The 288,358-nt window shown below is 45.0% G+C and overlaps 1 protein-coding gene and 1 long non-coding RNA gene across 2 annotated transcripts; both read left to right on the top strand.

Moving 5' to 3' along the window:
* The first annotated feature begins 60,752 nt into the window (after positions 1 to 60,752).
* On the top strand, positions 60,753 to 92,497 carry LOC144799583 (uncharacterized). Its single transcript, XR_013603842.1, has 3 exons — positions 60,753 to 60,882; positions 77,150 to 77,272; positions 92,389 to 92,497. It is a non-coding gene; the product is annotated as an uncharacterized LOC144799583 (long non-coding RNA).
* A 13,103-nt stretch (positions 92,498 to 105,600) lies between these two features.
* LOC144798070 (maestro heat-like repeat-containing protein family member 2A) lies at positions 105,601 to 209,272 on the top strand. The gene is made up of 13 exons (XM_078668844.1): positions 105,601 to 105,631; positions 105,854 to 105,915; positions 107,711 to 107,830; positions 110,169 to 110,276; positions 112,113 to 112,233; positions 114,338 to 114,378; positions 114,693 to 114,834; positions 117,720 to 117,772; positions 118,924 to 119,031; positions 129,339 to 129,458; positions 130,404 to 130,502; positions 151,762 to 151,845; positions 209,225 to 209,272. The coding sequence occupies exons 1-13, from the start codon at positions 105,601 to 105,603 to the stop codon at positions 209,270 to 209,272; spliced, it is 1,137 nt and encodes a 378-aa protein (XP_078524970.1).
* Positions 209,273 to 288,358: the final 79,086 nt, after the last annotated feature.

Below are 288,358 nucleotides of genomic sequence, written 5' to 3'. Positions count from 1 at the left end.
TCGTATTCGGCCGCCCCCCAAACATGTGGGGTACTCCTAGACCCCGAAGTATTACCGATGTTTCAAGTAATATGCTGACAGATTACCTAGCTTCCTTGATGTCTGCCCTCAACTCATGTCGTTCACAGGTTGCCGCCGCATTTCCAGACAATACAGAGGTGGCACCGCATGAAATCGTTCCAGGATCCATGGTGATGGTCCGAAACTTTGACAGATCAAGTCCGCTGGAGCCTCGCTGGAAAGAGCCCCGTCAGGTCCTCCTCACTACCCGTACAGCCGTGAAGTTGGAGGGACGCAAAGGCTGGGTTCACCTTTCTCATGTCAAACTTTTTAATGGACTGAAACCCGTCTCAAAGAACATTTCCCAGGATTTAAAGGACTGCCAAAATATTGTTCTCAAGGACTGTCCCGCAAAAGACATTTCTACAACCCCTCCCTTGTTAGAGAAAACTCCGCAGCAGGAGTATAAACAGAAACTACGGTCTAGTAAAATAAGTCAGTCAGTTTGATTGTATAAGTCCTCCCCTAGGTGAAACGGTTAGACTGTTTCTGACATGTATAAAATAGACCCCCATAGTGAGAGAGTCAGTCAAAACTCAATCCGATGTATCGTCTTTCTAAGTTTCATATTATTTCTCAGCATTATGATTTCCTGCACCAGTTATGCGTTCTATCTGTATCTTCCAGTTCCTCATGTGAATAAGCCTTCTAATGTTACAGTAGAACACACGTTTAGTGATCTGCCCCCTCATGAATACTCATACCGCCTCGCTATGCGAAATAATACTTTTATCCGCATGTTACATTATTCACACCAGACCAGCAATGCCACTAATTGTTGGGTGTGTGGTCGACTCCCCCCTTTCCAGACACCGAAAGGAGTTCTGCCACTCTTTCCTTATCCTTTTTCACATAATGGTTCGTGTGGAGCATGGTCCACGTTGACGTCATCCTCAACAGATATGCCTTTTCTTAACAATACATGTTTCCCAGACAAGCAAGGTCTCCCCGACAGAACAGGTTTAGATCTAGAAAATGAAGTGTACAATTTAGGTAATTATTCGTCGAATTTTATGGTCCTGAATGTTCAGTCTGATACCACTCCAGACTTACCTGCTATTTCAGTATTACCAGTCAAAGGTGAATTATGTGTCCGTAATTATGGTTCTGTACATGTAGGACATAGTGATTGTAATACTATTATCAAGTATAGTGACAGTGGGAAATCTATTTTCAAAGCTTCACGTCATTCTTATTTTATTTGTGGTCAAACTGCATATGTCCGTCTGCCCCTCGATTGGGAGGGAACCTGTTACATTGCCTTCCTACTGCCACCTGTTTTTCTAGCCCCATCTGATTATCACAGAAACACACATCTAGTACACATTAGACATAAAAGGGAGTCCCCAATTGTCGATTATACTGAAACCACTCTAGAACAGTATACAGACTTCAATAAAGGTTTCTTCTTCTTTATAGGACCTATCCAGAATAGTAAACTGATCCGTAGGTTAACAAGAACCCTTGAAGCTGTAGTAAATGAGACTGCCTCTGCTCTAGGTAACTTAACCGAAGAGCAATCTGCTATGAGATTTGTCGTTTTGCAAAATCGTCTCGTCCTTGACGTCATACTGGCCGATAGGGGCGGGGCCTGTAGAGTCATCGGATCTAGTTGCTGCATTTTCATTCCAAATAACGCGCCGTCTGTTTATTCAGCTATAACCAGACTCCATAAAATTGCCCATCTGTTACACCAAGATCCAGGCACCTGGACATGGTCCGGTTGGTTCTGGAATATAATTTCCGCATGGGGATGGAAAATATTGTCCTTTCTAGGTATAGCAGTAGCGATCATATTCAGCTGCTGCCTCTGTATACAATGTGGCCCTGCGATTTGCGGCATGTGTGCTACATCCTGTATTTCTAGTATAACTCCTAGTCTCAAGTCCCGTTCTAAATCCCGTTCCAAGAGAATTCGAGATGAGCAAATGATATTGTATGAAATGATAGATGGTATCATGAATATTGATGTTTCCTGATGGAAACGTAGTGACAAGGAGGGAATGTGGAAAAGTAAATTTTGTCATGTTCTGTGTCCCTACGTGTCATCCATCATATGTTACGTGTGCATGATTAATATGCATATGTTATTCCCCATGTTCGATTAAGGACGCAATTACAGTTGTGTCCACCTCTAGTATGTCAGTTTCCAGTCCTCGTGAATACTACGAATATTAGGCCTATGTAAAGCTACGTTGCCACGTTTCTCAGTGTGCACGTTATTTTATTGAAAAGTCCCCGTTTCTAGGCCTCAAAAGGGCCCGGACATCAGATTCAGCTCCTGTCTCCTGAACCCTCGCTGAGGAGCGATCCAGCCCCCACCTGTATCCTCGACCCTTCACTTACTTCCTGCCTCGCAGTGCCCGGTGCAGCCTGGCTCTGCCTCTGAGTCTGCCAAGACTATGTTATGAGTCCAGTTATCAGTTCAGTCCTCCTTCTCTGCATTCCTAAGCTACTGAACTGCATCAATAGTTTCCGTCATTGTCTAGCCTTCACGTCTCCACGTTAGAGAAATACTGTATTTAATGGTCATTTAATATTCTTCATCACGCACTACATGTAGAATAAGGCATGCTTCAGTCTTAGAGTCCGTTAGCTTTTCCCCTCTTGACTTCTAGTTTATATCAACATGTTCCCTAAACATCAGATACTAGATACTGCTTGGGTACATGTCGCCCTGACTCTCCAGACTTTAGTCTCTGCTCCTAGCACAGAGTTCATAGCCCCCAGCTTCTCCTAGTAACACGTCATTGCCAGTTTGCGCGCACCACCAGGTTAGAGGTCCCGGCTCCTTAGGTAGCCCCCTCCAATGTTTCCGCCCATTCATGACATATTCTGTTACGTTTGCATCACATGTCTATGTGCACACCCAGTTACACCCACTTTCGCCCTTATCTTTCGCGACTGCTACGCGTCACACCTTCTGCTCCACCCACTGCTACGCCTATTGCAATGTAATGCTATGTGTTTGCGTTATGTATATATGCTCATGTATTGTTATTAAAAAGTATCTCTAGTCCAGTCCTGAGCTAGCCCTTCCAGATCCTGACCACGGCAGCGCTGCCAGGGCTGCCATCCTATTCCTGTGCAGGTTGTCCTGTTCCTGTCCTTATGCTGTAATAAACCTGCGAAACTCCTACTACCTCGAATCTTGACTCTTATTTATTGAGCTATCTGTTATGATATATGTCTAGTCAAAAAGAGAGGTATTATTTATTTATTTACCACAGACGGCTGGAGGGCCATTGAAACTTCCCGCCTCTCGGATCTGTCAAGTGGCCACTCGACCACCTGGGAGGATCTTGGTGCCCCGATGTCGGGGCATCGCTGGGGCCGGGGCCAGGGTGGCGGCGGCCACGTGCTCGGGACGTGATGGGCCCAAGATGGAGTCGGGCCAGAGATGGGGCCAGGCATGGTTGCTGGGCCGGCGGCGTTGGCGAGCAGGGCCCGCCGGGGGCCAGGAAGAGGGAGAGCCATAGGTTGCCAGGGGGCGGCCCTCCTTGCGGGTTCGGGAATGTTCGTGTCAGGGGGTTCGACAGCAGATCGACGGCGGCCCGATGTCGTCCGGGGCCCGCCAGGTGGGAGGGGTAGGCCCACGCCACGAGGCCGTGTCCAACAACGGGGTGAGAGGGTGTGTGAGGGTGAGAGGGTGTGTGAGGGTGAGAGGGTGAGTGAGGGTGAGGGTGTGAGGGTGTGAGGGTGAGTGAGGATGAGAGGGTTGTGAGGGTGAGGGGACATGGTATGAGGGTGTGAGGGTGTGAGGGTGTGTGAGGGTGAGGGGGTGTGAGGGTGTGAGGGTGAGGGAGTGAGGGGGTATGAGGGTGAGGGGGTGTGAGGTTGAGAGGGTGTGTGATGGTGAGAGGGTGTGTGAGGGTGAGAGGGTGAGTGAAGGTGAGGGAGTGTGAGGGTGAAGTTGAAGGGGTTTGAGGGTGAGGGTGTGAGGGAGGGTGAGGGGATGTGAGGGTGAAGGGATGTGAGGGTGAGGGGATGTGAGGGTGAGGGGGTATAAGGGTGAAAGGATGAGTGGGGGTGAGAGAGTGTGTAAGGGTGAGGGTGTGTGAGAGTGAGGGTGTGTGAGGGTGAGGGAGTGTGAGGGGGTGTGAGGGTGAGGGGGTTCGAGGGTGAGGGGGTGTAAGGGGGTGTGACAGTGTGAGGGTGAGGGGGTGTGAGGGGGTGTAGGTGAGGGGGTGTGAGGGGGTGTGGGGGTATGAGGGTGAGGGTGTGTGAGAGTGAGGGTGAGGGTGTGTGAGAGTGAGGGTGTGTGTGAGGGTGAGGGGTGTGAGGGTGTGGGAGTGTGGGGGTGTGAGGGGGAGTGAGGGTGAGGGAGTGTGAGGTGGAGGGTGTGGGGTTGTGAGGGGGGTGTGAGGGTGAGTGGCTGTGAGGGTGAGGGGGTGAGGGGGTGTGAGGGTGTATGAAGGTGAGGGAGGGTGAGGGTGACAGGGTGAGGGTGTTTGAGGGTGAATCAGTGTGAGGGGGAGGGTGTGTGAGGGGGTGTGGGTTTGTGACAGGGTGTGTGAGGGTGAGGGTGTGAAGGTGTGTGAGGGTGTGTGAGGGTGTGTGAGGGTGTGAGGGTGAGGGGGTGTGAGGGTGAGGGTGTGTGAGGGTGAGAGGGTGTGTGAGGGCTAGAGGGTGTGTGAGGGTGAGAGGGGGAGTGAGGGTGAGAGGGGGAGTGAGGGTGTGTGAGGGTGAGGGTGTGGGGGTATGATGGTGAGGGGGAGTGAGGGTGAGGGGAGAGGGTGTGTGAGGGTGAGAGGGTGTGTGAGGGTGAGAAGGTATGTGAGGGTGAAAGGGTGAGTAAGGGTGAGGGTGTGAGGGTGTGTGAGGGTGAGGGTGTGTGAGGGTGTTTGAGGGTGAGGGTGAGAGGGAGGGTGAGGGGATGTGAGGGTGAGGGGATGTGAGGGTGAGGGGGTGTGAGGGTGAGAGGGTGTGTGATGGTGAGATGGTGTGTGAGGGTGAGAGGGCATGTGAGGGTGAGAGGGTGAGTGAGGGTGTGGGTGTGTGAGGGTGAGCGTGTGTGAGGGTATGTGAGGGTGAGGGTGTGTGATGGTGAGGATGAGGGGGTGTGGGGGTGAGGGGGTGTGAGAGTGAGGGGGTGTGATGATGAGGAGGTATGTGAGGGGGTGAGGGTGAGCTGTTGTGAGGGTGAGGGGGTGTGAGGGTGAGGGTGTGTTGGGGGTCTGAGCGGGTAAGAGTGAGTGAGGGTGAGAGGGTTGTGAGGGTGAGGGAGGTGAGGGTGTGAGCGTGAGTGAGGGTGAGTGAGGGTGTGCGAGGATGGGTGAGGTGTGACAGTGTGTGAGTGTTTGTGAGGGTGAGAGGGTGTGTGAGGGTGTGGGGGAGTGAGGGTGAGGGGGTGTGAGGGTGAGAGGGGGTGTGAGAGTGAGAGGGTGTTGGGGGTCTGAGCGAGGCTGTGGGGTGTGAGGGTGAGGGTGTGTTGGGGGTCTGAGCGGGTAAGAGTGAGTGAGGGTGAGAGGGTTGTGAGGGTGAGGGAGGTGAGGGTGTGAGGGTGAGTGAGGGTGTGCGAGGATGGGTGAGGTGTGACAGTGTGTGAGTGTTTGTGAGGGTGAGAGGGTGTGTGAGGGTGTGGGGGAGTGAGGGTGAGGGGGTGTGAGGGTGAGAGGGGGTGTGAGGGTGAGAGGGTGTGTGAGGGTGAGTGAGGCTGTGGGGTGTGAGGGTGAGGGTGAGGGGTGTGAGGGTGAGGGGGTGTGAGGGTGAGAGGATGTGTGAGGGTGAGGGGTGCATGAGGGTGAGAGGGTGAGTGAAGGTGAGGGTGTGTGAGGTCGTGGGGGCGTGAGGGTGTGTGAAGGGGTGTGAGCGTGAGGGAGTGTGAGGGTGAGGGAAGGTGAGGAGATATTAGAGGATGTGAGGGGTGCGGGTGAAGGGGTAGGATGAGGGGTGTGAGGATGAGGGGGGGTGAGAGTGATGGGGTGTGAGGCTGAGGTGGTGTGTGAGAGTGAGGGTGTGAGGGTGAGGGGTGTGAGGGAGAGGGTGAGGGTGAGGGTGAGGGGGTGTGAGGGTGAGGGTGTGTTGAGGTGTGAGGGGGTGAGGGTGAGAGGGTTATGAGGGTGAGGGTGTGAGGGTGTGACAGTAAGTGAGGGTCAGTGAGGGTGTGTGAGGGTGGGTGAGGGTGATTGACTGTGTGTGAGGGTGAGAGGGTGTGAGGGTGTGTGAAGGTGTGGGGGTGTGAGGGGGTGAGGGTGAGGAGGTGTATGAGGGTGAGGGGGTGAGCGTGAGGGTGTGTGAGGGTAAGGGAGTGTGAGTGTGAGGGTGTATGGGGGTGTGAGGGGTGAGGGTGAGTGAGGGTGAGAGGGTTGTGAGGGTGAGGGTGTGAGTGGGTGAGGGTGTAAGGGTGAGTTAGGGTGTGTGAGGGTGGGTGAGGGTGAGTGACGGTGTGTGAGTGTGTGTGAGGGTGAGAGGGTGTGAGGGTGTGTGAGGGTGAGGAGGTGTGAGGGTGAGGGTCCGTAGTAAATGGTGGCAGGGCAGACGTCATAAGACAGAGAGAAGAGACTGCGTGGTGACTGTGTTGGTCAGTTTCAGAATCAGGAGGGGCAGAGTCAGCACAGTCTGCGAGGGATCAACGTGTCTAGAAGCAAAGCATAGTGGATGTAGCATTGCAGCTAGCAAGTCGAGTGTTTTCAAGCTGAGTGTCCCTAGAGAGATGGCAATACAGCAACAGCATTTGAAGAGCAAGGCTACTGTAAACAAGCATGGTAGGCTTTCACTTTCGTCCAGGTAAAAAACCGAGAAAGGTGCAGAGAACGCCAAACAAAACACTGCTTCCCCGCGAAATGGATGCAAAGACAAAACAAGAAAAGCGGACATCAAAGGAAGGGTCGGAAGGAACGAGCATATGGGGTGTGAGCGATAACCAAAGTTAATTGTTGTGAGAGGGGAAGCAGGAAGTGAAGCAGAGCGCACACTGGCGAAAGTAGTCTGCTGCTTTCAAGTCCGATGCCAGATGCCAGCTTTGCGCTTGAATGCCACACATGCCCTGGCCATAAACCACATTCCAAAGGTCTTTGGGACTATTTTCTGGTGCCCCTTATTAAATATCTTGCCAACAAGCATTGCTAAATCAATGCCTGAGGCTCAACCTAAAAAGGTGAGATACCCATGAGGTATATTTGCATATAATCAATGTCAGTGGTGATGGTTTCAATATATCTTGGTCTGACTTACAACCTGCAGAAATATTACTATTTAGTTGGCTGGCAATATGAGTTCTAAATGTTAAAAGCAGCAACAGAATGAGTTGGTGTTCGACCTGGCCCTCTATGCCAGGTCACCCCAGATGTTTGCCTTCCTTCGCTGTACACAGCTATGTTGGCTTTTAGGACTTTGTGCACATTCCTCCTGCTAATCACTGGTAAACTGAGTGTTTTTTCCCTTTAAAACCGGGTAAAATTGGCCTACACCTGACTGGTACATTTAATTTACTTGTAAAACCCTAGTACATGGCACTAAATGTACCCACTGCCTGTAAATTAAATGCTACTAGTGAGCTGTAGCACTCATTGTGCCCCCCTCTCCCCCACTAAGGTAGCACTGCAAAACATATCTTACGTCTGCCACTAAATCTGTAGTATAATTTTTAACTAAACTGCCATTCCAACCAGGCACAATAAGCCTTTTGCTAGGCCTAAGCATTCCTGTTTAATACTCATAAGTCACCCCTAAGGCAAGCCCTAATGGCGCATAGGGCAGAGTGCTGTTGGACAGGCCTCGTAGCCGGGCCATCCCCCCTCCGCACAACAGGGCCCGGACCCCGGCTCTCCCTGAATCCCCAGCAAGAGCCACCCCGGCAACCCCCCGAGGTAACCTACAACCCGTCCACAACGGGACCCCAGCTCCTGAACCCTCCCGTACCGGCTGGCCCTGGTCCCCGTCAGCACCATGGCCCCGGCCCGGCAGCCATCTTTGGACACTACAGCACGAGGCCACGTGGCCTAGAATCGACCCCAACCCTGGGCCTGGCCAGGCCCCGACATCGAGTCACCAACCTCCGCACAGGAGGTAAAAAGACCACTTGGCAGGTCAATGAAAGAAGGAGGCGCCAACGGCTCTCCTCCGCCAGGTGTCGATCACCCCCGGCCTCCCTGGGCGCTGGCTCCACCCCCCTGCTGGGTGTCGGGACTCCCTCATTCCGGACCTCCCGACCTCCAGGCGCGAGGGTCCGGACATCAAAGGGAACAAGACCTATAACTGGGGCAGCTCCAGACGAGGAAGGCAGTTGTATCCTGGAGTCGAGAGACACCGAGAAGAACTCATCCTTGACGGACTGCTGGCACTGCCGCAGCCCTGCCCTGTGAAACCATCATCTTGGCCTGCTGGCGCTGCCGCGGCCCTCTGCCTCGTGAAACCATCATCTTGGCCTGCTGGCGCTGCCGCGGCCCTCTGCCTCGTGAAACCATCATCTTGGCCTGCTGGCGCTGCCGCGGCCCTCTGCCTCGTGGAACCATCATCTTGGCCTGCTGGCGCTGCCGCGGCCCGACCTTGCAGACTCCTAAGCTCGAGGATTGTGAGCTTCCCTCCTGCCACCCCCTGTACCGATCCGGTACCAAGACTGTCCCGCTACCCCCTTCCCCTACAGAGACTAGAATTGAGAGGACCCTCGAGTCCTGAATCTCCTGTACCGCTGATAACCTTGCCACAAGAACCCTATATAAAGCGTGTTGATCTCATCCTTGTGTGGTGTCTATCTGTGGGGAGGGAAGTGACTTGTCTGTACGATCGCCGGAGACGGCCCTCATCGGAGGCCTCTCCCCCAGTATTCGGCCGACCCTCCGGGTCCCCGTCTAACATTGGTGGCCAGCGGCGCGATCCAAACCTACGCATAATCGTACAGAGGGTCACTCGCCCCACGACACACAACCACCATGACAACAAAAGAGAGCGGAACAACGGAAAAATTCCAGATGGAAAAGCTAGAAGAATACAACCACAGAGAACTGAAACAATTTTGCATAGAATTAGGCATTTCAACCACAGGACTGAGCACGAAAGAGGACTTCAAACGAGCCCTGGAATGTTGGGCGGAGACGGGTACGACCGTACCCCAAACACGAAGCCACGAGACACCCGAAACAAGCCCCACGCCGACGGAAGAAAGAAGATCGGGTCTCTCCCCAGAAGAAGTCCGGGAACGGGAAAAAAGCAGGCTCCATGAATTAGAACTGGCACGACTTCGCTTAGAGGGAGAGCTCAAATTGGCGGAACAAAAAATAACGTTGGAACACTTACGGCTCCGAGAGGAGCGAGAAGAGAAACAAAGGCAGAGAGAGCTAGAAGAGAAGAAGCTAGCCTACGAACATGAGCGCAACCTCAAAGAACTAGAGATTCGGAAGCAGAACAAGGAGCTCGGGGTCCCCGAGCGCACGAACACTCCTGCCCCTACAGACCCCAAGGTCCACATACCCAAAGATGTCGTCAGAGAGTACTACAATACCGATGATATCCAGCAATGGTTCAAAGCGTACGAGGTAGCCATGACCTCCCACCGGATTCCCCGGAGCGACTGGGGAGCCGGGTTATGGGGGAGGTTTGTCAACGAAGGGCGAGACGCCCTGCTGCAACTCCCGGACCATCTGATGACATCCTACGACCACATGAAAGCCGCCCTCCTCACTCGATACGGACTCACACCCGAAATGTACCGCCAGCGGTTTCGCGACTGCAAAGGGATCCCGGGTACAACTTGGGTGGAGTACGTGAACTTCTTTAGCCGGGCCTTCGAGGGGTGGATCAAGGGCAGCAACGTGACCACCTACGAGCAGCTCTTTGACCTTATTGTGTGGGAGCACCTTTCTAACAACTGCTTCGTCGAACTCAGGCAGCACCTCCTGGACAGTAAACTAACGGAACCTCGGCAACTCGCCGCCGAAGCACCCGAGTTGGCCGAAACGGAACCAGCGAACCGAACAGGACTGCCCAAGGGCCCCATCGCCCCCGTGGAGGAGGAGGCCAGGGTCGGGGTAGGGACACCGGCCCGGTGACTCCCACAAGCAACCCCCGGCCGGCAGGGGAAACCCCCCGATGCGACCAGGCTTCCGAGCCAACATTACTTGCCACCGATGCCAGCGACCCGGCCACTACGCCAATGATCCCAACTGCCCAAAGAACCCGAACACTATACCCCGCCAGGTCGCTGCTGCAGCCCTGGGGGAAGAGCAAACCCCAGAAGACCAAGAAGAGTACGAAACCGACCAGCCTGAGTGGGAACCGGCCGCCATGTCCCTGGTTTGCTTAGGGGAACGAGACCTGATCCCTCGGGCCCCCCTTCCCGCCAACACGCAGAAGTACAGCCAGTGGGTCAACATTAATGGCCGCCGGGCTGAAGCCCTCCGCGACACCGGGGCCAGTGTTACCGCGGTCCGCTGTCATCTGGTGGCCCCGGACCAGATCTTGCCGAACATTCTTTGCCCTGTCCGGTCGGCCGACAACTCAGAAAGTCTATGTCAAATGGCCTACGTCCCCTTCGAATGGGGAGGAGTATCAGGCATGCTGAAAGTGACGGTCCGCGATGATGCCCCCGTGGATTGCCTCCTGGGGAACGATCTCGAAAGTTCTCCCTGGGCAGCAGTCGAACGGAGAGAGCACCTGGGGATGCTGGGCCTCCCCGAATGGGTCTGTGCCACGACCCGGTCCATGACCGCCCGGGCCGTCCCCAGTCCAGAGGAACCCGAGTGGCCGGAGCCTCCTCCCGCGATTGTCCCGGAGGAGGCCACCCCAGAAGCAAGTCCCCCGGCCCAAACCGAAGAAGGACCCGGTCGGCTCCAGGACCTCCCCGACCTGGCCCAGTGGCGTCAAGAGGGGGGTCCCACCCAGGAACAATTCCGACAAGAACAAAGAACCTGTCCCTCCCTCGAGGGACTCCGGCAGCAAGCCCTTGCCCAGAGCGCAGGGGACACCTCGGGGGCCCACTGGATCTACTGGGACAATGACCTGCTCTACAGTGAGCAAAGGATTGCAGAACTGGGGGCCAGTCGGGTGCTGGTGGTGCCCCTCCGCTTCAGAGATTTCCTCTTGAACTTAGCCCACGATGTACCCCTTGCCGGACACCTGGGACAGGACAAAACGTACGACCGCCTGGTGACCCACTTTTACTGGCCCCGAATGCGAAAGGATGTCACCAACCACTGCAAGGCCTGCCCCACCTGCCAGGCCAGCGGAAAAAGTGGCCGAAAAACCAAAGCACCCTTGCAGCCTTTTCCCGTCGTCACCACCCCGTTCGAACGGGTGGGAATAGACATTGTGGGGCCCCTGGACCCCCGAACAGCCCAAGGACACCGGTTCATCCTGGTCCTGGTGGACCACGCCACCCGCTATCCCGAGGCCATCCCTCTTCGAACCGTGACGGCACCTGTGGTAGGCCGAGCCCTGATGGGGATCTTCTCCCGGGTGGGCTTTCCCCGGGAGGTCGTCAGCGACAGGGGCACGAACTTCATCTCGAAATACATGAAGTCTCTCTGGCAACAGTGCGGGGTCACCTACAAATTCATGACCCCCTATCACCCGCAAGGAAATGGATTGGTCGAGCGGTTCAACCGCACTCTCAAAGGAATGATCATGGGCCTAGAAGAGCCCCTCCGTCGCCAGTGGGACGTGCTACTCCTGTGCCTCCTGTTCGCCTACCGAGAGGTCCCTCAAAAATCCCTAGGCTTCAGCCCATTTGAACTCCTGTACGGGCACCCCGTCCGGGGTCCCCTCAGCCTAGTCAAAGAAGGTTGGGAGAGAGCCCCCCAGAAAACTCCCCCGGATGTATACAAATATCTCCTGGCCCTTCGCAACCAGACCCGGCGATTCAGGGAGATCGCCAAAGTCAACCTTGAAGCCAGTCAGGAAGACATGAAGAAATGGTATGATCAGCACGCCTCCTCCCTCGAGTTCGAGCCGGGACAGCAGGTCTGGGTGATGTCCCCGGTTGAACCCTGTGCACTACAGGACAAATGGTCCGGACCCTTCAAGGTGATCGAACGCAAGGGGCCCGTCACCTACTTAATCGACATGGAAACTTCCCGGAACCCCCTACGGGTCCTCCACGCCAACAGACTCAAGCCCCATTTTGTGCGCTCAGAACTCAGCCTCCTGATGGCTACCGATAATGGGACGGAAGAAGACTCCGAGCCCCTTCTGGACCTGCTCAGGACCCTCGAGCAGGATGGCTCCGTGGAAGGGGTAAGACTCTCCGAGGCCTTGTCCCCGGAGCAACGCCAAGTCTGTCAAGCTCTCCTGACACGGTTCGCATCCTTGTTCTTTCTCACCCCTGGGGTCACCCCCTGGTGCCTTCACGATGTGGACACCGGGGACAGCCCCCCTATTCGCCACAGGGCGTACCGCGTACCAGATCGGGTGCGCACCTGCATCCAGACCGAGGTGTCCAAGATGCGGGCACTGGGAGTGATCGAGCCCTCTGACAGCCCCTGGGCCAGCCCAGTCGTCCTGGTCCCCAAGGCCACCGCCCCGGGCGTCACCCCTGAGCTCCGGTTCTGTGTGGACTACCGGGGACTGAATGCCGTTACCAGGACCGACGCTCACCCTATCCCCCGGGCAGATGAGCTAATTGACCGTATGGGGGCCGCCCGCTACCTGAGCATCTTCGATTTAACAGCGGGCTACTGGCAAATCGGCCTCACCCCCAGGGCCCAAGAACGATCCGCCTTCTCTACCCCGGACGGTCACTACCACTTCAGGGTGATGCCATTCGGCATGAAAAACGCTCCGGCAACATTACAACGACTCGTGAACCAGGTACTGACGGGCCTCGAAGAATTCAGCGCCGCCTACCTGGACGACATCGCTGTGTACAGTCACCACTGGACTGACCACCTCCGCCACCTGCGGGAAGTTCTACACACCCTCCAGCAGGCCGGGCTCACCCTCAAGGCCAGCAAATGTCAGGTTGGCCAAGGGTCCGTGACCTACCTAGGACACCAAGTGGGAAGCGGTCTGGTGGCCCCCCTCCAGCTCATGATCGCTGCCATCCAGGCCTGGCAACCCCCTACGACCCAAACCGAGGTCCGGGCCTTCCTGGGACTCACCGGGTACTACCGGCGGTTTGTGAAGGACTATGGCAGCATCGTGGGGCCCCTCACGGAGCTCACATCCAAAAAGAACCCCAAAACAGTCAACTGGACTCCGGACTGCCAATCGGCCTTTGAGAAGCTGAAGGCCGCCATGTGCACTGCCCCCGTGCTCCAGGCTCCCGACTACGGCCGGGAATTCATCGTACAGACGGACGCCTCCGATCATGGCGTGGGAGCCGTCCTCTCCCAGCTCAACACCGAGGGAGTCGATCAGCCAGTGGCATTCATCAGCCGACGCCTGCTGGCCCGGGAACAGCGCTGGAGCACCATCGAGAGGGAGGCCTTTGCCGTAGTGTGGGCCCTCAAGAAGCTCCGGTCCTACCTCTTCGGCACCCACTTTCGGGTGCAGACAGACCACCGACCCCTGCAATGGCTGATGCAGATGCGGGGGGAAAACCCAAAACTGTTGCGCTGGTCCATCTCCCTACAGGGGATGGACTTCACTGTGGAGCATCGTCCAGGCCAGGAGCACGCCAACGCAGACGGCCTGTCACGCTTTTTCCGCCTCGGCGAGGAGAGTCCCCAAGAGGATGGCTGGCTCTCCCTGCCTTCAGCTGGGGGGGACGCATGTTGGACAGGCCTCGTAGCCGGGCCGTCCCCCCTTCCCACAACAGGGCCCGGACCCCGGCTCTCCCTGAATCCCCAGCAAGAGCCACCCCGGCAACCCCCCGAGGTAACCCACAACCCGTCCACAACGGGACCCCAGCTCCTGAACCCTCCCGTACCGGCTGGCCCTGGTCCCCGTCAGCACCATGGCCCCGGCCCGGCAGCCATCTTTGGACACTACAGCATGAGGCCACGTGGCCTCGAATCGACCCCAACCCTGGGCCTGGCCAGGCCCCGACATCGAGGCACCAACCTCCACACAGGAGGTAAAAAGACCACTTGGCAGGTCAATGAAAGAAGGAGGCGTCAACGGCTCTCCTCCGCCAGGTGTCGATCACCCCCGGCCTCCCTGGGCGCTGGCTCCACCCCCCTGCTGGGGGTCGGGACTCCCTCATTCCGGACCTCCCGACCTCCAGGCGCGAGGGTCCGGACATCAAAGGGAACAAGACCTATAACTGGGGCAGCTCCAGACCAGGAAGGCAGTTGTATCCTGGAGTCAAGAGACACCGAGAAGAACTCATCCTTGACGGACTGCTGGCGCTGCCGCAGCCCTGCCCTGTGAAACTATCATCTTGGCCTGCTGGCGCTGCCGCGGCCCTCTGCCTCGTGAAACCATCATCTTGGCCTGCTGGTGCTGCCGCGGCCCTCTGCCTCGTGAAACCATCATCTTGGCCTGCTGGCGCTGCCGCGGCCCTCTGCCTCGTGAAACCATCATCTTGGCCTGCTGGTGCTGCCGCGGCCCTCTGCCTCGTGAAACCATCATCTTGGCCTGCTGGCGCTGCCGCGGCCCTCTGCCTCGTGGAACCATCATCTTGGCCTGCTGGCGCTGCAGCGGCCCGACCTTGCAGACTCCTAAGCTCGAGGATTGTGAGCTTCCCTCCTGCCACCCCCTGTACCGATCCGGTACCAAGACTGTCCCGCTACCCAGTTCCCCTAAAGAGACTAGAATTGAGAGGACCCTCGAGTCCTGAATCTCCTGTACCGCTGATAACCTTGCCACAAGAACCCTATATAAAGCGTGTTGATCTCATCCTTGTGTGGTGTCTATCTGTGGGGAGGGAAGTGACTTGTCTGTACGATCGCCGGAGACGGCCCTCATCGGAGGCCTCTCCCCCAGTATTCGGCCGACCCTCCGGGTCCCCGTCTAACAAGTGCAATTTATTTAAAAAGTAGCAATGGTTTACTTCAGTTTTACATGCCCTGACAATGTGAATATCTTAAATGCATGACTCACTGCCTCCCCTTTGTTACCCTAAACAGTTTTGAGCCAAATATAGGAAAGAGTGAAGTTTAGACAAAGGGGACATCCCTCACCTGCAGACTGGCACTGAAAATGTAAGTGGTACCTTCAAAACCTCTCATCAGAACCCTCCTTGACCTGTGGAAGATTAAGAAGAAGAACTGCCCTGCTATTTGAAGATGGAAGATTGGACCTGCTTGACTTGAGCTCAGGCTCCATGGAAATGACTCCAAGAGTTAGTTGACTGACCTCCTGTTTGAGCTACAGGGACAAGGCAACCTTCCAGGGGCCTCCCTGCAACTGCAAAGCGGATCAGCACCAACTGGGCCTGCCTGAGCCCTACTGCCGGCCTCTGCTGGAGTGAACTCTGATCCCTAATATGTTCCCATCTAAGTCATGGACCCTTGGCTAGCATCAGAGTGTTCCCTCCTTATCTGAAACCACAAGTCCTAAGTCCCAGGTGAAGATTCTGAAGTTTTTGCCCACTTTGCGACTTTGAATGGACTCCTTATGTCACACGACAACCATCTGCAATGCCTGCCAGCGTGAATCTCCTGCGACGACTTTCTCTTCATGTCCACTCCTAGATCCAGCACCACGCAAAGAAACGATGGATGGAATGCTGAATGAATCAAACATTGACCCCCCACTCAAGAGATCTGGGTTAAATTCATCGTTATTTTGCTCCCCATGCCATCCCAGTTTAGACACAGCGATATGCCAAACAGTCTTGACCCTGCTTTTCATGGGAACAGTCCTGTCGAATGGCCAAGCCAGGCTATCCTTGTAGCAGAAACAAGCATCCTAGTATCTGCTTAGGGAGATATCACCCCTCGTCAGCCAGGCTAGCTTCAATCCAATGGCACAGTGTGCAAGGGACCCATCCCTGGGCATACCCTTCCTACTTATGGAGAAAAGTGCTATGCAAACAAATGATGGCTGGAAGGCTGAATTAATCTAAATCCATTGCTCCTTTGCTCACCATGCCACCTCAGCTTAGACCCAGCCATATACAAATCAGTCTTGATCCTGCTCCTCGTGGAAACAGTCCAGCCTGAACTTCCTAAATTTAGTGCAATTCCGTTCAGGAGTTCAGGCTGTAGCCTTGTCTAAAGTTTCCTATGGAAATGAACATGGAGAAAATGGATTTTGGGACCCTCCTTTTTTCTCGGCCCCCACTTGACGATTCACCCCAAACCTTTCAAGACAGTAGCTGAATGGAGCACCTCATTAGTTTTGAAAAATTTGCGAAGATTCATCAAAGGGCCCCAAAGATATTGTAAAAAAAAATATATTTTTTTAGCCCCAGCATGTGTCTGCCTGGTTGGTTTGAGGGCAGGACACAATGGACATCGTTAGGCTGAGGAGGGGCGAGAGACCACCTGATGGGGAGTGGCCACGATATTTAAATCTGTACGTTTGGCCCCCCTGGAAGAAGGAGCCCTTAAAACCTGCACTGATGATGCCATTTGAAGGCTGAAACGCATCTGCCTAAGCGTTTCATGGACCTCAGATACTTGTGCAAAACAAGAGCTATTAAAGCCTTTTTAATCCCCGGAGCTGAGTCGTCCCTTTTTCCCTACCTGGGAGAAAGTTTTGGTGTCTATGTTTTGCCAAGAAGCAGGCGCTGGTTGACGACCGCCCTCTCGGTCTGGAGCAACGCTGAGAGCCTGTGATTTCTGGTAGCTGCATGAAACTGCAACGCGTCGCCCCCCATACTTTGGGGGAGAGGAGGCAACACTGTTTGCCTGAGAAGGAGACATAGGAAGGCAAAATCATTCCAAATATATCTGGCGGCGTTGAGATCCATAGCCAACCAGTTGGGACTTCACATGTTGTTAGGAGATGCTCAGTCACTGAATGGGCTTCCTCTGAGGACTCCCAGCCCCAGCATGCATCTGCCTGGTTGGTTTGAGTGCAGGACACCTGAACATCGTTGGGCTGAGGATGTGGGAGAGACTAACTGATGGGGAGTGGCCATGATATTTAAATCAGTGTGTTTGGCCCCCCTGGAAGAAGGAGCCATTGAAACCGGCACTGATGTAGCCATTTGAAGGGCTGAAACGCGTCTCCCTAAGCGTTTCATGGACCTCGCTTGCGCAAAACAAGAGCTATTAAAGCCTTTTTAATGCGGGAGCTGTGTCTTCCCTTTTTCCCTACCTGAGAGAAAGTTTTGGTGTCAATGTTTCGCCAGCAAGCAGGCGCTGGCTGACAACCGCCCTCGGTCTGGAGCAACGCTGAGAGCCTGTGAACTCTGGTAGCTGCATGAAGCTGCAACGTGTCGCCCCCATACTTTGGGAGAGAGGAGGCAACATTGTTTGCCTGAGAATGGGACATAGGAAGGCAAAATCATTCCAAGTACATCTGGCGGCATTGAGATCCTTAGCCAACTAGTTGGGACTTCACATGTTAGGAGACGCCCCCGTCACTGAATGGGCGTCCTTTGAGGACTCCCAGCCCCTGCATGCATCCGCTTGGTTGGTTTGAGAGCAGGACATCTGAACATCGATGGGCTGGTCAGGGGCATGAGACCATGTGATGGGGAGTGGTCACGATATTTAAATCCATGCGTTTGTTCCCCCTAGAAGAAGGAGCAATTGAAACCGGCACCGATGAAGCCATTTAAAGGCTGAAACGTGTCTGCCTAGGCGTTTCATGCACCTCACTTGCTCACGCAAAACAAATGCTCTAAAAGCCTTTATAATCCCCAGAGCTGTGTCGTCCCTTCTTCCTTCCCTGGGAGAAAGTTTTGGTGTCTATGTTTCGCCAGCAATCAGGCGCTGGCTGACAACCGCCCTCTAGGTCTGGAGCAACGCTGAGAGCCTGTGAACTCTGGTAGCTGAGTGAAACTACAACTCATCGCACAACATATTTTGGGAGAGAGGAGGCAACACTGTTTGCCTGAGAAGGGGACATAGGAAGGCAAAATCATTCCAGGTACCTGTGGCGTCGTTAGGATCCCTAGCCAACCAGTTGGGACCTTACATGTTGTTAGGAGATGCTCTGTCACTATATGGGCTTCCTCTGAGGACTCTCAGCCCCAGCATGCATCTGCCTGGTTGGTTTGAGAACAGGGCTCATGAACATCGTTGGGGTGAGGGACCACCTGATGGGGAGTGGCCACGGTATTTAAATATGTGAATTTGGCCCCCCCGGAAGAAGGAGCAATTGAAACCAGCACTAATGAAGCCATTTGAAGGCTTAAACACGTCTGCGTAAGCGTTTCATGGACCTCACTTACTTGCGCAAAACAAGAGCTATTAAAGCCTATTTAATCCCCGGAGCGGTGTCGTCCATTTTTCCCTACCTGGGAGAAAGTTTTGGTGTCTATGTTTCTGCAGCAAGCAGGCACTGGCTGACCACCGCCTTCTCGGTCTGGACCAACGGTGAGAGCCTGTGAACTCTGGTAGCTGCATGAAACTGCAACACGTTGCCCTCCATACTTTGGGAGCGAGGAGGCAACACTGTTTGTCTGAGAAGGGGACATAGGAAGGCAAAACCATTCCAGGTACCTGTGGCGGCGTTGGGATCCTTAGCCAACCAGTTGGGACTTCACATGTTGTTAGGAGATGCCCCATCACTGAATGGGTTTTCTCTGAGTACTCCCAGCCCCAGCATACATCTGCCTGGTTGGTTTGAGCACAGGACACCTGAACATCATTGGGCTGAGGAGGGGCGAGGGACCACCTGATTGGGAGTGGCCACAATATTTAAATCTGTGAATTTGGCCCCCCTGGAAGAAGGAGGCATTGAAACTGGCACTGATGAAGCCATTTGAAGCCTGAAACGTGTTTGCCTAAGCGTTTCATGGACCTCTCTTACTTGCGCCAAACAAGAGCTATTAAAGCCTTTTTAATCCCCGGAGCTGTGTCCTCCCTTTTTCCCTACCTGGGAGAAAGTTTTGGTGTCTATGTTTCGCCAGCAAGCAGGCGATGGCTGACGACCTCCCTCTCAGTCTGGAGCAATGCTGAGAGCCTGTGAACTCTGGTAGCTGCATGAAATGCAACGCGTGGCCCCCCATTGCCTGAGAAGGGGGCATAGGAAGGCATAATCATTCCAGGTACCTCTGGCGGCTTTAGGATCCCTAGCCAACCAGTTGGGACTTCACATGTTGTTAGGAGATGCCCCGTCACTGAAAGGGCTTCCTCTGAGTACTCCCAGCCCCAGCATGCATCTGCCTGGTTGGTTTGAGCGCAGGATACCTGAACATCGTTGGGCTGGGGAGGGGCGAGAGACCATCTGGTGGGGAGTGGCCACAATATTTAAATCTGTGCGTTTGGCCCCCCTGGAAGAAGGAGCCATTGAAACCAGCACTGATAAAGCCATGTGAAGGCTGAAACACCTCTTCCTATACGTTTCTTGAACCTCACTTTTCCTGCACTCCGCCTTAAGCGGAGATCACTGAGTTCCAAAAAACTCCACTTCGCGTTGTGTAGCAGATTTTTTTACCTCGTTAGTGATCGTCAACATCAAGTTGGCGAGCGCGAGCTTGGAAAATCAACATCCCGGCAAGATTTCTCAATGCAGGGGGCAACAGGTTTCTCTTGCAAGTGGTCGCGAATGCTTGTGACAGCACGCGTTGAGAAACTGCCCGTTCCCATTAAGAAAGCTGGCACTCGAGTAAAAATCTACTTTAGCGGCACAAAAGGAAAGCAGGGTCCACTTGCACTGTGCATGGTGCCATTCGCAATGATTGCACAGTGCGGACAAGCATCCGGCACTGTCCAATCACTGCAAACAGCATTTTCCTATTATACTCGGCCACTCGCATAGCTCTGCATAGTGCGGCGGAGATTTGTTTGCAGTTCGCATAGTGCCGCCTAGTGCAACTCCGCAAACTCCGTCCAGGTTTAGTGCAGAGGCATTAGGCAGGAAATAAAGCAAAGATATATCAAATAATGTTGCTATCATAATACTTCATAATAAAAGCAACAGAAAATAGTGGCCAAAAATTATTACACCATGCAAAAAGTGTGCAAATTGCACACTGCACGCTTGGTTATTACAACCATTTTCAAATGGTTTAAAACATTGAAAAAAATAGCAATACTCCACAAGAATTGACAACAAATATAACTGTAAATTAGGAAACCCTTCCCATGATGTACATGCTTAATAAACATTGTATGCTTTTTCATTAAAGTGTACAGAAAAGTGATGCATGGATTGTTTGAATTAATCTCATTCATTGGTAATTACTTGGGCCGCATCCCAATCCATCATTATTTTCCATACCATGCCACTTAAGTTTGGATCCAACTATATGCAAATCACTCTTGACTCTGCTCCGCTCCAATGAGAACAAGCTAAGTTCTCCCTGAACCGGAACCAAGCAACCCAGGAGTGGTTTTACCCTGGTTAGGGCTCCTCAAAAAGTATAGCTTTGTTCCTGTGACACAGGGTATGTCCAGACGTGGTTTCAGTGACACTGTGCCACTGAAACAAAGCTTACCTGAATTCGAAATCTTGTGGGCTTTCCCATATTGAGGAATGATGACCTTTCTGCATTTTAAATAAGGATAATCCTGCTTCTTTTGTTTGTTGGAATTTCCCACACACCAGGATTCTCAATTCATCTTCCAACCTCTCCAGATTCTATGTGTGTGACATCATCAGACATTGCCAAGGAGCACAAATAGAAACATAACAAGCAGATGGTTGCTGATAGTGTCATACGGGCTAAGAGTTCTAGATCTCTGGTGCAGTGGTCACTTTCCTTGGAGACTTGGAAGGAGGCAGTTGGAGCTGTATTAGCTTGTGAGAGCTGCAATTTCTTTAAACACTGACATTTATTTGTGAGCTTGAATACTACTACAACTGGTAAGGTCATTTATGTGTTAGAGTGCTTGACTGAGGGTCTTATTTAGAGGTTTGTGGATGGGATACTCAGTCAAAATGTGACAGATACTTCTTCCCTTATGTTACAAGTGCTTTAGGCTTTAGGTTATAATACACTTGGAATTTGATGGATGGGATATCTGTGATGTTTTGAATCTAAAACATTATGTTAATATTAAACTTAAATAGAATATAGACATTGTTCTACCTCCAAAGGCCTGTGTATTTAAAGAATCCATGTGCACTTACATAAACACACACACATACTTGGGACAAATGATGAAACTTTATGTTAAAGTTCAGGGACCAGTGTTTATGCATTAGGGGAATAGATGTGAGGTAATGTGGTTTTAGGTTAGAGGTTTAGGGTATAATAGTTAAGATTTTGAGTTACAGATTTAAGTGTTAAGGGTTTTGGGTATAATGTTAAGGAGTGAAAAGGTTAGGAGTGAGGGTTATGACGGTTATAGGTGCTAGGGTTTAATATTGTGGGATATACGGTATTAGGATTAGCACTTTTGGGTATAGGGTTCATGGATTAAGGGAACAGAGATTAACACATTGAGTATAAGGTATAGGGCCTAAGGGTATGGCTTAAGTATTTCAGGAATCTTCTTAAGGTTATGGTGAAGAGGGTTAAAAGTGTAGGTTTAGGATTAAAGAAACCCTGATATTACATCTCTTTAATAATATAGAGGAACATGTTTTACATATGAGTTATGCTAATGAGTATTTTTTTAAATTTTATTAATCTGTATGAAAAATATGCAGGTTTACTTTTCATACTAACATTGCACTCAATTCATTTCAATGGAACACACATGACTTACCAGCCATCTATTTCTCAGTAAACAATATGAATTATCTAGGTACACAAACACATACACTCAAACACGCACCTCTTGAGTATGTATTTTTATTGTTATCTATAATAGTTCCTACGACAATCATAGATGTCTCTCTGATCCTCTTCTTTCTTAGCTTTAAACTAAGTACCCATAGAATTTTGTTCACTAAGTACCAGTTTAGATGATTTCTCATTTCAAAAAAAGATTATTATTTATGTTTACATGTTTAAATTGTTTATGATTGGTTGTGTTTGCTTGTATATTTTCAAAACCTCTATAAATGTGGTAATTAAGCGTGAAGTGTTTTAATTGATAGGGGCTGAAGTCTGTATATATTACGACATACCTGATTTAAACATTTCTTTCATTGTCAAACATTCCCTTAGTGGTTCAGAGTTGATGTTCTGAAGTGAAAAATACTTTTGTTGATTTATTGGCCTCAAAATTTTACAGGCATCTCTAGTTTTTGCTTAGCTATTTAGTTTTCTGGTAAGTTGTGTTTGTTGCTGCACTGTTGGGCTGGTATTGTTGTTATTAAACTCTGCTCTTCCTTCTGTCTGTTCATGTGAGTCTTGTGTTTGAGGGCTGTCAGGCTGTACACCCGTGTTATGAACCTGTACATTGGTAAGGTATAGGAGAAAAACGTATAGGCTGTGGGGAAAAGAAGAAAGATTACTTGTGTTCTGTTCAAACACTATTTACCATCTAGAGATATCTAATATATGTTGACGTTAGGGTTGGGCTTGTCGACCTATCAAATAGGAAAAGGTTAGATACCTATGAGGTATAGTTGCATCTAATCAATGTCAGTGGTGATGGTTTCAATATCTCTTGGTCAGCCTTACAACCTGCAGAAATATTACTATTTAGTGGGCTGGTAATATGAGTTCTAAATGTTAAAAGCAGCAACAGAATGAGTTGGTGTTCGAACTTTCCCTCTAAGCCAGGTCACCCCAGATTTTTGCCTTCCTTCGCTGAACACAGTTATGTTTGCTTTTAGGACTCTGTGCACATTGCTCCTGATAATCACTGGTAAACTGATTGTGCTTTCCCTTTAAAACAGAGTAAAATTGGCCTACACCTGACTGGTACATTTAATTTACTTGTAAAACCCTAGTACATGGCACTAAATGTACACACTGCCTGCGAATTAAATGCTACGAGTGGGCTGCAGCACTCATTGTGCCCCCCTCTCCCTAACTAAGGTAGCACTGCAAAACATATCTTACTTCTGCCACTAAATCTGTAGTACAGTTTTTAACTAAACTGCCATTTCAACCAGGCACAACATGCCTTTTGCTAGGCCTAAGCATTCTTGTTTAATACTTATAAATCACCCCTAAGTCAAGCCCTAATAGCTCATATGGCAGGGTGCAGTGTATTTAAAAAGTAGCAAAGGTTTACTTCAGTTTTACATGCCCTGATAATGAGAATATCTTAAAGGCATGATTCACTGTCTCCCCTTTGTTACCCTGGACAGTTTTGAGCCAAATATAGGAAAGAGTGAAATTTAGACAAATGGGACGTCCCTCACCTGCAGACTGGCACTGAAAATAAAAGCGGTACCTTCAAAACCTCTCATCAGAACATTCCTTGACTTGTGTAAGATTAGGAAGAAGAACTGTCCTGCCATTTGAAGATGGAAAATAGGACCTGCTTGACTTGGGCTCAGGCTCCATGGAAGTGACTCCAAGAGTCAGTTGACTGACCTCCTGTTTGAGCTAAAGGGACAAAGCATGCTTCCAGGTGCCTCCCTGCAACTGCAAAGCTGACCAGCAACTGGGCCTGCCTGAGCCTTGCTGCCGGCCTCTGCTGGAGTGAACTCTGATCCCCAATAGGTGCCCATCCAAGTCATGGACCCTTGGCTAGCATTAGAGTGTTTCCTTCTTGTCTGAAACCGCAAGTCCTGAGTCCCAGGTGAAGATTCTGAAGTTTTTGGCCACTGTGCGACTGCGAATGGACTCCTCACGTCACCCGACAACCATCTGAAATGCCTGCCAGCGTGAATCTCCTGCGTCAACCTGCTCTTCATGTCCGCTCCTAGATCCAGCACCACGCAAATAAATGATGGATGGACTGCTGAATGAATCAAACATTGACACCCACTCAAGAGACCTGGGTTAAATTTATCGATATTTTGCTCCCAATGCCATCCCAGTTTAGACACAGCCATATGCAAAACAGTCTTGACCCTGCTTATCATGGTAACAGTCTAGACCAAACTGAAAAGCCAGGCCATCTTTGAACCAGACACAAGCATCCTAGGACCTATTTTGGAGTATCACCCCTCATCAGCCATGCTAGCTTCAATCCAGTGCAACAGTGAGCAAGGGACCCATGTCTGGGCACACCCGTCCCACTTAGGGTGAAAAGTGCTATGCAAACAAATGATGGCTGGAATGCTGAATTAATCAAACATTCATCCCCAGTCAAGAGATCCGGGTTAAATCCATTGTTCCTTTGCTAACCATGCCACCCCAGCTTAGACCCAACCATATACAAATCAGTGTTGATCCTGCTTCTCATTTGAACGGTCCAGCCAAAGAGAAGCTCTAGCAACATCAATAGATTTGGTATTTGTCTTGCGTTGTGTTATCACTTTATTACTTTGTTTGCGTGCTGCATAAGTACTATGCGCATTAACCCTATCTTAAGCATAAGTGATCTTGTGCCAAGGCACCAGAGGGTAAGCACAGGTTTACTTAGTGACTTTTGTGGTTAACCAGACAAGGATTATGTTTATTACTTGAGTGGTGCTTCCACCCCTCTCACCCAGTTTCTAACGCTTGGTCAGTTTAAATTAATTGTTTATTAATGAAGCCAAAGCAGAGTTATCAGTACATGCCTGGAAGGTCTCTCAGGTGCAAGGAATTCTTTTAAATGAGCCCACATGGATGACCTCAGAATGAATCTATCCTTTGTGGCAGAGGGGCAAGTGACACAGGGTTTTTGATTATCTCTATCCAGACCTTTTCAAATGATTGTCGCTAATGGTGCTTAAATCAGACATTTTAACATAACACTCTTAGGCTAAACAAGACCATAGGAATTTCATGTGCACCTTGCAAAAAAAAGTTATTGCAACAAAGTGCCATCATCAATTGTATATTTTCCCCAAAATAATTTAGCCATAAAGGACACTTTACAGTTCTTCAAATTTAAGTTGAACCACAAAGGCCATCACCCTTTACGTGTTGTTTTTTTCCTATTAGCGAAATAATATTTATAGTGAAATTATCCGCTTAACCCACTAATGCATTTTGAAGCTGATTATTGAATTAGATCTCTTGCAATTTCTCATGCATCAACTAAACATTTCGGACTAGCGATCATTTAACACAACTGCCATGTTTTGCACACAGGGGTCCTAGGTAGCATCAAATAGATGATGAGATGGAAGCTTGAGTTGTCTATGATCAGGGCTGGACTGAGAACCAAAACTAGACCCGGCAAAGTGCTCGGCGGACCGCCTGGGGGTTAGGGGTGCGACCCAGCTGTTTGCCAGTGCCGGTTTCGGACGATTTTGTTACAGGGTCCGATATTATAGCTGTGCTGCAAAAACGGCCCTGTAACAAAAACAACACCCCACAGGCCAAAAACCATCCCTCACACTGGCGGCCCACCGGGGAAAAACCTAATGCCGGCTACGCCCAGTCTGGCCCTGTCTATGATGCATCTCAGAACTCTGAGGGAAAAGCCATTGCCTTACTCACTGATAAGCCTGGTATTTTGCCTCCCACCACACCTCACCTCTCTTTAAATCTTTCTCCTGCCAAAATATAAAAACATTATTCCTGGCCTCTGGCTACCCTACCACATTTCTCTCTAGAGCTTTACTTTCCTTCCTTGCTCTAAGGTGTGCTCTCTGCTCTTCATCCAATGCTGACAGGCTCTCTGAGAGCCATGGCAGGATAACCTGGAACTGATTTATCAGTTTGCAACATTATGAAACAACTTTTTTCTCCCAGTTTTTTCTGTCATAGCAATAACAGGATTTGAAATTCGGTATTCATGCTAATGGCTCTCCCTTATAGTCATACATAGCAAAATATTAATGGCTGGTGAACAAGTCACATAACAGACTAGATATTTCACAGAGTCAGGACAGCGGTAAAATGTTAGAGTCTGGTGGTCACATATGGGTACAGTAATGGGTGAGGAACATTCGAACATATGTATGTACAGTGCATGTTAACGATGTTGTTCACGATGTGTGGGAGTAGCTTCTGAATGTAAGTCTGAATATCTTCTCCCACTCACGCAAAACCTTGAATCCTAATGTTGCAGCAAGATGGGCTTTCCAGATCCCCTTGCTCTAAAGCTTTTTACCCTTTGATAACACTCTAGATTGTGCCGACTTCATCATTTATTGGTTAAAGAAACTTTTGGAGGAACTCGTGTGATATTTGACTTATATGATTGATTATCCAGCCAACAGTTGTTAGCACAGCTGTTTAGTTTGTTGCCCACTACTAAGTTTGATTTTATCCACGTTAAGCACTGGATAGGAAACAGACTCAAAAGAAGCCAAAAGGCCTAAAAGAATCAGGAATGCAACAGATGGAGGGCATCCAACAGGGACGTCAAGGCTTAATCAGACGAGTGCATTGGTCTAAAACCTAATTGTTGCGGGCTGAGCAATTATTTTCCAAATAACTTGATAACTGATTATTAGCCAGGCTTTGCATCAGTTTGGTGGCAAACGATAAAATGATACAGGTCGGTAATTGACGTAAACTTTAATTATGCTCCAAAGACAGCAGTATTTTCCCACCCATTAGGTACCTGGCCTGATACATTAATTCTGTAAGTTTAATTCAAATAATTTCACAAACTGTGTGAATGATCTTCATCTTACAGATATCCCAAAGAGATCTTGATAATATCTCTTTCAGCTGCTCAAGTAGCTCTTCCAATTTCATAGGCTTAAAACGCATAAAAGTGTTTCCTTGAGAAGTAGGGTCCAGCTAATATGTTATTGAGGGGTCTGCAGAGGGTGAGCTAATTTCTAAAATGCTTCCTGCAAAAAAAGTGATAGAATTTGTTGTATAAAGTGTAGGAGGGCAGAGACTTACATCTTTCACAGTGAGTGGGCCAAACTCTCTAACAATCTCCAATATCTGTCTAGTCCGAGAGGTGAACTGATTACTCTGAGCACAAAGTGAGTCGAATGTTTTGTTTTAATGGCTATTTTATAGGTTTTCAAATCTGGAAATGGCATTCTTATTAGGGTTTGAGTTAAAAACCTTTCCTCCACTGTCTTTAGACTTTCTTACATGCTTTCTAGCAACATCAATTTGCTATTGATACACACTTCATACAACTTTCAAGAGGACAACAGAATCAAGACCAGTCGGCACTACAATGTCTTCATCTGCCTTAAACAGATGCATCAGGTGGATGATTGAACAAGGGAGGGTTGAAATTTGCAGGTTTGAGCCACAATCGACAGGAGTTTCCAAGGCACTAAAAGCCCTGGTAGTGGGAGCGAGATTGGACAACATTTTCAAGGATGTCAAGTGGTGTGGGTATCCTACGTTTAAGTGGTTTTATTTTAAAGCTATGCAGTACAGTCGGTGGTGAGTACGCTTTAAACTATGCATAATCCTTCCCTACGGTCTTTACAAAAACTGAGATTTTTATAGACAGTGCAGAAAGAAGCTAGGATAATTACCATTCTTTTCTTAAGATGATGAGACAAATAGTTCCTTAATGGATTTCCACCTTTTACTGAATGGTTGGAAAGTATGACTTGGGGGTTCAATGAAAGCAACAGGTTACTGTGACAGTCATGGCTACATGGATGATGCTAGAGCAAATAAAATTGGCATGACATGCTGCTGTTTTAAGGCTTCTGGTAGGCATCAGACTGGATCCAGATATTTAAAAGCAGCAGTACTCTTGTATACCAGTAGATGGCGATGTGCACCTCCGTGCTGACGTTGTTCCACTCCAGAAGACTTGGGTGTAAATAACCACCATCCAGGCGTGCTGATACCAGTTCCTTTGTATACATGCTTTTTGAGGCGGAAACAGAGCTTACTCCTCCTCTCTTTGACAACTATTTTTCTCCCAAAACGTTCTTTTTCAGAGTCCCAGGGACAATATGTCACCTACCAAAACAACAGGGCTTAAACATTTCAGGGAATGTTGAAAAACAATGTCTGTGACAGATCCCCATGAACTATGTCTGTGGTGCCTAGGGTCTGAGGACGTCCTTGACCTGAACCTACCTACAACAGAGGTGATAACTAACATCTTGACGAACAAGTTACTTACATTCCATAACGCTTTAGTTGGTAGAGACTCTATCTAGACGCTGATTCTTTATATGAGAATATTCCCTAGTGTCAGACTGCATCCTGAATAATTTTTTGCAATTTCCCCTTGCATGCTGGTAGTTGGCATCATTTGGCACTGCATCGTATTGTTGGCGTAGTCAGCAGCAGATGTGACATTTGCGGTGCCAACATAGGCCTCGCCCCAGGGAGCAAACCTCCGTTCATAACAGTCTTTTTTATTTTTAATCCTTGCAATTTATTATGATATGAGCTTTGCAAAAGGAAGAAACGAAAAGAAGATGTGTACAAAGAATGTGTTTGTATTGTGGTAAATCTGGATATTATCTAAAAGATTGTCACAGTAAACATAGAATTTTCAAGAGTCAAATACAGATGCCTTCAGTTAGAAAGGTTACAACCAGTGGAAAACGGAGCGCCTCGACAATAAATGATGCTGCCTTGTTGATTGAAGATAAGCAGTTTGTCACAAAATAGGCAGCTAATACTATGTAGTGATTGATTACTCATGTAGCAGTTCCTAACAAAATTATTTTATCAAATGAACAAGGTGAATTTGTTTCAGGACTTCAGGTCAGGTTTAGGTGTCTCAGGGAATTATATGGTTATCAAGTTTGGACAATCATTAGAGATACCTTGGATCACTAAGAATGTTCCTGCAGAGGTTAGGGCAGTAGATGGTTCAGCATTGCCTTCAATGTTAATATATGGACACAATCTTTGTGGTGGGTTTTGCAAGTCACTATGAATAAAATAGTTTTGATCTGATTGATGCCCCTCATTAGGCCGAGCCTAGCTATTGCGTAAGCAATCGCTATGCGAGATTATAGTAAGGGGAAAAGAAAAGTCTACCAAAGACCTCTGGAATGCGGTTTATGGCCAGTGCATGTGAGGCATTAAAGTGCGAAGCAGGCATCTGGCATTGACTTGAAAGCAGCAGACTGCTTCGCCAGCACGCGCTTGGCCTCACTTCCTGCTCCCCCTCTTACAGCAATTAACTTTCGTTCACTCACACCCCATATGCTCGTTCCCTCCCACCCTTCCTTTGATGTCCGCTTTTCTTGTTTTCTCCTCTCTACCCCTCTCTCTCCACCCTCCAACTCTACCCTCCACCCTCCAACTCCACCCTCCAACTCCAACTCAACCCTCAAACTGCAACCTCCAACTCCAACTCCACCCTCCAACTCCACCCTCCAACTCCTACTCCACCCTCCAACTCCAACTCAACCCTCCAACTCCACCTCCACCCTCCAACTCCACCCTCCAACTCCAACTCCACCCTCCAACGCCACCCTCCACCCTTTAACTCCACCCTCCAACTCCACCCTCCAATTCCAACTCCACCCTCCAACTCCACCCTCCAACTCCACCCTCCAACTCCACCCTCCAACTCTACCCTCCAACTCTACTCACCAACTCACAACCTCCAACTCCACCCTCCAATTCCAATTCCAACTCCACCCTCCAACTCCACCCGCCAACTCCAACTCCACCCTCCAAATCCACTGCACCCTTCAACTCCACACTCCAACTCCACCCTCCACCTCCACCCTCCAACTCCACCCTCCAACTCCACCCTCCAACTACACCCTCCAACTCCAACTCCACCCTCCACCTGCAACCTCCACCCTCCAACCCACCCACCACACTCCAACTCCACCCTCCAACTGCACCCTTCAACTCCACCCTCCAACTCCACCCTCCAACTCCAACTACACCCTCCACCCTCCCACTCCACCCTCCAACTCCAACTCCACCCTCCAACTCCACCCTCCAACTCCAACTCTACCCTCCAACTCCACTCTCCAACTCCAACTCCAACTCCACCCTCCAACTCCACCCTCCAACTCAACCCTCCAACTCCAACCTCCAACTCCAACTCCACCATCCACCCTTCAACTCCACCCTCCAACTCTACCCTCCAACTCCACCCTCCAACTCCAACTCCACCCTCTAACTTCACCCTCCAACTCCAATCCCAACTCCACCCTCCAACTCCACCCTCCAACTCCACCCTCCAACCTCAACTCCACCCTCCAACTCCACCCTCCAACTCCACCCTAAACTCGACCCTTCAATTCCACCCTCCAACTCCACCCTCCAACTCTATCCTCCAACTCCAACTCTACCCTCTAACTCCATCTCCACCCTCCAACTCCACACTCCAACTGCAACTCCACCCTCCAATTCCACCCTCCAACTCCACCCTCCAACTCCACCCTCCAACTCCAACTCCACCCTCCAACTCCACCTCCACCCTCTAACTCCAACTCCACCCTCCATCTCTGCCCTACAACTCCAACTCCACCCTCCAACTCCAACTCCACCCTCCAACTCCACCTCCACCCTCTAATTCCAACTCAGCGCTCCAACTCTGCCCTACAACTCCAACTCCACCCTCCAACTCCAACTCCACCCTCCAACTCCACCCTCCAACTCCAACTCCACCCTCCAACTCCAACTCCATCCTCCAACTCCACCCTCCAACTCCACCCTCCAACTCTACCCTCCAACTCCACCCTCCAACTCCACCCTCCAACTCCAACTCCAACTCCACCCTCCAACTCCACCCGCCAACTCCAACTCCACCCTCCAACTCCAATTGCACCCTTCAACTCCACCTTCCAACTCCACCCTCCAACTCCACCCTCCAACTACACCCTCCAACTCCAACTCTACCCTCCAACTCCAACCTCCACCCTCCAACCCACGCTCTAACCCTCCAACTCCACCCTCCAACTCCACCCTTCAACTCCACCCTCCAACTCCAACTCTACCCTTCAACTCCACGCTCCAACTCCAACTCCACCTTCCAACTCCACTCTCCAACTCCAATTCCACCCTCCAACTCCAACTATACCCTCCAACTCCACCCTCCAACTACAACTCCACCCTCCAACTCCGCCCTACAACTCCAACTCCACTCTCCAACTCTAACTCCACCCTCCAACTCTACCCTCCACCCTCCAATTCCACCCTCCAACTCCACCTTCCAACTCCAACTCCACCCTCCAACTCCAACTCCACCCTCCAACTCCAACTCCACCCTCCAACTACACCCTCCAACTCCAACTCGAACTCCACCAACTCCACCCTCCAACTCCACCCTCCAACTTCAACTCCACCCTCCAACTCCACCCTCCAACTCTACCCTCCAACTCCAACTCCACCCTCCAACTCCAACTCTACCCGCCAACTCCAACTCCACCCTCCAACTCCAACTGCACCCTTCAACTCCACCCTCCAAATCCACCCTCCAACTCCAACACCACCCTCCAACTCCAACCTCCACCCTCCAGCCCACCCTCCACCCTCCAACTCCACCCTCCAATTCCACCCTTTAACTCCACCCTCCAACTCCACCCTCCAACTCCAACTCCACCCTCCAACTCCAACTACACCCTCCAACTTCAACTCCACCCTCCAACTTCAACTCCACCCTCCAACTCCAACTCCACCTACCAACTCTAACTTCACCCTCCAACTCCACTCTCCAACTCCAACTCCACCCTCCAACTCCACCCTCCAACTCCACCCTCCAACCCCACCCTCCAACTCCATCTGCACCCTTCAACTCTACCCTCCAACTCCACCCTCCAACTCTACCCTCCAACTCCAACTCCACCCTCCAACTCCAACCTCCACCCTCCAACTCACCCTCCACCCTCCAACTCCACCCTCCAACTACACCCTCCAACTACAACTCCACCCTCCAACTCTACCCTCCAACTCCACCCTCCAAATCCACCCTCCAACTCCAACTCCACCCTCCAACTCCACCTGCCAACTCCAACTCCACCCTCCAACTCCACCCCCCAACTACACCCTCCAACTACACCCTCCAACTACACCCTCCAACTACACCCTCCAACTCCAACTCCACCCTCCAACTCCACCTCCACCCTCTAACTCCAACTCCACCCTCCATCTCTGCCCTACAACTCCAACTCCACCCTCCAACTCCAACTCCACCCTCCAACTCCACCTCCACCCTCTAATTCCAACTCAGCGCTCCAACTCTGCCCTACAACTCCAACTCCACCCTCCAACTCCAACTCCACCCTCCAACTCCACCCTCCAACTCCAACTCCACCCTCCAACTCCAACTCCATCCTCCAACTCCACCCTCCAACTCCACCCTCCAACTCTACCCTCCAACTCCACCCTCCAACTCCACCCTCCAACTCCAACTCCAACTCCACCCTCCAACTCCACCCGCCAACTCCAACTCCACCCTCCAACTCCAATTGCACCCTTCAACTCCACCTTCCAACTCCACCCTCCAACTCCACCCTCCAACTACACCCTCCAACTCCAACTCTACCCTCCAACTCCAACCTCCACCCTCCAACCCACGCTCTAACCCTCCAACTCCACCCTCCAACTCCACCCTTCAACTCCACCCTCCAACTCCAACTCTACCCTTCAACTCCACGCTCCAACTCCAACTCCACCTTCCAACTCCACTCTCCAACTCCAATTCCACCCTCCAACTCCAACTATACCCTCCAACTCCACCCTCCAACTACAACTCCACCCTCCAACTCCGCCCTACAACTCCAACTCCACTCTCCAACTCTAACTCCACCCTCCAACTCCACCCTCCAACTCTACCCTCCACCCTCCAATTCCACCCTCCAACTCCACCTTCCAACTCCAACTCCACCCTCCAACTCCAACTCCACCCTCCAACTCCAACTCCACCCTCCAACTACACCCTCCAACTCCAACTCGAACTCCACCAACTCCACCCTCCAACTCCACCCTCCAACTTCAACTCCACCCTCCAACTCCACCCTCCAACTCTACCCTCCAACTCCAACTCCACCCTCCAACTCCAACTCTACCCGCCAACTCCAACTCCACCCTCCAACTCCAACTGCACCCTTCAACTCCACCCTCCAAATCCACCCTCCAACTCCAACTCCACCCTCCAACTCCAACCTCCACCCTCCAGCCCACCCTCCACCCTCCAACTCCACCCTCCAATTCCACCCTTTAACTCCACCCTCCAACTCCACCCTCCAACTCCAACTCCACCCTCCAACTCCAACTACACCCTCCAACTTCAACTCCACCCTCCAACTTCAACTCCACCCTCCAACTCCAACTCCACCTACCAACTCTAACTTCACCCTCCAACTCCACTCTCCAACTCCAACTCCACCCTCCAACTCCACCCTCCAACTCCACCCTCCAACCCCACCCTCCAACTCCATCTGCACCCTTCAACTCTACCCTCCAACTCCACCCTCCAACTCTACCCTCCAACTCCAACTCCACCCTCCAACTCCAACCTCCACCCTCCAACTCACCCTCCACCCTCCAACTCCACCCTCCAACTACACCCTCCAACTACAACTCCACCCTCCAACTCTACCCTCCAACTCCACCCTCCAAATCCACCCTCCAACTCCAACTCCACCCTCCAACTCCACCTGCCAACTCCAACTCCACCCTCCAACTCCACCCCCCAACTACACCCTCCAACTACACCCTCCAACTACACCCTCCAACTACACCCTCCAACTCCAACTCTACCCTCCAACTCCAACTCCACCCTCCAACTGCAACCTCCACCCTCCAACCCACCCACCACACTCCAACTCCACCCTCCAACTGCACCCTTCAACTCCACCCTCCAACTCCACCCTCCAACTCCTACTCCACCCTCCAACTCAAACTACACCCTCCACCCTCCCACTCCACCTCCAACTCCAACTCCACCCTCCAACTCCACCCTCCAACTCCACCCTCGAACTCCACCCTCCAACTCCACCCTCCAACTCCAACTCCACCCTCCAACTCCAACTCCACCCTCCAACTCCAACTTCACCCTCCAACTCAACCCTCCAACTCCACCCTCCAACTCCAACTCCACCATCCACCCTTCAACTCCACCCTCCAACTCCACCCTCCAACTCCACCCTCCAACTCCAACTCCACCCTCTAACTCCACCCTCCAACTCCAACTACAACTACACCCTCCAACTCCACCCTCCAACTCCACCCTCCAACCTCAACTCTACCCTCCACCTCCACCCTCCAACTACACCCTAAACTCGACCCTTCAATTCCACCCTCCAACTCCACCCTCCAACTCTATCCTCCAACTCCAACTCTACCCTCTAACTCCATCTCCACCCTCCAACTCCACACTCCAACTGCAACTCCACCCTCCAACTCCACCCTCCAACTCCACCCTCCAACTCCAATTCCACCCTCCAACTCCACCCCCACCCTCTAACTCCAACTCCACCCTCCAACTCTGCCCTACAACTCCAACTCCACCCTCCAACTCCAACTCCACCCTCCAACTCCACCTCCACCCTCTAACTCCAACTCCACCCTCCAACTCTGCCCTACAACTCCAACTCCACCCTCCAACTCCAACTCCACCCTCCAACTCCAACTCCACCCTCCAACTCCACCCTCCAACTCCAACTCCACCCTCCAACTCTACCCTCCAACTCCACCCTCCAACTCCACCCTCCAACTCCAACTCCAACTCCACCCTCCAACTCCAACTGCTCCCTTCAACTCCACCTTCCAAATCCACCCTCCAACTCCACCCTCCAACTCCACCCTCCAACTCCAACTCTACCCTCGAACTCCAACCTCCACCCTCCAACCCACCCTCTAACCCTCCAACTCCACCCTCCAACTCCACCCTTCAACTCCACCCTCCAACTCCAACTCTACCCTTCAACTCCACGCTCAAACTCCAACTCCACTCTCCAACTCCAACTCCACCCTCCAACCTTAACTCTACCCTCCAACTCCACCCTCCAACTCCAACTCCACCCTCCAACTCTAACTCCACCCTCCAACTCCGCCCTACAACTCCAACTCCACCCTCCAACTCTAACTCCACCCTCCAACTCCACCCTCCAACTCTACCCTCCACCCTCCAACTCCACCCTCCAACTCCACCTTCCAACTCCAACTCCACCCTCCAACTCCAACTCCACCCTCCAAATCACCCTCCAACTCCAACTCCACCCTCCAACTACACCCTCCAACTCCAACTCCAACTCCACCAACTCCACCCTCCAACTCCACCCTTCAACTCCAACTCCACCCTCCAACTCCACCCTCCAACTCTACCCGCCAACTCCAACTCCACCCTCCAACTCCAACTGCACCCTTCAACGCCACCCTCCACCTCCACCCTCCAACTCCAACTCCTCCCTCCACCTCCAACCTCCACCCTCCAACCCACCCTCCACCCTCCAACTCCACCCTCCAATTTCACCCTTTAACTCCACCCTCCAACTCCACCCTCCAACTCCAACCCCACCCTCCAACTCCAACTACACCATCCAACTCCAACTCCACCCTCCAACTTCAACTCCACCCTCCAACTCCAACTCCACCTACCAACTCTAACTTCACCCTCCAACTCCACTCTCCAACTCCAACTCCACCCTCCAACTCCACCCTCCAACTCCACCCTCCAATCCCACCCTCCAACTCCATCTGCACCCTTCAACTCCACCCTCCAACTGCACCCTCCAACTCCACCCTCCAACTCCAACTCCACCCTCCAACTTCCACCCCCAACTCACCCTCCACCCTCCAACTCCACCCTCCAATTCCACCCTTCAACTCCACCCTCCAACTCCACCCTCCAACTCCACCCTCCAACTACAACTCCACACTCCAACTCCAACTCTGCCCTCCAACTCCACCCTCCAACTCCAACTCCACCCTCCAACTCCACACTCCAACTCCAACTCCACCCTCCAACTCCACCCTCCAACTCTACCCTCCAACTCCACCCTCCAACTCCACCCTCCAACTCCACCCGCCAACTCCAACTCCACCCTCCAACTCCACCCCCCAACTACACCCTCCAACTCCACCCTCCAAATCCACCCTCCAACTACACCCTACAACTCCAACTCTACCATCCAACTCCAACCTCCACCCTCCAACCCACCCTACACCCTCCAACTCCACCCTCCAACTCCACCCTCCAACTACAACTCCACCCTCCAACTGCACAATCCAACTCCACCCTCCAACTCAATCTCTAACTCCAACTCCACCCTCCAACTCCAACTCCACCCTCCAACTCCAACTCCACCCTCCAACTCCAACTCTACCCTCCAACTCTTACTCCACCCTCCAACTCCACTCTACAACTCCAACTCCACCCTCCAACTCTTACTCCACCCTACAACTCCACCCTCCAACTCCACCCTACAACTCCAACTCCACCCTCCAACTCTTACTCCACCCTCCAACTCCGCTCTACAACTTCAACTCCACCCTCCAACTCTTACTCCACCCTCCAACTCCACCCTCGAACTCCACCCTACAACTCCACCCTCCAACTCCACCCTCCAACTCCAACTCCACCCTCCAACTCCATTCTCCAACTTCAACTCCACCCTCCAACTCCACCCTCCAACTCCAACTCCTCCCTCCAACTCCAACTCCACCCTCCAACTCCACCCTCGAATTCCACCCTCCAACTCCACCCTCCAACTCCACCCCCCAACTCCAACTCCACCCTCTAACTCCACCCTCCAACTCTACCCTCCAACTCCACCCTCCAACTCCACCCTCCAACTCCAACTCCACCCTCCAACTCTACCCACCAAATCCAACTCCACCCTCCAACTCCAACTCTACCCCCCAACTCCACCCTCCAACTCCACCCTCCAACTACACCCTCCAACTACACCCTCCAACTCCAACTCTACCCTCCAACTCCAACCTCCACCCTCCAACCAACCCTCCACCCTCCAACTCCACCCTCCAACTCCACCCTTCAACTCCACCCTTCAACTCCACCCTCCAACTCCAACTCCACCCTCCAACTGCACAATCCAACTCCACCCTCCAACTCCACTCTCCAACTCCAACTCCACCCTCCAACTCCAACTCTACCCTCCAACTCCACCCTCCAACTCCACCCTCCAACTCCAACTCCACCCTCCAACTCCAACTCCACCCTCCAACTCCTACTCCACCCTCCAACTCCGCTCTACAACTCCAACTCAACCCTCCAACTCTTACTCCACCCTACAACTCCACCCTACAACTCCACCCTCAAACTCCAACTCCACCCTCCAACTCTTACTCCACCCTCCAACTCCACTCTACAACTCCAACTCCACCCTCCAACTTTTACTCCACCCTACAACTCCACCCTCGAACACCACCCTACAACTCCACCCTCCAACTCCAACTCCTCCCTCCAACTCCAACTCCAACTCCACCCTCCAACTCCACCCTCCAACTCCAACTCCACCCTCCACCCTCCAACTCCAACTCCTCCCTCCAACTCCACCCTCCAATTCCACCCTCCAACTACACCATCCAATATCATCCCCACCCTCCAACTCCACCCTCCAACTCCAACTCCACCCACAAGCTCCTTCCTCCAACTCTACCCCCATCTCCACCCTCCAACTCCACCCTCCAACTCCAACTTTAACTCCACCCTCCAACTCCAACTCCACCCGCCAACTCCAACTCCACCCTCCAACTCCAACTGCACCCTTCAACTCCACCCTCCAACTCCACCCTCAAACTCCACCCTCTGACTCCACCCTCCAACTCCAACTCCACCCTCCAACTCCAACCTCCACCCTCCAAACCACCCTCCATCCTTCAACTCCACCCTCCAATTCCAGCCCTCAACTCCACCCTCCAACTCCACCGTCCAACTCCAACTCCACCCTCCAACTCCACCTCCACCCTCCAACTCCGCCCTCCAACTCCAACTCCACCCTCCAACTCCAACTCCACCCTCCAACTCCAACAACACCCTCCAATTCCAACTCCACCCTCCAACTCCAATTCCACCCTCCAACTCCACCCTCCAACTCCACCCTCCAACTCTACCCTCCAACTCCACCCTCCAACTCCACCCTCCAACTCCACCCTCCAACTCCAACTCCACCCTCCAACTCCAACCTCCACCCTCCAACCCACCCTCCACCCTCCAACTCCACCCTCCAATTCCACCCTTCAACTCCACCCTCCAACTCCAACTCCACCCTCCAACTTCAACTCCACCCTCCAACTCCACCCTCCAACTCCACCCTCCAACTCCACCCTCCAACTTCAACTCCACCCTCCAACTCCACCCTCCAACTCCACCCTCCAAATTCACCCGCCAACTCCACCCTCCATCACTCAGGAACACCACCATATCCCTCAGGGACACCACCACATCACTTGGGGACACCCACATCACTCGGGGACACCACCACATCACTCAGGAACACCACCACATCACTCGGGGACACCACCACATCACTCAGTGACACCACCACATCACTCGGGCGCACCACCTCAGGGGCACCACCACATCACTCAGGGAAACCACCACATCACTCAGGAATACCACCACATCATTCAGGGACACCACCACATCACTCGGGGACACCACCACATCACTCAGGGACACCACCACATCACTCTGGGAATACCACCACATCACTCAGAAACACCACCACATCACTCAGGGACACCACCACATCACTCGAGGACTCCCACATCACTCGGGGACACCACCACTTCACTCAGGGACACCACCACATCACTCTGGGACACCACCAATTCCCTCTGGGACACCACCACATCACTCTAATACACTGCCACTTCACTCAGCCCATCCACATCATCACTCAGCACCACAACAGCACTGTCCTTACGTGCTACCAACAAGCACTGCCATAGCCAATAGGACCCTCCAACTCCAACTGCACCAACCAACTCCAACTCCACCCTCCAACTCCACCCTCCAACTCCAACTCCAACTCCACCCTCCAAATCCACCCTCCAACTCCACCCTCCAACTCCTCCCTCCAACTCCAACTCCACCCTCCAACTCCACCCTCCAACTCCAACTCATTGAACTCTCACAATACATTTGTCCTCCTATCCAGTTTGAAGATATACACACACACACATAATATATTACAGGGGCACTGGGTGGCCTGCATTCATAAAATATCACTGACACCCACACATCCATTCTGCGAACAGGAGTGTAATGCTCCCCTACAAGTCTCTTATGCCAACTACAATCCCTCCAAGAGACCTGCCCATTCCTTATTTTGATTCATCTACATACTTACTCCAGTAACTTATAAATTAGCTGTTTAGTTAATTTTAAAGGCTTTTTGAACAGCCTTAGTGCCATCTTGAGCTGTTCTTACCATCTATTTCCTTCATACTTATACATTTAACTTGCAACTTGAAAAGCAACCAAAAATATGTTTAAACAATGACACTGTAGTAGACAGAGAATAGTTGTGTCACAAGCAGGTGATGTTTTAGGGCATTATTCTCATATAGCAAAATGAAGCTGATTCCATGTAACAAAAGCACTTTGGATAGTTAAAAATCATTTACAAGGTTCCATAGGGCCAACATGTTTCATCCCAAGTCTAGACAACTTTTTTAGTAGTCACTTATAGAAAGGGAGTGTTACTTGATGAAAATGTGAATCCCCACAGTTTCTGATATAGGCCAATCCTTTTATGAAAACAGTAACTTAAGGTCTGGGTTTTAGGGATGAGAAGCGAGGAATTCTTTTGTACAGCACATTGCAGTGAAGGTGTTTTCTCATTCTATTTGGCGAAATGATATTGAAATATTTTGGTATTTGGGGATTTAGTATAACAACAGCATAGGTGAGAATCAAGTTTTCTTTTCTCCTCTCGCCTCCCCTGAACTGAACCCTGGATATAGAGATAATGTTCTTTCTCTTATAATCCATTTTAGACATCAGAAATTATTCATGTTAAAAAATAAGGTCGTAGTTCACAGACCCGTCTTGAATCTCCAGTGTTTATAAAGCATATATTGTATACTGTTTCCTACTATGGGAGGCTATGCCACTGATCTCCGACTTTCACAGCTCATGGAATCCTTTGCTCTAAAATTATTGTGACAACTGAAGTTCTTGACTCAACTCATTACTTTTCTTTCTTGATTCCTAGTTAATTGTCTACAGTCTAGTTGAGTGAGCACCATCAACTACAGTTGACATTTGAATTTCACTCAAGTCAGGATGTCCAACAATGTGAGTTTTGATTTCATGCCTGTAAGTGTAAATGAGGTATTATGCTTAATTGTCATTATCAGGGTTTGAGTTTCTGAAATAGAGATGAGTACTGCTATTTGAGTGAAAATTCACATGTTAAGTCCCGATTCTAAAAGAAGCTGCAGGTCAAAGGTAAAACATAAGACATGCAATGTTTTAAAACAGGAGAGGAAACAATATAGTGTCACCTACTAAAAACAAAGGGAGCGAGAAGAGTTTTTGTAGTGACCTTTGAACTATGTTTTTGTTTGATGACTGAGAAATGATCGGACCTAAATATATGGGAGCAGATTTAAAATCCCCATGTGCTGCGGTGCATCTAGTTGCATGAGGCAGTTGTGGCGTAGCCTGCTGAGTGATATTTACAAGCACAGGTAAAGTCATTCTGCGTGACTTAACCTGTGCTCGTAAGTATCGCCCCAGTTCATGCAACACTTTGCGTGTTAGGGGCAGGACATGGGTGTTGATATGGGTGTTCCCACGCAACACCCATGTCCACTGATGCATTTCAGATTTACAAGAAATCGTAAATCTGGAAATGTGTCAGAATGTCAGAAGGTGCCCCTTCCTGCACAAGAACAATCTCCCTATGACGCAGGCATCCTTGCACCACCTGTTTGTGTGCCAGCGCAAGGGGAAGTAGAGAGGTGCAACATACTGTTGTAAATATGTTGCATCCCTGTGCTTTGAAACTAACGCAGTGCAGCACAGCAAAATGACTTGCTTCATCGCGCTGCGTTAGTTTCTTTTAGATATGCCCCGCGGTTTCTTCCCAACTTACAATGTTAGTTTAAAAGTTCAGGAGGATAAGTAGTGAGAAAATTATTGTGCCTACTTTAAAGTTTTCACTTTCATGAAAAGAGTTGTCATTTGAGATGTTCTCAATTTTGTTGACAATCAATGTAGTTTCTTCAAAAAAAAAGTAGGGGTGTGATCTCTTTCCCATAGTTGTACAAACATCATGTTTAGAGCTCGCTCCACTACAGGCCTTCAATGTGAAGTGAAAGAGTTACACTTGGTGAAACAATTTACTTCCCCTTCAAGGCAGGAGTGAGATATAGGGCAGCTCACGAGGAGGCTCATAGAACGTGAAACAACACCCAATCAACCCCAGCCCACAAAACTACTCCTGACCCAACCACCAGCCAACAAACCAACCCAACCCACCCCCTCCAGCCGGCAAATCAAAATCTGACTCACCCTCAGCCTATAAAACTACCCCAACCCCACCAGCCTACTAAACTACAACAAAACAACCCCCAGCCCAAACTACACCCAGCACAAATAAACTCAACGCTTCCAGCAAGGTCTTCTTGCTTCTGTCCGTAGCAGGCAGCAGTTAGTATGCATATTGCCTTTACCACACATATGCGTGCTTAGGGCATATGTGTGGTTAATGCATGTTCTGTAGATCTAGCGGAGTTGGAACACTTATGGTTTAGACCACAGTGTTCCGACTGTTCCCTGACCATGGCATTTGAATATAGCGGGTTCCCTTCAGTAGTTAACTACTACATTTCAACGAGAAAATGGCTGAGCGGCACAGGGTGTAACATTGTATATCAATATGATGAAATGGTGAAATCTGGTTTTAGAGAAAAAGACTAAATGATTCTTTCTGTTTCTCTTGTAGTTCTGCATGCGAGCCCGCCTGAGGGCAGTAATCTGCTGCTGCAGACCAGTCCCTGAGGGAGGTAAGTGGTAGAAAGCAAAACCCCTCATTACCTCATGCCACTAGGCATAAATGTACTCTGAGGGGCAGATTAACAAGCCCCTTGACACACCGGTTCATCATTTTTTGTGTTGTGCCGGTGGCGCATGGTAACACTCCATATTTACAAGGGCAGGAAAAGCCACTTTGCTTGTCCTTGTAAATATGACCCCTTTACACGCAGCACTTTGCATGAAAGGGACTTTCCATGGGTGTTGCTATGGGTGTTCACACGCAGCACCCATGGAACCAGACACATTTTCAGATTCACAAGGAATCATAAATCTGGAAATGAGTGTGAATTCTACGCCTCCCCAGCGGAGGCGTAGGGAAGCGCAACAAGGAGAAATGTATTAATTTCTCCTCGTTTTCTTTTCCTCTTTCTATGGGTGCTGGAATTTGCAGCACACATAGAAAAAGGAAATCACCTCCAATGATTGTTTATGTGCAGGAAGGGTTCCCTTCCGGCACATCAACAATCATTGAAACAATGCAGTTTTTCAACTTCTATGGGTGCTAATGCAGCACACATAGAAGTTGAAAAACGTCATTTCAGATTGTTTTTGTGCAGGAAGGGAACCCTTCCTGAACAAAAACAATCTCCCCACGACGCACTGCTCACGGCAGCAGTTTGTACGTCAGCGCAGAGGGAAGCACTGAGATGTGACATATTGTTGTAAATATGTTGCATCCCTGTGCTTTGATAGTGACTCAATGTGGCTTGCATTCGGCACTGAGGGGCATATTATCGCCATTTTATCGGCAGGAAACTGCCGATAAAACGGCGATAATGGGCTTTATAATACGCCCTTGTTAATTCCCATACAAGCCCATGTTAATACCAGAACAAGGGCTTCTATGGGAATTAACAAGGGCGTAATATCAAGCCCATTGTCGCCGTTTTATCGGCAGTTTCCTGCCGATAAAACGGCGATAATTTTAACACCGGTCCTTGATAATATGCCCCTGGGTCACTTTCTTGTAAATCTGCCCCTGAGTTTTCCCCTTTGTGTGAGTTACTTGATTGTTTATAGTTTTAATGAAAGGAAGGGATGCATTTCTGTAAAAAGTACATTTTCAGCACAGAACACACTGTCCTTGAAGCTATTATGTAATAATATAGTACGTGAAATGCAGGTGAATCAACCCCTCAATATTCAAGTACATGCGGATATGGAGGCAGCAGTCACTCAATGTTACAATGTATGGCGCCGGCATTGATCATTTAATATTTCATTTCTGAGCATGTTGGGCCACAGTCATTGTGGTGGGAGGTACTGGCTGTGTTTCAAATCCTGGTACCACCTCGGCAGAATGGTCATTCAACAACCAAACACAGCACTGACAAATTATTGGAGCCTTATGGCATGTGTGTGGTAGGCTTGGAGCCCACTGGATCACCAGGCAAGATGGTCAAAGACGTTTTAAGGCATTGGCAAATTAGGCAATTGCCCAGGGCCCCCACCTTCCAAGAGGCCCCATGGGAAAGTGGACTTTCTCACTATTTGATCTTTGACTATTCTGTTTCTCTCTTAAAACTCTCTACCTCATGCCACTACTGACTCTTTTGAGTCATTTTTAGGAATTTTGGGATCCCTGTCAGGACATATTTAATCTGTTATTGTGTGCTCCTGTTATAGTGTGACATATGGTTTAGTATTGTTTGGCATCAAGCAGGATTGAAATAGTAGGAAATGGATAATACATTTCAAATTTGTACTGTACAGATGCCCTCAAATTATGTCTTACCCAGGGCCCCCCAAATCCTTATGAGGACAATAAAGATGGTCAAGTGTAGTGTGGGCTGTGAAAATTTGCAGCCAAATGCTGGTGGTGGCCGCAGAGCTACGTTAGACGGCAGGTGTCTTTGGAAGTACCTGGCTCACAGAGACCGAGGGACAGTGTATGCTGATGGCAAAAGGAGAAGCCTGGGCTCGCTCACAAATGGAATCTTTGTTCAGTACGGACACATTTTTACAGAACTCCTAGGCTGTGGATAGGGGTAAACAATCTTTACCACGAAGTTTTTACCACGCGGTACCTTTACCACGCGGCCGTTACAACGCAAGTCGTTACCACGACTTGCGCTGGAGGGCGCTGTGGGATAAGGAATTTTATAAATTTATATTCCAACACTTTCCCTACTGTCATATAGCTACTGTATATCTTTATAATGCGTTAAGTTAGCATAGGCTCATTACATGTTTAAACGCCATTTTTTTCCTTTTGCTGCTTCTGCACACGACACTTAATTGTTGATTTAGCTTTCAACCTAGTAGTTCGTTGTGGTTTACATGAGAATAATATGTTATTACTCTGATATCAGCTTTGCTTAATAGAATATGTCTGTACAGAGAGTGCTGAAGCCTCAGGAATAACAAGATACAGAATTGTTATGTGGTCTGATCTTCGCGCCTCCATAGACATAACATAAGTGCAGCTTCTGCCAACTTTGGGCTTTAGGCGGGTTTTATATGGCTTTGCTTGAAGCACACAAACACACTTGATGCTGTTCGCATGCAGAGAAAGCTGGTGTATGCTGATGTGATTCCTTCATTCTAGGATCCTGAGGTATGGGCCCGCCCTAATTCAACCCAAAGAGACCTTCTTAGCTATTAATATAATATGCGAGTTAGGGAGGGTGAGAAATAAGTGTTGTTAACCCTTATTCATTACAGCATGTTAGTATGCTGTCACCATTCACTTTCTATGGACTAGTAACTATGCTGATAACTTTGCTTTTGATAATATGTCTCCTTGTATTATCTAAGATACTGCGCCTGAGAAGACGGCATTAGTAAATAAATATTTCAATTATGCACGTGTCCTCATTTACTCCAAGTTCTGATTTGAAATGATTGTATAATGAAAGAGTGTTCATGTGTTCCACGTAACCTGAGGTTTTTGTGAGTTCATGTTCTGGTTTGTCTAAACATTGGGAGTTGGTTATGACCAATGAGACACTGTAGCTAGCTCGGTAAGGGGTTTGTTGGGTACTAAGGTGAGTTTTGGGTCACCCTAATTCGCTGAGGTTCCAATCCTCTGTGCACAGTTCTGTGGGAGAACAGAAACCCTGCTACATGGCGCCCATACGTTGGTGGTCTTATATCATGACACTCGAGTAGTATATCATTCAAATCTTTACCCCTTCACTGTCATTTCCGGAAAACGGTGGTGTCGGTGAAACCTACCTATTTTTGAAATAGGTCTTTTCAAGCTTGAATCTTTCTAAAACGGTTTCTTTGAATTACTACCCAGTTGTGCTACAAAGTTTCCTTTGTTTTTCCGTGGTTCCGGTGATATCATGGCTGTGGCCATTGCGCAGCATAGTCGCATTGCGGTGCGCAACCATTTACAAACTTACCAAGTCCCTTTGGATGGCATGGCTGTGATTTTGGTGGTGTGTGCAGATCCGGCATACCCATTCGAGCTGTTTTACTCGTGGGTCACATTTCCGGAGGTGGACGCAAATTCTGGAGTGTTCTTACACTACACACCATCCCCTGTACCGACTGAGTATACACCGTACAGGGCACTGGAAATACCTATTGATCATTGGCAGCATCGCGTTTGGTTTGATGGCGCCCTTCCCCACTCTTTGTCCGCTGCGAGGTTAGGTCCACTATCCATTCCAGGCACAAATTGGCCTGCATTGGGTGGATTCACCCCGCACCCGAATCACGGCGCTTGTCCCCTTGCGGATATTCGCAGACTACACGTTGTCTCGATTGCCGTGATTCGTGCATTAGTGCAATACATAGGTCGTCATCTCCCGGGAGGTCCCCCGGGGTGTGCGGCCGTTCAAACGGAACATGGCGATTTGAAGCTTAATCCAGTCATGGTCAATTCAGTTTTTGGTAAACGCCCCGATGATAGGGATGATTTTCCTTTTTGGCTTGCCGAGAAATTTGACCAACTGGAAGCTGCGTTTCCGAATTCTACTCCTGCTGATGAACATAGAATGTTGACGATTACTTTACCAAAGGATATAACTCCCGAACTCGTTGACTGTGAAAGTTGGGGTAAGACTTTTGCAGCTGTTTATGCAAGGTGTTTCGGCACCCCAACTATGGCTGTACTGCCTACGATCATAAAACGTGTTCAGGATGATCACGGTCCGGAGGCAGCGGTTGAATTGGGTATGCGCCTGTGTGGTTCTTTTGAGATTGTTAGCGATCTCATTCTCTCCAATATCAAAGGAGATGCAGTGAACTTCCAGGTTTTTAATGCTTTGGCAGCATTACCCGATGCCGAAAAGCCCCGTCAGTTGGCGAAGATTGTAGTGGCCGCTTATAAAACAATTGGTCGCACAAGTAAGGGTCTAAAGTATTTCGCAGTTAAGGATAAGAAACAACCACAAGTGCAGTCTGCTGCGGCAGATGTGCAACCCAAGTCCAAAAAACAAAATTGGCCTCAAAAACAGAAACAGGGGAAGCGTCAACAGCAGACTCAGGATTCTTATCCTGCGCCACAAGTTCCTGCGCCGACTGAGAAAGTTTATGATTTGCGCGACCGCGCGATGATTAAATCACCTGATCGATTTCAGGTTTCTGATCAACGCTCTCCTCGTTCCTTTCAGGACTCATCGGCCCCGAAGACCGGTGGAGGCGGACGGGGGCGTGGTGGCCAACAAGGACGTGGTCAGCCCCGCCAAACAGAAGGCGCAGGGAAGCAGGAGGATTCTACGCCAAAGAGACCGCAGTTTGCGAAAAAGAAAGTCGCAGCCTTAACAGCACATCGATATGCCACAGATAGTGAGAACGCGGCTTCGGAATCTGACGTGGGCTCTGACCTTGCTGGACAGCGCGGCGGAGATTACCATAGTGAGAGAGGCGCTGCGTCCACTACTGAGGGTGACAGCGACTGATGTCTATGTTGCAATAGAAAGAGCCGATACGAGACTTGCTCCCCCTGAAAGACTTTATGAAATTGTCCTGTTAATTGAAGGTGAGATACAGCGTACCATAAAAGGGGTATTTTGGGAAAATCTGTCTTCTACGTATGACATTTTGCTTTCGGAGGCTGACTGGCCCCCACCTTTTGTGCTCGCGGCGCCGCGAGGGGAGGAGGTAATCCTCCCCAGTTTCGCGAACACTGTCTCGAGAGAGCATGCGCAGCATTTTGCAGAAGAGTGGGCTCGGGCACTCGCACCGGCTCTGTACCGTAATCAATGTGGTTGGGATAAATTGTCCCCGAGCAACGAAATCCCGTTACGGTCTCAGCCACAGCCTCAACCTCAATATCCGATTCGGCGTGAAGCAAAGGCTTCCGTCGCGGAAATCCTTGAACAATTGGAATATCTAGGAGTCATTGAAACGTGTGTGTCACCGATGAATAATCCTCTTTTTACTGTAACCAAACCTGACGGGTCATATCGTTTGGTATTGGATTACCGGCATTTAAACTCGCATTGCCGTAACTGTGCAGTACAGAATACTCACGGCTCTGCCCTAGTGGATAGTCTAGTGCGTAAGCGTTTTAAAACAACGTTGGACATTTCCAACGGTTTTTATGCCCACAGATTGGATGGCTTAAGCTCCCAATGGACCAGTTTTACATGCGCTGGGGTCCAAAAACAATTCCGGCGTCTCCCAATGGGCTATAAGAATAGTCCTGGTATTTTTACCGCACGCATAGTCTCTCTTTTGGAGAGGATCGACCCAGATGCTTGTTCGTATGTGGATGACATATATCTCACAGACGATGAAATTTGGGAGCATCTGTGTCGTGTGAATTCAATAATTTGTAACTTTGCAGACATGGGTTACAAATTTAACTTTGCAAAATCGCACATTGCTGAGTACACAGTGTTGTTCCTGGGCTATGAGCTCAACAATGAAGGTAGAGGTTTGGCTCCTCACTTCTTGGAGAAATGCGCCCAGTTGCGCGCTCCAACAACACTGAAGAAATTACAGTCATTACTGGGCTTTTTAAATTTCGGGAGGACATACATTCCGGAATATGCCCAGCGTATCAAGCCTTTGTATGTTTTGATACAACCAACTTTTTCAAAATCATGCTGGCTGCCTGAGCACTCAGCCATCTTGCAGTCCTTGCAGGCTGATCTGCTCGCTTCTAAATTCTTACTGACTCGTGATAACCATACCAACCTGGTGATAAGAATAATACCGGGGACTGTGGATTTCACGTACCTCACTTTTAATGAAGGAGACACAGTACCTATTGCTTACAAGTCACACTTGTACACTTCGGCGGAGATGCGATTTCCCACTGTGGAAAAGGTTTTAACAGCTGTGCAGATGGCTATTCTTAAAGAACGGGCTCTGTCACAGGGGAAACGCATGTTGGTTGTTACACCCTGCCCTCATTTGGAGGCAGTCACGAAAGCCAGTGTACCAAATTCAAAAGCTTTGCACCCTCGGTGGATTCAGTGGGCTGCGTCCTTAACGTCCACAGACGTCATGTTTATTTTTGACGCCTCGTTGCGGTCGCAAGAGTTCTTGCAGTATGAGTTTGTTCATCCTGCTCCTCTAGCTATGCGACATTTGGGGGACTTCCATTGTATCATTTGCACTGATGGTTCAGCGCAGGTTGCGCATGGCTCTAAACACGCCTACGTTTCCACATGCGCCATTGTGGTCGGGGCTATGTTGAACGATGAGTTAGTCTCCAGGGAAGTGCACACGTTGCCACTGGGGGATTGTACCGCACAATTAGCAGAGCTTCGTGCTCTCTTACTAGCGTTGGAGTACGCAGATCCTAGTGTTCCTACTTTGATTGTGAGTGATTCTTTCTACTGTGTCCAGTCTTACAATGAAAACTTGTTCTTTTGGATTCAGAACGATTTTCGTGATTCCAAGGGTAGCACAATAAAACACAAGATGATCTGGGTTCGAGTGGCAGAGCTTAAGGCTAAGTTGCCGCTCATTTTTGTAATTCATACTCTCGGCCATCAGCGTCTAGGAGTTCACGCTGTTGGTAACTCGCTTGCTGAGGAGGCAGCGAAATTAGCGGTGTCTACTTACTTAGTTGAGGCAGTTACACCGTCCAAAAGTAAGATTGATAGTGATATCTTGGCGGCTATTGCTGCAACTGAGAAGGGGAGTAAACATCCTTCGGGGTTCCCTTCGAAGTACACATACCACTTAAGTCCCGAAATGTTTCCGTTTGTGAAAATTCCTGAAGTTGGTGATCGTTTGATTCCCAACTCGGATCGCAGGGCAGACTTGATTACAGCAGCTCATGAAGGTGTAGCGTCTGCGCATGCGGGCGTCTCAGCCACTGTAACTCAATTACAACATCGTTTCTGGTGGCGGGGACTGTTCAAACAGACGCGTGATTATGTCCTTCATTGTGACATTTGTCAGCAGATTAAACCTTTGACTGCTGCGCGTCCGCCACAGACACAGTTGTACATTTCTAATAAACCACTAGGTTGTGTTTATTTAGATCACTGCGGTCCTTTTTCCTCTGATACTGCGTATAAGTACATCTTAGTAGCAGTTGATTCATGCACACGCTTTGTGTGGGTATGGCCACATCGCAGCGCTGATTCACGGACTGTCATAAGAGATTTGCGTGTCTTTGTAGGGATTTTTGCCTGTGGAACCTTCCATTCGGATCAGGGTCCGGCTTTAGCCTCTAAGGCGTATAAGGAAGCCATGACTTCGATGGGGGTCCAAGTCAAGTTTTCGTCTCCCTACAGACCTGAGGGTAACAGTGTAGTGGAGCGAATGAACCGTGATTTAAAGCAATCTTTGACAGCTCGCGTTATAGGCACTGGCAGAAACTGGCTAGCCCACCTCTATGGCGTGCAGCGTGCACTTAATAGTCTCCCTAGAAGGTCTCTGGGTGGGCGGACCCCATACAAAATGCTCTTTGGCATCAAGATGTTCGTCCCTGACCTCGACGGTCTAGACTGCGTGGCTCGCGCCACAACCTTTGACGTAGATGAACATTGTAATGTTTTACAGGATCTACAAAAGACCAGAGACAGTCTTGCAAAGGAACATTTGCCCTCCACATTGGATGTTGCATTGCAGATCCCGGTAGTCGGCTGGCTACCCCAAGTTGGTGACCTGGTTCGCGAGAAGATCGATAACAAGAAAGAATTTGGTCCTTCCTATCGAGCTCCGGTTCCAGTGCTTGGAGTGAAAGGCACAAGAACAGTCATTTTACCACCACTTCCTGGTCATAAGGAAAACAGGTTTATTTCAATTGACAATGTCAAGATACACAGAGTGGCCGATTCTTCTTAGCATGACACCGGCTGTTTCCTGTCCTTCCATTGTGAGACATACAGTTTTGCCCACGGCTTCTAATAATGAAACTGAAGTGGCCATCGATTTACCTGCAATTTCCAGTCCTTTACTAAGTACTTTGCCCGGTACAAACCATGATGAATTAGACTATACTTACCCCACTGACTTGTCCATACCTGACCTGCAAGCACGTTTGGCCACAGAATCCAGATTTTCATTTGACACTGTTTCCAATGGCTCATAGAAACCCTCACGTTTTGCAGTTTATGCCAGCTTGTTTAAAAAACATTTTTTAATTCCCCCTTGGACATACATTTGGCTGGTGCTTTTTTCGATTTACCTTTTTATGACAATTGGGTTTGTGTTTTATTTTTCCGCTTGGTAAATGGACACTATGTCGAGGAACAAACATGCATTCGACATCTCAATGGAACTTTGGCCCCCCTGTCCTCATCGCATTCTGCACACCGACTGAGAAGAGACTTGACTTTTGTTAACATCACTGCTTGGCCTGTCCTTGATGGGATAGTATGGGATGCCGTTAGATTTCAAATTCATGGGCCTACTGAGGTTGTTAATGTCCCTAATGTACTTAGAGTTAATATGGGGGATGTGGTGAAACAAAACATACGTTCTGATGATTGGGATGTTCAGGCCGTAGAGTCTTTGTTTTCTGATTTGAAATACTATGCTGCCTTTGATGCTGAGGATTTATACTTAGAATCTGCTAATTATGGTGATTTGTTTTGCTTTCAACATTTTGGCAATCACTTCTTGCATAAAACAACATCCAGAAGGAATACTGTAAATTACACACAATGGGAGCACTGCCCAGCTCCTAAACAAGGCAGTTCAAGTACTTTTTTGAAAAAGTACACTTATTTTACTGACTTTAATCAGTCTAATCCCGAGTCCTTTTATTTCAAAATGACACAGAAGCCTATGTCCAAGGTTAGACTTACCGATACTAAATTATTGTACTCGAAGTCCTTTCTTGATCAATTGGCTGTTGGCGGCTATGAATTATGGAAGGAAACTATTGATCTAAAATCTGTTTGGGGTTCGAAAATCTGGCAGGTACAAGGCACTGAGGCTTTGCACCGTGCATGTCTCATCCCGAATCAAATGTTGTTTTTGAATTCCACTATTTCACAGACAACGTGCTTTGGATTGGCTACTTCTAAAAATCTAAATTTTCCTATTATCCCGGAGTTAGAAGAATATTCTGGCTGGAGTAATTATACTCAGTTTTCGATTAGGGACTTACAGACCCTGTTGCTGAATTCATCCTTTAACATTTCCAGTATAGACCCTAGAGGTTGGCTGGTGTGGCACAGAAGTGCTGATTCATGCCAGCACCGTTTTCTGGGTTTGTCTGATGGCTTTACACAGGTCAGACCTGATCCACGTTTTGAAAGTGAACATTCTGTCACAACTTACTCAGTGGGTAAATTGTGTCAGAGTTGGTTGAAACATACGACATTGTCTGCAGTTAAATTACATCTTGCTAAGCTGAATGATGATGTAGATTTAAATGATTTTATAAAAGGCCCGGCTAGTGGTAGATCAAAAAGATGGATATATGCTATGTACAATGAAATCTGGAAGACCTCACAGATTGAGGCAGCGACACGACTTAGAGCTATAGATCAAGCAAATCTAGAGAAAGTGCTTGCTGTAGTTGACAATAGTATTAACACGCTTTCTTCCCGCATTTACACTTTAGATAACATTGTGTCTTCTGTAGTGGATATTGTGCACGATGAAGTTTCTGTGTTGTACCATGGTCAGAATCAATTACGTTCTATCTTGCAATTTGCATGGACCCTTCAAACGCTTAAATCTGGCAAGGTGCCATGGACCTACATGAATGTTTCTGCTCTCTTTGCACCCTTTAATTTAACTGACAAGCAGCGATTACTTTCTATGCGAGATGCTTCTTTTTCTATGTTACATATTGAAAGATTGGAGTCCTTACCTTTTTCTGTGGCAGAAGCCTCCGCTGCAACGTGGCTTATCCACGGTTTGATAACTTTACCTTTTGCTTTGTATAAATTTACAAATTGTATGAAATATGTTGACATAGGTCGGTATGAACCTTTAGGTAGTGCATTTCTCCATGAAGTATGGTCCCTTCCTTTCACTTATAGATGTTTGAAAGACGGCCAGGAAGTTTATCTGAATGGGGAGGAATGTACAGAAACTCCAGATCACTCGTTAATGTGTAGGCACATACAATTACACGGCTCTTGCAACCAGGACCGACCTAACTTAGCCTGTGTTTTGAAAGGGACTCCTGTGCCGGCAATCACCCCGACTTTTACCTTACTGAGGAACGGTAGTTATTTACTTTTAAATAATGAAGATTGTTGCGGGTTAATTAAAGGTGTAGCTTATGTGGTAACTGTAACTGAGCGTGTCGTTTGCTGCAGAAATGTCCTGTACCTACCCACACATGAAAATAGGGAGGTTTCCATTTGGCCACGCATCCCAACCTTGAAAGCAGATTTCAGAGGTATGAACAGAATAAGGGCTTTATTGTCCCAGAAAGAAGTGGCCTTGAGTTCGGCTAGGGAGACATTCGTTCTTCACATAGCTAATACCCGGACTGAGGTCCAGGCCCTTTTAAATACTGATTTACCGTTGCATTTCAGTGAGATGATACATTCTATCTTTAACGCGTCCTCCACAACTGGGCTGGCGCATTTTTTTAAATGTGTTAGCAGTGGTCTTGTAACTTCATTTGAAAAAATCTTTGGAGTCATCCCTGCTTTCTTCCATTCCATTTTTTCGAGTTTGTTTGGTGGATTCCCGGTTATACTGGCACTAGCGGCAGCCGTTTTAGTGGTTGTTTGCTTCCTTAAATATGGATGCCCCACATGTGGAAGGAGCCGCCCAGCACCTCCTGGCGTTGTTTCGCAACCAGATGCTTGAATATTATGGAACGCTGCCGCTTGCGATTTTAAGCACGGCTTATGGATTATCGTTTTGATTTTCCTACTTCACCTGTGCCCAGCCTGTGTTTCATTGCCTAAGCTGTAATTTTCACTGGGCCAATGATTTGTGTCTCTGCGGACCGGTTTCTCCTGAAGTCGACTTTAACCAGCTGATGAGTCCCATCGTTACTCACGAGTTGGTTTGTACTGGCGACAGGATTATGGCCTTAGCAGCAATGCATGGACTAATGGGTCCTTGGAACATTATTACAGCAGCGCAAGATTTCTTGGCACTGAGCTTTCTTGAAAACCCACCGAGTTGTCCTCTGATGGTAATAGAGGATCCTGTACTGGGAGAACACGTTTGTTCTTTTCCCCTCTTGACTTGGATGGCTGAACTGTTTTCGGATGAAGACGGTGATTTCCTGTTGGAGGCTGTTGCTGCATATTTTGCATATTCGGTCTTACCTTGATGAACCTTGACGGTTTATGATGATGCCTCATTTTTTTTTTGCATTTTTTCACCTCCCAGTCCTATTTGCTTGAGTGCTGTTGAATTATGAAATTGACATTTTTATATTTTTGATTTGATTACTGTAGTTTTTATGTTATAAGGTTGTTCATAGTTCTTGAACTCTGCTTTCATGAAGTTGCCCTTATCTTATCTTATCTTATCCGTCCTCGGATCATGGGGGGGGTGTCATATAGCTACTGTATATCTTTATAATGCGTTAAGTTAGCATAGGCTCATTACATGTTTAAACGCCATTTTTTCCTTTTGCTGCTTCTGCACACGACACTTAATTGTTGATTTAGCTTTCAACCTAGTAGTTCGTTGTGGTTTACATGAGAATAATATGTTATTTCTCTGATATCAGCTTTGCTTAATAAAATATGTCTGTACAGAGAGTGCTGAAGCCTCAGGAATAACAAGATACAGAATTGTTATGTGGTCTGATCTTCGCGCCTCCATAGACATAACATAAGTGCAGCTTCTGCCAACTTTGGGCTTTAGGCGGGTTTTATATGGCTTTGCTTGAAGCACACAAACACACTTGATGCTGTTCGCATGCAGAGAGAGCTGGTTTATGCTGATGTGATTCCTTTGTTCTAGGATCCTGAGGTATGGGCCCGCCCTAATTCAACCCAAAGAGACCTTCTTAGCTATTAATATAATATGCAAGTTAGGGAGGGTGAGAAATAAGTGTTGTTAACCCTTATTCATTACAGCATGTTAGTATGCTGTCACCATTCACTTTCTATGGACTAGTAACTATGCTGATAACTTTGCTTTTGATAATATGTCTCCTTGTATTATCTAAGATACTGCGCCTGAGAAGACGGCATTAGTAAATAAATATTTCAATTATGCACGTGTCCTCATTTACTCCAAGTTCTGATTTGAAATGATTGTATAACGAAAGAGTGTTCATGTGTTCCACGTAACCTGAGGTTTGTGAGTTCATGTTCTGGTTTGTCTAAACATTGGGAGTTGGTTATGACCAATGAGACACTGTAGCTAGCTCGGTAAGGGGTTTGTTGGGTACTAAGGTGAGTTTTGGGTCACCCTAATTCGCTGAGGTTCCAATCCTCTGTGCACAGTTCTGTGGGAGAACAGAAACCCTGCTACACTACTGTTACGCGGACTGGTGTTGGAATATAAAATTATAAAAATCCTAAATCGGCGCCCTCCAACGCAAGTCGTGGTAACGACTTGCGTTGTAGCGGCCGCGTGGTAAAGGTATGCGTTGTTACAACCTGCGTTGTAACAACGTACATCCGTGGATAGGAGGTACCTAACCCCAGAAATATAAAGCAAAATGAACAGTTGTAGGCTGGGCCACCAAAAAGGCTGATATTTTAGAACTTTCATAGATGTGGCAAATAGCTTCAGAAGTTATTGTCCAAAACAGTGACCTGGAGAAAATACATTCCAATGGGGAGCATAGGAGCAGGAACACAACTTGTAAGCCTCACTAACAAAATGCTGTGATTTGCTACATGGGCAAATTAGAAGAGCCTGCCATAGCAGTGCCTTCTAAATCTATATATATTAATCTCTTATATTTGATACAAAAGTCACAAACAGCTGCACCATTCCTGCTTTAAAAAAAAAACCTTATCATAAATTCACACGTATAGTCACATAACATGAACAATTGTTCAGCTGTATCTGAAGTCTGACATAGATGAGTTGAATTGACCATGCATGGTCCTCCATCACCCATCCCGACTCAAATATTCACATTTTGCAAACAGAGAAAGGCAGGCAACAACTATACAATTGGGGGAATAGGGAGAACCAAGTTGGAGGGCCTTTTTCACCAGGAGCATTACAGGACTGGCAGTGAAACGTGTAGCTACCGAGTTTCAGGACATTTTTGTATCCATCTTTAAACTGATTAGTTTTCAAGCAAACATGGCTTTTAAACTCTAGTAGATTAATAGGTTATGTTATGTTATGTTATGTTCGTTTATACTATGTTATTATATTGTTTTTAATGTTATAATTTCAATCAGCAGCAACTTGGGGCATGAAGGGAGGACCATCTGAGGAGCCACTTTCTTCAGTTTGTGCAGACATATGGGACTCTGTAATCGAAATTGACATTCAATCTAGAGATACTTGTGCCCTCAAACTAACCCAAATTTCTGACCAAAGGCTCTTTGTGATTAGCAAATGCCATTGGTGTCCTTTTGGATAGGTTAGAGAGCTCCTGGATATGTTGTCTTGTATGCCAGGGGCTTTAACACAGCATAACATTTGAGGAGTCTCATTATAAAAATGGAGAGTAACAGCTCTAGAATTTATCATGAGAGGCACTTTTATTACGTCTGCATAGTTATGGAAACTTTGTTGGGAGTGCTAATTCTCTGTACATTTCCCTCCGTAGGCTTCCTCAGGTGCAAGGTGTAGTTCAAGCAGTTAGATTTACATAGAAGTAGGATACAGGAAATAACCAAACCTGAGCAAGACAGTCTGCCTTTCTCCCACAGAATGCTCCGAAATAAAATCAAGCACTCTATCACATAAATTCAACACATTCAAGATGAATCTATGATCAGTTATCATGGGGGTCTCAACTGCACTTAGGAAACGCCACACAACTCCAACAGAACACATAAGACGGAACATGTTTCACAAACTCAACACAGACAAGATATGTAATTTAGCTGGCCAGCACGTGAGTTACAGTAGCCCTACTGATTACGAAACTCACAGAGTTCCACAACATATTAAATAGAACACCACCCACATATTCAGCATGCCACACACTGCAGGCATGCAGTATGATGGCTACCACAGTAGCTCCTCCAACAGAAAACATTAGCATACATTGAACACAGATTCAGATACACTATACAACCAAAAGCACCAACATTACAAACACTACACACACAGCACATACACAGAAGCACATGCACACCTATACTTAGCTATTTGGAGAATGTATGCGCTGTTGGTGAACACATACAGCCTTAACCCTTAACTATCCAGTTCACCCAAAAGTTGACCAGCCCACAATACCAATACCACATCTTTACCCCATAAAGCAAAGCAGAGGCTGATCAGCTTTGTTAACACTTGCATCACATGGAAAGCCACCAGATTGCGGACAGCACCATAGGACAAAGCCAAAGGCAAAATGTGCACTATGCAAATGCTCGAAATATAGCTTAACATGCAGATAAACTAAGCTGTCGCTGATACATTTGAATAAATATGAAATATGAGACAACCTATAGAGCAATGATGCAAAATACCAAACATTTAGCTTTGTATCTCAATTTAGGTTTTGAGTTTAGAAAATGTTGATACATGAAATGTATGATGGGAAGCTTTTAAGTAGATCCTTGGAGTTGATTATCAATATTTATTAGAAGTGAGCAAATAATTCCACCATTATTTTGCTATATCATTTGGTCCCCTTTCCACATACATGTTTTCACCTTTTAGGCCTCGCCCCATTTTTTTGGTACCTACTGGTGGTGGGTCAGGTTAAGCGGATATATTTTGTCAAGTGACCTGGTGTTTACTTCTTAGACAGGACCTACTGTCCCCCCAACTGACCTAATCATTGCTTTCTTCTTAATGAAATACTTGTCATTTGTCAACCTGGATATACAGGGCCCTCGGGGAGCCACACCTACCTGCACATTGTCTAATGCTGCTTTATCTCACTGCATCTGTTACCCCTTACACTACTTAACTTCTGTTCTGACAATTTTGACTTGACGCTGCAGTTTAAGCAAGTGCTGTTCCTGAAGGCCCAGATAAAGGGCGTTTCCATAGTCCAGTCTGGCCAATGCCAAAGTTGTTACCACTGTTTTTACTGCAGGTGGGGAATACAAGGTTTCACCTTCTGAATTAGTTTTAGATTTAAATGTACCTGAGCGGCGACCTTGGTTTGATGTTGGAAGGTGAGACGGTCATCGAAGATGAAGCCTAGATTTTTAGCTTTACTCACTGGGGTCGGAAGTATTCCATAGCTGGGGGCCACCATTTCTGAGACCAAATGGTGGAGTCTGAGCCCAGCAGAAGCACCTCTGTTTTACTTCCATTAAGCTTGAGGCACTTTGCCCGCATCCAGTGATCCATGCAGGTCATACACTGATTACAGCTGGCCGCCGTTTCTTCCAGATTGCCTGAGATGGATACTACAATCTGGGTATAAACGGCATAGGACACTAGCGAGAAGCCAAACTGCCTGATGACGTCAGCTAGGGGGTTGACATACTGATTGAACAGCTTAGGGCTTAAAGATGAGCCCTGAGGTACCCCACAAGGAAGTGAAAAAATGTTTTGAACAAGAATCATCAATCTGAACCTACTGTCACCTATTGTTAAGGTAGGATTTGATTAAGCTTAGTGCTAAGCTTGACACTCCCAACTTCTGAAGCCTTAGAATGAGGATGTCATGGTTCACGGTGTCAAAGGCCGCTGAAAGATCCAAAAGGATCAAGGTGGCCTTTGCACCGGAAACCAGCATAGAGCGAAGCTCCTCTGCTGCCATGACCAAGGCCGTCTCCGTTCCATGCCCTTGCCGGAAGCTGTATCGTGAAGAGTCCAGCAGATTTTCTGAGGAAACAAAGGCCGTAAGTTGAAGATTTATAATTTTTTCCAAAACTTTAGCTGGGAACAGAATCCTTGCTATGGGTCGATAATGACTGTGATCGCTGGTGTCTAGGTTTTTTCAGCAGGGGGAGGATGGAGACCTTCTTCCAAGCCTCTGGGAAAATGCTGGACATAAGGATCTCGTTGAAAATCAGACATAGTTGCTCGCTGATCTCATCAGCTGCCTGTTGGAATATTTTAGGGGGGCAGGGGTCGGATGGAGCCACTGCTTTCACCAATCTGACTATCTGCGAAACCTGTTCTACATTTGGGGGGATAAAAGCATTCAAGCCATGGCCAGGATGTCGCGTAGGTGAAGAGGGTTGATTCACTTGATGCTCATTGCCTTTTCCACTGAAGAAATCATAGATAGAAAGCACCTTGTCCCTAAAGGAATCTGCGAGTTGATTGCAGACAGTAACATTGCTATTCAGTGCTAGTGGGGTGGGAAGTGTCACTAATTCCTTTAAAGTTGAGAAAAGTAATTTACTTGAGTTGCCCGCCTGCTCAATTTATCAGAGAAATAGCTGCTTTTTTTCTCCAGAATCATCTTTTTATATTCGGTCAGTGACTGTGTATAAACCATTTTTTGGGCTTTCGTATAAGTTTTTCTCCAGCGCCTTTCAGCTTGTCTGCATAGTTGCTACTGGATGCGCAGTGAGTCACAGACCAAGGTTCTGATTTCTTCAACCATTTGCTAGTAAATGTTTTTTTGGGAGCTAAAATATTTACTGCGGTTGCTATCCAATTAGTAAAAATATTGGTGGATGTATTTACTTCGGGCATTAGTGTCGGTTTAGAGGCAGCTAATGTTAATTGCAGCTGCTGTGGGCTGATTTCCTTCCAATTTCTCCCTTTAAAAGTCCTAAGTGCAGAATGAGGACGAGTAAGATGATGGGACGAGGTAAGTACCAACCGAATGGCCTTATGATCAGAACATGGGATTGGCAACCTCTCCTGCACTTTCAATTGAGGATTAGATATGAATATTCCATCTAGGGTGTGTCCATCCTCATGGGTAGGATGCTTGATCAGTTGTTCCATCAAGACACTGGCCATCAGCTCTAGAAACAAGATTGTATATTGGTCATTTATATTTTCTAAATGGTAGTTGAAGTCGCCTAAGATAGAAAATTCCTGAAAGTCAAAACTAGACTCGATGATATGACCTTTTGTCTCTACAAACTTGTTCTTAGCCCCTGGTGGTCTATACAGCAGTATGCCGTTAAATATATAGTTTTCACTGATGGTGATTCCAAATGAAAGCAGTTCACAATCAGGACCGCTTCCTGAAGTAGAGCTTTTCATCGACAAGGTGTCCTTGATAATAATACGCTATTTCCCCTCCCCGCTTTTCCTGTCTGTCATTCCTGATTAATAAGTATCCTTCAGGAATGGCTAATGATAGCTCCGGATCAGATGCTCCATCTGCCCACGTCTCCGTGAAAAATGCCATATCTATATTGTGAGCTTCCAGCAGCTCGGCGAATTCAATGTTGTGTTTAATTAAAGAGCGTGTATTCAGGAGTAGGCCCTGGAGGGACTTTTGCAAAACTGTTTGCGGGTAAAGGACTTGATGCGAGTTAAAGCTGCATTTTGTTTTGGTGAAGAGGAACTTCATGTCACACAGAGGGCACACCTTAGGCTCTTTCAATGGATCGAGTTGCGGACAGGAATCCTTCATCTGGGGGTTAAGACTTACAAGAGTATCTCTTGTATATTTTAAACTTGGGCCCAAGATCAGTAGGGAACGGACAGGGGGGGTGGCCCTGGGCCCGATCTAGATGCGGATGGGCGCAGGCGGGCTTGCCTTTGGCGTGCCAGCGGCGCGCCCTCTGTGCATCCACTCTGGCATGCTGCTTAAATAGCCGTGAGTCAGGCGTCTCGCGCACACATCAGTTGTTTCCAACCCAGAAGTACTAGTCAGGCATGTCCGGTCCCTTAGCCCTCCGCAACAAACGGCACAAGCCACGGCAGAACAGGGGCGGGGAGGGAAGATCACAACAGCTGTCACCCTGATTAGCAAGCTAAAACAAAGTGCCGGTAAGCATGTGGAATGAGGTACAAAAACCAATTACGATCCCAGCAGGTGGAGTAAAAGTCTAAAATGAACACAAAGTGTCAATCTCAATACAGTTTTTAAAAATAGCAGCAGGGCAAAATGATAGGTGACAAGACCTACTGCTGGTGTTCTCGCGTCCGCGCGGGCATGCTGCTTAAATAGCAGTGAGTCAGGTGTCTCGCGCACACATCAGCTGTTCCCATCCCACAAGTGCTAGTCAGGTATGTCCGGTCCTTTAGCCCTCCGCAACAAACGGCAAAAGCAACGGTGGAATGGGGCGGGGACGGAAGATCACAACAGCTGTCACCCTGATTAGCAAGCTTAAACGAAGCGCCTGTAAGTTTTGTGGAATGAGGTACAAAAACCAATTATGATCCTAACAGTTGAAGTAAAAGTCTAAAATGAACACAATGTGTCAATCTCAATGTGGCAAGACCTACCGCTGAATTCCAGATATAATCAATCTGTAAGAAAATAACATGAAACATAATTTGCACAAGCACCAATGCATCTTGGACAAGTGTCCTTTCTTTAGTATTTCATGCAAATTTTGCTGCAAGTTAAAAATATCTTGTGACACTTTTTTCTAAACTTCTAAAAAATGTCAAGTAACCTCTGTTTGGGCATTATTTGTACATGTGTCTGTTTCTCTGGGTTGTCATTACAGTTCGACTGATGGAATCTATCCGGCGCATGGACATAAACATCCTTATGGCTTTTTTGAATACATCTGCTTCTGCAAATTCAAATGAGAACATCTTGATATGTTGTAAAATCCTGGAACATCGAAAAAAGGTAACTGTGATTCTGCATTGCTTTACCGGGCATTCTAGGGAATAAGAGGCAATGTGCTTCATTTAAACATGTGGTTGTCTCATGGTATGATATATTATTTATGTGAGAATTTCAGAGTATTATATGATATGGCAGTAGAAGCCTTATCGTGGAATACAGTCACAAAAACTGTCTTTGGTCCAGTGAAACTTGTTTGTATCACCTTTGTTCAACCCTGGGTATCTGGGGCTTCGAGCAGCAAAGCTTGACAAAGAAACTTAGCGTAAATCATTTAAGAGCACCAAACAATGGAATAAGAAAGTCACACAAGAGATACAACAATACTTTCTGAAAATAGAACATATTTTTATACATTTTTTGAATCCATGTTCATCAAATTTCATTGGAGGTTCCAGAGATATGTATTTTGAAAACAATAAAAAAACTTTCAATACAACCACAAAACAGAACTGGTCAACAAAAGTTTGTACATTTGTTTAATGTTTAAAACAGTTAGTTTGTCAACTTCAGCCTGACTTAATGTCACTTTGGGCAATGACCTGGCCACCAGACCCTTTTCAGTTCAGTTCCAGCCTTTAGAAAACAACCAACATAGAGAACAATGAAGTGGTTCCTAAGCTGGGGATGAAGGCAGAAAAGATGTTCAAAAATCATCCTGGAGCTGTGCAGTCGACAAGGGTGAGCTGTGGGTGATTCCTTGGTGCATGGGTGAGGTGGGACAACTTTGGCCACTGCATGTGAGGTCCCATGGGATTCACTTTGTGACAGTCGAAGGCAAGCAGCGGCTGGGCTACTGTGCTCCCGACACAGCAATCACTGCTAATATCCTTGGTAGAGGCTAGTGTCCCTCTAAGGCAAGAAATCCTTTGATAGCAATTCTGGGTCCAGCAGACTCGAGTGCAACTTTTGGCTACATCGGAGATGTCTCTAGGAGCACCCAACAGCAGTCAGTGGTGATTCCTCTGAAGAGGATACTGCTTTGCCGGTTTCGGCTTTCTCAACTTTGGTATCCATGGTGCTGCTCCAGGGGGCCAACCAACTAACCCTTGGAGTCACTGCTTCAATCTGGCTCTGGGATCAATGTTTTCCCAAGCCGGGAGCCGCAGGCACAGTCCAAATTTTACTAGTTCAAAGTGCAGCAGGTGCAGTCCTTCCAACAGTGAATCCTCTCTTTGTGCTATTCCAAGGGCAGGAGAACAGTCTTTGTTGGGTTATTTTTCCAAATCCAATGTGTACTGAGGTTTAGCATGCATGGGGTACCTATTTTATCCTGGGAAAGTGCCTGGGGGGACAACGTGGTCACTATCCAATGGGCTTGTAGGCCCACTCCTTTTTTGCGACAAAGTTCAAGTTATGTGTGGCATTTCGCAATCCCAGTGTGCAATATTTTTGCCACTGTCAAGCCCACAGGAAAACTGGTTTGAGGACAGTGTTTTCTTCTCCGTCCCTGCCTCCAACTTGTCTGCAGGAACAAAAGTCATCCTGCTCGGGTGTGTTGTCACCCTTTAAAGGGGGCATTTCCTTTGAGCCTGCCTTTTGGGCTAACACCTCAGTTGGCCTTTCTGGGAGGGAGGTGACACCTCAGTCTGCGGCAACTGCCTTTGTGCTTAAGCCTTGGAGTTGTTCACATGTCTCCCCAGGTGGGCAGAAAGCTGTCTGTTGGCCCGGGCCTGCACAAAGCCACTGGACTATCTAGGGCACAGAGTGTCAACTTTTTAAAAGCTGCCCAACTTTATCAGTGACATTAATTTCGATTTGGTCATCAAGTTGAATTTGATGTAAGGTAGTCCCATTCAGAAGTTAGCCGGACTAACTTTCCTCATCAAAACAACAACTTTAAGGGTTTTGCTGCTAAGGCTATATAAACGTATATGTCTTGCTTAACAATATACAGCTCCCTGCCATAGGGGTCTATATGGCTTCCTTAGGGGTGAATTACATATATCATTAAGGGAACGGGTGGCTTTGCCATTAATGGCAATGCCATAGTCAAACTAGCATTGTGAACACTACCCTTCTAGTCTGCAGTGGGAGGCTGATAGCCTTCTTGTCTTTTGTCACACTCTGCACCATATACTAGGGACTCACAAGTAAGTTAGTGCTTGCAAATTGGGGTCATCCAATTCAAGAAATCTTTTATAATGGGTCAGTACACTGGCACTGGGGTCAGGTTAACAGGCCTAAGTGCACTGAGTCAGAAAAACAGCAACTAGTACTCAAATAGTGTCAAGAACTGGGATGGGAACATGCAAAAAGCCCATTTCCTGACAGTGTAGGGTTGTAGTGTGATGTTTTTGGGCCCTAGGGTACTGCAAAGGACTATGTGATGTGAAGTAGAGTTGTATAAGGTTAGGTTGTCTTGGCTTGTAGTCCAATGCTTTGTTATAGTGTACAGAATAAGTAAGTTAGTGTGGTGTTGCAGTGTTATATCATATTTTTGTGCAGTGTACTATAGTCTTGTGTAGTTTGTCAGTGTCATGCTGTGCTGTAGTGCAGCTATGTGTGTTTTGTGGTGTTATGTTGTAGTATGATGCAGAGATGTATTGTAATGCATTACATCGCTGTGTTGTGTTGCAAGTGCCTGGAATGACAGATTTTCATCTAAAGCATCCATTAAGTATACATATTGATATCGTACTTCATGGATGAGTCACTAGACAAAACAGTATTGTAACCTTTGTTTGAACATTTCAACTCTGTTCGGTCAGAGACAGTGGGAGAAAATGGCAGACACTAACCTCTCACCGAACCATGTAATGGCAATACACTGCTAGTTTGCTGTAAAAATACTTCAGATCTTGGGGTCTACAACCTAGAACCAGAAAGACTGGATCCTGCCAGGTATTCAAGATATCCCTGTAAAACAAATGTACATAACCTCATCAAAATGAAGATCATTTAAACACTCTGGTTAATCCAGAAATGTAACCAGAATCTTGCTTTGAGGGACTTATTGTGAAATACCCTGATCCTTATTACAGCAAATCTGTGAATGGAAAGCTCTCATGTCAGCTACTTTTGTCCTTACAATATTATGTTGAGTGTCATCTAAAGGAGCCGTTTGTGAGACGTAAGAATGCATGGCTAGTTTCTACTCTGGATAGGGATAATTGAGGAACATGTGGCACAAGGAAAAGGTAAATAAATACAGGTCAAAAAAGACTATCATCCCTATTCACAAAAGTAGAAATACCGGCAATCGTGCACATTTACTCTTAGACTTTGTAGTAACTTTACTGCTTTTGGCTATTCACCGTTTTCACATGTAAAGTTACAACACAGTGGAAATGTGCATATCCTCGATCCCTGAAACTAGAGGGTGGAGGCAAATTTATAAGTGACTAGTTGCCACTGGTAACCTTTCACACTTATTTCACCAGGGCAGAGTTCTCCTTATGGTATAGTATTGGGGATTTTTATTCTTTAAAATAAGTTAATGAAAATATTTTAATGTATTTTATTTTTTTTTAAACCTAAAAGAAATTGAAAATAAATTCTACAGCAATACTATCTTGAAAGTATGGTAAAATATTTCCTGTAAATATAATAAGCTAATACAAAATTATTTATTTAAATATTTATTTAAAAAATCAACCAGAAAGTAAAATGTATATTTTTATTTAATCTGAATTAAAAATTACTAATTGTTTGTTGTTAAATGTATTTAAATTATAATAACTGTGTAGTTCGTTTATATATATATATATATATATATATATATATATATATATATAAACATACACGTTTCCCACCAGTTCCTCTGAGCTCACAACTGGTGCCTCCAATTAGCGGGAGTGTGACCCATTTCATTCAACAACCAAAAAAGCAACTCGAACACTCCCGGGGCTTTCAACATAACTTTATTGGCCACATACGCGTTTCAGCAATCAGCCTTCATCAGTGTGGCAAAAGTAGATGTTCGACATAGGCAGAACCATGAGAATGTAAGCAATTTAATGTCACAATTGACTATATTCTATCCAATCAGTAGACAGTAGTTGAGCCAGTAGGCAGATGGTGAACCAACATCTCCGTTTGTTATTTTAAGGACTGTGTGACTTGTATGCCCAATGGAAAATTAGAGATGTCAACAGTGATGTCACTGAGCATGTCACAAGTGATATAATATGTGACGTCATCAGCAGTGCATTGCATGGGCACGAGTTAAAGTTAGGTCTACTGACTATTTCTATGGTTTTGTACGAGTGGAATCTCCAACTAACTATAACGTCCCTGAAACCTATGTTTTTTTCAGTGTGGGGTCCAACTAGCCCACTCAGTACATCCAGTAAGTGCCACAGTGGAGCTTGCCTCTGATTGGCTGCCAACACTTGTAACCAGGAAGTGTTGACAGCCACCTTGTCACTTGGTATGAGGAGAAAGAAAAACGATTAAAAAAGAAGAAAAGGTGGCAGGGTAAAAGCACCCTGACCACATAGGCCTGATCAGAGGGTCCCGCAGGGCCAAAAGACATTTTTTTGGGGGCTGTATTTTCACACCCAGCGTGACTCCGGACGAAAATATTTTAAAAAATGAAGCGCGGGAGCCTCATGTATGTGGCGCTCCAGAAGGTGGCAGATCAAAGGGTCATTAAGGGAACCATTGACTCCCATGCGTGCCACAGGATTAGGATATAAGAGCATGACCAAGGAGATGAGCGCGGTAGGGATTCCCAGTTTGATCAGAGCTTCTTTCAAGAAGGGCCACTCCAAGGGGTCAAACGTCTTTTCGGCATCCAATAGGGTAACTAAAGCAGGTGTTTGGCAGGAGATTCTGTTGACCACTGCAAAGAGATGTGGGTGACATGTTGTTTGAAAGCTTTATAGAAAGCTCTCATAAGGCCATCAAGGCCAGGGCCATTGGACCTGTCTAAAGAGTCGATCACCTGGGTGACCTCCTCGCAAAAAATCATCTTGCTAAAAAATTGTCATTGGCCATCAGTGGGCCAGACCTATGTCGATCTTCACCAAGTATGATGGGATCTCTGGTGCATTGTCAGGAGTGCAGGATGTACAAAGGAGTTCATAATAGCATTGGGACTCTGCCAGAACATCTTCGCCAGCAAAAACAGAGAACTCAGAGACGGTGCGCAATTCATCGACATAACTACCTAGGTGATTAGGGTGGATTATCCACACAAGAGTGCGGTCGGGTGCGCCCCTCACCATAGCACGGAGCCCTAGTGTGTTTCCCTAGATATGCGATTTCCCTATCAGCCAGATCGCGAAATTCAGTCAACAATACTAAACGTCAATGGAGTTGGAGGCCGCCACCTTAGGAGGCACTTAAGTCTATACCTTGGAGGTTTAAAAGCATTGCGGTTGGGAGTGGATATCTCATAGGATACTCAGATGCTTGGATATGCACACCCCATGGATATATGCTTTAAAGGCCTTCCAGAGGGTTGCCTGTGTGGAGACCGTACCCGAGTTCAATGCGAAGTAGTGGACGATGGAATGAAGGAGTTCGCTACAGAACACAGGATCATGTATAGCCTAGTGATGGATACTCAAGGTGCGCTCTGACCTACATCCATAGGGGACCTGTAGGGTTAAGAGAACAGGCTATGATCTGATAGAGTTTGCGGTAGAAGTTTTACCTTTGTAGTCCAGAGTGAAACATTAGCAGACAAGAACCAATAATTTAGCCATGTCAAAATATCATGTGGGGCAGAGTAAAAGGTATAACCAGGTGTGGATGGCTGTTAAGCACATCAGATATCCTGTAGAGCATAAGCGTCTGCAATATAAGGTGGAGTGCTTCCCATGATTGGGGATAACCATTCAGCTGGGTACTAGAGTCAATGCTAGAGTATGTACCATGTTGAAATCCCCACTCAGAAGAGCAAAGTTGGCATCTGCATGTCCCATATGGGCATAAAACTCCTGAAAGAATTGTGGATACTCAGTGTTCGGGGCGTATATGTTGACTAATAGTACTCGTTTGTCAGTGAAGCTGCCTTGTAGGATTAAATAGCATCCATTTGGGTCAGAGTGACATTTATGGAGGGAATAGGGGCTGCTTTTATGCATGAGGGGGCAGAATCCACAGGAATAGGAGCCATGAGAGGAGAAATAGCGGGGTGGGGGCCCCAAGTAGTCGCATATGATTGGGCGCCATTAGGTAGGAGACGTGTTTCCTGAAGGAAGGCTATGTCGCGACAGATATGAGAGGACTTGTTTGCCTTTACGTGGATTATTGATGCCACATATCTTTCATGTAAGGGAAGTAATGTCTATCACCTCTACAGGCCCTTTCTGAGATGGCATAGAGTAAACAGGTGTTAAAAGAACAGCGCCATGTCATACGCTGGCATATAGTGTACCTGTTGTGCAAAGGGTAACAAACAAATACAAAACTGAAGAGAAAGCAGAAAGGGCCCACACCTATCCCCCCCCCACCCCCACTATATAGGAAAACATCCAATAAAGCCCCGAAAAGGAGAAACAAAGAACTAAACAATCCCAATGAGGCTACTGCAGTGTTCTCCATGGGGGAGAGTTGACGTGTTTGCTTGGTGTGGCCCGTTCCTAGAGGAATGGCTGAAGCAGAAAGGAAGAATCAACCACATATAAACAGCATTTGTATGGAAAAAGTAATATGAAAGGAAATGATGAGCAAAGCATACTGTCTGGGGCAGTCCACATGTGTTATGCAGAAGTAGTCCCTATTTTGAGGGAGAATCCAAATACTGCAGGCCATATCAGCTCTAAGGGGACTAAGGAGCAGGAGTCGGTGATCCAGTACTTTGTAGCGTGTTCTGTCTAGAAGAGGAGGACTTGAAAGCAAAGTGTTTGCAAAAGTCGTTTGCCTCTGCTGGGTTGTCAAGGAGCGAGGCCTCCCATTGACCTCAACTCATAGACAGGCAGGGTAGAGCATATCATATTGAAAGCCCAACTTGCGGAGAGAGTTCTTCACATCGCTGAATTTCCACCAGTTTCAAAACCTTCAAGGTGGGGAGTCATACCCTGGGTAAGGTCCCAGCTTTCTCTTACCTGCTGGTGCTATTTGATGCTAATATGAGTTTTAAACCCCTAGTTGAGGGTAAGACTTGTGATTTGGTCAAGACCACGGGGACTGTAGCTAGCGTTGCACAGAGGTTGGCCTCATGGTGACTGGACCCTCTAGTTAAGTATTTTAAGTCCAAGTGCTTCTCCAAGGAGCTATATGACAGTGATGTATGGGGTTACATGACGGTCGATAAAATTGAACTCACAGAAAATACATTTTAAGGTGTATTCTGCGGGTCAACAAAGTACCCCAGCTTTTTTTGTTCGTCAGGAACTTTATTTTAGATACATTGGTGACCTTGTTGCTCTCAGACCCTTGCTGTGCTGGATCAAGATATAGACTGGAGAGGGATGCAAAATAAATAGACTGATTTTGTCTGATTGTCTGACCCTTGACAACATGCATCAAATCCCTTGGATTGCTTATATGAAGGCAGCTTTTACCAGCATGGGTTGGGTGAACATATACTGCAGTTATTAGTCCCCGTACCCCCTGGAACTCAAAAGAGGGAGAGACTTGTTTCTCAAAAGTCCCTTATTACAACATGAACACATAGAGCTTGTGAAACCCATTGTATAGGGGCATTTATTTTTAAAAACTGTTCAGGGTATGGAGCTTTCCTTTCACTCCTATCTAATGAAAGGTATAGATTTTTGTTGGTACGATTCAAGGTTAATGTTAGACCTGTCAGGCCTAGGGTGGTCTTCCCTATTTTTTTTCGCCTTGGCCTCATTTTTCCCACCTACTTTTTGTTGGCCATAGGTCTCTGGGCACCTTCCCATTGTTTCCCAATGTTAAGGTGCAGGTGCTCTCTTCCCCTAAGATGGCTGCCACTGACCCCTGCTACGGCAGCGTGGTCTTTTTAGGTGCACTCTAGTAGCCAGGAGCTGACTGGAACCCTAAACAATGTACCAATGCCAGCCTTCCAGCCTGCCCATAGCTAGAATGAGGGAAGCTCCTGGAACCTTCTAGAACAGGGGAGGTGACACCAACTGCCACTGCCAACTGCCAACTGTCGCTATATAAGGAAAGGGAGGGTAACTTTCCAGTCAGAGCAGAGTAGAGAGTTGGGGCATCACTGACCTGGGGGACCCACGCAGGAGATTTAGCACTGGGAGTGACAGGGCTTAGGTGCTGCCTTCCAAGTAGAGTGAGGAACCCTGACCTAGCCCACTGATCTGGCCCGGCGGGAGGGGAACCCAGGGACCACCTGAAGTGACCTGCTGTAAAGCCTTCAACTCTACCCCCCCTCAAGAAACCAAGGAACTACAAACAAAGGGCGTCAGAACCAACCCGCGCCAAGAAGAAGCTTTCCCGCGCTAATCAGGAATCTTGGGGATCAACCAGGTACTGATCTGCCTGCCAAGCGCTCTCCCCTCTCTGCGCCAACCCCCCCCTGACTGAACTGCGAGCCTAAACCTGAAGTGACTTGGGCCACCTGAGAAGCGCTCTTCCCCCCCCCTCAGCGCTAGAATGCTGACCTGCCTGATAGCTGCAACGGCTATTTTGCATGTATTATCTATCCAGCGCTCGTCAACTGTGCCCCCTCTGGGAAGCGCTGTGAGGCCAGAGCCCCTGTCTTTCACGAAGCGCTGTGAGTCCAGAGCCCCTTTATTTCAGGAAGCACTGTGAGGCCAGAGCCCCTTTCTGTCACGAAGCGCTAGAGTTGAGACTGCCCCCTCAGCGCTGCGGAACTCACCGTCGCAGCCTGGCACTCCCTGGGCCGGTGCTGCCTTCATCACCCCCTCAGTGGCCCCCGGGACCAGGAGAGGGCCGCCGCCACATTCCACAAGGCTGCTCCGGGCCCAAAGCCATTGCCTCCCCTGTCACATGGTGAGGGGACGCCTGCCGCGTAACCAGCCGCGCCCCCTCCACCACTTCCTGCTGTCGAGCGTGAGGCCTACACGCCCCCGCAGGCTGCTCTGCAACCGGCATCTGCGGGCACGCCTCCTCCCTGTCTCCTACGATTGGTCCTGGGCCCAGTGAGACTCGTTAGGTCTGGGACCCGGGGCAGATCTCGCAGCAGCGCTCGACGAGAGCAAGAGATCCTCTCCTGCTTGCTGCACCCGCGGGGCCTCGTGAAGCCCGGCTGCACCTCGCGACTGCCCCTCACAGTGCCAGACCACCGGAGAGCTCCCGAAGGAGCCCGAGCCCTCCTACACCAGTTGACCCGCCGCAAGGGCCCCGGAGGGCCTAAGATAGAATGTCACCCCCAGGGGAGGAGGGCGGAATTCGCCCCTCCCCCGGGGAACATCGTGGTTGGGCCCTGTTGGCCTTAGATGACTCTGGGTGGTGGAGAAGTTCTTGCGAGACTGCCAGGTCTCTGAACTGGGCCAAGACATTGGTTAACCCCTGCCTGGGGTCCAGACGAATGCCAGCTGGTGTAGGCCCTGATGCTTGGGTAATGGTGGTATAAGGAAGTGCTTTTGCTGAATACAGGGGTATCTGTGCCTTAATGAATGCCCAGTTCTCTCACCTAATGAGCTGATGCCCAATCTTCACTGTGATGTCCATTAATACAGAATTAAATGTTTTACTCCTACTTAATGGACGGTTTACTCTTGCCTAAGGCAAAGTTTCCTGGATGCTTTTAGTCACTAAATGAGATGGTTGCTTACATGAAGAAATGGTTATTGATGCTTGATGCAATGTTATTTGAATGTCTTTATAAAGGTTGCCTTGCAGGTGCTGATTAGGAACAAGGTTGTTGCCAAGCCCACGGTTATCTAATATTTAATATTTATTCATTTAAGTATTTATTGCTGAGTGATGAGACACATGTGCTTTTAAGGGAAACTAATAAGTTATTGCTACTGTGAATTTTTGATTGCCCTGATTCTAATCTTATATAAAAGCTTAAAAATTTGAATCAACCGTAACTGGTGTAGTCTATGTCCTTGCCTGCACTTATTGTCTCAGTGGATGCGTGTGCTGTGTAGTCACTTAACACCTGAGCTTTCAGGTGCCTAGCTGCTCATGCCAGGCTACCCCCGGGGAACTGGTGACCTCAGTTCCTACATTTGGTGGCAAGCGGTGGGATCCAGGACCTGTGACTATACAGCACCCTCCAGTGGGACAGAGTGCGCTGCAATTAGACTGGACACCTATCGTGCCTACAACCTTTCTCAATTAACCCCCCCACTGTCTAGCCTGTAGAGTGCGTAGAGACCTGTGTTGACCCAGTATTGTACCCACGTCCTAATATCTTTCCTTGATTTTATCTGGGTCCCCACCTGGCAAAATGGAGTTCCAGCTAGCCGATCTGGAGGAGTACACAGTGGTGCAGCTTAGGGAATTTTGTCAGGGGGTGGGGGTGCCGGTTGGGTGGAGAGCCGCAAAGGAAGAACTCCGTACCGCCTTGAGGGCATGGGTAAGGGTCCACCCAGAGGAGAGAGGGGATGGGGAACAGGAGGGACAGGTCACTCAAGGGGAGGCGGGCACTCCAGAAGACCCAGGCCTGCTCAACATTGATATGTCTGACAATGTGTTGCCAAGAAGACGTTCCGGGGCAGGGAGTATCTGGGGGGAGTGCGTCATCCCAGGAGTATGAGGACAGGAGGGAGGAGAGGCGATTGAAGTGGGAGCTTGCCAAACTAGAGCACGAGAGGGAAAGAGAAAGGGAAGATAAGAAGCTTGATTTGGAGGAAAGAAAGATAGCTATGGAAGAAAGGAAGTTGGCGCACAAGCTTCAGCTTAAAGAAATGGAGCTGCGAGCATTGCAATTGGGTACACCAGGAAGTCCCAATGGTGGCAGCGTACAAGGGGTTCAACAGGAGCCCAGATTTTGGTTACCCAAGGAGGTGATCGCGAGCTACACACAGGGGGATGACATTGCTAGGTGGTTGGAGGCGTATGAAGTGGCCTTGACCGCCCATGGGGTGCCTGAGAAACACTGGGGAGGTGGCCTGTATTGTTATATACCTCCCAACATCAGGGACACCCTCCTGTACTTGGATAAGGCAGACCAGTTCAGGTATTCCCCCATGAAGGAGGCGCTCATTAAAAAGTTCGGCCTCAACCCTGAAAGGTATCTCCAAAAGTTCCGTGGCAGCCATAAGCTGTCCACTGAGAATTGGGTGGATTTCTTTGACTATGCCCGTAAGGCTCTGGATTGTTGGGTGCGTGGCAGCGAGGTGCATAATTATGAGGGCCTGTACAATCTTTTTTTGAGAGAGAACGTCTTGGATAAATGTTTTCCGGAGCTGTGCCAAAATCTGGTGGACCGCAAGCTGACTGATCCCCGTGAGCTTGCGGAGGAGGCGGATACTTGGGTCAGCACCCGGGTGTCACACAAGGCCCCCGGGGGAGATGGCCCAAAAGGCGGACAGGGCGGCCCCCAGAAGAAAGAGGGGGGAGATAAAAAGAAGGAGTTCTCACGAGGCCCACAAACTAGACAGTTTGGGAGAGGAGTAGGTGCCCCACCTCAGTCCAGTTCCCCAAAGCCCACTTACCTTGACAAGAGTCAGCAGCCAAAAGTTGTCCGGTGCTATGAATGCGGGGATGTTGGACACTACAAGGGAGATGCCCAGTGTCACAAACGACCACCAGCCCCCACAGGTGGCAAGAGTCCTGGGGTGGCTAGTTTAGCGCTTGGGATGGAGCTGCCCCTAGATAGGGAGGGGGAGTAGACAGGCCTGACCCTGGTTTCACTTGGGGATAGAGAGATGGTCCCAGTGACGCCCTTACCATGGAATACTGCTAAGTACCAGCAGAGGGTGAAGGTCAATGGGGAGGAGGTGAACGCTCTGAGGGACACAGGTGCCAGCATGACCACCGTAGTGAGGCGGCTGGTGTCCCCTGAGCAAGTACTACCTGATGTGTTCCATCCAGCTGTGTTGGCTGACGGCAGTCTGAGCTACTATCCCGTGGCTCAGGTTCCCTTTGAGTGGGGAGGAGTTCAAGGCCCGTTGAGAGTTGCGATAAGCCCTGCCTTGCCTGTGGACTGTCTGCTAGGAAACGACCTGGAACATACCGCCTGGAAGGAAGTGGAGTTTAAGGCCCACACTGAGATGCTGGGGTCACCAGAGTGGACTTGTGTGGTCACGCGGTCCATGGTTGCCCATCAAGAAACTCAACTCGGGTTGGAGCCTGAGACAATGGCCCAACCCAATGCTGGTCCTGAAGGGGAGAATGGAGTGGAGAACACACCCCGTGTGATAGATGGGGAGCCTGTGGAGGTACCCCCGGAGTCCGTGGAGGTGGATGTTGTTCCCGTGGGGGACTAGCCGACCCTTGCCGAGTGGCATGTGGAAGGAGGGCCTACCCGGGAGGAATTCTGTTGGGCGCAAAAGGAGTGCCCCACGCTTGAAGGCATGCGGCGACAGGCCGAAGCCCAAGTGATTCAACAGGAGACCGGCAGTTTTCACGTGTACTGGGAGAATGGCCTCCTTTACAGTGAGCCTAAGGTTCCGGTGCATGGATCCTCGAGGGCCTTAGTGGTCCCCCAATGCTACCGGGCCTTCTTATTGGAATTGGCGCATGAGATTCCTTTAGCTGGACACCTGGGCCAGGACAAGACCTTTGCGAGGCTAGTCCCACATTTTAATTGGCCCAGGATGAGAGTTGTCTCTGACACCTACTACAAGACCTGCAAGACTTGCCAGGCAAGTGGCAAGATGGGGACCAAAATGAAGGCCCCTTTGGAACCGCTCCCGGTGGTCGGGACCCCTTTTGAGCGGGCCGGTATCGACATCGTTGGGCCGATAGACCCTCCGACCTCTGCGGGACACCGGTTCATCTTGGTGTTAGTGGACCACGCCACTCGGTACCCAGAGGCTATTCCTCTGAGGACCATCACTGCACCTGTGGTGGCGCGGGCCCTGATGGGGATATTTACCAGAGTGGGATTCCCCAAGGTCGTGGTGTCAGACAGGGGCACAAACTTCATGTTGGCCTACATGCAGGCCATGTGGAAGGAGTGCGGAGTGACCTATCGGTTCTCCACTCCTTACCACCCCCAGACTAACGGGCTCGTAGAGCGCTTCAACAAGACCTTGAAGGGTATGATCCGGAGCCTGCCAGAGGAATTGAGGTGAAATGGGACATCCTCCTCCCTCCTTGCCTGCTGTTTTCATACCACGAGGTACCACAGAAGGGAGTCGGGTTCAGCCCCTTCGAACTGCTCTATGGCCATCCCGTTCGGGGGCCCCTCAGCCTTGTTAAGGAGGGGTGGGAGAAGACTTCGAAGAAGCTTCCCCGTGATGTCGTCAGCTACATGCTGGCATTCCGCAGCCAGATGGCCAAGCTGTGGAAGGAAGCATCAGACAACTTGGAGGCTAGCCAAGCCGTCATGAAGGAGTGGTATGACCGCAACACTCGGACGGTGGAGTTGGACGCTGGACAGAAGGTGTGGGTCATGGAGCCTGGGGAGCTTAGTGCCCTCCAGGACCGGTGGACTGGTCCGTACGAGATTGTTGAGCGTCGAGGCCAGACCACCTACGCCGTGGATTTGAAGACCCCCCGTCAGCCCCATCGGGTGCACCACGTCAACCGCCTGAAGCATCACCATGAGTGATCAGAGCATGCTATCCTCATGGTGACGGATGGGAGCGAGGAGGAGGAGAGTGAGCCTCTTCCTGACCTTCTGGCGGCCCAGGAGAAGGATGGCTCAGTGGAGGGAGTTGTCCTCTCCCCATCCTTGACCCCAGAGCAACAGAGGGACTGCCGCCTGGTATTGGCGCAGCACGCCTCGTTGTTCTCCCTCATTTACACATCTGTGTACCCATGATGTGGACACAGGGGATAGTCCGCCAGTAAAAACCAAGTCTTACCGGCTGTCCGAGAAAGTGAAGAACAGCATCCAGGGTGAGGTGGCCCAAATGCTGGAGCTGGGGGTGATCGAACCCTCCAGCAGCCCGTGGGCTAGTCCAGTTGTGTTGGTGCCGAAAGCGGCCCCACCGGGCACCACACCAGTACTTCGGTTCTCTGTGGACTATCGGGGATTGAACTTTGTCACCAAGACAGATGCTCACCCGATCCCACGGGCGGATGAGCTGATTGACCGGCTGGGAGCAGCTAAGTACCTCAGCACCATCGACTTGACATCAGGGTACTGGCAGATTGCCATGGCCGATGGAGCGAAGGAGAAGACAGCGTTCTCCACCCCCGAGGGCCACTTCCAATTCAGAGTGATGCCCTTCGGGCTCAAGAATGCTCCGGCCACCTTCCAGCGGTTGGTGAACCAGGTGGTGTCTGGCTTGGAGTCCTTCTCAGCGGCATACCTGGATGACATAGCTGTCTACAGTAGCACCTGGGAAGACCATCTGCAGCATCTCCAGGAGGTGCTGCAGGCTCTGTAACGCGCTGGCCTCACCATCAAGGCTAGCAAGTGCCAGATTGGACCGGGATCTGTCGTGTACCTGGGACACCTGGTGGGCGGGGGTAAGGTGCAACCCCTCCAGGCCAAAATTGAGACCATCATGGCCTGGGAGCCCCCCAAAACCCAAACTGAGGTCCGAGCTTTCCTCGGCATCACGGGATACTACCGCAGGTTCGTCAAGGGATATGGTACCATCGTAGCCCCCTTGACTGAGCTAAAGTCCAAGAAGCAGCCCCGCAATGTGATCTGGACGGCTGCTTGCCAGGAGGCATTCGAAACACTGAAGCGCGCGATGTGCACAGCTCCGGTGCTGGCCACTCCTGACTTCCAGAAAGAATTCATCGTGCAGACGGATGCCTCAGAGCATCTGTGGCCAAATCAAAAAATAAATAAACAAGTACAGTCTCCTGTGCTTGTTTTCTTTAATTCCCTGGGCGGGTAAGGTCCCATGTTTTTGTTTTTTTTACAGAGTTTTATATAGCGCGAACTTGACCCGAATCGGGTATCAAATCGCTTTACATAGCACCAGTGGTATTACTTGAGGGCACATTAATTTTTGTATATGCATATAGGTCAGAGGTGTACGTGGCCCACTTCCCAAGGATGAGCCAACCCTGATGTCCCCATTTCCCGGGGACCAGCTTTATAAAATATTGAGAGGGCAGCTCATAGGCCCCTTACCGTTTTCAGCCTTGGACTCCATCTTCTGGGGTACAGATAAAGGTAAGAAGGGTGAGAGGGCACGCAGACCCCTCCCCGGGCTGATTCAAGCCCTAGGGACCCCGTTCCCAATGGTCTGGCACTGTTACTAATGGGGAGTAACTATACCTTGTGCCCTAAGGCAACTATAACTCACAAGGTCACCATGCACCTCACATTTTACTTCACTCGTGACATCTTCTCTGATATTATTGATAATATCAGTGCAACTTTTGCTGTCAAATTGTTCATGAGATAACAGTTCATGGCGGGGTTGAGTTATAATTACCTTAGGCACAAGTTATAGGGGCATATTACCAACAACTAGCGATAATTTTTGTCTCTAACTTGTTTAGAGACAAAAATTATCGCCGCACATCGGCGATTTTTATCGCAGATAAACCTTGCTATTAGCAAGGTTTATCGCAAATGCGATAAAAAACGGCCGCAATGCATGAATATCGCTGAAAAGTCAGCGATATTCATGCATTATCGAGCAAATGCTCTTAGCCATGTTATCCACCTCCCATTGGATAACATGGTGAAGAACTGCTCAGGGCAGGTGTTAGCTTTTGGAGATATTCGCGCTTAGCGCGAATATCTCCAAAAGTTGGTAATAGGAGATAGCGATGTAAGCGACTGTTTCCAGTCGCTAACATCTTGGCACGCCCACTTTGCATGTCATTAGTGATAAATATCACTGACATGCAAAGCGGGGCCCAAGATGGTCGCTATCTCCTATTAGCTGTCACTAACTGGTGTTAGCGACAGCTTGGTAATAGGGAGATAATTTTATCTCCACTTTCTTGGCTTTTAAAGCCAAAAAAGCGGAGATAAACCCCCTTGATAATATGCCCCATAGTTACTTGAGATAACTCTAGCTATAACTGCTGAATTTCTATGGTTTTGAGTGTGGAAAATCTGAACCTAACTGTAACCTCCCTATAACCTTTGGTTTTTAATGAATATATATACCCTAACTACCTTTACCTAAAGCTCTCCCATTTAGTAATAACTATTACCTGTTTTCCAGCCACTCACTCCCATCCCTCCCACGAGTAGTACAAAATTATAGTTGTATGTGTAGGGCAAAGATCTCGTAGTAAAGATAAGAGAGGTGGAGGCAGAGGTCTTCAGACAAAGGTTTTGGGATAAGCATTTTGCAGTATGTTGCAGTTTGTGAACAAGTTCCTGATTGACTCTGTTAATCACATGTATGAAATGTACTTTTTCTTCCAGTTAACACTCATGCAGGAACTAGCCATTGTACATTCTATGTATACTACCATCACTCAAAGGGAGGTGACAATGAGCAACATGTTGGTGACTGCTGACACTCTGGATAGCATCTTGACGGACTCGGTAAGTAACAGGTTCTCACCGACAGATGGTGATCATTCATTCAGTCTTGGAAAACCTCAGAACCTTCAGGGCAAAGCAGAATTACTTCTGATCCTTCAGTCAGAACTTTGGTATTCCAGATAGTTCCATCATGGTCTGCAGCCGGTATGGAAACTAGCAGTGTTGCGATTGAATGGTTAACAGGGTTATACAGATGGCTCTCTCAAAGTATCTGAAAAATTTTGCACAGGATGATTAACTTGTCGCCACAATGGATGTGAGTAGAGAGCCTGGCAGAAGTAGTGCATGGGAGACGCAATGGGGCACAAAAAAACCAAGATATTACTGACATGAAAAAGTCTAATCAGTTACCCAAAGGAAATAGAAGGGATTTTGTTGGAATTGGGGATATCATGGGAATTACAAGAAATATAGCAGCTCTTATAATGAGAACACTGTCTTAGTTTTACAGTGGGTGGGAATGTAGAAATCAACAGAACTATATATCAGAATATTACATATAGAATATCATTTGACAGAGGCAAGATGGCGGCCCCCAGCTCAGTCCTGTGAGCTGGTAGCTCCTGTCCTCCTACATCCGTGAAGAAGATGTACTGTGGATAGTGAGAGGATGAGAGGGTGAAAGTGGGTCTGAGCACTTCCCGAGGTGTGCGAAGCTCAGTCCTTGTACTATTGGCATGTTCAGGTTATCTCAGCAAAATCCGATTTAGATACATTGTAGCCACAAGGGGCCGGGCGTAGACGCCGAGCCGAGAAGCAGCAACTGTTGCAGGCAAAACTACTGGAGAGTCGAGAACAGGATATCGCAGAACACCGATAATGCCGCCTAAAGGAGCTAGAGGGAAAGCCCAGGCCCTGGCTGATGGTGCTACTGCTGCTGCTACAGTGGCAGCTGTTGGAACTGTCTCCGGAACGGTAGGAAAAACCGCGGAGCCGCTGAGCCGTAAGAAAGCCTCTAATCTCAATGGTAAAACAAATAAAGGCGAGAGCTGTGCCCGTGGTAACTCTACGGGCATGGTCAGTCCCGCAAAATGCACTATCCCGCAAATTTTCTCACAAGGCAAAGGTGGGAAGAGTGGGAAAACGGGGATCCAGGGTGTTCCGAATCCCCAAACAGACAAGCTCCTAGGAACATTGAGTGTTGAAGCTGTTGTTGGTTCCCCCGGTCATCATGAAGGAGAGTTCAGGTGCTCAGCAGATTTCTCTGTATGACGCTGTTGCCTTGGACAATTTAATATCTGGCAGCAATATGGATCTGGCTAATGGCGCTGGTAAAAAGGATGGGTGCAATCCTGCAGGAGTGAACAACAGTGGGGTGAACCCCTGGAACTGGGTTGCCAAGATACTGAACCAGTTGTACCACAGAAGCTTTGTAATGATAATAACATTGTGGTTAGAAGTGAAAATGGCTCGGTTGGCTTGGCTGGGGCTCTTAATAGGACAGAGTCACTCAGTCTAGATTCACTAACGAAGGAGGCGGAGTTGGTGGATCTTGTGGATAAGTTCTTGTCATTATCAGATCATTCTAATATATCCAATGAGGAGATGATGAGAAATGGGAAAACGCATATGGCTCAACATTGGGATGAACTGAGTGAGCATAGTACTACACCCCCTGAGGATACGGAAAGGGATTTATCGGAGGGGAGCCCCCAGACAATGCAGAATAAAAGGGCTTTGACAGAGGAGTCTTGCTACTTTGCCAATTCCTCTTTACCGGTGCAAAAGTCAATGGTTAGAACCCCGGATAAATCTGACCCCTCTGTGGTGCGAAGAACACTAGAGCCATCAGAAGAGGTATCCTTGAGTCTTATATATCGAACAGTGATTACTCACAGGGAGGAAACGCGATTAGAAAGCCAAAGGACACAGAATGTCTGTCGTAAATTACAAAATTCAGTACGGCGTATCGCCAAGACTTGCTCAGAGTTTACTGCAAGAATTACCGAGGCAGAAGCCTGTATTTCGTATTTGGAGGATAAACTAGCTTCACAAAAGACGATGAATGAGACTTTACGTGCAGTGAAGGATGATATGCTATGGAAACTTATTGATTTGGAGAACAGAGCTCGGCGGAACAATCTGCGAGTCTTTCAAATTCCTGAGGGGGTTGAAGGACAGGATCCTTGTAAATTTATTATTGAATTGTTTACTGAGGCGTTTCCAGAATGAACTCAATGGGTCTGGCAGACAGAGGATTCAGAGGGCTCACCGTTTTCCCTTTTCTGTCCGGGCCCGGCCAGGTCAGTCGGCAGAAGTGGCTAAACCAAGGGCCATACTGATTTAATTTAACAACTTTTTTGGCATGAGAAGCAGTTTCCGATCTGGCCTGTCCGATAGGAAAAGAGTTGGCAAGGGGGTTGAATTTTTTGTTAGGCCAGATTACGGCCATCAGACGGTAGAGAAACGCTGACAATTACCTCAGTTTATTCTACCATTTCAAACTAAGGGGACCCAAGCTTTCTTACTACAGCCAGCCAAACTTAAAATCATCCATAAAGGGAATACTAGGTTTTTCACCTCTGAAATTTTGGCGAAAGAGTTTCTGCAAACCCTCAAAGAAGGATAAGGAGGGATTAGGCTTATAGAATTATTATCAGATTTGCAGCTTCCTTTTGTGCTCTTATGCCTAATTATTTGCATAACTCTTGTTTATGAAGTTGTATACCCCCCAGCTGTTGATCTGTAGGTTAATGTTTTTTTTGTTAGGTTCAATTGTTGGGGGACTTCACGGGTGTGGGAGGGACTTTTAGGTATAGGGAGCATGTCACCGCTAGGACTAACAGTCCTAAAGCCTCAAGGTAGTGGGGCTGTGGGGTGTGCTGTAGGGGTGGTGTTGGGGGGAGGGTGGTGGAGAGGGTAAAGAGGAGGGCAAAAGTAAAAGAAAAAGGAAGATTCAAAGCAGCAAAGAAAAGTACAGAGGGTTAAAAAGATTTGCGTATAGGCCTGTAGGTATGGCAACCTTGAATTTATGGCAAATTTAGGCCTTCGAATATGGACACTGAATGTGTGAGGGTTAAATAATTATAATAAAAGGCAGAGGGTCTCCAGAGAGCTTCGGGTGATTCAGCCCGATGTGGTGTATCCACATCGGGATGATTTTGGGCCATTGTGGAATGTAGGACGGGGGGGTATATTTACCCTCTGTACAATATACGGTTCTAACCTTGATGAAGCCCCAATATTGGAATATTTGAATGGGGAGCTTGCTACATGGCCCATTCTGTTATTCTAGTGTGGGGATCTTAATATAAATTTGACCTCTGACGCTTTTCAAAATTGGAGGCGAAACTATAAAGGTAGGAAACCCCGGATCATCAAGGCTCTATTTCAATTACTAACTGATCATGGGCTATTGGATGTGTTGAACAGCTTGCATAGGCAAGACCCAGGATATACATTTTATTCACAGCCCCACAACAGGCTTGTACATCTTGATTATTGTTTTGTACCTACATCAGTGTTTACTGGGCTGAAAATCTGTGTATACCCAAGGGAGATCTTGGACCATGCACTTGTGGTAGTTGAAATCCCGGCACTTGCTCGGTGTGTAGCCCCGAGAACGTTTACATTTGACAGGAAGCATTTGATGGATAAAAAATGTATTGACCACATGACGGTGTGGATAAAGGAATTTTTGCAAATTAATAGACACTCCGCGTCCTGAGGGACTGTATGGGATACATCCAAAGCTGGATTTAGAGGGGAAACACAGAGCCTTGGGTATTTAAAATTTAAATTAGTGAAACAGGCATTGCAGGTTTTTTATGATGAGCTTAAGATTGTCGAAGAGGAATTAGTTAACGGGTTAGCTGCAGGATATAACACCACACCACTTCAGAATAATCTAGCGAGATGTAAGGCCAAAATTAATCTAGAATGGAGCAAGGAGAGCACCATAAAATATCAAACATATAGAAAAGAGTGTCACGAGTATGGCGAGGCCACGGGCCGATGTTTAGCCTAGAAATTGCAAATATAAGAGGACGAATAAAGAATGGATGGGGCTATTGTGTCTGATCCCTAGGAAATTCTTATAGTGTTTCATGATTTTTATACAGAATTATATACAGAGAACGATACTGGGGGCCTTTCTCTGACAGATATGGGACTTCCAGCCACTTTATGGGGCCAATTGGCTCAAACGGATGTTGAACCTATTAGGATGGGGGAATTAGAGCAGGCCATAAATTCTCTTGCAGTAGGGAAAGCTGCGGGACCAGACAGACTCCCCTTGGAAGCATTTAAGATCTTTTTTCAGGAGATAAAAAATGATATGCTTAAAGTGTATCAAACTTCACAAAAAGGGGAGATTCCACGAACCTGGTCCGAGGCCAATATTTGTGTGTTGAAGAAAAAGTGGAAACCATCTGAATTACCGGGGTCTTAACATCCAATCTCTCTTCTTAATGCCGACGGTAAAATCTATGCAAAAATCTTGGCCACCAGGTTGGCAAAAATTATACCATCAATAGTATTGTTAAAACAACACAGCTTTATACCTGGGAGAGGGACCGTAGACCATGTGCGTAGAGTAATTACTCTCCAAGATATCGTACAGGTAGAATCTCGAGAACTTGGCCTGATTTTACTCAATGCCGAAAAGGCGCTTGACCGGGTTTTGTGGCATTTCCTCTCATGGGGACTGCAACACATGGGTTTCAGGCAGGGCTATATACGTGCTTTAAACGCCCTTTATCATCTCCCCTCAGTGAAAATTTGCTCAATGGGATATTACTCAGAGACCATCACGATTTCTAGAGGCACACGACAAGGCTGTCCTTGTTCACCACTTTTATCTGCGCTGTATATTAACCCTTTTATTCTTAGGCTAGAACAAAGTAGAAAGATTTTGCCCTGTAAAGTACAACAAGAACAGTATTCTGTAATGGTTTATGCCAATGATATAGCGATTGTTACTTGTAATCCCTGTCTCGCTATACCTGAAATAGAATCCCTGGCGCAGACTTTTGGGGCACTTTCTGGGTATAAACTTAATACTGCTAAAACACAAATTTTATGTACAAGTCAAGCAATGGATGGGGATGCTATGTGTGTTAAGGAAGCTATCTATCTGGGTATTAAGATCCGTACCTCTGTTAAAGAGATCATTGAGGTTAATTGGGGCGATATTATTTGGGGAGTAAAATGCTCACTTGAAAGGTAGGAGAATCTCCATCTGTCATTAGTGGCAGAGCTAACGTTCTGAAAATGAATGTCTTACCGCAAGTTATGTATTTTTTTAGGGCTGTGCCCCTGGAGGTATCCTATAAGCAAATTCAATATTTACATATTTACAATCTCTCTGTACTAAGTTTATGTGGGCCCCTTGGAAACCTCGTAGGGCTGCTTGATATATGACTCCTTCTTGAGAAAGAGGAGGATGGCCTATCCCTGACTTTGCGTTGTATTACTATTCCTGTATTTTGGTTAATGCACGTATTTTACGTACTGGAGAAGAGATTAGTAATCTGGCCAAAGCCCCCTCAATTTATCAGATGATTCTAGGGTCAAAGGTCAAGCATTGCCAATTCAAAAGAGTGGACAGCAGTTATTTTAAAAGAACGCACTTCAAGGTATTAAATGCTGTGTTTAAAGTCTGGAAGACTGTACGGAAAAGCTTCGAGATTCCAGTACTTTCCATGTATACCCCCACTAATGCCACAGGAGTGCTGCCCCCGATCTTCTGGGACCAGGTGGCCTTAGGCTTGGGAAGGAAGGGGATTACTTGACTTGGCGACTTATATCATGATGATGGGAGATTACACTTATTTGCGGAGTTGGCGGATAAATTCCATCTACCCACAACTCAATTTTTTAAATACTTACAAGTAAGGGACTTTCTGGGAAAACACCCTATTTGCATTATGAAGTTTAAAATTGTAGAATCTATTAGACAGCAGGGAAACATCGAGCTAATTTATAAAACACTGTTAGAGGGCAGAACGGATGATCTAGAAAAATATAATATGAGATGGAGAACATGGTTGGGGAACCCTGAAATCTCATTGGAAAAATCTATTGATTTGACAGGGAGGATCTTTCCTGCAGCCAGCCTTAAAAGTCATCATTATAAAATGTTATTAAATTTGTATCATACCCCTCTTAAAATTATGAAGTGGGGGGGGGGTCAGCATGGTGGGAAGTGTTGCCTCTGTGGAAAGGATAGTGCAGACATTGTGCACGTGTTTTTTGCATGTGCGGTATTGGACACTCTGAAAGAATCTATAGAGAGGTTTTTGTCAGAAATAACCGGGGACTGTGTTAAAATTTCTCAGTCTATGATGTTGCTTGGTATTGGGGAAGATTTCCGCCAGGGGCAGCTACTATATGAACACCGTTATCCTATTTTTATGGCCACGGTGGTTGCTCAGTTGGCAATTGCCTCACTTTAGCTACAGCAAGAGGCTCCGCCCTTTGAATGTGGCGGGCCAAGTTTCTCAATGAGTACCACATGGAATACAGTTTATATCCTGTTAAAGGATATAGAAAAAGGAGATTAGGGTTAATGATTTGGGGGGTGGAGAGGGAGGGGGAACATGCTTTACGACACGGATGTTACCCCGCAGTACCGTTACAACACGTATTTCAGAACGCAAGTCGTAACCACGACTTGCGCTGGAGGGCGCTAAAGGACAAGGAATAGTAGATTTACTAGTCCAACACCTTCCCTACTGTACATAGGCTGGTGTTGGAATAGTAAATTAAACTATTCCTAAGTCCGCACCCCTACAGCGCAAGTCGTGGTAACGACTTGCGTTGTAAAAGACGCGTTGTAACGGTACGCGTGGTAATACCACACGTCGTAACACGTACATCCGTGAGGGAGTATATGACGGGGTAATTAAGTCTATTATCTATCATATAGTTTGTACCTCATGTTAACTTGATGTCGAGGGCATTGGTTAGGATTGGGGCTTAAAATGGGCAATGGTGGAAGTCTTGATGTATGTGTTCAGTTATGTATTATTTACTTTGCTGCTATGGAATTCTAATAAAATTTAAAAATAGTCGATCATTTGACATAAAAATCATGTCCTAAATGTGGCAATAATGTTTATGAACAATGTTTAGTACAGAGTAGTATGTCAGTCAATATTCTGACCATGCTATTCAGGTACAACACATTCAATAGAATTTGACAAAGGATGACAGATTTAATAAATTAAGGGCTGTCAGCTGCAACTGTGTCATAACATTATGTCAGATGGACCTATATGATAGATTAGGTGCTAGTTCAGCTGTGTCTGCAGCAAGAAGTTATATTTGATTTCACAGAGTTTGAAATTCAGCCATAGTATTTCTATTTCAATTAACCTGCAAACACTTAACGTAACACTGTATCCATACACATTATTTTTACAATGGTCTTATTAACTAAGTAAGTTTAAGTAAGTCCGTTTTATTTGTAAAGTGCATAGTTAATTAAAACCATTGTACAGATAAAAAAGTAATTAACTATAAAATATGGCATGTTAAAACAGTTTTGTTATGTACACACCGGTTTCTCATGTATTTCCATTAAGAATTCTTTAGGAAGGAGTAAAATGCAATGTGCTGATCTTTTTAACTACCATCTCTGATACTATTGTGGGTGCAGTATTAAATTATTCCCTTTTAAAAGTTTTAGTAAGGAGTTTCTCTGCTGTTAGCACTCAAAAGACAACAGTTAATTTTTTGTTATCTAGTGTTTGAATGTTATGTTTTTTATCATTCCAGGTCCTTTAGTTTGGTGTAGTAGTACTTTAGAGTTGATAGTGATGAATTATTATATTGATATTAGGGTGTGTCCTGAGGAAGAAAGAAATAGTGTGCCTTAAATGGTCTGCCTGTAGAAAATGAGTGTACTGAACATCATTATGCAATGCACATTAGGGTAAGCATGACACTCTCATACTTTTGTAGGGAAATCTGACACCACCAGCTAAACTATAACCTGCATCTACACTGCACTTCCATACCACACCTTCACTACCTACATCGTACATGAAACCTACATCCCAATGTTTGCTGTTCTACACTCCTGCATCACAAAAGACATCAGTTTCAACTAGCTAGCATATACTTCTTTCCCTATCACATGCAGCCTAGAGGTCAATTACACTCTTTAAATCAGGAGTCTCAAACCTTCCCTGAGCTACTGTCTAATATAGGAATTGTATAAATGCACACAGAGACCAAATAACTTAAACACTGCCCCTAGAGTACCCTTAAGTTCTTCATTCCAGATACAGGGAGCATAAAGTATTAATAGAACAGGAGCTGTAATGCAAAGGTTTACAATTGGGGTCCCTGAGGATCAGTGTTGTCCCTTTGCTCTTGAAACACCTAAATAGAGAGAATGAGAGATGAGTATAAAAGAGGAAGATAAATAAAACAAAAAGAAAGAATGACAAAATAAAGAAAGAAATCAGGAAAGAAAAACAGAAAGAAAGGAAGAAAGGAAGAAAGAAAGAAAGAAAGAAAGAAAGAAAGAAAGAAAGAAAGAAAGAAAGAAAGAAAGAGAAATATAGGAAAACAAATAACAAAATAAAGGAAAAAAACAACGAGGACAAAATACCCAGAGAAAAGAGTCAAATGCAGGAAATGAAGGAAGAAAGCAATTAAGAAGACATGAAAGACGAAGAAACAAACTAGGAAAGGAATGAATGAAAATACAGGAAGAAAGGAGGCATGGTAAAAAAGAAGTACGCGAAAGAATGAAGAGCACAACAGAGAAAGAATAAAGGAAGAAGGTGAGAGGAAGAAAAAGACAGCGAGAAAACAATGGAAGGAAAGAAAGAAAAAAAATAAGAGAAAAAAGTAGAAGAAAAAAGAAGGGAGAAGATCAGGTCAGAGGTGGAATTAAGAAAAGATCCTTGTGGATGAAGAAAGGAGCAAAAGAAAAAAACAGAACAATAAGTAATAACACCAAAAGGAGAAATACAGAAAAAGAATAACAGAGGAGGGAAGATGAAGGCAGAGAAAACAGATAAGACTGAAAAAAAGAAGGGGGAGAAGGAAACAACCAGAGAAAGAAAAACATTTAGAAAGATGGAGATAGGACAAAAGAAAAGAAGGAGAGGGAGGAAAATTAAGTAAGAGTAGAAGAAAGAATAATAAACGAAGAAAAGAGAAAAACAGAAATTGGAGAAAAAAGAAAAAATGAAAGAAGAAAGGAAAGAATTACTGAGAGACACAAGATTGAAAAAGAGAAGAAAGAAATAGTATGAAAGATACAAATAACTGGAAAATGGAGGAAAAATTGAAAAAAAGGTAAAATGAGAAAAAAAGAAAGAAAAATATCAATTAGAATATTAAGCCAAAAAGAAAAAAAGAAAGAGAACTGAAAAAGAATGCACAACAAAGGAGGGAAGGAAAGAGATAGTGTAAACAAATAGGGGGGAAGCGGGAAAGAGGGAAAAATAACGAAAGAGGACAGCAAGAAAGAGAGAGTAAAATACATTGAGAAATGAAAGAGAGACATAAAAGCAAGGAAAACAGAAAGACATGTAAAAAGAGGCTAGAAAGAAGTAGAAAAAGAAGAAATTATTTTCAGAAAAGGGTAGTCTGCATCCTCAAGCACTGTCAGCGTTTGAGTAAATCATAGGAACGGGAGCTGTGTTTTAAATAGCTGTGTTATCAGGTGGGCACCTGTATATTCTCAAGCTTGTTGACAGGCAATTATCATATGTGAGCTACTCAATGGCAGAGTGCGAGCTACTAGTAACATGTGATTGATTAGTTAGAGACCATTGCTTTTAATCCACCAATAGGAAACACGCCACTTCCTACTCTTTAAGTCTCTCTTACTTCTGTACCTACATTCCTCCTCCTTCGGTGCCCTACATTAACACCTGCACCAGACATCCTATAAGTTTTTTATTTTTTTTTAAAACATATTTTATTAGGTTTTCATGCAATGCACAAACAATTCACCGATACATGCAACTTCATTACCTTAGTCTCGCAACACTTGACCAATAATTGTGTCCCCATCCAGATTTTGCCTCGCCCCGCCAAGTCTGTGTTAGTCCATCCATTTGTTCCACATATAGAGTGAGGCCTTTCTAATTGCAAGAGTTATATCCCAGTGAACCCGAGACACAGTTCTACAGGGCTAAATTGTGTTGCTCTTAGCCTATTCAGGCACTTTCAGCCTCCATGTTTCATCATGTATAAAAACGAACAAAATCCCCCCTTCAACTCAAACTCCCCGCCCTCTACCCCCCCGAACCCTACCACCTACCTCCCCTCAGACATGTCGCTTTCCCTAGCCGCGCATGTAATGCTCATAATGTGTTCTGCATACTCCACCCTAGTCCTATGTCAGTAGCCCACATCTCCGCCGGAGGGACACTCCCACTTCCACGCTCGGTCCTCCCATTCTCTCAACTCACTACCTGTTGTTGCAGTCTCATATAATAAAGAGGGCACCAATAGCCGGCGAGGTCAGTCATCATCCTCAGTTGGATTCTTTTGCAAATCCACCAACGCCACACAGGCTCTCGCTGACTCCCAGAATTTGTTGTTGTCAGTCCTCCGAGCTAATTGGAGGCGGAGCGTCCCCTCGCAATCCTCCCACTTAGTAAAGTCACTTAGCCAGCGCGCAACGCTAGGGGCCGTGGACGCCTTCCAATGGCTAGTGATTTCACGCTTGGCTAGAACTAACCCCAGGTCTAGGAACTTCCTGGTGGTTTTGTTGCGGGAAGTGTGGGGAAACCAGTGCAACAGGCACACCCCTAGAGTATTCTGCAGGTCCCTCTCCGTCACCTCCGTCAGTTTGGCCAGTACCTCTCCCCAGAATCCACGAAGCAGCGGACAATCCCAGAACATGTGTATGCATACCGCACCCTCCAGTCTGCATCGTGGGCAGGTAGCGTGGGAGCCAAAAAACTCATTAATTTTGTGAGGTGTAAGATATGCCCGATGAAACACATAAAATTGAATAAGTTGGAATCTCGCGTTTCGGGAACATTTCCAGGCCCGTTCCATTAACAATTCACAAGGTTTCTCCTCTATAGGCGTTCCCAGGTCAGTTTCCCACTTAATACGCAGTCCCTCCAGAGGTGTCTTCAAGCCCTGCGTCAACCTCCGATACAAGCACGTCACCGCCTTGATCCTACCTACAGAGGTGACCACATATTGGCAGGGAAGTAAGACCCGTGGTTTCTCTAACCCTTTTTTCCAGTGCTTGCGCAGAGCAGCGGTTAATCCCGCACGCAAGAGAAAGTCCTGAGCAGAAAGTTCGTGCCTCTGCATGAGGTCTTGAAATGGTAAAAGTGCACCATCTTTATACAGATCTCCAAGGGAGGAGATCCCCGATTCCTCCCAGTCATGTAGCCGCTGTCAATCTCCTCCATGGGTGAGCTCCTCACAGAACCACACCGGGATCTCAGGGGTATATGCCGGGCTCCCTTTATTGCGTCATATAGCCCTATACCAACATTGCCTCAGGACCCATAGATCCCTGGATACCTCGCGTTCCCGCATCGGGAACGGTAGCAAAATCCGACTCAAGTGACGAAGCTCTAGGTCCCTTCTTCTCTGGTTTGTCTCCATTCCCAGCTTCCCTGCCAGCCGTTGTGTGAGCCATTGGAACTGGGCTGCATTGTAGTAACCCGCAAATCCGGCACTGCAAAGCCTCCCTCCCAACGCGGGAGCATCATGGTCGGCAGAGACACTCTTCTTCGTCCTGTTCCCCACAGGAAGCTCGAAACCATGGAGTTGAATTGGGCAAAGCACTTTCCAGGTATCCAAATCGGCAGGGTAACAAAGTAATAGAGTAAACGGGGGAGGGTTATAATTTTTAATAATGCCACACGCCCCGCAACCGACAAAGGCATGGAGGCCCAGAAGTCAAGGTTACTCCTGGTTGAGCGCAGAGCCCTCCCTATGTTACCCTCAAATAAATCAACTGCCTTGTTGTAAATTCTAACCCCCAGACCATACATCCTCTAATTTATACCTACATACTGACCAACAACTCCTGCACCACCACTGTCACTCTCAATACCCGCCAAATCATAAGTCTCACAAACTTTACTCTATACAGCTTATCTCAAACATAAACACAACATCCCACACCGATACCCATAAAAAATGCAACAATAAAACTGTTCTGCTTTATCTCTGATTCTATTGCAAAATAATGGTATACTTGGTTTTGATTTTTGTAACTATTAAATACATTTTTTGCATATTGTGTTCAGAGGTTTTGAATTACGAATACATCTAACACACCTTAAACAATAGAAAAACATTAATCTGGTCAAATGGAAAAAGTCATAACATCTCAAATGTTATCCACTCTATTTTTTCTGCACATTGACAGTAAAAGAAAGAGAGGTTTATTTTACAACTAACGACAACAGAAAGCTGTAAATACATAGATCAATTAAAAAGTAAATGAGCATTCATCAAAGTAAATATTTCTTTGTAACAATATGATGCTCAATATATATCTAGGAGAGAAACCAGTGGATTTCAACGCAGGTCTATGATTGTTTCACCTCTTTATATATTTTGCAGAGCCTTTAATAAGACTATAACAAACATTAGGCCCCTGATTTAGAGGTTGGCGTACAGGTTATACCGTTGCAAATATGACGGAGTACCCTGCCCTCCAAGCTTTTGTCCACCTGCCTTATTTACAGGTGGGCAGACTACAACTTTCCAATCAGTGGATTTCTTGATGGCTCAGTCGACCAAAGCCTAGAATCATTTTCTTTTGCCAATCACTGCATAAAAACTTGTCTGTGAGGGACAGGAAAAAAACAATAATGATCTCCACACCTTGGGAGAAAACTCCCAGAGTGTGGAAGTCATGAATCTTTTGTTTTTCAGAAACTGCCGCTTCATGGGTTTCTGAAAAAAAAAAGTTAAATAGTTGGTGAACTGCTGTCAAACCGAGGATGGCCATCCACCAAACCTTTTGTACCTTGATGGAAACAGCTGTGACAGTGGTTCCTTTCAAAGTACAGAGATGATCGCTGGGCAAGAGGTCAGCTTGAAACATAACAACTCAAATACCATTGGGGTGGCGGACGCAATGTCCTCTGACACCCTGGAGGACACTGCTTTGCCTGTAAAATACAAAATCAGGCCCCAAATTCCATATTTTCACTCCTAAAGAACTTCTGAAATATCTTAGCAAAGGTAGCAATATTGTAACACCGAGAATCAGATTCTTCTTTACATTCCACAGGTAGGCAAGGGCTGAGAACACAAAATAGAGTCAATCCGTATATAACAAACTAATAGATTCAAAGGTAAAGCTCTCTCATAGATCTTGATTTGTATTTTGTAGAATGAATTGCCTATTTTAGTACCAGATTTGCACACAGAAATGTGTGTGCAAGTCTGTACTGGTTTGTGTGTGTAGTTGTTTATGTGTGTGAGAAACTGAGAGAAGAGAGAGTAAGAAAGGGGATGAGAGTTCGGGGCTGCACTCATTTAAAATCATGGACTACATTGGCAAAAACCACAGGAGGTAGGTGGTGTTTGTTTTGCAGCAGATTCTGCCAAGGCATGTGCTGGGCCTTTTGTAACAAGCATTGTACTTGTACCCATTTCACCCCCACACTGTGTCAAGACGCATTACACCATTTGCTAGGAGGCTAGGGCCCATACAAATGAGGGAACACTTTTGTCCAGGTCTTTCTGTCAAATTACTAAGCACTGGCAAAGGCAAACTGGATCGCAGAAGATGTCTAACTCTAAGGGAAGCGGTGGAAAGGTAGCACGCCTACCGAGGCACACTTTGGGAGGTGCTACGGAGAGTCTCAGAAACCCAGTCATCCCCATGAAAATGAAGTTAAGTAATATACCCACCTCCAAATGTGTTTAGATATGCTGGCAGTACAAAACAGAACAGCAGCTTGGAAGTGCCACACATCTTTCACTGTTGCACCCTCTCTGGCCTCTGAGACTTCAGGACTTCACTAGCAAGGTCATGTTTTTATCAAGATATACAAGGAGATGAAACAACTGTAGACCTATTTCGTAACACACCACATTGTTATTAGCATGTAGTTAATGTATTATACCATTACAGTACTGTTGATTTATTGACATTGTGCTTTATCATGTATTTCCATGTATTTTTATCTAAGACAGTCCATCCTAATAAGAGTGTTTAAAATACATTTGTGTTAGACTTAAAATAGGTAAAATATTTGTAAATATAATCATTCAGTGTTTTTAAAGCCAGTTTACCTCTTGTTCCGCTCAAAAAGATATTGCAGTCTCTAAGGCCAGTATTGTGTTGAAAAGAGGTTAAATATTTCACAAACTCATACCCCTAGTACAGATATTTTATAAGTATAAAACACTAAGGTAATCCAGGTCTAGAGAATAGCCAAATAGAATTAATTATTTCTGATGATATATGCCCCATGCCAATACAGAAAGCGACTGGGTTGAATAGCTCGCACCTCTCAGCCTGTACCAAGCAATACACTTGGTGCACATCCTAAATGGTGTCAGTCACTTTTGGATACCTCTGCAGTGCAGAAAGACATTCATTTATAAAAAAAGAAAAGCCTTTTTGATGTGAAATTAAGAAAAGACAAGAATTTCTGATATTTTGATGGACTTATTTATTCATTCATTGGGGGTACCAATATATTTATAATTTTATTATGACCCATTTTTATCCTGTAAACTTTCTTGCTGCTAGGGGTCAAGAAATCTCAGACTACAGCCTTATTTTCAATCTGTTTTGGTAACTGCTGGTTATACTTGGTCTATTTCAAGGAGTGATTACATTGTTGTTATTTGCTCCGCTTCTATCTTATTGATAATTGAGTCTTAGGGCCTGATTAGGAGTTTGGAGGACAGGTTTACTCCATAACAAAAGTGAGGGATATCCCGACCTCCGTATTACAATTCCATTATATCCTATAGTTGGAACATGTAATATGGCGGACGGGATATCCGTCACGTTTGTGACGGCGTATCCCATCCACCAAACTCATAATCAAGCCGTTATTGATTTGTTCAAGCATCTCCTGTATTCACAATGTTCACTCTATACCTGATCCATGGTACTTAATACTTGTTTTGGATTTGTTTTTCTCCTCTTGTTCGTCACAAATGTTTCAAATTACCAATATTTCCTATTTCTGCATATTTAGGAGAATTCGCCTGAAGTTGAAAGGATGGCTTTAATGTGTCAAATTTCTCTTACCAAGTGGATACCACAGTCAATATCTTCTAAGATTGTAAATCTGTTTACCGTGCCTTCTATTCCAGAGGAGATTGTTTTTTGGGCCATTCATCAAATGACAATTCAATACGGTAATTTGAAAAAATGCTATGTTGTTATCAAACACTGTGCTCTGTGGCAGTCTACCGGATTCTACATTCATTTTAGGTCTGTCAGCAAATAGTTTTATCTGTCTATGGCTCATGTCATCACAACACTCAAATACACAGAGTGGGCTCTGAAGCATGTGGCAACATGTTCTTTCAGTTCCCTTACTCCATTGTTCTTTCAGTTCCCTTACTCCATTGCTTGTTTAAAGTATTTCTACATTTTGTACAAAACCCATAACAGTATGGTGAATTTATGCATTTTACAGTGGTGATTGAGAATGGATCAATCACTAGCATTGCATATACAATGCAAATTGAAAGTGGAAAGAAGCCACAGGGTATATTTAAATTATTTTCTACATATATTTCAAACTGATTGTGGCATTCAGAATAGAGTCCCATGCCCATGCCTTTGCCATTTCAGCCCACATAGTTAAAACAATTCATTTTTTAAGGAAGTGACAATTAATTGGAAGGAAATACAACAGCACCACTATGTGTTGCAACCCCATGTCATAATGGTAATTCAAATAAGCTCCAAAACGATTACTTTCTGTACAGTGCTAATTAAAGAAACAAGCATCTCCGTGCTAATGCCATCAGAAGGCTTCAAAATATGGAACTCCAGCAAGAGGCCTTAGAAGTGAATGGTTGCATCTTAAATACAGGTCCACTGACAGCCACTTTTGAAAGATGCAAATGTATTGCTGCTATTTTGGTTATTATGTTCAAATGATACATATTGTTTTAGATTTGTTGAAATTTTGTAATTTCACATTTTAGATTCACATTTTAGCACCACATACCAGTACCAGATGTCCCTTACAGGTTTTGTTTCATTATGTCTCTTGAGGAAAAACTGTTAAAAACAGAAACAGCTCTACACCAACCAGCTACTTAACTATTAAGCCTTTATGTGTACAAGGATTTAGAATTTCTGTAAATGCAGCAACTCTGCTATAATGCCGAACTCCTTCATCACCGTCATAAAAAGGTGCAAATGAATCCTGGGAAAAGACAATTTGAAACGTTCTTTTCCGCTTATTGCATTACGTTTTATGTTCTGCTGGGTGGAAAATATACAAAGCCATGCATCAAGATTTTTTTACAATATGTTTCATGACCAACACCACCTTTTCAGCACACTCATCATCTTAAGTTGGTATTGGTGTTTAGTTTAATTAATATTGTTTATCCTATTTTCTCTTACAGGACCGGAAATGGAACCATCTCTAGATCTGATTCTCAGAACGCTCTTTCCTGTAATGAAGACTGCTTCTACAATCAACCAGAAATATTGGTTTAGTCTTGGTGTGCACCTGCGCTGGTGGAGGGGTCGCGTTCGGTTTGATGGTTGGGAGAGTGTTGGGAGAGGACACCTTTATTAAGTTCACTTTTGTAACATTTCCTGAGAGCACCCTTCATGCAAAGAGATGCAATTTCTTATGTCTGATTGGTGCAGAGAATAACAGTCCCTATTCATCCCATTGTTTTCAACAACTGATTACTTATCTGCACTAAACTTTCATTTGTGGCACAAATCAGAACTCAACTGCAACAATGGTCTGCATAATGTGTAACTCCACTACTTTCTAGTACATTTGCCAATTGAACTTGCATGCTGAGCTGCTGTGTCAAGTTTGCCATGTAATGACTGGAACACATCTCTAGTCTGTATAGTGCACCTCCGGGAAAAACCCTATTCTTTTCAGTAATAAAAAACGAAGGGCTTGATTTAGAGTTTGGTGGACAAGTTGTATCCTATTGTATGTGTAATAAGAGGGCCGGGCTATCCCATCACGTTTGTGATGGGATACCCATCTGCCACAGCCTGAATCAGGCCTTATGTTGTGAACTTACCTCCCTAGGAAGTGAAGCATTAAAACCTGTAGAAATTGTACATCATTTCCCAGAGGTAATTGTTCACTTCAATGGCACAGACATCTTGTTGCAACCTAGAGCTCGCACAATTGCAAACTAGTCACCGTGTTAAGTAAAGATTTAGACTGGTGCAAATCATGGAGTAAACATATTTTTACCATTTTTGCCTCTTGAAAAATAAAGAATGCAGGAAGAAAGATTTGCTCCCAACTAAACATTTTCCATATTAGGACAGAAAAAGGGGCAATGTGATTTCACACGTTTTGCTATGCTTAATATAGGAAATTGAATGAATCAGTGTTTATTTAGATGTGAGATTAAAACCAGTGTAGTGTCTTCCTGCCTGATTAGCAGAATAGTGCAAAATCATTACACCACTTTTTACTCTGGTGATATCTGAACCAGTACTTCTTTGTTAACCACATGAAATGATTCACAAAATTACTGATAAGGAATGCTCGGATGCATCATCTTTTATATTTTTACATACTTTTTTTTATTTTGCCAAGAGGGCAAATATCGTCATACAGTAATAAGTTGTGCAAAATCCGATTTCTCCACTCTTATTTCATAAACAACAAAACCGTACAAACTAAATTGCTTTGTTGCTAATTGAATGTAAAAAGTACTCTGGTGACACATATTCTGCCTTTCCTTCATTTTAGTTCAATACAATGAGATGCAGTAATGTGGAATTATTACCATATATTGTCTAGAATGCTTCAAAAGTGCAATAGGATGCATGATCGAAATGGATACCATTACAGTATCTATGAGAGTCAGAGAATACCTATGTGAATTGAGTCTAATACCTGCTAAAAAATAATTTCCTATCAGCAGAAACATTGCACTGTTTTTCCTCAGTATGTCCTATGCACTACCAGACAAGGTGGTACATGTGTAGATTAATGCAACACTTAAGCCTTTGAACTTAACTGTAATTTTTTTATTTTTGTGCAGTCATTGAGATGTTATCAGGCCAGTTTGCTTCCAGTGTAGACACTCCTCTAGTCACACTTTTCTTTGAAGCCTACTCAACCTGTAAGGTATTTCTTCTTGAAACCATCCCCAGTCTGCAGGAGGTGAGTTGGTAAAGTGGGGAAGGAACAGAGTGCAGTGGATGAAGGTTTAGAGCTGTTACGTTTTGTGAGATAACTGATGCATACACATTGACTACCCCTTCCTCTGCCTTTGCATATATACTTCATTTGATGAAATACAAAACAATATGAAATTCATTCTCTTGACCCAGACTTGTGATCTCTATTTATGTAGCTGAATAAAATGTGTAAAAACCTTTATTGTACCCGACCAAGTATCAAATTCCTATCAGGTCAGATATATACAACAAAATCAAAGCTAAACCATGCTATAATACTTAAGTATTAGGGAACAGTAAGTGTAATAAGTATTTTTGAAAAAGAAAGTGACAGAATTAGATTCTAGGGCAATTTAATAAAATCGCAGCTGCAGTAGTGTATTTTCTATGTCTACCACAACCTGTCCATATATAGGAGGCAGGGGAAATATATTTTTTTTTTAAAGAGCTGGGCAGAGGGAGAAAATAGAGAGAGTGGGTGGGGAACCCTCATCCAAATAAGACAAGAGCGAAACAAATTCATGGATAACATTTCTATTTTAGAGAATCAGTTTTGTCTATTGGAATATTCTGCCAGTGAAACAAACCACTGCCTTTGCATGACAGAATCACTTCCTAGTGAACAGATGTCAAGTGCAGCTGCCTCTCCGGGGAACCCTCTACTTCCACATGTGGCTCATCTTTTCTTAGTAGTTAATGTCTAGTGTGTGGAACTGAAAACCTGGTGTAATTTATCTTAACAGGTCTGGGGGCAGGTCATCACCACTCTGGGAAATTTGGCCTCTGTTCTGCCAGAGGAGCAACTAGATAAGGAGCTTCCTTGGTTGGTCAATGAAGTTGAAAGGCTCCAGCACCAGCTGCCTGCTGATATGGCATTTCGTTTGCTCACGGTGAGTGTGACCTTTATTTGCTGTCCATGCTTGCCACTTCAACCAATCCCAAATGATCCACTCATAAGGAACACTGTATCCCATAATGAGAGATTAGCTGCAATGAAACACTACATTATTTAGAAATGAGTGTTGAATACAGAACTACAGGATTCCATTGGTGAGTTAGTTACACCACAGGTGGAGTTGTGAGATGGTTCAGGCCTCCATCATGTGTACATTGGGCCAACATATTGGCATTCCACTCCCAACAGTACCAATGTTGTGGGTATCAGAAATTTTGGGATGTAGGAAAAATTTATGATTCCAAGTTTGCCCCTTAGATACCCCTGGGAAATAGAACCACCACACCAATTTGGACAGTAATTCCCCACTATTTGACACATTCACGCCTGGTAATTATTTCAGTTTTGAGCTGGTGTATTGTTTTGGATTACAGGGACTATAGTTTTCCAACATTAATTCCAAATACTGAACCAGCTCAATTGTGATTAGTACACAATCCATGAAGGCAGCCAGAGAAGCAAAATGCACATTTGTATTTGTTACATATGAAATCGGGATTAATAAAGGAGAAATGTGTACCGAAGCAATTGTGTTAGAATTTAAATAAACATCAACAGTGCTGAAATGTGCTTCACCTGTTGTTGTGATACTGGGTAAGTAAAATTGGTTATAGAAGTGAAATTGAGCATATTGTTGCTCTATCTTGATGTGTTCATCATAACAAAACAGCAGATCGTCAGTCACTAGAGCCCTGACATAGGTCCCAAGCAGTAATTGGGCTTACTAAAGCCCTAGTGACCTCTTATAACAAACAGTGTGCCATTGCATTTTCTCTAGTCTGAGAGGCTGCTTACACCCTGTGAAATACAAGTAAATTTACAAATGACCTTCACTAAGGAGCCCAATGACTTTGCATTGCACTCCTGGTGACCGAACATACAGGTAAAACAGTGAAGTCTTGAGAGGAGCACTGGAAATTTATCATGTTGGTAATCAATAATGTGTTGGAATTATAGAATACTACTTTTAGTTGCTATAAAAACAAATATTAGCAAAGGAAAGAGTCCGTAGTTAGAGACGTGCGAACTGTATTAGCTGAAAAGGCAAGAGTGACGTAGACCTTGGTGGACACACTATTAGAATCATTACGTCTCCAATCTGCCAATTTTCATTTCCACAGAACTATTATTTTTAAGGCTTGAGAATTGTAGATTAATGTTGAGGCCCAAAGTGGAACAGTTTCTGCTAGGTCTGAGCACTTACAGTTAAAAGGACAGGATGTTCAAATTTCCTTACAGGTCCTTCTTTTGACAGTCTCCACTTGTAATAAAAATTTGAATACCAGCTACAAACATAAAAACATGACCGAATTTTGTTGTATGGCATATTGAACATATACATCATTTGAGGTTGTTCCCCCAATGAGTCTTACAAGCCTTAATTGCAGGTGATCATTCTCCTCATTAGCATCTGTGTAGCTAAATGTGTTCCTAAAACTGCTTTTAGTCGTCACCCATCTTCTGTGTTGCAGCTCCTGCCTCCACGTTGCCTTTGATTCTCATAAGCAAACACTATCCTTTTAGGCTCCTCTGTACTCCCATGGTTCACAGTGTGCAGGGGTGCAAGAGGGACATTGAGCAATCCTGGTCCACAACTGTTAATAGTGAAACAGATGTAGCGGCGCATACATGGATCCAGGTTTTAGAGGAGCACCCCAATTATGTCTGTATTTTACTATCTAACAGGAAAAAAGGGGAAAATGTATTTCCAATAGTGTTCATCCACCCATGCTACATCTAAGTGTGCCCTTTGGCTTGAGGGTGTATTTTGCTGACTTTGGATGAGACTACATTAGTGGAGTGTGGATCACTTGGAGAAGCAGGAAGATAACTAGAGGACCTGTAGGATGAACAGGGAGAAACAGGAGGGTGAAAGGGAGGTCAAACAGAAGAGGAGGACAAGACTCTCCAAAAAGTTCAGTACAACTGAATGGAGGAGCAGGAGGAGGACCAAGATCACTAGCAGGATTAGGAACACAAGGAACTGGATTTCCAAGATAATGACGAGAAAGCAATAGCAGGAGGACCATGGGAAAAACCTGGAGGATCAGGCAGCCAAAAACCACAGTCGACCAGGATGACTGAGACCCCAAGGACATAAGGCCCAGCATGCCCAAGACAAAGAGGAGGATCAGTAAAACCAGGAGAATAAGTAGAATGAAGTAGACCAGAAGGGCCAGAACCAGGAGGCCAAAGAGGAGAAGATGTACAAGTAGCCACTTTATTAAGCGCCATAGAAGCCAGAAACTAGCTGACTCCAAACCCTTTCGGTGATATAACAATGAATTTATGCAAGCAAGAATTGCCCTTGGCAATGCTATCAGGGTTGGGGAAATGGGTACTGTCCGTACTGCAAGATATGAATACATAAAAGCTATCCATAAAGCCAAGTGCCTATGGGATGAGCTTAGATGGCAGGACCTAAAAGAATCTAGTTTGCAAAATAATACCAAATTATTCTGGAATATCATTAAGTGAGGCAGAGGGGGTCAACCTGATCATCCCCTAAGTCATGTCTCTCATGAAGGATGGGTTAATTACTTTAGGCCCCAATATGCGCGTAACCCTTTAGATGATCAAATGGAAGAAGTTAGTTATGTTTTTTATACTGATGAGGCTATTAATGACAAAGAAGTTTTAGCAGCTCTTAGTGCAGTTGCTGGAGGTAGAGCGCCAGGACCCGATGGTGTCCCTGCGGATGTGTTCCTCTACGACAAAATACGATGGGGTAGATACATCTTGTTGATGGCAAATGCAACAGCCCAGGGTGCCCGATCCCGGTTTCCTGGAAAGGGGCCGTGATAATTCCAGTATATACAAAAGGAGATAAAACTCAACCGGGGAATTACAGACCTATCAGCTTGATAGATACGATTCAGAAGGTAGTTGGGAGGTTGATCCTGAACAATATCTTAGACTGGATTGAAGAGAATTGTATATTGTCCCCTTTCCAAGAGGGTTTCCGTAAATACACTAGCACCATTGATCAAGTCATTCATTTTATTCTTTTATAGTGGAAGACTGTGACATTGGGCAAGGGCAGCCTTTACGCTTCCTTTGTTGATCTACGTTCAGCTTTTGACCTTGTCCCCCGTTCCCGGTTATGGGTGACGTTGAGGGAATTAGGACTTTCGGACAACATCCTAACCTTCGTAATGAGGCTACACGTGAGCAATCATGCTAGAATCTGCTGGGGTGGGCAGGGTAGGGTCACCACCAAGTTCTGGTTGAACGAGGGGTACGGCAAGGCTGTGCCATGGCACCAACGTTATTCTCTTTGTATATTAATGGAATAGTGGACCGTTTGTTGCCAGTGAATACAGATGCCCCTTCTCTAGCAGGTGTAAAAATTCCGACTTTAATGTTTGCAGATGACACATTAATTATTTCCAAGACTCCTAATGGCCTCCAGCGAGCTCTATCAATTTTTGAAGATTTTTGTGCTGCTCGAGGCCTGGAAGTGAATGTGTCAAAAATGAAATTAATGGCTTTTAATCCGCATCGAAGTTTTAAGGGGAGGGTTTTTATGAATAAACAAACACTTGAACTGGTCAGGGCTTTTACCTATTTGGGTATACAGTTAAAGAAGAACCTTAAGTGGGACTGCCATATAGATAGCAGCCCTGAAACATCGACAAGTTACGGGAGCTTTAAGTCTGGAGCATAAAAGGTCTCTAACAAAACCAATTAGACCAGTCCTCCAAGTTAATGAATCTAAAGCTGTTAGCTCCGCGCTTTATGGTGCCAAATTATGGGGGTTTGAGAAAGCAGCTCCTTTAACTCTTTCTGAAAATAAGTTCCTCCGTAGCATTACCAATCTCCCACAAAGCACCCCTCTTAAGCCACTTAGATAGGATTTGGGTAGGAAAGCTATTATTGATGTCCCCAAGTTGCGTCCGATTTTATATTGGTGCAGGTTGTGAACGACATCTGAACTCTCATCATAAATCTGATGCCTTCCACAAAATCGGTTGGTTAAGAGGTGTTAGGAATAGCCTTATTGGCCTGGCAATGAGAATGCTATGGGAGAACCCATTAGAGGCTTCTTTTCCCTCTGAAAACATCCTAAAAGAAAAGCATTGGGAGTGGGCTGCTTTTAATGCTTGGAGTAACTCTGACTCATCTTCTATGGTGGGAATCTTCTTAGAAACAAAACTCACACCCAGATTAGAATCCTATTGGGATAATATCACCAGGCCGAGAGATAGGAAGCTTTACTTCCAACTCAGGGCAGGCTCCTTACCTTTAAAGTCACTTATGTCCAGGTGGACTCCCACAAGTGATAACATCTGTCCTGACTGTGGGAGTCATAGCGAAACAGTTGCCCACGTGCTTTTTGCCTGTCCCGCCTATGCACTCCCTAGGCGAGTTTGGCTGGCTCCAGTGTGCAACCTACTTTGCACATTTAGGAGTGCCGAAGCGTAAAGGCTTATGCGCACCAACACTTTACCATTTATCACAATAGCGGTAGCCAAATACCTAGGATGGGCGTGGGCTATAAGGCTGAAACCTAAATCTGGGTAATTCTTTAGTGAGCATTAATTTGAACTTCCCTAGCCTGGCCACTGCATGTGATTGATTATTTTAACTGGGTGTAACTTTTATCTCGTCCATTTGCTCTGAGATCTAAGTTTTATCAAACATTTTTAACTATCCAGCCAAGGCATTTTTAACTGTATCTAAATGTTGTTTGTTTTGTGCTTTTATGAGTATACTTCGAATAAAGCTACTTTGGAATGGAATGGAATGGAGAAGAAGGATGTGCAAGTGGAAAGGGAGGGTCATCAGGAGGACCAGTACCACCAGAACAAGAAGGAAGAAGATGGGCAGGTCAACATGGAGAACCTACACCACTGTGAAGACCCTACACAGAATGAGGAGGAGGAAGATGGCCATGAGGATGAGTAGAAGGGGAGGTGAGGGTCCAGGACAGCCAAGAAGTTTAGAAACTCCAGGACCACCAGAGGATTTGGAAAACTTAAACCAACAGGGGACCAATACCATGTCCAAGAACTAGGAAAACCAAGAGGATCAAGACCAGGAAGAATAGGAAAAGGATTTCTAAGAGGACTAGGAAAATAAGGAGGAAAACCAGGAGGAGGGAGACCAGTAAGAGGAAGAAGACCATGAAGAGAAAGCGGAGGCTAGGAGGTCCAGAACAGCAGCCACCACCATGACCACCATGAAAAACCTGAAGGCCAACACCAGGATTGCTAGGAGTAACAGCACCAGAGGATCCAGAGGACCTTGGAAGAGGATGACCAAGATTAGCTGGACCATGAACATAAGGACAATGAAGATCATGAGGACCAGCAGGACTGGGACCAGAAGAATGAAAAGATTGGAGAACACCAGGGCAAGAGCACCAGAAGAACAACTAGGAGGGACACAGCAATAAGCACCATGGTAAAGATAATCCTTTTAACAGAAGTAGGATCTCAGGAGGATAAGGGCTACTTATGGCCAATGACCAATACCTAGAGACCAGGACCAAGAATATGTAGATGAAGCCTAGTAGGATGATTTTGAGGAAAATATGAGTTGACAGAAGGGAAAGAAGAATAAGAGGATGATCAGGAGGAAGAGACCTAGAAAAAGGAGAACATGAAAATCAATACGAAGATTAGGAGAACTATGAAAAGGAAGACCTTTTAAACCAGGAGCATGAAGAGGAAAACCTATAGGTGGAAGACCAGGAAGAGGAGAATGACCAAGAGGAGTAGAGGGACCAGGGCAACCAGGAAGATCAGGAACACTAGGAATACCAAGTCCACCAAGAGGATACAACTATCAAGGGAATCACAACGGGACACGCATCAGGAGAACTAGGGACAGGAAAAGCAAATGCAGAATGATGATTTGAAAAGGAAAGAGAGATCAACAAAACTGATGGGTACCATTAAGACCAAGACCAGGAGCAGGAAGACCAAGGCCATGAAGGAAGGGACTAAGATGGCCAAGAGGATCTAGACAGTGCCATAAGAAGAAGGAGTAGCAGACAACCAAGAGAACTAGAACCACCAAGAGAACGAGGACAACCATGGCAAGGGCCATCATCAACAGTGGCTAAGAACACAGGGCCTACGATGGCAAGTGAGTCTAGGCTACATGTGTTAGGTCATGCCCCTGTTAAATGCTGAACATGTTCTCTTCTGGTTCCTTGATGGACTAAAATCCAACATCTGACTCCAACAGATAACCTCTACAGAAATCACTACGTGAATCTGAGAGATCTTAAGGCACTGTGAGTCAAGAAAACAGAACAACCAGGAAAGAAAAAATTAGACATAAGCACGGTCATCTGTCAAAATCTACTTGTGGTCATATGTATTTAGAATTAGTACACAAAAGAGCTCATTCGCACACCAACCCACTCTTGCATTCAGACAGAATTTACACTTTGAAGTTTGTAATTCACCACTGACCATCATCATTTGCACAAACTGCCCTTTGGCCTCATCTCAATTTTCTTATCTCCTTGCAGACCCTTGAGTTATGCATCAAGGCAGCTGTTACTAAGAGTTGCAGAGCGCTGAATCGAACTGTGCCAACCGTGCTTGCCGTCTTGCATCACCTGGTAAGTATATACATGAGGACAAACAAAGTATTTCAGTGGGAGGCGACAGATATTTCCTGTGTAACATATTGTAACAAATAAAGTTTCTACCTTAATCCAATTTATAGTAGGAGTGTTTTTAAAGGGCAACATTTGGGAACTCTCTTGCATAAAATATTAAATTATAATCCATAAAAATCCTATATGAACCAATTTGCTTCTAGGATGCAAAGAAAGAAGACAATGGATATAAATCTGTCAGTGTTGAGAGTTCCTCTGCAAGAACCACCCATAAGTCTGCCTCTCGGCAGCTCTGGCTCTGATAATAGGTAACAGAGGAACAGAGTGACAGGGAAAGGCAAGGGATGGGACCCAGGGGGAACACCAAGGATGGAGACCTGAAAGAAAAAAGCTGTACCCAATAACAATGGTTTACAACAGAGACATAATACTAACAAAGCTTATCTCGGAGGTTCAATTGTCCAGTTAGACTTTACCATATAACATATACTGGACTCTTCATGAGTTTCCCAACAACAGTACACCCAATCTTAAATCTATATATTTAATAATAATATGTCTATATCATATACATTTGATTAATGCCATGAATCAAAGGAAAATCAGTATTTTCCCGCTAAGGTTCCTAAAGTCAATATGTGCAGAAACTACCCCACAATTTAGTTCAAATAATCCAAATACACAACATTTCTGGAATATCCTTACAATCCAAACTTGAAGCATTCAAGACTCCAGTCCACAAATAAGAAGGCCCTCTGAAAACAGGTGCACAACTTGACGGCCATAAGCATGAAATTCCAAATAGCAATGCTGGCACGTGGAATCTGGAATGAATGGGAAACAAGCATCTCTGATGAGGACCAAAGTATGAGAACTGAATGCCGGTAAAGAAAAAAAATGAATTGGTAAAGCAGAAACAGCAAGTGGCGGTGAGAACAGAAAAAGGCCCTAATGAAGCCACCGACAGAAACACTCGCTCCCCACTCTGCTGACTAGAGACCTGGGACGTAAAATGGGCAAAAAGTGAAGCAAAAAAGGCCTGCTCTGAAAAGCATGCAACCCACTATGCTGGCCAGACACCGTAGGACGCAAAAGGGGAACAGCTTTACCGTCCCCAGAGATAAACCAAGATGAAGTGTAACAACAGCCTTCGTCTTGATTACGTTGAATAGCCGCCACTAGTGCCAGCTTTGTTAAAAGCATTAAGTACCACTACCTTCGGCAATCTCGACAGACTTCTGAGTCTACAAACTATCCAAAAACCATAGGAAACTAAGGCATCCATCTTAGAGTGGTAACTGAGAATTTGCACTTCCACCAATATCGGGCACCCTGAATATGCTGTATTCCACACAATTAATTTTTCTGTAGCGTGGTATGGATCATGGTCCCACAAGTCCTGACAAACTCCTATGCTGTCATTCCCCCACTGGAAGTTATTTGCTGTCTGGATGTATGGGATTGGCTTTCAGATAGCCTAGCTTCTATTATTATTTATTATGGCTTTGTTATTGGCAGATCTGCACACCCTCAAGTGGGGTTTCCGATGAAACAGAAGAGCCACTCAAGTTGTCCACGGCTATTATCCTGTCACTGGGTGAGTTGGTCATAAATGTATGTATGTATATATTTGTGATAATGCAAGTATATATTGGCCTTTACTAGGGATCAGGTCCTCTGTAACATTAATTTCTGTACACTGCCCTGCACGTAACTTGATCGTCTTAAAAGCTACTATTGCTTCAGTATTTATCTCCCCCCCAGTACATTGGTTGGCGTGCTACTGGAATATGGTGGCCAGTTTACTATATACAGCTATAGTAGTCACATGAGTACCATGTGCTCGTAAGATCATTATTAAATGTTGCAGACCATTGATAACATACCTCCTGGACATGCGTTGAAGAATGGCCTTGATGGGCTGCTCCCCAGCGTTGAGTTCCTTCTTGCATAATTTTATGTTGTGTAATTTTTCAATTATGTCTATTTTTTCTTTTCACTTTACTCTTTCAGCCCATTCTCACTCTAGTGAGGTCCATAAATATTTTGAAAGTAGCTTGATGCAGATAGGTGCAGAGTCCCGTGCCACAACATTACAGCTGCTCTGCAAGCTCCTTTCGGAAACTGGTAAGACTGTCAGTGGGTGGGTGGCAGTGTGTAATTTAGGCAGGGAAAATAGTTAAAGGGATATAATGCTTGTCATAGAATCCGGAGCCCTAAGTTGTATTCCCAACTTACTCCCTTACTTGTCCAACATGGTGCAGCTATAAGCAAAATACTTCAATTTTATATTCTTCAGCTACATTAACTGCCAACTTTTCCTGGTAGAGCACTGCAATTTATGAATAAAGCCTTGCTTACATCAACTTCAATTATGTGAATCATGGTGAAGAAATAAAGGAGTGCCACTGTTTTCTTTTCGGTTAATTGTTCCCATTGTGAGCCATTAATGGGACAGGGACACTGTGAAAACCGATCCTGACATAGACACTGGACAGGAACAAAAAGGGAAATAAAATATGGAGCATGTCGACACAGACACGCTCAGTGGTACATGATGACACAGACATGCACGGCAAAACAGGAAGGCATTGATAGCCCCATGTGGCTCACAGTAAGAGACTCACAAACCAAAACTGAAAGATAAGACCCTCAGGGTGGTAATCACAGTTGATAGTGGAAACTTTACTACTTATGTATTAATCTTGATCTTACTAGACAAAGTCAATATATATGTGTTATGAACATTTGGTGTATGGCTTTATTTAATAGATTCAGAAGGAGCCTTTTATCTGGATGCTGTCCGTCACGTACTTGAGGATGACAATCGCAAGGTACCATCAAGCTATTATACGTGTGTTAAAGCACTTTCATAATTAGCGACTCAATCTAATTAAGTTATGCAGTTTTTGCATAGTGCAGTAGTCCTACTTACATGGACTCAGAGCTGTGGTTTGCACACCACAATCTGTTGACTTTCTCCAAGGCAAGTCTTCAGTGGAGGTGTTGGGTCATGCAACCTCCAGCCATTTCTGTCAGTTCAGTGTGTCTTGTGTTCCATTGTCTCCCTGTCCAAGTGGACATATCCCAGTTTTCCTGCCCTAGTCTGTGTCAATGCATTATTTTCAGTCCCAATCCCAGAGGTTGCTGATCCCTAATTGTTTAATAAGTGTGTGTTAAAAGAAAGTTTGTGTATGCTGTTAACATATTTAGTCTGTATTTCACATTGAGTTGATCTGTAATACCCCTCACTGAGGAGGAGAATGTTGATGATCAAATAAGGGGTTTTGAAGTTCAGAATATTAATATCTCCTCAAATCTTTAACAACCGTGGTGTAGGGTATTTCAAATGTCTCTACCAAGAATAATATTTGGGCTATGTCTCAGCGAAATCTCACCAAACGTGGATCGATAATACAGGATAATATTCAATGTGCACGTTTGAAAAGTCTGATTGTGTTATAAAAGATGTATTTTATGTAGAAATTGGAATATATGTGACTTTCTTGATGCCATGTATGTCCACAATGTGCCTGACTTCAGTGCCATGGAGAAAGCAAGTAACTCCGTATCAGAATCACCATGTTAGCAAGCACAGGACATAGGCACAAAGGAAAATCAACAAAGCTGTTTTCTTTTGATAACAAACAAAAGGCTGTATTGCCATAACTTTGTCTCTAATGGATTCTCTTTGAGAGGTGTATTGGGTTTGTCATTTTTAACCTCAGGGCACGATATAAACCAAGTTATCCTTAGATATTTTTCAGATTAAACCAGGAACATCAGAGACAGGACTCTGCTAGGAATGTTAGAATCACAGAAATCAAGCATGGATGTATCCTTTGGCAGTTGAAGCCATTGTGGCCAGATTGTGCAAATATACCGCGTGCAGAACCATGTTAGGGATGTGAATTTTAACTACTATAGCTGGATACAGGAGACTGTGACTATTTACGGTCTTGAGCCAAAACGACTTCTTGAAAGTGATATGGATCAACCAAACAACAAGGTGTGGGACAATGAACTCTAAGTACTGCAACCCATATGTTATCTGCTGTCCATGTTGTGATGTCTGCTCAATCTTACAGGTGGAGTTAGACAGTGGCCATCATTCTTCCCACAGATGACTTTAGTTTTTTTTTAATTCCCTCAGCAGTGGGATCTACAGCCTATTGAATTCTCATTTGCATTTGTGTAATCAATATCAGGTCCTGAGAGCTTTTTTGTTGGATGTAACCTACCTAGGCATATTTTGCAATGTTTTTTTTAATCTTTTATCAGATCTCAGGCACCTATAGAAGGTGTAGCCCACCTGGAATATTTGAATATTCCCTCAATCACACTTCAGTCAGACACTCTGTAAAAACAGTTTAATTAAATTGACTCTAGTTTCATTCTCAGAGTGTCATAATAGCCCTTTTTGCAACATACTTTAAAAGGTTGTATCCAGGTACTGGCTTTCCACACATAACAATGTATATCTGTCTATTCTGTGGACAAAAGGAAGGAGAGAATACATGTTTTTCTCACACTCCCTTGCTACTTTCTCACTAGAATGTGTGATTTTCTCCTATTCATACACCTAAAGGGTTTCTCACTAACCATGCTTACCTTTTTTCTCAATTACAGGTTATTCTTGCCACTTTAAGTTTAATGTCCAGTTTAACAGCCAAAGGTTTTTATGATGTGAATGGAAGAGCTGTGATGGATTATGTGCTTAAAAAAACCAGCCTCCTTATCAAAGAGCAGGTAAGTGGCAGATGTACATATTTGGGTAGTTGAATGTGTTAGGGAACAGCAACAGTAGTCAGCACACAAGAAATAAGTGGACCTTTTAGCCCCCTTGTGCCCCAATGTAGTTACTTTGCCATATAATATACATCGGCAGTGTCACATATTTGCCCCTGGTGGTGGAATATAGACCTCATGTCCCTCTCATTAGTTCCCATAGTCTCACCTTGACATTCTATGTTCTTCATTTGAGCTTGATGTTCCCTACTTGCACTCCAGTGCGTCTTTCTCCCTCCGTTACTTTTATAGGTGTCCCTTATCCATTTGTCTGCTTACATTTGCACCTGAAATTCAGCAGCTGCCCATCAGTGCCAACACTGTACATGCCTTTTCTTCATGTCTTGTTATTCCAGGGTGCCTATGATGTGAACCAAACCACTCAAGTGAATTTACTTATAGCTTTCACTTCAAGAGTCATTCTTCCAGTACACCCAATCTATGGTTTTTCCATTATTGTGAAAAGTTTAACCTAGTGTACCCTTACTATTGTGGGGTCTGAGTTAGTGATGTCAAATGCAAGTGGAGTCGTTGTCCCGAAGTTTAACTATTGCAGCTGGTTTGATTCAGACTGTGGCACTTCTGGCAATTTTATAACTTTTATCCTGCTCTTATGTTGTGCAAAATCATCCACTGTTGTGAACAACGAGTTTCAGAAAGTGGTCTGATAATATCCTTCAGTTATTCTCTTTCTCCTTCATTGCCCTCCTCTTCCACAGGCCTCATGTATGATTTTGTATTGGGCACTTCTTCTATTTCTTCGCTTTTCTTGGACCATCTCAAGTCCTTTGGGCACTTACAATTTGATCCTATCTCTAGTAGCTGGAGGAAACACCTGTCATCTGACTAGGGGCCAGGAATGGGTGTTGGATAAGTGCTCTTCACTGGTGCTTGTGGGGCTGCAGGTGATATGTGGCAGCATGGGCAATGGCAGGTGGCATGGTGTCTGAAAACTGCAGTATTCTTGGCTTTGTCAGTGTCTCTGGGAGAGTAGGCCACAGTGGTTTATGGTCTCACCAATTCCTCCATAACAGCAGGGGTGCCATGACCTTCTTGATCACTGTGAACCAGGTAGGACTTCCTCATGCTTGGCCAATGCTTCCATGTTACAGAGTAGTTGTACCAAGATGCACAACTCAAGTCCATGCTCAGTAATATGTGTGAGGATTGGGCACCACTGATGACGTCTGGTATCCATCTCCTTGGGGCCTGACCATAATCCAGAGTGTCAGCAGTCCATGCTTAGTCTTACTCTTGGGTTCCCATTAAGCTCAACTAATAGATGAGCCAGACACTGTCCATAGTTTTTTTTACCACAGGCCAGAGGCCTGTCCTTATGTTGCATCGCAGTGTAACAATGGTGCTTGAATACCTAGATCCCATCTTAGTAACCAGATGCACATGTTGACTGGCATGAGTGCAAAGAAATAAGATGCTCAGACACTGTGAGAATGGGACTCGCTCCATACACGTCTCAACAGCAGTGCTCCCATGCAGTACATAGGCCTACCACACAATCCAGCCTATGTGAGACAACTGGCCTTTAGACTTTGCCGGGGCTAACTGGGAAATTTCTTGGGTGATTGGGCAACAAGGCACATGGGCATTCAGCGAATGCACTGATAAGCTGTGTTTTTCACTGATAACACATTATCAAGTGGGCTCCTTTCTGTTACATACCCCGCTTTATCGTTGAAATGCCTAACAGGGCAAACTACCAAATCCTACACAAAGTAGCACAAACATACTTCAAATCAGTATTTCATATCAACACTGCCTCCCAAAAATGCAGTTCCTGGTTTTGTCTTATTGAGTGTAAGAAGTACCATAATGTAGCACATACTTCCCCATCAAGCAGCAAGGGGAGGGCTCATGGGGCATCACAATCTTTGTAGTGAGCAAGAGAGACTACCTTGTGGTGCCAGAGGTGCAATGTATCAGATGTAGTGCCCAGTGCATCAGAACCTTACATATTATAAGTGAGTCTACCGGAATTTTGACTGTATATGAATGCTATACACTTCTCCGCCAAATGACCATATACGTTTATTCTCTGTAGAGCGGAGCATGGGTGCATAGCCTCATTTATACATTTTTATTTACATGTTTGTGGCTAGTGGTTTTAATTTCACATTTGAATTCAAGCCAAGAGGTTCTCGCTGTGCTTACAACCTTGATTTGAAAATTGTGATGTTTTCACTCTCAAATCTCTTGAACCTCCATGAGGAGAGAAAACACAGTGAAAATGATGTGAAAATATATGTTACTTTAATTCTCTTGCTTTTCCACATTTTCACAGGGCACTAGTCACATGGATCCTGATTCTGGTGTTGAAGAAGAGACCATCCACATCCAAATCTCTCAGCTCCTCAAGAAAATTGCATTACGCTATAAAAATACTGACGAGGTAAGTGAGAAGGATGTGAAATAAGGTGGGTCAATAAACCAGAAGTGTACAAAATATAAATTGCAGAATGTCCAAAGACTCCTCAATTCCCAGGTTATCTTCATTATCCTCTATCCTCTAACTCACATAATAGCATGTTTTAGTAAAGCTCTCTCTGCTGCATGTTTGTATGTGGGAAATATGCACATAGTAATCTGAACCATGAATTCATGTTTAAAATGCATTCCTTTTCCACCCAAGTCGTTACCATGATTTGCCTTCGGGAAAGCACTGGAATTTGGAATAGTATTTACTATTCCAACTCCAGTCTGAGCAACTGTAGGGAAAGAGTTGGACTTAAAGTACAACATTAGTCCAACAACGCTTTCCTTCTGGGAAGTGGTTGTATTGGCTTGCTTGATAAAGGAATGCATTGAAAAGATACATTAGGGCACGTACAGCAATTACGAGTCTTGCAGGGCAATGTGTTGGGATCTTAAATACCTTAAAAACATCTTGTCTTCCTGCCAGAAGCTGCCAGAAAGACAGTGGTCAAGTCTTTAATCATGTTGAGACTGTATTACTGCATTGTTCTGTATCTCGGAGTGTCACAGACATGATGAAGAAGACGACAGTGGGTGCAGAATATGGCAGCTTGGCTGCTATTTCATCTGCCTAGACACTCACCATCAGCCCCAGCTCTACCAATGGTGCTCTGGCTTCCGTTAAGGCATTGGGTATATTTCAAAGCCATGTGCTATTGTCGCAAGATTCTCAATCATAAAGGCCCAAAATATCTTCACCTCTGATCACACCTTATCTTCCTAAAAGAAATCTGAGATCAGCTGATGCCTCTCTTGCATCTATCCCCAGAATCAAAAGTGCTCACATTGGAGGCCATTTCTTCAACTACTGGCAGGCAAGATGTGGAACTCCCTACCACTTTGGCTTAGGCAAGAAAAATCTGAAATACGATATCGCAAGAATTTAAAAACATGTTTTTTCACGCTAACTTAGATTAGGGGAATTCATATTCTTACTCTGTATAATAGGACTGATACCCCAGTGCTGGGACACGCATCTGACGCAGCTATGTGCTTTATAAATCTCAATATTATTATCATTATTAGTGGTTTGGACCAAGTTGTTAAGACACAGCGTGATTTGAGACGCGATGTAAAGTCTGTTTCCTCTGCTGCAGGGATAGAGGTCTGCTGTCCCATGCAGTCCTCATTCCCAGCATTTCCAGCATTCATAGAAGATTGTCGAATCCTACCTCATTTTTTTTAATGAGGCAGGAGGTTTTCCAAATTATTCTAAATAGCCACTTTGAAACGAGATTGAATGGCACATCAGTCACATTGCAAAACATAGCTACTCAATCTGCATCTCCTATTTGCTACTTGCCCGATTATAAATCAAGAACCAATATTTCATATCAACAGGGTCGTTCATTCCCAGCCATAGCTTTACACACTCTGGCACATTTATAAAGATAGTTCTCTTTTGTGATTGTTATGAGGATAACAGCAGATAATGAGATAATTTACAAAGCAGCTCACTCACAGGGTTTTTGGAGAATAAATGTTGCACTCATTCTCTGCAAATAATTGCTCGGCTATAGAATCACGGATTGTAGCATTGAACAGGGTTGGTGCTACATCAGTGTAATACCAGCAATCTGTCTTGGACCCCATCAGCAAGGAATGGTATCAGGAAGGGAATAATTCAAATATAGCCCCATCGCCAGAAGACCCACCAGAAACCCTCCCACCGGCCAGGACTGTTTATCTGTGGGAATGCAGCCTTATTAAATGCTAATGATACTAATAACACATTCGCTGTTCTTTCTTGCAGGGATTTTGGAAAGAGATTTTGAGCTACATGCTGGAAGATGACTATACTTCATCTGTGCCAGCACTGTGCCAGATGCTACTTGTTGTAGATAAGAAAGCAAGCATCAACTTTCATGAATGTGGTGAGTCTTAAGCATCCTACTCATTGACACAGTGGGATCTACCATTGAAGGTGGTTAATGCTTCCTCCTCCACTCCCCAGATCCCCTCTTACTTTGTCATGATCAGGCATGAGTTTAAGAACCAGTCCATTAGCTCAGGATGTGATGGTTGAGTTACTATAGAACGTGGGTGTCAATATTTCAAATAACATTTATTGCTCTCCTTTTAGAGATATATGTGTCTGTGCTGATGTTGCTGCTCGCTGTGAGCCTTATTCATAAGGAATTAACTAATTGCTGTGCCTCAAGCCATTTGGCTGTGCCACGCTGCGTTAATTCCGAAGCACTGGGATGCTTCATATCTGCAAGGATATAATGGATCCCTTTGCTCTCCCAGTGCTGGTGCCTAATTAGCTGCCATGCACCTATGAAGGTACCCTTGTACCATGGTGCAAGGGTGGCTGCATCACAGGGATGGTTGTTTTTGTGAAGTAAGGCATATCTTTATTTTTATGCAGTTAGGCATACCTTTGTGCACAAAAACAATCACAATAGGTAATTTCCTCTTCCTAAATGTGCTGCAGTATGCAGTATGCGTAGAAAGAGGTAAACAACGAGGCGAAATAAAAATATTTGTTCTTGTTGCACCTCCCTATACCTCCCCCTGGGGAGGTGTAGCATTCTGACACATTTCCAGGTGTACTATTTCTTGTAAATCTGGAAATGCGGCAGAAGCCTTGGGTGTTGCGCAGGAAATCTCACAGCAAAACCCATGGCACAACTGTTCCACACAAACTGTTGAGTGTAAAGGGGCCATATTTACAAGGGCAATAAAAGCCACGCAGGGTGGCTTTACCTGTCCTTGTAAATATGGAGCAGCAGGTTGCACTGCTGGTGTGTCTCAAAAAGTGATGCACAGGTGGCACAAGGGGCTTGTAAATAGTCCCTATATACTTTTTGTAGTTTGCCAGACATAAAGTGGCTTTCCTGTTTGTTTCAGCTCTTAGTCTGGTTAATGCAATGTACTAACTGTCCCAGGTTTCCACACACCATGAGGCTACTCAGGGCTCTAATGCTCCTCTTCAATCCTTGGAGTATTCTTGCTCTGCATGATGTTACTTCAGTCTAGTATGTTGATCATGCCCTGCTGGGCATGGTACCTATTTATGTGTTGTTACTTTTGCCGACCGCAACAGGGATGTATTTTATTTCTCCATGGAGTTACTTTTAGTTATGATATTTGTCTCTGCAATGTTTCTGGTTCAACATTTTGGACTTCAACTCCATACTAAAATGCTAGTTATTGGCCCTCACTTGTAAGCAGGGATGCATGCTCAATGATGGTAAGTGAAAATAAATATTTTGACTGACTCCAAGGTTACGAAGGAGATTCGCATCTGGTGGTGAATACCTGTAATTGCTGTAATTCCAGGGAACCAATTAGCTCTCCCCACTCAACTTTCCAGTGGATGTGTTGATAAAGTGCAAGTGACCTGGTCAGATGGTATCATAGTCTATTTATTTGGCACTCATGTTAGGAGTCCTGAGCAGAATCAAACAGGCAAAATATGTGCTCGTTCTTGCTTGCCCCAGGTCGTTAACCTTATTAGAAAATAGATATGCAAGAACATGTTCTGGAGTCCTCTTTTCTTCTGGGGTATCTGCTGTCAGAAAATGGCTCCCATTTTTCCATGGTCCTTCAGGATGTAAAGCACGTCCACGGCTCATGACGCATCCTCTCTTATCCCACTGGAGTCTTCTATCCCTCAATGAAAGCTGTAGCAGGAATCTGTGCATGGCAGCTTAGGTAGCTCCTCCTCCAGCTTTCATTCCTTGACAGCAACCACTAAGGGAGCGAGGAAGAGAATTGCAGCATAGGCTGTCAAGGTACTGTACACCCCTGGGCACTCCTTAGTGGTAATGGTGCCTTTGCCAGTATTTGCAGGAATTTCAAAGAATCCTCATGACCGCTAGAGGCTCATTGAAATGCCACCCATCATCTTGTTTACAGGTACTACTGGGTGTCTTAAGTGTGTGTGTCAGCCATATGTCTTCCTTTGGCAAGTATTGCTCAGTAATTTATGGATTGAGTATGACATGTCTTCGTTCTTTTGTACCTAAACAGCTAAAGAAATTCCAATACACAGACTCTTCATAAGATTGCTGGTGAGTATCACATTCTACCCCCATCATATTCCACCAGATCCCTCCTCCCAAGTTGTTTGCTGCCATTTCTATGCAACCTACTAATAGAGATCTTAAATTCAACTCAGCTTTTATCCTTTTGAATTTGATGGTTTTATTTCCAGTAAATTGGTTATCAGTACCACATGCTACTTACATTGTACAGAAACAGCCAAAATGTGGTTGGTACTAAGTACTGCATAGAGAACAAGGTAGCATTTCCAGAAGTTTCAAAGGCTAGAGAATAGGAACTCATGAAAGAATCACTTTCTGAATTCTTTGTTGTGGGTTTTCAGGTAATTTCTTCATATCCTCGCTGGGATGTCGAAAGGGGAACTTCAGTCTTGGCTCTTCTCAAGCACCTGATTCCTGCAAATTACCCATTTCTAGCAAAACTCCTCAGAAGGAAGATCCCCCCGCTGATAACATATTTAGAAGGTGAGACTCCAAAGCATGAACCAGTGAGCACACAATTTAACAAGTATTAATGGCATTTCAAACAACCATTGACCAATGACAAAGCCATTAAGTCTGGTGTTGGCTGCTAGCTTTTAGACCTTGTCCACTCATGTTTTTTTCACGATTTTTATAAACTTGTATTGTGGGAGGTGATGCCAGGTACATACCAAGGTAAAAAATACTGTTTTGGTCTCAAAAGGTCACATTCTTATTGTTGTCCCTGGAACTAAATGAAAATAATTTGTGTGTGGATGTGCTCCTTGTGAAAAAGCAGAACGCCATTGTTCACAGTAAAGTTAGCCAAAGTCAGAATTGGCCCATGATGTATGCTGTGGAGGACAGAAGAGAATGTGAATGATAGGACACGTTAGACCTGCAGATGAGGAGGTCTGGCTGAAGGCTTGTATAAGTAAGCAAAAAAAGAAATAGTCACAGTCTTTCTTTGTAGCTGGCCGATGCCGTACTCCAAACCGAATGAGGCAATAACAGAAACGGAGTCAGGTATCTTCTTGCAAGTTCTGGGTTACTTCCGCGTATAACAGAAAGGCAGTTGACACATTGGTTTGCCGAAAAAATCAGTTTAATGCAAAGCTTCTGCCATGAAGCGCTTCATCTGTCAGACTCAGCCTTGATCACATAAGAATGCGGCATCTTGATTCAGTTTTTTAAAGTACATATGTGCCAAAAAATTCCATAAACATAGAAAAAAATATTTCTTCAGTATATCCAAGGTCAACATTATTTTAGAGCACTACCTGTTTTGGCACCTTTTCTTTTATTTCAATTGTGACTTATTGTAACAACTCAGTAGCACCAACTCTTCTAATGACTAAACTTGAAACAAATATCCCTGTTGGCCTCAATATAGAAGAGATTTTGCACACACATTTATAAACACCAAACGCTCTCTCTGCGTTTGTATTAGAAGTAGGTATTAGTCAGGGTATATGGTAGGTTAGATTAGTCTACACGGGCATAACATTGTTTGTGTGATGACTAAGGATGAACAGGGTATTTCACAGCAATTAATATGAAAGGAAATGTTAGAACTCTGGTTCAACCATATGTTGCAGTTAAAAGTAATGTTTAAAATGTTGCATAATTGAATCCTACTATGTGAGAAGTTCACATGGAGGAACATTTAGAAAAGTTGGTGATATTATGTTGTTAATAAATTGATTGATACATATTTCTATAAGGTTAGACACCCTTGTTTTCTGAAAAACAAGATTTGTATTTCAGCCTGTGTAGCAGATATCATGCGGAAGTGTTTTATTGTGTTTTTAAGGTAGAATTAATTGCAAATTATAATGTCACTTATGTGAATTAGTCGGGTAGTTCCTACAAATCTATAAAGGATCTCTACGTTTTAGACAACATAAACTAAGGGATTGGTGTCCAGACTGATTCCAGACACCCCCAAAGGATATGTTAGTATGTAGACCAGCTAGCTCACAGTGCCACTAAAAGCCCCACAACCTTACCAAGGAGAGAATAGTTTCTGGCAACTATCGAACATGAGAACCCTGACCCTCAGGGATCATGGAAACAGTACAATACTTTTTTCTTGGTCACTTGTGCTCACTTTATCTCAGAGAGATACACAGACTAAATGGTGGGGGCGTTTTCAATAAGTATTTATTGAACCAGAGTCATTCTAGCATAAAATACATGTGCTGCAACAACCACGAGACAGAAACAGATATAGACGATTACAAGCACCAATAGAGTAAATAAAAAGTAGAAATCTACCATGGTGCTAAAATAGTGAATATATGCAGACACATAAATACATGAAGTTAATAGTGCGTACTCCTACGATGCATACCTTAACTAGATGTACCTAAGTGTACCTAGCATGTATGTTGGTGCATAGCCAAGAACCTCCTAGGAAAGAGCAAACCCCAATACCTGATGTGAGAAAGCAAAGGACCCCATCTTGGTCTTGAGTGGACAACCCACAAGTAATGTCAGACGACTGCTAACTGGAGTGTCTGCATGCAGGGACTTCAGCGTCTCGTGTCAGCATGTCAGCATAGAATCTTTTTCCCCTCCGGCTTGCCCAGCAAAGATGTTCTACTTATATACTTATATACTTATATACCTGAAAGGTACCATCAGGGGTTCTACCTAGATGTGCCATGGTACTGTGGGCATGTCAGCCAAGGATGACGATAGTGGTGACTCTTATACAGAGTTATTATGCACAAGATTGTAATCCTGCTGTGATACTTTTAAAAAACTACACAACATTTATGCAGCACCTAACTAGGTAAAAGGTCAGGGCCAGAACTGTTATGTAGAGCAAGGTAGGACAAATGTCGGTAAAAGCTTGTGCGACTACCTAGGACTATATTGGGGTACATTTGGGTATTATAGCAAATTAAGAAGTGTTATAAAATATTTTGGTCTTTGATATAATAAAGGAATATTTTTCTATGTGTATGTAATTTTAGAGCGCATGTGCTCTTTTTTACTCTGAACCACAACGGCGATCCCCTATGTGATCAAGGCTTCATCTGACGGCTGAAATGCTTATTGGCAGTAGCTCTGTAATGAACTGTTTTTCTGCAAACAAGTGGTGTGGTGACCTTTCTGTTATATAAGAAAGGAAACCAGAATATATAAACCTAAAATTACAACCATATATAAGGAGCTAAGAGTGACATCAAGGGCACATGAACAACTAATGACCTTGAACTCAATTCCCAGGACAGGCTGAGCCAGCAAACACATTTTGCACACTTTGAATTGTGTGAATCTACTTCTGCTAGTGCTTGGTATGTAAGCACATTGCCTTTGAAATGTTGCTTGCTATTCACTTTTACTTACATATATTTCTTTTTTACCAACTACTATTTCAGCTTCCACGGAAAGAAACTTTGACTTGGCAAAGTGGAAATGCACGCTTGTTTCAGTAAGGATGAATTGCTAATGAATGTCACACATGACGCTTGTCTCTTTGTTTTCCAAAGCCACTCATTCAGCGTGAATATATACAGATATTAAATTCACCCCATCATAGTGCTGTTCTGCTATGAGGTTGCAATATTCTCACCATATCCCTATTATTTCTATGGATTATGATCGTTACTATGATGTTGATTATGATTGGGCACAGAGGGGGAGCAGCTGTACTCGGTACATAACATTTCCCTAATATGCAATATTTACCAGAAGCATTAAAAACCTTATGGGCCCAAGTTGACATTCATAAAACTGGAAATTGCATGCTTACGACACCTAGTCCTACATGTATCAGAGTTTATCTGCATGTTTTACCCAGGTAAATTACAGGCTCTACAGTGATCATTGCATTACTCATAAATCTGACTGTTGTTGCACAGGGCTACAAACGTAGCCCCTTACTGGTAATTGTTTCCTCGGACTCTTTTTTATCCCCCAGGATAGTCCCAATAGCACAACGTTCTTCTTTCCCTGGACTGTCACACTATCACTCTTCCCACTGCATTCCACATTATCAGTAAATTCATATTCTGCAATCGGACTGGCACATGATCCATGCTCCCTATCTTCATTTGAATTGTCACTCCGTCACTGTATGTTTTGCCAGGCCATCACACTTCACTGAGCTTCTATTGTGCTCCTGAGATGCAATTGTATGTTCCTTGTGTTCAGTCTTCACCCTTGTTAACACGAAATTTACAGTCTGCCCCCTTGCTGGATACCCAAAATGTTTTTGCATTCTGCTTCTAAGTTTGTGATATTGTTGCATAGTCCCAATGTGTTTTCTGTCTGGATGGCTGCACTGTTGCTCTTTTCACAATAATTTGTGGGCAGCATGGTTTTGTTGCATGTGTTTCTGTGTAAATCACGGCCACTGTCAAGGCCTCCTGTTTCTTCTGAGCACTGATATCACACCACACTATTTAAGCATTGCTATATGTGTTCTCTGGTTCTCTGTCCAAATATAATTTCGTCATTACAGAGGTTGTTAGCTGAAGTTTGTATACCCTTATCTTCTCAAAATCACTGCAGACGTCACCCGTGGATACTGCATTTACGTTTCTATTACTGCATTAAAGTCTCTCTCTGTTTTCCTTGCAGTTCCTGGGGACTATCCTAAAACAAGCCCCATACAGAGAATGGCATGTCTCTTTCATGGAAGAACTCACCGAACAGATTGACAGTTTTGCCCATCATGTGAATGAGGAGGTTAGTGCTCTCAAGGGTCAGTGTTGAACCATTGGGGAAGTCAATTTAACACAAAGTCGGAGAAGGGTAGAACTGTGTATCCTATTAGTAAAGGTAATTTTTATAATATGGGTACACAGCATTGGGCTTAGCCTGTTGGGAAAATCAGGTGTGGTTCTCCCACTCCCTGGAAGGACTGACCTACTAAAAAGCAGATGGAGATGAACTCCCTGAGGTAATCCTCTCCACTTGAATCAATAAAAGCCACAACATTTCAGGGCTATACTCATTTCCCTAATGGATCTCCTTTAGCCAATAGGTAGTCTTCATGTTAGAGCCAATCCCCATTCAGGGGATGTGAGGCCATATTCATGCAAAAAGCAGTGGGATATTGTTCCCATCAAAAAAGCAAAGAAGAAAGGAAGGCGGGCAAAGAAGGGGGAGTCTTAAGGATTATTTCTTGGTGCCCTCACACATCACTGAGGATGTAATGCTTCATAGTGGGCTTGCTTCTCATAGGTCCAGCGCTATAATGCCCTACGGGCCCCACGAAGGGTCACTTTAGGGGAAATCTTTTTATTTTTGCTGTCTGATGAGAAGTGCTTGTGTAAGGGCATTTTGAATGTGAGGGGTGGAGTAAATGTGTACAGTGAAGTAAAGGGATACTAAAACTATCTAAGAGATACCGAACTGAACTGTAATGTGATGGTTCCCTTGGTAGGATTGAAAAAATATAATTTGGTGGGGCTAAAACAGGGGTGTGATGTACCCAAGTAGACTAAATCTGTGAGTGTGGTCAGGTTTCGATGGCCTAAAAAGGTTCCACAATGATTCGTCAGGACCAAAAATATGGGGGATAGTCCAACCCCACACCTAAGACATGATATGCTGCTAAGGTATTCCTGTAGAAGAAAATACCTGGTTCAAAATGTTTAGAATTGATCATCTAACCTAGAAAATAAATGAAAAAATAAAGAATACACTCAGTAAACAAATGTTTTGTATGTTTGGTTCAATGTGTCACCAGAATCGATTTTCTAACTCACTGTATCATAGTGTCTCTAAAGGTAGACATGCACATGCTATTTTTGGCGCTGACCAGTCACCACAAGTGAAAGAAGTGAAAAACACAGAATTACATATAATATAACAGAATAAGCAAGTGAACATACATGGAACAGACAAAATAAACCAATCTGTGTTTGTGTTACTCAGCGTATCATAACTGATTGGTTGTCCTCCATTGTGAGTGACGGGTCTTACCCTTTGGATCAATTAATTATGCCCTATAGGTCAAAAGCAGAGGGTAGTGCTCAGCTGCTGACAGTGGAAAGAGCTATGATGGTCAGTAAAAAGAAACAGTAAATCAAGGGGACCCAAATGACTTAGTGTTAAAAGAAAAAGAAAAAGTTTTCAAGAGAAGCAACCATACTCACATGGTTTCTGCACGGAGAGCACAAGAGACCTACCCTCCTTTGCTCGCCTGGCTCGAGACTGAGCAGAGGAGAAGACCTGTCATTGAAGGTACGGGCAATTGGTGCGATTGTCCTCAGGTGTGGTGTGGGCAGAAGCTGGAAGGAGTGATGACCTAGTGGACAATGAGGAGAGGAGAGGAGGGGAGGGGCGAGCTTGAGCCAAAAGGAGTGAGCTTCTCACGTGCTGATGTAACAGAGGTATCATGCCTCAGTGGCGCCTACCTCAGAGTGTGCAGTGGTTAAAAGCTGGGCATCCCGAAGTCATCCATGGTTTTTGTAAGGTGGCCTCTAAGTAGTAAACTAAGACAGTTGAATGTTTTGTTAATCAAGGGTAATGGTAAGAGAAAAGTATAGTAAACCTAAGTACTCTTGCATATACAGTGATGGAGAGCAAATCAGGTGCACATAACTCCTATCGATCCCTCATGGTGGAATCTAGGCATATTGGTATCTGTGTTCATGTTGGAAATCTAGGCCACCTCATGTAATAAGTAACACGAGGCGGCCAAGTGGTCTATTCCCAATGGATTAGGATGCTTGGTGAACACTATTGGGAAATGTCAAATGAGGAGAAGAGGAAAGAGAAGAGGTAGGCTGGAGCCAATAGGAGCAAACCCCTCATGTGCTTGTGTAGCAAAAGTATCATCTCTCCGTGGTGGACATCTTGGAGTGTGTAGCGGTCAAATGCAGGCTGACCAAAGTTGTCAATGGTATTAGTAAGGCGGCTTCTGATGGATACAACTGCCAGTGGATTCCTCACCTTCTGAATATCCCCCTGCGTCAGCAACGTTCGGAAAATTCTTTGTAGCTCGCCGGCGGGGATGACGTTACAGGAACGCACGACATCGCAGGCGGCTCCGCTGACGTCACCGACTCCATAAGAGGACTACGCCGGCATGATGACATCAGTTCCCTTTTTTCCACGTCGTCGGCGCAAACGGTTTCGGGGAACCTCTGTAGCTGTTAGTAACTTTGTTACTGTTTTTCTCTGTTTGGGGTCTTCTTGCTTCTTTGTTTCTCGCTGAAGATGTCGTCTAAGAAGACCGGGTTCGAGCCATGTGGGGAGTGCGGCAAGATGATGTCGATTACGGACCCGCGCGAGGATTGTATCTGGTGCCTGAGTTCGGACCACGATGTCAAAGGCTGTTCTTCGTGTAAGAAGATGAACCCGAAGGCTCTTCGAGAGAGGCAAGCAAAACTTCTGGTGGCGAAGTTGAAAGGTAGAAAGGAGAAGAAGACTTCGAGATCGCGTTCGAGTAGGGCGAGGTCGAAGTCGAGGTCGAGGTCGAGGTGCCGCACGGCGTCGCCTTCGAGGTAGTCATCTGGTCATGCTTCGAGGTCAACGAAGAAGAAGCATAAGAATCGAAGGCATGGATCTCGACATCACTCCGGTAAGGACTCAGTCTCCTTCACCTGGTGTTCCAGAAGGTGAGGCTTTGCCCTTGGAGTCGCCAGTGCGTTCTCCGGCATCGGATCCCTCTCCGCGCCGTCCCCGGCTCAAGAGGAAGAAGAGGCTCCATTACTTGAGGGCTCTATGACTCCAGTCCATCCGCCTGTGGAAGAGGAGGCGAATCTGGAACCTCCGAGAGAGCATCCTGTGGGTCCTTACCCACCCTTCCCAGCTCCAGGTCAAGACCCTACTTCGTTTTTAAACGCAATGTATGGAGCCTACTCGAGAGCTTTGTACCCCTCTGGTGCACCTTCGGGTCCCATGGGTCCATTGGCATATAATTTAGTAGTTCCCCACTCCTATGCTCCAGCTCCTTTTGCCATTTATGCCGGTGCCGGCTCCGCCTTGGCATTTCTCTGCGCCTCCGAGGTCGTCAACGCTGATTCCATCGTCGCCGGCTCCAACTCGACCTCGTGAGCAGCGACCTGGGCTTCCGGATCCGATCTTGACGCCGGCACCGGCTCCGTCGGAGTCGGTCACGGATCCGACGGCGCAACTCTTGAAGGAGAGATCGAGGTGAGAAGCTCAGCGCCTTATAGAGGAGCAAAGATTTAGAGAGGCTGAGGCTGAGGTGGAAGAAGGTGAGCTTCAGGAGGACTATTTTGATGATTTGAGGGATGCTACTGGTTTGGAGCTTTCCCCTGAATGAGAGCTGTCCTCTGTATCTGATGCCCCTTCAAAGGACATTGCACCATACCATGTGGTCATCAAAAAAGCTGCAGAATTTTTAAATTTGACTTTGCCTACAGCTGAATACAAGTCTAATCTTTTGACTTAGGTCCTCCATTCCCCATCTTCAGTTGTGGAACCATTGCTTCCTTTTAATGAGGCTTTGACTGAGCCTATATTGGAGGTTTGGAACAGGCCTCTTACAGCTCCTGCCGTGGCTAAGGGTGTTGCAAGGAGGTATAGGGTAGCACCTGGTGATCCTGAGTTTCTATCCTCGCATCCTTTGCCTGAAAGTCTGGTTATACAGGCAGCCTGTTCGAAGAAGACTGTTGGTGCTTTCCCTCAAGTGCCTGGGGATAAGGAGTCCAAGAAACAGGATCAGACTGCGAAGAAGATTTTCTCTTCAGCAAGTATGGCTCTAAAATCGACCAATGCCAAATGTCTCTTGGGGAGCTGTACACATGCCCTGATGGACTCTGTATGGCAGTTGGCTCCTAAAATTCCTGAGGACAGCAGGAAGGATTTTAATGAGGTGTTTGCCGATACACAGGCGGCTGCATGTCAAGTGATTCAAAGTGGTCTTGACACTGCTGATTCAGTTGCTCACAATATGGGAACTTCTGTTGCCTTGTTGGATTTGCCATTTGATGGTGCTGGACTATTTGGCAAAAAATCTGATGCAGCTTTGGAAAGATTTAAGGACAGTAGGGCTACTGCCAGATCTTTGGGGCTGCAGTCCAGAGGCTCTGCGACTAAGAGGTATAGAGGTTTTGGACGTTTGTCCTTTCGTCCCTACCGTCAAACTCAACAGCAGCAGCAACAGCAAAATCCTACAGGGGCAAACAAAGAGCTCGTCCTCGAGGACGTCAAGCCTCCGCCTCCTCTTCCCAACCCCGTTCACCATCAGCAAAGCACCCCTAGATCCGCCATTCCGGATCATGCGGGTCCTGTAGGGGGTCGGCTTACCCATTTTCTATGGGATTGGGAATCGGTTACATCAGATCTTTGGGTTCTCAATCTTGTAGAGAATGGGTATGCTCTTCCCTTTCGGGAATTTCCTCCAGATTACCCTCCTTGCCAAGGATTTTGCTCAGAGGACCACCTACTTCTCCTGCAGGAGGAAGTCCTGTCACTATTACGAAAGGGTGCGATAGAGGTGGTTCCGGAGCAGGAAAGGGGTCAGGGATGCTACTCCCGGTATTTCCTGATTCCAAAGAAGGGTGGCAGACTTCGTCCAATCTTGGATCTTAGGATATTGAACCTTTACCTGAAAAAGGAGAAGTTCAAGATGCTCACCCTTGCTCAGGTTCTCCAGGCACTGCTGGAAGAGGACTGAATGGTGTCGATCGACTTGCAGGATGCTTATTTCCATATTCCTATCCTGAAGTCACACAGAAAGTATCTCCTTTTCACGGTGGGATCGCAACATTACCAGTTTGCGGTCCTTCCGTTTGGTCTTACTACTGCACCTCGAGTTTTCACCAAGGTGATGGCTGTGGTGGCAGCACATCTCAGAAGGTCGGGGAAACCTGTATTCCCGTATCTGGACGATTGGTTGATCAAAGCAGAATCTCCAGAGACAGTGCTCCATCATCTGCAAGTCACAACTCAGTTGTTGTACAGGTTGGGTTTTTTAATAAATGTACCCAAATCTTACCTGGTGCCCTCCCAGCGCTACCTGTTCATAGGTGCGGTACTGGACACAACTGTATATCGAGCATTCCCTCCACCTCAAAGGATTCTCGACATACATATCACAATGGAGCGGTCGTTCCAGTCCTGAAGGTTCTTTGCCTGCTTGGTCTGATGCCTTCCTGCATTCTGTTGGTCAACCATGCACGCTGGCACATGAGGGCACTCCAGTGGTGTCTCCGCAGGCAGTGGTATCAGCACAACGGAGATCTCAGGGAGTCTGTGAGGATCGCCAGAGAAGCTGCAATGGATGTATTTTGGTGGAGCATGGAAGGCAATCTGTCTCAAGGAAAGCCTTTCCATCTACCTCCATCGGTTGCCACGGTGATAACGGATGCATCCACTCTAGGGTGGGGTGCTCATCTGGCGGATCTGGAGATCAAGGATCATTGGTCTCCAGAGGAAAGGTTGCTTTACATCAACCTTCTAGAGTTGCGGGCGATACGTCTAGCACTCAAGGCCTTTCTCCCTTCCCTTCGCGGGTGGTCGGTTCAAGTCCTGACGGACAACACCACCGCGATGTGGTATGAAAACAAACATGGAGGAGTGGGGTCGCAGTGCCTCTGCAGAGAGGCTCTGCGTCTCTGGTCCTGGGGTCAGGACCATCAGATTTGTCTGATGGCAATTCATCTGGCCAGAGTTCTGAACGTGCGTGTAGACAGTCTCAGTCGGCAGTTCTCGGCCGACAATGAGTGGAGGCTTCATCCAGAGGAAGTTTGTCACGTCTTTCGGATGTGGGGAACTCCTCAGGTGGACCTGTTCGCCACTCACGAGAATGCTCACTGCCCGTCATTCAGCAGTCTCCAGTATCCGATGCAGGGAGCTTTGGGGGACGCGTTTCAATTGAGTTGGAGCTCACAACTCCTTTACGCGTTTCCTCTCATACCCTTGATTCCTCGGGTACTGAGAAAGATTCGCCAAGACCGGGCCCTAGTCATATTGATCACCCCGGATTGGCCAAGAAGGGTGTGGTACACAGATCTTTTCCACCTCTCCTCGTGCCCGCCGCTCCGTCTCCCTCTCAGGGTAGATCTCCTCTCTCAGATGGAGGGGCAGGTTCTACACCCCCACCTCCAGACCTTACACATTCATGCCTGGAGATTGAACGGGGCAACCTGAATTCCTTTTCTCTCCCACATGATGTGGCGGATGTCATTCTATCGGCCAGACGTGACTCCACCAAGTCTATCTATTCTTATAGGTAGTCTCGGTTTGTTTCCTGGTGTGGGGAGAAATCCATCGATCCTTTGAGGGCTCGTTTATCAGCTATACTTCAATTTGCTCTTTCTTTAGCGCAGCAAGGGTTTGCTGTTGCTACAGTCAAAGGTTATCTTTCGGCTTTGTCGGCATTTCTCTGCCTGCCGGATCAGCCGTCCTTATTTAAGTCTCCTGTTGTTTTAAGATTTCTAAAGGGCCTTACGAATAAATTTCCTCCTACTCCCTTTATTGTACTTCAATGGGACTTGAATCTGGTGCTTACTGCTTACAGGGTTCTCCTTTCGAACCTTTGCACAAGTGTCCCTTGAGACTTTTGTCTTTTAAGACGGTCTTCCTGGTTGCTATTACCTCGGCAAGGAGGGTAAGTGAGCTTCAATCTCATAGTTTGAAGCCCCCATTCTTGACTATCCATGCTGAACGAATGGTTCTTAGGATCAGAGCTGCTTTTCTGCCTAAGGTGGTAACTCCCTTCCATCTAGGACAGTCTATTACCCTTCCTACCTTCTATCCTCCCCCTCACCCTTCCAAGGAGGAGGAACGGCTTCACCGCCTGGACCCTAAGAGGGCGGTGAGCTTTTATCTTGATAAGACAAAGGACTATCGAGTGGATGACCAGTTGTTTGTTGGATTTGCTGGCTGTAGAAAAGGAAGAGCTGTGCACAAGCGCACATTTTCGAGATGGATTATTCTATGCATCAAGATCTGCTACGCCCTGGCTGGTAGGAACCTCCAGAGGGCATAAGAGCTCACTCTACTAGAGCAAAGTCATCAACATCTGCTTTGTCTAGGGGTGTTCCTGTAGAGGACATTTGTAGAGAGGCAACTTGGGCCTCCCTGCACACTTTCGCAAAGCATTACTGCTTGGATACCGAAGTGAGGAGGGACGGCCACTTTGCGCTTTCTGTCCTTCAGGACTTTCTGGTATAGAGGAGTGGACACCCTCCTCCGGGAGTGGGGACTGCTGTGGGAATCTATTCACAAGGTGAGGAATCCACTGGCAGATGTATCCATCAGAAGAACAAGTTACTTACCTTCGGTAACGCTATTTCTGGTGAATACAGCATCTGCCTTTGGATTCCACACATGCCCACCCGCCTCCCCGTTGTCCACTCTTCTATACCTGAATTTCTGGTAATGTTTTTTTAATGTATACATGTTATCCTCAAAGGAAGTGTGTTCTTGTATATGATTTACTATGTTATATTCACACTTGACTAGTTTGTACTGTGTATACTGTGTATATATCTATTGTTGTTGGTTCGTCCGTGTGCCTCGAAGGCACGGAAAAAAGGGCGAAACTGATGTCATCACGCCAGCGTAGGCCTATTATGGAGTCGGTGATGTCAGCGGAGCCACGCGTGATGTCGTGCGTTCCTGTGACGCCGTCCACGCCGGCAAGCTACAAAGAATTTTCCGAACGTTGCTGACGCAGGGGGATATTCACAAGGTGAGGAATCCACAGGCAGATACTGTATCTTCCAGAAAAAGCGTTACTGAAGGTAAGTAACTTGTTCATCTCAAACAGTAGACTAAGACAGTTAAATGGTTTCTTATTGGAGGGTACCACCTCATTGGTATCAACAGAATCATTTGTGTTACTGAAGAAGAGACCAATGCCAAGTCGCAAAATGCTTATCATAAGCACTGCTTAGTGTGGTGTCTGGGACTCCATAGCCGGGCATTCCATATGTGACATGGTGTCCCATGTATGAAGAAAATGTCAATCCAGCCATAGTAAGAGAGTATCTGATTTCACAGGGGACTGAATTACACCTCGCACTAGAGGATTTCATCTTTCAAACCTTTGCTGTTGGTGGAGAGGCATAAAATCCACCCTTGCTCCATTCTGAAAAGATTTAAAGGGCTCCATGAATTAATAGCTTCCAAAATTATCTGCCGGAGGTCATCTGGAGAGTGGTTGGAGTTGGAAAACTGATGGCACATTTTTGTAGTGCTGTGTCTGCAGCATATGTTGCTCCAGTGCTCCATTATTCTTGGTTCGATAGCGCTCGAGGTCATTCCCCCGTAATGAAGGCCACAAAGGCAGGTGATCAGGTAAACACAGTTTTTTGTACTGCAGTTACTGTGACTTTTCTGTTTCCAGGCGAATTGGGGACCCAACCTGACCTCTTAGGAATGTTTAGTCAGTGGGCATACCCCGTAGGACCCACAGGGATAGTGCCCTGTGACAGGTGGTAAGGTCCAAAAGGTGTTCTGCATGTGGGACTGTTGAATATGAGGTCTGGTGTTTACCAGGAGGTCCTTCAGTTTCTGGGTACACTTAAAAGCGAATCATGGCTCTGGAATCTCAAGGGGCCCAGTGCGTCATCACTCCTTCCCACGGTCGCATGCACCCCACCCAAGGACAATCACTACAATTACCTGCACCTTAAAAGATGGGTCTTCTCCCCTGCTCAGTCTCAATCCAGATGAACAGAGGATGGTAGGTCTCCTGCGCTCTCTGCACAGAAACCACATGAGTATGGTTGCATCTCTTGAAAACTCTCTGTTTTTCTTTTTTTTCTCACCCTAAGGCATTTTGGTCCCCTTGACTTGCTGTTTATTTATGTTGACTATCATTGTTCTTTCCACAGTTAGCAGATGAGTGCTACACTCTGCTTTTGACCTATGGGTCACTGATCCAAAGGGTAAGACCCTTCACTCACTCCTGAGGACAACTTGTGATACACTGTGTCACATCAACACAGATTTGTTTTATGTTGTCTGTTACCTGTATGTCCACTTGCCTGTTCTGTTATATTGCATGTTCTAGTGTGTTTTTTACTTCCTTCCCATTGTGGCGACTGATCAGCCATAACAATAGCATGCACATACAGTGTCCCGGAAAAGCGATCCTGGAGACACATTGGCCCATACATGCAAAACATTTGTTTAATGTGTGTTTTCTTCATTTTCTCAATTTTTTTCTAAGTTGGACGATCAATTTTAAACTTTTTGAACAAAGGTATTTTCTTTTAGGGGATTACCTACACTTTATATCACATCTTAGATATGGGGTAGGGTTAGCTCTCCCTTTTTTAGGTCCTGAAGAAGTGGTACAGATACTTTTTGGGCCAACAGGCAAGAAACATGTTGACCTGACCACATTCACAGATTTAGGCTACTTGGATACATTACCTCCCTGTAGTCGCCCGTACCTAATTATGTTTTTTTTAAACCTGCCAAGGAAACCATCAGTTTAAAGTCCAGTTGAATACCTCTTTTTAGTCTCTCTTCATTTCACTATACACATTCACTCAACCTCACACATTCAAAACGCCCTCACACTGGCACTTTCATCAGATGGAAAAAATAAAAAGATCTCTGCTAAAGCGACCCTTCGTGGGGCCCATAGGGCATTGCATTGCCAGCCCTATGAAGAACACCCTTGATGATGAGACATTGCATGCTCATGGATTTGTGAAGGCACCAAGAAAAAATCCTTAGGATTCCCCTTTCTTTGTTCACCTTTCTTTCTACTTTGCTTTCTGAAAGGAGCAGTATTTCCACTGGTTTCTGCATTAGCACTTTCAGGGCCTAGGTACTGTACCTTCATTGGCTCACATTACCCCTCACTTCCTTGTTTTGAGTCATATTCAGGGCCATATACAAATCTCTACAATGTCCAGAAAATATAACTATACTATACATAAGATAACAAACATTTCACTCAACTTATTAGGTGCTATTTGAAAGTGGGAGACAAATATGTGTGTAGAGTGAATCAAAGATGAATACTCCAATATAAGTAAGACTTTCATAGAGTGAGCAGGAGATGCTGTTTATTCTTAACTCAGACTGTCTTTAATTCACTCCCATATTAGGGTTTTATTTTCCAGTGCCTTGGTAAGTGCATGGCCAGCTGTGATGATACTGCACTGATCTTACCCTTCCTTCGAAGCATGTTCGAATCTACTTGGTTCATTGCTACGCCTTACCATGCAGTAAGTATCAAGTGCGTTTCTTACAATTATCATAGCTTTATTTCCCTAGGGTATTTCACCCTGTACGACCACAACAAAAACAAGTTGAGAAGGTAGTCATATGGGGCTGTGGAGCCTCTGGATGTACATTGTGTAGGTTTGTAACTTCATTCATAGAGCTTGATGGTAAATTATTGATGACTGGTGAAACATTCCTCACTCAGTACTTCCTCTCACCCAAAAGTGTGATGTTGTACTCCGTGCATAGCCAAATTATAGTATAGTGAAACCCCTCTACAGAGTAGATGAGGACTAAGTTAGCAGAAACTAAATGTAGAGCTCCTTTTTTCAGGTGACTAATAATGCATTTCATCAGGGATAGTTAGGAGCCTCTTTAGGTGATCTCTCTTGATAGAAGCCAGTGTTTGAACAAGATAAATCAAGTTTAATCAATGTAGCAGATAAAGCGGTGAAAGACATAAAGCTATGTGAAGGCTTTGAAATTACTCTCTCAGAAAGGCCTTCAAAATAGACAACAGTAGACATGAGGAAGAAAGGATAAGCATCCCTTCTAAAGAAATCACACTCCTTTGTTGTAAAGAAGGCTTGTGTATTGAATTGTCCTTGCAGTTCCTTTATGTGAAACACCAGAGAGAACAAAGTGACAGAAAACAAATAGTGACGAAACGCTCATCTTATTGTCCAAAGATGCTTTTTAAGTAGCATAGTAAAGGCCCTCCAGCATAGCTGTATAAAGGTATCCTTAAATCATGCTTTCAGGCCACTGAATATATTTGCTTTACTAGTTGACAATCATTCACCAATACCAGCTGTAAACACTGAATGTAAAATCAAGAACCAGCTTTATCCTTTCTTTCTAACAAGAAATCTCTTGTACTAAATGTCTGTGTTTGGTTAATGTCTATTGTCTCCCTGAGGCTGTGAGTTGTCTTTCCTTATTTACAGGGCATAGTAATCGGTTTCCAAACATGTGCCAAGGTTCATCCTTTCGCATGCCGGCAGGTACTTGAAGCGTACAAGGGTTGTCTTTCTGATATTGAGCTGGTAAGAACCATGCATCTCTTTCTGTCTCATATTTCAAACTTTCCTCAGCAGCGGCGGTTCACATTTATTAAATGTATTTTACAATTAGATAAAAGTTTACGAGAAAGAAAAGCTAAAATATGTCTAAAGACGTAATTCTGAAAACAAAACGGTATCAAATAAATGGCCAGTGCAGCTTCCATTCCTCATGTGTATATAACATTTGTTGAAGAAATTTAGAAATTTGTTTAGAAAATGTATTTTGAAGGGGCTTATGATACCAAATGCAACAATCTATTAAATTTACCATAAAACAAGTCATTCAACCTTTACTTTCTCCTTTGAGTTACTCATGACTTCAGAAGTAATAGAGCACCAACGGAAATGCCAGCCTCCAAGACAACTTACATTTAGGAATGTGGGTGTACAATACAAGACCGGGTCTAAGACCAGGCCCTGGACTCAAGGGTGGAGTGGTACTCGATATCCAACAACTGGCCTGGGTAAAGGCTGGGCTCTGTATCTACAGAATACAGTTACATTGAGGAAAGGTATGCGGCTGAGTCCATATTATATAGCACACAGCATTACTGTGTTCTAAACTCCTACTGAAATAGTGACTGGCCCGGGCCAGGAGGCAACCGGCACCAGCACTGGTGAGTTGTGTTACAGGACTACCTCTCCTCTCTGAGGATGGGCTTTCATGAGGCCAATGTGAGCAACCCACCCTGACACATGGGTAAAGCAGTGTGATTGCGTTGTAGGGGCAGAGAACCACACATATCCACTATGCCTAGGACAAGGCCAGGGAGGATCATTGTATTTGGGGGCTGGGTGACACTGAGGCCAGGGTTGATTTAGGCAGCCAGGTAAGGCAATATTCTCTGGATCATTGGTTTTGTAGGGCATTTTCTTCGTGGCGTTCCTGCCGCCTTTGAGGTTGTGTGTGTGTGTGTGTGTGTGTGTGAATAAGAGTTAGGGTAAGGGCAATGGTACACATTAAAGTTAGGTGTAGAGTTAATGTAAGCATAAAGGATAGAGATTGACTTCAGGTTGCGTATATTGTGCCAGTTAAGGAACAGTTCTTGTTTAATGTTAGTCTTAGGGATAACTTTATGGCTAGAGATGAAGTATGGGCATGATACAGGGTTAGGGTAAAGAATTTTGTTCAGCATACTTAGCTGGAATGAACTAGGTTCAGGTCTATGAAAAGTGGTGGGTATATTATCCTCCTAGTGTTAGGGGGTTTGGGTTTCGGTTATAGTACATAATAGTAATAGGCAAGTGATAGTGATAGCATTATGGTTAGGCATAGGATTTTGGATTTGTGTACCTTACAATAAGAATAAAATCCTATAAAATCATTTTCAGATACTTATACAGCATTAACATTTGAAATATTAGTTTCTCACTTTTCTTTTTGTATTTTTTTCCTCAATATTTAATTTTTAAATTTTAACCTAAATACCACTGGCAGGGGACAAGTGTCTTTTGAGCAGACAGGTGCATGAGGTAGTGCTGCCCAAAAGTTCTTTGACACCATAATTAAACTTGAAGTGAATTATTTATGTCGCCTGCGCCATCACAATTGTTTAGCACAGAAAAAGAATGGTGTTTAAACTTTATCATAACCAACAGCCATTAGACATCCCTCACTTATTTCACAGTACATTGCGTACCAGGGCAAGTGGAAGCTGCACTCAAATAAATGCGCCAATAGCTATGACAAAAAATGTGTTTGTTAAGGCATGAAACCTATGAGCTGCACCCTTTAAATGAAATAAAAATAAGCTGTATAAGTTTATAAATGATATTAAGTGTGATGGATCGATATCTGAAATGTAGGTTTTCGTTTGAAGTTTAGCAGTGCCCAGAAGCTGCATGAAGTCGTCACTAGATGGATGAAATTACTTTTTCCGACAGGCAAAGCTCTTAACTTACAAAAGTGGTTACTTCATAGGTCTTTGCTCTAGACAGCGCGTGTGCGCTGCTCTAACCAGCCTGCCCATAGGCTTCCCTTTAGCTGCCCCAATCGTCACTCCATTCGTCCGTGGCATGAATACATCATGCCTCTTCCTGTATTGAACCTCTGAAAGCACCAGCCAATTACTTATGTGTTAACACAGTGGCCATTTTAGGTACTCATTTTGGGAATACTTTTTCCATTGGTTAGAACTACTGTGCACGGTGGTTACAGGTGCACTCTCTCGTTGATCTTGGAAATGCTTGTTTTTTTATTGTTATTTTGTGCTTTTATCTCAACACATTATTGGCTCAGGTTTGTTTTCCGTTTGTGGTGTTTCCGTTGTTCAGCAGGTGCCCCTTTATGGCCGCTGCTTCATTGATCTAAGGGGTATCGCAAAGAAATTGGAATTTCAACAGCACAATGCCTGTCGTGTAAAAAGCAGTTTTTCTGTAGTGAGAGCATAATTCTGACAATGCCCAATGCTGTGTTGGCTAAAACAGCGCTTCTAAGTTGTGAAAATCAAATAGGAGCGCTCAGTCAGATCACATTGGAAGCAAGCCTGCCTATAGGACCTGTCAGTAAGATCATAGATGGGACCAAGGAAGATGTGAAAACATGGGGTACACGCTGCATAGGGCTGCAGTCTTCTCTGCAGGTTTCGTTCTCACCCAGCAGAAACATTCAGTTTACTCGTATACTTTCTTTCTGCTCTCCTCCTTCTGACTCTGCGCACATGTTCATGTTTAACAGCCTGAACACCGTAATAATAATAATGTATGTTTTCATTTATAGCTCATGTAACTGCATTTTTGTAGTTTCATAGCATTGCCGCACGTCTTGCAGATAATGTTTTTAACAACCCAGGCACAAATAGATATCACATAGGCCGAGGACTTTAAGTGGGCTGGGTCTTGCTGGTGCACCAGCAGTTCTAAAAAGCAAGTGCTGGGACGGGTCCTTAACGGGGTCTCCATTTTTGCCTGCTCCCTCCAGGCAGAAACCTCAGTTTTGTCTGATTCCTCTTTTTTGCTGGAATGTCTGCTCCGATCCCGCTGCTTAAGGAAAGTTCCTTGCTACAGGGAAGCATGGGTCTTTTACTGATTGATTGAAAAAGCTTTATTCGAGTTATACACTCATAAAAGCACAAACATACAATTTAAAATTCATACATTTTAAAATACATAATAATTAAAATTCATGTTTCAGACACATGAGATACATTTTAAACAATTGTGCAAGCTTTGACAAAAAGAGTTTTTAAAATAAATATAAAATTTAGTGCATATTGAAAGATAGAGCCCTCCTCCTAATGGACCATGCCCACCCCAAGTATTTTGCTGTTCCCAGCACTATAGGCATTTCGGTGGAGGTACAAATGATTCTCAACCCCTCAACACCACTTAATACCCCAAGGTTTCTGCAAACTGGGGCTAGCCATACTCTCCTAGAGTTTGCATAGGCCTCACACAGAAATAAGAAGTGTATAATGCTTTCATTTAGGGCACCACATACCGGGCAACACGAGCTATTAGTACTCCTCCATCTGCCCGTCAATGACCTCAATGGGAGAGAACCTGACCTTAGCTGAAAAAATAACTTCCTATCTATCGGGACAGTTATACTGTCCCAATACTGTTCTAGTACAGGTCTCGTTTTTATTTCCATAAATCTACCCCCCATTGTTTCTGCATGTGTACTCCTCCAGAGCTTTTGTTCTATATAATCCCAATATATGGCCTTAATGATGTTTTTGCTTGGGAATACTTCCCCATCCGGATTTTCCCAAAGGTTAGAGAGACCGAGCTCAGCAAGAACCACCCTGAGCGTCTTCAACCATGATATTTTGTGGAATATATCCGATTTAACTAGGGCTAAAAACCCATCGGCATAGTGTCGGATCTCTGGGGTCGTCCACAGTCGTCTCCAATAAAGGATAGGCCTTAATCGGGCGCGGTCACTAACCAGTCTCCTCCCTAGATCCAAGCCAAGTGGTATTAATGGTGTGCTCTGGGGGAGACTCGTTATTCCCCTCAAGAACCTATTCTCTGATATTTGTAGGGCGGGGAGCCTCTCGAAACCCCATACTTCTGCCCCATACAGGGCTGCACCCAGGGCTTTAGCATCATAGACCCTGAGGACCGGTTTTACAGGCCGAATTTTTGATTTCACTAGTTCTGCCCGGAGCGCCCCTGAAATCTGCTGGTGTCTCAGTACCGCCTTCTCAATATGTCGTGACCAACCTGGCTTGCTTGAAATCTCTACCCCTAAGTAAGTAAAAACATTTACTACCTCAAGCTCGATATTATTCAGAGATACCCTTGGTTGGGATCGGCGCCTTTGACCAAAAACCATCAACTTTGTTTTGCTAGCATTAACTTCGAGACCATGTTCCCCGCAAAACATATCAAATATATTCAGGGCGCGCTGGAGACCTGCAGGGGTCTTGGATACAATAAGGGTATCGTCAGCGAACATCAGGATAGGGACCCTGATGCCCGCTAGCGATGGTGCATCCACACTTGCATCCAACATCCTATCCACAATACCATTGATGAACAGGGAGAAGAGCAGGGGTGCCATTGCACATCCCTGCCGTACACCCCGTCCAACAGGAAAATTAACGGTACATTCCCCATTACTCCCCCACTGGACTTTGGCGAAGTTGCTTTCGTGAAGACGCATTATAAGAGTAAGCAACTCGAGTGGGACCCCTATTTTTTTCAGGACTGCCCAAAGCTTACTCCTTGGCACCAGGTCGAAGGCAGCCCTCAAGTCTACAAATGCGACATAAAGGCTGCCCTCGGCCAGGAGTACAGTCCCCCACCGCAACATGGTAAATCGAAATATTTGGTCAACCGTGCTGGTTGCCCGCCTAAAGCCTGCCTGATAGGGGGAGAGGGCATTGTTCTCGTCTACCCAATCCATAAGTTTGTTGACCACCATCTTCCCAACCACTTTTTGGATAGTGGCAATCAAACTTATCGGCCTGTAATTGGCCGGGAGTGACCGATCGCCCTTCTTATATATTGGTATAATTATTGCCCCCTTCCATATTTCTGGGATTTCAGCCCCTTTGGCTAGAGCATTCCCCAGTGAGGTCACATACCTAGCCCACCGTACCTTGTCGTGCTTAAAAATATCTGAGGGAATCCCATCTAAGCCTGGTGCTTTCCCCCCTTGTAGGGTTGAAATTACCAGTTCTGCTTCTTTGTTTGAAAACAGGTTTCCCTTACAAAATACCACTGAAATCGGTTCTATTGCCACAATATCCCTGTTTTCTGCATACTGGGGTTTAAAATACTCAACCCATGATGCCGCATTAATATTATTATCTGCGCTATTATGGGTACCACCTCGTCCCCACTTCACAATTTGCCAAAAAAGTCTAGAATTTCTTGACCCAGAGGCTTCGAGCAACTCTTCCCAATATTCCTCCTCCCACTTTTTCTTGGCCTTGCGGATACTAACATTATAGTGTTTCCTAGCTACACTAATCAAACCCTTGTCTCTGCTTTTAAGTGCCCTACCCAATTCCAATCTGGATGACCTGCACTGTTTATTGAACCACCTCGCCATTTTAACTGGGGCTTTTCTATTTACCTTATTTAATCTGGTAAAATGTGGTTTTATAAGAGAAAAGAACGTATCGTGTACAGCTGTTATTAAAGAGGATCCAGGTGTTACAGGATTTATTATCTCCATGGCTGCAATTGCTTTATCCACCTCCAAGTCTATGTAGTCCATGGAAGCCACGTTTGCCAACACATTTGGCCATTTAACTCTTCGTGTATCGTTGGCCATAACCGGTACAACTTCGCTACGCGGCTCTGGATTGTCAGGCGTGACCCTCCACCAGGAATGGGTGACACAAAGGGGATTATGATCACTTTCTAATCTACCCTTAATTTCCATATCACCCACCCCACACCATAAATTAAGGCTACAAATGACATAGTCTATTCTGCTTTTACTATGACCATTGTCAAATGTACAATTGCCTCCCTGGTCGCTCTTTGTCCTTCCATTGAGGGCCCTCAAGCCATATTCCAAACATAACGCATTCAATAGCAAGATATCTTTTGTCCATCGCTTAACTGGTACAAGATTCAGGTTTGGGACACCCCATTGGACGTCTTCTTCCTGCCCTAGTGGATGTTCAGTGTTTTCCAACGGCTCGAAGGTCCTATTAAAGTCGCCAGCCATAACCACTCTATTTCCCAGGGACTGCGATTCTAGAAAGGAGGATAGAGCCTTTAGGGTAGGGGAGTTCCCAGTACTCATACCCCTAGCATAGATATTGTATATGTCTATCACACTCCCCTTATCCGATGATATTCTAAGCAGTTGTATATCCTTGCAACCCAGGTCAAGCACTTTTATTTTGACTTGTAGAGTTTGCTTGATCCAAACTGTTAATCCTCCCATAGGTCTGCCCCTTGGGCCTCTACTGGCTGGTATACAAAAATTTAAATAGCCTGGGAGGAAAATTGGGTCGCAAGCCCATGTCTCCTGGAATAAACACATTTCAAACCCGTTGACAAAATCTATCCAATTTTGTGACAGCAATCTAGTACGCAGCCCTGCGATATTCCACGAAAGGAGCCTCCCCATGGTATTGCTATTACAGCTCCCCATATTGATAACTGGCATAGACGCGTGGTTGATCAAGCTCTCGCAGTTGCATTCCTCTTCCATAACAGTGTCCACACAATTACCAACCCTGCCCTCGGTGACACCCGTGTCTAATGAAAACCTTGATTCACCCACCATATTTCCCCTACATATCATGCTATCCCTTCTCACATTTCCATATTCCATATTGGTGGTCGCTCCATTTGGACTTGTTGTTACATCCCTTGTTATTGCCAGTGATTTCTCTGGGTTATTCTCTCTAGCCACAATGCCCACATTTACAATTGGATCTGCCGGTCTCCGTCAACATCCCCACCTCAAATTTCCCAACCCATCATGAAGATTGCATGGTTGTCCATACCAGACATTTAATTGTGGGATAGGAACATGGGAACGGTTCATCTCTGCCAAAGGAAAAAAACGGAATCTCCCTGGCTCGTTATTCCCACCAAGAAGAGCGTCCACTGGTCTTGGATAAAAAAAAGTGAGGTCCACAATACCAATCCCACCACTACTAGTACTCCAACCAGGTCTCGTGATCAGTCCTACCACCCTCGGGTCTTGGAAGTTAATTATGATACATTCACCCCCCAGTTGTTTCAGGGTACTGCCTATCCAGTTAACCCTTCTAACCCCGATGATCAATCCATCCACTTCCCCAGGTAGAGGTCTGTTAACCCTTAACCAATGCATGACCTTGTTTTTTAGCATTTCATAGGTTTCTCTTTGCCCTAGAAGTAGGGGAGGAACATTGGTAAGGATAGCCACATAGGGGTAGGAATCAGGGGTAAGTTGTATCGGGGGTATCCTAGTCGGAAGTTTTGTCGCCTAGGGTATTGGTTGGCTTTGTTCCTGGACAACAGGACATGGTGGGGCAACATTCTTTGGTATCATGGGAGCCCTATTCCCCACTAATATATTACTTCCATCACTTGCAAGGCCACCTCTATTTGGCACTTTTGGAGCATGGGACTTATATGCTCCAACACTATTTTTACCTAGATTTTTATCATTGCTTGCCAAAGGACCATGGCTGGATGTCGAAGTACTTTGCAGGGATAAAGTATTAGTAATAACAGGGGTGGCATTCTTTGGCAAATCTTTTCTACCTTTGACTGCAGTGCTCTGGGGCTTGGTTTTCCCACAATTAGTATTAATTAGAGCAGTTGATTGGTCATTGGTAGTCTTACTACTTTGACCTTTTCCCTGGGAGCTACTCGCAATACTCACAGTAGGAGGTTGTAAGACAACCGGCGGGGCACCCACACCTCGCTCAACTGATTGTTGGGTGTTCACATTTCCTCCCGTTTTAAGGCAAGACTTAATTAGAGATTTGATGGAAAAGAAATTATCTAAGCTCGCCTGTTCTAGATGGTCCAATTGTTCCGCCAGCTTTTTAAGTCTATCCTCAAAGGGGTTCAAGAGGGACCTTATTAGTTTCTCCACTTCTAGAAGAAATTGTGGCTTGGGTGTTGGTGTCCCAGGGGATGCTATGACAATGGGATCTGGGCCTGATGGTAATGGTACCCCAGGGGATACCATTGTTACGGGATCCAAGCCTAATGAAACAACTCCTCCCTCGCCCGCCGGTAGCCCAATAAGGTTATCCCCAGTAATATGTCGGCTCAGTTTCATATGTTTTTTTGGGGGTTTTAGAAACTGGCCTTTCTTTGCAATAACACCCCTTTTCCTTTTTGTACAAGGTTTAGGTTTTATAGTATGTGCTAGAACACTGGGTTGAGTTGTAAGATGTTGCCCAGTGGGTGAGTTGGTTGGAACACCGGGGGAATTTTCAGGCAAAGTAGTGGTTACTATTTCTAAAGGGAAGGTATCCGATGGCTCATTTACTGGGAGTGAAAGATTTGAAATGTCGTGTACCGCAGGGAGCAAGATAGATGATAGGGGGGTTACCAATGAGGGGAAACTTTGGCTTTTGCGTTTTTCAAGAGGGGTTTTCAACAATTCTATGGACAACCTACGCCCTGCAAGTCTTTCTGCCAAGGAGATTTCCCTGTCGATGTCCTGGGGCAGCCGTTTAAAATAGGTATCTAGGGGGCCCATAACAGCTGCTTCCGCTTCACCCACCAACGGCAGCAAAGTGGATGTATTTGTAGAGCAGGCCATGTAGATAACCCCTAGGCACCTCAATATATAACAACAAGTATAATTACTGTCGCAACTATAATAACTTGCTTACAGTACCAGTGCGGCAAATGTCAATGGGATGGCCCAGCCCGGCCTCCCTCGGCCCCGGACGGCCACAGACGGTCCCGCCCTTGTCCCGGGCTTCTCCCGGCGCGCTCCCGCTCGCTCCCGCTTAGCGGGAAATGTAATCAATTTTAAACTTGGTGCAGCTAGCCAATTGGTGGAAGGACAGGGGGGTGTGTCCAGCGGGGAGAGCAGCCCAGGTGTGTTCAATGGGCGCGCAGGGGCTCCTGGACACTGGAGTCCCTGCCTACTCGCAGCCCCGCCGACACTCTGCCCTGCCTGCTCCTCCTCAACAGCAACAACAGACCCACACTGACAGGCGCCTCCAAGCACAAGGCGCTGCGGGACCCACGAAGCGGGTCCGGCGAGGTTCAAAACGCTAGCAGCGCTTGCAGCACTCAGGAACAAGGAATCCTCTGGGATAAGGTCCGAAATCCGATTCCAATGGGGGTCCGAAATGCAGCAACCAGCTTGGCTCAGGGTAAGGGTTCCAGAGATTAGATGCGAGTGCCGGCTTTTTCAAACAATCAGGCGGGGGGCGTGTCCAGCGGGGAGAGCAGCCCAGGTGTGTTCAATGGGCGCACAGGGGCTCCTGGACACTGGAGTCCCAGCCTCTTGCAGCCCCGCCGACACTCTGCCCTGCCTGCTCCTCCTCAACAGCAACAGCAGACCCACACTGACAGGCGCCTCCAAGCACACGGCGCTGCGGGACCCGTGAAGCGGGTCCGGCGAGGTTGAAAACGCTAGCAGCGCTTGCAGCACTCGGGAACAAGGAATCCTCTGGGATAAGGTCCGAAATCCGATTCCAATGGGGGTCCGAAACGCAGCAACCAGCTTGGCTCAGGGTAAGGGTTCCAGAGATTAGATGCGAGTGCCGGCTTTTTCAAACAATCAGGCGGGGGCGTGTCCAGCGGGGAGAGCAGCCCAGGTGTGTTCAATGGGCGCGCAGGGGCTCCTGGACACTGGAGTCCCTGCCTACTCGCAGCCCCGCCGACACTCTGCCCTGCCTGCTCCTCCTCAACAGCAACAGCAGACCCACACTGACAGGCGCCTCCAAGCACACGGCGCTGCGGGACCCGCGAAGCGGGTCCGGCGAGGTTCAAAACGCTAGCAGCGCTTGTAGCACTCGGGAACAAGGAATCCTCTGGGATAAGGTCCGAAATCCGATTCCAATGGGGGTCCGAAATGCAGCAACCAGCTTGGCTCAGGGTAAGGGGTCTTTTACCATTGCAACATACTCTGCAGAACAGCAATATAATACAGAGTACATTATTACAGTGTTCACTACAAATTACATTAACTGTCATTGTCCTCTACTAGGGAAGCTTTCTGCCCTTCATGTGCTTGTATACTTCTGCAACTAAGGCAACGATTATGCTTACATGATGTTGTTGCACAAAAGGTCATATGACTTGCCAGGCCACACAAAGATCAGGTTATGCTTTTTTCTTTCTTTTTTTTCTGGCAGTTTATATAGTGTAAACTTGGCCCTAGGGCACTAAAGGTTTACATGTAAACCATATATTTTTACATGACAACTGTTCTGCAGGAAGAAATGCTTTGAGTGTGTAATCGAGGTATTGAAGCATATCTTTTGTGAAACACCAAGTCTGTTAAAAATAAGTTGTGCAGGAAAAAAAGTTTTGAGAGAAAGGCAAGGGCTTTACTTGGATATCCTGCGTTAAACTCAGGAAAAACAGAAGATGGCCTATTTAAACTAACCTTTTCAAATCCTCCCTTTGATAACCAGCCCCCAGTGAGAGAGAAAAGACTTAAAAGGAAACAAATTATTTGAAAACGGCATGGAAATGTTCACCCTCAGATATAGCCAATGGAAATACACACCATTGACAAAGCTGACAACCTGGGCTTGTTGTATCAGCCTTGTAACTTGCTGTATTATCTATCTGGGTGCAATGACAGCAGCTCCAAACTACTAGTGGGGAGGCACACTATATAGAAGCACATATTATTAGCCACATCCGTAATCTTCTTGCCATACCCCTTTGAGGGACCCACCAGTTTTTTCATAACACTTGAAGCCCTGCATAGACCTTTTGTCGTAGGCCAGGGTTTATTTAATGAAGCATGCTACAAATAGTAACTTGCTACATTTATTTTTTTTTCTTTCTGAGCATGATGAGCTGCCAACTGTGGTAGACTTTTATGTTTATGGTAATTCAGCATTAGTCGTATCATGTTGGAAATTTGTATAACACGCCCTGGCAGCCGGGGCTGCCGCAAATTGCTGGAATCTTTGTTTCAATTCTTTTGAGGCTAGTCTTGTTCATTATTCTATGATTCTAACTCCTGTGGCCTTGCACCCCTCACACTGCAGTGGAATTGAAAGTGTGAGCATTTAATTGTCCCTTTCCACCGCCCACCCGGGACCTGCAGGTAGGGCCTTTTCCTGCAAAGTGTGGCCCGCACTGAAGTGGTCTCCCACTCCGTGCACTGCCTGGTCAATAAAACATGAACATTGCCTATTTTTCTCAGAAAGTAAATGTAGGTCAAACGGTTAGTATGTGTATGGAAATGAGTGGCAAACTGTAAGGTACTACACAATAAACATTTTGGTAACTGTCAAAGTCATTTTACACTCATTATCTGATCCAATGAAACCTGTTACATATGTTTCTGTTATTATATTGATTATACCGTAAATGCATGTACATCTGATTTTTCTAGGATTACGTTCGTCGGCATTCTTCCAAGGGCAGGATGACATATTAAACATTTAGTGACACCCATATTTTCTGCATCTACAAATCTGTCAACTGCCCCCACACCGTGGTCAAAACACACACAGCCATTTTGTTTGTCGGGAATGCTGCTACCACCAATTCATAAACTACAATGTCTGCTTGCTCATTCAATCTTGCTCTCTGTCTCACTCTGAGAACACAGAAGAGAACACATATGCGCTTGTGCAGGCAAAGTATTGCAGCACTATTTGGTATCTCTCTGATGGTAAACCACGCAGCTGGATAAAGTCATGTTTTTTACACCTCAGCTCCAGACGGAGCATATGGGCTGTCTCAAACCGAGACATGCTGCATCCACTGGATGGGCTTTAGCCTGCCCATGAGCTTCCCATTTGCTGTCACCATCATCACTCTTCAGTTATATCCACATATTCCAAAGCACATCATGCCACATATTTCCTCTACACAGCTTCACACCATGCCATACAATTCCACAACAAACAATTCCAATCTAACACATCACTCACTCCCTTGCACTATCATCAACCCTGTCATCACTTCCCTACACACCCACTGCCTCTCTCATCTCTCCCTCAGATTCCCAGTACCCCCTCTCATCTTACAATCCCGCTGATCTCTCCCATCCCTCCCTCACGCTCCCTGTCTTCTCTCTATACTGCCTGCTCACATCCGCTACCTTCCTGTACCTCCTCACGCTCTTCACTGGTCCTCCTCACGCTCTTCACTGGTCCACCTCTCGCTTTCCCCCCTATTATTGGTGCCCCTTCCACTTGTACCTCTATCTCTCTCTCTCTTACTCTCTCTCACTGCTCTCTCTCGCTCTCTCATGCACTCTTCACGCCTCTCTCATACAGTTCACTTGAGTTCTCAAGCACAGTTTCCATACCATGCCTTTTCACACATTTCTGTCCCTCAAACCCACACTCTCCTCTTATTCTTTAAGTGTTTTACTTTCCTGCATACATATTTGCCCCCACTTTATGCATCTATGGCCACCTCTCCCCTTCTTTCTCACATACACTTTCTGCTCCTCTATCTCAAATTTCTGTCCCTCAAAACCACACTCTCCTCTTATTCTTCAGGTGTTTTCCGCATACACATGTGCTCCCTTTTATGCATCTGTGGCCTGCTCTACCCTTCTTTCTCACATACTCTTTCTGCTCTTCTATCTCAACTTCAATCACCATTTCCTGCACAAACTACCTATCCCTCTCTATCATCCATTTCTATCTATTTTGCGCAGCTCTCACCCCTATCTATTCACAATGCACCGCAATTCCACTACACAAATACACCACACACTTCCACCCCACACAATTTCAAAACTAACAACTTGAATACAACCAACATAATTCCACTGGACACCACATACATCCACTACACTCCAAACCAAAAAACATGAGTAAAAGACACTGTCATTTACGTCTATAGCTCTAACCCGTGCAAATTTGAGACCTATTCTAAAAGTGTTGATAGATGGGCCAGCCCATCAAATAATGAACTCCATTTGGGCAGGGCAGTGGAAGCATGTACTCCACTGACCTGGTAGCCATACAGCTCACCGTATTGAGGGATTTCTGACAGCCTGAAAATCCCATGATAGGTTGTAGGACTTCAGTCAATGATATAATAATAATATTAAAAGTTGGGGAAAAGTCCAGCTGGCGCAACTGCAGGGTCAGCTTTGACAGCGAAGTGAACAGATTGGTTGAGTTTCATTGCTTCAATTTCACCCTGGTTCAAGAGCAGTTATTGCGCAAGAGGAAATTCTTTTTGAATTTTCCTGTAGCTGGATAGTAATTTCTTTATTTTTTGAAAATTCTTTTTATTGAGTTTTCAACACATTTAAGATCACACTACTGTATCACTGCATAGCACTCCATCCCATGCCCCCTTGCACAACATCCCATTTAGTTCTGGAATACCATGAAGTAGAAGTCAGTTAAGTCTGCTGCTACCAATCCGGTTCACTATAGATGGATATGTTCCATGGACAACTGTGCACTTTCCACCAAGAACTTCCTATGGGTGGCCAGCTCTGGGTGTTTTGTGCTGTACTTTCCACTGCCTCCAGATTCTATCATACTTTTGTGGTTACCCTCTGGATCTGTACACTGCTTCCGCAGCTAAAGAGCAATTATACCATCCCTCTTGGCTACTTTGAGATTGTGGGGGGCCTGCATCTCCAATGGCCTGCTTTGTGACGTTTAGCAAAACACAACTGGTCCCAATCATCAGTTTTTGTCCCCTTACCCATCCCATCCCAGAAATACTTCCATGATAGCCAACATGTGATTGTGTTCTATCAGAAATCGGCATACCCTTTGTAGGTTAGGGTATAGCAGGATCCAATACACCTGAATCACCTGGCATTTCCATACCACATGCATGAAGGAGCTTCTGGCCTGTCCATAACGAAAATATTCAGGGCAGCTGTCCCTCCCCATCCTTCATAGCCTCTCAGGGGTTTAATATATTCTTTAACCTGGTCTAACCTCAGGTGAGGCAATATTACCCATTTTCGGCTGCCATTGTTTGCCTTAATCCATTTGTCATCATCCAAGGGCTTCAGGTCTGACTCATATCTTTCCTGCAATTTGTTTAGCCGGTCTGGGACATTTAGCACCAGAATTCTGTATAAGCAAGATCTGCCTTTCCTACCAATAGCTAACATCATGAGTCAGATTTCTAATGGACTGTACTCTTGTGAACGCTGTTATGTGGCCCGTGTGCCTAACCAGTGCATGTCCGCACAGTAGGTAAACAAACCACTTTAGCTTCAAGTTGGTCGTAGAACATCATATGGCCAGATGTCTCCCTATTTACAGATCCCAAACTTATCTCAGTGCCCTGCAGCCCTACCGTTTCCTTTGGGCATGTACCCATGCACAACAGCTTCTTCCTAGTAGGCAACCTCCAGTTAATCAATGGAATGGCTGGAACAGCTAAAATGGCTGGAATAGTGGGCAGGAGAAACTCCCCATACAGCCAAAACCCTGGTGCTTACCCGGTAAAAGGAGTCTGCTTAAGTTTCGTGGCTGGGTCTCCCCAATCCCCCCGGTCCCCAAAGATCCAGTCATTAACCGCCAGCAGCTGAGCTGAGCTGAGCTGCCCAGTATTATAGTCTGATGTCTACTGCCCCTAGTCCGCGATCACAAAGGATTGAATGCACTCCTTATGAGAGATTCATGACACCGGTCCTCCCTACTTGTAGCTATTGATGTTGAACTGTAGGGTTGTAAATCAATGGGTAAGGATTTTCTGGAGCTAGTGTGGCAAAACATACAACAGCTGTGGCAATGCCACCATTTTGAAGAGGGCTATACAACCTCATCATGGAAGGAAGCAACAGTGGTCTCAATCTTTAAAGAAAGGTGCAAAACGTGACCTGGCATGCCAAAGGCCCATTTAGTTGATAGATGCCACAGATAAGGTTTTGGGCAGAGTCCTCCTTGCACGCTTGAAAGATTGGGCATCAGAAAATTGGATTCTGTCCAATACTCAATATGGTTTTAGGAGAGGGCGGGGTACAACTGAACAATATCTTAATTCATCTTTAATCATTAATACGCACAGAAGGTCCTTGAAGAGTTCTATCCATCTGGCCTTCATGGACCTATCTGGTGCTTTTGACACTGTCAACCGAGATAAATTATGGGCTATGTTGGAAGGTATGGGTGTGGAAAAAGCGTTAGTAACCCTACTCCCCAGTCATCACTCCGGTACCACAGTCATAGTAAGATATGGCCGTAAAGGGGAAAAAACACATACTTAGATGCCTGTCAGGTTTTAGAACATTACACAGAAAAGGTCAGTAACTTCTCATACTTGGGCAATCTTTTTGCAAACTGTTGAGATGGGAACCTCTTTTAACCATAAGAGCACAGCAGACAAGTAGCGTGATGGATGCACTATTCCGTTTTGCTTCTAAATTGGGGACAACTTTTTGTCTTTATTGCATTGTCCCTAGGGAGCTGGGGGTCTTGTCCTTTTTCCTGTTTGAAAATTAATAAAAGATTTAAACCATACATTGGGACACAAGCCTGTGAAGGAACTAATTACCCTTTATAGCCAAATGTCTCTCTATTGCCAGGTATGGAGCTGGGGTTTGGGGCTACGCTAAAAACCAACAGTTTGTAGGAATCGAAAATAAATTCATGAAAAGATTACTGATGCTCCCAAAAAGTGTGCCTACCTCTTTTGCCATACAGAACTTAACTAGAATTTATGGAAGACTCTTTACTTCTATAGGCCAAGATAGGGACCTCTGAGGATTTAATATTCTCATGTGATGTTAATAAAGATTCCCAAAAATAAGACAATGTTTTAAAGATTCCATGGTTTTAATATTTAGAGAGGATTTACCATGAGATTGGTCTGGAATACTTTATTGAAAACCCTCAATGAATTCCCCTAAATGCCAAAGGAGTTTTCAAGGAGGCATACTGTTCCAGGGGCAATAGGCTTATTAGTTACCAACATGACAATATTGGAGTCCCCTGTTTGCTTCCTGCCCCTGCACAATGTTATCTATTTATTTCTACTAAGTTCCAGTTCTGATTTTATCTAACCAGGTTCTGTTTATGCACTGTGCACTTTGTTGCCGGCATTTCCTCGCCAAGGAGGGTGGTCAAACAAGGTTATGCTCTGCCCATGTGATAATGTCTCAGTTTAAAGAACTATGGACTTTGTATTATTTTGCACATTGCATAAATCAGAGAGAACTAGATTTCTGCTCCCATTACTAAGAAATACTCACTCTTGCTCGTATTGATGGTTTTAACTTCTTACCGTCTTTGGCTACGGCTGAAATCTGTATTGCAGTGGCTAACTACATAAGAGACTCCATTGCGATCAGATAGCCTTAGGAGTAAAATCTGTACGGAGATTTTACCTTTTTATGATGAATTGTGTATGTATTGTATTTTAATCATATTAATTTGTAAATCTTTTCATGGTTCTCTGAGCTAAAATAAAGTTATTCTTGACTTGACTGGCTCTATACTCCATCTTGATCGGGGGGAGATCTATCTTACCATATTTCCCTTAATTTTGCGTGTCAACGGGGTCATATTCCTGTCCCAGGTTTCCTATGGGTCTCATGTGTTAGAAATTGGGTTTCTGGTTGCCAAAAGAATGCAGCCTGACCAAGCAGAAGCGGTAATCCTAGTCAGGGTAAGCTCGATCCACAGTAAAAGATAACCTCACCCTCTGGTAGCTTGGCACAGAGCAGTGAGGGTTATATAAAGAGGCAAGGTGTAAAGTGTTTGTGCATCACACAAACACACAGCAACAGAAAGAATACCCCAAAAAAGACTCCATACAGGTTTAGAAATACTAACACTATTATAAACAAAACAAGACCAAAATGACAAAAATCCAATGTATAGAAGTTGAGATATTAAATGTTAAAGGAATACATGCAGTGAAGCGCTTAGAAGCAAGTAGCATTAAACAAGTTACTTTACATCGTGCTGGACCGGGTCAAAGTCAACGTTCAGGCTGACTGCGTGGAAGGGCAGGCCAGCTACAGGACCCATGCAGGACCAAGTGATCAAAGTACCTTTCCTGGTCACAAACAGTGAGATGGGTCGATCTGTCCCACGTAGTGATGACGATGTGTTAGTTTGGAAGATGGGTGCTTGAGTTGAGAGGTGTTGAGTGATGTGCCTCACCAGATTCTGCCACACAGTCGAGGGGATGCCTCGATCTCACCAAACTGATGTGGCGGAGATGCACTGTCCGATGCATTAATCTCTAGAGGCAAAGTGCTGGTTCAAATGTGATGTGGCAATTAAACTCCAGCAACAGTGTTGATCGCCGGTTCTATTACACACAGACAGGAGATGCGGCAAATTCCATGTTGCAAGTATCTGGGCCACTTCCAGTAAGCTTCAAACAACAAAAGAGTGTAAATCAACAAATGTATAGAAGCACAAAAGGAGAGAAGATGAGTATGCAAGTCTTATTAGATTTGTATAGGAAGCCCTCACTCACCACCCTGGTTGGTGACATGCTTCATCATCGGGCCCACCGGGAGAAGCCGAATGCCTCCCCGGTGTGTTACAACGCCAGGATTACTGTGGAGCTGGTTAGTTGTGAAGATTATGTAAATGTGAAAAGGGTTTAAAAATGTCCAGATTGTGTCTCACATAAAAACTTTATTCTGTGGCCAATCTGACATATTAAAAGCAATGGGTTTAGGAAACTACCACGTTAATTGTTTGGCTATTTCCACTTAAAGTGGGGTCAACATGTTTCTGCCCTTGATGTGTGATTTACTGGGCATTCGTCAGGACCATGGGGAGTATGGGCACGCTAAGGCCCACCCTGACCAGAGGACGTGAAAGTTAAAAATCAGTGCAAAATGAACAAACCAACAAGTTGTGGGAAAATTACCTCATAATCAGAGGAACCTGTATAGTTTGAAAAATAAAAGATCCACTCCCCATAGGTCTCGGGAGGGTGGTGGAGGCGAAAATGGCACACTGCCCGCAACGCCTGGCACCCGTTCGATACCTGCGTGTAGCCTCTAACCGGAACACTTCCAGTAAGTTCAGGCACAGGAGCAGGGGTAAGGACTTTGATATCCCTGAGTCTCAAGCAACAGGAGGCAAGCCACAAGCACCTGGAGATCACTTGGCGGTAAGGCAGAGTCAAGCTCTCCTTCAGCAGAGTCCGAGAGTAGCAGACAGCAGGGCAACGCTAGATAGAAGCAGGCCTTTCAAGCTTGTAGTCTAAAAATGAGTCATTTGAGCACCACAACATTCCTCCTGATAGATTCAGATCAAGATCTATAAGTGTCTGATTTTCGGGATGGGGGTTAAAGACCCAGTACTTACACCCAAAAGTGCCTTTGATGTGAGGGTGTGACTTCAAATCAGCCCTCTGAAGTGCATAGGTTCTCCTTTCAACTCAGTCCTGTCCATCAGGGATAATCTGTCCTTTTTGTGAGGACAGGACACTGCCTATTCAAGTGACGTGTTAGACCCTCCCTTCCACCCCGCCCAAGCAAGGCCATCAGAATGCAGATATATTTAGATGGGTACACAGATCCATCTATACTTTATGTGTTGTGGTGGTCTTGCTTGAATGCACAAAGTGTAGCTGTCACCCACCCCAGACGTATATTAGAGACGGGCTGTCACTCACAAAAAGCAGTAAGTGCAATGTCTACTTTCTAATAGTGCTGTAAATAAATAGAGCCTAAAAAGGGCCTGTTTGACTAGGGCCTGTGCAATGGGTCTTGCATGAGACGTTGTTTGTGATCTAACTCAACCCTAAAGTACCCAACTTTTCCCCCAACAACCCTCTAATCAACACTTCTAAAGAGGAAGCATCTGCCGCCCCAAAAACAAGAATAGGAACAACATACAATACAACATAGTATAGTAAAATAAAGTAATCACCATAGTCTTGTGTAGCAGGGAGTGATTTGCCCCAAGACAGACCCTCTTTACAGATGCAATGTGTCTCTTCTTTGTCTGTGAATGAGAATAAACTTGTAGCTCTACATGGAAGAAAGGAAGGAAAGGGACCAAACTCTATACCACTGAATAACATCTCATCATCCACTGGTAGCGTCCCCTCCCCAATGATCAACAGAGCTCTCTGAGGAGGATGCCCTATGTCTGTCCTCCAGTTGTGACCACAGTTGGCCTCCTATCAGTCTTCTGAGTTTCCTCCTAGAGTGGGATGGTTGACCCCCTTCGGCCTCCCAAATTGTCATTGGTTCCTTAGTTGATATGGGCAGTTATTTCGGTATACAACCTTTACCACGCATTTTTTACCACGCACTACCATTACAACGCGGTTTTGACCACGCATACCATTACAACGCATTGCGCTGGGGGGCGCTCTAGGATGGGGAATAGGTTAATTTACTATCCAATAACCTTCCCTAGTGTCCACGGGGACTGGAGTTGGAATAGTAAATTAAACTATTCACTATCCAGCACCCCAAAGCGCTATGCGTTGTAATGGTATTCGTGGTAAAAACCGCGTTTTAATGGTATGCGTGGTAAAAGTATGCGTTGTAACGTCATACATCCGTTATTTCCTCTCCGCCGCTCAGTCCCAGAGCTCTTCCGGACTCTTAAACAAAATGGTTCTCCACTGATACATTACTTTCAGTTTGGCAGGGTACATCAGCATGTATTGAATGTCCTTAGCCCTAACTTTTCACTTAACCTCTAAGAAAGATGTAAGAAGGGGCAGCACTTTACCTGCATAATCGGGGGAGAGCATAACCATAGAGTTGGTGCAATGGACGTTGTTGTGCCTGCCGCAGGATATAGTCTGTCCATAAGGTACAGTATACTGATGGTAATGCCTCTAGGCGGTCTCCCTGGCTGTGGCCTTAGGGCCAATGCCCTGTGCACCCTTTCCAGAATGAAGTAGGAGGATAGCTCACAATCCATGATGCTGGTTCTGAAGTATTCTCTGGGGAATTTCTCTCATGTTGCCCACCCCCTCTTTTCTACTCTGGGCCACCAAATCAGCTCGGCTGTCACAAGCCCATGAGCGGGCTTAAAATGAAAGGTGGTCCCTACCACTCCCCTCCCATGTGGCTGTATCCTCTCCCTAGCGAGTCAAGAGTCAATGCAGAGGTAGAGGTAAGTCGCTGCAGTGAGATTGCAGCTCCAGGTGGTGTCTGTTGGCGCTATGTCCATCTCCCGGCAGGTCGTTGTTTGCCTAATAAGTTTCTCTCATCCCCGACTCCCTACATGGGCTTAGGTTGGCCAAAGGGGACAAGTGTAGTGGGCACTACATGGATGTATGCATCCAAGAAAAGGTGGCCCTATAGTTGGCTCAACCAGGCTGCAGTTTCAGTTCTAGCCACGTGTGGTGACCAGTCCATCTCCTCCACTCTAAGGTGCCCGTTACATTGTTACAGGCCACCACCTGGAAGTGAAAGCAGCAATGTGCCACACCTCAGCCACGCGCCTGTCTTCTCTCCCTCTCACGCTCCTGGAGTCGATGCAGAGAGGGTTTGCCACTGTGGGTTCACAGCTCCAGGTGGTGTTTGCCTCTGGCAGGCCCATCTACAGGTAGGCCGTATGCACACCCAGGCCGTCGATTGCAGAAATTGGCTCTCTCATCCAGGGCTCCCTGGATAGGTTCGGGTGGGCCAAAGGGGGTGATTATAGGGCCACTGCACTGGTGCCTGCAACTGAAAATAGGTCACCTCAAGTTCGGATTCAGCAAGGTTCTAGGAGCTGGCATGTAGCTCGCTCAAAATGCGGCTACCATCTTAGGCTGCTTGGCCGCGTCCCCCAGTAATTTCTTTCTTGATTTCTTTACAATGTAGTGGAGGTGAGTGATCTGTCAATGGTAGGTGAGCCCTTTGGGAGCCAGGATGGTATTTATCAGATAAGGTAGAAACTGTATTGTTTAGAAAGAGCCATACAAGATTTCATAGGTAAAGAGCAGAGTGAGCACTCATGGTAGCAGCACACGTATACACTGCTAAATCACTATTATTCACTGTTACTGCATCTTTGATCCATTACTCACAAAAGCAATATTTCACTCACACATTTGTTCTGCTTTTAGGTGATGAGTACAAGGTGCTAAGGATGTGAAATGCCAAAATAGGAGTGAACATAGTATGCTGTTTCTTGTACATATGTTTTTTATTTGCTTGAGGTGTGCAGCCTTTCATGACTTTCATCTTCAAGACTCATGACAGTCTACATTTGTTTACAACGGTCTTGGTAATGCTGATCTTTTTTTATTATATTTTCAGGATCCAGACAATCTGCTTGAAGAAGTACCACCACCAGAATACAGGGATGACTTCCACATCCCCAACTTTTCACCTGAGAAACATGTGAGTTTTCTTTAAAATACAATACCATCATGTTCATGTGCCTTCTCTCTCAAATTCTGTTTCTTCCATACCATCTTCACAAACAAAGTACATCCACATGATATCACACAAATAACTTCCCATGGAAACTATAGTCCATTTTCAGAAACACAAGGAATTCTTTACGTTATTAACAAGGAGTGAATGGTGTAGCAACTCAATCCGTCTCTCATCCACTGGTTCCCTTAGAGAGCTAGAGCTGATTTCTTAACTTCAAAGCTGGTTTTAGTGTACAGTGTAAATGTACAGAGGTGGAATTTATCTCCTGAAGGAAAAAGAGATTATTTAAAACAATGACCCTTCTGACTACTAGACTAACCTCTTCTGTGAAACAAAATACACTGGGGTTGATCCAATTTGTGGGCGAGCAAGGATCTATGGGCTAAAAATTCCCTTTCACAATAGGAGCAAATTTAGCTTTTTCTATCCTCACTTCTAGACTAGACAAAGAATTGGCTGGCCTTGGCTTTAATCAATGGAGAAAAAAGCTCCTATTCCTTGGGGTCAACCACTTACTGGCAATGCCCACAATATGCGTTTTTTGAGAAAAATAAGTCAACTGTTATACATGTTGTCATGTCTAAATAGCCTTCTTGTTTCCATTCTCTCTATCTACCAGCTTGAGGACATGATCAAAATGATGAAAAGCACTCTCAGGTTGTGCGAGTTCATACTTTCTAAGTAGGCTGAGGTAAGATTTTGATGCCGTTTTCCTGTCAATGTGAGTGAGAGTGTGAGTACTATCAGACTAAAAGGATCACACAACAAACCATCACTTATCGATGGGGGTCACTGGAATGTAATGTAAATGTAGGGTGGATTTGTAGAGAGCTGCTTGTCACCCGTGAGGGTCTCCAGGCACTTCTTCCATACAATAATGGGTTTACTATACTTGCCAAACAATCCACCCTATGCTACATAGTTTACAGTTTTTTTTACAAATAAATGTATTGCTAGTTTAGAAGGATAAAAAATTACACATGGTGTTGCTCTGTGGCAAACGTTAACTACTCACCTGAATTTATCACCCATGTGGTATACTGGTACTAGAGAGGCAAAACATTTTGCGAGAACAGCATTAATATTTTATAAAACAGCAAAATAGTATTGTCACAGAATGTACTACATTATGCTGCATAATTTGCACTGTGTTCCATAATTTGGCCTTCCTATGTGTCTCATGAATAACAATATTGTGGGACACTAATGTCATTGATAAAAAAATCAAGAGACAAAATATCAAAAGGTAAGTATGTAAAGATTTTCTGTACCTAATTCAACATATGTGTACCAAAATACATATACATATATCTTTATTTATTTGGAGTTAAGAATGGCAAATGTATATGTCCCTTTGTGCATTTACCCTTTAATATTTTGTCCCTCGATATTTTGCCCACAGTATTACTGTGCCACGATATTCTTGTACTAGACGTTTAAGAGTTCAATCGGCCCTTCTTAGTCTCATAATTCCAGAGCCACTTATAATATAAGGCCTTTGGTTACTGTTTTAAATTACATTACAGTTATGAGGGTTGAAAAGGAACGAAATACATAGGTTTTCAAGAGCCTAGTGAAATATGTAACCAACAATGGAACTAGCGAGACTGAGCGATCACATACCATTGGTGCTGAAGGAGGAGAGATTTCGGGGTAGGGTTGTCCAAAGCACTCATCATCATAAAAGAAACACCTCTATTTTTGGGAAGATTGGGTGTAAAACCTTTTAGAAGAGAACTACTTTACCAATTCAGAGATTCATCATGTGAGAATAGAGCCACCAAGAGCTTGGCTGTAATTCCTCTATGGATGCTTTGTGATTGCACAGAAGAGCAAAATAATTCTGCAAATTTGGTACAGATGCGAAACGGGGGGGCCCATGAGTAAGGATCGTTATCTGCCCCCTTGAGTCCGCCCAACACTGTCATGGAAACATGGACCAACTGACCTCTAGTTGGCAGTCCCGACCGCCTAATTATGATTCAACCACACATGGTACGGTCACATACTTACATTTCCCTATGGGAGCATGTGTTATGGCTATAAATCAGCTGTATCACAAGCTCCCATAGAGAAATGGGAGGCTGTGTTCCTCCCTGCACCACGTGGCAGGCACCTCAAGGTACCTGCCACACAGTGCTGGGATCAACGTGCCCCATTGGACCCCAACCGGAGGCCACAACAGAAGGGGCCCTACTTGAGGCCCCCAAACACGCTTTCCAACAGGCTTTCCATGTCGGAAGCCGGCCAGGAAAGTCTGCCCCGTAAACCGTGCATCATAATTAGGTCTAACGGTTTTATGGTATTTATTATTTGAACATTTCCATCTGTATTTGTCCATATTTCTTTTTTGGCCAGCTTATTGGTATTTATTCATATTTAATTTGTGTTGTTTAAATAGATGAGGTGATAACTCGTGTATTTCTGCATTTAATTAACAGATAAATGTGGACTCATACTTAAATGCCTGTCAGGTTTTAGCACATTACACAGTAAAAAATATAAACATAATAAACCCACATTAAAGAAATAGTGTAATAACACATATACATGTTGAGATATGCAGTAATTTAAGGACATATCATTGAGTTTTGTAGCTCCCCTTGCTGTCATTATGTACAGCTACTGGCCTGAAAGTGATTAATCTCAGCATGATGAATCACTCAAAAGAAGCTACATTTTCTGTATTTTTCCACTTTCAAAAATAAATACAGACAGGGGAGACAGTGTTTTCTGTCTGTGTTTATCTGCAAAAATCAGACAAAGCGGAAATCAGGGAACCCTAATAATAATATGGACGGTATAAAAATGCGTCCATATGAATTACGGGCCAGACTCCGACAGGCCGACGGGCTCCTTGAGCCTGTTGGAAGCCAGCTGGAATGACTGGCCAGTTTCATTTCCGACAACCGAAATTGTATTTAGGGGGTCAATAGTGAAACCAACCATCTCGGTCGGAAAGCTTCCGTTTCGACCGAGATCGTAATCGACCCCTAGGACTGACATTTATCTGGCCTGTTTCACATTGTTAAAAATAATCTGTATGATTCCAAAACAACAGGGTGTGACACTGGAGAAGACAAGAGGCACCTGCTGGAGTACAATATTGTATGGTAGCACATTTTCATAAACTGCCTTACCTCTTGTCGTATTTGAAGAGTCACAATCTCTTCAGTGCTGACTCCCCCGTCACCTTGGTTAACGTTATTCAAATTATTTGCAAGCCAAAGTTGAACACAGAGCAAAATATATTTTATGAGCTACTGGTGCCTCCATTGCTTGCTGGACTGTGAGGATGGGCAATTGCTTACTTGACCTATCTGACCTTGTACTTTTCAACTTTCAGGTTTCAACCTACTTGCCATTTCTTTGGCCTTTGATTCGACCACTGCGACTGATACCACTGACAAAATGTATTGAGGATCCCTAACCATCTCCCTTTCTCATAAACATTCATTGCTGAAACACAATATCCCACCAGAGGACATCCAGAGAACCATTAGAAATCCTTGAACAGTAAAGCTACACCAGCCATAGAGAAACATGAAGATTTGACTTTTGTGATTTGGCGAAGGACGACAACCGCATCTCAGGAGTATGGCTGAGGATCACTTCGAATGATAACGAAGGACTACTTCCCCGTGGTCTGATGCTCCTACATCAAATCATTCACCAATATCATCCATGACATGTTAGTTCATAATAACTTGAGCAATATTAAGCAGTTGTTCAATAGTCACTGTACAGCCATGGTGAATTTTAAATTGCTTACTATTTGTAATGTAAATATTACTGTTTAACATGTTTGTATTGCAAATGCTCTTGTGCAAACTCTCGGAATGTGAACATTGTACATTATTTTATGTAATTTAATTTAATTTAAGGGCCCTTGGCAGTAAACAAAAATGTTTTAAAAATTAAATCACTCTTGTCTTTAATGATGACTCTCATACATTCTTGGCTACATGACTGGCATAATCCTTCAAGACAGAGTTTCAAAACTAAGAAGGTGTGGGGCATGTTGCATCACAATGCGTCACTCTTGAAAAATCACTCTCAGCAATGTTTTTCTATGCAGAATTTAGGATTTGGATGGAACATGCTTCTTCAATCACATTCAAAAGTTTGAAACAAAGAAACCCACTGGTCTTTGTCTATTAGTTCGCTTGGCTCAGATCTGTGCAAGGGAAGCAATATGAAAAAAACAATTCTGTTCATTAGACTAATTTGTAGGCCTGGGCGGTAAACTCTGCTACCCTTGAGGAGTTTGTGGACTTTTTCTAACTCTGCACTCCGCATGGACTGCAGAGCTTCTAAAAACTCTGCATATTGGTGTGCAGCAGATTCTTTCCTCTCTCATGGCTCGCCAATATTGAGTTAGCAAGAGCGAGCTAGGAAAATCCAATGCTAGACTATCTCCTGGCGAGATTTCTCATTGCGAAGGGTCGCGGTAGGTCATTACTGCTCATGTTGAGAAACATGCCACTTGGATTGAGGAAGCTGCCACTTGAGTAGAACATCTCAAGTGGCAGAAGGATGCACCCTTTTGAGCTATAAATCAGCAGTGCAACTTACCTCACTCCATCGCGTGCGGAACTCCATGGAGAGTTTTTTGGTCACTCCGCAAACTCTGGCCAGGCCTCCTACTTTGTCCCTTGTTTACGAAAACGCTTATGCCAGCCATTAAGAATCTAGGAAACCGCATTTACACAAACCACTATAAAAATAAATTCCATGTTGATCACATTTAGGAATCTTCTTTGACTATTCTCAACGATCATCGTAATTTGGGGTGTTCAACGGACAAATACAATCTTACTGTTTAAACATACATCTTTCTTAAAGAAATAAATAAAGGACAAAACTAAAAAAAGTGAATCTGTGCACAAGCCCCTAACTTGCATGTGAACTTTACCCCAAATTATTTTTTCTACTCCTGACTCATTCTAAGAAGGAAGATATATATACCTCAGGGTCACATGACTTCTCTGTCACAGGTCAGAGACGAGATAATTAGAAAACAAACCCCTGCCACTGTGTGTCTCAAAATGTCCTTTGTGAGAGAGAATTTGCTTGTTGTTTAGCAAAAGTAGGAGGGATGGGATCAGATAAGCAGGATGAGGGTTTGGTGCTTTTTATGGCAGGCTTAATACTGCAATCTCTGGAGGGATTTCTTTCCTCATGATGCCCCTTATTACTTTGTCTTTACTTGATACATGAAAACTCATGTCATATGGTATAGTGCCTCACCAAAGGCGTTTACTAACTGACTCTTGGGGTACAAGTCTTGAAGGCCTAAGGAGATTTGATTGTGTGAAAATTGTCATAACAATATGATAGTGCTACGTTTATTCACTTAATCTCCCTGTGCATTAAAAAATGAATGTGTCCCTCTGTAATGCAACTGGTGTTCATGTGAGGAGCTCTGATACCTTTGGGTCAAGTGTGCCCTATATAAAACTGAAAAGAAAGTGCTTCACCCAACAACAGGTTGCCAGGCTCACTCACCAAACATTGGGTTTTCATGCTGTTCAAATAGGAAACAGCCATAACCGGGCGAAAGTACAATATAACGCTTTCTCTCCTAAGGAGAGGGAGAAAGGCTTTCTAGAGAACTGGGAGCAGTACTTGTTCAAAGGACATCCCATCTGATGAGGTAGAGGCCATTCTTGGGTCATAAAAAGGAGTGCAGGTGGTTTTACATAGCTTTGCTGATCTGACAACAATGGTAGGCTTGAATTCACTAACAAAATATAATATTTAGTATTTTTATTCTTTTATCCCAAATTTATTGTGACATTGTTAGTACTGATCTTGTTGAGATGACTGTTGTAATACTTAGATAATACTAGAGGATAGGATTTAATAAAAAAAATTATATTAATTATCTATTGCCTGTATAATGAATTGAGTAGACACAATTGGGGTAGGCACATCATGGTTCCTCCAACTACTCTGTTAGGCGTGCTCACAAATGGGCTTTCTTCTAATGTGTATGGTCCTCGGGGACGGGTATGAGATGACTGTGTGCTTTCCCTTACCTGCAGTAACGCACACATATTCCTACAGCTCTGGGAACTAGCAAAACCTAGCCAGGTGTGCCTTTAGAAAGGAGTGATATGAACCAGTTGGACCCTATACTGGCCAGTTCACTGGTTGCTACAAATTAAAAATTTGAGTGACATACTAATGTGTTTGGAAGACCCATGTGTACTTATAAATCTTCCATAGAATCAAGTCCCCTTATCCCTTAGGGCTTTTTAAGTGTAACAGATACAAAAGAAACCTGAGATAGGAACCAGTACCTGAATGTTACTAAATTGTGGCTGATGAAGGAAATATTCCAGAGAAAATGCATCCTGTGGTTACTATCTACTTGACAGGGAATAGAGATCCTGCTGACAGAAGAAGAGGTCTCATTCATTATAGGGACATCTTCACTCGTTAAATCTATCATTAATGAGTAGCTGTAGCTGCAGCTGACAGTAATACCTGATGAAAAAAAATCACTTGCTATTACACCTGCCCAAAATCATCCTTACTGAAGCAAAGAGCTTCTCTTAGCATATTCAGAGCTCACAAAGTAATGCCAGGGAGGGTTACCACATATCATGGAGCCAGGGTGGGTGAGTCTATTAATGCTAGCAGTCAGCAATGACCAGCTTTAGTGGAATACACCTCTCACCTAGCAAGAGACCAACAGTAATTAGTGGTCAGCAAGAACATTCTACAAGAGGTTATAAATGTTTACTGACAGCTGAGACCATATGTATTCATGAACTAAGACTGCAGCAGGCCTACTTCACTTGTTACTCCTACCCCGATTAATTCATTGACTATAACGGTTACAGGGTACAATGAGATTTTCTGGAGTCACAAACTCAATTACAAAGAGTACCTGGGGCATCGGCATGCACCAGTTTACAGCTGCACTGCATACAGACAATCAATCGTCTCAGTAGAAAATCCAGTAATCTTATGAGTAATCCCTTTCATCTATTTTTATCTGTGTTCAATTTAAAGTTCAGACAGAAAGAATGTGATTGAAAATCTTTCAATACTCCAAGAATGCCCATCTGGGCTTTGTCCAACAGCTCCGTGTATCACATTTCAATTTGAGTAACCAGATTTAAAGTCCACCCAATGCATTTTGGGCTACATGCCCTTCGTCAGGGGTAACTGGAAATTTAGAACAACCCATCAGGAACCATGTATAAATTGTTAGACTCTTCAAAATTAATGTAAAATGTTATGCATATTGTACTCAAACATATATTTTATCAAAATATGTGTGCCTATTATCAATTACTTAAAATTGAAAATTAGTGAAAAATTACCCATGCTGTTCATATATGCATATGTGCCTTTACACCGCAAAATGAATAAAGCACCAAAAAGTGAATGAAACAAAAAGTGAATAAACCCTGTGTTAAAATCAAACACTATTTATAAAAAACCTAACCCAAACACCCAGCTCAAGAATTCTATGAACGTTGTTTTTAGTCATCTCTGACTCAGCCTTACAACCTTCAGTGAAGACGCTTGTTAAATAGTACATGCCTGTAACGCATTGAAAGAATAACCTTTGGGCCACAAGCGCAGAACGAACCACAGTCAACTCTCAAGCTGTGTGAAAAAGGCTGCTTTATTGAAAACAGGTGCATCTTTCAAAAAACATAACCTTGGCCTTTGCTTCCCAAAACTAAACCTCTGTATACATGCTTCATCTACGTATCCCCCTCGACCACCCCTAAGGTTTCCACTCCCTTCTCCTGTCTTTGCAACTATTTAGCAACCCCAACTCAGTCTAGAACGGTTGTCCCTTTAAACCCTGTAACCTCTTCTCCACCTGTCAAAAGATCTACCTAACTAAGTATCTGTATTTTAATACTTTATTCGATAAAAGGTTTATCATAAAAGTAGATACAGTTTCATCATAAAAGAATAAAATTCATATTAATCATATTTCATAATACAGAGAGAAAGAATGTGTTAAAATACAGTATCAGTATATACAATTAAAAGGCCATAGGACATAAAGTGCAGTGATATTAATTTCTTAAACAGCCAAATTGATTAATCTTAGTTTTCTACCCCATTTTCGATTGCATAAGCTTTGAGCGTATCTGCCAGGCTCTCCCCAGATACTTTGCAACTCCGCAAACGACCATCATAGATGTTGTGTCCTTTCTCAGAATGCGAAGGGCCATCGTGCAGTGCCTCACTCCTAGTTCCCTACATACCGGTTTTAACCATCTTTTCCTGACCCCCCTATAGGCACTGCAGGCAAACAGGAAGTGTGCTAAGGACTCGGTGGGGTTTGCACATCCCGGAAAAGTAGCTTGGTGGGACAAGGGGGATTTCCAGCGCTTAGTAAATTCATTCAGGGGGAGTGTCCCATACCTCAATTTTAGAAAGAGAGTTCTGTCCCTGGGTATTTTAATGAAATCTAAAAAGGGTTCCAGCTTCCTCTAAGAACTGATCAGTAAAAGTACCCCAACTGGTGTCTTTTAGATCCTTAGCCTGCACCCATTCCCAGTAGATTTTTTTAACCGTTTCTTTCGGGGCGGGGGGGGGACTGGGATAGCCACGCTTCACTCAACCCCAGATTGTTAACCAACTGCCTCAATTTGTTCAGCCATACGATCTTCTTTGAACTAATTAAAGTGATAAGTTCGTCAAAGACTGCTGCTTAGCTTGCCAACTCCGGTGTCCTTCTCAGGCGCACCCAATATAATAATGGGCGAAGGCAGACTATGTCTTTGATTGATCGTCGACCCATGTCATGAAGAAGTGGTTTTAAGGGGGTAGAGAATGGGAGACCGACTAGGTCTCTCAAAAACGTATTCTCAGCTTTAACTAGCTCTGCAGTCTTATCAAAACCCCATAATTCTGACTCGTAGACTGTAGCGGCCAATGCCTTCCCATCATAGACGGCTAAAGCAGGGGCGATGGGTCTACTAAAAGAGGCTCGATGATCTCTTGAAATGGCTCCCGACACTCTTTTAAGATTTAAAAGCATTTTGGCCACATGGGTGTCCCATTTCATTCTATAATTGACCCTTACTCCCAAGTAGTCAAAAGCATCCACCTCCTCTAGCATTGATCCATTGAGGGCAACGTTAATCTTCCTGGATTTTTTGGTCTGGGACAATACCATCAGTTTTGTTTTGGTAGTATTGATGATTAGTCCACGTTCTTCACAGAACAGGCTAAACCTGTCTAGAAGTTTCTGAGGACCAGAGGGAGTTTTGGACATCAGGAGGGTATCGTCTGCGAAAAGGAGGGTCGGTATCTTTTTACCCGCCAGGGTGGGGGCATTGGCTGGATCCTCTCTCAAATGGTCTGCCACCCCATTTACAAAGAGGGAGAACAGAGTCGGGGCCATCACTCAGCCCTGACGGACCCCCCTGTTCACTGGTATCCTCTTAGTCAGTTCGCCCTGACTCCCCCATCTAATTCTTGCATAGGTGCCCTCATGTAATCTTTTTATCAACTCGAAGAGGTATCGTGGGAGACCCATGTCCTGATGCACTTGCCAAAGTTTGGCACGGGGCACAAGGTCGAAGGCGGTTTTCAGATCTATGAAGGCTAGATATAGGGAGCCTTTCCCGATGGACACAGTTTTCCAGTATGTCGCAGAAAATCTGAAAACCTGGTCCATCGTACCCACCTTCTGCCTGAACCCCGCTTGTAAATGCGTTAGGATGTTTCCCTCCTCTAGCCAGGACACCATTCTAGGGATGAGAACCCTGCCAACCACCTTCTGTATTACATCAATTAGACTTATAGGTCTGTAGTTGGCAGGGTCCTCTTTGGCCCCCTTCTTGTATATTGTGACCACTTCTGCTCCTTTCCATGACTCAGGGACTGGGTGGCCCTGGGCCAGAAGGTTCATCAGGAGAAGGATAAAATTAGCCCATAGAGTGGGATCATGTAGGAGTAAATCACCTGGCAGGCCATCCGGGCCAGCGGCCTTCCCGGGCGCTATGTTTTTAATGGCCAATTGAACCTCAAGAAGTGTAAAAGGATCTACTGGTTTAATCCAATTCTAGTTCTGATTCGGCATCTAGCAATTGCTCTGAATCAGCCTCACAGCAATAAAGGGTCGAAAAATGGGAGTACCATTGCTGTTCAGTTATATGATTTGGGACAGACCCTGCTCCCCTTCTAGTGAGTTTGTTTATTAAGTCCCAAAATAAAGTAGAATCTTTTACAGAGGCCGCCCTTTTGAGTTCCTGCCAGTGGTCTTCCTCCCATGCCCCTTTTGCTAGTTCTATGGTACTGGTATATTCCTTTCTGGCCAACCTTACGGCTATAGGATCTTTTTTGCGGAGAGCTAGTGAAATAGCCTTTCTCTTTTTCCTACAATCAGCTGTAAACCATAAATTACCACTTTTAACTAGTTTGTTTTTATACCCTCTAGCAACCTTGACCATAAAATATGAACCTAAATTTACTATAAGATCCCCATAGATTCTACTAAGATCTGGTCCGTTTCCTTCATCCCGCACAGCATTGAGCGCGGAGAGTTCCGCACTCTTGATGCAACCAAGACGCCTATGCTAGTCAGGATATTCTCTTGGCATGCCACCTTATCCCATTTTAATCTGCGGTTGGAATTAGATGGAACTACTTCTTTTGTAAATAATGGACCACTTGTTGTCTTCCTCTTGCGGTCCCATCTGAATTCCATGCAGAGGGGGTTGTGGTCACTATCCGGCATCTGCTTGACCTCCATATCAGCCACATTCCCCCATAATCTTGTGTCCAGGAGAATGTAATCAATACGCGAGGGGCGCTAAGTCTATTAAAAGTCATGGCCCCATTTGGATCCGAGGGCGTTCTACCATTTAGTGCACGTAAATTATATTCCAATGTTAGAGCATTGATCTGTAATGCCCTAGCCGACCACCTCTTGATTGGTCTTGGACTCAACGCAGGAATAGAATGTTTCAAGTGTTCTTCACTGGACCCCAATAGGTCTTCCTCACTTAGGGGTTCATACGTGCAGTTCAGTTCACCTCCCACAATTATGTTGGATCGTGGGGGGATACCTGATAGGGCCAATTCTAATAATGAAATTGTAACCGAGTTTTTAGCCCCCGGGGTTCCTCTAGCATATACATTGAACAGCTCTACTCTATTACCGTTCAAGGGTCCTTTAAAGGATAGATGTAAAATATCTTCAGAATTGGAGTTATGAACAATGATATCCCAGTTCAATGATACCTTAACCCAAATATGGAGTCCCCCCGAAGGCTTACCGCAGGAATAAAAAAGGTGGAGTACCCTATCTTATAAAGGGAGGTCATGCTCCAGGTCTCCTGGAACATGCGCACCTCGTAGTTGTCAATAAATTAATTCCATTCTGGAATGGCCAGTTTCTTTTTGAGGCCTGCAATATTCCAGGAGAGAATCCAGATCACCCCTAGATTACCTTACCCTCCCGTGTATAACTCCCTTCTCTCCTGATTCAATAATTCCCTTACAGGCGAGCTAAAAGATGCATTAATTGCACCAGAAGTATTCTCCATAACACCCATATTGGGACTGAGTTCCGGAAAAATGCTACAATTATCTTCGGATAGTCAATCTACTCTATTTAGATCTGAGTAGTCATTAACCCCCACTACGGACCAGGAGGGCAGGCATCTGATCTGGATATTAGAATATTTAGGAGGGCAAGTCTGAAACTCAAGGGCCACTAAAATCTCTGCCAGTGCTTCGTTGCATAGTTGGATTTCGATGCAGTCTGTGTGCGAGCTATGCAGGGACAATCTCTTGACGCTAGTCATATCCTCCCTGATGATGGATCTGCATCCCCTCACATGTCAGAGCCAGTTTCATACCCAGAGTTCGTATTTGGTTTTGGGACCCCGGTCATATAAACTATTGCACTAGAGTTTCTTTTGGCATTATCTAGCAGAGAAGTGTTTAGATCAGCCCTAGGCATTCCGTTACTAACGGACCTAGTGTCATTAAAAGATGATGTACTCAGATGGCTTATTTCCAGATACTGTACCCCGTGTTCTCATAATTTTAGCATATGACCTGAAACTAAGACTATGCCGTCCAGCTGAAAAGTCCCTATCTTGTGGCATTTGATCCAGGGACCCTTTCTTTAGATGCCCTGCTTCTGACAAAAAACTAGGATTTAGAGGTTCTATTGGGTTGCGTAGTGTCAATACTGTTGCAGGTGTAACAGTTTGCGGGGTTTTTGCCCTATCGGTGTTTCCCTTCTGGGATAACGCCTCCAACATTTTTTTTATGGAGAGCATATCCCTCTCTAAATTCTCTAATTTCTTAAGAAGAACTCTATTAGCAGCAAGCGCCTCGCGCAGCCCCCTGGGAAGTGTAGTCACGGGGGCTGCGAGCGCAGGTGTGGGAGCTCAGAGTCTGGGGCAGAGAGCAAGGCAGCAAGGCAGCCGGGTGGACCCCTGGAGCCGTTCCCCTCACGGCGGCAGCAAAAGCAGGAGGTGAGGCTGGTGCTGGAAAGCGCGTCCCGCGCTGCGGGAGGGCCGGACCGGATTTAAATGCCACCGGCGCCCTCCTGATGATGGTAGCAGCACGCGCCTCACGCAGCCCCCTGGGAAGTGTAGTCACGGGGGCTGCGAGCGCAGGTGCGGGAGCTCAGAGTCCGGGGCAGAGAGCAAGGCAGCAAGGCAGGCGAGTGGACCCCTGGAGCCGTTCCCCTCACGGCAGCAGCAAAAGCAGGAGGTGAGGCTGGTGCTGGAAAGCGCGTCCCCCCTAAGTATCTCCTATCCTACTCTTATTACCTGCTCCTGGAGTAACTTGTTCCCAACTATAAAGTGAACTGTAAAATTGAACAGAACTAGCTTCCAGACGCCATGAACCTGCTTCAAGTGACAACCAATTACAATGCATTTTCACTCCCCCGATGCACCTGTACCCAACAAATTCGGCCATCCATCCCATAATAACCAAAATAACCCCCCCATCTTACCTTCTAAAGGGTCGGTAGGAGGGGATCGGAAACTGTCCCTAACTGCCGGCTGCCATGTCACCTTACAAAATGGTAACACAGCCTCTAAAATTTCCAGCTAAACACCCAAGCACATAGCCCAAGTGCAGCCCATAGAGAGACCAATTTGTCGCAGGCTGCACCAATGGCCCAAAAACCCTGGGGGTGCGAGCCTCCCCAAAGCCCCATTGGGCCACCTGCCCCAAAAGGACCACAATCAAATTTCAAGATGTGTGAAAAAGGACACTTTATTGAAAACAGGTGCATCTTACAAAAAACATAACCTTGTCCTATGCCTCACAAGACTAAACCCCGCTATAAATCTTTCATCTACATATCCTCCACCCCACCCCTAAAGTTTCCCCGCCCTTCTCCTTTCTTTGCAACTATTTAACAACCCCAACTAAGTCAATAACTGGTGACCCTTTAAATCCTGTAACAGCTTCTCTACCTGTCTAAATATCTACCTAACTAAGTATATCCTACCCTTATTATCTGCGCCTGGAGTAACCTGTTCCCAACCATAAAGTGAACAGGAAAACTGTACAGAACCAGCTACTAGACGCCACTCAGAAACAGTCCCTATAACTTTCCTGCCAACCCCCCCCCATCACCTAGGCTATTCTTGGGTATCTTCGTATGTATAGTGCTTTGTCTAAAACTTCCTTTATTTGTATATCAGGTAAATTTCCATCCCGTAGTGAGACAAATGAACGCCATCAACCCTGAAAAAGTACACTGCAGCACATCTTAGTTCTGGTTGTTCCACTCTACCGAAACCTGACTCACCACAAAAGACCCTCATGTCCCTGTTTATCTTCCTCCTGGCTTTATCAATGGCGGCACCCTCCATTGTCTTCCAGGGATGAATTCAGTCCAAACGACAAAGCATCCCGACCACTGCTTCCTAATCTCCCTCAAGTCCCTTTTCATTTGCTTTAGTAGGGCCAAACCCTTGCAAACCACTAAATCATTCTCCCCAAATTAATTATAAGAACATTTGTGCATCAATTTATTCAAACTGGGATTGAGCTTGTGCCAGGGCAAACCCCCTTTCCCATCCCAAATTATTTTAAACAAGGCAGGTTCCAATCCTAAGTTAACACCTTTCCCTTTTTGAAGCTAGTGTCTCTCTGCCAACTTGACGAATAAATGCCCGACTATGCAAATGGCTAGCGCCTCCGACTCTGGCCCTGCTATTGCACCTGAAAAGACACATGTCCATGTTTGTAATACGTACCCCCATTGAACGGGACATATCAAAGCCTCTTCATTGGCCCCTAGTAATACTGTCTTCAACACACCCCTTTGGTCCGTCTTCAAGTGCGTGAGGAGGATCATGACCGCTTCACTCCGTGTACTTCCCTCAATGAAGGTCTGCAATCCATTTCCTCCCCAACAACTCTGATACTCTGAATGCTCTGAAATGCAGCCATTACATTAAGGCAGCAAATAAATCTGCTTCCTGTAAGCTAATGCATATCCTGGGTAGCTCCTCTATCATCCTGCCTAATAATGCTTTTGACACCGGCATCCTGGCCCGCTGTCCTTTCCCTGCTTGCCTGGCCCTACCTTTCAGCATACACTTTCCTAATTCACCTGCCGAAGGGGCATATCCCCACCACAACTTGTCCATGAGTGCTATCCCCGCTAGCTTGGCAGCAACAGTGAAATTCACCAAACCCCTATCAGAGACATAATGAACTGTATGACATCCTCCTCTCCGGCCCAAGTCCCTGTCCTCCTACTTGCCCCTCCTGTTATAAAGGCCTGCCAGATCCTGGCCATATGCCCGTCTCGTAGAAACTCCTAATGGCCCTACCATCAGTTGCAGCATCCAGCGTCTTCTGAAACTCCATCTCCGTGGCCAGTCCATGGAACCTCCCCCACTGTGAACGAGACAAAGCATCTGCAATGTCATTGTCCACTCCCGGGATGTGCTTCGGCCGCAACTGTTTATCACACTTCAGACAACTTAGAATGAATACTCTCATCAACTTCAGGACCTGCTCATCTCTTGCTGACTGCTTGTTGACCACCTGCACCACTGCCATGTTAACCACCCCAAAAATGAACTTTTTATGCGCTAGGCTCTGCATCCACACTGTGATCGCTATGACTAAAGGAAACATCTCCAAGAAAGCAATACTCCTGCCCCCATTCTTCCATTGTTGCGGGTGTACCGCTGGGCACCACCTGCCCTGCCAGTACATCCCAAACAGGCTTGGTTATCTCAAATAGCCTCTGAGAGGGTGCTTTTGCCTTTAAAACATATGGGGTGCAAACATTATTCATGGGTGAAAGGTGAGATGTGGATCCTCTGGGTTCTTTTTGTGAAGAAGGAGATGATCAATCTGAGCGCGTCCCCTTAGATGCCGATATGTTAGATCCTTTCGATCAGAGTGTGGTGGCATACGGTGTAGAAGGCTCCTGAGAGGTCGAGGAGGATCAAAGCAGCTGTTTCTCCAAAGTTGAGGAGGGTTCGTATGTCATCAGTGCTTGCGAATGTGCTGTGATTGCTGCGGAAGCCAGATTGGGAGGAGTCGAGTAGCAGGTGTGTCAAGAGTTGATTGTTGATAATCCTTTCCAGTACCTTCACTGGGAATGGGATGGGAGAGATTGTCCAGAGGTTTTTGAGTTTGCTGGGGTCAGCGGAGGGTTTTTTGAGTAGTGGTCTGACATCTGCGTGTTTCCAGGTGTCGGGAAATGTTGCGGAAGTGATAGAGGTATTGAGTAAGATGGTGAGTTCCTGGCTAAACCTTTGGTTTATGAGGTTGATGGTTTGGTGCAGGCATGGGTCTGTAGGAGCTCCAGAGTGGATGGATTTCATGGTGGAGGTGGTGTCATGGGTTGAGAGGATATTCCAGATGGTCAGTGTGTGTCAGTTACGGTGGTGTTGTATCTGTCAAGGAAGTCCGTAGGTGTGGGTTGGGGTTTGAAGTTCCTGTATAAGGTTGCGATCTTGTCAATGAAGAAGTGGTCGAGGTTGTTGCACAACTCCTGTGATGGTGTGAGGTTGTTTTTGCTGGCAGACAGGTAAGAGAATTCCATAATAATGTTGAAAGATTCCTTGGTGTTGTTGATGCTGGTTTCCATGTGTGCGGAAAGAGCTGTCTCCTTTGTTGCCCCCAGCAGGTGGTGGTAGAGGTTGAGGGAGGGCTTGAAGGCTGCCCTGTCCGAGGTGTCCTTGAACCATCTTCTCTCCAACTGTTTGCTGTCTTATTTCACTGTCCTGACTTCTTGGATGTACCATCTGGCCATTTTGGAGGATTTTCTCTGGATGTTGCTCTTGAGAGGGATGATTCTGTCTGTGGAATTTGTGATCCATGCATTAAAGTTTTTCCCTCACTGTGCGAGGTTGGTGTCGGTAGTAAGCTTGGAGGTGTTGAGGGCATTTGCACCTCGGGTCTCAGAGATTTTGTTCTACCTCCAGTGGGTGGTGTTGGTCATCTTGGGGGTGATGGTGCGGGGGCTGGAGATGCTGAAGTGGATGATGGAGTGAGCGGTCCATGTGAATTCTATGACGTGGCTGTATTTGATACGGTTGCTGAAGGTGAAAATTGGGTCTAGTGTGTGTCCAGCAGTGTGTGTAGGGTGGTGGACAATCTGGGTCAATCTGAGGCTGCTCATATTTCGGGGGGTGCAGTGTTTTTGTCATTGGAGTCGTGGAAATTTAGGTCGCTAAAGAAGAGGGGTTCATTGTAGTCGGCGATGGTGCTGCAGAAACTGGAGGAAGGGCCATGGGTCAGAATGTGAGGGTACCTCTGATAGTTGTCTTGTCATCCATGTGGAGCATGAAATTGAGATGTTCCATGGGAGTGGTGGTGTTGTCGGTGGTGCTAGTACACTGTATGGTTTTGTTGTGGATAATGAATGCCCAGTGTGAGGGTGGCGATGAGGTCCCATAATTCAAAAGAATGCTTGCATAGTAAGCGTGGGTTGAGACGGGCACATGCGAGTTGGTGTTTTGTAAAGGTGGTTTCTGTGATGTGTTCGGGGTAGGGCTGGTTGGTGTGCTGGTCCTTGTGCCGTGGCTGGTAAAGTAGCAGTGGGTGCACATGAAAAGTCCTAGTTCTAACATAGAAATCTAAACAGTTCATACAATTGAGAGCAAACAAATATAACAAAGTTGTGAAAGCAATAATCGCTGTGTGCTGAGACTCATAGAACTAATCTATGCCGCTCCTCTGAGAAAGGTATAATATAGTTCTAAAATGAAAGTTAGGGCATTAGCCCTCATTGAATAAGTGGTGGGTACAATTCTTATTTGTACTCTTTTAAGTTCATCAATTCGTTCTCAAGTAACTGTGGTAAGGTGGATCGTGGATAGTACCCAATGAAATTCTCCCTGGGTGACATTACATTTCTATCTTTGTTGTTCCTCAGACAGACCAAGGCTGTGAGTGCCAGTAGAACATGAGACCTTATTGAATGTTGTGTTTCCTACCAACCCAACAAGTGAGATCACAGTTGCTCTGCCTCAGCCCAGTTGATGTTGCCTCAGATCAAGCCTTCTGCATGTGGTGCACCTGCCCCTTTCTGACGAAGACAGGCAGCACCACCATCAACGATGAGGAGTTTGCACTCTGCTCTCTGGTTGTGTTCCATTGAATTTTCACTGGGGCAATCTTTCTCGGACCCAAACACAACCCAGTCACCCAAACAACCAGCCCACCATATGTCGCAGCAGTGACCAGGAGATAGAGACTGAGGCCACCACTGATTCTGGAGAGTGGTCTGACCTAGTGCTAAGCTGCCTAGGGCACTTTCAGATAAGGCTGTCAAATGTGATCACGATATTCTCAGTCCAATTAATCACAGGCTCTATATCTTCATGGGAGGGATACCACAAAATACATTTGTGGTATCCCTGGGCATGTCTCAGCTACAGGAGATAATTTCCTGGACACAAAGCAGTAATGCTGGGGTCTCGAAACCTCTCCACACAGCCTGAGGTGCAGATACATCTCTGTTTAGCAGCACAAAGCTCCAAGCTGTTCCACTCCCAGTTCCTCACAGTTCACTCCTTATAGGTATGATCTTCTTCAGGCAAGAGTACCTCTAGCACTCTTCCTCAGCAGTCTGCCAGCTGCATTCTTCAAGGCAGACTCCAGCATCTCTTTTCCTGACAGATCACAGAGCACCAATTTCCATATTTCCACACATGACAAAGGGTAGCTGGCATTCAGCAGCCCCAACCTTCAAGTAAAAAATAATTTTTGGGGTGCGGAAAAGATGTGCATACCCATGCGGCCTGGGTTTCAAGAAAGAGGTCCAATCAGGCGTAAGACTTATGAGCTATCAAGTAATGTGTATAGTCTCTAGCACTGGGGTGGTGGCTCCGCCATACGTCCCTGATCCCACAATCCTCCTACCACTCCCTACCACTCCCTGACATAGATCCTGCCCCCCCAGTCCTCGGGTTAGAGCGGTCCATCCTTGCATCCATGACCCAATTTAATTTGCCACCCACCACAACCAAGGAGTCGGGCGTGTGGAGAACCTCGGCCAGGGCCTCAGTCAGGAACTTCTCCTGATGTTCATTTGAGAAATAGATTGAGGCTATTGTGAGGTTGTAGGTGCTGATTTGTAGCCTCATGGGAAAGAGGTGCCCCTTAATCTCTGTCATTGAGCCCTCTATGGAGCTTCTAAAGCGTTTGAAAAACAGGATGGCCACCCCACCCTTCTTATTTATTTATTTATTTATGAGTTTGTATAGCGCTAGAATCACTCCGCCAGGAGTATCTCTGCGCTTTATGCCCAGTAAATTCGCAACTACACAATGGAAGATGATTAGATTTCGTTTTTGAACAGAATGGTTTTTAACTGTTTGCGGAAGGTTAGGTGATCTTTACATAACCTTAGGGCCAATGGGAGCTTATTCCACAACTTGGGGCCCATAGTTGACAGGGCTCTGCCTCCGTGTCTAACTTTTTTAATATGTGGAACCACAAGGAGAAAATTATTGCTAGATCTGAGAGATCGTGAGGGAACATATGGTCTAAATTTCCTTTCCAGGTAGGTGGGTCCTAGTCCATTCAAGCATTTGTGGATTAAGCAACATATCTTAAATTTTGCCCTTTGTCTGACAGTAAGCCAGTGTAGTTGTTCAAAGAGGGGTTTGGATGCCGTTCTAGGGGGGGCATTCAGGACAAGGCGAGCCGCCGTGTTCTGAACAACTTGTAATTTGTCTAATAGCCCCTCGTTGACAGAAAATAACAACCCGTTACAATAATCAATCCGGCTCAGGACGAGTGCCTGAACCAGGGTCTTTCTTGCTGAGTTGGGCAAGAGTGGGCAGATTTTTCGCAGTAAACCAATAATATGGAAGCATATCCCTGAAATGTAGCTGACATGCTGTTTTAAGGACAGGTCGTGGTCAAGTCGAATTCCAAGATTCTTCACGACCTGTTTAGGTTCAGGGACTGCTCCCAGCTCAGTTGGCCACCAATCAGGAGTCCAAAGTATCTTAGCTTCCCCAAATAGCATGATCTCCGTCTTGCTGACGTTACACTGGAGATAGTTACTGGACATCCAATTAGCTACTTCCTTCATGCCAGATACAAAGGAGTTCCTAACCTCAGCGGAAAGAGTTTTAAAAGGAAACAGGAGCTGTGTGTCATCTGCGTAAGATACGGGAACAAACCCGTATCTACGCAGCACTCCTGCCAGGGGTGCCACATAGATGTTAAAGAGCGTTGGGCTCAAGCATGAGCCCTGTGGCACCCCTTTAGAAATCTCTATTTCCGCCGAGCGAAATGCACCCATGGTGACTGTCTGGGTGCGATCTGTTAGGAAACTCCTTATCCAGTCAAGGGCTTTGTTCTTCAGGCCAGCGTTCGACAACCGTTGAGTCAAGATGGAATGTGACACGGTGTCGAACGCTGCCGAAAGATCTAATAGAACAAGAATAACAGAGAGCCCCTTGTCCTGGTAGGTGTGGAGGTCATCGGTAACATATAGCAAGGTGGATTCAGTACTATATCTGGGGCGAAATCCTGATTGGGATTCATCAAGGGCTTGCACTTTTTCGATGTAAACAGACAGGTTACTCTTCCCTGAATACCAGAACTGCAAGGGTAACCCCCTGGATTGCATACGGTGTCTATCTTTGTGAAGCAGGTGGGTTTCTTGAAGTAAAAATATATCCTCCTCCGAATGCTCGAGTAAGGAGAGCACTGCCCTCCGCTGGTAGGATTGATAAGGCCTCCGACATTATAGCTGACTACCTTAACTTCCATCAGCTTGTAAAGAACCATGGGGATATATGTCTTATGCTATGGAGCCGAGAAAGGGGGACAGACCATGGAAGGGACCACACAGACAGATGTGACTGGATGGACCCTCCCAAAAAGGGCCACAAGTAAAAAGCTCACCGGAGAGAGGACCCCCCATCCAATAAAAATATAAACAAACCAGAAAACAATAAACCACCAGCAAAGGCATACACACAAAGTCCATCTCCACTTTGCTGCCACTTGATGATCGGCAGGCTTTGGCAAACAGTTTTTCCTTGTGCTGGCAGGTCACATCCTATATTCAGGGTTGCTATATTTACTTCAGAATATATTAGGTTACTTGATAGGCATCTCGAGTAACACATCACTTTCTTTGCTCACTGATTGACCAGTTCTATTTTGATGGGGCAGTGGCTAGAGAGGCTACCATGTAAGCAGCACCCACCTCTGATTATTCAAGAGAATGCTCTAGAGTGAGCATAGCCAGTAGTGTCATTTTCACTTGGTGTAGAATTCTCTCCTTAGTTTTTGCGATTAGCAGACCTGGATTATTTCAGCTCGAATTTCTTCATCTGTGTGGTCTAGCTCAGGTGTGCTGGCAGGATTGCACAGGCGAGCATAGAATGAGATTATAGTTTTGTCCAGACCTTGCTTAGTTTGACAATGAACCTCTCGCAGTCAGATTTTGACTGTGTGCTGTGCTGCCCATATATGGCTGCTATTAGGCATTATAATTATTCCCCAGCGTTTGTTTGGAAGAGTGAAGAACATTTGTGCATTTCTCCCCCACCAGGTGAAGTGGGATAGGCCTTTTGGTGGTAGAATAGACCTATTGGATAGATCTTTCTCTTTATTAGCCGACAGGTAATTTTTAAAATGAGCTATCGAGATGTTCCAGCAGGAGAGTATGTCAAAAGGCTGGATCATCATATCTGCACTGTTCAACATGATTTCAATTCTGGAGTGCCAATTGTTGGCTGAAGTACATGAGAAGACAATAGAAATGCTCCCTATTTTGGTCTTGGGTGTCATGACTGAGACTCGTCCCTCGAGAATGTCTCTCAGTGCTTGTTTTACTAGCTTTGAGCAAGTCACATCAGTCGTAAAAGAAGCAAAAACTCAAACAGTAGCAAGAAACACAGCCAAAAACAAGTATTAGATTCTCCTTGTTTGTACCTGTTCCCAGTGTTACTTCCGGTTCTATGATCGGAGAACAATTGGCCCAGCTGCAGTCTCACCTAGGGAAAACAGATGTTCATCACATATCAGATAGTGAGATGAGTAGAGGAGAAAAGCCAAGTGTAGCTGAGAATCACCGGGGCATCCAGTACCTCCTCTCCCCTTATAGGGAAAATCAGACATGACTGCTGGTTGTGCCTTGGCACTTCTGATGTGTTAGCCTCATCCCCTTTGCTTTGATTGCTGCTGTTATCATTCACCAATGGCGTTTTCCATCTTCACAGGAAAGCCCGGTCCAGCCATGTAATCTGAGTGGGACTCCCAATCCAAGTACAAAAAATTAGCAAATGGTGGTGTTCTGCGCCTAGAATGAGCGAGCACCCACAAGGTCAATTTGGTATCCTTATCTACAGCTTAGGGTTCTAATACTTTACCATGGTCATGGGTTTCATAGGTTGACAGCATATCACAGCACAAGATCACACAGGTTCTTAGTCTAAGCTTGCACATGCAGAATTCCACACATGCCCATAAATTTGTTTTAAACATATGTTGTTGCACAGAGACCATTTTGAGTGGGCTCTTAATGTGCCAGTATCCTTGTAAGTAAGACCCCTCTCAACTGTAGACCTATGTACATAATAGTTGTCCAACAAGGGGCAGACCTCTACAGACCTACGACAAACAGAAGAAGGTGGTACGAGCTCTCTTTTCTTTGGGAGGTATGCAGAGGGATGCCCAGAGGGAAGTTGAGAAGGCAGACAAGATGTCAGGTAGTGGTTTAATAAATCTGATGGACCCCACATTTTGTTTAATAAATTGGAACTGAAAGTGGTCAGATGAGCTGATCCTCTCCCTTCCCTTGTAAGAATGCATTTTCACTGCTAACCGCCACTGACAAGCTCTTACCATACTATGTATGTACACTTGCACGCCCTTTAAAGAGACGTTTCTGATGCTCCATCACCTCAGGAGACTAGTATAGGAAGTGGATTATTATTTGAGAAGGGGAGCTGCCCATTTCAAGGAATAATGACAATAACTGGCTAGGGTAAACCATAAAGTCCCTAAATAAACCTGAACTCAACCTCCTGGTAGTTGTGGCACAGAGCAGGCAGGCATACCTTAGGGTAATGTGTAAAGTACTTATGCAGTGCCAAAACAGGAGAACCAGAAGAGGTCATGAAGCCTCGCTGTGACCACAGACATCGTAAGTCATCCACACTCTGAACCCATAGTAAATGTCAGAGTAAATGGTGACTCGTGAACCTTCTGAATTACAGCAAGATCTTGTCAGGGCAATCAGTTTGGCTACTTGTGGAGAACTTACATGGCACAGGTAGGACGCTTCCAAGACTCCACTCAGAGTACATACACCATAAGCGGCTCTTAAGATACCATGTCGGTCTCTTAGGCAGGACCCATCAACAAAAAGAGTGCGGTCAGATTCGGGAAGAGGTACATCTAGTTTGTCAGGTCTCGGTTTTGTGCAAAAACTTGGTAATGCTAGCACAGTTGTGGTAAAATTTGCCCTCATCATCTCCCTCTGGATTCGGCAAAAGATAAGATGGGTTTAGTGTGTTACATCTCTTGATGGAAACATTTTCTGCTGCCAAAATGATTCTCTCATAGTGAGTTAAGAGGCAATTTGTCAAATGCTATGTGTGGGAATGGGTCATGATGTTCTCGATCGGGGTTCACCGCTACAACCACTATGAGACAACTGTTGTGGAAAATGTGAAATATGAAAACATAGCGAAACAACAAACACCAGCAGAAAGCATTGCACAATCATACATAGTGAGAGAACAGTGTGGGCCAAAATGTTGTACAGACAAGAGAGAGGCGAAGAGTTTGGGAAACAGCCATAACAACGCATGCCTTACATCACATTCCTTTACAATGCGGTTGTTACAACAACCGCGTTGTTACAACGTGAACCATTACATCGCAAGTTGTTTCAACGACTTGCTGTAGGGGGCGCACTGGTTTTGGATTTAGAATCCAACACCTTCCCTGCTGTTGCACAAACTGAAGTAGGAATAGTAAATAATACAATTCCTAAGTCCAGCCCGCCCCCACAGCAAGTCGTTGAAATGACTAGTGATGTGATAGTTGGTGTGGTAACAACGCGGTTGTTGTAACAACCGCGTTGTAAAGGCATGCGATGTAACGCATGCGAAGTAAAAGAATATATTCGAAGAGTTCACATGAGGACATCATAAAATAAATAACTTGAAAGCTATGCAGTTAAAAGGCAACTCGTGTTTAACAAGCTTAAAGAACTGTATGGCTTTAGCACATTGGTTTATTGGCACTTATTTTGGGTTTCCAAATAGATTGAAGCTTGACTAGACAGTAAGAGCAGGAGATAAAATTACTTTAAAAAAAATACTAAGGTCTTAGGGGCACGATGATAAAGCACACATACCACTAAAATTGTATTTACCACAAATATACATGCATTCAAGAATGAAGACTGGTTAGTTTGTTAAGCATTGTTGGAAACTGCAATAAAGACTGGGTAGAGGATTAGTTTTGAGTTTGAGGTTACGGGGCCACGTGCATTTTAATGCTTTCTACTTTCAATCTGTAACTACTAAGTCAATTATTATTTTCTGGTCTGTAATAAAGTACTTTCTTATTTTGTATATACGAAGCTGACTGTGAAACAGCAAATTGAGACCGGCTGCCTGCCTGTGTGAGGAGGGCCGATTTCCAGGTCACAACAGTAAAAAGATGTCTTTACATTGCAAAAGAGGAGTCTGTCTTTTTTAATTTTGTTAAGTTTTAAAGTCACCCTGCAACAGTTAGCAAGCCAGCCTGGAAGTCCCGCTTGCCCTCACCTGACTGCTAAAGCCGTAAGACCACCTACCCTTGCTGCATAGATTATTGCACACCTTTTGATAAGGAAAGCAGCCACTGTGTTCTCTGAATTTCTGGCTGTACATGGGGGACTGGTAGGATCCAGAGATTGCCATCTTTTTAACGTGAGGACAATGCAGACAATGATCCTTGTTTTTGTATATATTGTATCCGTAGTTTCCCTTGGCAATAGTAAACACAGATGTAGATATAGGAGATATAAGGTTATAAGAGACATAAGAGTATTGCATGTAAGATTGTGTACATGTGTTGCACAATGTCAGGAAAGTCGCTACATAACTGGTTACCTTGTTAGTCCCAATATAAAGTCGGAATTGGTCAATATGAGAAATTTGAAATTGGAAGGTGCCAATATGTGTTCCAATGTTTGACATACAGGGACAGATGCAAAGCTGATGTAGCCACACTTTACCTCCAGGTACGATCTGAACACGCAAATTACTGCCCTGGACCTTATGTCCAGAAGTCATTCGAAAGAGAGACATGGTTTGAAAAGATTATCCTCTCTGAGCACAGAGGCAAATGACTTGTGGTTGCCAGGTGTATTTATCGTTAAGAGTACAATAATGCTGATTAACATTTAGAAGTAGTTGAAGTGTTCATATTTCCTATGCTAATGGTGAGTGCGTGTGTGTGTATATAAATAAAATGTGGCCTCAGTATGATGTTGTGTAATGCTGCATAATGCTATTTTCATGTGTATTGCACAATTGATAAAGGCAAAGTTGATGAATGTTCTTGTTTTTTAAAAACGTGTGTAAGTTTTAAAGTAAGAGTAATATTTGATCAGAAAGATAAAAAAAATTACATTGTAGAAGAATTTGAAATACGAATAATCATGGAGACTCCCTTAGTGCATATAGAAAAGATATTTCCAAATGATCAGAGAAAATTGCAAAAATATTATTTAGAACGGTTTAAAGCCTCCCAGAAGCATACAAATCCCAGGCCAAAAGAAGGGAGACTTGACGACAAAATACTAGAGCATATTGGTACACATCTCAGAAGTAAATATGCAGGAGCCAAATTACAGAAGTGAGAAGCCACTTTAGCTTTATGGCAAGATTTTTTTGAGAAGCCTAAGAACCCCTCGAAAGTTGATATCCATAGTACCCCGTCTATTCCTCCACCCCTACATGATCCTATGAACACCTCTCCCAAGGTACCTGCTATTTATTCACTGGTACAGCTCCAGGAAACCTCAGTGGTATTTGAGAACCCCGACATTGAGACCCCTTTACAATCTCTAAAAGTTACCTCTAATGTTACTCTACAAATGCCAAAGCAAAAACATGCAAGTATATCTAGGCAGCAAGTAAGGGTAGGTGACTACCAGTTTTCAGGACACCTAGAAACACATTTAACATACATTTAGATCCAGTTTCTCCCCAGGAAGACAGAAGCGAACAGCAAAGACCATGAGATAGTGATGACCAGTTACATGTTTCATCAGCAACATTGCTTTTGTTGCACAGAAGAGACACAAAAGGAAGGGCAGTTAGGAAGCAGATGTCCACCCACAGAAAAGAGATGGAGATGATGTTTGATATAGTGACTAGTGTAAAGGGCTGTAGGTAAGGTTGAATGGGCAGTATCCCAAGAAAGGAATAGGACTGAAGGTAGTCTACTTACTTGGCAGAAGGGGAACGTAATAGTTTCACCATAAAGTGTTTAAGAATGGATATCACGAAGTGAGAGTAGAAGAGAGGCAAGGGAAGTGAGGAGAGTGGGATATCACAATAATTTTTCAGGACAGATTCAGGGAAGACTTGGGCGAATAACAAATGGAAGAGTATATACTTAAGCGTGTGGATAGCATGGATGAAATGCTTCAACCACCAAAGGCTAGGCACCTTACCTATGATGTTAATATTCAAGAAAAAACCATTATCGATTTGGATCACACAAAGAGTGCAAGGCCATTGCCTAATCATCTTGATATTAAAAAAGGAGTGCAGAAAATGCTTTCTAGAGTTAGGAAAACTTGAGCAACAGAGCTCGAGCGATTGCAGTTTCAGGGAATACAAGGCCACCCAGACCTCAGGATGGAATCTTGTGAGGCCATTGCAGGATTGACACTACATGATAGACCAGTACAGCAAATTAATTTTCAATCAGTTTTGCACAGCACAGATCTCACCCCTAGTGAGATAGTCGCTGAAGGAGAAGAAAATAGCTGGCACAGTGGTGTGCCATATGGGGATAATTTAGTAGATGGGACTGAAAGGTTAGCCTCACAGATGAATCCATGACCACAGAAGGGAAGGCTTTTTGATCCATATGATATGGCGAATGCTGAGGATTGCATTCTTTTTAGTGAGGGAGATCTAGAATGGGATTATCCCTACATGCTGAAATGTTCCTTTGTATGTCAGAAATATGCTAGACAGCACTATCCCCAGCGTTCTACCACTCCCTTACAGATGCGCCCTGATAAGCAGGGGACCTGGGGCACCTAGTTATGTTCCTTGGACCCAAGAAATGACTACCGCTGCTTACAGAGGGGGCAGGGAAATGGATTTGAGCTTTCGAACAGCAAACTGGAGGTATCACCTTGGAAGTAGGGTGCATAAAGTGTCTTCTTAACTCGCTTATAGAAGATGAAACAGACATTGATTTTCGAAAAGCTGAAATGAGAAACGTTGCCCTCACTGACACCAGATATGATTGGTCTCCATTTGATTTGGTTAGAACAGTGGTTTTGGATCAGCTGAGGAAAGTGTATCCTGATAGGCCAGACATTAGATCTCTCATGGCTCAATCAATGTAGCAAAATGAGCATCCCGCGCAGTTCCTTGATAGGATGAAAGAAAAATGGACAAACAAGAGGTGACATAAAAATCAGCAGCTAAATTAGTGCATCAAAAGTTGGCAAAGAAAGGAGCAATAGAAGGAGCTTAAGTGGCAGTCACGACTCAGATGACTGCAATATCTGTGGGATTGGTCCCAGTGACTACTCGACAACAGTACCCTCAACAACAGGATAATGTAAGGATAAAGGGAAGTATTAGAGGAGGACAAGGAGGAATAGGAAGAGGTAGGCTACGGCATCAAAGGATGGATCAAGTAGGTCAATATTGTCAGAGGTATGGACATTTCATTAGAGACTTCAGAACTAAGAGATGGGATGAACAAAATGGAAGAGCAGAAGTTTACAATCAGCCAGGAACCTCAATAGTACAGCCACAGCCAAATCTGCAAATCATATATGTGCCTCAGACGCCATCACAAAATATGCAGCCACCAGTAATGCTTCAAGCACAACAGGTACCGCCTTAGCAAAATTACCAAACACTCCCAATGGTGACTCCACCTCAACGTGAACAAGGAGGTGTCATTATGAGAGGAGGGAATCCTTTCCAGATTAATTCTGTGTGAGGAAATACACAAGGAAGGTAACCACAGAGTATTTATATGTGTCCATTATTGTCAGTGACATACATCCCAGATGGGGAACCCACTGTGACAGTAGCTCTCAATGTCAAAAGGTATGTATTACTCATAGATACAGGAGCAACAAGATCCTGTATTAGAGAGGGAGACCCTCTGATTTCCAACAGCTCATTGGACGCTCAAGAATTCTCTGTGGAAGTATTGAGGGTTCCTTTACTAAACCAGTTGAGGTGGAAGTAGGAGGGAGGTACATTAATGGCTGTTTACTGTTATCGCCAGCTGCCCTAGCCAATTTTTTAGGGAGAAATCTTAAGGCCAAGTTAAATATGACTATTCATTTTGAATCTGATGGTACCATGAATTGTTCTACCCCTGGAGTGCTACCTTCCAGGATCATAAAACAGTAGGGTCCTACTGGTACGTGAGCAATGACAAATGCAACATTTAATTAGCACTTAAGGCGAACACCTATCACTCTTGAAATTGCTAGGGGAGAATGTACATTGATTCTACACCTCCCGCATCACATGGAGCGCTTGCACCATTGTGAGGTTGCCCTACATTTCATCGCACTTCTCTCTGTCCTGATGAAGACTGGTATGCTAGGATCTAAGTCACCTTGTGCAACAGTCGGGTCTAAACGTTGACTTTTTTAGACTAACAAGCCGGGACTGATTATTGAACAAGGAGAAATAAGAGACCGTACTAAATCCTGTAGACAGGCTACCTTTGTATTATTCCTTTCTTCACCTTCTCCATATCACTGCGCACTTGAGCACCATCTGAAACACATCTTTTCTTTTTGGAGCAACCGTTATACAATAAATTTCATGTATTCCTTTGCTGAATTATAACTAATGAATCTTGACACAAAAACTGAATCCCATTGTTTGACTCTTCATTAAGTGCATTTCATTTATGTTGTTGCCTTTGTCTTTGAATTTGTTTTGTGCTCAACTAAAGCTCAAATTAAATGTTGTATTTGTCATTGCTCATGTACCAGTAGGACCATACTGTTTTACATACCACATGTTACCCAGGTCCTATGAGTTTTGTATGGGTTAGCCCAGTACCTTTCAGGATCATGGCATTAACAGTAGATTCCTCTACCAAAGGTCAGATCAGAGAATGACCTGTAGATATGGATGCATTACTATGGCAGTATATACAATCATAGCAGAGACACAAGAGTTACCTAAAGAATTTCTATTTTGGCAACACTGGCAAGACTCTTAGATGCCTAATGCTGAATTAATACTGCAAATAGAGGCTTTAGAGGTGATACCAACTTATGGCGCTCTAACAGCCAGTGACCAAAATCATGTCTTATGGGTATGTGTTATCTTCATTGAAGTAGGAAAAATGGATGACCAACTGTTTTGTGATGATTCCATGAAAACAGTTGTCATCTTTCAAAATGACATACCATTGAGGACAGTATTAGAAGTAAGGATGCCCACACCAGGTAGAGTTTTTGGTTCTGTTAGGGAAGCAGATCTGTCCCATGTACCAGACACCTTGTGGACTAATAGTCCAGATGATGTAGTCTTATTCGTACTGCTTCACCATTCAGAATTACATTAAAGGAATGTGCTACCTTTCCTAGCGTGAGGAAGTATACTTTTTCTAAGGAGGCAAATAGGGGGCGTGGCCAAGATGGCATTGTGAGCATACGTGCTTTGTAACTGTTCCGCTCCGGCCCTGGACTTTTGCACCTACATCGCTGAATCCCGGGGTCCTGGGCGGGCCCATCTGCTGCAGCTGCGCACTGAATATTCTCCGCCACATTGGACGGCCCGGAGGGGTTTTTGGAGGCCGTTGCGGGGGCTTGGATGAAGCACCAGCGCTAATGAGCTGGCTCGCCTGGACCTGAGTGAGCGGGTGGCTGCACCCTCCGCTGTGGCTCAGTGGGTTGCGAATGGCGTGGGAATAGGGAGCTGAGGCCCAGCCGACGTTCAGGCCTGCTAGCTGGCCCCCATCCATATCTCACGCGGCGGCCCGCGGAGGATGGGTCGTCGTCGGAACAACCACCTGCATCTGCATTGCCACCGACATTCTCCTGCAGGGCCTAGAGGCGTCAGAGAGGCGGCGGTGCCTGGCCTTCCTTGCTGGTCTTTGAAGGTATGGCGGATCCTCCTGGAGGTAGCGGTCCCCCCCTCTCATTACCGCACATCTGGCAGCTTGGCTCCATGGCCCCCAGGGGGGGCGGCGCTGTGCTCCCTCTAAAGACACTCCCAAGTCCATCAGCAGTGGGAGGCCCGACCGGAGGCCGGCCCCCTCATTCAAGAAGGCTCTTTACCTCGCCGTGACTACACCAGGCGGCCTGGGGGCTATAACAGGACTGTGGCTCCGCCCCTCCCCCCTTTGTCTTGGCCCTTACTGCCAGAGAACGCTGCTAGTTAGTGAATCGTGCTGAGGGCCTGGGGAGGGCTGACTTAGTGGCCGACAGTATTCAGCGGCAGTGTGTGGCAGGATGGCATGGGGCCGAGCTTGGAAGTGCCCCGGCGGTGGGACCAGACTCTGAGGGGACCTAATGCTTCACTGGCTCCTAACGCCTTATCTGAGGTCCAGGCTGTTGCACCCTCCCACTGCCTGTGGTGACTCAGGGGGTTCTCCCTTTGGGGCTCCCCTTGGAAACAGATGCTTTGCGGGTCCCTGCTGGTGAGCTCTGTGCTGGCAATTTCTTCTGGTGCCTCACAGGTCGGAACGCTCCATGCTCCCTTTGGACTAATTACCTGTCCGTCGCCCTTGCGCCCTCGGAGCCCACCTCAGCCTCCAAGATGACCACTGCCTGGGCTAAGAAGGAGCATACGATCAAGGACATGCTTGCTAAACCCCCACCCCAAGAGCGCTCTCTACGAAACCTTCGGCCCCGGAGGGAGGCTTAGATGGGGAATCCCCCATCACTCGCTCCTGTATGGATGCACTTTTCCTGTCGCTGAAGGAGGACCACCAGCAGATCAAGAACGACCTGGCTAAGTACTTGCAGGCCGTCCCGCAGGATGTCTCAGAGATTGGGGACTGAGTGGACTCCTTGGAATCCAACGACACTGATAGGGGTGAAGAAATTGAGTTCTCCGCCAAGAAATAATTTGCCTTTCTGATAGATAGATTGATTTACAGGCACATGCTGAAGACCTGGAGAACAGGTCAGACGCAACAATGTGAGGGTCCAGAATGTGCTGATCTCAGTGGAGGCAGGAAATGTTGAGGAGTTCGTCTAGGCCCTCTACGCACAGATCTTGGAGGATGTACCCGTCTCTGAGATACGCCTTGACGGTGTGCACCGGGTCGGGCTCCCCCGTGCCTCCAACAGGCCCCCGCCGAACATCCTGGCCTGTGTCCACAGCTTCCCCATGAAGGAACATATTCTACGAACTGTCCGGGGGTCCGATACCATTAGCTTTCGGGGTCACTCCCTCCAACTGTTTCAAGACCTCTCTGGTGTAACCATCCAGAAGCGGCGACAATTCTGCCCAGTGACATTGCATCTTCGCAGCCTTGGCATCCCCTATTCTTGGGGCTACCCTTTCCATCTACTTTTCTACTGAGAACCAAGGTCAGACTTGCCAGAACCTTTCGCACCAAGCCGCATATGCCCTCCTTAAGATCGCACAGCCAGAATCTCAAGCTGGGAGCTTGGATGAGCCAGGGGCGGGAGGTGGTTGCTGGGAGACGCAGCGGGGAACACGGAGGGGCAAGAAACTTTCAAAGTCTAGCCCAAGGTCATCATCCAAGAACGCAAGGCAGTCTTGGAGAGCATTACTGGAAGGTCCTTGGTGGGAAGGACAGACTGATCCTACATGGCCCATTTCCAGGGCCTCGGAGGCCTGTTGGTTGCAGTTTGGGCCTCAGGGCAGAGCAGCGTTCGGACTGACTATGGCCATGATCGACCCCATCCGGACCTTTCCTCATTGGTGGTAGGGGACCCCTTTCCAGGGCCTATCCCCCCAGAGGTTCTATTTTTGCTTACTGTTTGGTCATGTTTGTGGGGGTTCTTTTTATGTCTTTTGTTTCCACACCAAGTACTTCTGCACCGAGCACTGATGCTTGACACACCTACGGACACCTCAGGTTACGCTCTGTGGGTTTCAGGGTACTCATGGGGTACCTTTGCTGAGAGGGCAGACTGAGGGCTAGGCCCCTTGACATGGTATACTCTCTTTCCCCTAGTATGGCGCCCCGTGGTTGGCTGAAAGTTCTCTCCCTTGACGTAAAGGGCCTAAACAATCCGGGTAAATGGAGGGCCATCCTCCGGTTTCTAGAAAATTCAGGAGCAGATATCTGTCTCTTGCCAAAGACTCACCTCCTGACCGGGGACGCACACTGGCTTAAATCCAGGAAATTCCCGCAACAATTCTTTTCCTCCTCTGGCCATAAGAAGGCCGGGGTGGCTATCCTTTTTTCGCACTCCTTTAGGGGTTCCATTGGTCCAAAACTGGCAAAACTCAAGGGTCGCCTTTTGGCATTTGACATTGGGCACCATATATACCCCGAACGAGGAGCAGGAACGTTTTATTTGGGACGCTCTGGCTTATTCACTGCTTTCGCATGACCGCCTCATACTAATAGGTGGCGACCTCAATCTGGTCATGGACAACCTCATGGGCCGTTCGCCCCACATGGAGGGCGGGACGGGGGCCTTCTGGAACGCAGGCATTTCTTGGTTGAAGGCAGCTGGACTTGTAGACCTCTGAAGGGTTCACCACCCAAACTCTAGGGACTTTACTTTCTTCTCTCATGCACACAGGACCTACACTAGAATTGATTACTGCATGGGCTCTCAGGACTTCCTTAGGCTTTCTACTTCAGTGAAATTGATCCGCACACCCTCTCTGACCACTCCGCGCTTGTTTAGGAGTTCGGACCCCCCTTCCACCAACAGGCTAGAAGACAGTGGCGCTTACAGGAGACCTTGTTAAGCAAACCAGAGACCCAGGGGTAGATCAGGAAACTTATCACTGACTATCTAGCCACTAATGACAACCCAGAAGTTCCTCTGGCTGTTGTTTGGGACGTAATTAAGGCTGTTGTCAGGGGAGAATTTATCTCCTTGGCAGCTGCTGACAATAAGGACCGGAAATGGAAACGAGGGTACTCCAATCTAAAGTTAAGGAGTTGGAGGGGATTCATCGTCGCACAGGGACCCCTAGAGTGTGGCGCCAATTGGAAGCTGCCAGGAAACAGTTGGCGGGGTTGGACTTAGACAGGGCAGAATTCAGCTTGCTTCACCTCAAGCATTTGTATTATCTTAGTGGTAACAAAAGTGTAGGCTCTTGGCTGCTAAATTGCATGCCCAATGCTTAGCTAACATAATATGAATGTTACTGACTGAGAGGGGTACTGACCTTACAGAGGACGATTCCATTGCTGAGCACTTTAGACTCTTTTATTCCTCCCTATACATTGCACAGACCACCTCATCCAACGATATTACTGACTATCTGCTTACCTCTACTGTTACTAAGCTCACTGATGACTTGGCGTCATCACTCGACTTTCCTATTAGAGAGGGGGAAGCCTTTTCGGCATTAGCCAGACAGAAGCTGCTGAAGTCCCCTAGCCGAAATGGGTTTCCCGCCGGGTTTTATAAGACATTCTGCCCTGACCTTGCCCCAATCCTGACCAACTTTTTAAATTTCATAACTGACTCTGGCTCTCTTCCAGAGTCCCTGCTGGATGCTCCCATAACCATTATCCCAAAGCCAGGGAAAGACCCCACACTTTGTGCGAACTATCATCCAATGTTGCTCCTTATCTCTGACTCTAAACTCTTCACAGGAATACTGACATCTTGCCTTAACCTTCTCATGCAGTGCCTCATACACCCCGTTCAAGCCGGGTTTGTTCCACACAGACTCTGCACAGACAACACCAAAATACTTTTACATGCCATCGACAAAGATCACCATCAGTATGTTGCTTACAGTGGATGCGGAAAAGGCCTTTGATCGGGTCCACTGCCCTTTTTTTACTGTACACTGGAGCATTTTGGTTTTGGGTAATGCTTTTGGTCCTTGGTTTTAGTGCTTATAAGGCACCACAGGCGTCTGTGAGAGTCAATGGGTGAGTTCTGAAAAGTTCCTTATTGGTAGAGGCACTAGGCAGGGCTGTCCCCTATCGCGCTTTTTGTTTGCTTTATACATGGAGCCATTTGCCCAGCACATCAGAGACCATAGCCAGATTAAGGGGATGCCCATGGAGGGGGGAGCACCACATTAGCCTATACGCGGAATATGTTATGGTAATGCTGAACTCTAGTCCAAAGAGCTTCTCTGGGTGTCATAACATGTCACAGAATACCCTCTGCATGCAAGCTTGACTGCAAACAGTGCACTTACCTGCAAACACATGCCATAACATTCTTACTTTTATGGGCCGGAGGGAGTTCCACTCTTTCGACTGAAGCTCTTCATCTCTGAATATCACAAGTTAAAAACTCTAAGAAAAATGGAAGTTAAGGAAAGAGTTCAAGGGCAGCCAAAAAATGACACTTAATCTCTGCAAAGCACATGAGAAACAATGAGCACACTGCTTATTGCAGAGAACTGATTTGGGTTTATGCCTCTCTGGTGCCTGTTACTATCTTTGCATCTGCGTGACCGAGACCCAGTCCTATCTGTGACCCAGCAGTCACAATATGGGTAAGCCCAGGGAAACTGTGCCCAACAAGGTAGAAGAAATATGAAAGGGGTGGTAACGTGTTACGAGTGTACAGGCATTGATTCTGGCTCATTCTGAGAAAGTAGAAGAGGGGTTGGCAAATCCAGTAGTGTTTTTGTTGAGCATCATCCAGCAGTGTTACCACTAATGCCCCCTCTATGGACCCATGCCTTGCTCAGTTGGGTCGGACTAGAGCTGACAATTTGTTTATTCTCTTTGACATTGTGTGTACACCTGATATCTCTCCAAGAAGTGTCTCACAGCAAACAAGGAAGACTAGCAGCTCCGCGTGGGAGATAATTAACAATCTTACCATTATTTACCCCCAGCCTGTTTCCTGTATGCGGCAATAATGACTAATGTACCCCCTTTTCCCCAGGAGTAGCTGAGTCATCTAACCAACTATGGTCCTCTATTGGTTACAATCTAAGTGTCTCTTTCCAACAGTGAGGGAGGACCTAATAATTATGACCAGAAGGGTTGGGTGGATTGGACCTAATAGGAAAAGTATCGAGGGGGGCTGTGTTACTATAAATGTTAAAGACCCCCATGTAGCAGGTGAGAATCTATCTAGGTCTCCATGCCTAGTAACAATCCTAATAACATAGCTCTTCTGCTCTGGGGTATTTCTATCACCACATGCATCACTCTTGCAGGATGCCAGCCCCCGCTCCACCTTCCCAATTTCCAGCGGCTGATTGTCAACCTGCGGTTCCTCATCCAAAAGATTTATGGCACTAAGCGAGTTATAGGTAATAGAATGACATAACATCATTGGGGATTCAACCAATCAGGGGGAATGGGGTAACCAGACAGTAGTTAAAACAATTAATTACTAAGGACATTACTAAGTGTAATTTATTTAACTAATCTCTGATTTCTCTCCCTATATATCTTTTCTATTCTCACGAGCACAATCCATTTCCACACTCCCCCTGGATCAACCCACTTTTCTCTTTTGGAACGTTCCTGACAGTGATCTGTTATAATAACTGTGAGATTAAACAGTCACTATTGAAGCTATTTAGGGTGCTTGTGTGTCTTTTTGAGGATATGCTTAATTGAATTGAGGAACTACTGGGGTACACTTATGATGTAACTTGAGTTCTATGTGTACCATGTTCATGGAGTTTGACTTAATGAATACCTTCCTAAGGAAATTAGTCTAGCATCCCCACTACCAGCATCAGTGGGACATAAAGGAGTATCTTTTTTACATCATGGAACATATTTGGTTTTAAAAACAAGCTAGATACCCCAGGCTGAGTCTATAGTACCTCCACTTCTCATGTGATTTGTCTTCAGGAAACCTGGGATGTAGTCCCCTACTACGTGGAAGGATTCTCTTCTATTTGTAAGCCCGCTGCTCCATCATTATCAGGTTGGCCAAAAGGTGGTCTTTAAATTCCATTTTCAAATGTGTTACTTGCTGTTATTAGGAGGTCCTTTACTGCCTCACCCTATTACAAGCTTGTTTGACTGTCCTTTTCAGGCAGATCTCACCTGGTTTTAATTAATTTTTATAATAATATTTTTGATTCCACATGTAGTGAGGTTGTTACTTCTTTAGAGGCGGATTTAGATATATTTTTACAAACCAGTTCTTCAAATTGTTTTGTTTTATTAATAGGGGATTTTAATATACAGACATGTATGCTTGCTGCTAAATTGGCGTGTGGTATAAGCCGTAAGCAGGTGACGGAGTCCCTCACTTTTCACTTAACTCCTATGGGTACTCTCTTAAATCCCTAATTTTTAAGTACGATTGATTATTACTGGAGAAAATTACAGAGGAAATGAAACGCCGACTCACACGTATACGCTGAATATGTTGCTCTGACCGGTTTGATGCTGATCGTACTTTTAACACATAATTAGGAAAGGCCACACACCTTTATGGCTATGTCGACATAGTGCAAAATCACGACAACTGGAATTTTCCCTATTTTAGGAATTTGAAAACTACTAATTGGCTTTACGCTATAATCCTACAAGAATTAGACGAAGTCTGTGGTTGTTACCACGAAAGACGAAACACGTGTTGGCTAGGTTTGGAGTTGAAGATCACCATTGAATAAAGATATTAAATGAAGAATATGAGAAGATTGCGACGACTTTGATTTATTTGTAACATTGATTGGTATTGGAATTTAGTTCAGGATATACCTGTTTGTTTTTAAATAAATTACCAGATCCCTTCGTTTATTGGTAGAGGAGCCAGAATGACTTTTGATCATTTTAGTCTTCCTTTCAACCAGGAACCTTGTTATCGATCATGGAATAATACCAAGTGCACTAAGTGACTATAAGCCGCTAGTTGTCTCTTGTTATTGTAGACTAAAAAGCAGAGGGTTAGCTCCAAGACTGCTAACATGGATGCCATAAGTAGACGGGGATAGATCCTCCAGCTGTGCTCCAGAAGCTGTTAATTACTAATGAAGCAAAGTTTAAGTATTGCCTGGGTGACAAAGTAGATATGTTACTCATTTTTGCATTTGAAGCTATTACTAGTCCACTTAATGCTTTCTTAACCCAAAAGCCTAGACACCCGGCCCATAGCAAAGCATGATTGGTTTCATCATTCATACATTCAGGATGCTAAAGTGCTACGGACAGCACTGTATAGCTCACCAAGGGAGCAAACTGTCTTCAAAATAATTAGGAAGAACTACAACTCAGCTTCAGGCAATAGTAAGTAGGCTCTCAGGGTAAAGACTTGGGCAAATTTAACCCAGGCAATCGAGGCCAATGATACCACTCTGTTTTGGAATACTGTTAATGCCCCATTGCTGAAAGGTGAAACAGTTCCAGAGCTCACTCTGCATGTCCCCCCCCTATACATGGGTTGAGCATTATTCAGACATTTTTGGCTCTCTAGCAAGTGACACAGAGCCGATCGGCAGCTGAGTTGTTAAGAGTCCTCTAGGAACATCCCTGGAGAAAGTTATTTCGGCCTTCGACCACAGTGCAGGGGTAAATTGCCCGGGACAGATGGTTTTCTGGTTGATGCCTTCAAGGCTCGGGGAGAACTCTGGGCCCTCATTTTCTTGACATAGTTGCAGAGAGTATGATGTCCCCTAGCTGCGCTGACTCTATTATAGTGTCCATCTTTAGGAAGGGGGATAGATCAGATCTGAAGTGCTTCCTCGTTATTTCATTACTGGATTCTCCAGCCAAACTAATCAGCAGGGCTCTCCTACAAAAATTGGAGCAGTGGGCCACCGATAACTCCATCCTGTCAGGAGCCCAGTGTGGTTTTAAGAAAGGGTTGGGGGACCTTAAAACAGTGTGCCAACCTGGACCTTCTTTTCTGGAAATCTACAAAGGTCAAAGCTGGCTCACTATCTTTATTTTTGCTGACCTCAATAGTGCCTTTGATTTGATAGATTTGGCTCAAGCTGGGAATGTACTCACTCCTTTAAAGTCAAGAAGGGAATAAGGAAGGGTTATGTTCTTGCTTGTTTCTTTTTGCCCTTTACATCAATGGGGTTGATGATGCTCTCAGGGCTCTGCAGGCCAACGCGCCTACTGTCGCCCGCCGGTTGGTCCCTGTGGAACTTTCCACCAGTGGCACAGTTTTGATGGCAAGAACACTGTCGACCTGCACAGACTATGGACACCTTTGTCGATTTGATGGAGAGGAGGAAATTGAACGTGTACGAGAACATATGGTAAAAAGACCTAGAGGCGCAGAAGCATCTATATCACAGATTCCCTGATTACAAGGATCGATACATTCAATTATTTGGGTATATCGCTTGCCAGCAATGGCTCATGGGTCAATCACATACAAACTGGTAGGCTAAAAATAAGTGGGGTCTGCATGGGTGTCTTTAGGTCTTCAAGGAATCTCAGTAGTCATCCTACTAGAGAAATGATAAATATATATGAAGCCAAAGCACTGGCTGATGGCTTGTATGGAGGAGGCATCTGAGGATATGTTCTGAGTGGCTCTTTACAGACAGAGGAGAATGCCTTCCTCGAGCATCTGCTAAGAATCCCTACCTATGTCTCAACATACATTACCCATAATGAGGTGGGACTTAGCTATCTAGAGCATTTACTCTTACTAAAGCAGATCTTGCTTTGGCGGTCAATTTGAGCTAAGCCTGAAATGACCTTTACTAGATCTATCATCATGGACTGTCATACACTTGACCATGTTTTGAACATTCCTTGGCTCTTCTATATTAATGATGTGCTAAAGAAGTTGCATGACTCCCTCATAATTCAATCCCCATCCAGTGTGATGGACCTGCATAAAAGTGATTTTAAAGACCTTTTTTAGGCTCCAGATTTGGAAATAGGGCACTGGTGGAGGGTAGTAAACCTATGGTCAACCTATACATGTCAATTTAATCCGTGGAAGGCTTCCAACTGTATTAGTCTATGGGCTTGCGTTCTTACCAGGCTTCGAAAATCGAATTGTGCACTTTCTAGTCCCCTTTCCAGTAATGAAACAATGACCTAGCGATGTGACCCCCATGCCCATGTGATGGCACTTCAAAGCTGAGCACTAAGCCAAATCCAAATCCAAAAATTCTTTATTTCGGCCATATAGACCATAAAAGATGCAGTACAAAACAACACATACAGTAAAGTACATTTTAAAAAAAATACATATTATAACACCACTAGCCCAGCGGGGAAATAGTAAAAACACTAAAAAGTTCAAGAGGCTTCAGCGTTTTTTTTCTTTCTGATCAACCATATAGCCATAAGAAATTTGGAAACAGCGAACACAATATGGCCCAGAGTACTGGTTTTCAGAATCCTGTATGCCTGTGCATACTCTCGGAACCCTAGGTGCTTGCATAATGGCGCTATCCAATGTTTCCTAGGCCTTTTGTAAGCGGGGCACACAAACAAAATGTGAAGATCATCTTCCAAGTGGGTGTTACGGCAAGGACAGGTTTTCTCGTCCGCGTTGGACCACTTGCATGTAAAAGAGTTAATGGGGAGTGTGCCATGCCACCATTGGACAAACAGTTTCCTCGCCAGGATAGGGAAGATAAAATCCATAAAAGGTTCAAAAACATAAGAATTTTTGGATTCTAAAAATCGCAAGGTAAGGGTGCCGCTGTTTTGAGCGTCCATCAAGTGTGCAAGGGACCTATCCTTAAAACTTTTTGACAGGGCTTTGCGCGAGATTGCTTGGCAGCCTCGCGCTCGGTCCTCCCAGAGGTCGCAGAGATTCATGGCAATCAGTTCGTTTTTCACAGAGGCAAGCCAGGGGATTTTGCCGCTGCAGTTGAAGCTCATGACGTGGGTAAGATCCTCCCTATAATGATGAAGTTCGTTCGTAGACCAGAGCCTGTGCCAGAACTTCACTGGCTTTGACACAAGCTCCTCTGCAATAGGGGGGAGGCCCAAGTCCATTCTCAGGGGCAGAAGTGGCGTGGCACGTGGGAGAGCCAATAGGCGCCTTAAAAAACTGTTTTTAACTGTTGATAAGTCCTTCACCGCTTTGTGCCCCCACAATTCACTGCCATAGATGGCCGCTGCCTTGGCCTGGGACCTATAACTTTTAAGTGCCGGACTTACAGGCTTGAAGGAAGAAGTATTGGCCACCTTCAAAATTGCACCCGACAGTTGGGACAGTTTAACCCTTGATCGTACTATCTGGCGGTCCCAAGATAAGTTTTCCTGCAATGTTACCCCCAGATATATGAAGGTAGACACCCTCTCGAGGCTAACAGTCCCCAGGGTGGGATTAGGCCTGGTTTTAATAGGTGGATTAAAGATCATAAACTTGGTCTTCTCTGTGTTCACCTCCAACCCGTGCTGACAACAGAAAAGACCAAATCCATCCAGGATCCTCTGGATCCCCATGGGAGATTTGGAAAGGAGGAGGGTATCATCGGCAAACATAATTGCCGGTACCCTCCTTCCTGCCAAACATGGGGCGTCGTTGTTCTTGACATTTTCCAGGTGGGAGATGACATTATTGATGAATAAACAGAACAGGGTTGGTGCCAGGACACAACCCTGCCTCACCCCTCGACGGACGGGGAACCTGGATGATAAATTGCCATCTCTCCCACACCTGACCTGCGCATAGTTGTTCTCATGCAGCCTAACTAAGATGTTAAGTAGCTGGGGAGGAACTCCTAGCTTTTCCAGCACCTCCCACAGTTTCCTGCGCGGGACTAGGTCAAAGGCTGACCTCAGATCCACGAAGACCATGTACAATCTTCCCCCCTCGATCTTCACCGTCTTCCAGTAGAGGAGGACGAGGCGGAAGATCTGGTCCATGGTCGACGTGTTCTTCCTGAAGCCAGCCTGCAAGGGACTCATGATGTCATTATCCTCTACCCAGTCTAATAGATGGTTCAAAATAAGACGTGCAAAAAGCTTTTGGGGGACATCTATAAGGCTAATTGGCCTGTAGTTTGCCGGATTCAGAGGGGACCCCTTCTTGTGGATCGGCACTATTTCAGCCCCTAACCAGGAGGGAGGAACCGCCATACCTCCTAATATGGGAAAAACAGAACAGGGTGGCTGGACAGGATTATTCGTGAAACAATTCACCAGACACACAGTCAATCTGTACCGTGTGACCACTGGATTTAATTTTCCAAACAAGTTTATTTTTCTTTTTTACATTTATCAGCAATTTTTTGAAACACAAGCACAAACAAAACCACTGTCAATTCAAAAGGTTCATATATACAGTATCTACAAATGCACACATTTACAAATTTACAACAAAGAATCAAACAAAAGATTGGTTAGACACACCAAAAGACAATCACAAATGTATAATAATTCAAATAAATTGCAATTATATACAGTGCAAAGATTAATCCATAAGCGAACAAACGGGAACCAGTCCTAGAGATTAAAAAAACCAAGTGACAGGCGGGGTTGAGATCAAAAACAAGCCTGCCTGTCAACGAAAGCCTGTGGTGTAATGTTAAATAGGGTTGCAAGGCTAGGATACAGAGTGGTGGTATGATTTACATCCTAGCGGCACCCTTTGTTGTAGCCACAGGGTGGTATTGTCGACGCGTTTCGAACCTAAGTATTCAAGGTTCTCTTCAGGACAGGGACTGGGAAACAGATTCTGCACGCGGGCACAAAGGTTGCCGTGGCGCAGGTATGTCGTGTTCACACCTGCAATAGGCGCAGAGCAGGACTTAAGGCGTGGTGTCAGGCTTCAGAAGCTTGCAGGTATCAGGGCGGCTCACATTATTTTGCGCGTGTAGGTCTGGCTATGCAGACCACAGGGAGGGAAGCGGCCGGTCACTGGCCTCAGTTCAGGCCGGCAGTTAAAGTTGGCCCGTTTTCTGAATGAAGTAATCAAGCCACAGAAGGTCCGTGTTGCTCACTCTCTCCCAGGAACAAGCTGTCTGTAGGTGGAGCGCCGGGACACCAGTGGGTGTTTTGAATCCACTGGTGTCCCGGCGCTCCACCTACAGACAGCTTGTTCCTGGGAGAGAGTGAGCAACACGGACCTTCTGTGGCTTGATTACTTCATTCAGAAAACGGGCCAACTTTAACTGCCGGCCTGAACTGAGGCCAGTGACCGGCCGCTTCCCTCCCTGTGGTCTGCATAGCCAGACCTACACGCGCAAAATAATGTGAGCCGCCCTGATACCTGCAAGCTTCTGAAGCCTGACACCACGCCTTAAGTCCTGCTCTGCGCCTATTGCAGGTGTGAACACGACATACCTGCGCCACGGCAACCTTTGTGCCCGCGTGCAGAATCTGTTTCCCAGTCCCTGTCCTGAAGAGAACCTTGAATACTTAGGTTCGAAACGCGTCGACAATACCACCCTGTGGCTACAACAAAGGGTGCCGCTAGGATGTAAATCATACCACCACTCTGTATCCTAGCCTTGCAACCCTATTTAACATTACACCACAGGCTTTCGTTGACAGGCAGGCTTGTTTTTGATCTCAACCCCGCCTGTCACTTGGTTTTTTCAATCTCTAGGACTGGTTCCCGTTTGTTCGCTTATGGATTAATCTCTGCACTGTATATAATTGCAATTTATTTGAATTATTATACATTTGTGATTGTCTTTTGGTGTGTCTAACCAATCTTTTGTTTGATTCTTTGTTGTAAATTTGTAAATGTGTGCATTTGTAGATACTGTATATATGAACCTTTTGAATTGACAGTGGTTTTGTTTGTGCTTGTGTTTCAAAAAATTGCTGATAAATGTAAAAAAGAAAAATAAACTTGTTTGGAAAATTAAATCCAGTGGTCACACGGTACAGATTGACTGTGTGTCTGGTGAATTGTTTCACGAATAATCCTGTCCAGCCACCCTGTTCTGTTTTTCCTATTGTTGAGATCCGGGTTGGTCAGATGCAGATCCAATACCTTTACTGTTTCACAATACCTCCTAATATAGCATTAAAAAGAATAAGAAGGTACGGGCCCCAGATGTCGGGATGGTGTCTAAACAGATCACCGGGTAGCTTGTCCAGCCCCGGTGCCTTCCCCAGCGCCAGGCGCTCCAGTGCTGTCTTCACCTCACCTAAGGAAAATTCCAGGGCCATATCTGGAGGGCAGGAGAACTCCGCTGCCATCCCTTCGGGCCATAGAGTGGTTTCTTGGTACAATGCTCCGAAGTGAGCCTCCCAGATAGAGGGGGCAATATTGGGTTCTACTGCGGATGTAAGCTCCCCTGTTCCGTTGTTAACCAAGGCCCAGAATTTCCTAGAGTCTTTAGATTTCAGGGCTTCAATCAGTTCGTGCCAGTGGTTCCAGTCCCACTCTGCCCTAGTGCTGGCTAATGCTAACTTATACTCCCTCCTAAGGGTTACAACCCTCTCCTTGTCGCCACCTTCTTTAATGGCGGAAAGTAGGTCAGATTTAGATTTCCTACAAGTAGAGGTGTACCAAGTCGCAGTACGAGTGACTTTCCTTCTTGAGGGCACCACCGGGTTGAAAGCATCTGCAAGGTCCCTGACCAAAGCCTGATGGATGCCAGAAAGTCTCTCATTATAATCATAGGGTCTTGGTTGGTCGACGAGAGCATCCACCTCCTGGAACATGGGGAGTGCTATGCCATATAGCTTGTTAATAGCATGTTCATTATTAACCAACTTCCCCCATTTCACCCGACGCCTACTTGTAGTGAGGAGTATATCCCCCTGGTCACCTCCGGCGTCAGTAGTTGTCGGCCCTGCTGCAGGGGCTGGGTGCTGAATCTCCAGCAAGAGGGAATTGTGGTCACTGTCTGTTCTCGGTACCACTTTAAAGTCTTGAACTTTAGACCACAGGGAGATATCAATGAAAATGTAATCCAGCCTTGACTCATGCCCCTTTCTATTGAATGTACACACCGATGGAGTATCGGAAGGGGTGCGCCCATTGCACGCCCTCAGTGCAAAGTTCAGAGTGAGGGAGGTAAGTTGTATTGCCAACGGAGACCAAGCTTTGGGGTGAGGTGAGAAGGAGGGTGGAACTCCCCAATGATCATCCTCGGCTGTGAAGGGACCCTCCATTAGACCCTCCAGTGGTTCAAAGTGGCAATTGAAGTCCCCTCCCATCACTATTTTCAGGTCAGCTGGTAGTTGACCTAGAAAGGATGAGAGTTCGACTAGGGTAGAAGAGTCATTGCCCACAGCGACTGGTCGTGAATAAACATTAACAATGGCCCAGGTCCTTTTACCGGGCCAACTGAGGAGCACACACTGAATGTCCTGAGAGAGTGTGTCCATCCTTTCCACCTGACACCCAATGTGGCTCGCCACCCAGATTGCTAGACCACCCGAAGGTCTCCCCCTCCCATTCCACTTTGCCGGGATTTCAGAAATATCATACCCCCTCCTAGACTGCGGTTCCCTTGCCCACGTCTCCTGGAGGAGGAGGATATCACTTTTGTTGACCAGGGTTTCCCACTCCGGAGTGCCCACCTTATTCATAATGCCTGCCACATTCCACGAAAGAATACTCAACCCTGAGCCTTGAGGTTGCAAACCTACTTCACTTAGTGCGGGCAAGATGTCGTGTGTGTGCTTTGCCGGAACACCCAACCCAGTTATGGTGGGCGACGGGGTGGGTAGTGCAACAAGCTCCTCCGATTGCAGTGTAACAGCAGTGTGTGTGCCTGATAGTTCCTCAACTTGCACTTGGATACCTCCCAAGAAGGTCCCCCCCTCATTGAAAGAAACCTGGATGTTTGTGTCATTTGCTGGATGAGGTATACCCTCCCCCCTGGCTAAAACCCCAAGGGGAGATTTTGCAGAGTGTTTTGGTATGTCTCCCCGTTGTGGTCAATCTACTAGGTCCAGGCAGGAAAGTCTGTTCTGGTGAATGAAGTTGCCAAGAGCGGGAATTGTGTTGTGCTTGGGTCTGTACCGTGAACCATCAATTGCGAAGCCCACTCTAGTCCAGCTCTGTTCCCTCCCCATAGCTAAATTAGAGACATTTGGATAAAAGTCTGAGAGGGATACTAGATCTATATTGGACTTATCCGGCCTTACCAGCCAGTTGCAGATATAAGGGGCAACCAGTGGGCTTTTAAAACTGATTATAATACAGTCCCCTGCCCTATTCTTGGGGGTGACTCCGATCCATGGGATCCTTCTAACCATCAGCACATCTCCTTTGATGTTAGGGGGGAGGGGCCTGTTAATATTGAGCCAGCTAATTACCTTATTACGAAGTGAGTCCTGTGGCTCTCTAGTATCACCAGTGAGCTCAGGAACTCCCACCATAATCGCTGTATAGGGCACTGCCTCAGGGGGCAGATTAACCGCCCTGCGCCTAGTATTAGGACTAATAGAGTGACCAGTATGTTCATTAGTATCACACCCCACACTCCTTGGTTGGGGTGGTGTCGGTGGCTTAGATCTTCTAGGTGCAGGGACAGGGGGCCTGCGGGTTTGTGAAGGGGGTAGTAGGGGGACATGACTATCTATAATACTATGTTGTGCCCCAGTCTGGGCCTGTGTGCATGTTTCAACAGTGGTAGGTCCGTTCCCCACAGGTTTTCGGGGAGCCATCTGTGCGCTTGGGCCCAACCCCCCGCTAGAAGTGTTTCTATTGTGTGCATTTTCTATAGCTATAAGTCTAGCGTCTATAGAGTCCAATTTTACAGATAGCGGTTCCAATAAGTTCTTGAGGATGACCGTAAGTGAACTAATTAGAGCATCTGTGAGATTAGGTGGGGATCCGCCAAATATAAATGGCCCTGTGCACCCTGGTACAGCTGTGACAAAAGGCGAACCTAATTGACCAGACCCGATACCCAGGGCAATGCTATCAGGAGATGCCGAAATATCCGTGCTGGCATCCAGTATTGGAGTGGTTATGTCCACTTTAGCCCTTTTTGCCCCTGTTAGCTCCCTTGACCTTTTCCTTTTCGGTGGATGGACCATTCTACTACCTCCAATGACTCGGTCATTTCCACACAATTCACATAGGGAGTGGTCTCCACTACCCCGGAGGGACGCAGGGACTCACTATCCCTTGGTAGGGTTGTCGGGGTCCTGAGTTGTTGGAGGACTGACTCAATTGTCTCATCAATGCTGTCCAAGAGTGATAAATGGGTATTATGGAGGGGTATTGGAGTGCTGACATCAATTGAAGAGGAATCCGAAAGGCCCACAGACACATTTTCAATGTTCACCTCTGGCAGAGTGTCTGGCACTGTGTGACCTTTCTTGACCGCAGCACTGGCCTTGGGGAAAATTTTTTCAAGTGTATTAGAGCACTGTTGGGCAGACTTACTCCTGGATACTCTGGAAGCCATAGGGAAGGTGCGATCAGGAAGAGAAGGCTTAAGAAGGCAAGGGCAAAGACTTGGGACAGGCAAGACGTCAGAGGGGGGGCCCGGTCCGGTCTCTCCCGGCCTCTAACGGCCTACAACGGCCCGCTCTTTGCCTGGTCTTCGCCCCGGAGATCGCCCCGCGCGCGTCCCGCGATGCGTGTAACCAAGGGCTCTTATGAATGGCAGGGGGGCGTGGCACTGGGAGGGGGCGCGGCGCGGGCTGGAAGAGGAACCAGCTGGCGGTGTTCTGCAAGAATTCTGGTCCTCGCAGTCCCGCTCGCCGTGCCTCTCACCTCCACTGCGGCCAGCCTCCGGTAACGCTGTCAGTCCGCCCAAGGCTCCAGGAAGGTAGGGGCTGAAGGAGCTACTCCTGTAGCATGCTAAGGCTTTCCCAAGTAGAAGGCTGTCTCGAGCGGCTCCCGCGGAGCGGGGGCCGCGAGAGGTGAAATGCGATCAGGCGGGGGCGTGGCACTGGGAGGGGGCGCGGCGCGGGCGGGAAGAGGAACCAGCTGGCGGTGTTCTGCAAGAATGCTGGTCCTCGCAGTCCCGCTCGCCGTGCCTCTCACCTCCACTGCGGCCAGCCTCCGGTAATGCTGTCAGTCCGCCCAAGGCTCCAGGAAGGTAGGGGCTGAAGGAGCTACTCCTGTAGCATGCTAAGGCTTTCCCAAGTAGAAGACTGTCTCGAGCAGCACTAAGCACTTTATTCTTTTTTGATGTTTTATGATGGACTGCAATGATTTTATCTGAAACCACTTTTCATTGCAAATAATGCCAGGTACCACAAAGCTGCACTAAAATTCCTACATGCCTTGACGGACTCTTTTTTATTTTCTAGTATTGCTTCATTTATATGGGCTGAAGTACAAATTAGGAAAAGCATTTATTTTCTAGCTTAATACGGAGCATACTCATTTAACGTATTTTATTATATTTTAGAAGCATATGATGAACTGAAGACACACTGTCAAGAATCGTCCTTCTAGGGACCATTAACTGAAGTTCTGGGGGCCCTCCAAATCTGCTGCCTATCAATCAATCAATTATTTGTATAGCACGGCTAATCCCTCTGGGAGGTATCCAGGTGCTGTGCTGAAGGTATACGGTGAAGACCCAAGTCTTGTGTTCCTTCCTGAAGTGGTTCTGCGAGGGAGAAATGTGGAGGTGGGGGGTGTTCCAGGCTTTGGCGGAGAGATGGGAGAAGGAGTGCCCTTCAGAGTGGCGGATATGGTGTGTCTGAGTGAGCGCAAGGTGTGTGGAGCGGGGGTTTCTGGGGGTTGGTTGACGATCAGGCGGTGGTTCATGTAGTCTGGTCCTTGGTTGTGGAGGGCTTTGTATGCGTGGGTCAGGAGTTTGAACTGGCATCTCTTCTGGATGGGGAGCCAGTGAAGGTCTTTTGATGCTGGGTGATAAGTGCCGTCTTGAGCAGGTTGAGGAGCAGTCTGGCTGCTGCATTCTGGATTTTCTGGAGTCTTTGTATGAGTTGGGTGGAGGTGCCGGCATAGAGTGTGTTGCTGTAGTCAAACTGGCTGGTGAGGAGGGCCTGCGTCACAGTTTTCCTCATGCTGATGGGGATCCATTTGAAGATTTTGTGGAGCATGCCGTTCATATAGAAGAAGTCCAAGGTCATGGTGTTGACCTGATGTTTCACTGAGAGTTTGCTCTCCATTACAATGCCGAGGTTTCAAGCATGGTCTTTCGGTGTAGGGATGGGTCCGAGCTCCGTTGGTCGCCAGGAGTCATTCCAAAAGGGCAGTATGGTTGCCAAAGATCAGAACCTCCTTCTGTCCATGTTGAGTTTCAGACAGTTGCGACAATCTTCATGCAGTTGTGCCAGTTGGTTTTTGTCAAGGTTGGGTTTGTTGAGAGTGAGAGGAGGAGTTGAGTGTCGTTGGCGTAGGAGAGGATGTTGATGTGCAATCTGACAATACCTGCAAGTGGAGTCATAAAGATGTTTAAGAGGGTAGGGCTGAGCTGAGGGATGAGCATTGGGGGACTCCGCAGATGGTGTGCTTGGGTTGCGAGGTGAAGGGAGGGATGTAATGTATGTTGTATGCATCCCCTGTATTGTTCTAATTATTGAGAATTGTAGTAGTATTGAAGTATGCACTGTATTTTATTACCACAAAGCAATGGTCCGGGCATTAGTTAATAGCCTTTTATTAATAATGTTGTAATATTGTTCTTTTATGGTCAACTTGTTTGCCCTAAATAAAGCCTTTAAACAAAACCGAGTCTCCTGGGCATACACAACACCTGCTTCCCCTGGAAAAATAGCCTCCGGGCAGCAATTTGCCTTTAGTGGTACAGGCTACAAAGAAGGCACAGCAAGGGCTCTGGCTGGGCTACGAATATTACAAGTAGCACATCTGTATTAACTGAAACACCTTAAGCCAGGTAACAGGAATAAGTGCTTAACACCTTGCAGGAAAGCAGTAGTTCACACAGTTTGAAAGGTCTTATAATACAGTGTGAGACCTAAACCACAAACTGCACCATAGAAAAGTCAAAAAGAGAGGTTAGAGAAAATGAAGGAATAGATTCTGTGAAGGATTTCCATTGTTTGAAGTCTGTGGTTTAAATGGCAGTTGCAATGTGTGAATTGTAAATGTTTTTGCTATAAATGATTAGTAAACAAAAGACAAAAACACAATAAAAGCCTCACTGTCTTGATGTAGAATGAGGTTCCCTAGTACTTGTGTGGTAGAGGAGTAGAGTACAGAATGTTTAAATCTCAAACAAAATCGACTTAAAACACTGATTCTATAAAACTATGGGAGCATGAGCTGCACACTATTACTATTCTAATGTATGTACTTGTTTTTTTAAGAGGAATTGTGTGCCATCAAGGGTAGTCTCAAACCAATGGACAACACAAAATGCAGAATTGGAATGGTTAAAAAGAGTTACTTGAAAAAAGTGATTCAAACACATTCAAAAGAATGGACAACAGCTTGAGGAATATCTATTCTATTAATGGACATGAAGAAAGATCTAAGCTTGAGTAAATGCTTTTTACCTTTCAGGGTTAACTTACATACAGAATATGAGTATATTCAATTTCCACTGGAACGAACATGCTGTATATGAGGTGTGAAGCAGCAGCAGTTCCCCATTAACAGTGTTAACCATTCTCATCCCTTCAGGTCAATCAACCTTCCCGCTGATTCGTAGGGTATTTTGAGAGAAAGCATCGATATGGCTTAGTGAGCTAACCACCGTTGCTAGCAACTGTTTGAATCCTGGTAAAGCCAAGTAAGCCGTTCATACTTCCTAGTTCTAAGAGAAATTCTCCACTCAATGTCAAGTGCGAAAAGGGTTGTACTTGGCCTACTGTCCAGAGCCATAGAAGGATTATCTCTAGGACACCAGTTGCAAATGACCTCAACCACCATGGTTGGGGCCCAGTAACTCCTGTCTACCCTGGGGACCTTGAATGGGGACTGACAACCTGACTCAGATACTAATTTTCTTTCATGCACCTCCCCAAGATTTTTCCCGGGAAAGCTTTCTTCACATGGACAGGAAAAAAACTTTCTTGGGCATGTATATTGACCATGATTAGATCTTGCTTCCTTTTGAGAGGATTGGAACTCCCAACCATTAGGTTGTCACTGCACTAGCTTTGCTAGAACTGAAAACTCTACAAGACTCGGTATGAATTTAGTAAATGTAGGCAACATACAGAGGAAATAAAATTATCTTGGAATTCATCGGTATGGCATTGACACCATCACGATCATCATCTTTATTTCGGCTCAAAAGAGCCATAAAAGTACACAATAACACAGCACATACAAAGGAAAAATAATAAAATAAACACATGATAAGAACATACAATTCTAACTTTCTTGGGCATGTATATTGACCATGATTAGATCTTGCTTCCTTTTGAGAGGATTGGAACTCCCAACCATTAGGTTGTCACTGCACTAGCTTTGCTAGAACTGAAAACTCTACGAGACTCCGTATGAATTTAGTAAATGTAGGCAACATACAGAGGAAATACAATTATCTTGGAATTCATCGGTATGGTATTGACACCATCACGATCATCATCTTTATTTCGGCTCAAAAGAGCCATAAAAGTACACAATAACACAGCACATACAAAGGAAAAATAATAAAATAAACACATGATAAGAACATACAATTCTCATAAAAAAAGAAACATTCAGAAGCAGCCAACATTCCTGAGCGAAGTTATAAAAACCTTCATAAAAACATAATTAGGATCACAAAGTTTGCAATTAATAAAAGGAAACACAGAGATACCCCCTTGTCCTAACAGCATCACAGATTGGCACCCTCCAACAGTAGCCTAAACTAAGCTCTCAGTGGCCCAACTGTGCTATCGGGCAGCTAAAGTAAAAATATGAATTTGGGTTCCCCTCATATCACTAGGTTTTACAAGTGTGTTAAAGTGCACAGTGTAAAAAGGTAGTAAAAGTTTAACCAATATAGTCTAGTATTTACAGGTCACAGCTCTAAAAGGCGCTTGCCCCAACAACTTTTTGTGTAATATATCACATTGAATGGAAAAAGTTGGAATCTGAATATACAACACTGGGCCTAGCATGTGACTAACAGATTCTTAAAGGTAAATGTCACTCCTCTAAGTGGAAGAGCTGGCAAAGAGCGATGATCCAACGTGTGCGCTGCTTAGCATAAACAATACAAGAGAATAAGACATATTCTTCATTTTCAATATTTGGACATCCCAGAGGGCATAAATTATTGTTGGCCATAGCAGAGATTTTATTCCATGTGCCAGTAAAGACAGCCAGTGGGAGTATTCCAAGTCTGAACTTAATAAACAAAGATCTCACTGAAGAGACACTCAGAAAATCCATAAAATCTTCAAAGTGGGACTCACACTTGGTGGATAAATAAAGATCAGATAAACTACCTGCAGGAACAATGGAAATCCTATTGCAGAAAACGATGTTCCAATAACATGATTTAACAATTTCATGGGCATTCTTGGGCATGGAAGAAGAATTCTGACAGTATGCAGAAAGGCAACGCTTGAACAGCCAGGTTTTGATGTGAGATACCCGGGGATCGTGAGGCCCAGGCGATTGTCGATTATCTCACTGACATAGTCTCTATATAGGGCCACGTCTTCATTTAACCAGAGTATTGTCCATATAAGATAGGTTTCAGACAGACTACATTAGCGAGGTATGTAAGGTTTACGTCAAACCTCAGAGGAAGTGATAGAGTGCTTTTTGGTAATCTCATAAGAGATTTATTAAAAGTGTTTTTACGAATATCTAACTGATTGAGATTGCAGCCCCGTATAGCACTGCCCTACAAGCTTGGGTCTTATACATTTCAACCACGAGAAAATTGGATAAGAAGCTGCATTGCTGATGAATCCTAATAGTAGTAAAAGACTTTTGACATTTTGCAGCTTGGCATGGCTAGCACTATGCTAATCCTATGCTTAAAAACTTTCTGTAGAAATGGCTAAATACTTTGGCCCTTTCTATCTCAACGTGGATGGCATTGTGCTAATTCTATGCTCAAAAATATTGATAGAAAAGCACACATTTGAGATGAGCAAATTCAGAGTGTCGCTGGTGTTGTAGGGTGCTGTACAGAGGAGCTGCTCAAGACCTAAACTTGGGAACTATTCAGAGTGTTCTGCTTATTTTTAGCATAATTTATGAAGCAACCTATCCTTAAAAGGGTATTGTTTTGACTTATACTAAGTACACCCTTGTGTCTGGACAAAGCTAAACCTCGCTGAAGAGCTAGAATGATAGCAAAACAGATGTCAAGGGTTGCTTTTGTTCATTCCAGGTTGCCTTGGATGGTTTTTAACTAATCCATAGCTGTAATACAGGGCCTGGAGTGGCAAAAGGTTTATGTAATTTTACAGTTTGGCATGAATAGCACTGTACTGTGGATGTCCGTGTGCTAATTCTATGCTTAAATACTTTGATAGAAAAGCAAACATATCAGGTGAGCAAATTCAGAGTGTCACTGGTGTTGTAGGGTGCTCTACATAGGATCTGCTCTCCACCTAAACTTTGGAACTAACCAGAGTTCTCTGCTTCTTTTATGCATAATTTATGCTGCACTTTATGCCCCACATATACATACATGCATAAATATACATACATACACATACATATACCTATACAGCTATATATATTTTAACACAATTAATAAAAATATATATTTTTAATTTACTGTTATAAAAAAAAGCATACATATAATATATTTTTAAATAAAATATAAATAATATTAGAACACAAGTACAAAAAATGAAAAAAATATTAAACATATTACAATTGTTTAAAAAATCTATGTATAAACACAAGATATAAAAGTAAACAAACAAACAAATAATACTAATATATTTTAACCCAAAAAGATGGGTCCGGTGGATGGTAAACGGAGGCAAGATGGCGTCCGCACGGCGGACGTTTCTGTGAGCAGCTCCTGGTTACCTCGCTTTTCCCGTCTGTTCCATGGAGGAGGCTGCAAGGCGGTGGCAGAAGCGGCGGTGTTGGCTGGAGTGGATTGGGGCTTCACTCTGAGTGTTTCTGCTGCCCGTATGGAAGGTTTTTTGAAGCCGGGACAGTAAAAAGGAACCGCCGCGCTCCCCGCTGTAAAACTAGCAAAAACGGCAATGGTAGAAGGGGAGTGGCATCCGGACTTCAGCCTCACCTGAGTCGGCTTGCTAACGGCTGCTAATGGAGTCTACTGCTGAGCTCGCAGCCGGGCTTGGAAAATCCTAATATCGAAAGCAGTGAAAGCAGCGGAGTATTTAACCTTTACTGTTGTGGAGAGGCAGCATCTTCTGTTAAATCTGTTGCTATAAAGTTACTTTCTGATAAATTCTGATAAATTCTTGCTACAAAGACATTGATGCCAGGCTGTGAGCAGACTACGGGAGAGCGGCTCAGGTTACAAGGCTCCGGAGAGTTCACGTGTAAAAGCACATTAACTTTTCATTGGATGTTTTTCTGCTGGGCTTCAATATATTAAAATAAGCAGCTGGACTCTTTGAAATCTATTGTTCTCAGTTTTTCTGGGACACTATAGGTAGTCTGGCATGGCACCTAAAGTTGCGTAAGGTGGGAAAACAAGAGCCACTGGGGAGTCTGCGGTAGGAACACGTGCAGCACTCGCCGCAAAGAGCTCCAAAGAAATGTCTGGTGGGGCTGAGCACCTGGAGAGTACTGTACAGGACAAGGGCATGGTACAAGTGACACCCAAGATACCGCAGTTTTTCCAAGTGGCTGCTGGTAAAAAAAGCTGCAACTTCTTTGACAATCACTTCAAAACCCAGTGTTCTTGACGTCCAGCCGAGGTGGGGGGGGGTGAACTGACCTGTCTATCTCTTGAGGAGAGTCACTTGTCTTTGGAACATGGTGAGCCACTGCAGGCTGATTTAGACATTGTTAATGAGCCTGTATTAATGGATGATAATGGCATTATCAGTGACAATAGGAATGAACCCACCAGTAGTAAGGAAAGCAAGTTTTATTCACTTTCAGAGCACGCAGAGGAGTCTGATATGGAAGGAGAATTTCAACTGCAGGAAGAAGGGTTTGGAGACATGACCCCTACAACCATGGATGCAAGCCATACCAAGAATTCTTCTTTGGGGGGCGGATGACAGAAACGCCTGATTGGGAGATCTCTAGTGGGGAGCAGTCATTGCAAAACACAGGGACAGCCTTGAAAGGAGATACATTGGAGGAGCAAGATGGCGGCCGAGTGAAAACGGCCGAAGGTGGCTCCCGCAGGGGTGATAATCATTGAAATGAAACAGGTGATAAGGTGATAAAACCTAACTGGATATAAGGGTGTGTGCACCGCCTGGTACTGTTGATCCAAAAGTTTATACCGTGCTCATGGGAACCACTCCCCTCCTGGAGTGTAACTGTGAAACAACCCTGGTAGCACACCTATTGAAACATAGATGCATCTCCCATGGCACCAGTATGAATGCTGTATCAGCTTAATTCGTCTTCACAACTTCAAAGTAATCTTTTAATTGTTTGATAATTCCACTTTGTGTTGAAATTAATACAATGTAATCATATGTCGTCGTTTGTAGTAACTTTAATCCAATGCATTTCGGTGAAATCCTTCACCTTCATCAGGGATATTCTACAAACAAAAATGAACAATATACATTGTAACTCATTTGTATCAACAAAGTTTCACTAACATCCAATTCTTTCATTAATAATTAACCGCTACTAAACATTCGTACTTTTCGTTATATTAAACACAAATGACACCACCTTGACTGTTTTCGGCTTTCATTTAAGATTAAACAACACGAATTTAACCGACCGTTAAACTCTAGTTATGACTAGCACTCGGTGTTCTAAGATACGCTGCAACGCGGTTTAAAAATACGCTAACGGTTTCCTCGTGTGTCTAACGTTTTACGCTCACCTGGTGTTACTGCAAGAGAATCTAACCGCTCCTCATGTGGGTCTGTGTCTAACTGAGCTCTTGAACTCTCTAGTTAATAATCCTGACGCTGCGTGGGTTGCGCATGCGCAGTATGGGTAAACTTTTTTTTCACTTACTTAACTTTATCAACTACGGGTAGTGGTAAACAAAATAACAAATTCATATGCATACGCATATGGTATGAATACGATTGCTCGCTAAACGAGTTAAGGATCGAAATTAATAAACGCTTTCCATGTACAATGACCTACCATACATAGATTCAATTCAGTTAGGTGCATACTAGATTATAGATAACATAAAAACTCAGTACGATCATTTAAGCCATTCGGCTTGAGACTGTTCAAAAAGTAGATCCAGTGATTTTCCCGTTTCAACAAGTTTTTTTTGTTCAAAGGCCCTTCTTTTCTTGGTACTATTTCCACAACGCAAGCTCGCAATTGATTCAAATTATGTCGTTTCTCTTCAAAATGAGTGGCTATGGACGATTTCGTGGAATGGGTTCTGATGTTACTCTTGTGTTCTGTTAGTCTTGTTTTGAGTTTTCTTTCTGTATGACCCACATACACACTACCACATGGACATTTCAAAAGATAAATTACGTTCATAGAATCACAAGTTGCATTAACCCTTAAAGGTATTTTGTTGCCTTTCATTGGGTGACGGATAGTCGATCCCTTAATGATGTTGTGACAGTTCGCACAATTTAAACAAGGGACCGTTCCTCGATATGTCTGGTGGGGTGTGGTTTGTTTAGGTTGTTTTAAAAGATCACTTAGATTCTTGCCTCTTGTATGGGCAAACAATGGTGTTTGGTCGAATATTCCATTAAAATCGCTTTCCATTTTCACAATTTGCCAATTCCGATAGATAATTTTTTTGAAATGAGAGCTGACGTTAGAATATTTACTGACGCATGTGATCCTTTGTGGCTTAATGCTGGGCTTGTACTCTAGTAATTCAAATCTGTTTTTCAATTGAGCTCTTGCTTGAGATTTATGCACCAGTTCTTGTGGATATCCTCTGGTAATGAATCTATGTGCCATGTTTTGTAGTTGTTCCTGGCATACGTGATCTTCAGAGACCACTCGTCTAACCCTAAGGAACTGACTGTAGGGAAGATGAGCTTTCAAAGTTGGTGGATGGTGACTGGAGAAGTGTAATAAATTGTTCTTATCTGTTGGTTTCCGATATAAATTCGTCGTGATCAAGCCATTTTCTAATGTGATCTCCACATCGAGATATTGGATGGTAGTGCTGTGTATGTTCCATGTGAACTTGATTCTGTCATTTTTTTCATCAACTCAAAAAACTGGATGAAAAAAATGACAGAATCAATTATTACACTTCTCCAGTCACCATCCACCAACTTTGAAAGCTCATCTTCCCTACAGTCAGTTCCTTAGGGTTAGACGAGTGGTCTCTGAAGATCACGTATGCCAGGAACAACTACAAAACATGGCACATAGATTCATTACCAGAGGATATCCACAAGAACTGGTGCATAAATCTCAAGCAAGAGCTCAATTGAAAAACAGATTTGAATTACTAGAGTACAAGCCCAGCATTAAGCCACAAAGGATCACATGCGTCAGTAAATATTCTAACGTCAGCTCTCATTTCAAAAAAATTATCTATCGGAATTGGCAAATTGTGAAAATGGAAAGCGATTTTAATGGAATATTCGACCAAACACCATTGTTTGCCCATACAAGAGGCAAGAATCTAAGTGATCTTTTAAAACAACCTAAACAAACCACACCCCACCAGACATATCGAGGAACGGTCCCTTGTTTAAATTGTGCGAACTGTCACAACATCATTAAGGGATCGACTATCCGTCACCCAATGAAAGGCAACAAAATACCTTTAAGGGTTAATGCAACTTGTGATTCTATGAACGTAATTTATCTTTTGAAATGTCCATGTGGTAGTGTGTATGTGGGTCATACAGAAAGAAAACTCAAAACAAGACTAACAGAACACAAGAGTAACATCAGAACCCATTCCACGAAATCGTCCATAGCCACTCATTTTGAAGAGAAACGACATAATTTGAATCAATTGCGAGCTTGCGTTGTGGAAATAGTACCAAGAAAAGAAGGGCCTTTGAACAAAAAAAACTTGTTGAAACGGGAAAATCACTGGATCTACTTTTTGAACAGTCTCAAGCCGAATGGCTTAAATGATCGTACTGAGTTTTTATGTTATCTATAATCTAGTATGCACCTAACTGAATTGAATCTATGTATGGTAGGTCATTGTACATGGAAAGCGTTTATTAATTTCGATCCTTAACTCGTTTAGCGAGCAATCGTATTCATACCATATGCGTATGCATATGAATTTGTTATTTTGTTTACCACTACCCGTAGTTGATAAAGTTAAGTAAGTGAAAAAAAAGTTTACCCATACTGCGCATGCGCAACCCACGCAGCGTCAGGATTATTAACTAGAGAGTTCAAGAGCTCAGTTAGACACAGACCCACATGAGGAGCGGTTAGATTCTCTTGCAGTAACACCAGGTGAGCGTAAAACGTTAGACACACGAGGAAACCGTTAGCGTATTTTTAAACCGCGTTGCAGCGTATCTTAGAACACCGAGTGCTAGTCATAACTAGAGTTTAACGGTCGGTTAAATTCGTGTTGTTTAATCTTAAATGAAAGCCGAAAACAGTCAAGGTGGTGTCATTTGTGTTTAATATAACGAAAAGTACGAATGTTTAGTAGCGGTTAATTATTAATGAAAGAATTGGATGTTAGTGAAACTTTGTTGATACAAATGAGTTACAATGTATATTGTTCATTTTTGTTTGTAGAATATCCCTGATGAAGGTGAAGGATTTCACCGAAATGCATTGGATTAAAGTTACTACAAACGACGACATATGATTACATTGTATTAATTTCAACACAAAGTGGAATTATCAAACAATTAAAAGATTACTTTGAAGTTGTGAAGACGAATTAAGCTGATACAGCATTCATACTGGTGCCATGGGAGATGCATCTATGTTTCAATAGGTGTGCTACCAAGGTGATAAAACCCCCAGCCCCCACATTGGGAAATGCAAGTTAATCGGAAGCGGAGAGATCCCCTCATACCAGGCATCGTTGAGTGGGTTGCGGCATTGACGGCGGCTGCAGAGGTTTTGATTGCCGGCTGCTCGGCGTTTGAGAGCAGTCTCTCGGAGGTGCTGCGGTGGGACCCAGCACTTTCGAATTGTATCATAATGCCGCCGAAAGGAGCAGCACGGGGTCAGTGCAAGCAGGCCCCCTTGGCTCTCCTAGGGGGGGGTGCAAGAGACGACCCCGGTGGCAGTCCAGGAGAAGAAGCGAAAGCTCCGAACGGAGAATCCTGACAGGAAGGGGAGGGGCCCGGCCTTTCAGCCCTAGCAACAGCGGACTGTCATCGATCTACTCCGGCCATCAGGGAGAACAGAGGAGTAGAAAGGGGCCGGTGGCCAGAGAAGGAAGATTCTGGGTAAGCCACCGTCGGGATCAGAAGAAGCGGGGCTTGAGGCTGACCCAATACAGGGGTCAATACCTGAGACTGTGCATACACCTGAAAGAGAGCAATTGGGGGACACGGGACCTTTCAGTGAGCCAGAAGATCAGCGGGGCATAACAACTGGAAATGAAGGGCTCCCTATTAGTCTTGTCAACACACTTACAGTCTTAACCTCCCCAACACTCATTAACATTCAGAACCCTGACAATTTAGTCCTGGCCGCTTCCAATGCAGAAAGAGAGGGGGGAGGCCCCCTCAAGAGCCTGGAGATGAGCCTGATGCATAGAGGGGTTCTATTAGCATGGGGGAGGCTCAAGAGGCTCAAGAGAAACCGAGGGGGGGGCGATTTACTAAAACCAGAACGGATCAGAGTACCCCCAATAGACATGAATCAAGGGGCGAAGGACCCCAGAAAGGAGCAGTGAAGGATCCCATTGGTCCCCAAAAAATACATAGGATCCCCGGGGAGAAGGATGCAGACTCCGAAGCAAACGACTTCTACTCCATGTCAGATGCTACCTGGTCGGGGGTGGATTCAGAGTCAGGCTCCGAATTTGAATCTAGTGAGGACAGTGGGTCAGACAAAGGCTCCAGTGGCAGGCAAGCCTCTCAGGCCACTCGAAAGCTAAATAACAGAGCCCAAAGAGCCGACAACTCGAAATCAAAGGAATCACAGGAGTTAAGGTGGGATTATTCACTGGGGGATCAACTAGTAGGGGTCGAAAAAAGCTCAGAGAAACAACCTAAAATACGGCGACTGCTCTGGTTCCTCCTACTCTGGAATCTATCCTTCAGTGTGTCGTAGCGCACCGGGAAGAAGCCCGAATGGATAGCAAACGCGCACAAAATGTTGCCAGAAAAATGCAGGGGCTGTGAGGAAAATTGGAAGAACCTGCAGCAACATTTGCGATTGGATGTCTGAAGTGGAAACTAGAACAGCAACCCTCGAGGAGGATATCGCAGGATCAAAGGGGGTAGTTGAAGCACACGAGGCTCAATTGGTAGATATCCAATGGAAGCTTGAGGAGAGCGAGAACCGCCAAAGAAGGAATAACTTATGATTTTTGGGGGTACCGGAAGAAAAGGAAGGGCAAGATATGAGAGCATTCATGGTCCAGATGTTGCAAAAAGCCTTTCCAGATTTAGAAGGGTGGAGGTGGTCCCATGAAGTTCAAAGGGCGCACCGAGCCCCATTTAATATTCGCCAACCAGTCCACCCGGATGCCAAACCTCGGGCAATTTTAGTCTATTTTGGGAACTTTTTATTAAGTCAACTGATTTTCGAGAAGGCTAGACCAGATGCAGAACGGGCAGTAGACAGGTTCTCCTTTTTCACAAGGCCTGATTTCTGCCACACCACTGTCGAACGAAGGTGGCGATTGCGTCAAATGATCTCTCAGTTTCAGGAGAAGGGAGCACAAGCCTTCCTATTAAACCCTGCCCGGCTTAAAATTATTTGGAAGGATCGGGTCAGAGTCTTCACATCGGAAATCAAGGCTAAAGAGTTCTTAGATGCTGGTTGTAAATTAATTATGATGGGGCTGGTGGGCAGGGGACAAGTGGTGGATAAGGGATAGTAAGACTGATCTGAATTTTTTCCAGAATTTTCTTTTTTGGACTTAAGACTGCTTAATACACTGGCCCTTCGGATCTGATGGGAAACCTCTCTATGTACTCGTCTTGCTTACCTTCCCCTATTACCTTTGAGCTAAAACAATGGCGATCTAATCTGGAAGGGGTAGGTGTAGGTCTAGATCTGACGAGAGAGCCGGGGGAGGGGGTATTGTCTTTTTTTGGGTTTTTGTTATTTTTTCCCTTGTATAATGTCACCCTAGCGGGGGATCCGCCGTTAACCATCACCCACAGACCAAAGCAGGTTTGTTGCTTCACGATTCAGGGGGGGGTCGGTGGGGGGTGGGGTGTGGACGGGTGGGGGGAGGCGGAGGAAGGGACAAAAAACAAAAAATGTTCAGGAAAGTAAATCAGTGCATATTGGATAGCTGGGTGGTTAGAGTCGGGGCTCAATATAGCTGGATGGTATGGTACAGGAAGCAGAGAAGGCGAAGGGGGTACCAAGATAGATTTAGGGATGGGTAAGCTAATTGTCTGTACGATTAACATTGGGGGGCTGAATGACCGAGCTAAGATAGATAGGATGAGTGAAGCACTGCGAGCATTGGGTTTGGATGGCATTTGTCAGCAGGAGACCCACCTTCCGTGGCAGAAGAGAAGTCTCAACTTTGTCCCGGGCTTCACACAAGTAACCTGCTCTTCACAAACCTCAAATACGAGAGGAGTGGCAATACATGTTTCCAACCGACTTCCGCGAAGCAATCACAAACTATCCGATAAATGGGGCCGGTGGGCAATTGCTGTAATTCCCACCCTTGGTACACTCTGGACCATATATGGATCAAATCTAGATGATGCAGATTTATTGATAGAACTAGAGGTAGAGCTCGCCTCCTGGCCTACACCACTGATAATATGTGGAGATTTTAATATTCATATGGATTCAGGGGGGCTAGGGAGGGTCGGTATCAAGGCAGGAAACCACGAGTTTTTTATGCAGTACAGGCACTGGCCGCAAACCATGGACTGGTAGATATTTGGTCTATAACAAAATCTGGGGATCCAGGCTATACATATTATTCGTGTTCACATAGAAAGTATGTTAGGCTGGATTATTTCTACATTTCGAATTCATTAGTAAACAAAGCTCAGATAAGGAAGTTACCCAAGGTTCTTTTCGGACCATAACCCCCTTGTTCTGGAGATTGAGATCTCAGGGTATTTAAAACCCCCAGCAAGGTGGACCTTCTATAGGAAATTGCTGGCTACCAACGGGTTCACCGATCATATTAAACGCTGGACTATACAGTTTTTTTTACAGTAATAGGTATAGTACTTCACGGGAGATGGTGTGGGATGCATATAAATCCGGGCTTAGAAGGGAGGTAATTAGCTTTGCCGGGTTTCATAGGAAAAAACAACTAGAGCTTATCAGATCACTGATGCTAGACCTGAGTAGATATGAGACAGAACATATGGTTATTATTGTCAAAAAACAGACTCAGCGGCAATCAGAGATTGAACTAAAAGTTATTAGTACCAAAGCGAAGATAAATGGGTTGTTTAATCAATCTATAGCTGAAAGATTTCAAACAAGTAGACAGGATCACTATGAATACGGGGAAAAGACAGGGAAACATCTGGCACTGCGGATCAGACAAAAAACAGCGACAAGCAGCATTACGAAGCTAAAAAGGAAGGACGGTACAGTGTCCTCGGATCCTAACGAGATAGTAAATATTTTCCAAGACTTTTATCAAGATCTCTATAAGTCCAGGCATCAAACCATGGTTGATCCTGGGACTAGGTCTCTGCCTGTGATACAAGAATTAGAGGGAGACATCTTAATGGAAGAAGTTAACGAAGTATTGCTATCCATGGCCTCCGGAAAGGCGGCAGGCCCAGATGGCCTACCCATGGAGATCTATAAGATATTGCATAAGGAACTTGCCCCTTTGTTGTGGGATTTGTTCTTAGCAGTCCGGCAGAAAGGCACTCCTCCAAAGTCATGGGAGGAGACTAGTATAGTTATTTTTTTGAAAAAGGGGAAGTCGGCTGACGATCCGGCCTCTTATAGGCCCATTACATTAATAAACACGGACAAGAAGCTTTATTCTAAAATCCTAGCAAGGAGGCTTTCAAAGGTCTTAGATTCCTTAGTAAGTCCGTGGCAACACGGCTTCATACCTGGTCGTAGTACAACAGACCATATTAAAAGGGTAATCTCATTATTTAACATCGCTGAGACCTATGGGCAACAAATGTCATTAATATTATTAGATGCTCAAAAAGCGTTCGATCAAGTGGAATGGGGATACCTCTGGCAGAACTTAAGATCGAATGGCTTTGGACCCCGTATACTTACTGCCCTAAGACCAATGTATGCACAGTCATACGCAAAAATACAACTGATGGGGCAGCATTCTTGACAGGTAAAAATTGCAAGGGGGACAAGGCAGGGCTGCCCATGCTCCCCAATCCTTTTTTCACTATACAGAGATCCGTTAATTAGAGCTATTTTAAACGATCCGACGATTCCTCCGGTGGGGGTCAGGGGTTACTGTACCAAAGTGCTAGCATACGCAGATGACATCGCGGTTGTTACCCCTGACCCCAGGTAACAATTAGTAGAATAGATCTTTCCCGGGTATGGGTTAAACGCGGATAAAACTAAAATCATCCGTTCAAGCTCAATTCTGTGGCAGGATCCCAGGAGGAAAGAGGCAGCAACCTGTTTAGGGGTCTCAATAGCAGCCGATGTTAACACCATCTGGAATATTATTGTAGACCCTCTTTTGAGTAGAATAAGTGCAGATCTTAATAGGATGAACAATCTACATTTATCTATCATAGGTAGGGCAAATGTCATAAAAATGACAATGTTCCCGAAAATATTCTACTTACTCCGTTGTATACCATTAGAACCCCCTAACTTCCTGTTTAAAAAAGTTGAAGCAACCTTTTCACAGTTTATCTGGGGATATGGGAAGGTAAGGAGATCCTTGAGATTTATGTCCCTCCCCTAAAACCGAGGGGGGTTGGCAGTGCCAAACATCCTATATTATTACTGGGCTATTATGCTGCAACAAATGACTATATTGTTTAGACCAATCCCAGTAATACACCAGACAGAGACCCCACCATCTATCTTTGAATTAGCTATGGGTAACCAAGCTCCAGGTCTATTATTTAGACAACTGGATAATAGCTATTACAAAATAACCCGCTTTAAATCTCTTAGAGCAGCTTGGAGGGTGTGGCAGAAAACTAGTAAATTGCTGAATATCCCTAAATTACATCGTTACCTTTTATTATGGCGTTCTACATTTTTCCCAGGTTTTATATTTGATAGGATCGGTAGTAAGTGGGAACAGGCGGGAATTAATTCAGTAGGTGATATTATGAATTTAACTGGCATTATGACATTTGCAGAGATTCAGGACCGATTTGAGATAGATCCTCAAAGCCTATTTGAGTACTTGCAACTAAGGGAATGTACTAAAACAGCTATGACTCACCCTACTTTTCATTTAACTTCCCGCTCTTGGACATTCTGGTCCGGAAACATCCCCAAGTGAAAGAAGTATATGCGATGATGATCGAAGCTAACGAAGACGATATAGTCAAAGTAGAATGTGCTTGGGCTGCTAAGCTTGGAAACCAGGATGTGGACCTATGTAGGTCCCTTGAATTGTCCAACATGGTCCTTTTATCGGCTAACTTAAAGGCACAACACTTCAAGACTATATATAGTCTATATTTTACACAGGCCAAACGTTGGACCTGGGGGAAGAGGGATTTGAACAAATGCCCAAGATGTGGGAAAGGCCCGGCCAGCATGATCCATATGTTTGCGGAATGTTCAGAATTGGGGCTGGTTAAAGTGGGGATTGAAGGCTTCCTTAGTAAGATTATGGGATGTTCTATCATACTAACTCCCACTCTAATAATGTTGGGATGGGACGAATCCCTGCAGCTAGAAATAACGCAGGTTTATTTTTGTTTCATGGTAACAGCAGCCCTCCGTATAATGATTGCTTCCAAATGGAAGGATAAGGACCCCCCCGACATATCAGGCTTGGTATGGCAGACTGCTTCATATATTTAATTTGGAATCTGCGTTATACAAATGCAAGGTGAGCAGAGCCAGGAAAAAAGGGCATCGAATCTGGGGACCCTTACTGGAGCTGCAGACACAGGGTTAGGAAGGGGGGGGAGTTGAGGCGAGGAGGCAGGGGGTGAGAGAGTGGATTGTGGGTATAATGAATTGTATATGTTTGTTTTTTTCTCTTCCTCACCCTCTGTCTGGGTTCCAACTCCCTCCCTCTCCGTGCTTTTGCTTCTTCCATTTTTCTGCTCCCTCTTTCTTTTTTTCTCTCTCTCTTTTCCTATTGGGCTCTCTCTTCTTCCACTGTTCCTTTGTGAATTTTGTTGATCCAAAAAATGCTTCATTTATGTATTTCTATTGTTATTGTATATGGATCTTTATGAAAGGTTATGTATCTGACGTACCTTTCCTGAAAATAATAAATAAAAAAAAATATTAATAAAAAAAAAGCAAAACACAGTTAGACGGCTGGCAAAAACGTGTAACGATTTTACCGAGAGGATGGCAGAAGTGCAGACTCGCATATCACTCCTAGAAGATCAGTTGGTGGTTCAAAAAGACACTGTCGCAGATATAAAAGCCAGTAAAGACGATGTGCACGATAAGCGAGTGGACTTAGAAAACCGTCTGCGCCGTAACAACCTGCGTATTTTAGGGGTGCCAGAAGGACTTGAGGGGCAAGATGTGCAAAAATTTGTAGCTGAGCTGTTTGAAGAGGCGCTGCCTGAGCTGAAAGAATGGAATTGGCCGCAGGAAATTCAAAGGGGACATAGATTTCTGTTTCGGCAATGGCCAGCAAGGAGTGGACAAGCAGTGCAACAACCGCGGGCTATTTTGATTTCCCTCAATAATTTCTTGGCTAGACAGGCATTGTACGATCTGGCTAGACCAGATAAGAAGAGAATTGGTAAAGGGACGCAATTCTTTGTGAGACCCGATTACTGCCACTCCACAGAGGAAAAGAGATGGCAGCTGCGGCAGCTGATTACTCCTTTCCAAGCAAAAGGCATACAGGTGTTTCTACAACAACCAGCTACTTTAAAGACTGTTAATAAGGGACATATACGTTTTTTCACTTCGGTCATTACAGCCAAAGAATATCTTCAATTCTTGGGTTGAGGATAATTATACAGGCCAATGGATCTTGTATGTAGTGATATGACTTCTTTTCTTGCCACTTCCTGTGATTTTTTTTCTTCTGTTTTTCCTAAGCTGCACATATAAGGATGCGGGAAAGGCAATCACCAAGTGGGCTATTCACCAAGCATCACAAGGGCGATTGGCCCTAAGGCCTCTTTGATGGGGGAGCGTCACAAGCAGGGGGGTGGGTGGGCTCTTTTGGGTGGTGGTGGTGGGGGGGTGTAGAGGGCCACTTGGGGAGTAAGGGGTTGGGTGGGAATCTACTAAAGGGTAAAAATGTAGTTCATAGCACGTGCGTTAGGAATCTTACAGTAAATCTCTCGTATATATTGATGGCCATTAGATACTCATATAGTAATGGCAGATAGGAGGCTGCGAATATGTTCATTTAATGTTTGTGGGCTGAACAATGTCCCAAAGAGGAAAAGTGTTATCACTGAACTCCGGCTAACAAACCCTGATATTCTTTGTCTGCAAGAGACGCATGTTCCTTGGTCTAATCGTAGGATACTATCTGAGCTGGGATTTACATTGTTATCAACTTCGAAACAATCCATTATGAATAGGGGGGTGGCGATCATGGTGCGTCATGGCATAATTGGTACGGGTAGATTGAGGGTGGATAATCTCGGGAGGTGGGCTATTACTGAGTGTATTGTAGGGTGTACCAAGATCGCGCTTTGTACTGTATATGGGTCAAGTTTGGATGAGTCTGAGATCTTGGAGTTTTTGAATGTTGAGTTGGCACTTTGGGGGACCCCATTGATAATACTTGGGGATTTTAATATACATGGGGATGCACAGACATGGGATTCTCAGTTTGCTAAGTATAAAGGGCGTAAGCCTAAAGTATTTAGGGCCTTGCAGAAACTTTTACAGAATCACAGACTAGTTGATGGGTGGATAGCTGTGAATCATGGAGATCCGGGTTATACATTCTTTTCGTCCCCACACAACAAGTTTGTTCGGTTAGACTATATCTTTTTACCTCGGTTGTTGATCGTTGGTGCAAAGATGCAGGTGTGGCCCCGTATTACATCGGATCATCGCCCCATGGTTATGGACCTTGCTAGTCTTAGCCTTCCGCAGGAACAGCGGTCCTTTACATTCAATAAAAATTGTTAAGTGATGGGGAGTATATTCGTCATATCCAAATTTGGGCTACGCTGTTCTTGGATAGTAATAGAGGATCGGCAACCCAACCAATGATCTGGGATTCTTTGAAAGCTGGGCTAAGGGGCAAAACACTTACTTATGGCTGGGCTAAGCAGAAACGACAGAAAAAACATATGCAGGCTTTACTCGCGGGGTTAAGGAAAGCTGAGTGTGAACTTATACAAGCGGTTAGAGTTAATGCGGATACTAAAGAAGTGCAAACTAAGAAACCCGGAAGGCCCGGATTAATGGGGTATGGAGTCAAGAAATAGCTGCTCAGTTCAAAATTCATAAGGAAGAAAGATATGAATATGGGGAAGCAACTGGTAGATGCTTAGCTCAAAGACTGCAGGGCAGACAAACCTCCCAGCGAATTGAAATTATAGAGGATGGTAAAGGGGGCAGAGTTGAGACCATGGAAGGCATAATGGCGGTATTTCATTTGTATTATAAGGAATTATATACCAAAGATTCTGTGGAGTTGGGCAGCATAGAGCGGTATCTCCATAATGTTGATTTAACTGAATTAGGACTAATCGAACGGGAAGAGCTAGAAGCTCCTATTACTATGCTAGAACTTCAGATTGAAATCGATGGATTAGTGTTAGGGAAAGTGGCAGGGCCGGATAAACTCCCTTTGGAGGTCTATCGCATACTTTTCCCATTATAAAGGATGATATGCTCGCCACTTTTATAGAAGCCTAATGTGGGAATCCCCGACCATCCTGGGATGATGCGAACATAGTGATCTTAAAGAAAAAGGATAAATCTCCCAGGATTCCGAGGTCGTATAGACCGATATCATTAATAAATGCTGATGGCAAGGTGTATTCAAAGATGCTTGCCACATGGTTAGCACAAGTTATACCATCGTTGGTATCCCGGCACCAGCACGTTTTTGTGCCTGGCAGGAGCACAGTTAATCACCTACACAGGATTATTGCATCGCAAGACTATGCTATTACATTGCAAAAGCAAATAGGGATAATTTTTTTAGATGTTGAAAAAGCATTTGACCGTGTATCGTGGTCATTTTTGTGGGCTACAATGCGAAAGATGGGGTTTGGCCCCCAATTCTTGGTAGCATTTCAGACTATGTACAAACGCCCGCGGGCTAAAATTTGTACATTGAGGAAAGAGTCATCCTTTGTATATATCACTAGGGGCAACCGGCAGGGATGCCTCTGCTCGCCCTTACTTTTTGCCATCTATATCAACCCATTGTGGTTAATATTGGAGAGTACTAATGGAATACAATCAATGGTAGTTGGGCAGCATTAGGTACGTGTTCTTATTTACGCTGATGATATAGCGGTAGTAACATCTGACCCAGAGCAAGCATTAAGTGAGATTGAGAACCTGACTCAGCAATATGGGGAAGCTAAATGTTACCAAAAGCCAGGTTGTTTGTACAGAGGGGCTCTGTCCTGGGGAAGCATGTGTTACACCAGAAGCACGATATCTGGGCATAAAGATTAGGATGTCACTTGTAGAGATAGTTGAAGTGAATTGGGTAGATATACTAGCTTCAGTACGAAGTCAACTGGAAAGGGTTGAGTGTCTGCACTTATCAATGGTAGGATGATGCAATGTTTTAAAAATGAGTATACTTCCCCGGGTAATGTTTTTTTTTAGGACGGTACCGTTAGAGCTCATACGAGTACAAATAATGCAGCTTCAGTCTGTTGTAGACAGGTTTATATGGGGCTGGAAGAAAACTCGGAGTGCTCCAAAATATATGACGCTACTATTGACACATGGTGGTTGGGGGGGGTGCCAATTTTAGTTTTTTATTATTTAGTTTGTCTTATGCGGAACATGCAGTATCTGGTGACCGAGGTGAAAGTAAGGTTATTTGAAGCCCCTAATATATATCAGATGTTGTTGGGGACCCAGGCAAGAGAGACTCTGCTCAAGTTCTATGAACCAAGTTATTCTAAAAGAATGAGATTTAAAATTATATTAGCTGCTTACAAGGTGTGGAAGATAATAGGTAACATTGTATCTATAAACTGGATTGGTTATTATATGTCTTTTAACTCCAAGGAAATATTCCCTCTGTTTTTTGGGGATACAAAGATGGATATTTGGAGGGATAAGGGGATACGACGTTTAGGTGATATTTACAGTACGGGAGTACTTGTTTCTTTTTCAGATTTAGTTGAACGATATAAAATATCTAAGAATGATTTCTTTAAATACTTGCAAATTCGTGATTTTATTAATAAACATTGTAGACACTCGCCCATTATAACTAATGATTTAGTAGAGGCTCTGATTAAAAGAGCTAACATTGGGACACTGTACGATATATTGCAGGCAACTCAGCGAGATGATATTGAGATGCACAAAGCAAAGTAGAGGGATAGATGTGGCAATACTGGCTCATATAGTCTGACGGCAAATCTGCGCACCCAAAACTATAAAACTTTGTTTAATTTATACTATACACCTGTTAAAATGATGAAGTGGGGCGGGCTTCATGACAGGAAATGTTTTAGGTGTTAGGTGGAGAAAGCTGACATTGTACATATATTTTTAGATGGCATCTCAGAATTTCTATCATAAACTACGGGGGTTGGTGTTGGAGTGGGTGAGGATATTGCACCCATGCAGACTTGTTATCCTTTTCGATATTTCATATTTATGGCTATGGCCGTTACTCGATTATGCGTTGCCTCTATGTGGCTGCAATCAGAGGCGCCATCATATGAAATGTGGCGTGCTAAGTTTTATAATGTGTTTAATCTTGAATTTAGTTTGTATCGCATAAAATCTTTGAGGAAGAAACAATTAGGGATTAAAATTTAGCATCCTATGATACAACATATGGTGATGTCGATTTGAAATTTAGTTGTTTTTGATTGTCATAGCTTTTCCTTCTTTCTGCTGTTTTAATGCTATTCATGTTTTGGTGTTATTTTTGTAACTACATAACATTCCTACATTAATGATTTCAATGATTGATTTGTAAATACTATATGCTATGAATTGAACAATAAAGAAAAAAAAAAAGGTGGGCCCGGTGCTGGAAATATACAAGGCACAAGCCAGAGGAGCTGCCCTGTATGGGGTGGAAATTTGGGGCCATCGGCCATCTGAACAACTTGCCAAGATTGAGAACTCCTTCTCCAGACAACTTCTGGGACTTCCCAAAAGTACACCGCTCACCCACTCCGAATGGATCTAGGAGTCAGCCCCATATGGAGCACCCCTGAGCTAACTATGTTTAGAGAGGGATTGAGGATAGTGGCAAATTTAAATGGAGCAAGCAAAATATCTTGGCTTGCTCATATCAAGAATTCTTTATCATCCATGGGAATGGGAAATTTATGGGCTAGTCCCGAAGACAGCTGTCTGTTAATACCTAGGAAGGTTCTGAAAAAGAATTATAAGGAGTATAATCTTACCATATTGCTGGGGGGTTCCAGGATTGGTACGTTGACAACATCCTTTCAAGAAGTTAAACTGCAATATAGTCTAGAACTTGTCATAGACGATATACAGCTGTCTCTTGCTAAGAAACTATACTTACAGTTCAGGCATGTCACACTTCCCATGCGTGCTCTCACACATAAGTGGGGGAGTGACTCCACAAAAGACTGTCCGACATGTAATAATTGTACAGAGACCGACCTACATGTACTGTTTTTCTGTCCGGCATATAAGGTAGCAAGACATCGCTGACTACGACAGCTGTGTAGGAACCTTGGAACATCCCATTGTTCACAGGCCTTTAGGATCCTTAAATATGATAGCAGTATGCCCATTGCGTATTCAGTATCTCGCTATCTGTTCTCAATGTGGTGCACACGCAGAGTAAGTTTAAAGAAAGGGCAACCCCAACTAAATGACCCTACTTCCGAACTGTAACTCGAGGTTTTAAAAAAAAAATTTGATTTTACTCATTAGATGAGATACCTGCACTTTTTTAGAATATTTATTATATGATATAATTCCTATGTATTTCTGATCAAATATTTTAATGTGTTTGTCTTTTAATGTTGGATAAGTTTCACTGATTGTATTGTAGTTTATATGTTTTTTATCTGTGCTTTTATGGCCTTGTTAGGCCGAAATAAAGTATCTCTCGACTCGACTCGACTCAACTATATTTTAACAATTTAAAATATAAGTATTTAAATAAAAAAATGATATATATACTATTCTCACTCCAGTCTGCAACAGTAGGGAAAGCATTGGCATTCAAATGTGTACATTTTACTATTTCCCCTCCAGTCTGTGCAACAGTAGGAAAATTGTTGTATTTCGGAAGAGTTAAATTTACTAATCCCACTCCAGTCTGTGCAACAGTAGGGAAAATGTTGGACTTCGCAGAAGTAAAATTTACTATTCCAATTCCTCTCTGTGCAACAGTAGGGAAAGTGTTGGACTTCAAATGGGTTAAATTTACCATTCCCCATCCTAGTCTGGGGCACAGTAGGTAAAGCGTTGAACTTCGGAGAGGAAACATTTACTATTCCACCTACAGTCAGTGTAAAAGTAGTGAAAGAGTTGGAATTCAAAGGGGTTAAATTCACTATTCCTACTCCAGTCTGCAACAGTAGGGAAAGCGTTGGATTTCAGAGGTGTTAAATTCACTAATCCAACTTCAGTCTGTTCAACAGTAAGGAAAGCCTTGGACTTCAGAAGGCTTCAATTTACTATTCCCACTCCAATCTGTGCAACAGTCGGGAAAGTACTTTAATACAAGCACATAACATTTTTAAATAACTCTATTAGTTGACCAAATATATACAACTCTTAATATGAAAATTATATATCTAAAATTAAATAACAATAAAAAAGTACATGATTATTAAAACTTTTAATAATTTTAAAATATGGAGAAATGTTATAAATGTATTATTCAATTGAGTTCCCTCACTATACTCCCACAAACCTAGCAACCAACACTTAAAATATAACTAAAAGAAAGAAGTAAAACAAAATGAACATATGTAATGATCAATTAAACATTTAATAAATAATAATAGCCTAAATAACTTTCCACCCTATCTTCCTACAAACAAAACAGACCTCACCTGATACATAACGTAAAGAAATATAATAATAAACAATTTACATAATTAATTATGATTTAAATAATTAATAATACATTAATAATGAATTGTTAACAAATTATAACTTAATTAATGTCCCACCCTATACCCCATCAAACCCAACAACCCGCATCTTATATTTGCACAATTTACATAATTGACAATCAACTAAATAATCAATAAATGTATAGGGCTCAAGCACGTGGTGCAACTCTCTATGGGGCAGAATTATGGGGGCATTCCTCGGTTTCTACTTTAGTTGTAACTGAGAATAGATTCTTAAGACAAGTAATGGGTCTCCCGGCCAGTACCCCGCTAATTTCTTTGCGCTTAGATTTGGGTATTACACCGATTGAGGACGAGATTGCCCTAAAACCGTTGACGTTCTGGCGAAGACGTTGGGCAACTCCCGAATTAGCACCATACCAGGCAGATACAAATGAGCTTTTATCTTACCCAGGCTTGGTGAAAAGGGTACCTTGGTTTGCTCATGTAAAGCACAAGTGCGAAAAGCTTGGCCAACCTTTTATGTGGAGCACTCCGGGTGATACCTGTCCGTCAGTCCCCCGTGCCCTAGTGCCCAAAACCTACTGTGCCTTAAAGCTTGGAGCACTCCAAGCAAATCATAAATTAGGCTCCCTAACAACACAGTTTCTTAGAGTGAAGAACAACTATAAGCTAGAATTATTTTTGGATGATATCCTTCCCCAGGCTGCAAGAAAGCTGTACGTACAGTTTAGACATGGCACTTTGCCTGTACGTGCGGTCACCAATAAATGGGCCGGACAGAAAGAGGAGGGTTGTCCCGTATGCATTACACAAGAAGAAACAGAAATGCATGTATTATTTTTCTGTCCTGGCTACCAAAATGCAAGGCGCTATTGGCTTGTGCAGCTATGCCGGAATCTGGGGTTTTAGCTTTGTAGGGAGGCCTTTCGGGTTCTAAGATATGATACATCCGAACCCATTGTGTTCGCTGTTTCAAGATATTTAAACACAATGTGGCGCAGGAGGTGGGCTTTTATTCAGAGGGGTAGAAATGTATAAAAAGTGTATCAGCAGCATTTTATAAACGTGATTATTGTATGTACAGTTTTTTCCTAGATATTAATTTTTAGCATTTGATTATTTTGTATATAGAATTGTAAATAGTATTCATTTTTTATATCTTGTCATTTTAAACTATTTATTGAACTATTGCTGCTATTCCCTTTAGCTGATGGTAGATCGCATTACATCAATTGATATAAATTTCTCCCGCAGTGAAATCCTTTGTTCCTCCTTCCCCCACTCTTGGCTTGACGGTAAAAACCCATTGTACTCGCCTCTAAACTGTGAATTGTATTACAAATTGAGTGTTCCTTTTTAACTCTGATAAATATCATTTTAATAATGTGTGCCATTTTGTGCTTCTGTTACTTTTTATAGTCCTGGTGACCGAAATAAACGTTTTTGAAACGAAACAAATAATTAATTAATAATTCATTATTAATAAATTATTACTTAACTTCCCAGCATATAACCCTGCAAATCCAAAAGGCCCACACCTAAAATATAACATTAAAAATATTATATTTACACAATTTGAATAATTGAAAATCAATTAAATAATTATTATTAAAAAAATAATTCATTATTAATCAATTATTACTTAATTAACTTCCCAAGACATACCCCTACAAACCCTACGAACCACACCTAAAATATGACAAAAAAATAATTACACAATTTACATGAATAAATATCAGTTACAAATTATTACTAAGTTAAAAATGCATTATTCATTAAATATACTTAATTAACTTCCCACCTTGCACCCTTACAAATCTCGAAACCTTCTAGGACACTATAAATTACTATTAACAATTAAATTTAAAATTATAAATAACCTAAACTTGCAAACTGTTTTCAAAAAGATTGTCAGCAGTTCTACAAACAATATATAACATATGAAATTGACATTCGAACTAAAACACATAAAGATAATTAAAAATTGGCATTTATATCTGCAATATTATTGAAAACAATATTTAAAAAATTAATATTCTAGAAACTACATTATTCACTTACAAAAATCAATATTGTTGTCAACGATATATCTGCATCACAATTTTTATGTATGACAATATTAAGAACTCAATATTTGTATATCTCAATATTTTAAAATTCGATATTGTTTCCCAATACGGGTCCACACCATTCTAGAACTCTCATATGCCATTCATTAATTACTGTTTTGGCATTATGCTGCCTATCGTACTGGAATTATAGTCAAATACATTACCTTCAGGGCGATGATGACTTTATTAATTGACTGACTGTTTGTGATTTTCTTTTTCCTGCCATCTAGTTGCTTTTAGTTCCTGTTCACGTCTTGTACATTTTATGGAGACCTGTTTTAGTGGAAATATGCATAGTAGTATTTGCACTTGTACAGTGCTTCACTCTCCATTGCACATTATTGTCCAGGAAGCACACTACACAGTGAGGAGTGCTTGTTTGGAAGAGTGCTATTCTTTGTGGGAAGCCTACATGAGTTGTGTCTGAGTAACCAGAGTCGTGAGCCTATCATGTGATGGTGTCAGAGAGAAAACATGAGATAGGGTTTCTACGCAATATACTTCTCTGCAGTTGGCAAGCTGAGTTTATAGTGATTACTGAGATCTTTCAAAATACCTCCTGCAGTGAATACAGTAATTAGGAGATCCTCTGTGTAGACCTGGTGTATCTAAAGAAGAGACTATGGAGACCCAAACAGATGATCTACAGGCATATAGAAAAAAGAATAGAGAGGCGCACTCAATAAAATCAGTAGCTCGAAAAGTCCATAAAATACGTAGATCCTCTGTCGTTTTTCTTAAATGTATTCTTTATTTTCATTTGCATAAAACGGCACAGCCAACGCGTTTCATCCCCACAATGTGCCTAGGGGATTTCGTCAGGGCTGAAAAGAGACATTTACATATATAAGTATTTAAATTATCTTAAATCTAAAATAGCTTGCAAAAAGAGACATATCCAAGCTAATAGATAGAAAAATATACTCTTTACAAAGAGAATCGCAAGATTTAAAAGAAACAAGCAAACCATAGATCCAAAACATATTGGACAGAATAAATATCTGCCATATGACAGGGTCAGTTTTCCCCTTTGTGGATGCAAATGCTCCCTCACCAGTGCATCTGCAACCATACACCCGCCGAAATTGGTGAACAGGAGGACGCCAGGCTATTGGAGAGATAGATGCCTGGCAAAGGTTATGTAAGTTTAACATGCATCAGGTTTAGCGTATTCGAGGAGATAGTGTGTGGTCAAGAGGACCATAGTCCAAGGTTTCACCAGTATAAACCACACGTGGAAATAATCCCAATAAAAAACCATTTAAAGGTGAGAAAATATCCACAACCTTAGTTGCCCAGAGAGTCTTAGGGTATCACGTGACAGTAACCGCATGAATTATTTCATGACTCACCATAAACTGAACAGTCCGGATAATGAAATAATATCAAAGAAGATAGCTCTATCCACGCGAATATTTGAGCTCAATCGTAGTAGATCCCAGTATTTTCCTAAATTTTAAGGATATAATAGTGATATATAAATATTGAGTCCCATAATTCTCCATATTGGGGCAAGTAGTCAAATTTAAATGCCAAACAAAATCGAGATCCTAATTTCTACGTTAGGGTAAAATATTATCACAATAAGCATACTATTCATAATGTTCTGTTTAAAATGGACACCTATATTTTAACCAAGAAATCAGTACAGGCATTCCCCAACCCATAATACATGGAGCCATAACAGTCTGAATTGCAACCAAAAGGGAGACCAAATGGTACCTGGGGAAGATCTGTCACTCAGGTCCAATTAAAAAATGCAAGTCCCCCGAGTTGCAGGTTATAACAAACAGGGTGTCTGTAGTTCCTTGACACCTAAGAATATAAAACGAGAGAAGTGTGTTTACGGTAAATTACCGCACATAATGGCCAAAGAATCGATTCATTCATCAGGAGCTTACGTTGGAGCATGGAGAGTCATCAAATGTAGGCTTCGATTTAAAGATAAACATGTCATCCAATATGTGGCCTGTTGATAAGACCTACATTTCTAATAGGACAGCAACCATTCAACCGCCGGTAGTAGAGGTAAACATGTTAATGCCTCTACTTACTGGTGTATATATATAATGAATTCTGCATTACCCCCCTCCCCCGTCATAGATCACGTGCCTGTATAAAAGACCTACGCTCGTATATAATCAAAATAAGACATACACCCGCTTACATGAGATGCCTTAATAGAACTTCGCAGGGGGCGTCCTCCAGGGGGTAACAGGCTCAAGTGATGCCTAATCTTCGCGTTGTTGCGGGCAGTACCTATAGAGAGCCAGAAACACACAAGTTGCCACCATTTGCAACCAGCACATAAGCAGCCCCCCGTGGTAGACGGACACCACAAATCGTTTCACGTACCTCTGATATGGTACTCATACTCCACTGCTCCTCCACATGGAATAATGGCAGCAGGGTAAAGCCCGTGTTCGCCATATTTGAGGAAACGTAAACCATTCCCATCGATTGGTCACGTGGTGGTTAGACCATCCCAGTTGATTGCATTGAGTACCGTGACCATCGAGGTGGCCATTGTTAAGTGGGACACATTACAGCGTTTTTCTGGAGTTAGTTTATTAAAACCGTCATGTTTTAATAGCGAATTAAAGAATGTTCATAGCCTGAACTGATGTTACGCGATGTAATATAAGATCTGGATAATTTAGTATATCGTGCAAAATGTTATTTCAATAACAATATTATCTTTTAGAATAGCGTAGCCATGTAGTAATGTTCAGTTAAATCAGTTACGATTATTGAAGGGGAAGGAGCGCACGATCTGGCCCCAACCTATCAACAGGGTGTACTATAATTCCTTAGGGAGCAAGCATACGCAGCGCCATCCCCGTCGACCCTAGCGGCCATCTTAGAGTGGTTTGAACTGTGCATATCACATATGCGGAATACTCATTCAATACACCAAATTAAGTGCTACAGACATGTTCGTGCTCCCCCAAGGTGTTATAACCCAAACAAAGTGAGAAAAAAAAAGTGACAGTGAAATGATAATTTCGGTGTGTCCAAAACCAAGAGAAACGATCATGCCCTAAATAGAGCAACATCCCCCATTAACAGATCTACCATATGGCTGATGTGTTCCCAACCCAAGGGAGAACGTATAGCAATCATCCAATATGTCACAGGATACTTACAATGTGTGGGGCAAAAAGAGCACAATATTAGAAAGAACAATATTAGATATACATTATACAGACAAACATATTGTGTAGGGTCAGAACAAGGGAAATCCATTATGACAGTTTGTTTCTTACATCATAATGCAGTATGTTCCAATCTATACAGTTACTATATCCTCTATTCATCCCTTGCACCTGACACAGGCCTACAAACCGGTTTACACAGTCAAATCTCAGGATCCATAGCATCGGTGAAACAGAGGCAATGGTTCAAATGGTATTGGCATGACTCTACATCTCAAATCAAAAAATGATGAAGCTCATTGTCCGTGTTATGCCCCATTTGTGTCGCCCGTAAGCGACAAATCCACTTTGCTTCTCTCTGCCTTACAGCTAGTTCTCGATCGCCCCCCCTTTTGTCCTGCGGTATATGATCAATGCCGTGGAACCAAAAAGAGGTATCATGTGGGTGTTTCTCATCGTAATGTGAGCTTACCGGGTAGCGTTTGTCTTTGCCGATAATTGCCCTTCGATGCTCTTGGATTCTAATTTTTAGTTGGCGAATAGTACTTCCCACATAAATGATATTACAACCACATCCCAAAACATAAATTACGTGTGTGGTATTACAGTTGATGAAACTGTTAATTTTGTAATTTTTCGATGTGTTGTAACTAAAATTAGTAGTTTTGTTCCGGCCCGAAGTGCAAACTATACAAGATCCACATGTATAAAAACCCAGAGGTTGGGAAGGAAACCAAGATTCACGTGGAGTGGTTATGTAACTTTGACACAAGTCATCCCTAAGGGATTTACCCTTTCTGTATGAGATAACTGGCTTGTTAGGTATCAAGTCCCGCAGTCCTGGAGCATTTTGCAAAATTCCCCAATGTTTCCTGAGTACATTGTGGATTTTATTGCTGTTAGCATTATATTGAGTTGTAAAAGTTATGCTGCGGTCCTTCCTCTTGGACTGAGTGGAGTTGGCATGGGTTGTCGTCAACAGAGTGTCTTCCCTGTGTAAGGTCTTTGCTTTCTGTATTGCTATATCCACCACTTTTTGATCATAGCCCCTCTTGAGGAACCTATTTCTTGTATTAGACAGATTTTGGGCATAGATATGTTCCTCGCTACAGTTTCTGCGCAATCTCACCATCTCGCCGTACGGTATATTGTTGATTACAGAGCGAGGGTGGGCGCTATCCGCATGTAATACCGCATTACATGAGGTTTCCTTCCTGTATAGCCTGCTTTGTACCATATCATCCTTGACATAAAAGCAAATGTCCAAAAAATTGATGGTATCTTTGCTGTGTGTCATGGTCAATTTTACATTATGGTTGTTGTTATTTAGGTAAGCGTGGAATTGTTGTAGGGATTCCACCGAACCCGACCAGAGGACGATGATGGCATTAAGCTCTGTTCTGGTAGTAGCCAGGTTAGAAGTGCTTTCTCTGGACCACTGAGAGTGCAGAACATTCCTTCAGACTTTGTGAAGTCCGTTGGGCAAGATTCTTTTGTGCCGGGGCTATGAAAATTTACTCTATTGTTCCCTACAACTGGAGTGTCTACCAAAATTAAGATGAACATATAATTTGATGAAAAAGAAACATCTTCATACCTTCTGCACATCTTTTACATATTCTTTCTCCACAGGTGCCAACGAACTCCAGGTTTACAGTTGCTTACCTACTAATTCTGTTACCCTTGGGCGCATTTCTGAAATTGTTTTGGCCCAACATCTTTGTCTTGTAGGCTGCACAGCGTACAGCAATAATACTCTGGACAAAAATAAAGAAAAAACAATCGAGGGAGACATAATGGAACAATAACATTGTTAGGGTAATTTGCAAGATTTTTCAGAATAATAATATTTGACAAATGTTAAAATATACATCCATTGTTCGGCAAATGTTTATTGAAGATGTTGGGGTTCAGAATGAATCTTTAAATATACTGGTTGTAAGGTGCTCTTTTTCGGGTTCCAGTTATCATCACTAGTCATCATAATTTAATAGAAAAGAGGATATGAGAACTTGAACTTTTTATCACCATTATATATACCTGTGGATGAAAATGCTGAATTTACCCCTTTCTTGTGCTAATATGTTTGCAATAAAGATTTTCTTAGGGGATATTCTCAAGAACGTATGATAACCATCGCAAATTTAGCTTATTGCAACTTTGCATATCGTAGTCTATCGCGGGAAAGCAACGCAGTATTATAGTAGTATTCTCAACCTGGCAGCACCATGTGATAGCCCCACGATAATGCGTCAAATGACTGCGTTAAAATCAATGCGATGTCGCAAAAATGCAAAACACGAACAGGAATAAAGTTGAGATTTGGCCAACCGCACTACAAAAATCTGCTATAACCCGCGACAGGCCTGCAATTCTCAGGCGTAATGCGGGAAAATGCTGAACAAGAAAAACACACCATAAACAAAATAAACTGCGTAGCAACATGGATGCACCCGTAACGAGTGCTCAGGTCAACTTGAACCCCACAAGCCTCACAGGCCACCTGTAAGGAACCTTGGTTTCGGGGAAGGCCAAGGAGAAGAGGAAGAGGAAGACGGGGACAGTCCGCATGACAACAGGATCATCGTCACAGAGGTGACAGAACACTAACAACAACTGTCCGTCACCTCCACCGTGTCATTGGATACACAGATGGAAAAATGGTTTTCCAGAGTGAATGCAGTCGGAGTGTCGAGGAGGCCAACATGCGCTGGCACAATGTGAAAAGCTAAACCAAGCAGAAACCTGCTGCCAACAGGAAGGCAGCAACGGCGAATGGAGGTTGGGAGTCCTGCCCCATAGCAGGAGCTGGAGAAAATGGTAGCCACAGTCATCAGTGTGGAGACGGTGCAAGGAGTCAGGAGTCCGGACACTGTTCGACATGACCTGATACAACATCAACAGGGTGAGTAACGAACAGGTACTGGGGGACGGGGGCGGGGTGATAGACAGAATTGCACATAAGCACAACGAGGCGTAGCACACCGCACACCCACAATAATGCAAAAGACATTGCCTGCTCTTTCGGCAAGGTATGTGAAAAACTAGGGAGGATGACATCCTCGCCCCTCGGAGCGGTTAAAACAAAAGTTGGGGGCCAATTTGCCTCAGCGAACAAGATATCATAAGAAGAAGTCGGATTTTTCCCCAAAATCCCTTTAATAACACGTTGGATGTCACCTTCAATTAAGAATACTATTTCATATAATCTGTGAAGGGGACCCACTCGGGTGTCAGCAGTCTCAACTGTGATGAATGTGTCAGTTGCTGTCACCTTCAAAAATGGACGCAGTGCTTGCCTCACCATGGTAACCACCGCTGTGCTGTCTAGCCACGTTACTGCCCATGTTAGGTTCTGAAGTTGTGTTTTCACCGTCCGTGGCATATCGTGCTGTAAAAGCAGCAAATTTCTTTTTCTGAAACTGAGGGCGCAGATGAGTAAAATCGCTCTTTTCTATACCGTTAGTCTGACGAGGCTGTTCGCGTTCTTGCGGGGCTCCTCGACCTCTGCTGCAAACCTGGCGATCTCCTCCACTGGCGTATGAGCCTGATGTTTCCAGTGAAGAACAAGGAGAACACTGATCAGGGATATGAAACCTGTCAGGAGACCTAATTCTAGCACGGTTGCACAAATCATAAGTGTACTCAGAATACTTGGGTATTGGTGAAGCAGCACGCAACCCTTGTATCTGTTGTTGCTTACCCTGTTTTTTATTTTTCTAATTCTTTCTTTTCAGGTCGTCCTTATTAGACTGCGCCGTCTGAGTTTGCTGTTGCGCCTGTATTTTAGCAAAAGGATTAAAACCCAATGGTCTTGTAAGCATCAGCAATAATTTTCGGTAAGTCACCGGGTATCTCATCCTCTGGGACAAGGCGCAAAGCATTAGACACCTGAAAGTTAACCGCATCTCCCTTCACATTTGCTAGTATGAGATCAGCAACCAGGTCAAACACTCCGACAAGCCTCATTCCCAATTCAACCGCCGTCTCCGGGCCATGCTCATCTTGAACACGCTTAATCATGGAGGGCAGTACAGTCATAGAAGGTGTGCCGAAACATTTCGCATACACCATTGCGAATACTTTACCCCAATTCTCACAATCGGCTACATCTGGTATTAAGTCTTTCTGCAAAGTGCAAACTAATTGTTAGGATCCTGCACAGGAGTGGTATTAGAAAATACTGCTTCTAGCTGGTCAAATTTCTCAGCAAGCCAGTAAGGTAAATCATCCTTATTCTGGGGATGCTTGCCCATAACCGAATTAAGCATGACGGGACTAATTGAGATCCGCACCGGGCCAGCTGGTTGTGCCGCAACCCCATGTGCTCCCACCTTGAGATTGCGGGAAACCTATTGGACTAGAGCCCTATGTACCCCAATTAAAGAGGTATGTAAGACACGCAATTCGTCTACAGAGACTGCTACATAACGTGGATGAGATGTGTACCCGGCTAAAACTGGCCAAGTGGCCCCAGGAATCGACAAAGGGCCTAAATGGACTAGAGTCACTGTGTGGGGGAGGGCGCCATTAGACCAAATACAGTGTTGCCATGCCGAAATCGGAACTTCGAGTGTCGTATGTGGCAGATATACTATAGGTACTTCAGTGGGAGTGTATGTATGGAACAACTTATCATCTCCATTCACAGCCGGAAAGGTTACCCAAGAGTAGGATACCTCAAGGTGGTAATCCGGGTTAGCACCAACTACAAAAATAAGCACAAAAAAATAAGCACAATCCCTCGTCAGGCACTCCATATGCAGCCAAATGAGGACGGAGTGGTGCGCGACTATGCGCAGCAATATCGATATCAGACATAAGAACAAAGAAAAGTAAAACAACTTTTTTGCGAAGCAGCACAAAAAGGTCAGTAATTTAATAACAAGAACCTTTTTATAATATCAAGCTTGAAAGAACCTATAAAATATCAATATAGGTAGGTTATGCCATCACAACTGTTTATCCGGAAAACAGGAGTGAGGGTATTGTGGACAAGTACAACTACTACCGAAGTGTCTCGAAAATAAATACCAGACCAAACGTTAGGTGCGCCATGTTGCAGGGATTCTGCTCATGCACAGAACTCGATGTATTGTGGTGTACCAAAAAGCCACCTCAGTGCCTAGAACCTCAGTCCGACTAGCATTAGTGTCTCATTCGTTCTCCGTACTACAGCGAAGCTACCAATGATAAGACAACCTAGAACATGCGACTTAGTAAACCCATCAAGAATAGTGGAAAACAAGAACACTCTTTCACTCTAACACTCCTACTAGTCCACAATGGTATAGTTTAAAATGTTTATTTTAACTAACGTTCTCTAATGTACAGTACACTAGCCAACACTAGCAGCAAAATGCATAAGAATAATACAATCAGCATTGTTACAATTCCATAAAACACAAAAGGGGAAATCATATTATAATGAAAGTGGAAACAGGACTATAGCGCCTTTACGACCCTTCCCGTGCTGGAAGCTAGTTTATTTATTATAATTATAGAATACTTCTAGGCTTTGTCAGGGGGACCCCATACCTCCAAGATCAGATGCAATGGATCACATCCCAGGACAATCACAGGTCATCTCAGTTGGAAAGGTTTTCTCCAAGTGCCCTTTCATGCATATAATGCCATATTGAAAAGCACCCGAGTTTCTTTTGGACAGCTGTGCCTCCTGTTATGTTTATGTGCGTGGGACTGACTAACATGAATCAACAGCATACATTGTTATTCGACCTTGAACACACTGTGCAGACAGAGAGCACAGTGTAAGTATAGATATGTGAAAATCAGACCCTTCTCATGTGAAGAAGGCAATCCCTGTATTTACGAGAAGAGAGTCATTCAGTGTCGTGTGCAAAAGCAGAAAAATTGTGTCTAAGCATATATTTCACTTATGCTAACTGAACAATGTCTGCAGCTGACCCCATATTCTCACTACAGTGCGGGCTATGTGAAGTATCACCACATAGGAACATGTGAAGAACTGCGTGCATAGTCACTAAAACGAAACTGCATTGCACGCAGCTGTCCTGATGTGTGGGATGAGCGCATACAGGTGTTGCCTGCCATGGTAGAGACCACCCTAAATCCTGCCATGTGCAAATTCATACTGGGGTTTGGGTTGAATGTAAGTGATGCACACCAGAGAATCATGAGCTTCATTGAAAGGAATTTGGTGAAAGGCAGTGCAGCAAGTCACCTTGCTCCGCTGCCCTAGGCCAAAGCTAAATGGCAGGAATGCACCGCCTGTATGCAATATGATGCATTCCTGTCTTTTCTCCCTGCACTTGTGGATTTTTGGCAGGCTAGTGCCAGCACATGCACCCTTGCACCATAGTGGAAGTGTGCATATTTTGCATGCAGGATCACATTTTGTCAGGAAGGGGCACCTTCCTGCACAGAAACATTGCTTAGAGGTGTTTTCTTCTTTGTATGTGTGCTGCAGAATGCAACACAAATAGAAAGAGGAAGGAACAAGGAGAAATAAAGAAATTACTACTTGTTAGGCCTCACCTCAGGAGGCATAAGGATTTTGCACTTCCCCAGATTTTTTGCAATCATGTGTTAATCTGGGGCAGCGTCAAAATCCAAGGGTGCTGTTGGAAACACCCACTGCCAACTCCCATGGAAGATATCCCAACCACAGAGTAAGGCAAGGCACCGATTGGCACTGCTGTGCCTTAATCAACATTTATGAAGACACTCAAAGCCATGCAGGGTAACTTTGCTTAGTTTAGGAAATATGATTTAGAGCCCTGCGCCACTGATGTACCTCTTCACATGGTACAAAGATGATGCAAGCCTCTCAATAATATAGGCCTAGTTATGTGGCAACCCTGGGTAGGTACATGTCACAGAATATCATGACTACTAGCATGTGGGGTACAGCTTGACCCATAGCCCTCAAATATCGGCAGCCAGTGTGTGACAGTAAAGGGAGTCCCAGGGACAAACTGAGGGTTGCCAGGGGAGTTTTGTACATGTACAAGTGAGCAGGTCTCAGTCAAATGATGTTTAATACTCTGCGGATAACCACATTTTGTAATGATGAAATAGGTGGGCGTCAGTGCTAGCAACCTGCCTAGTCTGACTGGGCCTAACACTTCAGAGTTGGTACACACTGCATACTGTTCTGAACTATGGAGCAGAGTGTGTTAGTAATTACATCACATGAGTAAACAAACATTGGAAAACCATGGTAAGTGCATGCCCTAACACATCCCTGCAGTATGGCAAGGTTCCTAACTGTGTAGTGAGTTGTGTGCGCGCACTTGAAATATGAGACTTGGGCCACATGTATGCACTATGTACATGCAAGACAGCAGAACAATGCAGAATGCAGTGGTGTAGTGTGTGAAAGGCAGAGTGCAGGATCAAATCAAATACATGACCAAACCCACATCTCTTTCCCTGGAGCTGTGGGCTGAGTAGTGCCTAGAGGAAATGCAGGTACCCGGGAGCCGTGGTGCAATGTGCACAGGGGTGGTGTCAATATGTGAAACCGCATTCAGAATAGCCATCAAGAAAAACAAATACTAATCTAATCAGCAAGGCAGATTTGGATCTCACATCAACATACCAGCACAGACAGGACAGGCCAGCAAGCTGTTTATCTATGTTTCAAAGTCTGGTCTAAAAAGTCACCCTTGTCACACAGTGATAGTGTGACCAAAGCTAAGATCCTGCCATCTGCAAGGCAACTAGAGTGCAACTTGACAATATTGCCTAAGAGTCATACATGTCCTACACATCAATGTAGACATCGAAGTTAATGAGAATAAAGTCTGTATGTCACCCAGATTACTCATGTCAACATTTAGCATAGATCACTATTAACATATTTCTATTTCATTGCAGAGGGAGAAACAACACAACCTGAACAGTTGCCTGTCCTGGATGAGCAGCCTGTTGGTGATGACATCCTGCTCCCAGTGGACAATTACACCTTTCGGCAACTCTTCTATGCCATTGGAACACCTTCTCTGGTAGCGAGAGGGGATAACAGAGGGTCATGGTATCCAGAGGAACTGCCCACATCTGGACATACCCCATCTGCCAACCCAAGCCAGCCCTGGACTCCAAGGACCCCATTGTTATCTTCTTACAGCAGGCGGTAGGAGTTCAGTAGTAGCTGGTGGATGAGGTGCGAGTGGGTATGGAGACCATCACAGGCAGCCTAGAGGGGGTTTGTGAGTGCCTCAGTCCAGATAAGGACACCCCTGAGGCAATAAGAGGCATCTACCTTCAGCTCGACAGATTGGAACAGTCCCTGGCTGACATCGCTGGTGTCATGAGGTAAGAACAACAGATCTGCTGATGTAACACCAGTGGTGTTAGCACCCAGTTGGGGGCTATATGCACCATCCTTGAATCTTTGGAGCAGAAGAAGGACTCCTATATTGTTACAATGGGTGCCTTCCACCGCAGCATTGTTGCTGTGCTGACAAGTCAATAGTCCCTTTTCTGCACTCTACTGCCTTCCTTGCTGGCACAGGTAAATGCTGCAGGAGTGAGGGTAACCACATCTTCTGCCCCTGATGTATGTGTGCCTCAGATGCCTCTAGCACTACAAATACAAGGCTCAGGTGAGGCATCACAAACATCATTGGACAAAGATGGGGACTTCAACCTTCTCCGATGGAGCAATTTCCGTTAACATTTGTCTGTGCCACTTGGCCCATTTCTCATTGGACCCATGTTTAGGATCATGCCACCGCCCTTTTCACCTGGTTCTGTCCCCTTTTTGAATGCCCTCCTGTTGATCAAATCCATTGGTGGGCTGCTGATGTGGCCTACCTTTCCTAATGGCAATGTGGACCTCCTCCTCACTGAAACACTCTCTTCTCAGCATGGCACAGGACATGTCTCCCCCTTTAACTCTGTCTGGACATCCCCTGGCTCTCAAAGAATGTTGGGGTTGTTGCTGCAAGGAATGGTACTTGCAAATTGCTCAGTTAAACACTTGAATATAAAAGCACTTACATGAACCCATGTATTGTACTTATTTTGCAGGTACAACTAACTAGACAATGGCGGATGTGTGAATACAAAACACACTTCTCAGCATTTGAAGGAAATTGCACTACAGTCCCTATTACATGGTCTGTTTGGACACAGCCAAGCATCAAGTACCTCCAATGTCATGGCATCAAGTTAAAAGTCTTCTTGAACTACTGAACTTCCTGGCATTACAATAGGAATCAGTACCTAGAAGGACAGTTAATAATTCCAACCAATTATGCATTTGAATACATGCACAAATTGGGTCCTGTGAGGCATATGAGCAACTAATACATTCCCAGACAACCACAGATAACTCGCTCAGTAATCATGACAATATAATAATGCACACATGTCAGCCCATTAAAGATATCACATATTTACTATATTAATACATGCAATGATAACAACAAGATACCAATGGCCAGACTCTTTATCATTTGGTATCATACCTGTGCCACTGAAGGATATGGAAGCTCCATATTACCCCCTAGATGTCTTTAAGCATCACCTGCAACTATTAGCAATGTGGTTCCTTTCAATTCTTTTGAGGCTAGTCTTGTTCATTATTCTATGATTCTAACTCCTGTGGCCTTGCACCCCTCACACTGCAGTGGAATTGAAAGTGTGAGCATTTAATTGTCCCTTTCCACCGCCCACCTGGGACCTGCAGGTAGGGCCTTTTCCTGCAAAGTGTGGCCCGCACTGAAGTGGTCTCCCACTCCGTGCACTGCCTGGTCAATAAAACATGAACATTGCCTATTTTTCTCAGAAAGTAAATGTAGGTCAAACGGTTAGTATGTGTATGGAAATGAGTGGCAAACTGTAAGGTACTACACAATAAACATTTTGGTAACTGTCAAAGTCATTTTACACTCATTATCTGATCCAATGAAACCTGTTACATATGTTTCTGTTATTATATTGATTATACCGTAATTGCATGTACATGTGATTTTTCTAGGATTACGTTCGTCGGCATTCTTCCAAGGGCAGGATGACATATTAAACATTTAGTGACACCCATATTTTCTGCATCTACAAATCTGTCAACTGCCCCCACACCGTGGTCAAAACACACACAGCCATTTTGTTTGTCGGGAATGCTGCTACCACCAATTCATAAACTACAATGTCTGCTTGCTCATTCAATCTTTCTCTCTGTCTCACTCTGAGAACACAGAAGAGAACACATATGCGCTTGTACAGGCAAAGTATTGCAGCGCTATTTGGTATCTCTCTGATGGTAAACCACGCAGCTGGATAAAGTCATGTTTTTTACACCTCAGCTCTAGACGGAGCATATGGGCTGTCTCAAACCGAGACATGCTGCATCCACTGGATGGGCTTTAGCCTGCCCATGAGCTTCCCATTTGCTGCCACCATCATCACTCTTCAGTTATATCCACATATTCCAGAGCACATCATGCCACATATTTCCTCTAAACAGCTTCACACCATGCCATACAATTCCACAATAAACAATTCCAATCTAACACATCACTCACTCCCTTGCACTATCATCAACCCTGTCATCACTTCCCTACACACCCACTGCCTCTCTCATCTCTCCCTCAGATTCCCAGTACCCCCTCTCATCTTACAATCCTGCTGATCTCTCCCATCCCTCCCTCACGCTCCCTGTCTTCTCTCTATACTGCCTGCTCACATCCGCTACCTTCCTGTACCTCCTCACGCTCTTCACTGGTCCACCTCTCGCTTTCCCCCCTATTATTGGTGCCCCTTCCACTTGTACCTCTATCTCTCTCTTACTCTCTCTCACTGCTCTCTCTCGCTCTCTCATGCACTCTTCACGCCTCTCTCATACAGTTCACTTGAGTTCTCAAGCACAGTTTCCATACCATGCCTTTTCACAAATTTCTGTCCCTCAAACCCACACTCTCCTCTTATTCTTTAAGTGTTTTACTTTCCTGCATACATATTTGCCCCCACTTTATGCATCTATGGCCTCCTCTCCCCTTCTTTCTCACATACACTTTCTGCTCCTCTATCTCAAATTTCTGTCCCTCAAACCCACACTCTCCTCTTATTCTTCAGGTGTTTTCCGCATACACATGTGCTCCCTTTTATGCATCTGTGGCCTGCTCTACCCTTGTTTCTCACATACTCTTTCTGCTCTTCTATCTCAACTTCAATCACCATTTCCTGCACAAACTACCTATCCCTCTCTATCATCCATTTCTATCTATTTTGTGCAGCTCTCACCCCTATCTATTCACAATGCACCGCAATTCCACTACACAAATACACCACACACTTCCACCCCACACAATTTCAAAACTAACAACTTGAATACAACCAACATAATTCCACTGGACACCACATACATCCACTACACTCCAAACCAAAAAACATGAGTAAAAGACACTGTCATTTACGTCTATAGCTCTAACCCGTGCAAATTTGAGACCTATTCTAAAATCATGCAAGCTAATATATGTGAAGGTCTCTGCTCATTGGCTGGGGGCATGACAATGGTGATTAAGATGATCAGTGGCTAACAAAAGCAAGACAATGAAAGGCTCAGATTAGATGAATAGTTTAGAGGAATGCAACAGCACCAAACAAGGGGGGAGAAAGGTGTCTTAGAAGATGTCAGTCACAACAGCAGTCCCAGCTCTAGCTAGTTACTCTAACACTTTACACTGGTATTGCATGTATGTATGCATAGATATTTCTATAATCTGAACTTCAGAAATATTGGAGTGTTGATAGATGGGCCAGCCCATCAAATAATGAACTCCATTTGGGCAGGGCAGTGGAAGCATGTACTCCACTGACCTGGTAGCCATACAGCTCACTGTATTGAGGGATTTCTGACAGCCTGAAAATCCCACGATAGGTTGTAGGACTTCAGTCAATGATATAATAATATTATTAAAAGTTGGGGAAAAGTCCAGCTGGCGCAACTGCAGGGTCAGCTTTGACAGCGAAGTGAACAGATTGGTTGAGTTTCATTGCTGCAATTTCACCCTGGTTCAAGAGCAGTTATTGTGCAAGAGGAAATTCTTGTTGAGTTTTCCTGTAGCTGGATAGTAATTTCTTTATTTTTTGAAAATTCTTTTTATTGAGTTTTCAACACATTTAAGATCACACTACTGTATCACTGCATAGCACTCCATCCCATGCCCCCTTGCACAACATCCCATTTAGTTCTGGAATACCATGAAGTAGAAGTCAGTTAAGTCTGCTGCTACCAATCCGGTTCACTATAGATGGATATGTGCCATGGACAACTGTGCACTTTCCACCAAGAACTTCCTATGGGTGGCCAGCTCTGGGTGTTTTGTGCTGTACTTTCCACTGCCCCCAGATTCTATCATACTTTTGTGGTTACCCTCTGGATCTGTACACTGCTTCCGCAGCTAAAGAGCAGTTATACCATCCCTCTTGGCTACTTTGAGATTGTGGGGGGCCTGCATCTCCAATGGCCTGCTTTGTGACGTTTAGCAAAACACAACTGGTCCCAATCATCAGTTTTTGTCCCCTTACCCATCCCATCCCAGAAATACTTCCATGATAGCCAACATGGGATTGTGTTCTATCAGAAATCGGCATACCCTTTGTAGGTTAGGGTATAGCAGGATCCAATACACCTGAATCACCTGGCATTTCCATACCACATGCATGAAGGAGCTTCTGGCCTGTCCATAACGAAAATATTCAGGGCAGCTGTCCCTCCCCATCCTTCAAAGCCTCTCAGGGGTTTAATATATTATTTAACCTGGTCTAACCTCAGGTGAGGCAATATTACCCATTTTCGGCTGTCATTGTTTGCCTTAATCCATTTGTCATCATCCAAGGGCTGCAGGTCTGACTCATATCTTTCCTGCAATTTGTTTAGCCGGTCTGGGACATTTAGCACCAGAATTCTGTATAAGCAAGATCTGCCTTTCCTACCAATAGCTAACATCATGAGTCAGATTTCTAATGGACTGTACTCTTGTGAGCGCTGTTATGTGGCCCGTGTGCCTAACCAGTGCATGTCCGCACAGTAGGTAAACAAACCACTTTAGCTTCAAGTTGGTCGTAGAACATCATATGGTATGTCTGCCAGATGTCTCCCTATTTACAGATCCCAAACTTATCTCAGTGCCCTGCAGCCCTACCGTTTCCTTTGGGCATGTACCCATGCACAACAGCTTCTTCCTAGTAGGCAACCTCCAGTTAATCAATGGAATGGCTGGAACAGCTAAAATGGCTGGAATAGTGGGCAGGAGAAACTCCCCATACAGCCAAAACCCTGGTGCTTACCCGGTAAAAGGAGTCTGCTTAAGTTTCGTGGCTGGGTCTCCCCGATCCCCCCGGTCCCCAAAGATCCAGTCATTAACCGCCAGCAGCTGAGCTGAGCTGCCCAGTATTATAGTCTGATGTCTACTGCCCCTAGTCCGCCATCACAAAGGATTGAATGCACTCCTTATGAGAGATTCATGGCACCGGTCCTCCCTACTTGTAGCTATTGATGTTGAACTGTAGGGTTGTAAATCAATGGGTAAGGATTTTCTGGAGCTAGTGTGGCAAAACATACAACAGCTGTGGCAATGCCACCATTTTGAAGAGGGCTATACAACCTCATCATGGAAGGAAGCAACAGTGGTCTCAATCTTTAAAGAAAGGTGCAAAACGTGACCTGGCATGCCAAAGGCCCATTTAGTTGATAGATGCCACAGATAAGGTTTTGGGCAGAGTCCTCCTTGCACGCTTGAAAGATTGGGCATCAGAAAATTGGATTCTGTCCAATACTCAATATGGTTTTAGGAGAGGGCGGGGTACAACTGAACAATATCTTAATTCATCTTTAATCATTAATACGCACAGAAGGTCCTTGAAGAGTTCTATCCATCTGGCCTTCATGGACCTATCTGGTGCTTTTGACACTGTCAACCGAGATAAATTATGGGCTATGTTGGAAGGTATGGGTGTGGAAAAAGCGTTAGTAACCCTACTCCCCAGTCATCACTCCGGTACCACAGTCATAGTAAGATATGGCCGTAAAGGGGAAAAAACACATACTTAGATGCCTGTCAGGTTTTAGAACATTACACAGAAAAGGTCAGTAACTTCTCATACTTGGGCAATCTTTTTAGCAAACTGTTGAGATGGGAACCTCTTTTAACCATAAGAGCACAGCAGACAAGTAGCGTGATGGATGCACTATTCCGTTTTGCTTCTAAATTGGGGACAACTTTTTGTCTTTATTGCATTGTCCCTAGGGAGCTGGGGGTCTTGTCCTTTTTCCTGTTTGAAAATTAATAAAAGATTTAAACCATACATTGGGACACAAGCCTGTGAAGGAACTAATTACCCTTTATAGCCAAATGTCTCTCTATTGCCAGGTATGGAGCTGGGGTTTGGGGCTACGCTAAAAACCAACAGTTTGTAGGAATCGAAAATAAATTCATGAAAAGATTACTGATGCTCCCAAAAAGTGTTCCTACCTCTTTTGCCATACAGAACTTAACTAGAATTTATGGAAGACCCTTTACTTCTATAGGCCAAGATAGGGACCTCTGAGGATTTAATATTCTCATGTGATGTTATTAAAGATTCCCAAAAATAAGACAATGTTTTAAAGATTCCATGGTTTTAATATTTAGAGAGGATTTACCATGAGATTGGTCTGGAATACTTTATTGAAAACCCTGAAGGAATTCCCCTAAATGCCAAAGGAGTTTTCAAGGAGGCATACTGTTCCAGGGGCAATAGGCTTATTAGTTACCAACATGACAATATTGGAGTCCCCTGTTTGCTTCCTGCCACTGCACAATGTTATCTCTTTATTTCTACTAAGTTCCAGTTCTGATTTTATCTAACCAGGTTCTGTTTATGCACTGTGCACTTTGTTGCCGGCATTTCCTCGCCAAGGAGGGTGGTCAAACAAGGTTATGCTCTGCCCATGTGATAATGTCTCAGTTTAAAGAACTATGGACTTTGTATTATTTTGCACATTGTATAAATCAGAGAGAACTAGATTTCTGCTCCCATTACTAAGAAATACTCACTCTTGCTCGTATTGATGGTTTTAACTTCTTACCGTCTTTGGCTACGGCTGAAATCTGTATTGCAGTGGCTAACTACATAAGAGACTCCATTGCGATCAGATAGCCTTAGGAGTAAAATCTGTACATAGATTTTACCTTTTTATGATGAATTGTGTATGTATTGTATTTTAATCATATTAATTTGTAAATCTTTTCATGGTTCTCTGAGCTAAAATAAAGTTATTCTTGACTTGACTGGCTCTATACTCCATCATGATCGGGGGGAGATCTATCTTACCATATTTCCCTTAATTTTGCGTGTCAACGGGGTCATATTCCTGTCCCAGGTTTCCTATGGGTCTCATGTGTTAGAAATTGGGTTTCTGGTTGCCAAAAGAATGCAGCCTGTCCAAGCAGAAGCGGTAATCCTAGTCAGGGTAAGCTCGATCCACACTAAAAGATAACCTCACCCTCTGGTAGCTTGGCACAGAGCAGTGAGGGTTATATAAAGAGACAACGTGTAAAGTGTTTGTGCATCACACAAACACACAGCAACAGAAAGAATACCCCAAAAAAGACTCCATACAGGTTTAGAAATACTAACACTATTATAAACAAAACAAGACCAAAATGACAAAAATCCAATGTATAGAAGTTGAGATATTAAATGTTAAAGGAATACATGCAGTGAAGCGCTTAGAAGCAAGTAGCATTAAAAAAGTTACTTCACATCGTGCTGGACCGGGTCAAAGTCAACGTTCAGGCTGACCGCGTGGAAGGGCAGGCCAGCTACAGGACCCATGCAGGACCAAGTGATCAAAGTACCTTTCCTGGTCACAAACAGTGAGATGGGTCGATCTGTCCCACGTAGTGATGACGATGTGTTAGTTTGGAAGATGGGTGCTTGAGTCGAGAGGTGTTGAGTGATGTGCCTCACCAGATTCTGCCACACAGTCGAGGGGATGCCTCGATCTCACCAAACTGATGTGGCGGAGATGCACTGTCCAATGCATTAATCTCTAGAGGCAAAGTGCTGGTTCAAATGTGATGTGGCAATTAAACTCCAGCAACAGTGTTGATCGCCGGTTCTATTACACACAGACAGGAGATGCGCCAAATTCCATGTTGCAAGTATCTGGGCCACTTCCAGTAAGCTTCAAACAACGAAAGAGTGTAAATCAACAAATGTATAGAAGCACAAAAGGAGAGAAGATGAGTATGCAAGTCTTATTAGATTTGTATAGGAAGCCCTCACTCACCACCCTGGTTGGTGACATGCTTCATCATCGGGCCCACGGGGAGAAGCCGAATGCCTCCCCGGTGTGTTACAGCGCCAGGATTACTGTGGAGCTGGTTAGTTGTGAAGATTATGTAAATGTGAAAAGGGTTTAAAATGTCCAGATTGTGTCTCACATAAAAACTTTATTCTGTGGCCAATCTGACATATTAAAAGCAATGGGTTTAGGAAACTACCAAGTTAATTGTTTGGCTATTTCCACTTAAAGTGGGGTCAACATGTTTCTGCCCTTGATGTGTGATTTACTGGGCATTCGTCAGGACCATGGGGAGTATGGGCACGCTAAGGCCCACCCTGACCAGAGGACGTGAAAGTTAAAAATCAGTGCAAAATGAACAAACCAACAAGTTGTGGGAAAATTACCTCATAATCAGAGGAACCTGTATAGTTTGAAAAATAAAAGATCCACTCCCCATAGGTCTCGAGAGGGTGGTGGAGGCGAAAATGGCACACTGCCCGCAATGCCTGGCACCCGTTCGATACCTGCGGGTAGCCTCTAACCGGACCACTTCCAGTAAGTTCAGGCACAGGAGCAGGGGTAAGGACTTTGATATCCCTTAGTCTCAAGCAACAGGAGGCAAGCCACAAGCACCTGGAGATCACTTGGCGGTAAGGCAGAGTCAAGCTCTCCTTCAGCAGAGTCCGAGAGCAGCAGACAGCAGGGCAACACTAGATAGAAACAGGCCTTTCAAGCTTGTAGTCTAAAAATGAGTCATTTGAGCACCACAACATTCCTCCTGATAGATTCAGATCAAGATCTATAAGTGTCTGATTTTCGGGGTGGGGATTAAAGACCCAGTACTTATACCCAAAAGTGCCTTTGATATGAGGGTGTGACTTCAAATCAGCCCTCTGAAGTGCATAGGTTCTCCTTTCAACTCAGTCCTGTCCATCAGGGATAATCTGTCCTTTTTGTGAGGACAGGACACTGCCTATTCAAGTGACGTGTTAGACCCTCCCTTCCACCCCGCCCAAGCAAGGCCATCAGAATGCAGATATATTTAGATGGGTACACAGATCCATCTATCCTTTATGTGTTGTGGTGGTCTTGCTTGAATGCACAAAGTGTAGCTGTCACCCACCCAAGACGTATATTAGAGACGGGCTGTCATGCACAAAAAGCAGTAAGTGCAATGTCTACTTTCTAATAGTGCTGTAAATAAATAGAGCCTAAAAAGGGCCTTTTTGACTAGGACCTGTGCAATGGGTCTTGCATGAGACGTTGTTTGTGATCTAACTCAACCCTAAAGTACCCAAATTTTCCCCCAACAACCCTCTAATCAACACTTCTAAAGAGGAAGCATCTGCCGCCCCAAAAACAAGCAACCTGAATAGGAACAACATACAATACAACATAGTATAGTAAAATAAAGTAATCAACATAGTCTTGTGTAGCAGGGAGTGATTTGCCCCAAGACAGACCCTCTTTACAGATGCAATGTGTCTCTTCTTTGTCTGTGAATGAGAATAAACTTGTAGCTCTACATGGAAGAAAGGAAGGAAAGGGACCAAACTCTATACCACTGAATAACATCTCATCATCCACTGGTAGCGTCCCCTCCCCCATGATCACCAGAGCTCTCTGAGGAGGATGCCCTATGTCTGTCCTCCAGTTGTGACCACAGTTGGCCTCCTATCAGTCTGCTGAGTTTCCTCCTAGAGTGGGATGGTTGACCCCCTTCGGCCTCCCAAATTGTCATTGGTTCCTTAGTTGATATGGGCAATTATTTCCTCTCCGCCGCTCAGTCCCAGAGCTCTTCCGGACTCTTAAACAAAAGGGTTCTCCACTGATACATTACTTTCAGTTTGGCAGGGTACATCAGCATGTATTGAATGTCCTTAGCCCTAACTTTTCACTTAACCTCTAAGAAAGATGTAAGAAGGGGCTGCACTTTACCTGTATAATCGGGGGAGAGCATAACCATAGAGTTGGTGCAATGGACGTTGTTGTGCCTGCCGCAGGATATAGTCTGTCCATAAGGTACAGTATACTGATGGTAATGCCTCTAGGCGGTCTCCCTGGCTGTGGCCTTAGGGCCAATGCCCTGTGCACCCTTTCCAGAATGAAGTAGGAGGATAGCTCACAATCCATGATGCTGGTTCTGAAGTATTCTGTGGGGAATTTCTCTCATGTTGCCCACCCCCTCTTTTCTACTCTGGGCCACCAAATCAGCTCGGCTGTCACAAGCCCATGAGCGGGCTTAAAATGAAAGGTGGTCCCTACCACTCCCCTCCCATGTGGCTGTATCCTCTCCCTAGCGAGTCAAGAGTCAATGCAGAGGTAGAGGTAAGTCGCTGCAGTGAGATTGCAGCTCCAGGTGGTGTCTGTTGGCGCTATGTCCAATCTCCCGGCAGGTCGTTGTTTGCCTAATAAGTTTCTCTCATCCCCGACTCCCTACATGGGCTTAGGTTGGCCAAAGTGGACAAGTGTAGTGGGCACTACATGTATGTATGCATCCAAGAAAAGGTGGCCCTATAGTTGGCTCAACCAGGCTGTAGTTTCAGATCTAGCCACGTGTGGTGACCAGTCCATCTCCTCCACTCTAAGGTGCCCGTTACATTGTTACAGGCCACCACCTGGAAGTGAAAGCAGCAATGTGCCACACCTCAGCCACGCGCCTGTCTTCTCTCCCTCTCACGCTCCTGGAGTCGATGCAGAGAGGGTTTGCCACTGTGGGTTCACAGCTCCAGGTGGTGTTTGCCTCTGGCAGGCCCATCTACAGGTAGGCCGTATGCACACCCAGGCCGTCGATTGCAGAAATTGGCTCTCTCATCCAGGGCTCCCTGGATAGGTTCGGGTGGGCCAAAGGGGGTGATTATAGGGCCACTGCACTGGTGCCTGCAACTGAAAATAGGTCACCTGAAGTTCGGATTCAGCAAGGTTCTAGGAGCTGGCATGTAGCTCGCTCAAAATGCGGCTACCATCTTAGGCTGCTTAGCCACGTCCCCCAGTAATTTCTTTCTTGATTTCTTTACAATGTAGTGGAGGTGAGTGATCTGTCAATGGTAGGTGAGCCCTTTGGGAGCCAGGATGGTATTTATCAGATAAGGTAGAAACTGTATTGTTTAGAAAGAGCCATACAAGATTTCATAGGTAAAGAGCAGAGTGAGCACTTATGGTAGCAGCACACGTATACACTGCTAAATCACTATTATTCACTGTTACTGCATCTTTGACCCATTACTCACAAAAGCAATATTTCACTCACACATTTGTTCTGCTTTTAGGTGATGAGTACAAGGTGCTAAGGATGTGAAATGCCAAAATAGGAGTGAACATAGTATTCTGTTTCTTGTACATATGTTTTTTATTTGCTTGAGGTGTGCAGCCTTTCATGACTTTCATCTTCAAGACTCATGACAGTCTACATTTGTTTACAACGGTCTTGGTAATGCTGATCTTTTTTTATTATATTTTCAGGATCCAGACAATCTGCTTGAAGAAGTACCACCACCAGAATACAGGGATGACTTCCACATCCCCAACTTTTCACCTGAGAAACATGTGAGTTTTCTTTAAAATACAATACCACCTGGAAGCTGCATTGGGCGTTTGTGGTGTTGCGGAGCCTCAGCGAGTCCCGCTGACCCGGGGACCCACCCTTGTGCGCCTGCTGTCACCGCTCGCCGCACCCGCTCCGCGGGTGCCGCTTCGCGGCTCCAAGAGGGCGGAGGCTGTTTCCTGGCGTTGGCGTTCAGCAGGGACTCAAAGACCCAGGAGTCCCTGCTCTCACAGGTGCGCTAGCGGACGCACCCACCACCAGCCACGCCCCCCGCCTGGCCAAGCTGAAAAGGCGTGAGTCTCCTCTGCCTACTGGGACCCACCTGGAAGCTGCATTGGGCGTTTGTTGTGTTGCGGAGCCTCAGCGAGTCCCGCTGACCCGGGGACCCACCCTTGTGCGCCTGCTGTCACCGCTCGCCGCACCCGCTCCGCGGGTGCCGCTTCGCGGCTCCAAGAGGGCGGAGGCTGTTTCCTGGCATTGGCGTTCAGCAGGGACTCAAAGACCCAGGAGTCCCTGCTCTCACAGGTGCGCTAGCGGACGCACCCACCACCAGCCACGCCCCCCGCCTGGCCAAGCTGAAAAGGCGTGAGTCTCCTCTGCCTACTGGGACCCACCTGGAAGCTGCATTGGGCGTTTGTTGTGTTGCGGAGCCTCAGCGAGTCCCGCTGACCCGGGGACCCACCCTTGTGCGCCTGCTGTCACCGCTCGCCGCACCCGCTCCGCGGGTGCCGCTTCGCGGCTCCAAGAGGGCGGAGGCTGTTTCCTGGCGTTGGCGTTCAGCAGGGACTCAAAGACCCAGGAGTCCCTGCTCTCACAGGTGCGCTAGCGGACGCACCCACCACCAGCCACGACCCCCGCCTGCAACTCTCTTCTATTTTACGCTCTGTCTGGCGCTCCGCGGGACGCGAGCGGGGCGCCGAGCGAAGCTCGAGCAAAGGGCGGGCCGTCTGTGGCCGTCCGGGGCAGGAGGAGGCAGGGCAGGGCCACCTCCCTTACATCCACTGCAACAGGTCTCAGTTCGTGGTGCTTCACTGTGGGCCTGGAATCCAGCATGTCAACCCGCTCCGGTAAGGCCTTGAGGGGCGGCGGTGAAAGTGCCCCAGGGGGTGCCATGTTCGGCTCTATGGACAAATTCCTCATCAGGGTGGCGGCTGTTATAGACAATGAGATCGCTATATCACAACGGCGCCTCTCTTTGGACTTCCCCCCTTCCAAAAGTCCTTCTTTGGCATTAGGGATGTCCTCACAAACCTCCATTTCCCCCGCACCCCTGTTTGGGGATCTACCTGGGGATTCACATATTGCACCAATAGAGGTTGGAACAGATGGGGTAGAAAGTTTGCTGATTGATCCTCTCCTCGTCAGCCCTTGTACCGTGGCTGTGGAGTCCTGCCCCGACCTTCCCATAGCCAGCTTTCCTGGTGTTCTATCCCAATCCTGCCCTGACGCTCCCACACCCGATCCACAACTTCAGTCCAAGTCTCGATCCATTCAGGGGCCAACGAAAAGGAAGGGGGAAAAGGCAAATATCTTCCGAAAGGGCTGTCACCCTACGCTTGTTAAGCACGCCAGGTATCAGCCCCAGAGGGGCTCTGCTCTTTCAGGTGCCGGAGGATCTGCACCATCTGGGAACTCTAATGCCCCTCCAATCGCAGATGACACAGTGCTACCCCCCCTGCTGGTCCCAGCAGTACCTGACCTAGTCAACGAGGGTCTCTTTCTGGAGCCGATCGAGAAACTGGTCAGGTCTCTTTTGGTACCACTTATTGACCAAGTCAAAAGGTTGGGGGACAGGCTTGACCGTTTTGAACAGGTCACCAGGGACAATTTCTTTTCCCTGAAAACCCTGTTCAAATTACAGCCGAAGCCCAGCGAGGACAGGACAGACAGGAACACTGGGAAAGAGGCTTTAGTGAGTCATCCTTCAGTAGAACAGTTGACACAGCCGCCCAAGCGACCAGCTTCTGGGAACGCTTCCTCGGTCGCCTCCCAGGATGGCCCGAGGCAGATAAGGCCGATTGTCTCCACTCAAGCTGCCCAAGTGCATGCTATTCCTCCCCCAGTTGTAACAACCCCAGTCCCTAACCTAGGCCAAAGGAAACACCAGAAGGGAGGGACGGGCCCAACTTCACAACCTGGGGCCGCTTTACACGCCAAAACTGGTGGTACAGCGACAACCCTTAAGGCTAAACCCACCACCCTTCCGCCCAAAAACCCTTCTCCATTGGCTTCTTCGCAGAAACCTACACAAAAGTGTCCCCCAGTTAACCTCCCCCTGAGTGCCACCAATTTGTTGTCGTCCTCACCAAAGTCCCCCCTATTAGGAGTACCCAGCAGGAAAATCACCAGGCGCTTAAGAATAAGGTCATCCATTGGCTGAAAATCAACAGGCCCCTCCCTCCGGGAGTGGATGGCATAATTCTTGGCGTACGCAGGGTGGGATGGATTGGACACGGGAAAAAATCTCTTGAAGGGGATTGTGTGGTGGTTAATTTCCAAGGCGCAAGAGTCGCCCATTTGATATGCTCCCAAGGGCGATCCACGGCTGGAACGGGTGTCGATGCAGTCGACTTAACATTCTTCTACCCACGGACTATCATGACCACTCCTACCATCCACCTTGGACAACTCCCCTATAATAGCAGTCCTGGGGGCCAATTTCTCGTAGAAAACATCGTCCACGGCCACCCTTCCCCGGGAGTCTTCTCACAGCAGTTATATCCAGCTCCAGTGATACAGAATTGGGGTTCCTGGGGTTGCTGACTCTGTGACGCTCCCGGGGAGGCCCTTGTGGTTTTGAGTCCTGTTGCCGAGCCTACACCCCTCCTTAAAACCCGTAGCCCCTTGACTACATCTCAAAGCCAGGCTATTGCCGAGTTGGTAAAAGAGCAAGGGGAGACCGGGCATCTTCTGACCTTCTGGTTAGCCTCCCTGGTGTGGGTGCTGTGGACACGCTGCACCCTGTTGAGGACTGTAGCATTACGGCTGTGACGGTCCCCTCGATTAGGGTTTTCAGCTGGAATGTGGCGGGCCTCGAGAGGAAGCTAGCGCTGCCGGACTGGAACGCGCTAGTGGAGCAATACTCCATATGCCTGTTCCAGGAAACCTGGAGTGGGGTGCCCCTGCACAAGGCAGGATATTCCACCCACTTTTTGCCAGCAGTTCATAGTGCAACTGGTAGGGGCCGCCCTTCGGGTGGCCTCTTAATTTGGGTGGCTTCAGAACTCAACTGCAGGGTGGTGGAGCGGGATACCAAATGCCCGGATCTCCTCAATATATTGCTGAAAAATTCCCATGGTCGAGTCATCCTAAATATTTTTAACATTTACGCCCGAGGCACAAAGGGGGGTAGAGAATCCCCAGTAATAGCCTGTCTAGAAGCCCAGCTTCGCTCGTCACCTCATAGGTCTTGTACCCTGTTGGCGGGCGATTTCAATTGTACCTTTGAGCCCCTGGACCTCGAAATTCTAACTGATCAAGAGGTACATGACATCAGGTGGGGGATTCCGTCCCTTGAACTCAGTCCCATCAAAAAGTGGACAGAAGTGGCCCTCCAGATCAACTCATTAGCTATGGAGTTTGGTCTGAGGGCTGCCAATGGCAGGACCAGGTCCGACAAAGCAGGGGCCCATACCTACAATAGGCTAGGGCATACGTCACGGATTGATTACTTTCTCCTTGACATACACCTGTGGAGCATGGTGGAGGACATGGTGATTATACCATCTGTCGAGAGTGACCACAACCTCCTCTCTCTCACCTTGTCTCACAGGTGGCTAACTAGTACTGTGAGCAGAACTTCTCGTAACCCCGCCTCGGACCTGTCAGTAGTCGCCAACTGTGGACGGCGGCTAAAGTGGGCGAAGTTGGCACTTTTAGAGGAGAAAACTTCTGCCATCAGGCAGCTTCTTGCCTCAGCCCTAGTCAATCTTGACCCCCAAGAGGATGGGTTGCTGGAGGTGGACCCAAGGTTTTGTACCATAACCCAGGCTATTAGTGACCTCTTTGTAGTTCCAGCTAACACGAACAGAAGGAAACCAAGCTCACGAGCTAGACAGGGCTGGTACAATCAGAAGTGCAGGGAGGCGAAGTCACTTCTCATTGAAGCAGTCAAGTCCAAACTACCGTCCAAGACTAGGGTGGCTAGGAGACACTATGCACTCTGCCAAAAAAACGCGAAGATGGAGTGGGAGGATAATTTCTGGCAGGACCTCCTGGCTGCCAGTCGTGGGAAAGACGCCAAAGGTTTTTGGGACTTGGTGGGCAATAGGAACCGTCCCGATGACACCCTGAGGACCTGTACCATCAATGCCCAGACATGGTTCTCCCACTTTCAAAAACTTTATTCTGCCGCTGAAGGCCCACTAAACGACCCTTTTAACCTCCCGCCCTTTACCCTAGTTCAAGACCTGTAATTTTTTTCTGTTTTGGATGTCACAAAGCAGATTAAAACCTTGGTACCATTAAAAGCAGCTGGTCCGGATGGCCTACCAGGCGACATCCTCCGAGCATATCCGGAAGAATGGGGGGTACTAATCTCTGCACTCCTCAATGCAATCGTTGTGGGAGGCCCTGTGCCAGATTCCTGGAGAGGTGCGGAGGTGGTCCCCATCTACAAAAAGGGCAGCCGGGATCTACCTGGGAATTACAGGCCCATAAGCCTAATAGACTCGAGCCAGAAATTGGCGGGGAAAGCCATTTTGGGGAGGATCTCACAATGGGTGGACGATAACCACATCCTGTCCGATATGCAAGCTGGGTTCCGTTCAGGCACAGGAACTATCGAACAGGTCTTTAGGCTCCTGCTACTATACTGGAAGGTGGTGGAGCTGGGCAAAGGCAGTCTTTACTTGGCCTTTATTGACCTAAAGACTGCCTTTGACCTGGTTCCTAGGGAGGAACTTTGGAGGGTGCTTCACGGACAAGGGATGCCCCCGTATATACTAAACCTCCTTATCAAACTGCACAACAACACCTATGCCCAGGTCAGATGGGGGTTGAACGGGGAAAAGACCGACAAGATCAGGGTCGAGAGGGGAGTAAGGCAGGGTTGTGTCCTGGCCCCCACACTATTCTCCCTCTATATCAATGGAGTGGTAGACCATCTACTCGGCGAACCAGCAGACGCTCCCACTCTGGGAGGCGTAAAAATTCCAACCTTACTGTTCGCCGACGACACCCTCCTCATCTCTAAAACCCCCCAAGGTCTCCAGACACTATTGAACCGCTTTCAGGACTTTTGCACCACCAAGGGACTTGTCATCAACGTGGAAAAAACCAAGTACCTAGTTATGCATCCACCACGCAAACTTGGCCGCCCTCCCATTCTGAACTCCATACCCCTTGAAAGAGTGGCAGAATTCGACTAGTTGGGAATTCGACTTAACGACGCGATGAGCTGGACCGCCCACATCAATAAAATGACAATGGCCCACAAAAGGGTGGGAGGGGCCCTCCTCAAGGAGTTCAACAACTCAACAAAACACTGTGTTGCCCCTCTACTAGACATATATAAAGCACGTGCGGTCCCTGCGTCACTTTATGGAGCCGAACTGTGGGGCCTGGGCAAAGTGGACTTACTGAGCAAGGCCGAAAACAAATTCATTAAAGATCTCCTTGCTATTCCATCGAGTAGTCCGACTATCCCAGTGCTCATGGATACTGGCTGTAAAGCTATAAGGGATCAGGCCCGTCTTCGACCCCTCTTGCTCTGGGCTCGCCTGTGGAGGGTTCCTGAGCTAAAACCTTATGCCAATGGTCTAGCTGAGGTGATGCACTCCGACGGTTGGCATAGCATTAAATGGCTGAAGGACATTAAACACCTTTTAGGGGACTTAGGCCTGGACTCCTGCTGGCATAGCCACTCCGCTCCCCCAAAGGAGACCTTAAAATTTTTTTGGGGGGAGTGGGTTTGTGTGAAGCGCACCAGCAGCCAGCAGCACTGCAAAACCACCGCAGCTTTTCTGCTGTTAAAAGATGTCGTCACCTATGAGCCGTACATGGACATAATAACAATTGCCATGGATCGGTCCCTGTACATTAAATTCCGGTTAGGAACCCTACCCTTGGCCGACTTCTGCTCCAGGTGGAATAAACCCCAGTCCCCATCACGCTTTTGTGCTCTCTGTCCCGATAAACCAGAGACGGTGCCACACTTTCTTTTCGAATGCCCGGACTATGGTCGCCCCAGATCACGTTGGCTTGGTCCTATCTGCAGAGAATTGGGTACCCGCCAGCACTCTGTCGCCCTCCGGATTCTTTTAACCAATACAGCCCCTCCCATTGTTTGTGCTGTTGCCAAGTTTTTAAAATGGGCTTGGTTGATTAGACATAGAAGACTGTCCATTTCAATTTAATCCTTTCTTTTAATTAATTTATGCTGATCTAATGTGTTTTATTCTTTTACCGAATGTACAGTCATACTTTTTTTCGACATGCTGTTTTTATCTTTTGTACTGCTTTTATGATATATGCATATCGAAATAAAGCAATCAATCAATCACAATACCATCATGTTCATGTGCCTTCTCTCTCAAATTCTGTTTCTTCCATACCATCTTCACAAACAAAGTACATCCACATGATATCACACAAATAACTTCCCATGGAAACTATACTCCATTCTCAGAAACACAAGGAATTCTTTACGTTATTAACAAGGAGTGAATGGTGTAGCAACTCAATCCGTCTCTCATCCACTGGTACCCTTAGAGAGCTAGAGCTGATTTCTTAACTTCAAAGCTGGTTTTAGTGTACAGTGTAAATGTACAGAGGTGGAATTTATCTCCTGAAGGAAAAAGAGATTATTTAAAACAATGACCCTTCTGACTACTAGATTAACCTCTTCTGTGAAACAAAATACACTGGGGTTGATCCAATTTGTGGGCGAGCAAGGATCTATGGGCTAAAAATTCCCTTTCACAATAGGAGCAAATTTAGCTTTTTCTATCCTCACTTCTAGACTAGACAAAGAATTGGCTGGCCTTGGCTTTAATCAATGGAGAAAAAAGCTCCTATTCCTTGGGGTCAACCACTTACTGGCAATGCCCACAATTTGCGTTTTTTGAGAAAAATAAGTCAACTGTTATACATGTTGTCATGTCTAAATAGCCTTCTTGTTTCCATTCTCTCTATCTACCAGCTTGAGGACATGATCAAAATGATGAAAAGCACTCTCAGGTTGTGCGAGTTCATACTTTCTAAGTAGGCTGAGGTAAGATTTTGATGCTGTTTTCCTGTCAATGTGAGTGAGAGTGTGAGTACTATCAGACTAAAAGGATCACACAACAAACCATCACTTATCGATGGGGGTCACTGGAATGTAATGTAAATGTAGGGTGGATTTGTAGAGAGCTGCTTGTCACCCGTGAGGGTCTCCAGGCACTTCTTCCATACAATAATGGGTTTACTATACTTGCCAAACAATCCACCCTATGCTACATAGTTTACAGTTTTTTTTACAAATAAATGTTTTGCTAGTTTAGAAGAATCAAAAATTACACATGGTGTTGCTCTGTGGCAAACGTTAACTACTCACCTGAATTTATCACCCATTTGGTATACTGGTACTAGAGAGGCAAAACATTTTGCGAGAACAGCATTAATATTTTATAAAACAGCAAAATAGTATTGTCACAGAATGTACTACATTATGCTGCATAATTTGCACTGTGTTCCATAATTTGGCCTTCCTATGTGTCTCATGAATAACAATATTGTGGGACACTAATGTCATTGATAAAAAAATCAAGAGACAAAATATCAAAAGGTAAGTATGTAAAGATTTTCTGTACCTAATTCAACATATGTGTACCAAAATACATATACATATATCTTTATTTATTTGGAGTTAAGAATGGCAAATGTATATGTCCCTTTGTGCATTTACCCTTTAATATTTTGTCCCTCGATATTTTGTCCACAGTATTACTGTGCCACGATATTCTTGTACTAGACGTTCAAGAGTACAATCGGCCCTTCTTAGTCTCATAATTCCAGAGCCACTTATAATATAAGGCCTTTGGTTAGTGTTTTAAATTACATTACAGTTATGAGGGTTGAAAAGGAACGAAAGACATAGGTTTTCAAGAGCCTAGTGAAATATGTAACCAACAATGGAACTAGCGAGATTGAGCGATCACATCCCATTGGTGCTGAAGGAGGAGAGATTTCGGGGTAGGGTTGTCCAAAGCACTCATCATCATAAAAGAAACACCTCTATTTTTGGGAAGATTGGGTGTAAAACCTTTTAGAAGAGAACTACTTTACCAATTCAGAGATTCATCATGTGAGAATAGAGCCACCAAGAGCTTGGCTGTAATTCCTCTATGGATGCTTTGTGATTGCACAGAAGAGCAAAATAATTCTGCAAATTTGGTACAGATGCGAAAGGGGGGGCCCATGAGTAAGGATCGTTATCTGCCCCCTTGAGTCCGCCCAACACTGTCATGGAAACATGGACCAACTGACCTCTAGTTGGCAGTCCCGACCGCCTAATTATGATGCAACCACACATGGTGCGGTCACATACTTACATTTCCCTATGGGAGCATGTGTTATGGCTATAAATCAGCTGTAGCACAAGCTCCCATAGAGAAATGGGAGGCTGTGTTCCTCCCTGCACCACGTGGCAGGCACCTCAAGGTACCTGCCACACAGTGCTGGGATCAACGTGCCCCATTGGACCCCAACCGGAGGCCACAACAGAAGGGGCCCTACTTGAGGCCCCCAAACACGCTTTCCAACAGGCTTTCCATGTCGGAAGCCGGCCAGGAAAGTCTGCCCCGGAAACCCTGCATCATAATTAGGTCTAACGGTTTTATGGTATTTATTATTTGAACATTTCCATCTGTATTTGTCCATATTTCTTTTTTGGCCAGCTTATTGGTATTTATTCATATTTAATTTGTGTTGTTTAAATAGATGAGGTGATAACTCGTGCATTTCTGCATTTAATTAACAGATAAATGTGGACTTATACTTAAATGCCTGTCAGGTTTTAGCACATTACACAGTAAAAAATATAAACATAATAAACCCACATTAAAGAAATAGTGTAATAACACATATACATGTTGAGATATGCAGTAATTTAAGGACATATCATTGAGTTTTGTAGCTCCCCTTGCTGTCATTATGTACAGCTACTGGCCTGAAAGTGATTAATCTCAGCATGATGAATCACTCAAAAGAAGCTAAATTTTCTGTATTTTTCCACTTTCAAAAATAAATACAGACAGGGGAGACAATGTTTTCTGTCTGTGTTTATCTGCAAAAATCAGACAAAGCGGAAATCAGGGAACCCTAATAATAATATGGACGGTATAAAAATGCGTCCATATGAATTACGGGCCAGACTCAGACAGGCCGACGGGCTCCTTGAGCCTGTTGGAAGCCAGCTGGAATGACTGGCCAGTTTCATTTCCGACAACCGAAATTGTATTTAGGGGGTCAATAGTGAAACCAACCATCTCGGTCGGAAAGCTTCCGTTTCGACCGAGATCGTACTCGACCCCTAGGACTGACATTTATCTGGCCTGTTTCACATTGTTAAAAATAATCTGTATGATTCCAAAACAACAGGGTGTGACACTGGAGAAGACAAGAGGCACCTGCTGGAGTACAATATTGTATGGCAGCACATTTTCATAAACTGCCTTACCTCTTGTCATATTTGAAGAGTCACAATCTCTTCAGTGCTGACTCCCCCGTCACCTTGGTTAACGTTATTCAAATTATTTGCAAGCCAAAGTTAAACACAGAGCAACATATATTTTATGAGCTACTGGTGCCTCCATTGCTTGCTGGACAATGAGGATGGGCAATTGCTTACTTGACCTATCTGACCTTGTACTTTTCAACTTTCAGGTTTCAACCTACTTACCATTTCTTTGGCCTTTGATTCGACCACTGCGACTGATACCACTGACAAAATGTATTGAGGATCCCTAACCATCTCCCTTTCTCATAAACATTCATTGCTGAAACACAATATCCCACCAGAGGACATCCAGACAACCATTAGAAATCCTTGAACAGTAAAGCTACACCAGCCATAGAGAAACATGAAGATTTGACTTTTGTGATTTGGCGAAGGACGACAACCGCATCTCAGGAGTATGGCTGAGGATCACTTCGAATGATAACGAAGGACTACTTCCCCGTGGTCTGATGCTCCTACATCAAATCATTCACCAATATCATCCATGACATGTTAGTTCATAATAACTTGAGCAATATTAAGCAGTTGTTCAATAGTCACTGTACAGCCATGGTGAATTTTAAATTGCTTACTATTTGTAATGTCAATCTTACTGTTTAACATGTTTGTATTGCAAATGCTCTTGTGCAAACTCTCGGAATGTGAACATTGTACATTATTTTATGTAATTTAATTTAATTTAAGGGCCCTTGGCAGTAAACAAAAATGTTTTAAAAATTAAATCACTCTTGTCTTTAATGATGACTCTCATACATTCTTGGCTACATGACTGGCATAATCCTTCAAGACAGAGTTTCAAAACTAAGAAGGTGTGGGGCATGTTGCATCACAATGCGTCACTCTTGAAAAATCACTCTCAGCAATGTTTTTCTATGCAGAATTTAGGATTTGGATGGAACATGCTTCTTCAATCACATTCAAAAGTTTGAAACAAAGAAACCCACTGGTCTTTGTCTATTAGTTCGCTTGGCTCAGATCTGTGCAAGGGAAGCAATATGAAAAAAACAATTCTGTTCATTAGACTAATTTGTAGGCCTGGGCGGTAAACTCTGCTACCCTTGAGGAGTTTGTGGACTTTTTCTAACTCTGCACTCCGCATGGACCGCAGAGCTTCTAAAAACTCCGCATATTGGTGTGCAGCAGATTCTTTCCTCTCTCATGGCTCGCCAATATTGAGTTAGCAAGAGCGAGCTAGGAAAATCCAATGCTAGACTATCTCCTGGCGAGATTTCTCATTGCAAAGGGTCGCGGTAGGTCATTACTGCTCATGTTGAGAAACATGCCACTTGGATTGAGGAAGCTGCCACTTGAGTAGAACATCTCAAGTGGCAGAAGGATGCACCCTTTTGAGCTATAAATCAGCAGTGCAACTTACCTCACTCCATCGCTTGCGGAACTCCATGGAGAGTTTTTTGGTCACTCCGCAAACTCTGGCCAGGCCTCCTACTTTGTCCCTTGTTTACGAAAATGCTTATGCCAGCCATTAAGAATCTAGGAAACCGCATTTACACAAACCACTATAAAATCAAATTCCATGTTGATCACATTTAGGAATCTTCTTTGACTATTCTCAACGATCATCGTAATTTGGGGTGTTCAACGGACAAATACAATCTTACTGTTTAAACATACATCTTTCTTAAAGAAATAAATAAAGGACAAAACTAAAAAAAGTGAATCTGTGCACAAGCTCCTAACTTGCATGTGAACTTTACCCCAAATTATTTTTTCTACTCCTGACTCATTCTAATAAGGAAGATATATATACCTCAGGGTCACATGACTTCTCTGTCACAGGTCAGAGACGAGATAATTAGAAAACAAACCCCTGCCACTGTGTGTCTCAAAATGTCCTTTGTGAGAGAGAATTTGCTTGTTGTTTAGCAAAAGTAGGAGGGATGGGATCAGATAAGCAGGATGAGGGTTTGGTGCTTTTTATGGCAGGCTTAATACTACAATCTCTGGAGGGATTTCTTTCCTCATGATGCCCCTTATTACTTTGTCTTTACTTGATACATGAAAACTCATGTCATATGGTATAGTGCCTCACCAAAGGCGTTTACTAACTGACTCTTGGGGTACAAGTCTTGAAGGCCTAAGGAGATTTGATTGTGTGAAAATTGTCATAACAATATGATAGTGCTACGTTTATTCACTTAATCTCCCTGTGCATTAAAAAATGAATGTGTACCTCTGTAATGCAACTGGTGTTCATGTGAGGAGCTCTGATACCTTTGGGTCAAGTGTGCCCTATATAAAACTGAAAAGAAAGTGCTTCACCCAACAACAGGTTGCCAGGCTCACTTACCAAACAATGGGTTTTCATGCTGTTCAAATAGGAAACAGCCATAACCGGGCGAAAGTACAATATAACGCTTTCTCTCCTAAGGAGAGGGTGAAAGGCTTTCTAGAGAACTGGGAGCAGTACTTGTTCAAAGGACATCCCATCTGATGAGGTAGAGGCCATTCTTGGGTCATAAAAAGGAGTGCAGGTGGTTTTAGATAGCTTTGCTGATCTGACAACAATGGTAGGTTTGAATTCACTAACAAAATATAATATTTAGTATTTTTATTCTTTTATCCCAAATTTATTGTGACATTGTTAGTACTGATCTTGTTGAGATGACTGTTGTAATACTTAGATAATACTAGAGGATAGGATTTAATAAAAAAACATTATATTAATTATCTATTGCCTGTATAATGAATTGAGTAGACACAATTGGGGTAGGCACATCATGGTTCCTCCAACTACTCTGTTAGGTGTGCTCACAAATGGGCTTTCTTCTAATGTGTATGGTCCTCGGGGACGGGTATGAGATGACTGTGTGCTTTCCCTTACCTGCAGTAACGCACACATATTCCTACAGCTCTGGGAACTAGCAAAACCTAGCCAGGTGTGCCTTTAGAAAGGAGTGATATGAACCAGTTGGACCCTATTCTGGCCAGTTCACTGGTTGCTACAAATTAAAAATTTGAGTGACATACTAATGTGTTTGGAAGACCCATGTGTACTTATAAATCTTCCATAGAATCAAGTCCCCTTATCCGTTAGGGCTTTTTAAGTGTAACAGATACATAAGAAACCTGAGATAAGAACCAGTACCTGAATGTTACTAAATTGTGGCTGATGAAGTAAATATTCCACAGAAAATGCATCCTGTGGTTACTATCTACTTGACAGGGAATAGAGATCCTGCTGACGGAAGAAGAGGTCTCATTCATTATAGGGACATCTTCACTCGTTAAATCTATTATTAATGAGTAGCTGTAGCTGCAGCTGACAGTAATACCTGATGAAAAAAAATCACTTGCTATTACACCTGCCCAAAATCATCCTTACTGAAGCAAAGACCTTCTCTTAGCATATTCAGAGCTCACAAAGTAATACCAGGGAGGGTTACCACATATCATGGAGCCAGGGTGGGTGAGTCTATTAATGCTAGCAGTCAGCAATGACCAGCTTTAGTGGAATACACCTCTCACCTAGCAAGAGACCAACAGTAATTAGTGGTCAGCAAGAACATTCTACAAGAGGTTATAAATGTTTACTGACAGCTGAGACCATATGTATTCATGAACTAAGACTGCAGCAGACCTACTTCACTTGTTACTCCTACCCCAATTAATTCATTGGCTATAACGGTTACAGGGTACAATGAGATTTTCTGGAGTCACAAACTCAATTACAAAGAGTACCTGGGGCATCGGCATGCACCAGTTTACAGCTGCACTGCATACAGACAATCAATCGTCTCAGTAGAAAATCCAGTAATCTTATGAGTAATCCTTTTCATCTATTTTTATCTGTGTTCAATTTAAAGTTCAGACAGAAAGAATGTGATTTAAAATCTTTCAATGCTCCAAGAATGCCCATCTGGGCTTTGTCCAACAGCTCCGTGTATCACATTTCAATTTGAGTAACCAGATTTAAAGTCCACCCAATGCATTTTGGGCTACATGCCCTTTGTCAGGGGTAACTGGAAATTTAGAACAACCCATCAGGAACCATGTATAAATTGTTAGACTCTTCAAAATTAATGTAAAATGTTATGCATATTGTACTCAAACATATATTTTATCAAAATATGTGTGCCTATTATCAATTACTTAAAATTGAAAATTAGTGAAAAATTACCCATGCTGTTCATATATGCATATGTGCCTTTACACCGCAAAATGAATAAAGCACCAAAAAGTGAATGAAACAAAAAGTGAATAAACCCTGTGTTAAAATCAAACACTATTTATAAAAAACCTAACCCAAACACCCAGCTCAAGAATTCTATGAACGTTGTTTTTAGTCATCTCTGACTCAGCCTTACAACCTTCAGTGAAGCCGCTTGTTAAATAGTACATGCCTGTAACGCATTGAAAGAATAACCTTTGGGCCACAAGCGCAGAACGAACCACAGTCAACTCTCAAGCTGTGTGAAAAAGGCTGCTTTATTGAAAACAGGTGCATCTTTCAAAAAACATAACCTTAGCCTTTGCCTCCCAAAACTAAACCTCTCTATACATGCTTCATCTACGTATCCCCCTCGACCACCCCTAAGGTTTCCACTCCCTTCTCCTGTCTTTGCAACTATTTAGCAACCCCAACTCAGTCAAGAACGGTTGTCCCTTTAAACCCTGTAACCTCTTCTCCACCTGTCAAAAGATCTACCTAACTAAGTATCTGTATTTTAATACTTTATTCGATAAAAAGTTTATCATAAAAGTAGATACAGTTTCATCATAAAAGAATAAAATTCATATTAATCATATTTCATAATACAGAGAGAAAGAATGTGTTAAAATACAGTATCAGTATATACAATTAAAAGGCCATAGGACATAAAGTGCAGTGATAGTCATTTCTTAAACAGCCAAATTGATTAATCTTAGTTTTCTACTCCATTTTCGATTGCATAAGCTTTGAGCGTATCTGCCAGGCTCTCCCCAGATACTTTGCAACTCCGCAAACGACCATCATAGATGTTGTGTCCGTTCTCAGAATGCAAAGGGCCATCGTGCAGTGCCTCACTCCTAGTTCCCTACATACCGGTTTTAACCATCTTTTCCTGACCCCCCTATAGGCACTGCAGGCAAACAGGAAGTGTGCTAAGGACTCGGTGGGGTTTGCACATCCCGGAAAAGTAGCTTGGTGGGACAAGGGGGATTTCCAGCGCTTAGTAAATTCATTCAGGGGGAGTGTCCCATACCTCAATTTTAGAAAGAGAGTTCTGTCCCTGGGTATTTTAATGAAATCTAAAAAGGGTTCCAGCTTCCTCACCGGCTTGTGCTCTAAGAACTGATCAGTTAAAGTACCCCAACTGGTGTCTTTTAGATCCTTAGCCTGCACCCATTCCCAGTAGATTTTCTTAACCGTTTCTTTCGGGGTGGGGGGGGGACTGGGATAGCCACGCTTCACTCAACCCCAGATTGTTAACCAACTGCCTCAATTTGTTCAGCCATATGATCTTCTTTGAACTAATTAAAGTGATAAGTTCGTCAAAGACTGCTGCTTAGCTTGCCAACTCCGGTGTCCTTCTCAGGCGCACCCAATATAATAATGGGCGAAGGCAGACTATGTCTTTGATTGATCGTCGACCCATGTCATGAAGAAGTGGTTTTAAGGGGGTAGAGAATGGGAGACCGACTAGGTCTCTCAAAAACGTATTCTCAGCTTTAACTAGCTCTGCAGTCTTATCAAAACCCCATAATTCTGACCCGTAGACTGTCGCGGCCAATGCCTTCCCATCATAGACGGCTAAAGCAGGGGCGATGGGTCTACTAAAAGAGGCTCGATGATCTCTTGAAATGGCTCCCGACACTCTTTTAAGATTTAAAAGCATTTTGGCCACATGGGTGTCCCATTTCATTCTATAATTGACCCTTACTCCCAAGTAGTCAAAAGCATCCACCTCCTCTAGCATTGATCCATTGAGGGCAACGTTAATCTTCCTGGATTTTTTGGTCTGGGACAATACCATCAGTTTTGTTTTGGTAGTATTGATGATTAGTCCACGTTCTTCACAGAACAGGCTAAACCTGTCTAGAAGTTTCTGAAGACCAGAGGGAGTTTTGGACATCAGGAGGGTATCGTCCGAAAAAAAGGAGGGTCGGTATTTTTTTACCCGCCAGGGTGGGGGCATTGGCTGGATCCTCTCTCAAATGGTCTGCCACCCCATTTACAAAGAGGGAGAACAGAGTCGGGGCCCTGACGGACCCCCCTGTTCACTGGTATCCTCTTAGTCAGTTCGCCCTGACTCCCCCATCTAATTCTTGCATAGGTGCCCTCATGTATTCTTTTTATCAACTCGAAGAGGTATCGTGGGAGACCCATGTCCTGAAGCACTTGCCAAAGTTTGGCACGGGGCACAAGGTCGAAGGCGGTTTTCAGATCTAAGAAGGCTAGATATAGGGAGCCTTTACCGATGGACACAGTTTTCCAGTATGTCGCAGAAAATCTGAAAACCTGGTCCATCGTACCCACCTTCTGCCTGAACCCCGCTTGTAAATGCGTTAGGATGTTTCCCTCCTCTAGCCAGGACACCATTCTAGAGATGAGAACCCTGCCAACCACCTTCTGTATTACATCAATTAGACTTATAGGTCTGTAGTTGGCAGGGTCCTCTTTGGCCCCCTTCTTGTATATTGTGACCACTTCTGCTCCTTTCCATGACTCAGGGACTGGGTGGCCCTGGGCCAGAAGGTTCATCAGGAGAAGGATAAAATTAGCCCATAGAGTGGGATCATGTAGGAGTAAATCACCTGGCAGGCCATCCGGGCCAGCGGCCTTCCCGGGCGCTATGTTTTTAATGGCCAATTGAACCTCAAGAAGTGTAAAAGGATCTACTGGTTTAATCCAATTCTAGTTCTGATTCGGCATCTAGCAATTGCTCTGAATCAGCCTCACAGCAATAAAGGTTCGAAAAATGGGAGTACCATTGCTGTTCAGTTATATGATTTGGGACAGACTCTGCTCCCCTTCTAGTGAGTTTGTTTATTAAGTCCCAAAATAAAGTAGAATCTTTTACAGAGGCCGCCCTTTTGAGTTCCTGCCAGTGGTCTTCCTCCCATGCCCGTTTTGCTAGTTCTATGGTACTGGTATATTCCTTTCTGGCCAACCTTACGGCTATAGGATCTTTTTTGCGGAGAGCTAGTGAAATAGCCTTTCTCTTTTTCCTACAATCATCTGTAAACCATAAATTACCACTTTTAACTAGTTTGTTTTTATGCCCTCTAGCAACCTTGACCATAAAATATGAACCTAAATTTACTATAAGATCCCCATAGATTCTACTAAGATCTGGTCCGTTTCCTTCATCCCGCACAGCATTGAGCGCGGAGAGTTCCGCACTCTTGATGCAACCAAGACGCCTATGCTAGTCAGGATATTCTCTTGGCATGCCACCTTATCCCATTTTAATCTGCGGTTGGAATTAGATGGAACTACTTCTTTTGTAAATAATGGACCACTTGTTGTCTTCCTCTTGCGGTCCCATCTGAATTCCATGCAGAGGGGGTTGTGGTCACTATCCGGCATCTGCTTGACCTCCATATCAGCCACATTCCCCCATAATCTTGTGTCCAGGAGAATGTAATCAATACGCGAGGGGCGCTAAGTCTATTAAAAGTCATGGCCCCATTTGGATCCGAGGGCGTTCTACCATTTAGTGCACGTAAATTATATTCCAATGTTAGAGCATTGATCTGTAATGCCCTAGCCGACCACCTCTTGATTGGTCTTGGACTCAACACAGGAATAGAATGTTTCAAGTCTTCTTCATTGGACCCCAATAGGTCTTCCTCACTTAGGGGTTTATACGTGCAGTTCAGTTCACCTCCCACAATTATGTTGGATCGTGGGGGGATACCTGATAGGGCCAATTCTAATAATGAAATTGTAACCGAGTTTTTAGCCCCCGGGGTTCCTCTAGCATATACATTGAACAGCTCTACTCTATTACCGTTCAAGGGTCCTTTAAAGGATAGATGTAAAATATCTTCAGAATTGGAGTTATGAACAATGATATCCCAGTTCAATGATACCTTAACCCAAATATGGAGTCCCCCCGAAGGCTTACCGCAGGAATAAAAAAGGTGGAGTACCCTATCTTATAAAGGGAGGTCGTGCTCCAGGTCTCCTGGAACATGCGCACCTCGTAGTTGCCAATAAATTAATTCCATTCTGGAATGGCCAGTTTCTTTTTGAGGCCTGCAATGTTCCAGGAGAGAATCCGGATCACCCCTAGATTACCTTCCCCTCCCGTGTATAACTCCCTTCTCTCCTGATTCAATAATTCCCTTACAGGCGAGCTAAACGATGCATTAATTGCACCAGAAGTATTCTCCATAACACCCATATTGGGACTGAGTTCCGGAAAAATGCTACAATTATCTTCGGATAGTCAATCTACTCTATTTAGATCTGAGTAGTCATTAACCCCCACTACGGACCAGGAGGGCAGGCATCTGATCTGGATATTAGAATATTTAGGAGGGCAAGTCTGAAACTCAAGGGCCACTAAAATCTCTGCCAGTGCTTCTTGCATAGTTGGATTTCGATGCAGTTTGTGTGCGAGCTATGCAGGGACAATCTCTTGACGCTAGTCATATCCTCCCTGATGATGGATCTGCATCCCCTAACATGTCGGAGCCAGTTTCATACCCAGAGTTCGTATTTGGTTTTGGGACCCCGGTCATATAAACTATTGCACTAGAGTTTCTTTTGGCATTATCTAGCAGAGAAGTGTTTAGATCAGCCCTAGGCATTCCGTTACTAACGGACCTAGTGTCATTAAAAGATGATGTACTCAGATGGCTTATTTCCAGATACTGTACCCCGTGTTCTCATAATTTTAGCATATGACCTGAAACTAAGACTATGCCGTCCAGCTGAAAAGTCCCTATCATGTGGCATTTGATCCAGGGACCCTTTCTTTAGATGCCCTCCTTCTGACAAAAAACTAGGATTTAGAGGTTCTATTGGGTTGCGTAGTGTCAATACTGTTGCAGGTGTAACAGTTTGCGGGGTTTTTGCCCTATCGGTGTTTCCCTTCTGGGATAACGCCTCCAACATTTTTTTTTATGGAGAGCATATCCCTCTCTAAATTCTCTAATTTCTTAAGAAGAACTCTATTAGCAGCAAGCGCCTCGCGCAGCCCCCTGGGAAGTGTAGTCACGGGGGCTGCGAGCGCAGGTGTGGGAGCTCAGAGTCCGGGGCAGAGAGCAAGGCAGCAAGGCAGCCGGGTGGACCCCTGGAGCCATTCCCCTCACGGCGGCAGCAAAAGCAGGAGGTGAGGCTGGTGCTGGAAAGCGTGTCCCGCGCTGCGGGAGGGCCGGACCGGATTTAAATGCCACCGGCGCCCTCCTGATGATGGTAGCAGCACGCGCCTCACGCAGCCCCCTGGGAAGTGTAGTCACGGGGGCTGCGAGCGCAGGTGCGGGAGCTCAGAGTCTGGGGCAGAGAGCAAGGCAGCAAGGCAGGCGAGTGGACCCCTGGAGCCGTTCCCCTCACGGCAGCAGCAAAAGCAGGAGTTGAAGCTGATGCTGGAAAGCGCGTCCCCCCTAAGTATCTCCTATCCTACTCTTATTACCTGCTCCTGGAGTAACTTGTTCCCAACTATAAAGTGAACTGTAAAATTGAACAGAACTAGCTTCCAGACGCCATGAACCTGCTTCAAGTGACAACCAATTACAATGCATTTTCACTCCCCCGATGCACCTGTACCCAACAAATTCGGCCATCCATCCCATAATAACCAAAATAACCCCCCCATCTTACCTTCTAAAGGGTCGGTAGGAGGGGATCGGAAACTGTCCCTAACTGCCGGCTGCCATGTCACCTTACAAAATGGTAACACAGCCTCTAAAATTTCCAGCTAAACACCCAAGCACATAGCCCAAGTGCAGCCCATAGAGAGACCAATTTGTCGCAGGTTGCACCAATGGCCCAAAAACCCTGGGGGTGCGAGCCTCCCCAAAGTCCCATTGGGCCACCTGCCCAGAATGGACCACAATCAAATTTAAAGATGTGTGAAGAAGGACACTTTATTGAAAACAGGTGCATCTTACAAAAAACATAACCTTGTCCTATGCCTCACAAGACTAAACCCCGCTATAAATCTTTCATCTACATATCCTCCACCCCACCCCTAAAGTTTCCCCGCCCTTCTCCTTTCTTTGCAACTATTTAACAACCCCAACTAAGTCAATAACTGGTGACCCTTTAAATCCTGTAACATCTTCTCTACCTGTCTAAATATCTACTTAACTAAGTATATCCTACCCTTATTATCTGCGCCTGGAGTAACCTGTTCCCAACCATAAAGTGAACAGGAAAACTGTACAGAACCAGCTACTAGACGCCACTCAGAAACAGTCCCTATAACTTTCCTGCCAACCCCCCCATCACCTAGGCTATTCTTGGGTATCTTCGTATGTATAGTGCTTTGTCTAAAACTTCCTTTATTTGTATATCAGGTAAATTTCCATCCCGTAGTGAGACAAATGAACGCCATCAACCCTGAAAAAGTACACTGCAGCATATCTTAGTTCTGGTTGTTCCACTCTACCGAAACCTGACTCACCACAAAAGACCCTCATGTCCCTGTTTATCTTCCTCCTGGCTTTATCAATGGCGGCACCCTCCATTGTCTTCCAGGGATGAATTCAGTCCAAACGACAAAGCATCCCGACCACTGCTTCCTAATCTCCCTCAAGTCCCTTTTCATTTGCTTTAGTAGGGCCAAACCCTTGCAAACCACTAAATCATTCTCCCCAAATTAATTATTAGAACATTTGTGCATCAATTTATTCAAACTGGGATTGAGCTTGTGCCAGGGCAAACCCCCTTTCCCATCCCAAATTATTTTAAACAAGGCAGGTTCCAATCCTAAGTTAACACCTTTCCCTTTTTGAAGCTAGTGTCTCTCTGCCAACTTGACGAATAAATGCCCGACTATGCAAATGGCTAGCGCCTCCGACTCTGGCCCTGCTATTGCACCTGAAAAAACACATGTCCATGTTTGTAATAAGTACCCCCATCGAACGGGACATATCAAAGCCTCTTCATTGGCCCCTAGTAATACTGTCTTCAACACACCCCTTTGGTCCGTCTTCAAGTGCGTGAGGAGGATCATGACCGCTTCACTCCGTGTACTTCCCTCAATGAAGGTCTGCAATCCATTTCCTCCCCAACAACTCTGATACTCTGAATGCTCTGAAATGCAGCCTTTACATTAAGGCAGCAAATAAATCTGCTTCCTGTAAGCTAATGCATATCCTGGGTAGCTCCTCTATCATCCTGCCTAATAATGCTTTTGACACCGGGATCCTGGCCCGCTGTCCTTTCCCTGCTTGCCTGGCCCTACCTTTCAGCATACACTTTCCTAATTCACCTGCCGAAGGGGCATATCCCCACCACAACTTGTCCATGAGTGCTATCCCCGCTAGCTTGGCAGCAACAGTGAAATTCACCAAACCCCTATCAGAGACATAATGAACTGTATGACATCCTCCTCTCCGGCCCAAGTCCCTGTCCTCCTCCTTGCCCCTCCTGTTATAAAGGCCTGCCAGATCCTGGCCATATGCCCGTCTCGTAGAAACTCTTAATGGCCCTACCATCAGTTGCAGCATCCAGCGTCTTCTGAAACTCCATCTCCGTGGCCAGTCCATGGAACCTCCCCCACTGCGAACGAGACAAAGCATCTGCAATGTCATTGTCCACTCCCGGGATGTGCTTCGGCCGCAACTGTTTATCACACTTCAGACAACTTAGAATGAATACTCTCATCAACTTCAGGACCTGCTCATCTCTTGCTGACTGCTTGTTGACCACCTGCACCACTGCCATGTTAACCACCCCAAAAATGAACTTTCTATGCGCTAGGCTCTGCATCCACACTGTGATCGCTATGACTAAAGGAAACATCTCCAAGAAAGCAATACTCCTGCCCCCATTCTTCCATTGTTGCGGGTGTACCGCTGGGCACCACCTGCCCTGCCAGTACATCCCAAACAGGCTTGGTTATCTCAAATAGCCTCTGAGAGGGTGCTTTTGCCTTCAAAACATATGGGGTGCAAACATTGTTCATGGGTGAAAGGTGAGATGTGGATCCTCTGGGTTCTTTTTGTGAAGAAGATGATCAATCTGAGCGCGTCCCCTTAGATGCCGATATGTTAGATCCTTTCGATCAGAGTGTGGTGGCATACGGTGTAGAAGGCTCCTGAGAGGTCGAGGAGGATCAAAGCAGCTGTTTCTCTAAAGTTGAGGAGGGTTCGTATGTCATCAGTGCTTGCGATTGTGCTGTGATTGCTGCGGAAGCCAGATTGGGAGGAGTCGAGTAGCAGGTGTGTCAAGAGTTGATTGTTGATAATCCTTTCCAGTACCTTCACTGGGAATGGGATGGGAGAGATTGTCCAGAGGTTTTTGAGTTTGCTGGGGTCAGCGGAGGGTTTTTTGAGTAGTGGTCTGACATCTGCGTGTTTCCAGGTGTCGGGAAATGTTGCGGAAGTGATAGAGGTATTGAGTAAGATGGTGAGTTCCTGGCTAAACCTTTGGTTTATGAGGTTGATGGTTTGGTGCAGGCATGGGTCTGTAGGAGCTCCTGAGTGGATGGATTTCATGGTGGAGGTGGTGTCATGGGTTGAGAGGATATTCCAGATGGTCAGTGTGTGTCAGTTACGGTGGTGTTGTATCTGTCAAGGAAGTCCGTAGGTGTGGGTTGGGGTTTGTAGTTCCTGTATAAGGTTGCGATCTTGTCAATGAAGAAGTGGTCGAGGTTGTTGCACAACTCCTGTGATGGTGTGAGGTTGTTTTTGCTGGCGGACAGGTAAGAGAATTCCATAATAATGTTGAAAGATTCCTTGGTGTTGTTGATGCTGGTTTCCATGTGTGTGGAAAGAGCTGTCTCCTTTGTTGCCCCCAGCAGGTGGTGGTAGAGGTTGAGGGAGGGCTTGAAGGCTGCCCTGTCCGAGGTGTCCTTGAACCATCTTCTCTCCAACTGATTGCTGTCTTATTTCACTGTCCTGACTTCTTGGATGTACCATCTGGCCATTTTGGAGGATTTTCTCTGGATGTTGCTCTTGAGAGGGATGATTCTGTCTGTGGAATTTGTGATCCATGCATTAAAGTTTTTCACTCACTGTACGAGGTTGGTGTCGGTAGTAAGCTTGGAGGTGTTGAGGGCATTTGCACCTCGGGTCTCAGAGATTTTGTTCTACCTCCAGTGGGTGGTGTTGGTCATCTTGGGGGTGATGGTGCGGGGGCTGGAGATGCTGAAGTGGATGATGGAGTGAGCGGTCCATGTGAATTCTATGACGTGGCTGTATTTGATACGGTTGCTGAAGGTGAAAATTGGGTCTAGTGTGTGTCCAGCAGTGTGTGTAGGGTGGTGGACAATCTGGGTCAATCTGAGGCTGCTCATATTTCGGGTGGTGCAGTGTTTTTGTCATTGGAGTCGTGGAAAATTAGGTCGCTGAAGAAGAGAGGTTCATTGTAGTCGGCGATGGTGCTGCAGAAACTGGAGGAAGGGCCATTGGTCAGAATGTGAGGGTACCTCTGATAGTTGTCTTGTCATCCATGTGGAGCATGAAATTGAGATGTTCCATGGGAGTGGTGGTGTTGTCGGTGGTGCTAGTACACTGTATGGTTTTGTTGTGGATAATGGATGCCCAGTGTGAGGGTGGCGATGAGGTCCCATAATTCAAAAGAATGGTTGCATAGTAAGCGTGGGTTGAGAAGGGCACATGCGAGTTGGTGTTTTGTACAGGTGGTGTCTGTGATGTGTTCGGGGTAGGGCTGGTTGGTGTGCTGGTCCTTGTGCCGTGGCTGGTAAAGTAGCAGTGGGTGCACATGAAAAATCCTAGTTCTAACATAGAAATCTAAACAGTTCATACAATTGAGAGCAAACAAATAATACAAAGTTGTGAAAGCAATAATCGCTGTGTGCTGAGACTCATACAACTAATCTATGCCGCTCCTCTGAGAAAGGTATAATATAGTTCTAAAATGAAAGTTAGGGCATTAGCCCTCATTGAATAAGTGGTGGGTACAATTCTTATTTGTACTCTTTTAAGTCCATCAATTTGTCTCCAAGTAACTGTGGTAAGGTGGATCGTGGATAGTACCCAATGAAATTCTCCCTGGGTGACATTACATTTCTATCTTTGTTGTTCCTCAGACAGACCAAGGCTGTGAGTGCCAGTAGAACATGAGACCTTATTGAATGTTGTGTTTCCTACCAACCCAACAAGTGAGATCACAGTTGCTCTGCCTCAGCCCAGTTGATGTTGCCTCAGACCAAGCCTTCTGCATGTGGTGCACCTGCCCCTTCCTGACGAAGACAGGCAGCACCACCATCAACGATGAGGAGTTTGCACTCTGCTCTCTGGTTGTGTTCCATTGAATTTTCACTGGGGCAATCTTTCTCGGACCCAAACACAACCCAGTCACCCAAACAACCAGCCCACCATATGTCGCAGCAGTGACCAGGAGATAGAGACTGAGGCCACCACTGATTCTGGAGAGTGGTCTGACCTAGTGCTAAGCTGCCTAGGGCACTTTCAGATAAGGCTGTCAAATGTGATCACGATTTTCTCAGTCCAATTAATCACAGGCTCTATATCTTCATGGGAGGGATACCACAAAATACATTTGTGGTATCCCTGGGCATGTTTCAGCTACAGGAGATAATTTCCTGGACACAAAGCAGTAATGCTGGCGTCTTGAAACCTCTCCACACAGCCTGAGGTGCAGATACATCTCTGTTTAGCAGCACACAGCTCCAAGCTGTTCCACTCCCAGTTCCTCACAGTTCACTCCTTATAGGTATGATCTTCTTCAGGCAAGAGTACCTCTAGCACTCTTCCTCAGCAGTCAGCCAGCTGCATTCTTCAAGGCAGACTCCAGCATCTCTTTTCCTGACAGATCACAGAGCACCAATTTCCATATTTCCACACATGACAAAGGGTAGCTGGCATTCAGCAGCCCCAACCTTCAAGTAAAAAATAATTTTTGGGGTGCGGAAAAGATGTGCATACCCATGCGGCCTGGGTTTCAAGAAAGAGGTTCAATCAGGCGTAAGACTTATGAGCTATCAAGTAATGTGTATAGTCTCTAGCACTGGGGTGGTGGCTCCGCCATACGTCCCTGATCCCACAATCCTCCTACCACTCCCTACCACTCCCTGACATAGATCCTGCCCCCCCAGTCCTCGGGTTAGAGCGGTCCATCCTTGCATCCATGACCAAATTTAAATTGCCACCCACCACAACCAAGGAGTCGGGCGTGTGGAGAACCTCGGCCAGGGCCTCAGTCAGGAACTTCTCCTGATGTTCGTTTGGGAAATAGATTGAGGCTATTGTGAGGTTGTAGGTGCTGATTTGTAGCCTCATGGGAAAGAGGTGCCCCTTAATCTCTATCATTGAGCCCTCTATGGAACTTCTAAAGCGTTTGAAAAACAGGATGGCCACCCCACCCTTCTTACTCTTCCCTGAAGACCAGAACTGCAAGGGTAACCCCCTGGATTGCATACGGTGTCTATCTTTGTGAAGCAGGTGGGTTTCTTGAAGTAAAAATATATCCTCCTCCGAATGCTCGAGTAAGGAGAGCACTGCCCTCCGCTTGGTAGGATTGATAAGGCCTCCGACATTATAGCTGACTACCTTAACTTCCATCAGCTTGTAAAGAACCATGGGGATATATGTCTTATGCTATGGAGTCGAGAAAGGGGGACAGACCATGGAAGGGACCACACAGACAGATGTGACTGGATGGACCCTCCCAAAAGGGCCACAAGTAAAAAGCTCACCGGAGAGAGGACCCCCCATCCAATAAAAATATAAACAAACCAGAAAACAATAAACCACCAGCAAAGGCATACACACAAAGTCCATCTCCACTTTGCTGCCACTTGATGATCGGCAGGCTTTGGCAAACAGTTTTTCCTTGTGCTGGCAGGTCACATCTTATATTCAGGGTTGCTATATTTACTTCAGAATATATTAGGTTACTTGATAGGCATCTCGAGTAACACATCACTTTCTTTGCTCACTGATTAACCAGTTCTATTTTGATGGGGCAGTGGCTAGAGAGGCTACCATGTAAGCAGCACCCACCTCTGATAATTCAAGAGAATGCTCTAGAGTAAGCATAGCCAGTAGTGTCATTTTCACTTGGTGTAGAATTCTCTCCTTAGTTTTTGCGATTAGCAGACCTGGATTATTTCAGCTCGAATTTCTTCATCTGTGTGGTCTAGCCAAGGTGTGCTGGCAGGATTGCACAGGCGAGCATAGAATGAGATTATAGTTTTGTCCAGACCTTGCTTAGTTTGACAATGAACCTCTCGCAGTCAGATTTTGACTGTGTGCTGTGCTGCCCATTTATGGCTGCTATTAGGCATTATAATTATTCCCCAGCGTTTGTTTGGAAGAGTGAAGAACATTTGTGCATTTCTCCCCCACCAGGTGAAGTGGGATAGGCCTTTTGGTGGTAGAATAGACCTATTGGATAGATCTTTCTCTTTATTAGCCGACAGGTAATTTTTAAGTTTTCAAGTTTCAAGTTTTATTTATTATGATAAAGGAACTCTTTCGAGGTCCACACAAAACCAAAATATACATACAAAAAAAAAAATGCATAGAATGTCCTTTTAACACTAAACACAAATGAGAATAACATATTAATAAAGATCCAAAAAACATTTAAAGAAGCCGTACAGTTTAAAACAAAACATTTCATTAGAAGGGTTAATCAAGGCCATCTGAAATGACAGGGCAGAAAGAATATTAAGTTGTAGGCAAATTGGACGTAACCATCTACGCCTATAGGGCATCAGGACTGGACAAACAAAAATGACATGATTTAAGTCCTGGACATGCATCTGACAGAGATCACAGAGTGGAGAGTGACCATACCATCTGGCATAAAGAACTTTCAGCGGAAGCAAGTTTTGTCTTATTAAGTACACTAAGCGACGAACGCCATGAGGGATGTTCCAGTACATATAAGGTTGCGCTTTCCGCAAGATGCATGACTCAATAACAGGAGTACAACCTTTTTTTAACAGCCGGGAATCTCTATCATGACAAAACCCCAGTTCCCATGAACAAGTCTTCAATAAAGATTTTAATTGATAAGAGGATAACGAAAATAAAGTTTCTTCATCCAATTTCAATTGTGCCACAGCAAATCTAAAGTTTTTTACAATCAAGGAATGTTCATTTAGATTTCCCAGCAATTCATTTTTTATAAGAAATCTCAAGGTGTTAGACTCACTTTTTACTATGCCTACTACCCAACGAATAGAGCCAGCCAAACCTTGAGCCCAACTGCTACGTAGGCCAAGTTCCTGTCTCATGGAAACAGTTGATTTTGCTGAACTAACAGATAGTAAACTACGCAAGATTTTCCCTTCGGTGGAGGATAGAAAACTCCATTTATTTTGCTCTATTAACTCTAAACCGTATAACAAGGAGGCAGGGACTTTTGCTCTAAATACATCTAAAAGAATAGAGAAATGCCTTCTCCCCGTAGCTTTACACAAGGCTACTAAACTCTTTCCCTGTGAAATAGCCTTTCGGGAGTTATTGTCTATATGGGCTTTGTCACTTAGATTGGTTGTGACAATTTTACCAAGGAAGGTATATGATTTTACAGTTTCCAATTTTTGCTCCCCCACACACCAAGGAAAATTAAGAAATTTAGGTTTCTTCCTGCCGGAGAAACACATCACTTTACTTTTTGCCGTGTTTATCACTAGGTAATGGTTTTCGGCGTATTCAGACAGTGCCTGCAAGCGATTATTTAAGCCCTTCGGAGTAAGGTCCAAAATCAGGATGTCATCTGCATACATAAGGCAGGCAATTGGAACCCCCCCCAAGGACGGAGCAATACCAGCGCACGCTGAAAGAGCAACAGGTAAATCGACTGTATAAAGGGAGAACAGCAAGGGAGCCAAAAGGCAGCCTTGCTTTAACCCATTAGAGGTAAAAATTATTTTAGATAAATCACGTTCACCTCCCAGTAGAACTCTGCACCAGGTATCTGAATAGAGTGCACGAATTAACTTAATGAGATATGAGGGCATACCTAAATCAGATAACTTTCTCCACAGTAATATCCTATCCACTTTATCAAAAGCGGTGGAGAAATCAATGAAAGCTCCATAAACCTGCCCACCACGGACTTTAACATATTTTTCTGTAAGAACTTGTAGTGCCGACAGGTTATCTAGGGTTCCGTGATTCTGTCTGAAACCTGTTTGTTCAATAGGTAGAATTTTAAATTCAATTACCCATTGATTCATTAAAGTGAGAATACATTTTGCGAAAACCTTACCTATGGCGTCAAGCAAAGCGATTTGACGATAATTTTGGGGAAGATCTCTTGCCCCTTTTTTATATAAGGGGACAATGATACTTCCTTTCCAGGAGGGGGGGACTGTTCCGCTAAAAAAACAGAATTTAAAAACTGGAAATAGAATCTTGCTCCAGAGTTCACTCTGTTGTTTCAATACTGAGATGGGAACTTTATCTGGCCCCATCGCACCAGAGGAACGCATGTTCATAATAGCAAATTCAATTTCTTTTTCAGAGGGACAATCAAATATGCCTGTAACATCATTGGATTCCACCCTATGTACTTGCAAATTATTGTTACTGTACAATTTCTCAATGTATTGGACCCAAATCTGTTCCTCGATGGCTATCGGAGTGGCACTGGCTCTGGTCCCACAGCCCTTGCCAATTAAAGACCAAAAAATTTTAGCTTGACCGTTATAGGAAGCTTCCCTCAGTTGTATCCAAAGAGAGTCTTCCTTATCACGTTTTAGACGAGCCTTAAGCCTAACTCTCCTTCTTTTTAAAATGGACAATTTATGCTTGGCTTCTTGAGTAAATGATAAATATTGCCCCCTTATTACTTTATTTATTTCTATATTTAAAACCCGCAGAGGAGGAGGGACTGCAAGCGATTTTTCCACACCAGGTTTCTTCTTCGCTATAGAAGTTACCAAATCTAGAAAGTTAGCAAATCCTAACAGCTCTCTCCCTTCCCAGAGAGATAAACTCTTAACAGTTTGATTCAAAAGGGAGAGCAGACTTTCAAAACAGCGAAAATTCCAGAAACATTTTCCAGAATTAGAGTCGAAGTTCACCAGATCCCTTTCCATAGACCAAGAGTCCACTTTCGGAAGACTGACGGAGACTGTAAGCAACAACGCATTATGGTCACTAAGATTAGACTCAATGACTTTCATATTTTTCAACTTGGAAAATAGAGCATAATCAGCCATGACATAATCAATGATTGAATTTCCCTTATTTGATTTATGCGTAAAAGCTGCCGGGGTGTCAGAAGGGAGCCTCCCATTTACTATTAAACAGTCAACTTTATGTAGACCTTCTAGGACAAGTTTACCTCTTTTATTAGTTTTAACTTTGATAGGGAACTGGGCCGATGGGATATTCAGAGATTCTTCCCTGAGTTTATTTCTGAATAGAGCTAGCCCACAATTGGATATATTACAGTTCAAATCCCCAAACAATAATACATAAGGAGGTGAGACAACATCCAGCGCTGCATTTAAGAAGGAAAATAACGTTTTTAAACCGTCATTAAAGCAGCGATTTGGGGGGATATAGATGTTTATTATTACCAGCGATCTATTAGGGCAATCCGCAAAAACATCTTTTAAGGTTATTGCTTGGAACAAATTCCCTGGATCGAGATAATGAGAATAATTCCATTTTATTCTATTTGTTAACAAACATGCTATTCCTCCCTTTGCATGCCCTCTTCTAGAAGAGGTTGCACTCTTTTCCAAAACGAAAAAATCCTTTTCTAGCGCTATTCTACCTTCCACCCATGTTTCTTGTAAACAGATTATATCCACCTTGTGTGAATACAAAAAGTCTAGTTTCTCCTTATAATCTTTAAAACCTGCTGTGTTCCACGAAATAATCTTCAGCTCTTTGTTAAAAATTTAAATGCGGATTGAGGCCGGAAGTAGCTTTACTTGCTAAGACTCCCGGTAACCAACTCCATTTAGATTGATCATCCTTCAACGTTTGTTTCAAAGGAGGATTTTTATACAACACTTGCCTTTCATTCCTGGACACACATATTTTTAAATCCTCTGATCGAGAGCTAGACCAATCCGACAACTTCAAACCCTGATGGGGAGAAGATGACAGATTGGAGAATGCCTGTGGATTTCGTTTTTCCCCAAAATATGGAATAACATCTATTCCTTTAATTTGCAATTCCGCAGCCCACTGTAGAATAAGATTTAACACTACTTTAGAATGAAATTTCACCCTTGTGGATCTCCCTAACAAAGAGTTAAGAAGGAATACTACATCCAAATCAGATGTTTGAATTAATTTTAAGCCTTCAATCTCTTTGAAACAAATAAGTAGGGCAGATCTATTTAGAATTAAATCAGTATCAAATAAGGGCAAAAAATCAAGGAAAAAAGTATCTACAGTTATTTTTTCTTTGGGTGGACTGACTACAATTGGGGGTGCCTCTAGGAGAGGTCGTGCTGAAGGATTAAAAGAGGAACAAGAAGGATTAGCAGAAGGGGAAGTAACCTTGGGAACATCTTGATAAGGTATTGCTGATGGGTTAAGACAGGAAAGGAAAGGATTAACAGCGGGTGAAGTAACCCTGGGGAAAAAAGGATTAGTGGAACTTATAGGACCTAGACCTGTGGAGATAAACTCCACTTTAGGGGAGGCAATCATAACTTCTACAGGGGCAGGCAACTGCACAACCTGAGAGGAATTTTCTAAAATTGGTTCCGCACTTTTGTCAAATAAGAGTTTTCTCTGTCTTTTTTAGAGAATCTTCGAATGGGTTTTCTCTTCTTTATTTTAATCTTTTTATGTTTTAAGGGGATCGATTCATTAACCATTCCAGTATTTGCCATAAAAATCTCCTCATTTTTTGACTGTACGGAAAATATAGGAAAAAGAGAGGGAGTATCAATTTTATGGTCGGTAGGGGACGTGGGTACTACCTCTATTTTATCACTAATAGAAGCTATACAATTAATACCAGCCGATACCGCTTTGCGGATCTTAAGATCAGCTGGTAGTGCTACTGAATTCATAGCTTTTTGGCCGTCCTTGAGGAGAGAGGGACGAACTGGATCCAATTCTACTTGAACACTTGGAGGACTCTTTTTAGGGATCTCCATCGAGTTGACAAACGTAGGAGGGCAATCAGACACCGGACCGTTCTTACTTTGCAAAAGCACTTTTAGGATTTGATTTACCGTGTCAAAAATACATTCAGAACCTCCAACAAATTTTTCAAGTAGACTCAGAATCGAAGAAAGTATAGATTCCAAAGAAAATAAAGATTTAGATAATAACCTCCCATCAGCATTTGGAGACCCCTCCGCTGCATTGTTCAGAATAGGACCAGAACAAGAGGAAAAGTTTAATTGAGCGGGAGAAAAATCCAATTTATTAGAGGGTGTACTACTTAAGGGACCCGTGCTTGAAATAGTTATAACTTCATTAGAATTTAGAATAGCCCTAGCTTTCCCCTGAAGGGATATCAACCGATTCTTGTGAGCTGTTAAATCGATGTCAGGTAAAGTAAAATCACTGTCTGGGATCGGCAAATTAACTGGCAAAACTGACAAAGGGCCAGTAGTTACTATAGCATTGGGAACTTCCACAGAAGACTCTTGGGGGTAAATAATACTATCAGATTTCAAATCCTTACCACTCGCAGGCTCAAAAGGACAAATTGGGCCCGGTTGTAAGCCATTTGAAATCAAGCATGAACCCCTTAATGTTTCGGGACTAAGAGGTATTAACAGAGATTGACTAGGAACTAAACTCAGGCAAGATGATACGTTAATAACCATATTAGCAGCTTCCGAAAGATTATAATCAAGACCCTCACTCGGGGGTTGCAACTCAGGTGACTTATCTTTCCCTTTGTCCCATAGGTTAAAAAGCTGACACTGGCCTTTCAGTTGCATGGCGGACGTAATTTTATTGCGTAAAGGGTTAGATTTCGTTTTAGACCCAGATTTCCCTACTAGGACGCGACCAGAACGTAATTTTTTGGCCGTCATGAGAAAAGTGTAGTAAAGGTATAACTAGGATTAAGACTCCCCAAAATGCAATATTAGCCTGCAAGAATAAATACCAAGCAGAAATATAACAAAACAGAAATCAAAGGGAGAGGGCCCAGCCCAGCCTACTACAGCCTCTGACGGCCTCAGACGGTCCCGCCCTTGTCCCGGGCTTCTCCCGGCGCGCTCCCGCGCGCTCCCGCGTTGCGGTACCAAGTGAAAGATATATAGCTGCGCTGAGGTGTGGGAGGAGCCAGCAGGGAGAGCGGGTCAGCTGGTGTAGATGCCGGGGGTAGGCGCTCCTGGGACTGGAAGTCCTGCGCCTCCCCTCGCTCGCAGCCCTGCTATCACCACCGCCTCAGGAGCTCAAGCGCCAAAGTTTCCAGAGCGCTGTCCCAGATGAATGCAGGCGAAGCGGGACCCGCGAAGCGGGTTCCGCGAGGTGTGAAGGCTAAAACAAGTTTAAAAAAACAGCAGCAACAGGAAGAGCGAGTCCTTGGTGCTCACAGTCCAGAACGCCTTCAGTGAATGTAAAAAAGCAACAGGTGAGCAATCCACCAGGGCAAGTAACGAGCTGGCTTTAGCTGCGCTGAGGGGCGGGAGGAGCCAGCAGGGAGAGCGGGTCAGCTGGTGTAGATGCCGGGGGTAGGCGCTCCTGGGACTGGAAGTCCTGCGCCTCCCCTCGCTCGCAGCCCTGCTATCACCACCGCCTCAGGAGCTCAAGCGCCAAAGTTTCCAGAGCGCTGTCCCAGATGAATGCAGGCGAAGCGGGACCCGCGAAGCGGGTTCCGCGAGGTGTGAAGGCTAAAACAAGTTTAAAAAAACAGCAGCAACAGGAAGAGCGAGTCCTTGGTGCTCGCAGTCCAGAACGCCTTCAGTGAATGTAAAAAAGCAACAGGTGAGCAATCCACCAGGGCAAGTAACGAGCTGGCTTTAGCTGCGCTGAGGGGCGGGAGGAGCCAGCAGGGAGAGCGGGTCAGCTGGTGTAGATGCCGGGGGTAGGCGCTCCTGGGACTGGAAGTCCTGCGCCTCCCCTCGCTCGCAGCCCTGCTATCACCACCGCCTCAGGAGCTCGAGTGCCAAAGTTTCCAGAGCGCTGTCCCAGATGAATGCAGGCGAAGCGGGACCCGCGAAGCGGGTTCCGCGAGGTGTGAAGGCTAAAACAAGTTAAAAAAAACAGCAGCAACAGGAAGAGCGAGTCCTTGGTGCTCGCAGTCCAGAACGCCTTCAGTGAATGTAAAAAAGCAACAGGTGATTTTTAAAATGAGCTATCAAGATGTTCCAGCAGGAGAGTATGTCAAAAGGCTGGATCATCATATCTGCACTGTTCAACATGATTTCAATTCTGGAGTGCCAATTGTTGGCTGAAGTACATGAGAAGACAATAGAAATGCTCCCTATTTTGGTCTTGGGTGTCATGACTGAGACTCGTCCCTCGAGAATGTCTCTCAGTGCTTGTTTTACTAGCTTTGAGAAGTCACATCAGTCGTAAAAGAAGCAAAAACTCAAACAGTAGCAAGAAACACAGCCAAAAACAAGTATTAGATTCTCCTTGTTTGTACCTGTTCCCAGTGTTACTTCCGGTTCTATGATCGGAGAACAATTGGCCCAGCTGCAGTCTCACCTAGGGAAAACAGATGTTCATCACATATCAGATAGTGAGATGAGTAGAGGAGAAAAGCCAAGTGTAGCTGAGAATCACCGTGGCATCCAGTACATCCTCTCCCCTTATAGGGAAAATCAGACATGACTGCTGGTTGTGCCTTGGCACTTCTGATGCGTTAGCCTCATCCCCTTTGCTTTGATTGCTGCTGTTATCATTCACCAATGGCGTTTTCCATCTTCACAGGAAAGCCCGGTCCAACCATGTAATCTGAGTGGGACTCCCAATCCAAGTACAAAAAATTAGCAAATGGTGGTGTTCTGCGTCTAGAATGAGCGAGCACCCACAAGGTCAATTTGGTATCCTTATCTACAGCTTAGGGTTCTAATACTTTACCATGGTCATGGGTTTCATAGGTTGACAGCATATCACAGCACAAGATCACACAGGTTCTTAGTCTAAGCTTGCACATGCAGAATTCCACACATGCCCATAAATTTGTTTTAAATATATGTTGTTGCACAGAGACCATTTTGAGTGGGCTCTTAATGTGCCAGTATCCTTGTAAGTAAGACCCCTCTCAACTGTAGACCTATGTACATAATAGTTGTCCAACAAGGGGCAGACCTCTACAGACCTACGACAAACAGAAGAAGGTGGTACGAGCTCTCTTTTCTTTGGGAGTTATGCAGAGGGATGCCCAGAGGGAAGTTGAGAAGGCAGACAAGATGTCAGGTAGTGGTTTAATAAATCTGATGGACCCCACATTTTGTTTAATAAATTGGAACTGAAAGTGGTCAGATGAGCTGATCCTCTCCCTTCCCTTGTAAGAATGCATTTTCACTGCTAACCGCCACTGACAAGCTCTTACCATACTATGTATGTACACTTGCACGCCCTTTAAAGAGACGTTTCTGATGCTCCATCACCTCAGGAGACTAGTATAGGAAGTGGATTATTATTTGAGGAGGGCAGCTGCCCATTTCAAGGAATAATGACAATAACTGGCTAGGGTAAACCATAAAGTCCCTAAATAAACCTGAACTCAACCTCCTGGTAGTTGTGGCACAGAGCAGGCAGGCATACCTTAGGGTAATGTGTAAAGTACTTATGCAGTGCCAAAACAGGAGAACCAGAAGAGGTCATGAAGCCTCGCTGTGACCACAGACATCGTAAGTCATCCACACTCTGAACCCATAGTAAATGTCAGAGTAAATGGTGACTCGTGAATCTTCTGAATTACAGCAAGATCTTGTCAGGGCAATCAGTTTGGCTACTTGTGGAGAACTTACATGGCACAGGTAGGACGCTTCCAAGACTCCACTCAGACTACATACACCATAAGCGGCTCTTAAGATACCATGTCGGTCTCTTAGGCAGGACCCATCAACAAAAAGAGTGCGGTCAGATTTGGGAAGAGGTACATCTACTTTGTCAGGTCTCGGTTTTGTGCAAAAACTTGGTAATGCTAGCACAGTTGTGGTAAAATTTGCCCTCATCATCTCCCTCTGGATTCGGCAAAAGATAAGATGGGTTTAGTGTGTTACATCTCTTGATGGAAACATTTTCTGCTGCCAAAATGATTCTCTCATAGTGAGTTAAGAGGCAATTTGTCAAATGCTATGTGTGGGAATGGGTCATGATGTTCTCGATCGGGGTTCACCGCTACAACCACTATGAGACAACTGTTGTGGAAAATGTGAAATATGAAAACATAGCGAAACAACAAACACCAGCAGAAAGCATTGCACAGTCATACATAGTGAGAGAACAGTGTGGGCCAAAATGTCGTACAGACAAGAGAGAGGCGAAGAGTTTGGGAAACAGCCATAACAACGCATACCTTACATCACATTCCTTTACAATGCGGTTGTTACAACAACCGCGTTGTTACAACGTGAACCATTTCATCGCAAGTTGTTTCAACGACTTGCTGTAGGGGGCGCACTGGTTTTGGATTTAGAATCCAACACCTTCCCTGCTGTTGCACAAACTGAAGTAGGAATAGTAAATAATACAATTCCTAAGTCCAGCCCGCCCCCACAGCAAGTCGTTGAAATGACTAGTGATCTGATAGTTGGTGTGGTAACAACGCGGTTGTTGTAACAACCGTGTTGTAAAGGCATGCGATGTAACGCATGCGAAGTAAAAGAATATATTCGAAGAGTTCACGTGAGGACATCATAAAATATATAACTTGAAAGCGATGCAGTTAAACGGCAACTCGTGTTTAACAAGCTTAAAGAACTGTATGGCTTTAGCACATTGGTTTATTGGCACTTATTTTGGGTTTCCAAATAGATTGAAGCTTGACTAGACAGTAAGAGCAGGAGATAAAATTACTTAAAAAAAATATACTAAGGTCTTAGGGGCACAATGATAAAGCACACATACCACTAAAATTGTATTTACCACAAATATACATGCATTCAAGAATGAAGACTGGTTAGTTTGTTAAGCATTGTTGGAAACTGCAATAAAGACTGGGTAGAGGATTAGTTTTGAGTTTGAGGTTACAGGGCCACGTGCATTTTAATGCTTTCTACTTTCAATCTGTAACTACTAAGTCAATTATTATTTTCTGGTCTGTAATAAAGTACTTTCTTATTTTGTATATAAGAAGCTGACTGTGAAACAGCAAATTGAGACCGGCTGCCTGCCTGTGTGAGGAGGGCCGATTTCCAGGTCACAACAGTAAAAAGCTGTCTTTACATTGCAAAAGAGGAGTCTGTCTTTTTTAATTTTGTTAAGTTTTAAAGTCACCCTGCAACAGTTAGCAAGCCAGCCTGGAAGTCCCACTTGCCCTCACCTGACTGCTAAAGCCGTAAGACCACCTACCCCTGCTGCATAGATTATTGCACACCTTTTGATAAGGAAAGCAGCCACTGTGTTCTCAGAATTTCTGGCTGTACATGGGGGACTGGTAGGATCCAGAGATTGCCATCTTTTTAACGTGAGGACAATGCAGACAATGGTCCTTGTTTTTGTATATATTGTATCCGTAGTTTCCCTTGGCAATAGTAAACACAGATGTAGATATAGAAGATATAAGGTTATAAGAGACATAAGGGTATTGCATGTAAGATTGTGTACATGTGTTGCACAATGTCAGGAAAGTCGCTACATAACTGGTTACCTTGTTAGTCCCAATATAAAGTCGGAATTGGTCAATATGAGAAATTTGAAATTGGAAGGTGCCAATATGTGTTCCAATGTTTGACATACAGGGACAGATGCAAAGCTGATGTAGCCACACTTTACCTCCAGGTACGATCTGAACACGCAAATTACTGCCCTGGACCTTATGTCCAGAAGTCATTCGAAAGAGAGACATGGTTTGAAAAGATTATCCTCTCTGAGCACAGAGGCAAATGACTTGTGGTTGCCAGGTGTATTTATCGTTAAGAGTACAATAATGCTGATTAACATTTAGAAGTAGTTGAAGTGTTCATATTTCTTATGCTAATGGTGAGTGCGTGTGTGTGTATATAAATAAAATGTGGCCTCAGTATGATGTTGTGTAATGCTGTATAATGTTATTTTCATGTGTATTGCACAATTGATAAAGGCAAAGTTGATGAATGTTCTTGTTTTTTAAAAACGTGTGTAAGTTTTAAAGTAAGAGTAATATTTGAGCAGAAAGATAAAAAAAATTACATTGTAGAAGAATTTGAAATACGAATAATCATGGAGACTCCCTTAGTGCATATAGAAAAGATATTTCCAAATGATCAGAGAAAATTGCAAAAATATTATTTAGAACGGTTTAAAGCCTCCCAGAAGCATACAAATCCCAGGCCAAAAGAAGGGAGACTTGACGACAAAATACTAGAGCATATTGGTACACATCTCAGAAGTAAATATGCAGGAGCCAAATTACAGAAGCGAGAAGCCACTTTAGCTTTATGGCAAGATTTTTTTGAGAAGCCTAAGAACCCCTTGAAAGTTGATATCCATAGTACCCCGTCTATTCCCCCACCCCTACATGATCCTATGAACACCTCTCCCAAGGTACCTGCTATTTATTCACTGGTACAGCTCCAGGAAACCTCAGTGGTATTTGAGAACCCCGACATTGAGACCCCTTTACAATCTCTAAAAGTTACCTCTAATGTTACTCTACAAATGCCAAAGCAAAAACATGCAAGTATATCTAGGCAGCAAGTAAGGGTAGGTGACTACCAGTTTTCAGGACACCTAGAAACACATTTAACATACATTTAGATCCAGTTTCTCCCCAGGAAGACAGAAGCGAACAGCAAAGACCATGAGATAGTGATGACCAGTTACATGTTTCATCAGCAACATTGCTTTTGTTGCACAGAAGAGACACAAAAGGAAGGGCAGTTAGGAAGCAGATGTCCACCCACAGAAAAGAGATGGAGATGATGTTTGATATAGTGACTAGTGTATAGGGCTGTAGGTAAGGTTGAATGGGCAGTATCCCAAGAAAGGAATAGGACTGAAGGTAGTCTACTTACTTGGCAGAAGGGGAACGTAATAGTTTCACCATAAAGTGTTTAAGAATGGATATCACGAAGTGAGAGTAGAAGAGAGGCAAGGGAAGTGAGGAGAGAGGGATATCACAATAATTTTTCAGGACAGATTCAGGGAAGACTTGGGCGAATAACAAATGGAAGAGTATATACTTAAGCGTGTGGATAGCATGGATGAAATGCTTCAACCACCAAAGGCTAGGCACCTTACCTATGATGTTAATATTCAAGAAAAAACCATTATCGATTTGGATCACACAAAGAGTGCAAGGCCATTGCCTAATCATCTTGATATTAAAAAAGGAGTGCAGAAAATGCTTTCTAGAGTTAGGAAAACTTGAGCAACAGAGCTCGAGCGATTGCAGTTTCAGGGAATACAAGGCCACCCAGACCTCAGGATGGAATCTTGTGAGGCCATTGCAGGATTGACACTACATGATAGACCAGTACAGCAAATTAATTTTCAATCAGTTTTGCACAGCACAGATCTCACCCCTAGTGAGATAGTCGCTGAAGGAGAAGAAAATAGCTGGCACAGTGGTGTGCCATATGGGGATAATTTAGTAGATGGGACTGAAAGGTTAGCCTCACAGATGAATCCATGACCACAGAAGGGAAGGCTTTTTGATCCATATGATATGGCGAATGCTGAGGATTGCATTCTTTTTAGTGAGGGAGATCTAGAATGGGATTATCCCTACATGCTGAAATGTTCCTTTGTATGTCAGAAATATGCTAGACAGCACTATCCCCAGCGTTCTACCACTCCCTTACAGATGCGCCCTGATAAGCAGGGGACCTGGGGCACCTAGTTATGTTCCTTGGACCCAAGAAATGACTACCGCTGCTTACAGAGGGGGCAGGGAAATGGATTTGAGCTTTCGAACAGCAAACTGGAGGTATCACCTTGGAAGTAGGGTGCATAAAGTGTCTTCTTAACTCGCTTATAGAAGATGAAACAGACATTGATTTTCGAAAAGCTGAAATGAGAAACGTTGCCCTCACTGACACCAGATATGATTGGTCTCCATTTGATTTGGTTAGAACAGTGGTTTTGGATCAGCTGAGGAAAGTGTATCCTGATAGGCCAGACATTAGATCTCTCATGGCTCAATCAATGTAGCAAAATGAGGATCCCGCGCAGTTCCTTGATAGGATGAAAGAAAAATGGACAAACAAGAGGTGACATAAAAATCAGCAACTAAATTAGTGCATCAAAAGTTGGCAAAGAAAGGAGCAATAGAAGGAGCTTAAGTGGCAGTCACGACTCAGATGACTGCAATATCTGTGGGATTGGTCCCAGTGACTACTCGACAACAGTACCCTCAACAACAGGATAATGTAAGGATAAAGGGAAGTATTAGAGGAGGACAAGGAGGAATAGGAAGAGGTAGGCTACGGCATCAAAGGATGGATCAAGTAGGTCAATATTGTCAGAGGTATGGACATTTCATTAGAGACTTCAGAACTAAGAGATGGGATGAACAAAATGGAAGAGCAGAAGTTTACAATCAGCCAGGAACCTCAATAGTACAGCCACAGCCAAATCTGCAAATCATATATGTGCCTCAGACGCCATCACAAAATATGCAGCCACCAGTAATGCTTCAAGCACAACAGGTACCGCCTTAGCAAAATTACCAAACACTCCCAATGGTGACTCCACCTCAACGTGAACAAGGAGGTGTCATTATGAGAGGAGGGAATCCTTTCCAGATTAATTCTGTGTGAGGAAATACACAAGGAAGGTAACCACAGAGTATTTATATGTGTCCATTATTGTCAGTGACATACATCCCAGATGGGGAACCCACTGTGACAGTAGCTCTCAATGTCAAAAGGTATGCATTACTCATAGATACAGGAGCAACAAGATCCTGTATTAGAGAGGGAGACCCTCTGACTTCCAACAGCTCATTGGACGCTCAAGAATTCTCTGAGGAAGTATTGAGGGTTCCTTTACTAAACCAGTTGAGGTGGAAGTAGGAGGGAGGTACATTAATGGCTGTTTACTGTTATCGCCAGCTGCCCTAGCCAATTTTTTAGGGAGAAATCTTAAGGCCAAGTTAAATATGACTATTCATTTTGAATTTGATGGTACCATGAATTGTTCTACCCCTGGAGTGCTACCTTCCAGGATCATAAAACAGTAGGGTCCTACTGGTACATGAGCAATGACAAATGCAACATTTAATTAGCACTTAAGGCGAACACCTATCACTCTTGAAATTGCTAGGGGAGAATGTACATTGATTCTACACCTCCCGCATCACATGGAGCGCTTGCACCATTGTGAGGTTGCCCTACATTTCATCGCACTTCTCTCTGTCCTGATGAAGACTGGTATGCTAGGATCTAAGTCACCTTGTGCAACAGTCGGGTCTAAACGTTGACTTTTTTAGACTAACAAGCCGGG

The sequence above is a fragment of the Lissotriton helveticus genome, chromosome 12 (genome assembly GCF_964261635.1).
Source record: "Lissotriton helveticus chromosome 12, aLisHel1.1, whole genome shotgun sequence".
Taxonomy (NCBI): Eukaryota; Metazoa; Chordata; class Amphibia; order Caudata; family Salamandridae; genus Lissotriton; species Lissotriton helveticus.
This window is presented reverse-complemented; position numbering and strand designations above follow the sequence as displayed.

Coding starts and splice junctions, on each gene's coding strand:
- LOC144798070 (XM_078668844.1), top strand. CDS start 105,601: ATGGAGCATGTCGACACAGACACGCTCAGTG. Junction 107,831..110,168: donor GCCTCCTTATCAAAGAGCAG/GTAAGTGGCAGA, acceptor ACATTTTCACAG/GGCACTAGTCACATGGATCC. Junction 129,459..130,403: donor TTGCTACGCCTTACCATGCA/GTAAGTATCAAG, acceptor CCTTATTTACAG/GGCATAGTAATCGGTTTCCA.